Source organism: Diabrotica virgifera, chromosome 7 (assembly GCF_917563875.1).
Source record: "Diabrotica virgifera virgifera chromosome 7, PGI_DIABVI_V3a".
Taxonomy (NCBI): domain Eukaryota; kingdom Metazoa; phylum Arthropoda; class Insecta; order Coleoptera; family Chrysomelidae; genus Diabrotica; species Diabrotica virgifera.
The window spans coordinates 98,953,703-99,242,060 of record NC_065449.1 but is presented as its reverse complement, the minus strand read 5'-3'; the positions used below and the strand labels follow the sequence as shown (position 1 = coordinate 99,242,060).

Genomic DNA, 288,358 nt, shown 5'->3' with positions numbered 1-288,358 from the left:
CTGTCTTTGCCAACTTTCGCGTTCAGATCTCCCATGACTATGAGTATATCTCCTTTGGTCAGCTTTCCGATAGTATCTGTTAATTGTTGGTAGAAATTTTCTTTCTCATCTTCTGTAGGTGCGTAACATTGAATAATGGTTTAATAACAATAATAAATTTAATAATTATAAATAAATTGAGGAGAAATCTGTAAATTTATTAAGATTAGATAACAACAGAAGCTAAATATTTCATTACTTACAACTAATTAATATAAATTTTCTAAAAATATCTTGAACATTGACTTACTACATACCAATTGGATTTATTTTGACATATTTGGGAATTATGGTAACTGGAATAATTTTTATTTCAATAGAATTAACTATTTCAAATGGGAAATAAGCCACAATTTAACTAAAAAATGGTTTTAATAACGTTTTGACGTCCACATCGGATGTCGATGTCAAAAACAAAATATTAATGTTTAATTAATATTTTGTAATACCATTAATATTTTGTATTTTGATAACGACGTCCGATGCGGATGTTGTAACGATAATAAAATCATTTTTTTTTTATTAAAATTGGGGCTTATTTCCAATTTAGAATAGTTAATTACAAAAATGCCACAAGGAAATGGCTTGAGAACAACATTTTAATAAAACGTTATCTAATATTGATTTTTTTAGTGAACAGGTCAAAGTAAACAAGAGAAAGTATTTACAATTTTTTTTTAAGGTGTAAAGGTACTATTAATACTAGAAAATAATAAAATAGATTTCTCCTGAAGAAGTTTCTCCAGATGTTGGTATTTTGGAGGTTACTCATCTCGTCAAAAGTAGTAGATATTCGTTGCTGCTTTTGAGAATAGGGCAGTTCACGTGTTCTCACATCCTCACATGAAAATTCTTAGTGGGGAAAAACCTCACAAATGTGATTTTTTCTAAGAAGTATACTACTGCAACTCATTTGAAATTACTTTGAAAAAATAATGTGAATTTGATTGAATATTCTTACTAGTATGGTTTGAAGTGGTCTTAAAACCGTTTAAGAACACACTGAAGGAAAACCATATGAATGTGCGTGGAAGAAATGTGCTGTAAAATTTAAAGATAGTGACATGAAAGTTCTTGCTTAGATTTCCCAGATTTTTAATAAAGAATAAAAAAATTATAAACATCTATTAATTTAGTGTTTTATTTAGTTTGCAATAGTTATTTCCAGTAAAATTTTGCTTAATTTTGTTCAGACATTTTCCATAGCAGCCAATTAAAATATGTTTTTATTGTACATTTATGGTAAAATCTAACAAAATTTAGTATAAGGTTCTAGAAATAAAAATGGATAAAAGTCGTTTTGGATATATGCATGGCAGGTCCACAACAGCAATTTTTATTTTAAGACAGCTAATGGAAAACTTGAGTGAAAGAGAAAGACTTGCACATAGTTTTTATTAATCTTGAGAAGGCATGTGGCAAAGCTACCAGAGACGTACTGGTACTAAGTAGGAAAGGAGTGCCAGCTGAATATGTGGTGCAAGATATATAATATGAGATGGTAACAATTAGCATTATAGCAAATGCATGTGAAATTGGTAAATTTTGAGTGAAATTAGGGTTCCCTGCTAAATTTATTCTCATTCATCCTGGATCAGATAATAGCTGAACTTTAATGGGAGATCCTTGGTTGTTAATGTAAGAAGATATTTTGTTGGTAGAAAAATTAGAGAGAACTGTAGGAAAAGTAAAGCAGTTAAGATAGGCGCTTGAAGAAAAAGGTTTAAACTTAAGTAGGACAAAACAGTATATTTTTTTAAAGATAGTATTCCAAATCTGCATAGATTAGTTAGCTTAAATAGACAAGAAATCACACAAGATAATAGTTTTATGTATCTGGGATCGACATTACTGGACATGGGGAAGTACATGGACATGAAGTTAATAGAAGTAGAGAATTAGATGAAGTGGAAAGTGGTACGCGGAGTAGTGTGTGATAGAAAGCTACTAATAAAACTAAAAGGTAAGTTCTATAAGACTGGCTTAAGACCCACTATGTGAACTATGATGTATGGTACTGAATGTTGGGCAGAATACACTTCCGAATTTTATGTCTTGTTTTGATGTTTTTTCCTGTTAAAAAGTTGTGACCGGAAGTTTGACAAAAATGACTCAAAATTAGTGATATCCTATATCAGGGGTCACCAAATAGTTTCCCTGAGGGTCCGTTTCGACAACCTATGACACTTCTGAGGTCCGGATTTATGCTGCCTGTGTCTGACTGTTCTGATTCGGTTTCTTTGTGGATTCTTGTTAAAAAATATCCCCTATAAACAAATCAGAAGTGCGACGGGCGAAATTTTTGGGCTGAAATTGTTTTTTTAACAAATTCAAAGCATCACTTTTTTGCAGTGAAAATATGTTTTTAGCATTTTTGGGTCATCTTAAATAAAAAAGATCTGTCATTTTATTAAAACAGTTTTCAAACATTTAGTTTTCAGATTTTAAATCGCTTATAACTCAAAAACTATCAACTTTTCAGAAATATGACAAGATACCTTTATTGTTTATAATTACCCTAAAAATACATTTTTCGAGGCAAAAAAGTAATTTTGAATTTGCTTAAAAAAATGACACTTTTCTGATTGGTTTAAAGGGGACATTTTTAAACAGGAATCCGCAAAGAAATTGAGTCAGAAACATTTTTCATACGAAAGTGGCCTCACACATTACATCGACTAATATGAAAAGGAAAACTAATAATTTATACTTTTTGTTTTTGGTTACTGTATACTTTTCTGTAAGTTTTCCTATTACAATAAATAAAATATAAATTCATTGTGTATTGTTTTGATGTTATTATCAGTATATTTTGAAAACAGCAGTATTGTAAATTGTTACTGAGAATATTTTAAAAATTAGGAATTTATATTTTGAATGCTAATGAAGTTTTTAGACATCTTCAATTTTGTAGAAAGGAAACTGAGGAATTTAAAATAAATAATCATAGTACAAAATGTTAATTAACATGTTATCTTTTCTACATTAGTTTCAATGCAAGGTGTTTGTTGCAAACTTATTAAGTGTGAAAATTATTTTAATTAAATGCACTTTTGAAAAGTACTCCTACTGTTTAACATTTAGTAGAGAAAAAATGAATATAAAAAATGCACATGACAATTTTATATCACAGCTTACTTAATTTCAAAAATCAGAGAGAGAAATGAATTTTTTTATGTACAACCCGTCTGAAGCTTGGAGTGAGTTTAGTGCAACTGAGTCTCATTGGAGAGTTGAGATATTCATCTGTTAAGTGAGATATCTACCAATTTTTAACAAAGTTCATTCTTGATAAAGCGGCTTCGCACACATAAGTTGAGCCAAACTCAATTCGAATGTAGTAAAATAATAATACATTCGAATTATAAATTATATTTTGATTTGAGGATTTCAACTTTACAATACCAATTATAATAAAAACAGTACTTCAAAAGAACAAGTAGAGAACTATGAATACAACTTAACAATATTTTTACAATCACAACTTACATAAATAAAATTATGAAATTAAAAAATGTGACAAATTCAAGTATAAAAGGTACTCTTGCTTTAAGTCAGTAAAACACACCGTCCATACACTGGTTTCATAATAACGTCAGTTCTTCTTTTATTATGAAAATCTAAAATAAAAATTAGGCAAGTTTAAAAAATATAATTATATATTTATGTGTACAAAATCATAATTACAGTAGAACCTCGATTATCCGTCAGGGCACCGGACCAAGGGTATGACGGATAATCGAAAAGATGGTTAACAGAACATTAAAAAAAAATTAAAAATTCATAGTACAACTCTCAAATTTCATTTGTATGGTTTGTTTGACAATATAAGAGGGATTTGTGTTCGTACAATCAAATCAATTTAAAATATTCTGAAATAGGTGTTTGTTTTACTGTTGCTTCACATCTTGCGACGGCTGAATTTCTTAATCGGCATAATATCATGCAATCTACTTTATTGGCTTCTTCTTGTTGAGAATACCACTCGATGAATTATTGCATATGCGATGCAGCTTCTCTCTAGATTATTTATGCAAATCTTTGTTAGTTACAATAGGTCCATCAATATAGCTACAGTCAAATTCCAGGCCTGTGTCAGCTTCTGAATCTGTTTGGTCCGCCTTTGTTGCCATTTCAATTATTTCTTTATCTGTCAGCAATGGATAGCCGTTTGTGTCCTCACCCCAAATCAAATTAGCTTTTTTATTTTTTTGCATTAAAATTATTGCTAATGTAGTCAATACAACTTTTGTATGTACCCTGACGGTTAACAGAGGTGACAGTTAATGGAGAGACAGTTAATCGAGGTTCCACTGTACAACCAAATGATAGTCCATCATACTGATTTTAATCTATCTTAATTATTTTTGAAAGGAAAAACCATACCACGTTATATTTTAAGGTATATTTAAAAAATACATATATAAACATTTGCAAAAACTTCCTATTAATAGTTTTTTATGGCTTTCAATTCTTCGTTGAGAATTGTAAGGTCTGCATACATATTATTCCCAAATAAGTATGTTACATATTCCCAAATAAGTATATTAATATTTTGCATGAATTTTTCAGTGTGGACTATCATAATGTTGATTTAAATTAAATCTCTTAAAACAATTTATACAAATATATAAGGTTTTTTCTACAGTGAACTTTCATATCGATGGCTTAGTGTGAAAACCTCGTATCTCAATTCTTTTCGAAAATGACATTTTGGTGGTTTTAGTTTGAAAACCTTGTATCTCGCCATTTAAACTGTTAGAAAAAATCCAAATACACTGGACTATTTTCTACAGCCGAAAAAAGAAACCATGTATATCAATCGCTCTCTTGATTTAATACCACCTATACATAACCAAGAATTTGGTACTTAATTTGAAGTGTTTGTTTAAGAGATTCTACTTGGAGAAGTGTTTTTTGTGAACAACAAAATGTACTCCGGCATATAGAAACATTTTATGAACCTTAAATCAAAAGATTTGTATTGTATCGACCTAGTATTTGGAGGTGAGCAATAAGCTATGAAAAATGAAAACCTCATAAATAATAATAAACACAACCTCATTTGAGATAAAACATGTATATCAAGATATACGAGGTTATCATAGTTACTTGGGCAAAGGCTCTATATACTGCAAGGATATTTATGTGTTTATCATAGTTAATATTTGTATTTAAAAAATGGCGACATTTAACACTTTTAGCTCTGGGCCAATATCAGATATTTGTTTCAATGTGCTCGAATTAAAAATATGTAACGTAATTTTTGTTTTTAGGTTATATTATGCAGAAAATCAGTTTTTTGTTTTTTGGTTTTCACACTAAGCCATCAATATGTTGAATTAAAGTACATTTTAGGCTACAGTGATGTACAATAATACAGATAAAATGTACTTTCACTAACACAAGTATATAATTTAAAACAAATTTAGTGATTAGAAGTCTAATGATCCAAAAATGCCAGTAGGTATCAGATCCATAGACATCGGATCTTTTTGGAAAGTGTGTACTTATCTTTTGAAATATGAAAGTATGTACATACAAGGAGTGAAGTACATATTTACATGTATAAACTCCATGTTAATAATGCAAACCCCGACCGTAGTTCACTACAATTGGCCTTTGCATGAGTTAATTAATGTGTTAATGTTTAATTAATTTAATTTTACTACAGATACCTATGGAAATATAATCAGAACAACTTACCATTTTTCACATAAATTTTCCTCCTTTTATTTGATGTCTTCAATAATAACTTCTCTATTTATTTGGTCCAAAGAATTTCCATCATAGAAATAACTATTTTTATCAGTTTTAAAGACTCTCTATCTCAGTTTTAACAGAATAGGAACATAATTATTACAGCATCACACAGGTTGTCCAGAACTTTCGATTTTAATTTTACATTGTTCCTTGTAAAAATTGTTTTCTGCTTGCTTCATTTCCATTTGATTGATTTAAGAAAATAATATCACATTCACAGTACATAATATACATAACTACCTATTATTAATATGAAAAATGTATGAAAATAAATTGGTAAATTAACCAAAACAACAAACAATTCCCAAACACAACCTCACAAAATTCATGAAAATCAGATGGCGGTCACGACCAATCGGCAAACGTATCCGCTCTCATCGGATGCGCACGGTGAAACGAATTTTGGACGACTTTGCGCAGATTCGCCAAATTGGAACATTGAAAACAATGCATTTTTCGGGGAGTGAGCTTACTGATTCCTCCTATACTGTGACTGGTATTTAATCATACAGAACTATCGATAGTTCTCGGGCATTTGCTCATACCGAACTATCGATAGTTCTATCGAGTATTATTGATACCACAAAAGGCTTTTCATTCACAAACATTTTTGTTTCGATCTTCTGTAAATTACCCTTGTTCAATACAAATAATAGAAAAAATATACAGAGTGAGTTTTATGTATGGAAACACTCGAAAACGGCTTGCACGATTTTTATAGATTTTGGTGGGTAGGGGTTTTCTAAAGACCGCGTCCCACCATCAAATAATTTGAACAAACTGGTTTGAGCAAACTGAAAGTGACAGTTAGTGACTGGTGGATAATAATGAAAAATTTTAATTTTATATAAAGTACAAACAAGTTAGACAACTCAATACAAAAAATTTGATCAAAACTAGACTGATAGTGAGAGCATAGATTTTTAGAATTTCAAAAACTGCAATTGTGACGTCACTCTGACGTACTTCCTCAAGTACGTCAAGTTTGCTCAAACTGTTTGATCAAATTATTTGATGGTGAGACGCGGCCTTAATGCGGCCGATATTGTTGTCAGATTTTCCGTTTTTCTGGAAATCTAATGAACTTTCTCATTTCAAATGAAACACCCTGTATATTTTTTGCGTTTTGAAGTCCTTTACAAATACTGATGATTTTCATGTTATATTCCCTATACCTAAATGCCATAATTTCGGAGTTACTGCTACATTTATTTAAAAAAAAAATAAACAAATTATACAAATCAATTTTTTCGGCACGGATAAACATTATTTTAGGTTGTTTGGATCATTGGGAACAAAAAAGATATTTCGTAATTTTTCTCTAAAATTAATCGTTTCCGAGTTATAAACAATTTAAAACTGAAATAAATAGAATAATGACTATTTTCAAGGTTCAAAAACACAAATCAAAAATATTATTTTTGAAACTGCGAAGTACCCAAATTCAAGTTGAAGCTTTATGTTATCAGTTACAGATAAGTAATTTGCTTATTTTATTGTAAAATATTGTTTTTTAGTTGTTAATGCAGCCCGATTTCCCGTTTTCTCATATGCACTTCATTAACAATTAAAAAGCAATGTTTTAGAATAAAGCGAGCCAAAAAATCTTATGGCTAGAGCTATTAGAAGAAGAGTTGGGTTTGAATTTAAGCACTTCGTAATTTCAAAAATTATATTTTCTACTTGTGTTTTTAAACCTTGCAAATCGTTATTATTCGATTTTTTTCAGTTTTAAATTGTTTATTACTCGAAAACGATTAACTTTAGAGAAAAGTTACTAAAAGACCTTTTTTGTTCCCAATGATCAAAAGAACGTAAAATAATGTCTATCCGGGCCGAAAAAAATTAATTTTTATAATAATTATTTGTTAATTTTTTTTTTTTAATAAATGTTGCAAATTCTCCGAAATTATGGCATTTATGTATAGGGAATATAACATGAAAAATAATCAGTATTTCTTAAGGACTTCAAAACGCAAAAAATATAATAGGATTTGAAATAAGAAAGTTGAAAAATATATAGAAGAGAGTGAGAGAGAGAGAGAGAGAGAGAGAGAGAGACTTAATTAATTACACTCATTGTTTTTTCTTCCCACTTGAGAAACATTAAATATAAAATAACAATGAAGGTATAATTTCAAAAATTAGGACGACACAAAAACAATTTAAAAGTTTTATTGATAATACAGTTAATTTACAACTTTTTTCATCTTTTTTGCCTTTTTCCTATTTTCATCGGAAGCCTTTTTCCTATTTTCATTGGAAGCCTTTTTCCTATTTTCATCGGAAGCCTTTCTCTTTCTTTGCTTCTCTTCCTCTAATTTCATATTGAGAAAATTAATCCGGACAAATATCCTTTGTCTACAGAAAGATTGTACTAACTCCTTTGGTATATCTTGTACATTTTGAGCAATATATAGTCTGTGGTTTTTTTACCATAGCCTCTTTATCTCTAAATAAATCTCCAATGAAATTGTTGGAAGTAAGTATTCATTTTAAACACTTTATTCTTCCAATCTTCAGAAGGTTCTGTTAAACCACCAGAAGATAGTAGGTTTTGCAGAAATGAGGGCAATCGGCAATAACTATATGGTAGTTCTCCTCGGCTTGGTGTGTGTATTGTCCCAAAAACGGATATTTTTTTATGTTTCTTTGCCAAGAAACCAGTAATATATATATTAGGCCGTCCATTTCAGAATCACCATAATTGATACTAGAGTTAGCACTAACAGTGGTTGATGATGTGCTGTGGCCAGCATTCAGGTTTTGATCAGTATTTTCCTCCAGGGTTGTGTTAACCAACTTAGCTTGTTTTAGAAGATATTCCTCAACTGGAGCGTCTTGAACATTTGCATGGTATAGGGACCTTTGGGCCCGGCCTTATTAGAAAACCCCTCTACCTACCATAATCTATAAAAATCGCGCAAGCCGTTTTCGAGATAATTGAGTGTTTCCATACATAAAACTCACTCTGTATTTAAAAGCAGCTTTACATCAAGGCTATGCAAGTCTCATGCTATGCAAGTCCGTCTTGCATGGCATATCTCTTGCCTACCCTGACCTTTTTACATCGGAGCTATTTCTGTGCAATTTTAGATACCACTTTCATTGTTGCCAATAGAAGAAATATATCAAATGTATTAACTTTAGATATTTCACTTAAAAACTTCAGTCCATAATTAAATATATTCAAATATAAACCACAAATTATTACATCCAATAAATACCATTTAAACTTACACAATAAGGTTAAGTTTTTTTCTAAACTATAAATTTTGTTACATTGGCAACATGAATTTTGACAGGACTTGCATCAAAATAGCATGAAAAATAGAACATGTTTTAATTTTTCGTCTAGCACAGGAATTGCATGGAAATAGCGCGTGGGCATGCGCAGTAGCGTGATCTGTCTTGCATGGCTCTTGCCTAGCATGAAAATAGCATAATGTAAAACTGTCTTTAGAATTTCAAAATTAATATTAATCGATAGATATAATTATTATCCATGTTATTATCGATAGTTGCAGCATATTTCATCGAAAAAGGTGGATTGTCTTCACAGTACATTCTGTCATGTACTGTGGATTGTCTTCCTCTTGCACTAATGTGAACTTAGCAGCCTTTGAAGAATCATGCTTGCATAAAGAAGAATATTTTGACACAAATCTAACCTTACTTAAATGTCAAAAATGACTAGATGTAAATATAACAAAAAAATTGTTTTTAAAATATATTTTATATTATAATACGACCATGAGTGGAGGTTTAGTACCAAGTAAAAGTACTGTATACGTTTCAAATTTACCTTTTGATTTAAAAAATAATGATATTCATAAATTGTTTGAAAAACATGGGAAAATTGTTAAGTAAGTTAATAGTATCTAATTAATATAGTAATAGTGTATTTGAAGAGTACAGGATCCGATTTTTGACCCTTCGCTTCGTTATCGAACGTATTCGCTTCGTATCTGTTTAGTGTACAGATAGCGAAAGATCGATAACGAACTGAAGGGTCAAAAATCGAGGTCCAGGGGAAAAACAGGGACTGTCACATTTTATATATATTGAGATACACACCAATAAATGTTTAATCCTTTAACGCTCACACTGTTTTCTAATAGCGGAATGCGTAGTGGCAACATATCCAGCTTAAAGTCGAAAGTGACTTTGATAATTGAGGCCATGAGAGCCAGAGTGGCCTAACTGATTTTAACATTACTTTACATAATCAAAGAAAATGATCAGAAACTAACAGTGTCCGATTGTTTTAGTAGTTTAATGTTGACCAAGAATCATTATTGGTCAACATACAATAATTACTAAAACAATCGGACGTTGATAGCTTCTGATCATTTTCTTTGATTATGTAAAGTAATGTTAAAATCAGTTAGGCCACTGTGGCTTTCATGGCCTCAGTTGTCTGAAAATGAACTCTATTAGCAATGGCAGTATGTTTAAACATTTCGAGTCTACATTTTTAGCCACATTTACTCCACGTGCCTACATCGTGATGTGTAAATAAAAAAAGTGTCCAATAATGTTGGTATTATAAGAAAAAAATATGTGCATTCAGAGTATTTTTAGTGGCTACAAATGTAACCACTAAGCCGAGCACTAAGCGGTAAAGGGTTATTCTTGTGACATCTAAAAACTACTTAGGAGATTCTTAGCATATTATATAATCTTAATATAATATTATTCTATATTAACTTTATTAACTTAGTAATTTAATAATGCACCAGAAAAACTGTTGATTTTCTTTGTTTTTGTTCAGTAGAGTGTGGACAATCCTCGTTCTTCAGCTGGATACAATTTCTTACAAAATTTATATAGACTGACCTCTCTGGTTATTGTCCTGATTTGATAGGCTAGTCGATAGTCCTCATTTGGTTTTCCAGCTGTTATATTATGCACTAAGCATCAAAATTAACGCACCACCTTAAAAATGGGACTTTTTGATGTCTTGTATTTCCTAAACCTGTTGTCCAATTTGAGTGATTTTTTTAGCATATTATAGCTTTATTCTTCAAGAATATCGATGTAATAATATTGCTTAACAGGTACCTAAGTGTCATTGTATACCAGGTGTAACAATGATAGACTTTTTTTTAAGTTTGGAACACCCTGTGGAATATTATAGCGCTAGCGTATATAAAATATTGAAATTAAAACTCAACTGTAGCCTTAGGCTTTTTCAACATTTTGCTTTTTGATTAATTCGCTTATGTTGGATAATAAAAAAGTTAGGTACTTTAACAACTAGCAATGTTCTTTGTCAATACAGGGTGTTTCTAAATAAGTGCGACAAACTTTAAGGGGTAATTATGCATGAAAAAATAATGACCGTTTGCTTTATAAACATATGTCCCCAAATGCTTTGTTTCCGAGATACGGAATGTTGAATTTTTTCTTACAAACTGACTATTTATTTATTGCTCTAAAACTGGTTGAGATATGCAAATGAAATTTGGTAGGTTTTAAGAGGTAGTTATTACACATTTTTTGACATACAATTAAGAATTTTATATTCACCATTGGAGTGCACACAGGTATAAACATTTTAGGTACATCCCATATGCATGCCAATGGTGAATATAAAACTCTTGATTCTATGTCAAAAAATGCGCAATATCTACCTCTTAAAACCTACCAAATTTGATTTGCATATCTCAACCGGTTTTAGAGCAATAAATAAATTGTCAGTTTGTAAGAAAAAATTCAACATACTGTATCTCGGAAACGAAGCATTTGTGGACATATGTTTATAAAGCAAATGGTCATTATTTTTGCATGCAGAATTGCCCCTTAAAGTTTGTCGCACTTATTTAGAAATATTCAATATATCTTATACAGGGTGGGGCATTAGTGTGACAAAGTCCAATTACTCGTTTGTCGTAAGAGATACGAAAAAAAGTTATTTAGGTAAAAGTTGGGGCACACATAGTACCATAATTTAAAAATATTTTCAAATATATAGGGTCGTCCGTATTGACAGGGTGACACAAACTTATGTTTTTTTTAATGGTATATTTTTACATTTTTGGATTCTCCTCGATGTTTCCTTTCTTAAAATATATGGTTTTGTAATATTATACGAGGTAGTTTAAAAGTTAATTACGTTTTTTTTGCTAATTTCGTAGCAAAATCTACACCCTGTAGAATTTTAGTGATTGGACATCAAATTTTTATTTTATGTTCAAACGATTTTTAATATAGTCTACTATTGTTAAACATTAACAGTATAGCGAAATGTTTAATTTTAGTAGGTATACAGGGTGGGTCGAAACTCGGAATGAGTATTTTCTGAGTTTTCTTAAATGGAACGCCCTGTATTTAAGTATTGTAATGAAATGATATTTTATGGTACTTTTTTATTTCTTAAGCATTCCCTATACCTAAGTGCTTTAATATGTAAGTTATTCGTGATTCTTTAAGCCACACATTAATTGTAAGAAAAATTACGTGAAATTTTATTAGGTGGCTGTGAAAATATTTAATCAGAAATAATTTTTGGAAAAGAAAATACATCATAATCTAGTCTGATCCTTAATTTATTACTATTGGATGAAATATCCAAATAAATTCGTGGTTAAGTTTGTTGGTGTGCAAAATATTAATAAAAACATACAATATTCTACCTTGTCGGCTATGACAATAAATTTCCTTAAAAATTTGACATTATACTATTTTTATAGATCCAGTTGCTTTGTTACCATTACTAATATGTATTTTTCTTATGAGAAACTGACTAATAAGATTTTGGTGCTAGTGGAATATAACAAAAATGTGCTACTAGCAATAAGAATTTTTCATTAGAAATTCCCTGATAGACGACCACTAAGAAGAGAAACGTTTAAAAATATACTAGAACGGTTTCAACGGACTGATCACTTAGATTATGATAAATCTGCTCGAATAAAAAATATTGTAAGTGAAGAAAACAGCAATTATATGTAATCCTTAGTGTCACTGAGGATCTGCATATTAGTACAATCGTTCTTACAATCTAAGTATCTAGTCTGTTGAAACCGTTTTAGTATACTTTCAAAAGTTTCTCTTTTTGGTTGTCGTCTATCAGGGAACTGCTGATGATAAATTTTTATTGCTAGTAGCTCATTTTTGTTATACTCTCCTAGCACAGAGCAATTTTAATCCGTTCCTAATCAGAAAAATTAATATTAGTAATGGTATCAAATCAACTGAAACTATATAAATAGTATAATGTCAAATGTTTAAGCAAATTTTGTGTCATAGCCAACTAGGCAGAATTTTGTATGTTTGATTCATATTTTAAGCACCAACAACCTTAACTACGAATGTATTTGGATATCTCATCCAATATTAATAAATTAAGGATCAGGCTAGATTATTATGTATTTTTTTTTCGAAAAATTACTTTTGATTGGATATTTTCACGGCTACCTAATGAAATTTTACGTAATTTTTGTTGCAATTAATGTTTGCTTAAAGAATGACGAATAACTTACAAACTAAAGCACTTAGGTATAGGGAATGCTTAAGAAATAAAAAAGTACCATAAAATATAATTTCAGTACAATACTAAAATACAGGGTGTTCCATTTAAGAAAACTCAGAAAATACTCATTCCGAGTTTCGACCCACCCTGTATACTAAAATTGAACATTTAGCTATACTATTAATGATTAACAGTAGTAGACTATACTAAAAATCGTTTGAACATAATATAAAAATTTGATGTCAAATCACTAAAATTCTACAGGGTGTAGATTTTGCTACGAAATTAACAAAAAAACGTAATTAAATTTTAAACTACCTCGTATAATATTACAAAACCATATATTTTAAGAAAGGAAACATCGAGGAGAATCCAAACATGTAAAAATATACAGGGTGTTCCATTAAAAAAAACATAAGTTTGTGTCACCCTGTCAATAAGGACGACCCTGTATATTTGAAAATATTTTTAGATTATGGTACTATGTGTGCCCCAACTTTTACCTAAATAATTTTTTTTCGTATCTCTTACGACAAACGAGTAATTGGACTTTGTCACACTAATGCCCCACCCTGTATATAAATATAGCTCCTGACATATCATGATGTTTCTTGACTGAGATGCTGCACAATACATGCTGCACAATATGCTATTTTAAAATGTATATTAACAATAATTGTCATGTTATTTCTATTATACTAATAAGGTGAATCATTCATTATTGCTGAAAATTAGTATCTATAGATTGAGCATGAGTATAGAATACAAGGGCCCCGTGCACTAGACAGCCTGGTTGCCGCAGCCAGGATGCAGGAGTCACTCAAACCCTGAAAGCTTATGGGAGTCCAGTAGTCAAGAATCCCTGGCTGAGACAGCCTCTAGAACACACCTGTTACACCAGCAGCCCTTTGGCTGCCCGCACCTAAAGAGGGTGGAGATTCTGAAGGGAAATTTATATATTCCCTTTTTTAAATGTCTTTGGATACAGAAAAATACATTGAGGAAGTTAGAATAAGTTTGAAATAAGCCTTTATTTAAGTAGTTATTTATTAACGGCATCCGTTTATAAAAAATTTAATAAAACTACACCTTTACAACAATAAAAGTGTTTAAAATATCAAACATCTCAGAATAATATAACAAACTGTAATACAGCTACCAAGGATGACTAGGATAGACTAGGATTGACATGTCAAAGAGATCACTTATTATAAGATACCTTTTAGTTGTTTTTTAAATAAACAACTAATTTTGGAGTAAAAAATATTCATTTGTCATGGAAGGCCACAACTGGCCATCGATTGGCTGCCCATATATGTCAGCTGCTGCAGCCAGACTGTCTAGTGCGCAGGGGCCTTAACGCTATACTCCGTGTTAAAAATAATTAGGTATTAATTTTACAGAAGTCAATAGAGAATAAAACACTAACAAGTAATATTTAAAATATAATATATAGTGAATCTTTCCATAGAAAACTAAACATTGGAAAAGCAGACATTGGAGTCAGAAAGATTCTTAACTTCTTAGTACAAAAGTCTAAAGATCTTTTTGAAAAAAAAAAATAAATCAAACATCCCAGTTGAGCAATTGAAACCTAATAATTTGGTTTTAATTCCTTTTTACTCAACAAATCGTGTTTATTTATGTTTTCGCCTTAACCTTTAACTACACACGCTGGCGTATTTTGTAAGCTAGATATAAGAATTCTACTGCAAATATATTTAAAACTTTAATTTTTGACCTTGTTTATCTATGTAACCTATCGCTGGAATGTGCTTTACAATTGGTTTTAGTTTCGTTATAATCGGCATTCTGGGAAGATCGTTTATTATTTGTTGTTTCCGGTGGTGGCCAATATACGCCAGGATTATACACTAAGCACCAAAATTAACGCACCACCTTAAAAATGGGACATTTTTGATGTCTCGTATCTCCTAAACCTGTTGTCCGATTTGAGTGATTTTTAGTATATTATAGCTTTGTTTTTCAAGAAAATCGATGTAATAATATTATTGCTAAAGAGGTAAGTGTCATTGTATACCGAGTGTAACAATGATAGTATGTTTTTTCCTCAAAGTTTGGAACACCCTGTGGAATATTCTAGCGTATATAAAATATTGAAATTAGAACTCAACTGCAGCCTTAAGCTTTCTTAACATTTTGCTTTTTGACTCATTCGCCTATGTGGGATAATAAAAAAGTTAGGTACTTTAACAACTAGCAATGTTCTTTGTCAATACATGGTGTTTCTAAATAAGTGCGACAAACTTTAAGGAGTAATTTTGCATGAAAAAATAATGACCGTTTGCTTTATAAACATATGTCTGCAAATGCTTTGTTTCCGAGATACGGGATGTTGAATTGTTTCTTACAAACTGACGATTTATTTATTGCTCTAAAACTGGTTGAGATATGCATATGAAATTTGGTAGGTTTTAAGAGGTAGTTATTGCGCATTTTTTGACATACAATTAAGAATTTGATATTCACCATTGGCGTGTATACGGGTATAAATATTTAAGATACATCCCGTATGCACGCCAATGGTGAATATAAAATTCTTAATTGTATGTCAAAAATGCGCAATAACTGCCTCGTAAAAACTACCAAATTTCATATGCATATTTCAACCGGTTTTAGAGCAATAAATAAATCGTCAGTTTGTAAGAAAAAATTCAACATCCCGTATCTCGGAAACAAAGCATTTGCGGACATATGTTTATAAAGCAAACGGTCATTATTTTTTCATGCAGAGTTACCCATTCAGGTTTATCGTACTTATTTAGAAACACCCTGTATTGATAAATAACATTGCTAGTTGTTAAAGTACCTAACTTTTTTATTATCCCACATAAGCGAATGAATCAAAAAGCAAAATGTTAAGAAAGCCTAAGGCTACAGTTAAGTTTTAATTTCAATACTCAAAAGAAGGGAGATGCCCTATCCTGTATTCTATCCAACATCACATTAGAGAAAATAATTAGAGAGTCAAAAGTCAACACCAGAGGAACAATAATAACAAAAAGTGTAAAAATATTGGTATTTGCAGATGATGTTGATATCATAGCTAGAAGCAAAAGAGAAATGATAGAAGCATTTAATGCTATAGAAAGAGCGGCACAAAACAGTGGCCTAAATATTAATGAAATAAAAACCAAATACATGAAAGCCCGCAAATCTACAGGCCAAAGAAACCTACAGAATCTGACAATAGGAGACTATAACATCGAAAGCGTAAAAAATTTTACATATCTAGGTTCACTAGTTACCGCAGATAACAATGTCAGCGAAGAAGTTAAGAGAAGAATACATATTGCTAATAAAACATATAATGGACTCATTAAACATCTAAGATCTAACAACATCACGAGAAAAACCAAATGCAAAATATACAAAACCCTGATAAAACCGGTCCTTATATATGGATCAGAGACATAAACACTGACGAAAAGCGATGAGAACTTATTAGGTACGTTTGAACGCAAAATCCTTAGACACAAGGGGGTGAAAGAAAATGACGTATGGCGCAGAAGATATAATTTTGAACTATACGCAGCATACAACGAACCCGACGTCATAACATCCATAAAGATCGGACGTCTGCGCTGGATGGGCCATGTTGAACGAATGTTGGAGACCGAAACACCAAAACACATAATGAAGCAAACACCAGTAGGGAGAAGGTCAAAGGGAAGACCCAAACTTAGATACATGGAACAAGTGAAACAAGATCTGAAAACACTTGAGATTACCCACTGGAAGAACAAAGAAAGGAACAGAACAGAATGGCGGAAAATCCTAGAACAAGCCAGGACCCAAAAAGGGTTGTCGAGCTACTGATGATGGTGATTATGCTCATTATTAGATAGTATGTTTATACAGGGTGTCAAGAAACACTTCCGACAAACGAATACCGGAGATTCTTCAGATAATTTTAAGACAATTTAACTCAATTCACCTAGTCCGAAAATGCTTTTGACCTCGTTTATCTATCTAACCTATCACTGGAATGTGCTTTACAATAGGTTTTAGTTTCGTTATAATCGGCGTTCTGAGAAGATCGTAATTACCAGTTTATTATTGTTTCTAGTGGTGTACAAAATACGCCACGATTGTAGTAATATAAGTATGTACCTACATCTTTCAATTGTTTTTTTTTTAGTCATTATGGCACAAAATATATTTTTCTTTATAAACGATACTTTTTTCATGTAAAAAATCACATTTAATTTTTTTTATTATTAATTTTATTTTTCAAGCGATCAGATTCCAGTTAAAAATTCCAATTGACTTACTGAGAAGGAACTCTAAGCATTCGCCAATGCCGAATAAGGTTTATAACAAACAACTAAGTGTATTTTTCAAAAAAAAAAAATACACAAAACAGCTGTTTTTAAGTGTATTCTCTTGTGGTGTATAAAGTACGCCATGCATGTACTTATGTTATAACTTGATGCGCGGGTAGTTAAAGATTAAAGATGGCGTCTTGTAATTAGTTTTTTTTAAATAAGTACCTCCAGACCGCTTCTATTTAGAAAAACAAAAACTAGTACGCCTATTTCTCTTCCAGAGATAAATCGATTCCATCGATTTTGAATTTCTAGTACCGGTCATAGGCGTCCGTTTTGGGTAGAGCAATACTCAATTTTCTCACATAACTTTTTTGTCTTGAACTCTGAAACATTTCTGACACTAGATTATTAAATTGTGAGGTATTATAGTACTAAAAGGTACTCCTGCTTTAAGTCGGTAGGATGCACCGTTTTCTAGAAAAATCGATTTGAAAATTTTTCAATTGTTGAATTTGAAAAAAAAAATTTCAAAAAAATTTATTTCCTCATTTGCAAAATTCTAGTACCGATCATATGCGTCCGTTTTTGGTAGGTCAATGGTTATTTTATCTCATAACTTTTTTGTCTGTAATTTTTAAACATTTTTAACACTTGGTGATTAAGTTAAAAAACACTGTTATTTTTGAAAATATTTTTCAAATTTTTTTAAAATTCAAAAAACTAAAAATTTTCAAATTGATTTTTCTAGAAAACGGTGCATCCTATTGACTTAAAGCAAGAGTACCTTTTAGTATTAGAATACCTCACAATTTAATGATCCAGTGTCGAAAATTCTTAGAAGTTAAAGACAAAAAAGTTATGCGATAAAATAACCGTTACCCTACCCAAAACGGGCGCCTATGACCGGTACCATAAATTCGCAATTAATGGAATCTATTTATCTCGTAATTGATCTCGATTCGTATTTATCTCGAAATAGGCGTACTAGTTTTTGTTTTTTCTAAATAGAAGCGTTTTGGAGATATTTAAGAAAAACTAATTCCAAGATGCCCTCTTCAAAGAGCTCTAGCTCCCTTAGAAAACATTTTCGGACTAGGTGAATTGGGTTAAATTGTCTTAAAAGTATCTGAAGAATCTCTGGTCTTCGTTTGTCGGGAGAGTTTCTGGACACCCTGTATTATATGTTTATCCAAAATAGGTAACATTGTATGATTTAATATAGAACTAATACATTTATATTTCTGAAAAATCTTGTTGCCTAAATACTGTTGTTTTAACTTTTAGAGTAACTGTTTTGAAAGAAAGAGATACAAGAAGGAGTAAAGGAGTTGCTTTTATATTATTTTTGAAACACGAAGATGCTGCAAATTGTGTTGATGAAATTAACATGAAAGAAGTAAGTATTTTATAAAAATTGAAGAAAAAGATCTTCTGTGTAAAAGGTATATTAGTTTGAAAACCCCAATAAAGGGCTACATTAAAATACAGAACGTTTTCGCTCTAAAGAGAGCATCATCAATCATCAGTGTTCTAAGCAAGCTCTACATGCTAAGCCACCAAAAATACATGGGTTAAAACCCTTAAAATGCCGACCAAAGGTCTTACATTGGCATAATGTTTATTAAACCCTGGCGATGGGTGAAATTTAAAGGGTATACCTCAAGGCACCATATGACTATACCACAAGCATGTGGGTGGTTGAGTTGATTTCTCTGTCTTCACAAAGAGAAAGGTAAAAGCCAACTGATTACAGGTGACAGGTGTGAAAGCGTTTCTGACTAATGACAGTAGAGACAGAAAGTGTAACATGAAGTTGTGTGAACTGATAATATGTAGTTTGGTACACTAGCCAAAAATTTTTATAAAATTTTATTTGTGGTAAAATTCAATAATAACAACCAACATCGTGTGCTAGGACTACAAGTATTCTTGAATCCGTGGATATTTTGCTAAGTCCGTGGTAAACAAGAATCCACGGACATGACGTTCACGGACATGTAGTGCGGCAGATTCGTGCAAATATTATAAGAATTGTGCATTTAATGATAGAAGCATATAATTTGGAACACATATACTACACATATAAAGGTTCAAAATTAGATATGAGGCCATCTCAGATTTTACCTTTTACAAAAATGGCGGGTATTCAAAAAGACGACGATACATATGTGACTAATAGCACTATAACTTAAAGGAAAAGTCCGACTTCAACCAAATTTGGTATATGGGTTCTTTTTTTGATGTATAAGATCGAGGTCTTTAACCGGAAGAATCGGCTTACAGAAGTTGTGTTTTCCCTGATTTTTTATGTAAAAATATGTTGTTTTTTTTTTCAATTCTTTCACCCAGTATATATTAATTTTTCAAAAAGGTAATACCGGCATTGAAAAGAGCGTAAAAATATTTTTTAGGAAATATTTTGAACTTTTTAGTTATGTTAATTACCATGTAATAAATGCATAACTTATCTTCACTTGTACCTATGTGCGGCAGATTCGTGCAAATATTATAAGAATTATTGTGCATTCAATGGTAGAAGCATATATTTTGGACCACATACACTACACATATAAGGGTTCAAATTTAGATATGAGGCCATCTCAGATTTTGCCCTTTACAAAAAAGGCGGGCATTCAAAATGGCGACTATACATATGTGACTAATAGCACGATAACTTTTGAACGAAAAGTCCGATTTTAACCAAATTTGGTATATAGGTTCTTTTTGATGTGTAAGATCGAGCTCTTGAACCGGAAGAATCGGTTTACCATAAGTTGTGTTTTTCCTGATTTTTTTGTAAAAATGTATTGTTTATTTTTTCAATTCTTTCACCCTCTATACAGCGTGTCTACTTAAGTTGGAAACATATGGAAAACTTTTTTATTATTAATTTTACGAAAAAAAGGTATTATTCATAAAAAGTTCTGCATGATCTAAAACCTAAGATTCAATCATTAGATATCAAATTTTATCAATATTATACAAGGTATGTCAAAAAATATGAATTTCGTTCAAGGGTAATATGGTATGTTAAACAGTAAATGGTTAAGTTCAATTAGTTACCACTATAAACAGCCCGGATTAACCGATAATAGTATAAAAGGCCCGGTTTCAGGTAAAATTTATTTTAGGCTTTATTATGGGAGTACCGCCTAGTCAGTGTTAATTGCAAAAGACCAACTCTGTCTACCTCGGTGGCTTATCGCTCCGGGTGGGTCTTTACAATGGGCCAGGTCAGATAAATTTAATAATATTTACGACCGCACTAATTGAACTCAAACCATTTACTGTTGAACAAACCATACCTTTATTTCTGTGAATATTTATTTATCTTCACATGTACCTATGTGCGGCAGATTCGTGCAAATATTATAAGAATTATTGTGCATTTAATGGTAGAAGCATATACTTTGGACCACATACACTACACATATAAGGGTTCAAATTTAGATATGAGGCCATCTCAGATTTTGCCTTTTACAAAAAAGGCGGGCATTCAAAATGGCGACTATACATATGTGACTTTTGACGATATCTTTTGAACGAAAAGTCCGATTTTAACCAAATTTGGTATATACAGTCCATTCAGTTTACATATTCCCAACTGTAAACAAACGCGCATGGTAGCTAAACAGGGTCGTCCTGAAGTGTATCTTAAAAGCCAACACGCTACCTACAATTTGAATTTGCACACTGACCAGTTTGGACCTGTAAAATGAGAATCCGCCTCGTTTAGGGCAATAAATTACATTTAACAGCCTGTTGACGAATGAGACGGCGAATACTAACACGTGCGTTTGTTTATAGTTGGGAATTTGCTATGTGAATGTGGTGTAGGTTCTTTTTGATGTGTAAGATCGAGCTCTTGAACCGGAAGAATCGGTTTACCACAAGTTGTGTTTTTCCTGATTTTTTTGTAAAAATGTATTGTTTATTTTTTCAATTCTTTCACCCTCTATACAGCGTGTCTACTTAAGTTGGAAGCATATGGAAAACTTTTATATTATTAATTTTACGAAGAAAAGGTATTGTTCATAAAAAGTTCTGCATGATCTAAAACCTAAGATTCAATCATTAGATATCAAATTTTATCAATATTATACGAGGTATGTCAAAAATATGAATTTCGTTCAAGGGTAATACCTTTATTTCTCTGAATATCGAAAATTCTTATTATAAAAAGTTGTTTGAAATTAAAAACTAAGATCAAATATGCAATTATATGCTTCTAATTGAAAAAAAAAATATTTTACAAACTTTTCTCTTTATGTTGTTCTGAAGCTATTTCCTTGTGGCATTTTTATAATTACGTATTTTTTGTGGGAAATAAGCCACAATTTTACTAAAAAATGAATTTATTAACGTTTCGAAGCCCAAATCGGGTTTCGTTGTCAAAATACAAAATACTATTGTATTTTCTTTTTATTTATTATATTATTATATATATTATATATTATTATATCTTTTATTTTATTATAATTTTCTCTTTATGGATACTTAACTTCGTTTTTATTTATTACACATAAGATAACTCTTTTATTATTACTTTTACGAAAAAAAGGTATACTTTATAAAAATCTCTGTATGTCCTAAGCCCTAAGATGCAACCATCAGATATCACATTTTATTAATTTTATACGAGGTATGTCAAAAAATATGAATTTCACTCAGGAGTAAAGTACCTTAATTTTTCACAATATTGAAAAATTTTTATTACAAAAAAGTTGTTTACAATTAAAAACAATGTTTCAATATACAATTACATCCTTTTAATTGAAATATTGTGAAATATAAAGGTACATACTATACTCATGAGCGAAATTCATATTTTTGACACACCTCGTATAAAATGAAAAAAAGTTGATATATCATGGTTGTATCTTAGTTTTTAGACCATGTAGAGCTTTTTATGAAGAATAACTTTTTTTCGTAAAATGAATAATAAAAGAGTTATCATATTTGTAATAAATAAAGACGATGTTGGGTATTCATAAATTAGAGAAAAATTTGTAAAATATTTTTTTTAACTAGAAGCATGTAATTGCATATTTGATCTTAGTTTTTAATCGCAAACAACTTTCAATAATATGAATTTTCGATATTCAGAGAAATAAAAGTACTTTACCCCTGAACGAAATTCATATTTTTTGACGTACCTCGTATAATATTGATAAAATTTGACATCTAATGATTGAATCTTAGGTTTTAGAGCATGCAGAACTTTTTATGAAGAATAACTTTTTTTCGTAAAATTAATAGTAAAAAAGTTTCCCATATGTTTCCAACTTAAGTAGACACGCTGTATATTAATTTTTCAAAAAGGTAATACCGGCGTTGAAAAGAGCGTAAAAATATTGTTTAGGAAATATTTTGAACTCTTTAGTTATATTAATTACCATTTAATATATGCATAACGTATCTTCACCTATGTGGTAAAAATATTGTTTAAGAAATATTTTGAACTCTTTAGTTATATTAATTACCATTTAATAAATGCATAACGTATCTTCACATGTAGGTACCTATGTGCGGCAGATTCGTGCAAATAATAATATAAGAATTATTGTGCATTTAATGGTAGAAGCATATAATTTGGACCACACATACAAAGATTCAAATTTAGATATGAGACCATCTCAAATTTTGTCGTTTACAAAAATGGCGGGCATTCAAAATGAATCTGCCGCCCTTAGGTACACGTGAACATACGTTATGCAATTATTAAATGGTAATTAACATAACGAAAAAATTCAAAATATTTCCTAAAAATATTTTTACACTCTTTCAATGACGGTATTACCTTTTTGAAAAATTTATATATACAGGGTCAAAGAATTGAAAAAGAAACAACATATTTTTACATAAAAAAACAGTAAAAACAACTTCTGGTAAACCAATTCTTCCGGTTTAAGACCTCGATCTTATTCATAAAAAAAACCTATATACCAAATTTGGTTGAAATCTGACGTCTCGTTTAACACTAGAAAGTCGGGCTTAGCTTACCTACCTAGAAAGCCAGAAGGGATCATTTTGGCCCACGTTCTTTAATCAATTAAAACTCAGTTTAAAGAAATTAAATCTACTCTAGACGATAGAATCTGATTTTATTTTTTACTTTCATTGTTTAAAACATTCGCTGCCTATCAAAAACATTCGGAACACCATACAGTTTGCAGTTTCTGATATTTGCCACACATTGCCTTGTTACAGCCGCGGCAATGATTGGAAGTATGATTTCCTTTAGAAAGTCGGGCTTAGCTTACCTACCTAGAAAACCAGAAGGGATCATTTTGGCCCACGTTCTTTAATCAATTAAAACTCAGTTTAAAGAAATTAAATCTACTCTAGACGATAGAATCTGATTTTATTTTTTACTTTCATTGTTTAAAACATTCGCTGCCTATCAAAAACATTCGGAACACCATACAGTTTGCAGTTTCTGATATTTGCCACACATTGCCTTGTTACAGCCGCGGCAATGATTGGAAGTATGATTTCCTTTACAAAATATTTTCAACTGATATTTTTGTCGTTTTTGGATAGTAACAGTGATAGTTGTTGGTAGACCTGGTGTTGCTAGGCGTAGTTCCAGATTTCGGGAGGCAAGGTATGGGGCCCATAATTCTTCACACAGCCGAAGAATAAACTTACAAAGACTGAGTCTACTTCCAGTTATTTCTTTATAAATAATCCATGCATTTATTGCTTCCAAGTCAAGAGTATTATAAAACACGTACATAGGCCATCGTCTTGAAGTTACTTTTGTAGTATAAAGACGCGTCATTTGGTCCTCTACACCCACAATTGTATCTTTGTGTTCACTTGTGTTCACCAACAATTTTATCTTTATTACTTAGATGATCAGTACCAGTATAAGGGTAACCATTTACAATAAACATACATAAATATAATTTTACCCATCCGACAGGAATTTGAAAGAAAGGCTCGTCGAATTTCCCAGAAAACGATAATAACTTACACAGGGCCAATTTGACCCCTTTAGACTTCTATGGTAGATTTGTTAGAAAACCCATTTAATAAATTTAGTAAACAATATTTTTTTGTGCTAAATAAGTCTTTGTATCACAATATTAGGTCATAAAATATGAAATTATTATTGCCTCAAATAAAAAAACTACAATAACTTCAAATCTGAACAGGGGCCAAATTGGCCCCACCGACTTTCTAGTGTTAAACGTTATCGTGCTATTAGTCACATATGTATAGTCGCCATTTTGAATGCCGCCATTTTTGTAAAAGGAACAAGAACTGAGATGGCCTCATATCCAAATTTGAACTTTTATATTGTGTAGTATATGTGGTCCAAATTATATGCTTCTACCATTAAATGCACAATAATTCTTATAATATTTGCACGAATCTGCCGCACATAGGTACATGTGTAGATACAGTAGGAAAAATGAAAGAATACCCATGAACGAACATATAAAACACACCGTATTTTCCTGTCACCGTGTCAGACAAAAAATTGGCCAGCGCAAGTACATGTAATAATTATTGTTACATGCACTTGCACTGGACAATTTTCTGTGTGGCACGGTGACAGGAAAATACAGCGTGTTTTATATGTTCGTTCATGGGTATTCTTTCATTTTTCCGACTGTACGTTATGTATTTATTAAATAGTGATTGACATAACTAAAAAGTTCAAAATATTTCCTAAAAAATAGTTTTACGCTCTTTTCAATGGCGGTATTAACTTTTTGAAAAATTAATACATACAGGGTGAAAGAATTGAAAAAAAAACAACATATTTTTACATAAAAGCTAGGAAAAACACAACTTCTGGTAAGCCGATTCTTCCGGTTAAAGACCTCGATCTTATACATAAAAAAAGAACCTATATACCAAATTCGGTTGAAATGTGACGTCTCGTTCAAAAGTTATCGTGCTATTAGTCACATATGTATAGTCGTCATTTTGAATGCCCGCCATTTTTGTAAAAGCAAAATCTAAGATGGCCTCATATCTAAATTTGAACCTTTATATGTGTAGTATATGTGGTCCAAATTATATACTTCTATCATTAAATGCATAATTGTTTCACTATAGGCTGCACTAGTTTCGAAAAACACGTTAGTAACAATCTATACATCATATTTTTGAGCTTATAAAATGTTTAAATAATTTTATAATGATGTATAATCAGCTTGTATATTTTAGTTACTGTGTGGTTCTGTTTTAAAATAAATTGCATCTGTGTGTGGATATTCTACCACGTCCGTGGAAAACAAGAATCCACGGACGTGACGAAAAACACGTTACTATCAATTTACACATCACATTTTTGAGATTAGAAAATGTTTTGACTGTGGAATATAATCCGCTTTGTGTATTTTAGTTACAGTGTGGTCCTAAGACATAAATCTAAGATTACACTTACTTTTTTAAGAGTCCACAGGTGTGACAAAAGGTCTTAACGAAACAGATTTCACCAAACAAATCACTCTTTATACGCAAAATGCCGGTTGAAATAACTTCACTGATACGTTTAACAATTTGTTTGGTTTTAGGTATGCTTGCCTCGGTATGTGGTAAACATTTGAAATAATTTAATATGTGTGCGAATTTTTAAATGAATTAAGTAGGTTCATGGACATGACAAATATTTTGTGACAAGCTTGAAACCTACAAAATCAAATCGTTTATCTACAATTTGTTTTGTTCATCTTCCATGGACAAGATAAAAACGCAAGAAATGAAGCTTTTAAAAAATATATGGATTATAACGCTTTTCTAATTCAATTAAAAATTCAATTTTTTAATAATAAAAAGTAGTGACCTACTTTCTTCCTATTTGGTAAGAACAACCGGTAAAGCATTTATTGATATAGTGAATTAATTTTAGGATTTGACATTACCCATTTAAATGGATACGTTTCTCTTGTGTCACTAGAAGTGAAAATACTTGTGTTTCTGTTATTTCTCTAAATTGTAAACTGCTAAAATAAAATAACAATGTATGTCCAATAATTAAATATTTGTATTTATTGCTGTTTTTGAGCCATGATATTTTTCTTCTGCCGGAACAGACAACAATATAAGTACACTTTTATCTTTAAATTGTCCATTAATCATTAGTTGATTCCTCATTTTCTTATCATTTCGTATCGTATTCCTGAGATCAATTTTAAATCTATCAGTAATTGGTTCTTCGATAAACTGAGGTAGTTAAACAATATTGATAGTAAACAATTACCGGTTTCAAGGTCGTTAAGGTAAGGTTGTTTATGGCACTCTCTGAGTAAACTGAATTAAAAGACGTCTCTTGGTTTCGTTTTACAATGAAATTATTATTTTCTATTATAGACGGAGAGGCAGCGCTGAAAAATCTCTTTGAATTTACTAAAGCTAAATTTTTCACAGTTGATTACTGTTATTGTTTAGAGAAACATACTGCGGTCGGTCAAGCGAAACGTAGAACAAGGGTTACTAATAGGATATCAAAGTTGCTTTCCTACGAAGGCTGATCCATTTACTATGGCTGAAAATCAGTACACACATTCTAAATTGAATATAAATAAAAGGTATTATAGTCGGTCAGCTGTATGACGGGACAGACCCGGTCGGTCGGCCCCAATGAATGTACAGGGTTATTCACTATATTTGACCCCCTTGTAAACTGCTTTATTTACAGAATTAGAAAAAAATGTAAAATACAAAAGTTATTCGATTTTTTAATTATGATTTTTTGACATATATATATATATATATAGTCTACTTAGCCACACCATGAAAATATGGGAGAGAGTAATTGATAGACGGATACGTGAAGAAACCGAAATATCCGATAATCAATTTGGCTTTATGCAGGGCAGATCAACAACAGATGCAATTTTCATTGTAAGGCAGCTGATGGAAAAATACAGGAATAAAGAGACCAACGCTCATGTGGTATTCATTGACCTTGAGAAAGCATATGATAGAGTTCCTCGAGAGATTCTGTGGTGGGCACTCAATAAGAAAGGAGTCCCTGGCGAATATGTAAAGATTGTGAGAGATATGTATGAGGGAGTAACGACTAGTGTTAGGACAGGTGTGGGAGAGACTGATAAATTTCAGGTGAAAGTAGGATTGCAAGGCTCGGTGCTTAGTCCTTATTTATTCTCATTAGTTTTGGACCAGATAACATCGAAACTACAGGGTAGTATTCCATGGTGCCTAATGTATGCTGATGATGTAGTGTTAATAGGAAATAGTGAAAGAGACTTAGAACAAAAAGTGGAACAGTGGAGACAAGCTCTGGAGGAAAAAGGTTTAAAACTTAGTAGGACAAAAACAGAGTATTTGGAATGTTCATTTAAAGATGGAGTTACTACAAATAAAATGGTATCTTTGGACGGTGAAATGATTGTTAAAAGCAATAGTTTTAAGTACCTAGGATCGGTATTCCAGAGTAATGGAGAAATAGATGGAGATGCATGCAGTAGAATTAGGGCTGGATGTTTGAAGTGGAAAGAAGCGAGTGGTGTGTTGTGTGACAGAAAAATTCCAATGAAGTTGAAGGGAAAATTCTATAAAACAGCCATAAGACCGGCTATGATGCACGGAACTGAATGTTGGGCAGTGAAAAAGAAAGAGGAACAACGAATGCATGTGGCGGAAATGAGAATGCTTAGATGGATGAGTGGAGTGACAAAGAAGGATAAAATTAGAAATGAGTGTATTAGGGAAAGTCTAGGTGTGGCACCAATTGATGCCAAAATGAGAGAGCATAGGTTAAGATGGTTTGGTCATGTTCAACGTCGAGATGTTAATCACCCAATACGAAGAATAGCTGAAGTGCAGATTCCTGGAAGGAGTAGGAGAGGAAGACCAAAGAAGACCTGGGGGGAGACGATAAGGCAGGACATGTTGGTAAAGGAGATTAACATTGATATGACCCAAGATAGATTTGTGTGGAGAAATGCAATTAGGGAAGCCGACCCCGCATAGGGATAAGGCAAAGAGAACGATGATATATATATCGTACTAGTGACGTCATCCATCTGGGCGTGATGACGTAATCGACTATTTTTTTAAATGAGAATAGGGGTCGTGTGCTAGCTCATTTGAAAGGTTATTAAATTCTCTATACGGTACTGTAAACATTAAGATCATTATTTATACAGGTTGTCCAAAAATTTTTTGAATTATTAATTAAACAATTAATTTAATTAAAAAAAATTTTGGACACCCTGTATAATTAATCATGTTAATGTTTATATTCTTTCAATTGTATATCAATATTCTTTCTTGCCGTAGATGTTTGGAAGAACTTTAAAAGCGAGTATTGCCAAAGATAATGGGAGAACAAAGGAATTTATTCGAAGAAAGGTAAAGTAATTTTTGTTACATAACATTTCTAAACAAACATTTGTTTAAACTGGGTGTTCAAATTATCATTTTTTAGTTTTGCTTAATCATTTTATAATAAAATTATTGATTTATATTTGAATACTTTTAGGAATATCCAAATAAAACAATGTGTTATGAATGTGGCGAGTACGGCCACTTAAGCTATAAATGTGACAAAAATTTACTCGGGGAAAGGGAACCTCCACCCAAGAAAATTAGAAAGAGGAAGAAAAGAAATGGTACCTCCAACAAGTTAACTGAGGTAAATTTAGTTAGGTTATAATATTTTTTATCAATTTATAACGTTAGTATCCACAGATCGCTTGCTTAATAAAATGGACCCTGCTGGGACAACAGAATGCCAAAATTAAGAAAGTTCGAGAGTAACTTATGAAACGTTCAAAAACGTTGTATACCATTTCATTTGAGAAAATGACACATACAAGAGAGGAAGAGGAAGATATCAAATTAAGTACAATATCAATTCTAAGAAACATGTTAAAACTAGATGGAACTAGACTTTCGCTTTCATCATCATCATTGGCCCTACAACCCACGGTGGGTCTTGGCCTGTTCCAGAACAAGAACAAGGCCTGTTTTCCAATTTCCCACTCCTAACATTTGCAAGTTGTCTTCCACCTAGTCCTTAAATCGTCCTCTGAGCCTGCCTCTTCTCCTTACTCCATCCGGTCTTTGGTTATAAATGTGCTTCGGCGGCTCCACCTCATTAATTCTCTCTAAGTGGCCTAGCCACCGCAGCCTGGTTTTTTATAGATCTACTAATGCTAGGCTCACTATAAAGGCGGTAAAGCTCAAAATTATAGCGTCTACGCCATAATCCGTTTTCCTGCAGGCCTTTATAGCTGTTTGAGGATTTGACGTTCAAAACTTCCTAACCGTTCTTCATTTCTTTTTGTTATCGTCCACGTTTCTCACGCCTAAGTGAGGACGGGCTTGATTAACGTTCTATATATCGATATTTTTATTTTTTTTTTTGTTACTATGTTTGATGTTAAAAGTTTCTTTAATCCGTAGTACGCTCTATTTGCTAGATATATACGTCTATTAATTTCTGCAGTTACTGTATTACTTTGGTTGATTTGTGAGCCTAGATAATACGAACTCTCTTACTCCTTTGAAAGTATATGTTCCAACCGTTAGATTTTCAGGTTTTGCAATTTTATTATTATTTGCGACTTTCATACACTTAGTTTTATTAGCGTTAACATGTAGCCCCGGGAGGTTGCAGGGGAAAACTCATTACATAGCACAACAAACAATAATGGAGAAAGACTATGTAATTTAGCAGTGGCATTAAACATGGATATAAGTAGCACGAGATACAAACACAAAAACATACACAAAATAACATGGATGAGACCAGGAAGTCTGGAGGGGAATCAAATAGACCATGTACTCATTAAAAAGTCACACAAACAGTCGATAAATGACGTTAGATCTCACAGAGGGACCAACATCGATTCGGACCATTTGCTAGTGATTGCAAAATGTAAAATAAAAACAACAAATAATGAAAGACGAAAAGCACAGGGAAGGTGGGACGTAGGTAAATTGAAAGAGAAAGGAGTAAAAAGAAAATTTGTAAAAGAGGTAAATGCAGAGATGCAGTTCAAGGAGGAACAAGAAATGGAGGAACAGTGGAAAAAAAATCAAACAAGGAATAAACAAAGCAGCAGAGAAAGTGGTTGGAAAAATGCAAAAATCAAGAAGAAACAATTAGTTTGACGATGAGTGCAAATTAGCAGTGGACGAAAAGAATAAAACAAGATTGAAATGGCTAAGCACAGGCAAAGAAGAGGAACGAGAAAAATACCAAGATCAAAGTAAAAAGACAAAGAAATTGTTTAAATCAAAGAAAAATAAAAAAATTGACGTAATTATGAATGAGATCGAAACAGAAAATAAAAGACACAATTCGAAACCACTGTACCAATACTTAAAGCTAGGTAGTCGAAAACGGACAGCTAATTTAGCCATAGAATCTGAAACATGGCAGAAGTATTTCGAAGAAATGTATCAAGAAACGGATATAGAAGAAGAAAGAGAAACAATAATAAACCCGGAACAAGGTGAAGAAGAAAAATTGACCTATACAGAAGTAAAAGATAAAATATGCAAATTGAAAAACGGGAAAACAGCGGGAGACGACGGAATATGTGCAGAACTTATAAAATACGGAGGTGAGGTACTATACAGAAAGATTTATGAACTAATACAGAATACATGGAGTAAGGAAACAATGCCCAAAGAATGGAAGAAAGGAATTATTGTGACAATCCCAAAACAAGGAGACCACAGGATATGTAAAAACTACCGAGCGATTAATTTACTCAATGTAATATATAAAGTAATGAATGGTGTAATTAGAGACAGACTAACAATATACACAGAACAAACTATAGGAGACTACCAGTACGGTTTCAGAAGAGGAAGATCTACGATAGATGATATCCATAACTAAAACAAGCGATAGAGAAAACATACGAGTACAACGGAGAAGCACACATATTTTTCCTAGACTTTAAGCAGGCCTTTGACAAACTAAGTAGAAGAAGAATGATCCAAGACTTACAAGAGAGCAAAATACCAAATGAAATTATAAGAATGATGGAAATGACGATGCGAGATTCCCAAGCAACAATAGACACCGGAAGAGGGAGAACAGAAATAATAAAAATAAGAAATGGAGTAAGACAAGGAGATTCGCTCTCAACGGTACTATTTATTCTATCATTAGACAAAATAATAAAAGAGTTGTCAAACGCAGGAACTATAAATAAAAATGCACTACAAATAATTGGATATGCGGACGATATAACCATAGTAGCAACAGATAAAAGGGCATTAAAGAAAACCTTCCAAGAAATAGAAAACGAATCCAAACTGAGAGCACTGGAAATAAATGAAAATAAAACAAAATACATGAATGTAAGCAAGAAAAAGAACACAACTGACAGAAATGACAATACGCACACAGCTTCGAAGAGGTTGAAACGTTCAAATATTTGGGAGTATTAGTCAACAGAAGAAATGGAAGTGTAGATATGAAAAGAACAATTCAAGCGGAAAACAAAGCATTCTACAGAAATAAAAACAATTTCAGAGATAAGAAGAAACACAAAAATGAAAATCTACAAAACGACCATAAGACCAATAGTGCTATATGCTTTGGAGACATTCACATTAGCAGCTGAAACAGCTAAGAGAAGAAGAGCAGCTGAAAGTTTTTGAGAGAAAAATTCTGGGACCAAAGAGAGAAAACGAAGAGGATGCAAGACAATGGATGAACCACGAAATACAAGAATGGATGGGTCAAGAGAACATAGTTAAAGCAATAAAAGCACAGAGAATTAGATGGTATGGACACATAATGAGAAGAGAGAAGAACAATCCGTTAAGAGTTATAACCGAATGGATACCACCAGGTACAAGAACCAGAGGCAGACCTAAACTCAGATGGGGACAACAAGTGGAAGAAGACTTAAGAAGTATGGAAATTAGAAATATAGGAGGGAAAATCAAAGAGAGAGAAGAATAGAGAAAGGTAGTGGAAACAGTGAAGTCAAACCAGCAACTGTAAAACCTAAGTCAGAATGGGATGATCCCCCACAAAAAGGATCTTTAAGTGAAAACAGCTTCAGCTTCCTCGGGAGCGTATAGCTTGTATACAGGGTGAGGCAGATAACTGGCCTATTAGAAATATCTCGAGAACTAAAGGCAACAGGATCATGAAAATTGGAATACAGGGGTTTTGAAGGATAATCTATTAAATGAAAATAGTTTCATCTCTTTGCAACTTCCGGTTATACTGGAAGTTGCTTATAACTTCGGTTTTTTAAGCGGGACACCCTGTATATTTTTACATTTTTGGATTCTTTTCGATGTCTTCTCTCTTAAAATATGAGGATTTGTAATGTTATACAGGGTATTTTAAAAGAGAATTACGTTTTTTATTAATTTCGTAGCAATATTCACACCCTGTAGAATTGTAGTAGTTTGACAACTAAAACTATACTTATGTTCAAATGATTTTTAATATAGTCTACTATTGTTAAGAATCATTAGTATAGCTAAATTTTTAATTTTAGTATACAGGGTTGGTCGAAACTCGGAATGAGTATTTTCTGAGTTTTCTTAAATAGAACACCCTGTATTTTAGTATTGTAATGAAATGATATTTTATGTTACTTTTTTATTTCTTATGCATTCCCTATACCTAACTGCTTTAATTTGTGCTTAATTGTTAATTTAATTATTGGTAATTTTAAGGATCAGTCTGGATTAATATGTATTTATTTCTGAAAAATTATTTGTGATTGAATATTTTCACGGCCAACCTAATAAAATTTTACGTATTTTTTGTTGCAATTAATGTTTAGCTTGAATCACCAATAACTCACAAATTAAAGCAGTTAGGTATAGGGAATACTTATAGAATAAAAAAGTACTATGAAATATCATTTCATTACAATACTAAAATACAGGGTGTTCTATTTAAGAAAACTCAGAAAATATTCATTTTGAGTTTCGACCAACCCAGTATACTAAAATTTCAAAGTTAGCTATACTAATGATTCTTAACAACAATAGACTATATTAAAAATCACTTGAACGTAAGCAGAATTTTTAATGTCAAACTATTACAATTCTACAGGGTGTGCATGTTGCTACGAAATAAATAATAAAACGTAAATATCTTTTAAAATACCCTGTATAATATTACAAAATCTCATATTTTAAAAAAGAAGATGTTGAGGAGAATCCAAAAATGTAATAATATACAGGGTGTCTCATTTAAAAAAACCAAGTTATAAGCAACTTCCGGTATAACCGGAAGTTGCAAAGAGATGAAAATATTTTCATTTAATAGATCATCCCTCAAAACCCCTTTATTCCAATTTTCATGATTCTGTTGCCTTTAGTTCTCGAGATATTTCTAATAGGCCAGTTATCTGCCTCACCCTATATATATATATATATATAGGGTGCCGAAACGTCGAGTTATAAATTCTCAACGCGGTTCTTCCCGAGAACTTAGTAATTTTCATATATATATATATATATATATATATATATATATATATATATATATATATATATATATATATATATATATATATATATATATATAGTTTGAGTTTAATTCTTGAACCTTGATATATTTTTTTACCAATGTTTCTTGGGTTTAGGTTCATAAAAAAAGCTTGTCTATGATGTTATGACCATATTTATTGATATATTATCCGACGTTTCGGCAGGAAATCCATGCCTTTTTCAAGGATTGACTAAAACAACATTTATTGAAAGCTACAATACAATTTAAAAGAAAATCGACTTACCATGCAATCGTAAATTTAGTTTTGAAACAAGTACACAAATAGACGTCACAATTAAAACAATGTTAAAATGTTAAAGCATAGGAACGGACCCACTAAGTCATTGCGTTAAGAGAGTAATGAACTGTGTCAAAAATTATTATGGTGTTTATTGATGTTTGATTTTATGTTAAGTCAAAATAGTTGTCTTCGTCTCATAGGCGTGCTGAAATATTATATAGTTAATTTTAGATTAAGTTGAAATATACCCTATTAAGGTTTTTGACATCCCGTTTATCATTGACAGCTTTGTTATTTTTTTTAATTTCTATGGACTCTAGCAGTTCCCTCTTCTTTTTGTTGGGTTCACTTTTTAGGATTTTAGTTTTATCGAAATCAAATTTGTGTTTCTTTTCGTTTTCATGTTTTGTGAGGGCTGTAGTGTTATTTTTGTCATATTTGTGAGACCGAATTCTAGAGTTTAGTAGCTGGCTGGTTTGTCCGATATATACCCCATCGCAATTTGAACAAGGAATTTCATATACAACATGTGATTTTTTTGATTGCGGGGTTTTAGTTTTAAGTTTAGTAAAATTCCTTTTCAAGAGATTATATCCTTTGTGAGCAACTGTAATGTTATGCTTGGCTAGGAGATTCGAAAGTTGTTCAGATAACCCTTGTATGTAAGGCAAAGACATATATTTCTTCTTTTCCTTATTATTTTTGTTGTTGTTTTTGTTGTTGTAAAATGTATGTAGTCGTGACTTGAAGGTGTTTTCAATGAGGTGATGTGGGTATGAATTAAGTGTTAGTGCTGTTTTGAGAAACACAAAGAAACACAAATTTGATTTCGATAAAACTAAAATCCTAAAAAGTGAACCCAACAAAAAGAAGAGGGAACTGCTAGAGTCCATAGAAATTAAAAAAAATAACAAAGCTGTCAATGATAAACGGGATGTCAAAAACCTTAATAGGGTATATTTCAACTTAATCTAAAATTAACTATATAATATTTCAGCACGCCTATGAGACGAAGACAACTATTTTGACTTAACATAAAATCAAACATCAATAAACACCATAATAATTTTTGACACAGTTCATTACTCTCTTAACGCAATGACTTAGTGGGTCCGTTCCTATGCTTTAACATTTTAACATTGTTTTAATTGTGACGTCTATTTGTGTACTTGTTTCAAAACTAAATTTACGATTGCATGGTAAGTCGATTTTCTTTTAAATTGTATTGTAGCTTTCAATAAATGTTGTTTTAGTCAATCCTTGAAAAAGGCATGGATTTCCTGCCGAAACGTCGGATAATATATCAATAAATATGGTCATAACATCATAGACAAGCTTTTTTTATGAACCTAAACCCAAGAAACATTGGTAAAAAAATATATATATATATATATATATATATATATATATATATATATATATATATATATATATATATATATATATATATATATATATATTCTTTTCGCTGCTGCTTCCAACGCCGTGAACGATTTAACCAGGTCCGCCTTTCTTCTTGCTATAATATCAATGTCATCTGCATACGCCAGTATTTGTACCGGGTGTCCCAATAAGAATGGCTCTCGGCCATATCTCAGGAACCGTTTATAGTAGAGCTTTGAAATAAAAAATTTTATAACAAAAGTTGCCTCAGGAAAAGCCTGGAAATTATTTTCATAATTGTGGGACCACCGCTAGAGGGCGTAATTGAATATCAAAAATTAAAAAATCTAAATTTTACAAAATTTTCCTAATGAAGGGGCACTGGAAATCTAATCGTCGTATTCTTCATAAAATTCTACGCATATTTGATTTGACAAGTTTAGGTCTACCTTTGGAAATAAGAGGTGGGGGTGAGTGGGAACATGGTTATGAAAAACTGGCTGTAGTCCGGTTCTGCTTAATCAAATTTTGCAAACTTGGTCTTGTTGAAGACAGATCTTTCTCGTCAATGTAAAAGTTATGATTTCGAACCAACTTACTGAGTAATATGCCAGCTAGAAGGCGTTATTTAATTTTTTTCAGAAATCTAGTGTTCCTTGGAAAATATTAAATAATACAAACATGCATTTTTAATACCATATTACAAAATTAGACAAAATTAGCAACAGAATAGCGAAAACCGCATGTTAATACCTTTTTTCTATCTCGAGATATCTTACAAAACGTGTAAATTTAAAAACATAACGGTTACTGTCCCCGGTAAACGAAACAATTCATTAAAAGTAGTGTGCTATGGAAACAACAAAGAAACATTTTCCAGCTGTCAACGTATATTAGGTCTTTTCAACGCTTCTCATTTGTTTCGAGCCTCGTTCATATCTCGTATATTAATATTATACACGGATTATACGGCATATGACAGAGGCTCGAAACAAATGAGAAGCGTTGAAAAGCCCTATTACAAAGAAATAAAAACAACTATTTAGTGATGACATAAACGTTCAAATTTTTGCCCATCATTTTCGTTGCAAACATTTACTCTTTCAAGAGTAGATTGAACAGCAGTCTCAATGTCTGCTCTCGATATGCTTTGAATGGCGTTTAGTATTCTCTGGATAATGTATTCTAGAGTAGTGTATGATGGGCAACAATTTGAATATTTAGGTCGTCACTAAGTAGTTCTTTTTGTTCTGTGTTAGATTTAATTTTAATAGTATTGTTTCTCTTTATATTGTTGTTTTAATTAATTATATTTTTATACGTTGACATCTGGAAAATGTTATTTTGTTTTTTTCCACAGCACACTACTTTTCATTAACTTAGTTTACCGGTGATAGTAACAGTTATGTATAAAATTTACACGTTTCTCGAGATATCTTGAGATAGAAAAAAGGTATCTACATGCGGTTTTCGCTATTCTATTGCTAATTTAATCTAATTTTATAAAGTATGATTAAAAATGCATACTTGTATTTAATATTTTCCAAAGAAAACTAGATTTCTGAAAAAAATTAAATAACGCCTCCCAGCTGGCTTATTACTGATTAGGATGGTTCAAAATTATCACGCTTACATTGAAGAAAAAGATCTGTCTTCAACAAGACCCAGTTTTCAAAATTTGATTTAGCAGAACCGGACTTACAGCCATTTTTTCATAACAAGGTTTCCACTCACCCCCACTTCTTATTTTCAAAGGTAGAGTTAAACTTGTTAAATCAAATATGCGCAGAATTTTATCAAGAATACAATAATCGGATTTTCAGTGCCCCTTCATTAGGAAAATTATGTAAAATTTAGATTTTTTTATTTTTGATATTCAATTACGCCCTCTAGCGGTGGACCCACCGCTATTATGAAAATAATTTCCAGGCTTTTCCTGAGGCAACTTTTGTTATAAAATTTTTTATTTCAAAGCTCTACTATAAACGGTTCCTGAGATATGGCCGAGAGTCATTCTTATTGGGACACCCGGTACACTCCTATTAACACATTGCGTGCCACGTCGCTCATTTTTGATATACACGTACGACTGACTTTCATTGGCGTGGATATGCCGTGGCCCCCGAGAGCATTATCCCGATTAAGGCGTGGCACGCAATGTGTTAATAATGGCCCCTCTCGTTGTTATTCCAGATTCTCTAATAGCTCTCTCCAGGGCAATGTTGAACACAAGTCACGATAGGCTATTTCTCTGTCGAAGTCCTGTTTGTGTCTGGAAAATTCTTCATATTCTGTTCTGCACTATAACCTTACACTCGACTGTTGAGAGGGCTGCTTTCACAAGCCTCACTAAGTGTATTACGGTATTAAAATCTACCGTGGCTTTGTATAGTGCGTTTTTGTCTACACTATCATAGGCCCATCTAAAATCCACAAACAAATGGTGAGTACCTATTACATACATAGAGGTATATATTAACATAGAGGGAGCCTACCTTCCGCGCTTCCTGACGACAAGATCTCATGGACTGGTTTGCTGCATCTCTTTCTAACACATTGTATCGAAAATCTATGATGACATTCAGTGTGAATATAGGCACGGAAGAGGAGGACAACTGTAGCAGCTTTACTATGCGTAAGAGTGAAACAGCACTAATCCAAATAAAAAAGATGGTGTCGTCACTTCGCTCTGAATGACACTCTCTCTATGCTAATATATAACTCTATGATTACATACTCATATGTTTTTTCCAAAGCTTGTCTTAGAAGGAATGTTAATTTGATGAATAGTAGACTTTTCTTTGGGAAACCCACACTGGTACTTGCTCTTTTATGCATTCACAATATCCCGACAGTCGATCGTAAAGAATGTAGGTCAATATTTTGTAGGTCAAGTTTAGCAGGGTAATGCCTGTGTAGTTATCACAAACTGTTTGGTCTCCTTTCTTGTGAATAGGTACAATTATACCATCGTTTCAGTCTTCTGGTAGTTTCACCTGCTTCCAAATCAGTTCTACTTGCGTACTTATACTGTAACCTCGGAAACCTTTTTTTGGATGGTGCTAGAAAGGTCACCAATGGAGACACTGCGACGGCAGCCAGATGGTAGGTGGAGAGCGAGTCGTGGGTTCGAAACTAGCTTTTGGAACGTGGAAGGGAGCCAATAGAAGAAATAGGTAAAGATAAGACAAGAGAAGGTAGATAAGAGAAGAGAGAGAAACAGATAAAAAGATAGATAGGTAAAGTTACCTAAGATAAGGGAAGAGATACAGGGCGCCACTTAACTTTTTGGGGTTGAAAGGGGAAAATTAAGAAACCTTAGAAACGAAAACAGGTAGGTAAGAAAAGATAATGAGGTTCTGAGACCAAATACAAGAAAAGATATAGACAGTTAATTAGTTAATATTTAGCGGTAATTTCTTTTATCAGGGAACTTATTAATAGTAGATAAATAAAACTAGTGAAATAAATAAAAAAACAATATATTAACAAATGGCTCACCAGAAGGGTGAGTCCAAAAAAAAACACAAGAAATAAAGAGAAAACAATGTATATACACCCATCAAAACTGCACCAACAATTAATGTGTTGTGGTGTACAGTTAGAAATAAACAAAAATTATGATGGAATAAATACAAGTAACATATTATAACAAAAACATGCACAATTAAAAACACAGTAAAGAGAGCCTGGTTATGAATTAAAAAAAAACAAATCCAGCATCGATCGTGAAAAGTCTCTCTTTACTGTTTTAGGGCTTATCTCGAGATAACTGATATGGTAAATTTAATGATTGAATAGAAGATATAAAGTACAAAGATATAATAAAAATAAAATGCAAAACATACAAAGTTAACAAACGTTTCCTGTTCAAAAATCAAAAACCAACCCGCACTTGGTTTTATTAACAAAAAGCCAATCGCACAGCTATTAATGAATTAGTGAATGTACTTGATTTCGATAATGAAAAGTTTACTAATGAATAAAAAACTATTGAGGAAATCGCGGATGAGATTCATCGGAGGTTAGCCTTAACCACAGATGAAGATACGTTGAGGTAGATAGCCCATAGATTGTTCTATTTTTGTAAATAGTTTTAGGTAGGATTATTAAGACACTTACAGATATTCTGCCTCTTAATTTGCACTGACTCTATATTATTTACTTTACTTAGTAAGCAAACACTGAAGTTATTTGGTAATTGAATCTAAGCGGATGTTAGATCCAATTACAGATACGATACGAGAGTGAATATCACTCAGATAAGATATGTTGTAGGTAAGGTAGATGATAAGAAAGATATACGGTACTCTAGAGACACACGTCTGTTCTTCTAGCCATTCAGCCGCTCAGTTCTCTTCGCAATCTTTTTGCGATGCTTCTTCCTTAAAAAAAAGTGGGGATATCTCCCTCTCAAAAAATCGAACTTCAAAAAAACCGACCTAGTTTGGTTTTTAGGTAACTTAACCGTACATCACACAGATACCTCAAAAGAAGGTCAAAATACCTAACAGGGGTTTTCGAAAGGGAAAGTTAATTGAAATATTACCGAAACCGAAAGTGATCATAAAACCTGCAATACCATGCCGCTTTGTACAAAGTGTTATACCTAACGGGAGGTTGATAGTAAACTTTGGGAGGTTTCTATGCGAAACAGATAACAATAGCAAGCGCTAAATAAAATAAGGGCAAGGTTTATTTCCAAACCATTGTGTTCGCAAAGCTGCAATAAAAGAATGGTTCCGTTTATAATAATAGACTCCAGTTATTTGCGTTGGTCATACCGACAACGATTTGTGCCAGTACCGTTATGATAGCCAATTTTAGCTATTTACGGAAACGGCCATAGGCGTACCCGTAATGAGTACTAGTGGGTTTAAAATTTAATCCAACGGGTAAATTACTAATCCTAGTATATAAAAAAATGTTACAATACTACAGGTCAGATTTTTTACTCCATATTTTAAAAGTTCAGAAGGTATGTCATCTGATCCAGGAGCTTTGTTTTCTTTCAATTTTTGTATTGCTTTAATGACTTATTCCTCTTTATGATTATGATGTTATCTTTCTCTCTTTCGTCGTCCATGTCTTCGAGCTATATTTTTGCTTCTTGCAACCTCTTATATTTAGTCTACCCTCAAAATTTTCTGCCCACCTTTCTAGTATCACGTCCTGATTACCAATTCTTTCTCCCGTTCTGTTTCTGACTATTGATAGTCTAGATTTGGATTCCTTTCTAGTCTAGTTAATCTTCTTGTAGAATTTTCCCGTTTCCATTTGCGTGTTATACTTCTCTAGTTCTTTCAGTTGGTTTTCTATATCTTCCTTCTTCTTTCTTTTCAGTATTCGTTTTTCGTCTCGTCTCAGCTCCCTATACTCTTCTTCTACTTCTCTCGTTCTTCGTGCTTGGAGCCTTGCATATACTTGATTTTTTCTTTGTGTTGCTTGTGCACATTGCTCCTCATAAAGCCTTTCGCTTTACTTAAAGGAAATTATTCGAGAGTAAAGACCAGCGAAGGGACAAGGGGAGGCCTTTATCCAAAAATGGATATATTAAGACATGATGAGGATGGTGGTGATATAGCTACAGTTTACTTTACTTGAAGTAAGTTGTTAGGGAATACAAAGACTGTTGGTTTCAGTCACTCATGTACTCAACGGCAAAAATAACTTAAGCCTGCCCAGAAGTTGGTCATGGTCGTAGATAGAGGCAGAGGCAAAACTGTATAGGTAGGTTGGGTTCATACTTCATACTTAAGTGAGAAAGTTTATTTGCAGTCGTAAATAAATCAAGGCAAAATAAATCGCAGTTGATTGTGTCCTACCTTGCCAATCTCATTAACGATTTATTACAATTGTTAACTTTATGAATATGTTTACGTATATTTTTTTTATTTAATTTAAAAGCATTTTGCAATCTGTTGAGTGTCAACAATAAACAAAAGTAATGACATTGACTAAGGACAAGAAGGATTTTACCCACTGGTAAAATCAAAGTATAATTTTTATAAAGTTGTGTAGAAAATAATTACATTTTATAACTACTAATTAGTTTAAAAGTTTACTCTAAATGGTAAGTCCAGTGGTTTGAACCTCTTTAACCTACGCTGTTCTTGTTAATTGTCTAGGAGGTTAAGTGCAAACTGGTTTTCATGATCCTTCAATTTGGCAATGTATGCAGCGCTACGTTTTGTGATGACTTCTTGTACCATATCCATTTTAAGGTCTCGATGAATAATTCTGTTGTTGATGTACCAAGGTGCATTAGTGATGGTTCTGAGGGTTTTTGATTGGAAGCGTTGGATGATTTCGATGTTGGAGTGACTGGCTGTTCCCCATAGTTCCAACCCATATGTCCAGATTGGCATAAGTATTTCCTTATAGAGCAGCAATTTATTATCCAGAGACAGTCTTGATGAACGGCCCATTAAACAATACATATTTCTGAATTAAAGATCTAGTTGCTTTCTCTTGATCCAGATATGTTTCCTCCATGTGAGACTTCTGTCCAAATGAATACCAAGATATATTACCTCGTTGGCTGATGGTAATTGGTGATTGTTTAGAGTTACAGGAGGACAAGTTCCTCTTCGTGTTGTAAATGTAACATGAATAGATTTTCCTTCAGACTTTAATTTTCCATTCCAAAAACCAATCTTGTATTATGTCTAGATACGCTTGAAGGAGATGCGAGGCATAAATAGGGTCAGTGTGTGAGGCTAGGATTGCAGTATCGTCGGCAAATGTTTCTGTAGGTGGTCTCTCCTCTAGTGGTTCCTGAAGAGTTGGAGGTATATCTGCGGTAAACATGAGATACAAGGTAGGTCCCAGCACGCTACCCTGTGGTACGCCAGCTTTGATAGAATAGAGTTTGGAAATTGCATCTTGATATTTAATAAAATAACACCTACCTGACAAATATGACTCAAGAAGAATGTAAAAGCTGTGCGGTAATGTCCTTTTTAGCTTGTATAGGAGGCCTTCATGCCATACCTTGTCAAATGCCTGCCTAACGTCAAGAAATGCCGCTGAACAGTACCTTTTGGCCTCAAAATCATAATTTATATGTTTTACCACTCTGTGAACTTGTTGGATTGTTGAGTGATGGGACCGAAATCCAAACTGGTGGTCTGGAATTAGATTTTTGATCCAGGGTTCGAGTTTTTTTACTAATAGTTTTTCGAAAACTTTAGACGTGATTGGCAAGAGGCTGATTGGCCTGTACGATGTAGTTTCTTCTTGAGGTTTCCCCGGTTTTAGCATGGTTATTATCTTAGACACTTTCCATTGATCAGGAAAGTAACCTAAGTTTAATATGGCATTGAATATAAACGTTATAAGTTTTATGCATTTGAGAGGTAATTCTTTCAACACTTTTCCACTGATCAAGTCGTACCCTGGAGATTTTCTAACTTATATTTAACCTTTAAATATATTTTTAGGAACAAAAAGAATACTTCGATACTAGTGATGAGGACAGAGGTAATAATGATGAAAACGATGAGGAAGAAGAGCCAGTTGATGATTGTGAAACGTTAAGTGCTGCTATAGCTTTAGAAGTAAGTTATATTATATCAGTTTTGGTTTTGAAACAATCGAATCATTAAAGAATGTAGTAGAGACCTACTTCTTCATTGATGACTCGGTCAATCCAACTTCTTCTTAATTCGATAGCACACACATTTCGAAACTCAATACTTTTTATATTGTTATGTTTGAGAGTTCATGCTTCAACGCCGTACAACAAGGTACTAAACACATATACAGTGCTCTTCAGATAAAACTATCCACCTTAAGTAACTTTTGAACCACTGATTTTTTGAAAAATCGCAAAAACACGTCAAATAATACTTGAAGGGGGAGACATTATGTCATACTTAAGCTTTCCGGGAAAGGCACCCTCTCACCCCCCGTATCATCCCTTAATTTTTTTTTAATTACTACCCCCTTATATTTGGAAATGTATAACACTTGATGCTTAAAGTGATTAGTTTATGAGAAAAATAAATACAAAAGCAACAAAACTGGATTGAAAAAAATTATTTTTTGAACAAATTTATTACATACAAACATTTAGAATGAACATTTCACTACCAAAAATTTTGACAATAATGATTCAAAATGACTTTTGAAAGCTTGAATAATTATTGTTAAAATTGTTGGTAGTGAAATATTTACTCTAAATGTTATAAAATTGTTAAAAATAGTTATTTATGAAACAGTTCGTGAAGTATGCTTTTTGCGAACTCACGCGATGTTTAGAGTTTAGAGCACGAGCGACGACGGAGCGAGTGCTATACATCGCGTAAGTTCGCAAAAAGTACTTCACGCAGTTTCATACAATATTTTATCTATGATGAACAAATAAAAAAAAACTGTAACTCTTCGTCACTGGAATTTATTTCTATTTTACAATTTTTAGAACTTTGACATTTAAAAATTCTAACTTCTTTTAAACCACAAAACTGTCAAAACTTTTGTCGTAATTTATTGCTCATTATGTCATCACCATGGCAACGCGAAAGTTAGGGATATTTGATTATATGAAAGTGTGTCAAAAACAATGCGAAAAAGTAAGTCCCATTTAAAATACATTGTTACTTCACGCACACTTTAAACACTTCACGCACTGCTATCTATAATGACAGTTTTCACAAACTAAAAACTTATACATAATATGACAGAGTAGATAAAATAATTTTTATTCAATCCAGTTTTCTCTCATAAACTAATCACTTTAAGCATTAAGTGTTATACATTTTTGAAATCAGTACAAAGAGGAGAATCCAAGTATGAAATAAAAAGAGGGGGTAGTAATTTTTGAAAAATAGGGGATGATACGGGGGGTGAGAGGGTGCCTTTCCCGTCAAGCTTAAATATGGCATAATGTCTCCCTCTCAATTATTATTTGACGTGTTTTTGCGTTTTTTCTAAAAATCAGTGGTTCAAAAGTTATTTAAGGTGTATAGTTTTATCTGAAAAGCACTGTATGTTCTTTATCACGCTTCATTTATACAGTGATGAGCGTGCTAATAACCGGCAAAATAGCTCAAAAGATGGAAAACGTATTAAGTTGTGAGATAAAAAGAAATGAAACTAGTCGAGCTGGTAAATTTAGCGATATTAACATATAAATTTACATTATATTGATTGTTTCCCACCTTTACACGTATCAGAGAAGTATGTCAACTAAAACTGTCACTGTAACAGTGGCAGTTTGCTAAACTCGTCCGATACTTCTAAAGGTGGGAAACAATCAATATATTGATTGTTTTTTGGTTAATATCGCTAAATTTCCCAACTCGACTAGTTTCATTTCTTTTTATCTCACAACTTAATACGTTTTCCATCTTTTGTGCTATTTTGCCGGTTATTAGTGCGCTCATCACTGTATGATGTATGATGGACCTAGCAATTTCAATACGGCTTGTGAGCTCGACATTTTATCACTTTTCTCGTTGATCATATAGCTCTCAGGTATTTGTAATTATTCACATTGTTGAATGGGAGTGCAATATCTGTATGATGAATTGGAATTTTACTAAAGATCATAATATACTTGGTTTTCTTAATTAACTAGTTTTGATGGGAAATAAGCCACAATTTTACTAAAAAAATGGTTTTATTAACGTTTCGACGCCCAAATCGGGTGTCGTTGTCAAAATACAACAAATATTAATATTTTTTGTATTTTGACAACGACACCCGATTTGGGTGTCAGATTAATACCAAGAAAACCAAGTTGTTCTGAAGCTATTTTCTTGTGACATTTTTGCAATTAACTAATTTTGATGGGAAATAAGCCACAATTTTACTAAAAGAATGATTTTATTAACGTTTCGACGCCCAAATCGGGTGTCGTTGTCAAAATACAAAAAATATTAATATTTTTGTGGCTTATTTCCCATCAAAACTAGTTAATTGCAAAAATGTCACAAGAAAATAGCTTCAGAACAACTTGGCTTTCTTGGTATTAATCTGTATACCGTAGTTATTGCATACTCTCTTCATGTTGTCTAGTAAAAGTTGAAGCTCTTCCGATATTATTGCCAACAGCACAGTATCATCTGCTTATCTTATGAATGTTACTTATTACTTTCCCATTGACGATTATTCCGTCATTTGTGTGTGAAAAAATTACTAGCAAATATAACGAGCGATCCACAATTATTGGATCAAAGCTAGCCGTGCAAGAAATTACGTATGTCTTGTTTAATCTGAATTTATATCATTGGTTTATCAATTAATTTTGATTAACATTATAAAACATAAAAAATCAGTCAAAACCTTTAACACAGAACTTTAATCAAAAATAAAAAGAATTAACAAAATTATAAGTAACAATAATAAATAAAATCAAAACAAGATGCTGTATATGTCCACTACCAACATCTCTACATAACCTAACTTTTCTTGTTAAGTTGACGTACACTGCAAAGTTGACGTAAACTGGAAAGTATATCAGAATTAAGAATAGACATGCACTGTATAGCTATCTCTGTCGTTCAGAGTCACCTATGGTGACAATAATTTTGGATCACACTTTATGTTCACTATAGACGTTAAATAGTAGTGGCGATAATATGCATCCCTGTCTCACTCCACGTGTTACTCTTATTACGTCTGAAACTTTATCTTACATTGTTATATTTGCTCGCAGATTCCAGTATAAATTAAGGATTATTCTCAGATCTTTATCATCTATTCCTTTGCTTTTTAGAATATCTTAAAGTAAATCATGAAGTACCCTGTCAAAATCCTTTTCTAAATCTATGAACCAGGCGTGTAAATCTTAGGCGTGTTAGAACATTTAGAGCAAACAGAGCTTCTCTAGTGATTATGATCCCTTATGCTTTATGATTCCATCAATTAATTGGATTTTTATCTTTGTCATTTGCGGTCGACTACACTGTGATTATACTGTTAATAGTGACCATTGTAGTCGACAAACGATTATGATTTTCTAATAATATTGTGGGAAAACATAATTTATTTTTATTTTGTTTATAGCATGAAAAACAGGAACTAGAGGATTACAGGTATAAAGTTGCCACAGGAAATTATTGTCCAGTCGAAGAAAACAGTTCGAACAAAATTCCTAGAAAGAAAATAAAAAAAAGTGAATATTTTAGTGATGAAGACGAAAGTGATTAATATTTTAACTTTTAATTTTTTTTCATTGTACGTCTCGCAATAGAACTTAACTGTAAGATGTCGTTCAATATCTTTCAAATAAAGACGATAATGGTGAAAAAGTTGTCCTTTATTTTAATTACATATTACATAAACGTACGTGCATAGAATCGGCCCACTTAAAAATTTGGTCATTTTTGATGTCTCGTATTTCCTAAACCTGTGGGCCGATTTAAGTGATTTTTTAAATATGTTATAGCATGATTCTTTAACGATATCGCTGTAATAATATTGTTGCCAAACAGGTAAATTTTTATTGTATACCGGGTGTACGAATCAAACTGTGTTTTTTCTCAAAGTTCGCGGCACCCTGTGGAATATTCTAGCATTTATAAAATACTGAAATTAAATCCCAACTATAGCTCAGGTTTTCGTAATGGTCTGTTTTTTTATTCATTCGTTTATGTTGGATAATAAAAAAGTTAGGTACTTTAACAACTAGACATGTTCTTCATCAATACACGGTGTTTCTAAATAAGTGCAACAAACTTTAAGGGGTAATTCTGCATGAAAAAATAATGACAGTTTGCTTTATAAACGTATGTTTGCAAATGTTTCGTTTCCGAGATACGGGATGTTGAATTTTTTCTTACAAACTGACGATTTATTTACTGCTCTAAAACCAGTTGAGATCTGCAAATGAAAATTAATATGACCGATCATATTACTTGCATGCACCATCCACCCTAAATGGTTAATAGAAAATTCTTCATTTTATGTCAATAAATCGCCAATAACTATCTCTTAAAACCTACCAAATTTCATTTGCATATCTCAACTGTTTGTAAGAAAAAATTCAACATCCCGTATCTCGGAAACGAAACATTTGCAAACATACGTTTATAAAGCGAACTGGTATTATTTTTTCATGCAGGATGACCCCTTAAAGTTTGTCGCACTTTTTTAGAAACACCGTGTATTGATGAAGAACATGTCTAGTTGTTAAAGTACCTAACTTTTTTATTATCCAAGATAAACGAATGAATCAAAAAACAGAATATTAAGAAAACCTGAAGCTGTAGCTGGGTTTTAATTTCAGTATTTTATAAATGCTAGAATATTCCACAAAGTGACCCGAACTTTGAGAAAAAACACAGTTTGATTCGTACACCCGGTATACAATAAAAATTTATCTGTTTAGCAACAATATTATTACAGGGATATTTTTAAAGAATCAGGCTATAACATATTAAAAAAAATCACTTAAATCGGCCAACAGATTTAGGAAATACGAGACATCAAAAATGACCAAATTTTTAAGTGGGCCGATTTCTATTCACGTAAGTTTATATTCTTCCATTGTGTCTTTGCACATGCATGAAATTATTCACGAATTACTTTTTATACTAGGTCTCCTTTATACTCACAGAAACTAGTATCGCAAAATTAAGAGCGTAGGTGCAAAATTTGGTTCCAATGGTTTTTAAATGCATTCATTTTTTTCGAATCCTGAGAAAACTAATAAGTATTTTTGAAACATTTAAACGCAGAATGATAGATGACATCATTACCGAGTGTAGAAAGTCCCTGAAAACTTCTATAATGTTTATTTATCTACTCTATGTCATATTATGTATAAATTTTTAGTTTGTGAAAACTGTCATTATAGATAGCAGTGCGTGAAGTAACAATTTATTTTAAATGGGATTTACTTTTTGCACTGTTTTTGACACACTTTCATATAATCAAATATCCTTAACTTTCGCATTGTCATGGTGACGACATAATGAGCAATAAATTACAACCAAAATTTTGACAGTTTTGTGGTTTGAAAGAAATTAGAATTTATAAATGTCAAAGTTTTAAAAATTGTAGAATAGAAATGAATTCCAGTGACGAAGAGTTACAGTTTTTTTATTTGTTTATCGTAGATAAAATATTGTATGAAACTGTGCGTGAAGTACTTTTTGCGAACTTACGCGATCTATAACACTCGCTCCGTTGTCGCTCGTGCTCTAAACATCACGTGCGTTCGCAAAAAGCATACTTCACGAACTGTTTCATAAATAACTATTTTAATAAGTTACTTAATAGGGGTAAAAAAGAAGAGAAAAAATTGAGTGTGATTTTTAATTTCAAATATCTCATCCAAAAGAAACATTTTGTTTGTTCTAAGGGTAGAGACTAAGGCTACTAAATATTTGACACGGCTTCATTAATATTTTGAGTTGTTTATTAAATAATATTGATAGAGTATTTGATAAATAATTGATCAAAGACGAAAAATTAATAAAAAGTTAAAATTAAAGAGAGTTTATGTTTCCTTTCGATTCAGAGATGCACAATCTCCAGACAGCTGTTTGTGTCTTACGATATCCTCAGTGGAGTTGCGTGCACACCTCTGAATCAAAACCAAACTGTATATTTAAGTGGAATTTCAAAAATAGTTTAAAATTCCATAGTTCGAAATTCCACTTAAATAGGCAGTTTGATTTCGTTTTGATTCAGAGGTGTGCACACAGCTCCACTGAGGACGTCGTAAGACAGAAACAGCTGTCTGGAAATTGTGCATCGCCTCTGAATCCAAAGGAAACATAAACTGTCTTTCATTTTCACTTTTATCTTAACTCAGATTTTGAGTATTAGGAACTTTATTTTGGACCTTTTTCCTAGACGAATGAAAGCGCAATGCGACTGCATATTGTAGAGTCCTTTTCGCTTTGTTTATTAGTCGTCTCTTGTCTTATAAATTGTAAAAGTCAGAGATTAAGGATGTTACCAGAAAGGGGTTCCAATAAGAAAAGTTGTAAGATTTAAATAATTATTATTTATTATTATTTTTTATAAATTTTGTATTTGGGACTTTTCTCTTTTCTTTAATAAAAAGTTATTTATTGCTTATTATTTATGGAAGATCCAAGCACAGAATACACAAGGGTATATTCTGTGATCCAAGTATAGTTTGTTGTTACAGATGTTCAAAATTTATCTGAGCGTTCCATAGTAACAATGTATTATTAACACTTTTTCTCTTTTCTCGATTATTAGTTTTTATTGTATAGTATATAAATTATTGTAATCACTGAATACATAGTCCGTGGTAAAATAATCCTATTAACGGTTATAAAAGAACATTCAAAATCTGAACGAAATAGCCATATCTATGTTAATGATGATGACAACTAATGTTTACATCTCCATACCAGTGAGAATTTTTCTACACGTAATTTACCGTGTAAAGAAAAACGAAGTAGATAACACATAGACATAGAAATCACAATAAGTTAAACGGATAAACAATACGGCATGTCTTTGATACCTTGTTTACTATACATTTTGACGTTTATCATTTTCAGTGACAGTGACATTAGCGACTTGTTGTCTTTACTGGTTTATTTGCATTGTATTTTCTAACCTATCAAAGTACAAATCGTCATTACATTGACAGTACATATCGACGTATGTTTCACTTAATGTTTTGATTTAACTTGTTTGCAAATGAATCATGATATTTGTGCAAAGATAAAATGGAAAAATTATATTAGACTTTTCGCAAAGTACCCCTACACTTTTCTTAGGTAAAAATGGTTTCAGTTTTTTTTTTCTTGGGTTTGTATGACTGCGGACCTTAGGGTCCATTCGCCCATCTAACCGATTTTGCTCATTTTTACATTAATTTCAACTACTCTATGTTTATTTTCCTTCCCTATTTATACAATACAATATCATCATATCATTATTATTATTATTATACATTAACATTTTTTACTTCTATTTTTCATTAAATTATTCATTTTTTATATTCAATTATTTTTTTTTTCAAATCCACGAGGAAAAATTTCCTGTAGTTGGCTGTATACCATTACAAAAACATAAAATCCTTTATAAAAGGTATATTTGTTAAAATCCCTATACAGGCAGGGCCGCGCCGTCCATAAGGGCGAAGGGGGGCGGTGCCCCCCGGCGCCGGTAGGTGCCGAAAATAAGTTTTTGACAAGACCGAAATTACCAGAAATTTTTTTGTAAACCACTGGTAAATTCAAACCAGAAATATTAGCAATATTTTATTGTAAAATTGAAAACTTACCAATCGTAGGTAAATAAAAATAGCATGTATAGTATTACTTTGATCCTATAAGTGTACGAAACCTTATTTATTTCAGTTGCACTATTTGTTTGAACTATATATCTGAACTATACTGTCTGAACTCTATGTTGAACTATATGTTTGTTCTGTGATAGTGTAATCGTTGTTTTTTGTAAATAACGAAGAAGTGAAGTCAAACATTTCAAGAATAATGAAAGGACAAGTAGTTGGAAAAGATGATATTTCTGAGGAAGTGTGGAGAGCGTTACGACAGATAGGAACAAGGTGGCTAACAGGTTTATTTAATATAATTATGGACTTTGGACAAATGCCAGACGAATGGAGAATCAGTATATTAGTACCTGTTTACAAAAACATGGGTGACACAACAATGTACAAACTACAGAGCCATAAAATTACTTAGTCACACCATGAAAATATGGGGGAGAATAATTGATAATGTTTTCATTATCAGGCAGCTGATGGAAAAATACAGGAATAAAGAAACAAACGCTTATAATATGATGGTAAATCTTTAGAATTTCAAATTCTTCGAAAGATTCTGTGGTGGGCACTCAATAACAAAGGAGTTCCGGATGAATATGTAAATATTGTGACGGATATGTATGACTATAACTAGTGTTAGGGCAGGTGTGGAAGAGACTGATAAATTTCATGTGAAAGTAGGATTGCACGTGTACCAAGACTCAGTGCTTAGTCTTTATTTATTCTTATTAGTTTTGGATCAGATAACAGCGAAGCTACAGGATAACATTCCCTGGCTCTTAATGTATGCTGTTGGTGTAGTGTTAGTATGAAATAGTAAAAGCGACTTAGAACAGAAACTGGAACAGTGGAGACAAGCTCTTGAGGAAAAGGGTTTAAAACTTTTTGAAAAGTAATACTGTAACGTTTTAACTACCTACGATCTGTATTACAGAGGGGAAATAGATGAAGATGCATGTAGTGGAATTAGAGTTGGATGGATGAAGTGGAATAAAACGAGTGGTTTGTTGCGTGACAGAAAAATTCCAGTGAAGCTGAAGGGAAAATTCTATAAGACAGCTATAAGGCCAGCTATGATGTACGGAAGTGAATGTTGAACTATGTGTGTGAATGTTGTGTGACTATGAAGTGGAATGAAACGAGTGGTTTGTTGCGTGGCAGAAAAATTCCAGTGAAGCTCAAGGGAAAATTCTATAAGACAGCTATAAGGCCAGCTATGATGTACGGAAGTGAATGTTGGACAGTTAAAAAGAAAGAAGAATAACCAATGCATATGGCAGAAACGAGAATGCTTAGATGGATGAATGGAGTGACAAAGAAGGATGCGATTAGGAATGAGTATATTAGGGGAAGTCTAGGGTTGACACCAATAGATGCCAAAATGAGAGAGCATAGGTTAAGATGGTTTGGTCATGTTCAACGTCGAGACGTTAGTCACCCAATACGAAGAATTCTTGGACTGCAGGTTCCTGGAAGGAGTAAGAGAGGAAAACAAAAGAAGACCTGGGGGGAGAGGCTTAGGCAGGACATGTCGATAAAGGATAACAGCATATATAAATAGGTAACAGTTATGTACCATTTTTGACAAACATTTTTATACCAACAATGACAATGACATTACAAAGATAGCTCCAATATTGTCATATTTCGCCAGTACTCACGTTGGCATTGTTTCAATGTCAACGCCACCATAGTCACGCACGGAGCGAATATGGTAAACCGATTCAATAAGTTGCAAAAAACTACTTACAAATGGAGTAGGAAAGGGGCGCCTAAAATTTCTTGCCCCGGGGCGCTTGAAAGCCTTGGCGCGGCCCTGTATACAGGGCTACATCAAAGACAGAACTAGTTTTCGATCGGTTGACCGATCATCATCAGTGCAATCCTAAAATGTGTACAACCAGATAAAATGATGCAAAGTATTTAAAATGTTGACTAAGGTTATAAAAAGTTATTATTATTATTATTATTATTATTATTATACATAAACAAGGGCAGAGGGACAAGTCCCTATTATGCCCAAAAACAAAGAAATTACATAAGTAACCTACGAGTAAATACAATTAAAAAAAACAACCACAACAAAAAAAAGAGATACAATTTGGGTTTACATAAAAAAATATTTTAACTATAATAGAAAACTGTCAAGTCTGTTTTTAAATGTGTTGGTAGAGGGGGCTGAGACAATGTTATCATCCAGGTTATTCCAAATATCGAAAACTCTATTTGGTAAAAAATTCTGTCTTGGTCTCGTACAAAAGTTCTCTTTTTTCAGTTTAAATTGGTGACCTCTAAGGCGTTCATCTTGATTGATTGTAAAAATTTCGTCGAGATTTCCGAAATTAAATTTTAATATTTTAAATGTGGTTATTAAGTCGCCGCGTTGTCGGCGAAGTCTAAAAGGAGTTAGGTGGGCCATACTGAGCCTTTCTTCATAGGAAGGTCTTCTCAGTCCCAATGGAATTCGAGTGGCTTTTCTTTGGACGTTTTCCAACAAAATTTTGTCTCGAACCAAATCAGGATACCACGTTGGGCCAGCATATTCAAGAATCGGTCTTATGTAAATAGTATAAAGTTTACAGAATGACTGCATTGAAGCTCTCGAAAAACACCTCCGAATAAGATATAGTCTGGAGTTCGCACGTTTACAAATAGACTGAATATGGTCGGACCACGTTAGGCTGCTGTTTACAATAACACCGAGGTCGTTATATGAGAACACTGAATCTAATGGTTGTCCGTTAACGAAGTACGGCACAAGTGGATTGTTTTTACCAATTCTAAGCACTACACATTTTTCTGTGTTTAAGGTTATACTCACTTAGAATAAAGTTATAGGTTATACTCACTTAGAATCTACATGCAAGCCACCAAAGTAAAAATAACAGGGTAAAAACCCTTTACAATTGATCCGTCATCGGAACATATGACAAAGATGTGAATTATAACATGGATGATTAAGATATCCAATGTTTTTCGCCCGAGGTACCAATGAGCTCTATCTGACAAGTTCACATCATGACTGTATGGAAGCAAGTGATTTTGATAACGGAAATTCTGAATGGTGACATGACAGGAATGACAGTTCCACAGGAAGTTATAATTTCCCTGTTGTTTTGTGGTATTTATTGTAAAATTTGTTAAATTAATAACAATAAAAACAGTCGTTCCCACTGTGGTCTGTAAAAATGGAAATAGACTTGACGTAAATGTTAAAATATTGTAATGGAGGAAGTAGGCAAACCACATTACACATAATACAGAAAACTTAATAAACATTATCAAACCCTTTATATGTGATATCTAGGGCTTAGAAAAGCAGTTGTGTGTTTATTTAAAAGTTATCAATTATATTAGAATAATTGGAAGTTGTTATAGTATGTGGAAGTACCATAAAAATCACTGTGTGGGTGACAAAGGTGTAGAACTGTTTGCTGATCTGGGAGGGATATATAATACAAGCTAAGATACATGCCACCATTTCTCAAGATCCTTGCATATCGCCTGGAACTCTAAGGGTTCGACAAAACAGACCAATATATGAGATAGCTAACATAGGGGAGAGGGGTGGTGTTATAAATTTATGAGAATATAATTAATAATTAATTATATTCTCATAAATTTTTACTTTGGTGGCTTGCATGTAGATTCTAAGTGAGTATAACCTATAACTTTTTATAACCTTAGTCAACATTTTAACTACTTTGCATCATTTTATCTGGTTGTACACATTTTAGGATTGCACTGATGATGATCGGTCAACCGATCGAAAACTAGTTCTGTCTTTGATGTAGCCCTGTATAGGGATTTTAACAAATATACCTTTTATAAAGGATTTTATGATTTTTTTTTCCTTTTTTGTATCTTTTTGTTATTTTTTTTGATATTTTTTTGTGTTTTTTTTTTTTCATTACGGTAAGACTAAAACCCGATTCAACCTCTCGGAGGTTATTCGTCTTCTTAATGGTTCATGTTTTATTTTTTATTTTTTTTTTATTTATTTTTTATATATATACTTATTACAATGTTTTTACATTTTATTTTTTACAATTTTTATCTGCTTCTAAATACAGATAGTTGACCATAGCTACTCATATTTTAAGTTTAATATTTTTAATATGCTCACATAATAAAATGACCACTTGCGTATTATTAGTTTGATTTAATAAGAAGTTTGAATTAATTGGATGTATGACATCCTTTAACTTATAAATTTTGTCCAAAAAGATTTTCACTTAAGCTTGTATTAGAGAGCAATTTAATATTTGATGCTCTGCGTCTCCTATTTCTCCACAATTGCAATATGGATCGGTTTTTAAACGAATTTTAAATAGAAATTTGGGAACAGGTACGTGATTAAACCTCAAACGACAAATTTTTCTTATTGCATTTTTGGAAAGATTCCCCTTTATAAACCATGGTTTTCTGGGAATCGTTTCTTGAATTTCTTTGTAATGTTTGCCTTTTTGATTGTTTTTATTATCTTCTTCCCATTTTGATTTCCAAACGTTGTTAATAACTGTTTTTATTTCATTTGTTGTACATTTGTATTTTGTTCCTTCTCCTTCATGTATGTGCCCTTTTAGCTAAGACATCAACTGTTTCATTGTCCAGTATTCCACAATGGCTTTTGACCCATATTAGATGTATTTTTTGAAATCTTTATTTAATTCTTCAACTTTTTGTAAGATTTCTAAGATTATATAATTTATTTTAGATGTAGATTGAAGGTGCTTAATTTTTTGCAAAGCACTTTTACTGTCAGAGAAAATATAAACTTTCTTGTTTGGAAGATGTTGGCAGTATTTTAGGGCTTCTAATATGCCTATTAGTTCAGCTGAGTATATGCTACTATTTGCGTTTAATTTAAACATCTTACTCTCATTTGTTTGAGGATCGTATATTGCACATGCTGTTCCTTTAGTACTTTTGGAAGCATCGGTGTAGATTTGATAAGCATTCGATGATAGTTCTTTAATATCAGCTTTAAACATCACATCTCTAATACGTGTTATGTAATTGGAATAATCTCTTTATTTTCTGGTTTCAGTTAAATTGGTTGAAAATTTGCAGAAAGGTAGATGTGGTCATGCTGATTAAAAGTTTTCAGTGCCCCAAGACCCAAAAATCAATTGTTTCTGAGTTATAGAGCTTCACAGTGTCAGTTTTTAGTCCATTTTTCAAAATGATCAATTTAGAAACGTGTTGTCCCCATAGACATAATAAGAATAGACTAGGTAAGGTATGAGCCGCTCTGTGAATAGAGATGTAACGGCAATATCAAGGAGGTCATTGGCCAATATTCACTTTTTGGTTTAACCATCTGTTTATGTCACATGCGCGGGATCGCTTGATATAAAAAAGGGATAGATAGACCACCGATCGACTGCCGCGCGTTACACTATTTTGCACAGTATACCTTGTCTATTCTTATTATGTCTATGACCATTCCACACGTTAAATATACGGCATCTCAATATCTATAAACACGAATATATTAATAACATTTCTTAATGTTTACCTGTCAAAAAATAAAACAAATCCTAACATAGTGGATGGGTGGGGCTTTGTAGACCCCTCTAAATATCTATTAGAAAAAATCGAGAACAAATTTTCGCTACTTCGATTTTATTAGCCATGGTATGCTAACACAGAATATAAATTTTCATAAAAACCTTTTCAACCGTTTGGTGATGCCAAATTGATCTCTAAAAATCGTGGCATAATTTATGACCAATCTTTTTGTGACACTCTGTAAATAAAGCAGTTCAATTTTAAAGCAATTTGCTTAAGGCCATCGGTACATAATTCGCAAATATTTTACGGCTATCCCTACTTTTTCTGTCTTTACACGACAAATTACCTGTAGTAAAATTCACACTGGTATGGATATGTAAACATTACTAGAACGTCATTCTACTTGACAATGTCATGATTAACTTTAAAGAGACGGCTTTTGAATGTTCTTGGATAACTGTTATTTGTATAATTGCAAATTATTAATTCAGTTAATAAATGTGATAATTTTTTCACTAACTATGTATTCAGTGATTGTAATAATTTATATGTACAACAAAAACTAATACTCAATCGAGAAAAGAGGAAAAGTGTTAAATTGATTTTTTAATAATATGTTGTTACTATGGAACGCTTACGATTTTGAACATCTTTAACAACAAAATACTTGGATCACAGAATATATTATCCTGATGTATTCTCTGCTTGGATCTTCCACAAAATTTGTGAAATAATACACAATAAATAACTTTTTATTAAGAGCAAACAGTAGCGATCAACAGGTAGCAACAAACGCCTTCCAAGATTGCAGCTCTAATTCTGAAATTTTGTCGAGATATTTGGCACACATATTCGTAATATAATAAAGAATGGCGGTACAGAGCCCAATTTCAGAAATATGTTAGTATGTCGAAACTAAATAATATATTGAAAAAAGGAGCCTGTACCGCCATTAAGAAAGACAAAAAAATACACTTTCTTCAAATAAACTTTTTTATCCCGTGCCTAGATTTTGTGTCACATTGGAACTGCTAAAAATCGATTTTTTTATAACCAGAAATCGAACGTCACTGACTTGGCAATATTTCGCGCCTATGTGTATAAAAATTATTGTTTTTGATATTTGTTGATAGTATAAACGTCACTGTCAGTGTCGAATTACCGACGCACTGTGACCTCATTTTTGAAAGTTCGCAGAACTTTCGCAATCTTGGACCGCGTTTGTTGCTACCTGTTGATCGCTACTGTGTGCTCTTAAGTTCACGTCTTAAATCAATTATTTATCAAATACACTATATATAATATCAACATTATTTAATCAACAACTCAAAATATTATCGATGTCATGTCAAATATTTAAAATTGTCACTGATTGTCACTGTCTGACTGACAATATGCTGACAATATTCTATTCGACTGAGTGCGTTGTAAGACAAAGATATATTTGAAAAATATTACCACGGACATTGTGTTCATTTTTTTCGAATTCTGAAAAAACCAAATATTTTTGAAAAATTTAAATGCAGAATGAAAGACTAAATTATTACTGCCGAAAGTCCCTTAGAATAAATAAAAAGTTTATTTTGAATGAGATATTTGAAATTAAATCACACCAAATTTTCTCTTAGTTTTTCACCCCTGTAACTTATTAAAATAAACAATATAGAAGTTCTCAGGGACTTTCAGCCCTCGGTAATAACGTAATCTTTAATTATGCGTTTAAAATTTTCAAAAATACTTATTAGTTTTCTCAGGATTCGAAAAAAGATGAATCCCCATTTGAATAGCATTGCAGCCGAAAATACATACACATCCCCTTAAAATAATTTCTGAATTTAATAGATTATTATGTAGGTAAACAAGAGGTCTAACAAGTAAAACAGGTAATTTTCCGCATTAGAAACCAGCGCCTTGGGATAAAAAAGCTGGTAATTAATTTACCTATCTGAGGTGATCAGTTTGTTTACGGGTCTCCAAAGGATGCCGGTAACCAATTTGCTATTCGCGGTGTGCAAGTACTTGGAAGAGAAACGAGAAACGACCGTGCGCGAGTCGCGGAGAAATATTGCAACTATCTTAAATAATTTATATTGTCATTTGAAATTGTCAAATTGACGTATATTTCATACCTTCTGTCACTGAAGCAGAAAAATTATACAGGGTGTCCCGAAAAGATTGGTCATAAATTATACCACACATTCTGGGGCCAAAAATAGTTCGATTTAACCTAACTTACCTTAGTACAAATGTGCTCATAAAAAAAGTTACAGCCCTTTGAAGTTACAAAATGAAAATCGATTTTTTTCAATATATCGAAAACTATTACAGATTTTTTATTGAAAATGGATGTGTATCACTCTTATGACAGGAACATCTTAAAACAAAATTATAGTGAAATTTGTCCACCCCATAAAAATTTTATGGGGGTTTTGTTCCCTTTAGCCCCCCCAAACTTTTGTGTACGTTTCAAATAATTCATTGTTGTAGTACCATTAGTTAAACACAACGTTTTTAAAACTTTTTGCCTCTTGGTATTTTTTCGATAAGACAATTTTCATCGAGATGCGGCTTCTTTTATAATATGTTTACATAAAAATTTGATGGGGGTTTTGTTCCTTTAAACCCCCCAAATGTTTCTGCACGTTACAATTAAGCTATTATTATGGTACCATTAGTTAAACACAGTGTTTTTAAAACTTTTTTGCCTCTTAGTCTTTTTTTGATAAGTCACCTTTTATCGAGATGTGGCTTCTTTTTCAAAATATACCTAAAAATGTAAATTATAAATAAATTTTCAAATTATTAACAGGACTGTATAATCGTACTTAACCATATACAAATATGTGGTGGATTCGACAAATATTTAAAATATCTCAATAAACACTGGCTTATCGAAAAATGACTAAGAGTCAAAAAAGTTTTAAAAACATTGTGTTTAACTAATGGTGCCACAATAATAATTTAATTGGAACGTACACAAAAGTTTGGGGGGGTTTAAGGGAACAAAACCCCCACAAAATTTTAATGGGGTGCACAAATTTCATTTTATTTTTTTTTTAAGATGATGCTGCCATAATAATGCCACATGTTCATTTCCAATAAAAAATGTCTAATAGTTTTCGATATATGAAAAAAAATCGATTTTAATTTTATAACTTCAAAGAGCTGTAACTTTTTTTGTGTGCACTATTGTATATAGGTAAGTGAGGTTAAATCAACTTATTTTTGACCCTAGAATCTGTGGTATAATTTATGACCAATATTTTCGGGACACCCTGTATATTGCTCCATAATATTGATATGATATGCAATTATTATATAAAGGTAAATTTAATTAATTGTATTTTGCTTGCAGTACTGCATTTTAATAACTAATTTTATTAACTACATACAATTGTTTACGTTTTGATAACATAACCTAAATCTTATTTTTTCTTCTTATTATTTTTTTGGGCTATGGCCTTGACAATTATCCAGTAACCAGGACTAATATAATTGGACAATATAATTAAAAGTGCGAATAAAGTTGCAGAGCGTAGAAATAGGGGTCGCTTTGCCGAACTTGCACGGTCCCAATACCTCGGAGGGTCTAATAATTTTATGGGAGACGTCCCAATAGATGGATATCACTTTCATAAGCCCATTTATATATCCTGAAGTTTATCGATACCTTCGTAAGTCCTTTCTTCTTCTTCTTCTTCATGTACCATCTTTCAGAACGTTGGTTACCATCATAGCTATCTTAATTTTATTCACTGCCACCCTAAATAATATGCTTGTATCGGCACAATACCAATCTCGCAAGATCTTCAATCATGAAGTTCTTCGTCCTAGACTATGTATATAAATTCGGGTTAGAACGTCCTGCGACGTTGTCCGATGCCCAATTGCCATCGCGTCCTATCATTACAATCGTCCTCTGTCAATCCTCGTTCGCTCATTGATCTTCGAACTCCGTCCATCCACGATTTCTTTGGTCTTCTTCGTTTCCTGTGTTCCGGTGGTATCCATTTTGCTACTTTCTTTGGTAGTCTTTCTTCTGGCATTCTTTGAACATGCCCATACCATATAAGCTGTTTTCTATCTATACAGTCGGTTACAGTTTCTTTTAGACCCATTTTTTTCCTTAATTGTGTTGTTTCGAACCCTATCAAGTTTCGTTTTTCAAGCTGCTCTTCTTAGTGCATCCATTTCTGTGGCTTCTATTTTCCTTATTTGATGTTCTTTCAGACGCCAAGTTTCAGATCCGTACAGCAGTGTGCTTTTTATCATTGTGTCATATATTCTCAATTTTCTTTGTTTTCCTATTTCAGTACTCCATAATATTCCATTCAGAGATTTAATTAATTTTCTAGCTTGATTTATTCTACTGTTTATCTCTGCATCATCCGTTCCTTCTTTGTTAAAATTTATTCTCAGGTATTTACAGTCTTCACATCGTTTTATTGTTTTATTGATTTCCAGTTGCAGGTCAGTAGTTTCCTCTCCTACGCAGAGGTACACCGTTTTTTCCATGTTCATTATCAAACCCCACTTTTCAAATTCCTCATTCAATTTTCGTGTCATGTACTCGAGATCCTCTTTGTCATTTGCACATATTACTTGATCAACGGCAAATTGGAGGGTATACAAACAAGTATCATCGTCCACCTGTATGCCCATTCCTTTGCCTTTCGATTTCCACTGGTGGAGAGCTTTACCAATGTAGATTTTAAAAAGTGTCGGTGATATGCAGCACCCCTGTCGTAGGCCTTTATTGACTCTGAATGTAAGGTGTGTTGATCTATTCCGTGCTAGTTTCTTCTCTATAATTTGTTTCAAGCAGAACACATTGTCTGTGCAAGATCTACCAGCTCGAAACCCGCTCTGCTCCTCTTCCTCTTGGTTTTTGTATTCGTCTTCGATCATATCTCTGATTATTCTTCCATAGATCCTACTTACTGTACTCGTTACTAATAGCCCTCGGTAGTTATTGCAGTCTAATTTGTTACCTTTTTAATATATCGATGTTATGAAAGCTGTTTTCCATTCTTCTGGGATGCTTTCTCTATTGACGTACTTTGTGAATATCTATGCAAGAGATCTAAACAATTTCTGCGTTCCGTTTTTTATCAATTCTGCTGATATTCCGCAGGGACCGGGGGATTTTCCATTTTTAAGCTGTTTTACTGCTTTAGTCACTACTGCTACATCAATTACTATTTGTTCGCCTTCTATATTTATTTCATTTTGAGTTTGATCTTTGTATTCTGTTCTTTCTTCGGTAAGTAGATTCTTATAATGATCTATCCATTTTTTTTCTTGGTATTAGCTGTATTGGGTTGTAGGATTTTTTATCGACTTTTACATTGCTAATGAATTTCCATGCTTCACTGCATTGTCTACCTCCGATATAAGTATCTATTTCTTTGCACTTTTTATCCCATGTTTCTCTTTTTCCTTACATGATCTTTCGCCTTGTGTCTTTTTTCTTTTCTTTGTATTTTCTGAGATCTTCATCTTGTTTTGTGTTTAGCCATTTTAGATAAGCCTTCTTTTCTCTAACCAGTTCTTCAATCTCAGAGTTCCACCAATATTTATTGCTTCTGGTTATTTGTCTAATTCCCAAGGCTTCTTTAGCAGCTTTTCTTATACTGAGCAGTACTTTTCCGTATGCCTCATTTCCGGTAAGACCCTCTGTTTCTTGAAGATATTTATCTAGCCTTTGTTGATAAAGATATTTTGTACTATCATGTCGTAGGCTTTCTACATTATACTTTTCCTCTGTGATATCTGTTGTGTTTCTTCTAATTTGTGTTGATCTTTGCTTGTTCGATTGTACTGGGAAAAAGATTTTAGTTTTAAGCAGGTGGTGGTCCGATATGTTACATATTCCTCTATATACCCTGACATCCTCAATATCTAATACGGTTTTCTGTTTGGTTATCACATAATCTATTATTGATCTTAAATTTCTAGTAGGTTGTGTCCATGTGTATTTTTGTATTTCTTTGTGCTTAAAGTAACCATTATTGATTGTTAGCTCATGTTGTTCGCATATATTTATTAACCTGCCTCCATTTTCATTGACTATGTCTTTTCCAAATGGTCCTACTACTTTATTATTTGACTTTTTACCGGTTCTAGCATTTAGATCTCCTAATATTATTATTTGTACCCAGTGGTTACGCGACACATGTGTGTCTTCGAGGACGTGAGAGTAGGATTTTTTTTTTGATGGACTATGTTTGCCTGCTATTTTCCCTTGCATAATATTTTGTAGCAACCTATATTTGTGACCTCTTATTACATGTACGAAATACTCCAGCTTTCTCCTCTTTATGCTTTTTATAATCTCGGTAGTCATGCCGAGACGTTATAGTATTGTGGAGTTTCGTAGGTATCTTTTCCGCCCAAGAAACTCTTAAAATCCTTCTATAGCGCCACATTTCGAAAGCCTCAAGGCGACGTAGATCGATTTTTTTCACAGTCCAAGACTCGAGACCATAAAGTACGACCGAGAACACGTAGCAGTGATGTAGGCAGATCCTTAATGCCAATTTTAGGTCTGTTATTGGATCTAACTTCACCGTGACTCTCTGTGTTACTTGCTCAAGTTTGGTATTATTTACGTATATAGACGGTTGTCTATTCTGTTGTTTACTTATTACGAGTATTTTGGTTCTCCGTATGTTTAGGTCCAGACCTGCTTCCTTACAGCTACAGCGATACGTTTTAATTACTATTTTTGCTAAATTTTTAATAACTTTTCTCAAAACGAAATAACATTTAATATACAAACCATATGCTAACAAGTTAAGTAAATGTATCCCTAAGCAGATTGTATAAAATTAATGTTTTTTTCAAGAAAACACTAATAGATTCCGAGGCCAGATTGCCACGCTCTTTATGCCAACTTCTTAAAATACAGAAAGTTTCTCATCTTTTAAAACGCAGATGTTAGTAATTTATTGCCTTTCTAGCCATAGTGTAAAACCGCAAGCATGATGGCATAATGAGTGTTGTGGTCTGGCAGTATCGACACAGCAGGCGAATGATTCAGACACACCCTCGCTAACAAACCCTTACGAATTAATAAACGAAGCACGCTTGTTTACCCAAAATAAATAAATAAATTACTGTTCGTTGTTACATTTATTTTTTGATTCCGTAACCCAGGCAACCAAGTGACGTCATATAACGTCGAGGAACGTCAGTTTTGGTTGAATATATACACGTGTTTAAAAATTACGTCATATAGACGTCTTTTGTAAGTGATTTTAAATACGTAAGATTAATGACGTTAAAATACGTTTATAAAACGTTTTCATTTCAGACAGTTTAAGTCTGACGTCACAAAATTGGGAGGAGCTTGTTTGTATTACTCCAAACAATTTCGTTAAATAATGTTCATAAGAAATTTCTCATTTATTGTTTACGTGGTTTGTGTCTTGTGTAATAAAATAATACTTTTCATTTAGATATTTAGTTGAAGAAACGTGTTAATTAAGAGATTTGTATTCGTTTTTGCTCAGTGAGTTAGTTTAATGCAATATGCTTCTTGACAACTGTTTGAGGTTATGTTTATTTTCTGTTAATGAACTAATTATGTGTTATCGAGTTTAATTAAATTAATGTTTAGCCTTCTAAGACTGCTTAAGCAGTCTACAAGATTTAGCTATGAGATGGCAAAGAAAAATTACGCTCATGTACTACTGTATACAGGTATTCCAAAATGAGTTGTTCATGATTCTTTTTGATTTAATGGACAGCGTTAAATTAAGACATTAAGTATGCTGGATAATTTGTTAATACATTATTTATTAGTTTATTTATGTTGTTTTAGTTTTGACACAGTAAGTAGGTAGGTATACTTATATATAAATAGTGAAAATTCTATAATGCGAGGGCTGGTACAATCATGCAGAATCAATGTTAGATTGCTTCTAATCCACAAGCGATCTTAAACAAATGGTAGTATAATATATTCGACACATGGGACGTAGACCTATAGGTTTCATGTTACCTATTTTTTATACTACCTATTTTGAAACATGTGAAAGAGGTCACTTTTTGAAAGTATTAAAGACGTGATTTTACCGACGTATAAAAATCGTCACCTTTTTGACGTCAAATCGATGAGACAAATACACGTGATTTTCAACGTCGGTACTACGTCATAAAAACACGTCAATTGGTCATTTTTATGACGTGTTATCTACGTTATAAAAACGTCGTTTGGCTGCCTGGGAACCTACCATCGGAACACAGCTCTCAACGAGACTATCTAGTAGTGTTTGCAAATCTTCTTGAGTAGAAGCTAGGAGTACTGTGTCGTCCGCATACCGCAAATTATTGATGACTTCACTGTTCACAACTATTCCTTCTTGTTTTTAAGAAAGTGCATCTCTGAAAAGTCTTTCGGAGTAAACGTTGAAAAGTAAGGGCGACAAGAGGCATCCCTGCCGTACACCTCTTTTAATATTAATAGCCTGTGATTCCAAGCCGTCTACTAAAACTGATGTTTGAATCCAATACAAATTAATTAGCAATTATGCAAACGTCTCTGCCGTCAAGTCATTAGGTACTGTCAATTAATTTTTAATCTGACAAGTTTATGATTTTGTCATTTATTGAAGTCCTTTCCTTTTATTTGCCATAACTTGTAATGAGTGAGGGAAAATCTGTTAACACAAACATCGTAAAAATGCCGAAAAAGATACAATATACACCCCATAGAGAAATAATTCCAGATATACCTCAGGATATAATCTATCCTAACGAATTAAATAGTTTTTTACGGGAACAACTAAGAGTTAGTATTCATGTTTTTTTTTAAATTATTTAAACATATTAATGAACATTGAATGAGAATGGTTTGAGTCTGCAAATGTTAATTAAAATATACGGCAGATTTGGAGAAACGTATTGCAGAAAATCGAAAAAATATGGAGCTGGTACCTATTATTACATACATCGGAAAAGTCAAGGAATATTTTTAGAAAGAGACGTCTTTAATTACTTTGGATAAATAATAATCTCTTTGTAGTGGTTAGTAGTATTTAACATACAACAAAATTTATTGAAAGGAAAGGAAAAGGCGTATGTTACATATAGGGCAGTTAATGAGGTTATTTGGCTCCGAATTCCATCCTACTACATCGATTTACTTGATATTTTCACAATAAGTATAAAATAGCTCAAGAAACAAAGTCTACCCTATGCCGATGTGTATTTTTATCTTGGAGGTGGTTCCGACCCCTTCTCAGGGGTAGAAAATTTTTTGGTTAAAATAACCACGGAAGTGGCTAGAGAAACTAATTCTAAGAAAAATCTGTTTTAAATTTTTTTTTAAACTCAATACTTTTTGAGTTATTCGTGGTTGAAATTGGCCGTTTTCATTGAAAAATACACCTTTTTGGACGGACTTTTGCGAATACCTTAAAATCTATGCATCTGACAAAAAAAACTATATAAAATATTTTTGTAGATTATAAAAAAAACCAATAGATTCGTTTCTTCATAAATCTTCTACTTATAATAAAAAAAGAGATATGGTAGGTGAGAAGAGATTGTTTTTTTGGTGCATGCTCATATCGGTGTATTCAACATGAAATAAAAGAGTCGATTTTAGGTGTATAATGCTACCAATACCTTTTGTAAAACTTGAAAATACTTTTCAAATGAGTAATATTAAATGTCTATTACATTCAAACTAAGCGAGATATGCTGCAAAAAATTGATAACTATTGTATGTTAAGAAAAAATGAGAAGTATATTTAACTCCTCATCCATCAGAATTTAAATGTAGAATTCTTTTTATTACATTGTTATTTCTATGTTCAAAAAATTGGACGGGTTTAAAATGAACAGTTTTTGAAAAAAAAATAAGATCAAATGTAGAGCGCATTTTTAAATTTTCTTAAAAATCTTCCTTCTTCTCCATGTTAACTCGGAAATGATAAGAGATACGAAAAAAGATACCATACAAAAATGTAAGGTTTTGTTAGATAAAAATTTTGTTTTTGTTTTTAATTATTGTATCTCTTATCTTTGTCAAGTTACATGTAGAAAAAGGAAATTTTTAAGGAAATTTAAAAATGCGCCCTATAAATTTATTTTTTTTATTTTTTCAAAAACATATTAAACAACTTACTTTTTTTCAGCATATCTCGCTTAGTTTGAGTGTAATAGACCTTTAATATTGCTCACTTTAAAGGTCTTTTCAAGCACTACAAAAGGTATTGGTAGAACTATGGACCTAAAATCAACCGTGTCTCTGTAATTTCAAGTTGAATACAACGATTTGAGCATGCACCAAAAAAACAAACTCTTTTCGCCTACCATATCTCTTTTTGTATTATAACTAGAAGATTTGTGAAGGAACTAATATCTTTGTTTTTTTATGAGCTACAAAAATGTTTTATACAGTTTTTTTAGTTAGATGAATAGTTTTTAAGGTATTCGCAAAAACTGTTCGAAAAGGTGTTATGAAAATGACCAATTTTCAACCACGAAAAGTCAAAAAATATCGAGTTTTCAAAAAAAAATTATAGAATAGTTTTTGCTTAGAATTAGGTTCTCCAGCCACTTCCGTAGTTATTTTAACCGAGAAATTTTCCACCCCCGAGAAGGGGTGGGAATCACCTTCAAAATAAAAGCACACATCGGTATAGGGTAGACTTTGAATTGGGAGATAAGTAGACGCGATTTCTAAAATTTCATTAAAATCTATGCAGTTGGGTAGAATTCGGAGGTAATATCCTATTCTTGCTCCCATTGACTGGCGTAATAGGTCAATGGAGTAATGGAGTAATTCTTCGCTAAAGCATATCCTATACATGGTCGGTGGGATTCAGGTCGGGTGATTGTGCTGGCCAAGGCAAAGCATTATCAATACCGTCGTTGCTAAGCCAGTCTGTCACTGCGCGTGCGACATGTGGACGAGCATGAGGTGGAAGTTTTGACCAACCGCACTAGCAACCGTACGACCAATGACCAATAGGTTGTAGAATGGTGTCGAGGTATTGCTGATCTGTAAGGATGCGGTCTGGAGAAACGAGGTACGTTCTTCAAACGATTATTATTCCAATCCATACCATTACTGTACCACCTCTGTATGTGTAAACGTCTTGGACATGTTTTAAGCGTTCTACGTTTCCAGATCGTCTCTACCCTCTTACTCATCGAGAATCTGGATGTAATCCAAATCTAGATTCGTCGTAGAATAAAACGATAGTCCAATCATTTGCATCCCAGTTTTTATATTCTTGACACCACTCTAATCTTACAGCGTGACTGTCTCTGGAGATAGGTGGACATCTCAATGGCCTTCGATTGTAGAGATTGGCTTCATGGAGACGTTTTGTTACAGTATCACGGCCTACGGTTACCTGGTATACCCGCTGTAAGTCGCTAACCAATTCAGGTGCTGTAAAAGTCGGTCTTGAGCTGCAGTTGTAGCGCGCTCAGGTCCTAGATGATGTTCGGCTGGACATTCAGTGACATAAAAACATCGCTACAATTGGCTTGTAACACTTTGGGATACTTCCATGCACTCAGCTACATGAGTTTGCCACATTGAAGAAGACATACAGCCCTGTTCATCTCATCCAAAGTTAAATTACGTCGTTCCATGATAAAAAATAATTTGTTCTCAAGCTATTGTGACATTTTTGCAATTAACTAGTTTTGATGGGAAATAAGCCACAATTTTACTAAAAAAAATGATTTTATTAACGTTTCGACGCTCACATCGCATCGGGTGTCGTTGTCAAAATACAAAAAATATTAATGAATTAAACAAAAATGTTGTTGCTTAGTAAAAAAATTCTTCTAATAATTTATTTAATCTGACTCATTTATGTTGTTCTTAAGCTATTTGCTTGTGGCATTTTTATAATCAACTATTTTTAATGGGAATAAGCCACAATTTTACCAAAAAAATTATTACTATTTTGACAACGAAATCCGATTTGGGCTTCGAAACGTTAATAAAATCATTTTTTTGGTAAAATTGTGGCTTATTCCCATTAAAAATAGTTGACTCATTTATATCGGCAATTCAGACATATATTTTACATTTTAAAGTAGAAGACTTTAAAATGATATTGCCAATATTTATGAGTTGCGTTCCTGGGACGACTTTACTGAAAGATAGTTCATTCGATTACATGAAATCAACCTCAACTCAAGAACATCCGTCACAAAAAAATCATAACATGTGATCTGTCTTTAAAAAGACAACCACATGCAATGGTAACAGTAAAATTCTCGCGCTAGAGATTCCATAGTAAATCACGAGTGAAAAATTAATAAAATAATTTTTTAATAAAAAACGAAACGTTAATAAAATCATTTTTTAGTAAAATTGTGGCATATTTCCCATCAAAACTAGTTAATTATAAAAAATAATATTTTCAATGCACTAACTAAATAAGAAATTTATAACATGAACAAAATCGAAACTAGCAGAATATTTACTGCAGTATAAAATCTATAGTTTTTTCCTCTCCTGTTAAACATTTTGTCAAATATTCGTTATTCGTTATCACTTTTGCTGTTGTGTTTTACTCACAAAAATGTACAGGATGAGCAACTGTACAAATTCCATGAGCAGCTGTACAAATTCAATTGAAATTAAACGACCCCATGTATTTTTATTTTTATTAAGTTATGAAAATATCCCTAGACTTTTCCGATATGTGTATTTTTACATGGTATTTTATTAACGTGAACGAATTTAACGTTCATTAAAAATTGAAGAATCGCTCTTATTCATTATTTTCTCTTATTATTATCTACTTTCCTTCACCTCCTTCATACAGCAAAGTGCGTAGGCGACTATCTCATTACTAAGGTTCTGTTCTTGGCGGCGTGATACAGCTCGCCTGTATTCCTGTCCATTCCTTAATATTCCTTAACCAGGATAGTTATTTGCGGCCGACTCCTCTCCTATCTTCGATCTTCCCTTGTAGGATTAATGTTGTTCTGAAGCTATTTTCTTGTGGCATTTTTACAATTTTAACTATTTATAATGGGAAATAAGCCACAATATTATTAAAAAATGATTTTTATTATATTATTAAAATACAAAATACAAAATAGTATTTTTTATTTTGACAACGGCACCCGATTTGGGCGTCGAAACGTTAATAAAAATCATTTTTTAATAATATTGTGGCTTATTTCCCATTATAAATAGTTGAAACTTGTAGGATTAACTGTGGTATTTCATAATTTGCTCCTCTTAATATGTGCCCAAGGTAACTAATCTTGCGTTTCTTAATTAATACAAAGAGTTCTATTTCCACGCCGGCTCTCTTAAGGACGTCATCGTTTCGAGCATCCATCCACGGTATGAGCATCATTCTTCCCAATGACCTCATTTCACATGCTTCAAGTTTGTTGATTGATGTTTTTTCAAAGTCCGCGTTTCCATGCCATAAAGCAAGATGAACCATATGTAGCACTTAACCATTCTGTAGCGTATTTCGAAATTTAGGTTTTAATTACATAGGAGCGGTCTGAATTTCATAAAAGCTTGTCTTGCCATTTGTATTCGAGTTTTTATTTCATGTTGTGGATCCAATTGATCATTGATTGTGGTGCCAAGGTATTTAAAAAGTTTTCACACATTTTATACGAACGTCATCTATGCATATTATCGGGTCTTCTGGAGGGTTTCTGCTAATGACCATAATATATTTAGTTTTCAAAATGTTGATCTTGAGGCCATAGTTTTTACATATGCTATTCACCCTATCTAATAATAAACGCTGATCTTCCAAATTGTCGATTATAATCACTGTGTCGTCCGCATACCGCAGGTTGCTAATTGGTATGCCGTTCACCTTATTGCCTAACTGCGTGCCTTCTAATGTTTCCGCGAATATATTTTCCACGTATAAATTAAATAGCATCGGAGAGAGTATGCAGCCTTGGTGGACAGGCTTCCGGATTTCAAATTCATCCGTATATTGGTCTTGATCAATCTTCATTTTTGCCACTTGGTTCCAGTATAGATTTTGAATAATTCTAATCTCCTGGTAAATGTTGATCTTATGCAGTAGTTCCATCATGATATCATGCTTAACATTGTCAAATGCCTTCTCGTAGTCCATGAAGGTGAGGTAGGATCCTCCTTCATAGGATTTACAATTTCTCCGGTTATCAATTCTTTCTTAGCAACTTAAGTAGTTATATTTGTTAACACATTCGCAGGGGTGTGTGTGTAATTGGCAACACATGTGTAGGGACAGGTCTGCTGTTGTAGACGATTGGTGTACCGCCGAAATTATGACGTCTGTTACTGCAGGCGCAATGCCCATAAGAAATACATAAAATATGAAGGTTACTGTCCCTATATTAGTCGAGGAAATGAAGCATTTTGGCTCGCAATTTTTTCGTCCAGCATGGATTTACTTGAAATTTTTTACAGAAGGTAGGGAATAGTCCAAGGATCATTTTCTATATCATGCCGATGTACGCTAAAACCTTGGGGGTGGTTGCCACCCCATCTCGGGGGTGGGAATTTTTTATTACATTTGAATCATGTAAATCGATGTAAAGAGTAATTCTAAGAAAAAAATGATTTTACATTTTCTTCGTAAAACTAATATCTTTCGAGTTATTCGTGGTTGAAAGTAACAGTTTTTCGACGGAAAAATCAACTTTTTTAGAGGGTTTTTTGAGAATAACTCGAAAAATATGCATTTAGTCAAAAAAACTGTAAATACCAAAATTGTATCTTTTAGTAACACAAACCGAACTATTTTTCTATAATATTTTTAAGACCAATACAAACCGAGATACGGCATGGAAAAGGTTAGCTTTTTTCGTCAAATACATAATTTAAAATAATCAAAGCTAAATAACGGGAAAACTTTGCATTTTTCCAGGAAAACTTCTTCTTCTTCTCTTCATTTGAATGGCCTTAGCTGCCAGGGCTATCCGGCCAGGAACCGTGAATATAGACTTGAATATTTAAGAGCCGTACCTGAGGTACATCTGGGCTTAAGCTCATAGCTCCTGAATCTGAAATAATTAAGAGATAAAAAAAAACTTTGTAATTGTTTATAAGTTCCATAACTAAAGTTCTACTATTAATGGTCTAGTTCTAGTACTACCACACAAAACCGCACTAAGCACAAAGCACATGCATTGCAAGCAAGCATAAAGTCATAAAGTTTTTAAGCAAGCTACACACGAGTCATTGTTGATGTTAAAAACTTTTGCACTGCGATTAATGTCTTTGAGTTTAAATTTTTAAACAACACATCAGTTAATGTCGGATCACCTTCTAGTTCCCTTCTAAGCAACTGGGACTCTCTTTGGAACCTAGTACATTCCAATAAAACATGTTGTAAAGTTCCTACACTGCCACATAAACACTGGTTTGAATTCACTACCTTCAATCTAAATAAATGTACAGAAACACTACAATGTCCAGTTCTCATACGACGCATTTGTGTGATTATACCTCTCCCCAGGTTGGGAAATTTTGTAAACCATGCCTTTTTATATGGAACTGTAACTTGTGAGCAATAAGTAATTCCTTTTGCCTGTCCTATTTGTTGGAATCGATTTTCCCAACCAATCCATAGGTTTTCTTTATATTTAATTTGAAAATCTTTAAAGGGGGCCTTTGGTTCTTCACTAATAGGCAGCTTTCTTCCAAGATTCGCAAGATGGTCAGCTCTATCATTCCCAATAATTCCAGTGTGACTTGGAATCCATGCAAATTTAATTTCTCTATGTTGTTCATCAAATTCACATAGTTTTTGTTTTAGTTAGAGAGTTTGTGAGTCTATTGCCGCCTTGTAGCTTGGTCTTGTGATTTTTTCTAGAGCACTCTTAGAATCACTACAGATGAGGCACTTTGTAAAATTATTCTGTTGGATTAACTCTAATGCTTTTTTAATGGCAAATACTTCTGCTGAGCAAATTGAATTAGCGGATGGTAATTTTGCTGTTAACTGTGTTCTCTCGTTAAGGTATATCCCAATACCTACATTACCTTGTTTATCTTTGGATCCATCTGTGAAAATAAGTTTATATTCCGACCAGTTATTGAGGTACCATTCCATAAACTTGGTTTGGTTATTTGCCTCTTTGCCCATATTGACAGTTTCATAAGCCATAGGAGAAATCTGAATAGTAAGTAAGTAAGGTATGCTTTATTGTCATAAAATTTTACCAATTTGTGGACAAAGCTTATACAAAATAAAAAAATACAATATAAAAAAAAATAATAAAAAACTACAGACAAAACAAAAACAGAAACAGACACAAGTAAATGGCGTGAGTTATACTACTTAATATAATTTTACGGTTATTAAGTACACATTAGAAAATTAAAAATTTTGCAAACAATATGTATACAACGTCAGAGCAAAAAGAAGGCGAACAAGGAAAAGGGAAACGGAAAGTAAATCAAAAGTTCCATGCCGCTGCAAATATGTACAAAAGTACTCGAAAGTAATAATCCTGCAAGTCAATTTGCTGAATTCAAATTGTTTATAAAAAAGTCATTCACTGTATAAAAAGCTCTCTCTAGCAAATAAGCTTTCAAGGCCTTGCGAAAAGCGGGAAATGCTGTAATGGATTTGATGTTAGATGGCAGGTGATTGTGCATTTTTCTCGAATTGTATAGTATAGAGCACTTAACCAGCTCAGACCGTGGGGTTGGCAGATAAAGATTATGCTCCACGTTTCTAAGGGGAAGTTGTGAGTGGGTCTCTCTGGACCTTCTGATACATGTTTGCGGATTAAACAAACGGATTCAAAAACAAACAAAGAAGGAAGAGTTAATATTTTAAATTTTTTAAAGAATTCTTGGCAATGAACTCTGCTATTGAGTCTCAGGGAGTAACGAAGAGCTCTCTTTTGTAGTTTAAAAATACGCTCAAATTGAGTCGCACAACACGTACCCCAGAATGGAAGGGCGTACCGAAGATGAGACTCAAGAAGGGCATAATAAACGGTCCTACATGTTGACAAATTCATTTCCGTAGCAACTGATCTTAGCGCAAAACAAGCAGAACTTAATTTTTTGTGTAAGGCATCAATGTGCAAGTTCCATTTTAGAGACTTATCCACAATAAGCCCTAAGAACTTCACCGATTCAACTACCTCTAGACTGTTGTTATTAAGTTCTAAAGGTTGCATCATACTGTTGTAAGGTAGGACTTTGGTTTTAGAAACGTTAAATAACAGGAGATTCGAATCGAACCACGATTTAATGGTGACTAGGTCTGAGGCTATGGTATTGCGAAGATTCATAATATCCGTGTTACTCCAAGTAATACTAGTACCATCTGCAAAGAGACATATTTTACCTTTAATGTTCAGACTAGAGATATCATTTATGTATATCAGAAACAATATAGGGCCTAGAACTGAACCCTGAAGTATCCCACATTCTAATGGCATGCAAGAAGACGTCTTCGTGTCAACCCTTACAAACTGACTTCTTTTATTAAGATATGATTTAAGCCATTTAAGAGCCTTTCCCCTAAATCCATAGTGCTGTAATTTGTCAGTCAAGATGTTATGGTTTACACAATCGAATGCTTTAGAGAAATCACAGAAAATTGTTGCTGTAGAGTGATGGCTGTTTAGACTGGAGTAAACATGATCGAAAAGGAAGAACATAGCATCATTCGTGCATTTGTCACTCAGGAATCCAAATTGATGTGGAGTAAGCAATTTGTATTTCAACAGAAAAGATAAGATTCTTTTTTTTACCAGACTTTTATTAAGTGGAAAGGAGTGACAAGGAAATAAAGAGCTATGTACTACCTCATGAATTTCATGTAAAGTATTCTGGAAAGCAGCCAGTATTGGTGGGAAATATTTTCTTCTCCAAAATCTAAAGTAACCCAGAAAGACATTGTGAAATTGCTCAATTGAGGCATATATTGGGTTGTCATAGGCTACTACTTTTAAAATGAATTTAGATGCTAGCCATATTCTTCTGAGATCTAACGGTGTTTCTCCACACTCTGACAAAATTATATGAACTGGAGAAGACCTCATAAATCCCCCCACCACTCTAAGAGCTCTATACTGAACCTTATCCAATTTTGCAAGTAGAGAACGTGCACAACCTCCCAGAAAAATGGATCCATAGTCAAGATGTGATCTAATGTATGCCTTATATAGAGTGAGTAAAGTTGCAGGATGTGCTCCCCACCAAGTTCGACACAAACAACGAATAATATTGACTCCACTGGAAGCCCTCGATGCCATCTTTTCAATTTGACTTCTCCAAGAAAGGGAACTATCTAGAATAACTCCCAAATGAGAATCTTCTTGTTTCCAATCTAAACGTGTGTTATTCACTGATATTAGTGAATTCGGAATATTATTCCTATTTCTATCAAAAAAAAAATTGCTTGACTTTTGCTAGATGACAGACATTCCCATATCATGAAGTTTATTAGAAATACTTTCTACTGTACCATTTAATTTTTCCACAACATCCACCCAGCTGTTGCCGGAGCAATAGAGGGCAACATCGTCTGCATACTGAGTAATTAGAACATCCTCTAGCACACAAAATGAGATTATATTGATGACAATATTAAATAGTACTGGACTCAAAGGGGAACCCTGAGGAAGGCCCACATTGGCAGTTCTTGGTCCTAGCAGATTTAAGGAAATATGATCACGAACAGACACCAAACGATTAGTCAATAAATGTTTAACCAATTCAATAAGTAACCATGGCGAGTTGAGATCTCCCAAAGCGTCCAATAATTGGATGATTGACGTCCAATAATTGGATGATTGACACTTTATCATATGCAGAAGAAATGTCTAACATAACAGCAGCTGCTGGTTTCCTTTTTGAGATATTCATTGAGATTTCATTGACCAGATGAATTAAGTTTTCAGACACCCCTCTACCTTTACGAAAGCCAGTCTGGAAAGGCGATAGTATCATAAAATGTTCTACATACCAATCTAAACTTATTTTTATCATGTTCTCTAAAAGTTTACTAACACACGATGATAAAACGATTGGTCTCCAGCCCGAAAGACAATTTATATTTTTATTGGGTTTGGGAATTAAACACACTGTTTGTGATTTCCATTGAGTGGGAATATGCATTCCCTCCTTTAAACATAAATTGAAAAATTTTAACAGGAACTTGATTGCTGACTCTGGAAGATGTTGCAACATAGAAAATGTTATACCATCCTGGCCCGGCACAGTATCCTTTCGTTCAACCAAAACCAATGAAAGTTCGTTTAAAGTGAAGAGTTCACACTCGATAGTATTAGATTTCACTGGGTGAGACGCAATGTCCTCAAATACAGGTGGAGTCAATGAACAAAGCATTTCCTCCCCTAACGAAGAATTACTAGGAGTTCTAACTGAGGCTTTAGTGAAAGCCTTATGGAAACTTCTCACTTTTCTCCACATTACTGATATAGGAGTATCAGGGGAAATTGTGGAACAAAACACAACAAATGATTTCTTTTGGATTTAAGTTCTTTTTTACAATGTGCCCTAATTTTTTTTAAAATTAATGAAGTTTTCCAAAGAAGGTACCTGTTTGAACTTTTTGACTGCCTCCCTCTTTGATTTAATTAAAACTGAACACTCTTCATCCCACCAAGGTAATTGTGGTTTATGGAATCTAACACGCTTTTTCTTAGGGATGAACCTGTTTGCTGCGTCTAATATTAGGTTTTGAAAATCTGTGTAAGACTCATTAGGGATGTTGTTAATGTTGGACTCAATATATTGGTTGAATTGTTCCCAATTGGCTTTTTTCACATTAAAGATACTGCGATCTTGAAGAGGGTCATTTCTTTGGGGACTATTTCTATCCTGCCCGTAACACACTACAAAAAGAAAGTGATCACTTGCTCCTATCTCTGGAAAAACTTCCCAAAATCAGTCCACAGCCAAACCTGGAGATGCTATAGCTACGTCAGGGACACTGTTTGAGTCAGGCGGTGAGATTCTTATCGCCTCACCTGTATTGAGAAAACACAAGTTATCCTCCTCCAAAAGATCTGCAAGACGATTGCCGTTCGGATTGTTAGATGATGAACCCCATAAAGAATGTTGGCAATTCAAGTCACCTATGAAGAAAAACGGTTTATCACACATTTGAACCAATTCTCTAAAGATCTCCTTACGAAAACGAACATCTGGTGTCTTATACGATCCTATAATAATTTTTTTTTCAAATTTGACAATGATAGCCTGCCATTTTTCAGGCAAGAGAATATGTGAAATGTCTATCCTATCAGCTGCCAGAGACTGATGAATAAGTACCGCTATTCCACCCCATCCATCAATCCTATCATCCCTATAGCAGTAAAAATTGGGAATATGCAAGTGCTGTGAAAATTTCAGATGTGTTTCATTTAGAAGAATGATATTAACATCATATTCGTTAAGAAACACCATTAGATCTTGCTTATTGTTAAAGAAACCATTAATATTCCAATGCAAAATATTAAATATCATACCTATATATACAATTTGCTACTATTATTATTATTTTTTCTTTTTAATATAAAAAATAATATATTATATTATCTGCAAGAAATAAATGACAATTCAGTCAACACTACTTTTACTAAAATTGGATGTATTATATGACTCATCAAAACCTGCAAAATCCATATTATTATCAGAGGTAAAATCAACGTTTTTTGAAAATACACTATCCTGAGAATGTACAGGATTGCTTGTTAATGAGAGTGCAAAACTTGGGCCTTGTAATCCCATATACTTTTGTGAATCATTTAATTTGTTTAAAATCGGTAATCTAGGTAAATTTCTGCTTAGATCCTCATTTAATAAAGCTTTATGCGCCTCTTTGTCATAACTAATGTCTTTATAAGAATTACTTTATTTTTCCTTTTAACTGGGACCACATGACTTTGACTCTGGAAATGGGAAGTGGAGGATGGGGATTTTTGAAGTGCTTGAGTAAATGCTCTGGGTGAATTGGATAGTAAAGAAGGAAAATCCCTACTTCTCCTCTGAAACATTCTCGAATTTTCTGGCTTTCCCTTAATTGGGGGAAACAGCTTGGCAGCTTCAAAAAAGGTGAGATCTTGGAAGACCATTACTTCATTTATCTTTTTTTGTCTTTCGAATTCTTTGCAAATTTTATTTGTGGCAAGGTGTTCGAGATCGCAGTATAGGCATTTTGATACAGAAACTGTGCAGTTTTGAAATGTATGTTCATCGGAACATTTCGGGCATCTTGCTTTTCCCCTGCACTGTCTTTGTGAGTGCCCAAATCTTAGGCATTTGAAGCATTGCTGTACAGGAGAAATGTATGGATCTACTGTTACCAAGTTTGAATAGATAATTATTTCTTTAGGGGGAGTTCTTACGTCAAAGAGTAGTTGTACAGTTCCTGTTGGAATGTATGTAACGGTCCCATTGCTATCTAAAACTCTTCGGTTAAGTCTTCTGGCCGATATAATTTTCCCGTTTTTTGTAATTTACTGTCGTTAACTATGTTTTCCATTGAAATATTTATACTTACATCTCTAATAATACCCCTTGATGTTAGCATTTTTTGAGGTATATAAGCAAGAAATCCTTGAGAAAGAAATCCTTTAGTACCATATTTGCCTGTTTGGAGGTGTTAAAAGTTACTCCAATTCTATTCATGCCTTTTCTACTAATTTCTTTAATTCCAGTCGTACCCATTGTATGAAATACTTTCCCAATATCCATAGGATGGATATTACCTGCTTTTCCTTTGTCACTCTCTATCATAATAAGGAATGGGCCCAAGTCAGTGTCCTTGTATTCAACTTTTCTTCTACTAATATTTTCAATCCTAGGTGATAAGTTATTAACTTCTGTTAGCATGATCTGATCCTTTTGAAATTTATTTTTTAAAACACAGAGTTCTTTTTCTATTAAATTAATGTTATTTTTACGTCTCGGGGCTAGCATGTGTATGGAATTTAAAAAATTTTGCGAGTTCAATGAAAGCAAAGCATAGATCCCGCCCCTTTGTCAGGGGGACCGGGATAGTTTGTGTCCATCTCCTAAGCCAGCCTGTACTCTACTATACTACTGCTACTATGATTATATAAAGGCAAAACTTACAGAAATGTCCTTAGTATTTCTTATTCACTACTAACGTATTATCCCGTTTTAACTTTTAACTTAACTACTAAATTAATGTCCAAACACTAACTAACTATATCTACAGTAAATTACTAGTCCAGGGCGAATCTGTTTTGAGATGGACGTTGAGAGGTGACTCAAATTTTTTTGCAGAAATTGCTTAAAAATAAATCAAATAATAATATTTCAGTTATCCTCCCTCTCAAAAAGGTCCGGAACATTGTTTAAATAATCAAAATGTCAAAAATTGAAAGAAAAATTCGATTTTTTTTCTTCGTTTTTTGATTATAACTTTAAAAGTATTCACTTCCGAGAAAAGTTGTACTGACATAAAAGTTGCGTATTTAAATTTTCTACAATATAAAATTGGTTAAGAATTTAAAGAATAGTCACCCTAGTTGCAAAATAGCAATAATTGCGAAAAAAAACATACAAAAACAAGTATTCGCATTTTACGTTTTTCAACCATTTATGCTACAATTAGGACCTTTATATTTCACCCAGAAAAACTTTATGATACAGTAAAATAATACTGTAAATTTCTTTAAGATCGGTGTAATAGATTTTGCAAAATAAATTTTGCAATCCAGCTTTCGCAAAAAAAATTCATTTTTTCAAAATGTTACAGGACTGAAAATAAAGCAGATAGCAAGTTAAACTTTTTTTTACTTATAGAAGTATACTGTACCTTTCATATGCAATTTTCAAAATTAAAATCGATTAATTACCACGGCGTCAGAAAATTTTTGAAATAAACAATAATTTTTGGTGCTACGCGCAGGACAGCGGTGTTCGATTCACACAAGTTGATTTCCACCAAAATTTCTTCCAATCTTTATCTAATATATTATTTTCTTACTCTATATTTTGTTGTATTTTAATATTTTAATTCCACAAAAATCAAACTAATTTTATTATTGTTTGTGAAATATTGTTTAAACAATTGCATATGTTTAAAAATAATAAACTTTTATTATTTAAGTTAAAATATATGAACAAATAAAGTTTTTGCTAATAAAAGTGTTATTTCAAAGGATAGAGTATGTGTTTTTATTTTGCAATAAACAAATTTATTTATTTATATCGAAATGTAATAAAAATTAAAATGTATCAATCATTATCAAAGGTCATTGCAATGCTCAATCAGAGCAAACTATCCGCTGTCCTGCGCGTAGCACCAATAATTAATGTTTATTTAAAAAAATTCCTGACGCCGTGGTGTTAATCGATTTTAATTTTGCAAAATGGCGAATGAAAGGTACAGTACATTTCTATAAGCAAAAAAATTTTCAACTTGCTATCTGCTTTATTTTCAGTCCTGTAACATTTTGAAAAAATAAATATTTTTTACGAAAGCTGGATTGCAAAATTTATTTTGCAAAATCTATTTAACCGATCTTAATAAAATTTACAGTGTTATTTTATTATGTCATAAGGTTTTTCTGAGTCAAATATGAAGGTCGAAAGTATAGTATAAATGGTTGAAAAACGTAAAATGCGAATACTTGTTTTTGTATGTTTTTTTTTTCGCAATTATTGCTATTTTGCAACAAGGGTAACTATTTTTTAAATTTTTAACCAATTCCGTATTGTAGTAAATTTAATTACACAACTTTTATGTTAGTACAACTTTTCTCGGAAATGAATACTTTTAAAGTTATAATCAAAAAACCAAGAAAAAAATCGAATTTTTCTTTAATTTTTTGACATTTTGATTATTTAAACAATGTTCCGGACCTTTTTGAAAGGGAGGATAACTCAAATATTATTATTTGATTTATTTTCAAGCAATTTCTGATAAAATTTGAGTCACCTCTCAACGTCCAAATGTACTAATATTTTTACAGATGCGCCCTGGTCTATACTTAATTTATAACAATTTTAACGCGATGATTTAAGATTTTTCTAACAAAACCTATAATCTTTGTTGACTTTCATCCGCCAGAACCTTACCCATCTCCAGGAAAACTTACATGATGTTTTTTCAAGCATACAATAAGATCTGTCAAAAAAAATAATTAAAAGTTTCTAGCATAAAAATTGAGCAACTTATGATCAAAAAAAAGTCGGTACCTGTTTTTCTCTACGAAACAAACAGTGAAAACAACCCCCTAACTACCCTCATAATTAAAAATTGTCTTTGCCTTTCTGTAATTCCTTTTATATTTGTATTTTCAATATACCCAAGAAGTTTGACCTATTTATAAGGCCTAATTTTAGAAAAATTGGAGTTTAAAGAAAAATTGATTTTTTGCAATTTCGCATTTTTTATCATTTTCTTCAAAATATCTCCGAAAATACTGGAGATGCGGAAAAAAATGATAGACTACTAAATTGTAGCTTTTTTAATAACTAAAATTTCCTTATGCATAGATTTTCATTACAGTGAATAGTTAGCGAGATATAGCTGTTTACAACATCTATTTACGAGCAAACACCCCCTTATTCGAGCCCTTTAAACCCACCTCAATTAAAAATGAAGGGATCTTGCTGAATTTAATTAACATAGTCTTATAACTCTTCAAAAATCCTACAAAACTATTATTGAAAAACTTTTTATCGCCAAAAATGAGAGGAGCTATGTTTATAAAACTAATTTTTTTTTTTCGAAAAATTCGAATAGTCCTCTTATAGAGCCTTTTCAATTTATATAATACCACAGAACCGGTTCGTATACTGGATTATGACTAAAAAACTATTTGTAAGTGTATTTTTACATATTTGTAAATTCGTATTTTTGTGTAAATAAATGTTTTTGTAATTCTTTAATTCTACTTTTTTTCTGTATAGGTCTATTAAATTATCTACTTATAAAAATTGCAATGTTATTAAGGGTGGTTTTTAACGGTTGAAATATTATGATATTATATCCTAAAGCACAAAACAATCATTATTTAACCAGTTAAAACCAAAGTTTACCCATATTAAAGTTTACAATGTTTTTATATATTTTTTGACAATAAGGGATGGTTTACACCCCTAAAAATAATCAACGCCCTTGAGCATGATATAGAATATGAAGTACGGGATAAGATGATCCTAACCCTAAATTTTTATGTAAATTGATGCAAGGCGAAATAATTCTTTTAGGATAAGTAAACTTTTTATATAAAGCTCCAACAAGGGTGGTTTTGAGGGTTGAAATATTATGATATTATATCTTAAAGCATAAAACAATCATTATGTAACTAATAAGAAGCAAATCTTGACAATATTAAAGTTTAAAATGTTGTATTATAATTTTTTACAATTAGGGGTGGTTTTCACTCTTAAAAGACCAAAAGCGTACAACGGCTCAATATAGAAAATGAACTAGAGGGTGAAATGAGCCTAATCTCAAATTTTTGTACAAATCGATGCTGGACGAAAAAATTGCGAGGTTTTTCCATTTTTCCAACTTCATTTCCTCGACTATATATCGAGTTTGTTGTCAGGAAAGTGTCACATGAAAGCATTTTTCGCTTTCAGAAAGAAAGAAAGAAATAACACCGTGCTCCTCCACCAAAAAATGGTGATGTTTTGAGTAAATCAAAAATATAGCAAGTGTCCGCGAATGTGTTACAAGATGTCTGATGTAAACGTATACGTAGTAATTAGTATACTAATCGCACTGTTCCGAAAATCTGATATTTTTATTAGATGGTCGTGTAAAGGGCTTTTGCCGATAACTCTATCAAACTAAATTTCATATTGATTCCGTTATTAACCGAACTTTGACTGAATATGTTGAAATAGCCGTGTTTGAGACCATTTAAGACTCCAACACATTCAGTGTTTATAAGTATAGGTACTGCAATTTAAGCCTACATACCTATGCTATGCAATCAATTTTATTTCTCCATTGAAAATTTTTGTAATGCTAGAAGTCACTTCTCTGTTTATCCTATATACAATACGTTTAGGTAGTTTTCGATTATATATAGGCCACTAAAGGAAGCGCTAAAATCAACAACATTGCTCATTCCACTATCGTTGTTTAATCGCCTAATGACGGCGGAGAACGGAGCGACACGGAGATAAAATCAGCGAGAATCAGGTGCGTGGGAAGTGGGGACCGTCTGGTACTCAACGGCGCACAGTGTTGCCATTTATAGGATGTATATCTAATTTAAAACTAAACATGATGTATATTTCTTTCTATATATTTCTCCTATATTTGCCGAATTTATTACTTTTAGTATCATGTTCAAAAGAGCGGGTTGCTACAACAAAATTTGAACGATTTGGAAATTCGTTACATGACCAGTAAAGATAACATTAAAAAACTAGAGGAAAAACTTAATGACTATGAAAAGATCTATGATAATGCTAAGTCCTCCCAGGTAGCTACTTCAAAAATAATTGATCTTAGTAAGAAATTACGAGAAAAAAATTTGGAAGTTGAGACTCTTAAAGCAAGATGCTCCAAAACTGAGACATACGCTTTCAATTTAAAACAACAATTAGAAGATGAGCAACTTATAAGTGGTAAGTAATTCAATTTTTTATTTAAAAAAACTGTAAATTGCCTCTTTTAAGAGGAAAGATTACTCATTTTTTGTTTTGGTTTATTTATTTATTTGGCGTATGGCATACATCACAGAATATGTTCCTAATTAATTTTAGATTTATACAATACATTACAAACAGATATACAATGTTTTATACAGGGTGCGCCAAACTTCTGGTTTTCTTTGATTACGGCTAAACTATGGGATATACAAAAAAGTGTTTTTAACAAAACTAATGTATGTCAAAACCGTCTATAATTTAAAATTATTTTCGATTATACAGGGTGAGTCAGAACGACGGTACGAACCAAAGTTGTGTTTTTTTAAATGGAACGCCCTATATATTAAATCATTTTTAAATATAGTTTTTAAAAATATGAAAAATTTGTATAAGATCTTATAGGCCTAAAGTTAATAGTTTTCGAAATATTTACATTTTTATTGAGAAAAATGGTAATATTTATAGGGCTGTGGATTATATTTCCAAGGTAATAAAAATTTAAGTGGTAGGTCAAAGTTTTTAAAATATAGTGTTATTTTTAAATAATTTAATATCTTTTACGTATAGCCATAAAATATACAGTGTGATCACTATTTGCAAATACAAAATTTTCTCATTTTTTTTAAATGGAATATTGGTCTGTATATAAACATAATATAAACTGAATATAAACTGTATATTGGTATTGCATTTTGTAGTAAATTTTACAACCTTTCCTTTGGTATAAGGTTGTATGTACATAGCATGTTTGGTTTTGTAAATATTTAAAAAAGAACTATAGATTTTACGTTTCGCGGATATTTTATATCCGCGGTAATGTTATTTGAATTTTTTTGCAAAAAAAATTATAATCTGATTTTAGAAACATACACTAAAATATCAAAGATGAAAATAAAAACGCAATTAAAGATTAAAATAAAACGTATACAAATGCAACTTAATTGAATTTAATAACTTTAAAATTATGTTACAAACAATATTTTACCATACTAATAAGTAATTAATATGGATACATTAATTATTAAAGTAAACAACCAATTTTAAAATCTACCCTAGAAATTTTTCTACCCTAGTAACTTTACTGTACCCAATTTTGTTATAAAGTGTGTATTTATGAGTAAGATCAGTTAATAACTTTTTAATTTACCTACATCTTGAGAACGTATAAAGTATGCTTTGAAACAAATGAACGTTATAGAAGTATATTATGAAGTAAATAGTATCTACAGTCGGAAAAATGAAAGAATACCCATGAACGAACATATAAAACACGCTGTATTTTTCTGTCACCGTGTCACAAAGAAAATTGTACAGTGCAAGTACATGTAACAATAATTATTACATGTACTTGCGCTGGCCAATTTTTTGTGTGACACGGTGACCGGAAAATACAGTGTGTTTTATATGTTCGTTCATGGGTATTCTTTCATTTTTCCGACTGTATGTAGTCGTGTCACAAAAGCTGGTAATAATTATGGTTTCGCCCAAAACAAATGTCATATCCACCAATTGTCCGGTTGAAAAATTAAAATTTAAAATATAAAAAATTGTTACAAAAATTTCAACTACAAAAGTATTACCAGCTATTGTGACACCATTTAATACTATTTATATTAATAAATAATTTGGTTGATACATTTAACATTCATTTGTTTCAAAGCATACTTTATAATTATTATTATGTTCTCAAGATGTAAGTAAATTTTAAAAGGTAAATTAAAAGTTTAACTGACCTTACTCGTAAATACAATATAACTAACAATTAATTTGGTACAGGAAAGTTGCTGTGGTAGAAAAATTACTAGGGTAGATATCAAATTTGGTTATTTAATTTAGTAACTAATTTATGCATTCATTAGTATGGTAAAATATTTTTTGGAAAAGAATTTTAAGTTATTAAATCAATTGAATTGTACTAGTATACGATTTATTTTAATCTTTAATTACGTTTTTATTTTTATATTTGATATTTTAATGTATGTTTCTAAAACCAGATTATAATTATTTTTTTTTGCAAAAAAAAATTTTTAATAAAAAATCCGCAAAAACGTAAAATCTATAGTTTTTTTTAAATATCTACAAAACGAAACATGCTAGGTATACCCTATTCCACGAACATACGCCTGTTTTGGATGACTTCGACAACGAATATTTTACTGTGCAAAATAAGAAGAACGAAAGTAAATTGCAAATTACATTGTTGTTTATTGGAATAATTATTAGCGCCATTTACTTTCGTACTTCTTATGTTGCCCAGTAAAATATTCGTTGTCGAAGTAATCCAAAACAGGCGTATGTTCGTGGAATGGCCCATACATACAACCTTATACCAAAAGAAAGGTTGTAATATTTACTACAAAAGGCAATACTAATATACAGGGTGTCCCATTTAAAAAAAATGAGAAAATTTTGGATTTGCAAATAGTGATCACACTGTATATTTTATGGCTATATGTCAAATATGTTAATTTATTTAAAAATAACAGTATACTAAAAAACTTTGACATATCATTTACATGTTTAATACCTTGACAGCCTAATTCACAGCCCTTCGAATATTACCATTTTTCTCAATAAAAGTGTACATATTTCGAAAATTGTTAACTTTAGGCCTATAATACCTTATATAAATTCTTAATATTTTTAAAAAATATATTTAAAAATGATTTAATATATAGGGTGTTTCATTTAAAAAAACATATCTTTGGTTCGTACCGTCGTTCTGACTCACCCTGTATAATCAAAAATAATATTAAATTATAGACGGCTTCGACATACATTAATTTTGTTAAAAACATTTTTTTGTATATCCCATAATTTAGCCCTAATCAAAGAAAACCAGAGGTTTGGCGCATCCTGTATATTCTATTGACTCTTCGGTTGCCATTATGAAGCATGTGTATGATCTGTGTGAGCAGTCCTGTACACTGATCGTCTGCCTCACCGCACCGCAAGCCGCAAACCCAAGAAGGCGAGGGAGGTTTACCCCGTCTGTAGAGAGAGTCAGCGTATCTTCGGCAGTTTGTTCTGATTCGATTAAGCACTGCTAGTCCACAGTACGTCGTCCTTTTTGGAAAATAATTACAAAAGTTTAGGTTTTTAATCTAATAGCATATAAAATGATATTTAAAATTAAATAAAAATTCCATTTTTATTCAGTTGCAATGCGAAGGCAAAACCGTCTTATTTTTCACTTAGAACAGGGAGCGCAAACCAGCACTCTAAATCGAAGATTTTCGACTATATTTGGAGTCATCATCAGAGAGGCGTAGGTTTGCTGCTCTCTGTCCGAAGTGACAAAACTACGAATGCTTATCCCCCCATTGCAACTGACTTGGATTGCGTTTATGGAGTAGGTGACTAGCGTCATCTGGCAACTGAAAGACAAAATTTTCAACCTAATAGAAACATTAATAATATTGAAAAATATTAAAAATATTACTAAAACATTTTTAATTGAAAACTTATTGGTCCATTTCCCTACTTTTCCGACATTTCCCGTCCATTGACGCTAGTCACCTACTCCATAAACGTCAGTTGCAATGCGGGGATAAGCTTTCGTAGTTTTGTCACCTCGGGCACAGAGCAGCAAACCTACGCCTCTCTGATGATGACTCCAAATAGAGTCGAAAATCGTCGATTCAGAGTGCTGGTTTGCGCTCCCTGTTCTAAGTGAAAAATAAGACGGTTTTGCCTTCGCATTGCAACTGAATAAAAATGGAATTTTTATTTTATTTTTATATTGGTCTTTACTCCTTTGAGTAACTACAGTCCATCTAATTTACTTACCATTGCACGTCATTGTCTACGCCAGAGGTCTAAGTTGACATAGTTGCCAAAGTATAAAAAAATCCTGAATCCATTTTAAATCAAATATATCACATAATTATTGTAAACGTGGATTATACAACAAAACAAATTAATATTCAATGTAAATAAGTAAAAACTTAAGAAATAGAGAACAAGAATTAAGTTATAATCTTTTAAGATTTGCAGTGCAAGCGTGTTTGCACTGCATTGTTAATAATTAAAAAACGGCTCCGAACTCTTGGCAAAAAGCCGGTAGGTGTCTTTGTATATGTCTACAATAACAACTAAAAAAGTTGTCAGATACCTCGATTATTTCAAGTCGTTATAAAATTAGGTGAAATTTATATTTTTATAGTAGAGGATCTTTTTATAGTAAAGTAAATAATAAAAACAGTAAATATAATAAATAAAACAGATACTTATAGTAAAGAATATAAACAAATATGAAGTGTCATCACCGCAACTGTCAAATAAATGTTACCAATTTATTCTAAAATGTCACCTTCGTTAGATTACAGTTACAGTGTGATCGTGATCCGAACAAATCTGCTTCATAAAAACGCTTTATAATCCATTTATACAAATTAAATGAAACATATTATTGTGTATTTCTTTAGGTTAACATTAATAGAAACTTTCAAATATTAATTCTACGCGTATATAATAAAATATGTCTAGTGGCTGTAATTCCAGTGTCCTCGGCAAAGTGATTCTAAAAAAGAACACACCTACCGCCTAAATATTTCGTGTTGGTATCATGCGACGTCACAGGCTATGACGCGGATGACGTGCAATGGTTAGTAAATTAGACGAAGTATAGGTAGATTTTCCGTTGGAATTTACCAGCTGAACAGACGGGGTCGTGAATTGTAAGTTTTTGAATTCCCTCTTGTCTTCTTCGCTTCAGCATCCATCTGGCTTGCAATTTTTAGAAGCCATGGAGGTGTTACCAGGGAAATGGATCGATAAGTTTTCAATTAAAAATATTTTTGCCTTTGTCTTTGATATTTAAAATACCATTTTATACCCTACCATATTAAAAACAATGGAATACCTTCTCTGGTAACACCATCCGAAGCTTCTAAAAATGCAAGCCATGTGGATTCTGAGACTATAGGAAGATGAGGAAATTTTACTATTTATAATTCACATCCTATCTGCTCTGGTGGTAAATTTCCAGCGAGAATGGTTCCCTTAGTACTCCAAATAGAGTAAAAATATAAATCAAATATGAATAAACATTTTCAATTTCGTTGAAACCCGAAACCGCAGTCGCATTATATTTCTAGTTCAATCAGAGAGTACAGCCAGAATCTCTACCGGTTTCGGGGCTTCTTAGCCCCTCATCAGGAGATCCATATGCTCTTCTCTCTGAATGAACTAGAATAATACTTCTCGTGCCGTCACGGATTGCAACGAACGAAATTGCATGGATGTCCTAGCGACATCTGCTAGAAAAAAGTTTAATTTTTTAAAAGATGAAGTTTTCGATCCTAATAGCATTATTAATAATATTTAGAAAATATTAAAATATTACTAAAAGATTTTTAAATCGAAAACTTATTGGTCCATTTCCTTGGTAACACCTCCAAGGCTTCTAAAATTTGCAAGCCAAATGGATGCTGAAGCGAAGAAGACAAGAGGGAATTCAAAAAACTTACAATTCACGACCCCGTCTGTTCAGCTGGTAAATTCCAACAGAAAATGGACCTAGTTACTCGAAGGAGTAAAGCCCAATATAAAAATAAAATAAAAATTTTATTTTTAATTCAGCTGCAATGCGAAGGCAAAACAATCTTACTTTTCAATTAGAATACGGAGCACAGTCTAGTCCCTTGAATCGCGATTTTCGGCTTGAATGCTATTAGGATCGAAAACTTCATCTTTTAATTGCCAGATGACGCTAGTCACCTAATATTTTCACTTCAGTTGCAATGGGTGCGAAAACCTCTCAGTACGGATCAATTGGGATATGGAGAACAAGCCTACGTTCTTTCCGATGAGGCTCCAATAAGAGCCGAAAATCGCGATTCAAGGGACTGGACTGTGCTCCGTATTCTAATTGAAAAGTAAGATTGTTTTGCCTTCGCATTGCAGCTGAATTAAAAATAAAATTTCTATTTTATTTTTATATTGGTCTTTACTCCTTCGAGTAACTAGGTCCATTTTCTGTTGGAATTTACCACCTGAACAGACGGGGTCGTGAATTGTAAGTTTTTTGAATTCCCTCTTGTCTTCTTCGCTTCAGCATCCATTTGGCTTGCAAATTTTAGAAGCCTTGGAGGTGTTACCAAGGAAATGAACCAATAAGTTTTCGATTTAAAAATCTTTTAGTAATATTTTAATATTTTCTAAATATTATTAATAATGCTATTAGGATCGAAAACTTCATCTTTTAATTGCCAGATGACGCTAGTCACCTAATATTTTCACTTCAGTTGCAATGGGTGGGAAAACCTCTCAGTACGGATCAATTGGGATATGGAGAACAAGCCTACGTTCTTTCCGATGAGGCTCCAATAAGAGCCGAAAATCGCGATTCAAGGGACTGGACTGTGCTCCGTATTCTAATTGAAAAGTAAGATTGTTTTGCCTTCGCATTGCAGCTGAATTAAAAATAAAATTTTTATTTTATTTTTAATTTTTTAATCTAATAGCATATAAAATGATATTTAAAATACCATTTTATATCCTACCAGATTAAAAACAATGGAAAATTTTCTCTGGTAACACCATCCGAGGCTTCTAAAAATGCAAGCCATGTGGATTCTGAGACTATAGGAAGATGAGGGGAAAATGTTTATTTCAAACATATGAAGAGTGGGCCTTTCTGTAAATAGAAACAAAACGCAATACTTATGCATCGGGACTGAAGTAGAAGATCTAATAGTTAACGAACAAGAAACAATCAAGAACTGTGAGGAATATGTATATTTGGGAACAATAATCAACAAGAGTGGGCGCACCGAAAAAGAGATAGAGCAAAGGATCGTGAAAGGAGAAAGGGTGGTTGGATGCCTAAACCCGATGCTATGGTCAAAAGAACTATCTAATCAAAGAAAACATCTTATCTTTAACTCCATCTTTAAAAGTATAGTGCTCTATGGATGCGAAACATGGCAACTTACTAAATCCCTGAAACGACGCCTACTTGCATTGGAAATGGACTTCTGGAGAAGATCGGCTAGAAAATCAAGGCTTGAAAGAATACAAAATGACCAAATCAGAAATATAATGGGAGTCAAGTCAACCATCATAGACGAAAAGATCCATCATAGATCAAAGGAGACAACTGATCTGGTGTGGCCATGTAGAAAGAATGGACGACGAGAGACTGCCAAAACAAATTCTAAAATGGACGCCAAGGGAAAGAAGGAAGAGAGGAAGGCCGAAACAATCCTGGCTAGGCGGCATTCAGAAGGCAATGTCGGAAAGGAATCTTCACCCTGGCGAATGGAACGACCGGCGAAGCTGGAAACTGGGAACCGGAAAACCAATAACCGTGAAAATGGGTAATATTTATAATATTTTAATCCTCATATTAAACTTGTACACATGGCTGATGATTTTTTTTCTGAGAACATATTTAAAACTGATTATAATAAATAAAAAAGAATGTGTGTGTACTTTGTACGCACGTAAGAAGTTATACTTCTACTACATATTATGTGATTTTTAAGACAATACCAAAAATTTAAAAAAATAAAAGAATAAAACGCACACAAACACATTGAAAAATGCCACAAAGAAAAAATGATTTCTAAACGATAATTGTTGGCAAAAATTTTAAATACGCATTTTCTGAAAAAAAAAAATTATATAACAAATATACTTACAATCATAACATGCATAAAAAAATAAAACTTGCATCGGGAATTGAACCCGTGAATTTCGTGGCGCTTTGATTCGTAATCGAAGCGTAGACTCACTCGTCCAATCCCACAGTATTTATCATGTGGAAAAATACGGTAACTGAACGTTTTACTGTTTGACAGTTGTTTTGAAAATTAAATTATGTAGTTTAAATTTTGTGGAAGAAAATATAAAAATATAACAAAACAGTAAGAAAACAATATATTAGATGAAGATTGGTAGAACTTTTGTTGGTAATCAAATTAAGTATGTAAATCAAAGCATTACATACCTACTAGATAAATAAATCTACGCCAAAAAATCATAATTTAAAAATAAAAATCGAACCTAATTTGGGATTTCTCTCTAAAATTCGCATTCTTGAGAAAATAAATGTATGTATTTCAACCTAATCCAAATGTATAATTACAATATGATTATAATAAAAACTACTTACCAAATTAGAATGAGTTTTCCTTGTCCAAAATAGTCCAAAAGTCCAAAAATATAGGTATATGAAAACTATTTAAAAAGGCAGTATAACTATTAACTAACTTTTGTTTGTTGTTTCTTTTCACACAAATTTTAAAACGCAACAACCATAAATAATCTAACTACAGCTGTGCCACAGCCGCCATATTGAATAATTTTTGACATGTCATTTGAACATCCAATCAGAACAAAGTTATAATGCGCATGCGCCCGGTCGCTAGGTTTTACCATATAAAAATTCACCCTCTATCGCCGGTAAAGAAGTATAACTTCAAAAAATTGTTTTGGGGGGGGACTTGGGACAAGGGTAGGAATAACATTTTGGGCTGAAATTTAAAATTGGGGTTTATAGGCTACCCGTCACCTGAAAACAGTCAAAAAAGAGAAGAGAAAAATCTTTGAAAAACAAAAAATTTTTTTGGGGGCTTGGGACAAAGGTTAGGATTAACCTTTTGAACTGAAATTTAAAATTGAGGATTTATAGGCTACCCATCACCAGAAAACATCCGGAGAGATCAACATTTTTAAACTTTGGTTTTTTCGGAACACCCTATTTGGTAAATCACCAATAATCACATACTAACTCGCCAGACGAGAAAAATAGGTTGTTCCAATTAATTCAAACAGTATCTAAGTGATTGTGTAGCGTTCATTCACTATTTTTTAAGTATCTGAATAATTATTGTTCCTCTACCGGACTCGTACTTTATTAGCTCTATCGGAATACCACCAGTGCCGCGAAATCTGCTAGGTATTCTTCATTTTACCAAGTTGAGATATTAGTTATCATTAATCCATGGCTATTTGGTTTTCTTGATTGCGATTTATTTGTTCTTCTTACCTCTTCTTCTAAAATTTTGGTTACGCGACGTTATCAGATCAATCGGGGTTCAGGTTCAAAGGTTTTTCGGTTTTTATTTGTTACCTTTTTCACAGTAAAATTTCCTTCTGCGTAAATTTTAAATCATTATGTATGTATAATTTCACGGGATTGTGCACTTAGTGTCCTATTTTTCAAGACAGTATTATCATAAATGGTTCAGTAATTTTAAAGTCTAAAATATTTTCTAGTTAAAGAATGTAATGCTCAAGACACGCCCGCAGTCAATTTACCTAAAGAAGAAAATAAAAGACAAACTGAAAAACTAGAAACATTGAACACTAAATTATCTGAAAGCAACAATTTAATTTTGCTACTGAAGAATGAACTAAAATTAGCTAAGAAAATTATTCAACAAGAAACTGGCGAAAATTTCGAAGCTCTACAAAAGCTAAACAACTTAAATGGTTGGAGAGGAAGAGCTCAACACATTCTAGATCTACAACAAAAAAATTCAGAGTTAAAAGAAAAGTTGAAAACTTCTCAAGGTATTATAATGTTATATTAAAATAAACTCCTGGACAAAATTAACGCACCACTTTAATTAATCTAAATATTTACAATATGAACACAAAATAAAACTAAGTTACATTGAAATAATAATAATCATCTACAAATAAGTTCAACATGATTCTATCATGACCTTAATTTGCCTTATTGTTTCTTTAAAAAATTGTTTTTGCCGGAAATGCGTAAATAAGCTAGCATAACTCCAAATTGCAAAAAGAAAAAAATCAGTAAAGTAACACAATAAAATGCATCTGGGTCAACACTAATACCGTGTAGGCCCTCCTCTACTTCTTATGACTGCATTTATGCGTCGAGGCATGCTTGATATCAAATGTTCAACAAAAGCTTGCGGAATATTCTCCCATTCTTCAATAACGGCCTCAATGACTTGGTTGTGATTGGCAATAGGGGGTTTACGACTTCGAATCTTTTGATTTTGAGATAGTCCCATAGATGCTGTATAGGATTCATGTCCGGACTGTTAGGTAGCCCTCTAATAATGGAATATCAACATCATTTAGGTAGCCAATAACCTGTCGAGTCACATGAGGACGAGCGTTGTCTTGCATAAATAAAAAATTAGGTCCAAGAAACGGAGCAAAAGGCATTACATGTTCGACAATAATGTTGTCTAAGTAATAATGGGCATTCATAGACCTCGTACGTATGGGGACCAACTCCGTACGAGCTTCAAAACAAATTCCCCCGAAAACATTTTAGAGCCACCACCAAAAGGTACTTTAGAAGAGATATTGCAGTTGGCAAACCTTTCTCCTCGCCTTCGCCAGACACGCTCACGGCCGTCTGGAGCTTTTAGGCTTACTCTAGTCTCATCGGAGAACAGAACTCTTTTCCAATCGTCGATGGTCAAATTTTGATGCAATCTTGCAAAATTCAATCTCTGAACCCTGTAGTTCTCTGGTAAGCAAGGGTTTTTTGGCCGGTTTCCTGTTGCTCAATTCTGCTTCATGTAAATGTCTTCTAACTGTTCGAGATGATATCGCGACATTTCGAACATCTGCTAGTTCATTTTTTAGCAAATTGCTGGTGACTCTCCTATCTCTGAGAGCACGTTGTCTCAAAAAACGATCATCAATTTGATTAGTGCAACGTTTTCGCCCTTGCCCTGGTCTTCGATGGTACAACCCTGTTTCATTATATCGCCTCACCTTGTGACTGATGCTGGAACGATGTCTTCCTAACAAACCTTCAACGTATCGCATTGAATATCCTTCATCTAGGAGATAGGTCTGGATCCCGCGTATGAAAAAAAAGTTGATTAATAGCAAGCTGAAAAGTTGTTAATAGCTTAAGGGTGTCTAGTCGTATAAACTTTGATATATGGGAACACTGGAACAGGGGCAGTTTTAATTGTGGAACAGGTTAAAAATTTGGAACGGGCATACCACGAAAACGGCACATTTATTTTGTCCGACAGAATAGACTTAAACTCTCCGAACAGAGATTAAACTCTCATGTAAAAACCAGACTGCTATTTATCACCAAATGGGCGTTTTAATGAGTGGAACATGTAGAATATGTCAAATGACAGTAATTATGACAGGTGATAAATAGCAGTCTGATTTTTGCATCAGAGTTTAATCTCTGTTCGGAGAGTTTAAGTCTATTCTGTCGGACAAAATAAATGTGCCGTTTTCGTGGTATGGCCGTTCCAAATTTTTAACCTGTTCCACAATTAAAACTGCCCCTGTTCCAGTTTCCCATATATCAAAGTTTATACGACTAGACACCCTTAAGCTATTAACAAATTTTCAGCTTGCTATTAATCAACTTTTTTTTCATACGCGGGATCCAGACCTAAGAGTCGATGCTCGCACTGTCTCCTCCGGAATGGGACGTTTCGATGCCGCCGGTTCATCGCCGGCCGTTTCGATGCCGCCGGTTCATCGCCAGTCCATTTCATTGCCGTCATATCTCGCATTTCCTAGAATTCTTAATTAATACTAAAAATAACTAATAATTGTAACTGTCGAAAATTCGGAAATATATCAGATAGGAATTAATTGACTGGCGATGAATCGGCCGGCATCGGCATCGAACTGGCGGCATCGAAACGGCGGCGATAAAACGTCCTAGACCCGTCTCCTCCATTGACAAATTTCTTTGGCGGTTAATTTTTTTATTTGATTTTTAAGCAAACGAACTTCCAAACATGCATGTGATGAAAAATATCACAATAAAAAGCTCGTTTCTCACAAACAATTTGCTTTAATCGGCACTTTTTATGAAAAGTTTAACTCACTTTTAGTCTAAAACGAAGTTTAATACAAATTATTGTTAAAACAAGACTATTATTAGCTTACAAACAACTGCCACTGTGAAACAAGGTCCATAGGCAACTTGTACAGTAAATTATCAATAAATAAAGATTATTGAGAAAAATATGAGTGGTGCGTTAATTTTGTTCAGGAGTTTATTTTTTCTTAATGTGCATCATCGTTTAAGGACATTGGAGATCATCATGGCCCATCTTACTCTGTCTGCAGCAGTTCTGAAGAGTTCTATTGTTTTTTTTTCACGCTCCACTTTTTTTCATCTTTTTTAATATTTCCGTGTTTGTTACGTGTTTTGTCCATCATATTTTCCACATTCTTCGATAACACCACATCTCAAAGCTGGCTTCCAAACACCACATCTCAAAATCCAGGTTTCAACTCCATATAAAAGGACAGAGAATACGTAGCATCTCAACACTCTAGTTCTAATAGTCCTTGGGCCCACATATAAAATTATTATTTATGACCACACCGTCGAAACTTTTTGTACTTGTTATTTGGGTGGAGTCGGAAAAAGGAGCTTGGCGCATTATGGTAGTGGGGCGTTTGTCTGTCAAGCTGTCACGAAGTTGTCAATTTTATGCAAGAAAATTTATTACCACATTTAGTACGTTCTTTAACGGTAAAATATTGCAAAACTTCTAAATTTTAAAGATCCGCTTACATTGACTTGAAATTTAGCATACACATAGCTAACAAGTCAAAGAAAAAAAGTGATATTGTGCCGATATGTGCTTTTGCCCCGGGGGTGGTTTCACCCCCTCTTGGGAGTGAAAAAGTATTCGTCCAAAGTAAGTCCGGAAATTGATAAACTGACTAATTTTACGTAACTTTTGTTCTATAGAGTTTTTTCACTAAGTCAATACTTTTCGAGTTATTTGCCAGTGAATATGTTCATTTTTTCAACAAAATAACCACGCTTTTAGACGTTTTTTTTTTGCAAATAACTCAAATAGTAAGTATTTTGTAGAAAAAAACATTCATAGCAAAAATATAGCATGTAAAAAATTTTAAAAAATGGTGTACATATCACGTTTTTATACCTAGTAGAAGCAGAGTTATAGCTAATTAAAAATAGGTTCATATCCGTCAAATTCCAAATGGAATACTTTAACGTGAAATAACCAAAAATGAAGCACATTTCTGGGAAAACTCATTACAACTTATTTAAAGTGTTTAAAAAAAGCTTCATTTTTGTTTTATAAAAAAATTTCTAGCATCAAAAGTAAAAAGTTACGCTCAAAATAAAGTTAGTCCCTTTTTTTTGGTAAAAAAATCGGGAAAATCACCCCTTATTAGTATCTCAAATGAACTTAATCGTTACAACTTCACAAGTTTCTTGACTCGTGTGTGTATTGTTTATATGATCTGTAAGTTTCATCGGTTCAAAGTCTTTATTATTTTTGAAAGGGCTGTAGTTAAAAGGGATGGACCAGTCACTGATCACGAATGTATGCAAATTTAGAAGCACCAAATTTTAATCAATTTTTGTCTAACAGAAAAACAAAAAAATACATGATATTCAGAAAAGCAATGCTAACTTTTTTTGTTTTTCGAGATTTTTGGTATCTCTAACATTTTTTAAGTTAAGTTATTTTAAATATGCTTTTTTTACAAAAAAAGCATATTTTTCAAAATTAAAATTTTTAAAAATTTTACATTAAAATCAATTTTTTTCCAAAATAAGCACTTTGAATCGATGAAACTTACAGATCATATAAACACAACATAAGTAAAATATTTTGTGGAGCGTTAACGATTAATTTCATTTAAGTTGCTAATTGGGGGGTGGTCTTCCCGATTTTTTTTGTCAAAACAAAAGGGACCAACTTTATTTTAAGCGTAACTTGCTTAAATTTAATGCTAGCAACTTTTTATAAAAACAGAAATAAAGCTTTTTTTAAACACTTTAAAAAAGTTATAATGGGTTTTCCCCAAAAAGTGCTAAATTTTTTGGATATTTCACTTCGAAGTATTCTATTTGAAATTTGGTGAATAAGAATCTATTTTTCATTGGCTATAACTCTGGTTTTACGAGGTCCAGAGACCTAACGCGTCCACCATTTTTTTACTTTTTTACAGGCTATATTTTTGCAAAAAACGTTTTTTCTTGACAAAATACTTACTTTTTGAGTTATTTGCGAAAAACCGTCTAAAAATGTAGTTATTTTGTTGAAAAATGAATATATTCCCTCGCAAATAACTCGAAAAGTGTTGACTTGGCGAAATAGCTCTATAGAACAAAAGTTACTTAAAATTAGTCAGTGTATCCATTTCCGGACTTATTTTGGACTTATATTTTTTCACCCCCAATAAGGGGTGAAAGTCACCCCCAGGGCAAAAGCACACATCGGCACACTATCAATTTTTTTCTTTGACATGTAAGCTATGCATATGCCAAGTTACATGTCAATCCAAGCGGTTCTTTAAAATTTAGAGCAAAAACCGTGAAAGAATGGACTAATTGGTCATTTTATTTTAATAAATGGTTTTTATCACAAGAAAAGCGAAAACAATTTTGTCGGACAAAAATAGTGGGCCATATGACGCGTCGGACACGCTAAATATGTCAAAATTATGAAAATAATACATTTATTATCACATGGCCAAATTTAACAGAATCTACTACACGCTTTACACCAACAATAAATTGAACAAGAAATTGACCAATTTATTCAAGGCCAAATTTGACGTGTTAAAGCACACTTTGACATCTAAGCTTGTTCGTTATCAACTTCACGTGAAGAAATTGACGAAATAGAACACTGTGACAGCATAATAATTCTAATTAGATTTAACTAGATTTATTATGCTGTGTCATTTCATTGGTACTACTGAAAATATTGACACGTTAACAACATTTATTCCAAGTTCCTTCAATTTATTGAAGTCTTTGACTTTAACTTTGACCACAAACCATACATACTCATAGACGTTTCACGACCATGTTAATCTTTCGGATCGAATTAACGCCATCTCTTGATTGGAATGGGAACTAAATTGACAAATTTTAGTTACGTGGGAATTTCAAATTATAAATTTTGCGGGATTTTTGACGAAATTTCGCAGGAAATTAAAACAACAGAAAGACAATTCAATGTTTTATTCAATATTTTACTGAAAACTTCAAATATTCCAATTTGTTTTCAAAATGCTAAACACTACTGCCATGTGTCACGTGAAAGCGAAAGCACTGATGTGTAATATTGAGTTGAATGAAAATTTTTGAAAGAATCTTATAGGATGATTGTTTAGATAAATAGGTAATCTTTTACAAACTTCCAAAAATATATAGGCCCGAAATGTTGATGACACACTTGTCTATTAAAATAAACTGTTTCAGGATCTATTATATTGTTTTTTTAAACGTGGAGAAACACAACACGGGATGATCAATGTAAACTAAAAATTCTACTCATTAAAACGGAGAGAAAGTTAATACAATTGATTAAAATTGTGATTAATCTAATTAAAAACGTAACACCACTATAATAAAATAATTAAGCCACAAACTGTAAAATTAAAAGTAAATAACAAATTAATTTAATTGTCAACTGTCAGTTGTTAATGTTAAATATGACAAGAGGATTGACTGACGGCGACATCTCTGGATTGGAATGGTAACTAATTTGCTGTCTTGACCTTGACAATTTACGTGAAACGTCTATTGACTTCCAAGAAATTAACGAATTTATTGACGTGAAGTTAATAACGAACAAAATTGGATGTCAAATTGTTGTTTTTTGAACACGTCAAATTTTGCCTTGAATAACTTGGTCAATTTCTTAAGTCCACTTTACATCAACAATAAATTGGACAAGAAATTGACCAAGTTATTCAAGGCCAAATTTGACGTGTAAAAGCACACTTTGACATCTAAGTTTGTTCGTTATAAACTTCACGTGAAGAAATTGACGAAAAAGAAAATTGTTCTATTTTTTCATAGCGTCATAAAGTTAGCGAAACGGTTTTTTCAAAGTCGTTATTTTGACTTCTACCATAGCTCAAAAAATTGCACCTCGTTTGCGGATAATTGCACCATTAAAAATTTCATTTGCGGAGTTTCCGTTTTCGAGATATAAGCAAATGAAAAGTGGAGATTTCGGCGCAGCGCTAAAAATAAATGTCGATTTTCAGGGTATAAAATGCCGTAAAGTCACTAAATAACCATATCAAAAAATTGCACCTCGTTTGCGGTTTATGAATAAACTGGTTTTAATTGAAAATTGTGAAAATTGAAAATGTTATAAAGGAAAAACGATATTAATGTTGGTTGCCTATACTGTAGGGGCAAAGGAACTCCTCCTGACTTAAAGGTAATCCCTCCTTTGAAATTTCATTTGCGGATATTCCATTTTTAAGTTATATCAAAATGAAATTTCTCGGGACAGCGCCAAAGTATATATTTCCATTATCGGGATATTTATTAAAAGCTGTAAAAATAACAATAACTATATCATTTAATTTCTTCTGGTTTGAGGATTACGAATAGACCTGCTTTAAACTAAAAATCAAAAAGCTTAAAAATTTTCCGAAGAAAAAAATTTTCCATTTTGGTGGTCCTAAACTGTATTTGCAAAAGTATTATCTGTATTGTAATGTATATCTAAAATGACTGTTTCTGACGTAAGAAAATCCCTCCATTCGAAATTTCATTTGCGGATTTTCCGTTTTCGAGATATAACCAAATAAAAAGTTGAGATTTCGAATAAATTTTCATTTTCTGGGTAAAATCACCTAATTGCTCCTCGTTTGCACATTATAAATAAACTGGCTTTAATTGAAAATAATAAAAATTGAAAATTTTATAAAGAAAAACGATATTAATGTCGGTTGTGGTTGCCTACACTGTAGGGGCAAAGGCAAAGGAATAGTAGTGATGTTGATTATAGTTACTTTCGAGGATTCGTTACAAATCGTTACTTTTGTATAAAGTAATCATTTACAAAATAAAAATGTGTACCATTTTTATTCAGTTACAATGCGAAGGCAAAACAATCTTACTTTTTAATTAGAATACGGAGTGCAATCCAGCTCTCTGAATCGAGATTTTCGATTCTTATAGGAATCTCATCGGAGAGAGCTTAGGCTGGTTCTCCATATCCTAACTGACCAGCACCCAGGGCCGGCGATAACGGGCCTGCAAGGGATGCACTGCAGGCGGGCGCCCCTGTTTAGGGGGCGCCAAAATGAGTTTTTTTCTGCTGGTACTATACAAAATACTAAATTAAAAGAATCCGAAGGGCGCCTATGCTAGTTTCTCAGGCGGGCGCCTTATACCCTAGCGCCGGTACTGCCAGCACCGAGAGCTTTTCCAACACATTGCAACTGAAACAAATAGGGTAGGTGACTAGCGTCATCTGGCAATTGAAAGATGAAGTTTTTCAATCCTAATAGCAACATTAATAATATTGAAAAACATTAAAAATATTACTAAAAGATTTTTAAATTGAAAACTTATTGGTCCACTTCCCTGGTGACACCTCCAAGGCTTCTACAATATGCAAGCCAAATGGATGCTGCAGTGAAGACAAAGGGAAGGAATTCTACACTATGCAATTCACATCCCCGTCTGCAGCTTGGTAAAGTTCCAACGGAAAATGCACCTATTTACTCTACGGAGTAATACGACTATAAAGTAAAAATGTATACCATTTTCATTCAGTTGCAATGCGAAGGCAAAACAATCTTACTTTTCAATTAGAATACGGAGTGCAATCCAGCTCTCTGAATTGCGATTTTCGATTCTTATTGGAATCTCATCGGAGAGAGCGTAGGCTTGTTCTCCATATCCTAACTGACCAGCACCGAGAGCTTTTCCCACACATTGCAACTGAAACAAATAGGGTAGGTGACTAGCGTCATCTGGCAATTGAAAGATGAAGTTTTTCAATCCTAATAGCAACATTAATAATATTGAAAATATTAAAAATATTACTAAAAGATTTTTAAATTGAAAAACTTATTGGTACATTTTCCTGGTGACACCTCCATCCATCCATCCATCCAATGGCACTACAGCCCAAATTGAGCCTTGGCCTCCTTCAACAAGCTTCTCCAATCATTTCGATTTACCGCTGTTCTTTTCCATGAACGCGTTCCCAGGAAGTTCCTGGCATCCTCATCGACTTCGTCTTCCCATCTCTTTTTAGGTCTTCCAACAGGTCGTTTTCCCTGCATTCTTGCATTTAGCAATTTTCTGGGGATTCAATTCTCATGCATGCGGACCACGTGCCCTGCCCACCGTAATCTCTGCAGTTTAGTGTATTGTGCTAGAGTTGGTTCGCTATATTGCTCGTATATTTCTCTATTATACCTAATTCGCAAGTTGTTATTTTCACTTATTGGGCCCAGTATCCTACGGTATATTTTTCTTTCAAACACATCTAATGCATTGGCAGATTTCTGTGTCACCACCCATGTTTCGCAGCCATAACTTACTATGGGCCTGATTATTGTTTTATATACCCGGAGTTTTGTTTTCCGGCGTACGTCTCGCGATTTGAATATGTGGCCCATCGCGAAATAGGTTTTATTTGCCAGCACAAGCCTTCTATTTATTTCCGGTTCTTCATTGCTTGCAACCAGATCCATTCCTAGGTACGTGAATCTATTCATATGTTGTATATCGTCAATAAAGTGTTGTTGCGCCGGTCTATTTGATCTGGTTTGTATGAGTAGTTTTGTTTTATTTGTATTTATTGCTAGCCCTACTGCTTCTGCACTCTGTTTCAACTCAACGTAGGTTTCTTCCGCTACATTTATTGTTCTGCTCATTATGTTTATATCATCTGCGTATGCTGCTAATTGGGTAGATTTGTTTGTAAGTATGTTATTTCCTCTCACCGTCAACCGTCTAATTACATATTCAAGAACAAGATTAAAAAGCGTTGGAGCCAGTCCGTCGCCTTGTTTCAGTCCTTGCGTTATCGTAAACGCATCAGTGATCTGTCCTTGAATACATACCTGTGCTTCTGTTTCTGTCATTGTCATTTGCACTAGTCGTATTAATTTTGATGGTATGCTAATTTCTTCCAATATATTAGGTAGAATTGTTCTATCTATTGAATCATAGGCTTCTTTAAAATCTACAAAGAGATTGGGTGCGTTCGGACGACCACAGCGGCTGGACAGCTGAGCTAGCAATAGTTGTCAGACGTCACCGCTGGAAGTCAGCCGCTGAGAGATTTACTAAGCTTTCCCTATCACGGCTGGATACAACCACTCAGCCGATTTCTGCTGACAGTCAGCCGCTATGGTCGTCCGAACGCACCCATTGTAAACGTCCATGTCATATTCCCATGTTTTGGCTAGTATTTGTTTAACTGTAAATAGTTGGTCAATGGTAGATCTATTTTGCCTAAACCCTGCTTGATATTCCCCGATGATTTTTTCCGTGAGAGGTTGAAGTCTTCGATTAAGGATGTTTGTGAATATTTTGTATCCCGAACAAAGTAAAGAGATGCCTCTATAATTCTGACACAACAGTTTGTCTCCTTTTTTATGAATAAGGCAGATTATACTTTTCTTCCATTGTTGGGGATTTCTTCTTCTATCCATATCTCTCGTATTAGCTGGTACATCTGTTGTGTCAAATTCCTTCCTCCTTGCTTGAGTAGTTCTGCCGGTATTTTATCTATTCCCGGTGCTTTATGGCTTTTTTGTTTGTGGATTGCCGTTTGGACCTCCTCTAGCTTTGGGGGTCTAGTTAATTCATTTTCTTCTCCATCTTCCCCAGTTCTTGTTGTTGTACCTCCTGCCATGTCTGCTGCTGCCTCTGTTGTTGTAATGGTGGTTGTGCCCCTTTGTTTAATACTTCCTTAAAATATGTCATTCAGGTTATCTTAATTTCGTCCATATCGCTAATGATTTCACCCTTCTTATTTTTGCAGAGGCTAGTCTTCGGTTTGTATCCCTGTCTTAAATGTTTGATAAGTTGGTATGAACTAAGTGTTTATCGTTTCCTTAAACTCCCTTTCTATATTTAGTATCCGTTGGTTTTCGTACTTTCTCTTTTTCTACCTGCACAGTTTATCTGCTCTTCGTCTTTTGTTCTCAAATTCTGTTTTTCTCTCTCTAGTACGTCTGAGTATGTAATTCTTATGTGCTTTATTTCTTTCCTGTATAGCTTGTTTGCATTCTTCATCGAACCATGTTTCTTCTCTCCGTTGTGTCTTTGTTCCTAGGATTTCTTTCGCTGTGTTTAGGTGCTTATGGTGTTCCATTGATTTTCTATTGTGGAGTCTGCTCTGTTTTCTTCTAGTAATTTTTCATCCACTGTTCTCTCAAATCTTTCTTGTATCTCAGGGACTTTTAGGTTATCTAAGGTTAGTTTTTCTTGTTTTGGATATTTTTCCTTTACCTTTCGACTGATTTTGCATCTAAACCGTGTCTGCACTAGTAGATGGTCTGAGTCACAGCTTGCGCCACGTCTGCTTTTTACATCTAATATACTCGTCGCCATTCTTTTTTCAGTCAGTATATGGTCTATTTGATTTATTGTGTTTCCCTATGTTTCCCTATTACCCCTATGTACTCTTCTTCTTTTCCGATCTTGGCGTTTGTGTCGCCTATCACCATTTTAATGTCGTTTCTTGGTATTAGGGAGTTTTTGTTGCTACGTAACGTACGCATCTCCGTATACGTAAAGCAACTAACGTGTCGTAGAGGATGAATGTTAAAAATAGGTAGTTTTTGTAACTGCCTTAACGTAACGTAAAGCAAATCGTAAAGTTACTTTTAAATTCCGTTGACATTCAAAAAAATTACGTATTTTTTATGGGAAATAAGCCACAATTTTACTAAAAAATGAAATATAATAATAATATACGTCTTAATTGCCAATATAAATGAGTCAGATTAAATAAATTATTAGAAGAATTTTTTTACTTAGCAACAACATGTTTGTTTTATTTTAATAGTATTTTGTATTTTGACAACGAAACCCGATTTGGGCTTCGAAACGTTAATAAGTTCATTTTTTAGTAAAATTGTGGCTTATTTCCCATAAAAAATACGTAATTATAAAAATGCCACAAGGAAATAGCTTCAGAAAAACATTCAAAAAAATAAAACAATGTTCACACAATATACAATTAATATACAAATGTAAAAAAAGATAAATGAATAATGAAATTGTATGGTTTTAATTGCTTCTATTTAAATATAAAAATATTATTTTTCCTTAGGTTAAAATTTTTTTTATTTTTGTTTATACCTACTTTTTAGTTGTAAATTATTGTATACCTACATCAGAATTCCAGTAGGTATAATGTAAATAGTGTGGTAATATTTATTTGAAAATTTTACTGAAACTAGGTCATTTGTTTATCTAGTTATTAATTGTGGTGATCACTGTATTTCTTAAATTAATACAAGATTTGTTTGTTTTGCTTTATTAATAGACAACTTAAAAACAATATAATTTTAAATCTATTATGAAGTTCCAATTTCCAATTACAAACAGAATAATTTTACTCAAATAGACTAAACCAATAACCAATATATAACCTTAAAATGTTTATAAACGGATAGTACGCTGATGAAATGTTCATTTGGTACTTAATCGGGCAAGATCCTCGTGTGCATTCGGTGACTTTCGGCTCGATAGGGATGCGTATGAACCTAACGTACCAGCCCGTAACCTTAGGTAATACGTATCGCGATACGGGAGTTCAACCATTAATGCGCAAGCGTATATGTCAAAAAGATGCGTTACGTTTACGTATTTGTGTGCACAAAACTCCCTGAGTCATAGATTCGTTCTAGATCTTGATAAAAGGCTACCTTAGTGTCTTCTTCCTGTTCATTTGTGGGACAGTGCACATTTATAAGGGTTATGTTAAAGAAATGCGTTTTTATCCTAAGCTTGCAGATTCTTTCATTGATGGCTTGAAAATCTGTTATCAGGTGCTTCATTTTATTATCTACGATAAAGGCTACTCCAAATTCTTTATTTCCTTCATCTTTACCGCTATACAGTATAGTGTGTGTTTTAGTGTCCCGGCTACGTTTTCCCAACCATTTAGTTTCTTGTACTGCAGTGATTCCTATTTTATATCTTTTCAGTTCGTGTAGAAGGATCCTCTGTGCTCCTGGTCTATTTAGCGTTCTGACATTCCATGTTCCCAGCATAAATTCCATATTCCGTTGCCAAAGTCGTCGTCTTGATATCCGTCCATTCCGAGGCCTATCTGAAGGTTTCGTAGTAGTACTTTTTTACAAGAATAGGTTACTGGCCTATCGCCCAACCCCCTTTTCGGAGGACCATTTCTCCCTTCCTCGTCAGCCCTTACCCTACTTTCCACTGGGGTTGGTTACCCAATCTCCGGTAAGGTTGCTCAGGTTCTCCAGGGTTCACCCGTCCGGTGACACCTCCAAGGCTTCTACAATTTGCAAGCCAAATGGATGCTGCAGTGAAGACAAAGGGAAGAAATTCTACACTATGCAATTCACATCCCCGTCTGCAGCTTGGTAAAGTTCTAACGGAAAATGCACCTAGTTACTCTACGGAGTAATACGACTATAAAATAAAAATGTATACCATTTTTATTTAGTTGCAATGCGAAGGCAAAACAATCTTACTTTTCTTACTTCATCTTTTAATTGCCAGATGACGCTAGTCACCTACCCTATTTGTTTCAGTTGCAATGTATGGGAAAGCTCTCGGTGCTGGTCAGTTAGGATATGGATAACAAGCCTACGCTCTCTCCGATGATATTCCAATAAGAATCGAAAATCGCGATTCAGAGAGCTGGATTGCACTCCGTATTCTAATTGAAAAGTAAGATTGTTTTGCCTTCGCATTGCAACTGAAAATGGTATACATTTTTATTTAATACGCTCTGAGCTTCGCTGGTGTCGCTCCTAGCGGATTACTAATGCAACTTTTACCGGTAATTTTTAAATTTATTATTTAATTGTTATCGCTTAATTCTTACAACACAAAAAAGTAATTAAATTGTAATCGATTTTTTTAAAATTTTGCTAACCATTTTAACGTTCTATTAATGAAATATTAATTTCTTACTTCGGATACTTTCACAATTATCGTGTAGATGGCGCTCAGATTAATTTATAATTACATATTACAAAATATTAAAAAAACTTAAAATTCAGTATTTAAAACGTAAGTATATTTAAGGTAAAAGTATACACCAGAGCTTTGACCAACTAATATTATTTCCTATTAATGTTTTTAATTTCAATGTTTTAAATTAATCACTTTGACATTTATGTCAAATTTCCGGTAAAGGTTTACATACTTGTCACTACTGGCGCTCGCGACTTTTTAATTATCCCCTCTACCTACGAGCTCACAGCGTATAGTCGTATTACTCCGTAGAGTAACTAGGTGCATTTTCCGTTGGAACTTTATACCAAGCTGCAGACGGGGATGTGAATTGCATAGTGTAGAATTCCTTCCCTTTGTCTTCACTGCAGCATCCATTTGGCTTGCAAATTGTAGAAGTCTTGGAGGTGTCACCAGGAAAATGTACCAATAAGTTTTTCAATTTAAAAATCTTTTAGTAATATTTTTAATATTTTCAATATTATTAATGATGCTATTAGGATTGAAAAACTTCATCTTTCAATTGCCAGAAGTCCCCTACCCTATTTGTTTCAGTTGCAATGTGTGGGAAAAGCTCTCGGTAGCTGGATTGCACTCCGTATTCTAATTGAAAAGTAAGATTGTTTTGCCTTCGCATTGTAACTGAATAAAAATGGTATACATTTTTATTTTGTAAATGACTATTTTATACAAAAGTAACGATTTGTAACGAATCCTCGAAAGTAACTATAATCAACATCACTACTATTCCTTTGCCTGTGCCCCTACAGTGTAGGCAACCACAACCGACATTAATATCGTTTTTCTTTATAAAATTTTCAATTTTTATTATTTTCAATTAAAGCCAGTTTATTTATAATCCGCAAACGAGGAGCAATTAGGTGATATGGTCATTTAGCAATTTTACGGCTTTTTATACCCAGAAAATGAAAATTTATTTGAAATCTTTTATTTAGTTATATCTCGAAAACGGAAAATCCGCAAATGAAATTTCGAATGGAGGGATTATCCTCAAATCAGGAGGAATTATTTTAGATATGGTGGATAATACTTTTGCTAATACAGTTTAGGCCCACCAAAATGGAAATATTTTTTCTTCGGAAAATTCTTAATTGTTATGATTTTTAGTTAAAAGTTAAAAATTTTAGTTTAGTAAAAAGGTATACTCATAATCCTCAAACGAGGAGGAATTAAAAGATATGATTATTTAGTGCTTTTATAGCTTTTGATATTTACAAAAAGGAAATAAACACTTTGGTGCGGCGCCGAAAATTTTTATTTTTTATAACTCTAAAACGGAAAATCCGCAAATGAAATTTCGAATGGAGGGATTTTCTTACGTCAGAAGCAATTATTTTAGATATACATTACAATACAGATAATACTTTTGCAAATACAGTTTAGGACCACCAAAATGGAAAATTTTTTTCTTCGGAAAATTTTTAAGCTTTATGATTTTTAGTTTAAACCAGGTCTATTCGTAATCCTCAAACCAGAAGAAATTAAATGATATAGTTATTGTTATTTTTACAGCTTTTGATAAATATCCCGATAATGGAAATATACTGTGAGCACGTAAAGGTTGGAATAAATTTATTTTCTAGGTAATGGATGATTTTGGAAAAAAATCCCGAAACAGGTCAATTTTTATTTTTAAATTACGACTGTTTGGCACATATATCATACTAGTGACGTCACCCATCTGGGCGTGATGACGTCATCGATGATTTTTTTAAATAAGAATAGGGGTCGTGTTATAGCTCATTTGAAAGGTAATTAAATTCTCTATTCAGTAATATAAACATTAACATAATTATTTATACGGGACGTCCAAAAAAAATTGTTTTGGATTAAATTTATTGACATAAAAAGAAGAATGTATGTAACTTATTTAGTTCAAAATACATTTTACTGCTCTTAGAAAACTGAAAAAAATGTTTATTTGTAAAATAATCATTGCTTTTCGCTTAAATTAAATTTTCAAACTTTCACGAGGCTGGTGGGTGGCGGCTTTAATATTGAATTTAAGCAAAAAAACATATGTATTTGCCAAATAAACATTTTTTCCTGTTTTCTGATAGCAGTAAAATGTATTTTGAATTAAATAAATTACACATTATTCGTCTTTTTATGTCAATAAGTTTAATTCAAAAAAATTTTTTTGGACACCCTGTATAAATAATTATGTTAATGTTTATATTACTTAATAGAGAATTGAATTACCTTTCAAATGAGCTGTCACACGACCCCTATTCTTATTAAAAAAATCATCGATGACGTCATCACACCTAGATGGGTGATGTCACTAGTATGATATATATGCCAGTAAGTCGTAATTTTAAAATAAAAATTGACCTGCTTTGGGATTTTTTTCCAAAATCGTCCATTCTCGAGAAAATGAATTTATTCCAACCTTTACGTGCTCACTGTATACTTTGGCGCTGTCCCGAGAAATTTCATTTTGATATAACTTAAAAATGGAATATCCGCAAATGAAATTTCAGAGGAGGGATTACCTTTAAGTCAGGAGGAGTTATTTTGACTATGGTACATACTAGCCTTACAGTTTAGGTTTACCAAATGTGAAAATTATTCTGGCATTCCTTTGCCCCTACAGTATAGGCAACCAACATTAAAATCGTTTTTCCTTTATAACATTCTCAATTTTCACAATTTTCAATTAAAACCAGTTTATTCATAATCCGCAAACGAGGTGCAATTTTTTGATATGGTTATTTAGTGACTTTACGGCATTTTATACCCTGAAAATTGACATTTATTTTTAGCGCTGCGCCGAAATCTCCACTTTTGATTTGCTTATATCTCGAAAACGGAAACTCCGCAAATGAAATTTTGAATGGTGCAATTATCCGCAAACGAGGTGCAATTTTTTGAGTTATGGTAGAAGTCAAAATAACGACTTTGAAAAAACCGTTTCGCTAACTTTATGACGCTTTTTTTCATTTATTTGGCGTGAATTCAGTGTCACCAACCTGTGTCCATTTGGCGGGAAGTGGAAGTAGAGCTGTAGAGCTTTTTGTTTATTATTATTTGTTGAGGTTGAGCATAGCCACCTTTACTTTACAAGCCATGAAGTTGAAACTTGGCAACATCTAAGCGTAGACCGGTTAATTGTGACAGTTCTCATTTATTTTTAAATGTTTTTAAATAATATTCACTGTATTTACAGAAAAACTCAAACATTTTACAATATTTCGTGCTCCAAATTATAAAGAATATTAAAAGGTATGTATTAAGATGATTTTAGTTCAATATAATATATTTTTATATAATATATTTTATAGTATAATATATTTTTATATAAACTTACGTGCATATAGAAATGCGTCCACTTAGAAGTGTATAAATTGGATGAACCAACCCAGTTATATATTTGTGGATATGTGGCTCATCAAATTCATAAAAGTAAAAACTATTGTGAACATTTCAAACAGCTTGTTTTCTGCACTAAAGGAGAGACAACTGATGGAGCAGATTACTACGATTATTTGCAGAGAGATGGTTTGTGCTTAGCAACAGACTCAGTAAAATTTATTTATTATCATCTTTGCTCAACATTCGAATTTATTATAAATATTCCCAATCTTGAAAAATTATTTTTGCAGCACAATTGTCACCTGAAGCTGTTATCATGTTTGGTAATGAAAGGTTTACAACATGAAGGCTTTCATTTAAATTTTGAATTTGAGTGTGAATGTGGGGAAAATGCCTTCAAAGTTTATTCTGCTATTATAAAAATTATGTGTAATATTGTTTTAAATAATTATACAAAAAACAAAAATAGCAGCCATCAAAGTGATGAATTTTCAAAAAAGTATAAAAAGAAAAGTAATGCTAAGGGGAATAACAAAAAAAGAAAGTTATCGACTCTAAACCCCAACACTTCACATCAAACCATGTGAGAAATTGTTGTTATAGTTATTTCTAGCGATATTTGTATATAATTTAAAATAAGATATTATTTATTTAAAATAAAGTATTTTACACATATTCTTGTTATTGGTTTTTTTGTATAATAATAATAATATATTAAAACCCAACTATAGACTCTGGTTTTGTTAATAACATTCTGTTTTTTTTATTATTTCGCTTATGTTGGATAATAAAAAAAGTTAGCTACTTTAAGAACTAGATTTTTGTTCTTTATCAAATCAGGGTGTTTCTAAATAAGTGCGAAAAACTTTAAAGGGAAAGGAACAAAATGCAAAATTTTGACGCCTGTCAAAATGTTCAGTGTATTTTAAATGCAATCATTTTTTTCGAATCCTGAGAAAACTAATAAGTATTTTTGAAAAATTTAATCGCTGAATGAAAGATTACTTTATTACCGAGGGCCGAAAGTCCCTTAGAATGAATGAAAAGTTGTTTTTGAATGACATATTTGAAACTAAAAATCACACTAAATTTTCTTAATTTTTCGCCCCTGTAACTTATTAAAATAAACATAGAAGTTTTCAGTGACTTTCGGCCCTCGGTCCTAACGTAATCTTTCATTCTGCTTTTAAATTTTTGAAAAATACTCATTAGTTTTCTTAGGATTTGAAAAAAATTAATCCCATGTATATTCTTGTTATTGGTTTTTTTTTGTATAATAAACGTTACTTACAAGGAAGCACTTTTAATTTTATTTTGTACAAACTTCTAATTAATAACATTTTCTTGTTCGACTCAAAAATACTATAAATTTTACCAGAATTTCTACTTTAAAATTGTGTTTTCAAAAGCGGTAGTCCGAAAGTCGGACTACGCACGTCATCAATTGCGATGTTGCCTTTTTCTCTTCATGGCTTGTTAAGTAAAGGTGGCTATGGGTTGAGTCTTTCATGTTCATGACAACCTAAAAATTTTGATTGGAAAATGCATATAAGATAAGGGGGTGGGAAAATGGAAATTAGTGGCTTTTTTGCAGTTCTGTCTGTTAGTTTTGCTCTGGCTGGGTCTCTTTTGTTTAAACAATTATGTAAGTATTATAAAAACGTTTTCAATTTTCTGTATTCTTTAGGAAACGAATTATTTATGCATATTATTACCTGTAAATAGTAGTACCTATTTCCTATTTCTTTTGATTTTTAATTGTAAAGAATAGAAAAATTACCATTCATTTTAATTTTTTAGAATCAGCTGAAAGTGGTCTACAAAAAAACCAGGAAGGAAACGTATTATAGCCTTGTTGTGGCTATGAAAGGCAAAAGAAAGATACCTATAAAAAGTGTATTGACTAGTTGGAAGAAACTCCACATTGTCGATGCATAATAAGATATTACTTTATAAACAAATATCAAGACCTAGGAATGGAACCTGGATAATATAGTCATCAAGAAGATAGCAGGAGGTCATGAGCAACAACAACTTCATAAGTATGAGAATATTGAGGAAATCCAGCTCCTCGATATCTACTACTGGACAAACTAGAAGATTGAAGAGGACAAAGCCTTTTGAACTAGTTTGAGTGATAGGTGATAGTGAAAAGCAGAGCGTAGTGCTTGTGTGCCTGTGTATGTTAGAATAGTGCACGATCTTGTTAGATTAGATAAGAGACGCTATAGGGTAAGCTCTTCATTTTAAGGAACAGTAGTAATTTAGGTTAAATTAAAATTGCTCATTGGTCAGTTATGACCAGATTGTAATTCTCTGATGTTTGGCAAAAAGGGCTGAAGTCAGAATTGCACATCAATAATGTTTTGATGATTTCTGGACCATAAAAAAAGTGTTGCAGACTTAAACTGTATGTACCAATAAAAAGAGCCGATTTTTCTGGTCCAGAAATCATCAAAACATTATCGATGTGCAATTCTGACTTAAGCCCTTTTTCCCAAACATCAGAGAATTGCAATGTACAATTCAATACAAATGAATCATCATCGTAGTGATGATTATGGAAAAAAATATATATATATAGAAATATATATATTTTGTGCAATAAAAATGTTTATATTTATCAAGGATGTATTATTTGGTATGGCCACATATACTTCTGGTATATCGTCGGTGATGTGACAATACCTCCTATCTGCTTTTTCATGAATTTTGTAGGAGACGAAAAACCATTTTTAGGGTCATCTGTTTTCACATGTAAATTTTGACATGTTTTGTAGTAAATAGATAATTGAATTTACTACAAAACATGTCAAAAAATATCATATGAAAACAGGAGGTGACTGTAAAAAAAGTTTTTAGTCTCTCTTACAAAATGGTTAACAGTTAATAGAGAGACAGATAATCGAGGTTCCACTGTATAGTGAAATTTGGACACCCGACACCCCATACAAATTTTATGGGGGTTTTGTTCGTTTAAACCCCCCCCCCCCCCAAACTTTTGTGTAAGTTACAATTGAATTATTATTGTGGTACTATTAAACACAATGTTTTTAAAACTTTTTTGCCTCTTAGTACTTTTTTGAAGTCAGTTTTTATCGTGATATTTTGAATATTTGTCAAATCCACCACATATTTGTATATGGTTAAGTACGATTGTAGAGACTAATAATATGAAAATTTATTTATGATTTACATTTTTAGGTATATTTTGAACCATTTTAAAAAGAAGCCATATCTTGATAAAAAGAGCTTTATCGAAAAAATAGAAAGAGGTAAAAAAGTTTTAAAAACACAGTGTTTAACTAATGGTACCGCAGAAATAATTTAATTGGAACGTACCCAAAAGTTTGGGGGGGTTAAAGGGAACAAAACCCCCATAAAATTTTTATGGGGTGCACAAATTTCACTATAATTTTTCTTTAAGATGTTACTGCAATAATATTGCTTCATGTCCATTTTCAATAAAAAATCTTTAATAATTTTCGATATATTCGAAAAAATCGAATTTTCATTTTGTATCTTCAAAGGGCTGTAACTTTTTTTGTGTGCATATTTGTACTAAGGTAAGTTAGGTTCATTCAAATTATTTTTGGTCCCAGAATATGTGATTTAATTTACGACCAATCTTTTCGGGACACCCTGTATAATAAATGGGATTAGCTGGCTTAAAAATTCATAATCTACGTTCTGTAGAAAATATACAGTTTTTGGTTTCTTTTTAACTAGATCTTAATATCTAACCAAGCATTTTAAGACCTTTTTATTATTTTTTCGATGATATATTCATGTTTTTAGTTTGTTCAAAATATTCTAGATGATTGTACACTATAATAGATAGCCAACTAAATAAACACAAAAATTTTATTTTTGTTACAGCCTGTATATAAGTTTACCTATATATACAGTGCATTACGCACCACCTTAAAAATTGGGCATTTTTGATGTCTCGAATTTCCTAAACCTGTTGTCCCATCTAAGTGATTTTTTTATAATAATATAGCCTGAGGCTATAGGTTACTGCCTTATGCTTGTCATGCACGGGGAGCTATACTGTAATATATATTATATCACGTCGCTCTCTATAGTAATGAGTGAGCCTGCACATACGGAACCATTAGTTCCCTGTCTGCAGGCTCACTCATTACTATAGAGAGCGATATGATATAATATACATATATTACAGTATAGCTACCAGTGCATGACAAGCTTAAGGATGTAACCTATAGCCTAGGCTATATTATAAAAAAATCACTCAGATGAGACAACAGGTTTAGAAAATTCGAGACATCAAAAATGCCCTATTTTTAAGGTGGTGCGTTAATTTCTTGGAGAAGTGTATTGTAATTTAATGTAAATAATGTAATATCCAATAATTGTAATTTAATATAAGATGTAATATAAGTTCCTTAAAAATATATTTTTTATTTCCCACCATACATTCTCCACAGGTCTAAATATCGATGCTAGACGTCCACCGGAGGTCCTCTCAGGACGTTAGATGGACGTTCGGCAGCAAGACATTGGACCAAACTGGGACATCCTATGAAGGTCCAATTGACATTCACTGAACGTCCCCTCGGACGTTAGGTGGACTTCCATTGGACGTTTGGCAACGTGGCATTTGGACCAAAATAGGACGTCCTGTTAAGGTCCAATTTACGTCCCCTAGGACGTCCGATTAAGGTCCAATGTACGTCCCTTCGGACCTTAAGTGGACGTCCAACAGACATTCGGTAGCGCGACATTTGGACCAAAATAGGACGTTCCTTGGACGAAAACGGACCTCCCTAAAGTCTGTGAAGGACATCCTTGTGCTATTAGGGATGTAGGTATATAGTATCTTTATTCTATTATATTCTACTCTATTTCAAACCTATTCTATATAAGTATCTACACATTACACCTATTATCATCATCATCATTCTCTTTGCCTTATCCCTATGCAGTGTCGGCTTCCCTAATTGCATTTCTCCACACAATTCTATCTTGAGTCATATCAATGTTAATCCCCTTTACCAACATGTCCTGCCTTATCGTCTCCTTTGGTCTTCCTCTCCTACTCCTTCCAGGAATCTGCACTTCAGCTATTCTTCGTATTGGGTGATTAACGTTACGATGTTGAACATGACCAAACCATCTTAACCTATGCTCTCTCATTTTGGCATCAATTGGTGCCACACCTAGACTTCCCCTAATATACTCATATCTAATTTTATCCTTCTTTGTCACTCCACTCATCCATCTAAGCATTCTCATTTCCACCACATGCATTCGTTGTTCCGCTTTCTTTTTCACTGCCCAACATTCAGTTCCGCGCATCATAGCCGGTCTTGTGGCTGTTTTATAGAATTTTCCCTTCAGCTTCATTGGAATTTTTCTGTCACAACACACCACTCGCTTCTTTCCACTTCATCCATCCAGCCCTAATTCTACTGCATGCATCTCCATCTATTTCTCCATTACTCTGTAATACCGATCCTAGGTACTTAAAACTATTGCTTTTCACAATCATTTCACCTATTATATTATATTTTACTTTATTCTATACTATATATCTATTCTAATCTATCTATATATTTCATTTAATCTGTTACATTCTACTCTATTCTGTTTTAAATCAAATACTTTATTAGTAAGTATCTACATATATATTACATCTATTCTATTATATTCTACTCTATTCTATTTCAGTTTATTTTATACTATATATCTATTCTAATCTATCTCTCTATTTTATTTATTTTATTAATCTGTTCTATTCTATTCTGTTTCAAATCAAACACTTTACTCAAACAAAGAAACAAACGACATTCAAAAGCTTCTAATAAAAAAATCATTGCATTGGTACTACTGAAAATATTGACATTTTTACAACATTTATTCCAAGTTCCTTCAATTTTTTTGAGGACAAGAAAATTTTGCTTTCAAGAAATTCACGAATTTATTGGCGTCAAGTTAATAACGAACAAACTTGGATGTCAAATTGTGCTTTGAGAACACGTCAAATTTGGCCTTGAATAACTTGGTCAATTTATTGTTCAATTTATTGTTGATGTAAAGTGCACTTTATTCAATTTATTGTTGGTGTAAAGCGGGTATACACCATAAAACATTTTTACAATAATGCGGTAACCTTGTCGGACAATTTTCACGGGGCTTATGCGCAGTCGCATGCGCCGAAGATGTCAATTTCCTGGAATTTTTTTATTTACAACCCTTTTTCCGACAAAAATAGGAGGTTTTAAGTAATTATATTCTAAATCGAAAAATCTAAGTGTCCGACAAAAATATTGGGGCAAATCGACAGTCGGACAAAAAATTTAATTTTTATTAGTAAACTATACTTTTAAACTATGCTGGGTTCGTGCATTTTTTATCTTCACAACCATGTTTCCGAGAAAATTAGTAGGTTACAGTTACAAGTAATTATATTCTTAAACAAAAAATGTAATTGTCTGACAAAAATGATGGGGCAAACGAACAGAAAACTTAATTCTTTTAGGTTATTGATGCCCTTAATTAAGAGAAGGTATTGTCAAAAAAAAAATTTAAAACATTTTTTCTCCGTTACTTTTGTATCGATTTAGCTGAAAATTGGTACACACACTAAGTACAACATTTAAAAGGGCGTGACGTAGAGTTGTACCCAAAATTTTCCAAAAAATTTTCGACAAGAGGGAAAATTTTTTGAAAATTTTGGACTCATTAATTATTTTTGTCCGACAAGTAATCCAATATGCATTACACATGTAAAAAACAGTACAAAATAAAAATGACATCTGTGGTACTAAATAAAAAAATTCCAGGAAATTGACATCTTCGGCGCATCCGACTGCGCATATGCCCCGTGAAAATTATCCGACAAGGTTACCACATTATCGTAAAAAGATTTTATTGTACATTCTGTTAAAATTAGCCATCGTGGTAATAAATTTATATTATTTTCATAAGTTTGACATATTTAGCGTGTCCGACACGTCATATGGCCCAATATTTTTGTCCGACAAAATTGTTTTCGCTGTTTATATGATATAAACCATTGATTAAAATAAAATGACAAATGTGGTTATACATTTTTTTGCATAAAATTGACAACTTCGTGACAGCTTGACAGACAAACGCCCCACTACCATAATGCGCCAAGCTCCAAATTTGTCCGACTCCACCCAAATAACAATTACAAAAAGTTTCGACGGTGTGGTCATAGATAATAATTTAAATTTATATGTGGGCCCAAGCACTATAATTTTGATTCCCGGTTTTCCATTGCATAATACTATTTTCATCTTATTGAAAGCGCTCTCTTGTCATCTCAATGCGGTCCCATTGTTCATTTAGCTCACATCTCAAATAATTGTATTTGGGCACTGTTTAATATATATAGCTGTGTAACAGCGTAGCAAGGGGCTGCGTGCTAGACATGACATGGCTAACTTCAAGCCAGTCAACATGGTTGTGACTTGTATGATTTATTGTATGTAAGATGTTTAGTAAGTTTTATAAAAATATATAAGTTTACTCAATACTATGATTGTTTGACTTATAACCCATTAAAGAAAGTAGTTTAAACATGGCGCAGTCAAACAGCTAGTTGGGTTACAGTTTACAGTCGAAAAGCTAAATTTATAGCAACTTGTACACGAGGTACCATACATAACCTACAATGGCAGTGATGGGAATAAATGTAAAATTACCACCAGATTTTGACCTGCAGGATCAAAATGCTGCAAGCGAATGGAAGTTCTGGAAGACTAGTTTCGAAGATTATTTACTAGCAACGGGACAAGACCAGTCAGCAGATAAAATGAAAATGTCAATTTTAAGAAATATAATTGGGGCTGAGTCTGCCAAAATTATGTCCACATTCGAGATCCCAGAAGCCGAAAATAACAAGTATGACTTGATGATATCACTAATCGATAAGTATGTTAATCCAAGGATGAATGAATCATTTGAAAGATACAATTTTATCATGAGGGTCCAGAAAGAAGGAGAGTCGTTTGAGCAGTTTCTTACTAGTTGTAGACATTTGATTCGAACATGTAATTATAATGAAATTGATCCAGAACAAACAGCCGAAGATAAAGCTCTGAGAGACAAAATATTAATGGGCATCAGAGATCCAGTTACTAGAGAAGCTCTATTGAGAGTGGACAAACTTACCCTACAAAAAGCCATCGAATTTTGTAGAACTAGTGAACAAAGTAAGAACCAAAATTTGAAATTTCATACCGAAAGAAAAGATGTAGACATAGGAGAAGTTCGTAAAGATAGGTACCAGGGCCATAGAAATTATAATAACTCTAGAAGTAAAGCGAATACCAATGAAAAATTCAAGTGTAAAAGATGTCAATCAACTCATGGGGCCAGAGAATGTCCAGCGTATGGAAAGAAATGTAAGAAATGTGGGCTTTTAAACCATTTTGCAAAGTCGTGTAGAGTGAAGAATATTGATGTCATAGATGAAGATAGCAGTGATGGATCAGCTGATAGTTTTGTAGGAAATGTCAATAAAGTATACCAAAATGTAAGTAGTCAAAATATTTGGGATGAAATTATAGAAATTGAAAACAAGAGAATTAAAGTAAAACTTGACACAGGTGCAGATGTAAGTATAATTCCATTAAAAATTTTTAAGAAAATTGATAAACAATTTAAAATTAGGGATAATCATTATGTACTGAAAGGGTTTGAGGGTACTCAGGCTAAAACAATGGGTGTCGTAAATTTATTTTGTAAACATAAAAATAAGTATGTTTACGAGGATTTTACAATTATTAATGGGGCAACTCGAGTTCTTTTAAGTGGTAAATTATGTATTGATTTGGGGTTAGTTAAACGAATCAACAATATTGAGAGTTGTGGTACTTTAGAATTAGCAGAAAGGGATAAATTTATAAACCTTAACCCTGAAGTTTTTAGAGGTCATGGTAAATTTTGTGGTAAACATAGGATCACTACAGTAGACAATTTTGAGCCAGTAAGTTACCCACCTGTAAATGTACCTGTCGCAATTAGAGATAATTTAAAAAATGAATTAGATAGGTTGACAAAAAGAGGGGCAATTGTCAAAGTTAACGAAATTGACCCCAGGGCAAGCATAAACCGCATTGTTATTGTGGAAAAGCAAAATGGTAAGTTACGTTTATGCTTAGACCCATTAGATCTAAACAAACAAATAGTCCGCAAACCAAGAGTAGTACATAAATTGGAAGATGTTTGTGCACAAATGATAGGTAAAAAGATATTTTCTGTATTTGATCTCTCTGAAGGGTATCATCATTTAGAACTTGACGAGACATCATCATGGAAATGCTGTTTTGCAACTTCTTATGGAATTTTCAGATATAAAGTATTGCCATATGGATTATCAAATTCCCAAGATCTGTTTCAAGAAGTAGTAGAAGATAAATTTAAAGGTATAGAGAATTTATTGATTTGTCATGATGATATGATTGTTATGGGAACAACAAAAGAAGAACATGATACAACTGTTAAAAAAGTGTTAGAAAGGGCTAAAGAAGTAGGAGCAAAGTTTAATGGGGACAAATTTCAATATTGTCAAGAAGAGGTCAGATTTATGGGTCAAGTTTTTTCACATAAAGGGATGCAAATAGATCCTGACAGAGTGGAATCACTTTGTAAACTTGAAAAACCAAATAGTAAAGTAGAATTACAAAGAATTTTGGGCGCATTTAATTACGTTAGACGGTACATTCCGAACATGGCTGAACATATTCAACCTCTTTGTCAATTACTTAAAAATAATGTAGAATGGGTGTGGCTCCCGTCACATCAAAAATGTTTTGATAATTTAAAGAACATAATTTGTAAATCACCAGCGTTAGTCCCTTATGATCCTAATCAAAAAATTATTTTACAATGTGATGCATCTAAAAATGGTTTAGGTGTTTGTATGTTCCAGAAATATGATTCTATTTTAAAATTAGTAGCTTGTGCATCACGAAATATGAATGATAGTGAAATAAATTATAGTCAGACTGAGAAGGAACTATTGGCAATTTATTATGCTACTCAAAAATTTCACAATTTTATTTATAATTTTGATGTTGACGTTCAATCAGATCACAAACCTATAATCTCCATTATGAAGAAGCCAATTTCCAAAATTGGATCAGTTAGACTCCAACGTTTAAGGCTTAAACTTCTCAAGTACAGATTAAATGTATATTTTGTTCCTGGGAAAGACATACATTTTGCTGATATGCTATCTAGGTCCAGTTTAAATATAGAGACACATGACCCAGAAATGTTTGAAATGGTCCACTCAGTGAGTAAACATTTACCTATGAGCCAGGAAAAGCAATCTGAGTTAAGACTAGCTACTAGCCAGGATGAGGCATTAGCAGTAATTTTTGATTTTTATTATAATGGGTGGCCAAAAGAAAAAAATGTTCCTCAAGTGTGCAAAAAGTACTATGGTATAAGAGATTCACTGTATTTTGAAGCTGGCATCGCATTTATTGATGACAAAATAATTATTCCGAAAAAACTTAGGCTTGACATGATAAAATTGCTTCACAAAGGCCATATAGGAGTCAGTAAAACTATAAACAAAGCCAGGAGTATATATTATTGGCCAGGACTTAATGATGATGTGACAAACTATATAAAAAAATGCAGGATATGTGAGAAATACAGACCAAATAATTTTAAAGAACCAATGATGCCTCATGACATTCCCAGACTAAGATTCAATAAAGTTGGTACAGACATTTTAGAGTATGGTTCAAAAGCATATTTAGTAATTGTAGACTATTTTTCGCATTGGTTGGACATTTCAATATTAAAAGATAAAACCTCCAGTTCAGTAATCAACTCATTTCAAGATACTTTTAGTAGATTTGGATATCCAGAAATTTTAATTGCAGATAATCTACCATTTACTTCGGTAAAATGTAAAAATTATTATAGAGAAAAAGACATTACAATTATGACATGCACTCCACATTACCACCAGAGTAATGGACTTGCAGAAAAAGCAGTCAATATAAGCAAACAAATTTTAAGAAAGAGTAATGAGGAAAATGTTGATTTTAGAGATTTGGTGATGGAATATAATAATACCTGCATAATAAATCTTGATGCATCTCCAGCTCAAATTTTACAGAGCAGGATCCTGAGAGGACAATTACCAACTACAGCTAATAAATTAGAACCTACAATCCAGAAACAAGTATATAAGAATTTATGCAAAGAAAAAGAGAAATTACAAGTACGTTATGATAAGACAGCACGAAGAAAACCAGTAGAGTTTAGAAAGGGAGATAGGGTAGTAATAAGAAGTTCAAAAGATAATTATTGGCGTAAAGCAATTGTGTTAGAAAAGGCCAATGAACCTAGATCATATTGGGTGAAAAAAGAAGATAACAATAAAATTATTAGACGGAATTCACACCAAATGAAACATTCATACACCACAACACTTGAAAAAGAACTCATTTTAGAACCCGAGTTGTACCCTGATATTCATTCACAAAGTGTTCATAAAGATACCACTCACATTAACGTAAATGATAGTGTTAATAAAACCATTAGTTGCCCAAGCCCAAATGTAAAATCAGTACCTACATTGAGTCATAAAGTCAACCCAAATATTGAGACTTCTAACAGTTATAAGACGAGAGTTGGTCGTAATATAAAGACCCCTTATAGATATCGATCTTAGGGGGAAGGTGTTTAATATATATAGCTGTGTAACAGCGTAGCAAGGGGCTGCGTGCTAGACATGACATGGCTAACTTCAAGCCAGTCAACATGGTTGTGACTTGTATGATTTATTGTATGTAAGATGTTTAGTAAGTTTTATAAAAATATATAAGTTTACTCAATACTATGATTGTTTGACTTATAACCCATTAAAGAAAGTAGTTTAAACAGGCACATTCTCTAAAGCTTTTCCTTTAACGTAGATTGTTTCGTCTTCAATCTTGTTCTAACTGACAACCATGATTTTTGTTTTTTGTGTTCGCAGCCATTACCTACCTTTCGCAGTACTGCGTAGTGCGATCAACCAAAATTTGCAGGCCTTGTCTGCCGTCAGCAAGGAGCATTGTATCATCTGCATATTTGAGATTATTTACTAGTGTTCCGTTAATTAATGCGCCGTCATTGATGTGTTCTAGTGTCTATTTTAATATTTCTTCTGAGAACATATTAAAAAGTAGAGGGGATAGTACACATGGTTGTCGTACTTTTCTTCTTATTGAAATCTCTTTAGATTTTTATTGGTCTGCTCGAATTATGGCTTTCGAATTATGGAACTATTTCTGTGTTCCGTAATATGTTTCCAAGTCTTCTGTAGTATTTTGTCGAAGGCTTTTTTAAAGTCAACCAGACATATGAATACGTCACAGTTGACATCTCGACACCGTTCTATGTTTGTATATAGTAAATAATACCTCTCTAGTGCCAAAGCCTTTTCTAAATCCCAGTTGGTTTCCTGTTATGCTATCGTCTAGTTTTTTGTAGACACGTTCAGAGCTGGGCAATACCCGGGTACAAGTACCCGAATTTTGTACTCTAAGGGCCGGTTGTTCGAACGCTAATCAACATTGATCACTATCAAATATTTAATTACTGTCACAACTGTCAATGTCAACTTTGGTTGGGTTGCTGAAAACATAGTTAATTATAATTATGAGATTAGTTAGTCAATTAACATAACAATTATTAACATAATTGATTAACTAATTTCATAATTGTCATCAATAAATATGTTTTCGGCAACCCAACCAAAGTTGACATTGACAGTTGTGACAGTAATTAAGTATTTGATAGTGATTAATGTTGATTAGCGTTCGAACAACCGGCCCTAAGTACATTTTCGGTACTCAGTGCCCAGTACCCGAGTACATTTTCAATAAAGTACTCGGTACTCGTACCCGTAGCATATGGGCTAAAATACCCGGTATAGTCGGTTAGCTAAACTCAGACACAACTGGCTAGTGATTTTAGTAAGTAATTTTGCCAATTTGGGAAAATTGGCAAAAAAATAATTACTAAATAGTTAATAATTTTTCCAATTTTGACAAAATTGAAAAAAAAAACAAAAACATTATCAACTAAAATCACTAGCCAGTTGTGTCTGAGTTTAGCGAACCGACTATACCCGCATCACCCGCGTTTATAGTCTAAGAGCTAGTGATCCCTCCGACTAACGGTCGTCCTGTAAGGCTAAAAATTTTTCTAGTGATAATTCATAGCACACCAAGGCTAAAAACCATGACCTGGCAGGCCTCAGCGGTGCACGTGTATCTACCAGGTGAATCGAAAAGTGCAAATTTAGGGGGTAAAATAAACTTTCTCCTGTAAGGTTTAAATTTAAGTATGTGTTTGAGTAAGTCATTTAGAAGAAATGTGTACAATGACAGGCGATTCTGAAGAGCATAAGACCTTGCCAGGCGAGGGAAAAGATTATGGGTTTTTCCTAAAATTATTCTTTTTGCATCGAACAAATTTTTTTTAGGTTTTTTGAATCATTTCAAACAGAAAACGTCTTTTGTGATTTTTCTCTTAAGTTAATAGTTTTTGTTATATGAGCGATTGAAAATTTTGAAAATTAAGAAATCGGCCATTTTTAACCCTAAATCGGACATTTATCTAAAAATTTCAATGTTGCCAAGGTACGTAGATATTCTTTGAACATTGATTGATGAAATCCCGAAGAGTTTTTTGCAATAAAATATCGAAAACCTCTTTGTTTTTTTAATTGCTAATCAAGCGTGTGCGACACTGTAGTATAAGTGAGGACGTTTGAGTTTGCATAAATTCATTATCTCGAGAATGGACAAATTTCAAGAGAAATCCTCAGACAGGTCTATTTTTATTTTTGAATTAGGACTTTTTGGCATATATATAATACTAGTGACGTCATCCATCTGGGCGTGATGACGTAATCGATGATTTTTTTAAATAAGAGTAGGGGTTGTGTGATAGCTCATTTGAAAGGTTATTTAATTCTCTATTCAGTAATATAAGCATTAACATAATTATTTATACAGGGTGTACAAAAAAAATTTTTCTTCTATTTGTCAAATTTAATCAAAGGTAATTTAATAAAAAAAAAATTTTTGTACACCCTGTATAAATAATTATGTTAATGTTTATATTAGTGAATAGAAAATTCAATAACCTTTCAAATGAGCTATCACACAACCCCCACTCTCATTTAAAAAAATCATCGATTACGTCATCACGCTTAGATGGATGACGTCACTAGTATTATATATATGCCAAACAGTCCTAATTTAAAAATAAAAATCGACCTGTCTGAGGATTTTTCTTGAAATTTGCCCATTCTCGAGATAATGAATTTATGCAAACTCAAACATCCTCACTTGTACTACAGTGTCGCACCTGCTTGATTAGCAATTAAAACAACAAAGGGGTTTTCGATATTTTATTGCAAAAAATCTTCGGGATTTCATCAATCAATGTTTAAAGAATATCTACGTATCTTGGCCACATTTTAGGCAAATTTTTAGATAAATGTCCGATTTAGGGTTAAAAATGGCCGATTTCACAATTTTCAAAATTTTCAATCGCTTATATAACAAAAACTATTAGCTTAAGAGAAAAATCACTAAAGACGTTTTCTGTTTGGAATGATTCAAAAAACCTAAAAAAAATTGCTCGATGCAAAAAGAATAATTTTAGGAAAAACCCCTAATCTTTCCCCTCGCCTGGCAAGGTCTTATGCTCTTCAGAATCGCCTGTCATTGTACACATTTCTTCTGAATGACTTACTCAAACACATACTTAAATTTAAAACTTACAGGAGAAAGTTTATTTTACCCCCTAAATTTGCACTTTTCGATTCACCTGGTAGATACACGTGCACCACTGAGGCCTGCCAGGTCATGGTTTTTAGCCTTGGTGTGCTATGAATTATCACTAGAAAAATTTCTAGCCTTACAGGACGACCGTTAGTCGGAGGGTTCACTAGCTCTTAGACTATTACTAATACGAGTACATTTTCCGAATACTTTTTACAAGTCTAAAATTATCGCTGCATGTGGGAGAGCAAATTAATAGCAACACGCAAAAACGCCGTTTTCAGTATCAGTCCCTTCGTCAAAAGTTATCCAGCTGTAACAAAATGGAACTCTTATTATGACTCGGTTTCGCAAACTTTAAGTGAAAAAGAAAAGCTACCGTCTCTTTTTCAAAGGCTTGATATAAAAAACTTTAAAGAAACGTTGCTGTATCTGGAAAAGTACTGTATGGTCTTGAAACCTCTCGCTACAACCCTCGATGCTCTGCAAGGAGAAGAATGTGTCTATTACGGGTACTTACTTCCAAGTCTGCTATCTTTGAGGAATAATGTGAGAAGTTAAAGCTTCAAACACTGAGTTACGGCGGTGAATTGTTTCTAAAAATATGTACGCAGAGCTTGGAGAAAAGATTCTCCGAAATACTTAATTTGTCATCGGAAGAGGCCATTATATCCGCAATTGTCCATCCTAAGTTTAAATTGCGTTGGTATGTCTTAAAAAATGCAGAATTTTCTGAGGACGCTTTAAAAAAGATAGTCATTAACGCTGCTGAAAAACTAACTTCTTTTGATTATTGCGAAAAACTAGATACGGGAGATTCAAGTAATACCACCCCAGATGGCTGTTTCGGTTTCAATGAACCAGAGTATCCACCTAAACAAGACACAAGAAACCAATCACATCAGTATTAATCGTCTGAAACTTAAACAACCAAAACATCCAAAATAGAACTAGACCTTGTTAAATTTCTAGACGGCAAAAAAAGTATTCGTTAAATGAGTTTCCTATAATTAAAAAAAGTTTTTCTAAGATATAATACATGCTTGCCTTCTTCTGCGCCTGGAGAACGCCTATTCTCTTATGCTACAATAATTAATATCCTTCGAAGAAATGCTCTAACTGATGAAAACTTTGTGAAATTAGTTATCTCAAAAGCCAATAAAATTAGTCAGTGAGTGTGAGTGGTGTTATACTGATTATTAATCGATGATTAATTTTTAAAATTCTTATTGTTTTATTTCAGTTGGAATTGTACGTTATTTTATGTTTTTATGACTTATAAATATGTTTAGAGATGCAGAGATAATAATAATTATTATTACCTTCTTACCTTTTTTCGGGTTCTACATATATTCGAATGTACTCGAAATAAGTACCCGACAAATTCGGGTAATTGTACTCTGAGTACTTTTCTGGAGCAATGAACTCGGTACTCGTTCTTCAAATATGAAAAGTACCCGGTACTTTGTATCCGAGCACAATTTATCAGTACCCGGCCCAGCTCTGGACACGTTCATGGATCACTCGCAAGAAAACTTTTAAAACATGGTTCATCAAATTGATCGTCCTATGTTCGTTTTTGGGTATTGCAATGAACTTAGATATTAGCCATTCTTTCGGAAGTTCTCCGGTATAGTAAACTTCGTTGAATAATAATTCTACTAAATAGTATATCCATGTGGTTCTTTGTTAGTAATCTTAAAATTTATGTATGTATTTCGTCCGGTCTCATAATTTTATCATTTTGATACGTTTTACTGCTTTTTCAATTTCCTCTTTGGTAATTGTAGGTCCATTTCCTACTTCTTGGTTCTATTGTCTTCATTCTATTGTCTTCATAACGATTTCAAATAGGTTCAAATAATAAAATACTATGGCTGTTAATTTATAGTAGTGAAGTGAAATTTCAAAACCTTTTAGAAACTAAAATGTACTAATAAATTAACGGTTGAGTCTTAACTTTCGCATAACACTTATCTTTTTCGTCTAGTCATTTACCTGTGACTACATAAGTTGATGTTTCCGATGTTCCTTCATTCTTCTATATTTTTTGTCATTCGCACACATACTGGAAGGGGACTAGCTATGATTGCGACAATCTGGTCCTTTACTTGCATTCTCAGTCTTGATGTTGAGTTATCTTAATAATGACTCATTTGTTCTTCGGGTCACCCAAGGGATTCTAACGATTTTAGCTTTCTAGAACCAAGCTTCTTCTTAATTTAGTCTCTATTAGTATTTGTCTTCAGTCCGAGTCTAATTTTGGTCCCTACAGCTACTTAATGGCTTTTCCAGATTTTTATAATTAGCCATAGTGTTTTTGATGTCTAATTACTGATGTCACTTAGATGTCTAATTAAAGAAAATATTCACTTTTTTGTTTCCAACAACATTGATTTTAAAATTTGAGGGAACACTCTTTGGGACCATTTTTTTGTTCTTAGTACATAAAACTGAAGAAAAAAATATTGCCGCTATCCGAAACATTTCACACAATAATCGGTAGAACTAGAACAGACACATTTTACAATAGATGGCAGCATATATTATATTATATGATATATCTAAAATTCCCAAGGTAATATTTGTGGGATATTTCTTCTGAATAAATGTTAAAAAGGCATTGTACTTTTACATTCTCTTATTATTGCTTCTAATTTCCTTAAACGATAAAGCTTCGTTTTTTTATACTGCATAAAAAAATGTCTTCTTTACGTAGGTTCTAATCCAACAGAGGTGGTCTCTTTTGCATCTAAAAATGACGCCCAATTGATCACTTTGACAAAGGAAATTGAACAATTAAAGATTAAAAATGAGGAACTAAAGAAGAAACATGATGCATTAAAAGCTAGATATAAAGTTGCAGACATGGATGTTACTCTACTAAAATCGAAATCGACCATGTTAAAGGAACAAGCTACTAGAGACCAAGAAGTTATTAGTTCATTGGTGGTATGATTAATTTTTATTAACTATTAAAAATAGTGAAATTTTATTAGGTATATGCAACTAATTTTTTTATTAGCGCAATCACTGAAGGTGGATATGAGCTATTACTTCGATTTGGTTGAACCTCCATCGATTTGCATGAAAATTGGTGAGTAGTTAGAGGATATCTCAAGAAACAAATGTGACATAGTATCAACTTGCGCTTTTATCTTGGGGTTGGATGCCACCCCTTCTCGTGGGTGAAAATTATTTTATTAAAAAACCCCATAAACACAGGGGCAAATTCTAAATAGTATTTGTTATATCAAGTTATTAAAATAAATCAATACTTTTTAAGTTATTCAAGATCAAAGATTTTAATTTTTCGCGAAAAGAAATGTATGTTTTAAAGCGGTTTTTCATAAATAACTCAAAAACTGTTTTTAAAAAGTTTTACAAAAAACCTATTACCAAAATTGAAACTAATAAAAAATCGAGTAAACTCCTTACTCGAAAGACCTTTTAATATCAATTCAAAGCGAGTTATAGGTAATTGAAAGTACATTTTTTCGGTGAGTACTCAAATCTAAGTATTCAAGATTAAATAACGGGAAAACGATGCTTTTTGTAATAGTAGGGATGCTAAATTTGCAGTTATTAAGCGTCATGGAGACCTATTGGGTTGTGAAGATTAGTTCATAAACCCAAGAAAAGTTAAGTTTTCCATTTTAGTGGGGATTTTCCATTTCCAAAAATCGTTTTTACCGATTATAGCGTCATCTATCCATAATTCGAAAAAGGTCTCGAATAAAAATTACTTATTTTTACGTAAGTAACCCCCACCCCACCTTCTTCGTAGGAGACCGTGTTTGGTATCATTCGATGGATTTTTGAAAAATATTGAACACGTATTTTTCAGTTTTTCGATCTGGTGTCCATTGGCGAAATATTCGCTTTTTTATGAAACTTTGTGGCTCGCCCATTTCCTTACGACCCGCTTAAATCGTTATAGGTCTGGATCCCGCGTATGAAAAAAAAGTTGATTAATAGCAAGCTGAAAATTTGTTAATAGCTTAAGGGTGTCTAGTCGGATAAACTTTGATTATAAAGCGTATACGCTGTGAGCTCGTACGTAGAGGGGATATTTACAAATTCGCGAGCGCCAGTAGTGGCAAGTCTGTAAACGTTTACCGGAAATTTGACATAAATGTCAAAGTGATTAATTTAAAATTAAAAACATTAATTATAAAAAATATTAGTTGGTCAAAGGTGTGGTATATATTTTTACCTTAAATATACTTACGTTTTAAATACTGAATTTAAGTTTTTTTAATGTTCCGTAATATATAATTATAAATTAATCTATTACTCTTAGCGCCATCTACACGATAATTGTGAAAGTATCCGAAGTAAGAAATTCATATTTTATCAAAAGAACGTCGAAATGATTAGAAAAATCTTTAAAAAATCGATTACAATTTAATTACTTTTTTGCGTTATAAATATTAAGCGATAACAATTAAATAATAAATTTAAAAATTACCGGTGAAAGTTGAATGAGTAATCCGCTAGGAGCACCACCAGCGAAGCTCAGAGCGTATATCGAGTATTTTTGGAGTTAATATCAAAAGAAAATGACATTTCGTTGCAGTTAATGCAAAATGTCATATTATGTTAAATTCTGCACTTTTCAGGAGACAAAAAAACTAAATAATATTTACTGTTTTTTCTCTAAATTAGAAAATATACTTAAAAACAAAAGACGATATATATGTATAAACCCTAATTTGAAGAAAAACACTACTCACACAGTAAATATTATTTGTAGTTATTTTTTGTCTCCTGAAAAGTGCAGTATTTAACATGCCATTTTGCATTAACGGCAACGATTTACGAAAATTTGAAAAATTCTGATTATTTTAATTCATGTGTTTTTTCAAAAATATGCATTCTAAACTGGTTATGTTATGGTCATTACTTCGGTATTCTAAAGTAAAGAAAGTCTTAGGGATTACTATAATTTTTAATTTTTATGGAAATTGCGTATGTTTTATTTTTAATTTTTTCCTGAAAAATTCGAAGGGGTCCTCTTATTTTCATCATAACTTGCTTAATTTTGATGCTATCAACTTATTCTGGAGCTCATTTGATCGGTATCTCTGAGTACTTTGACAAGTATATTTTATAAAATACAGTTTTCCCGTTATTTAAGCTTGAATATTTAGATTTGAGTACTCGCCGAAAAAAAAACCTACATTCAATTACCTATAACTCGCTTTGAATTAATACTAAAAGGTGTTTTAAGTAAGGAATTTATTCTACTTTTTATTAAATTCAATTTTGATAATGATAAATTTTTTGTAAAAACTTACAATCGTTTTTGTAACAACCGCTTTAAAATAGGCGAAAGTCTTCGCGAAAAATTAAAATCTTTGATCTTGAATAACTCAAAAAGTATTCAATTTTTTAATAACTTGATATAACAAATTTTGCTTAGAATTTGTCCCTCTATAGATTTATGGGGTTATTTCTAATAAAATGAAGGGAGAGTTGGCATTAACCCCCCAGTGTAAAAGCGCAAGTTGGCACCATGTCACTTTTGTTTCTTGAAGTATCCTCTAACTACTCAGCAATTTTCATAAAAATCTTTGAATGTTCATAGAAATCAGAGGTGAAAACCTTCAGTGACTGCACTATACATAGTGTGACCCATTTACATTGGAAACACCTCTATAAAATTTGAAGTTGGTAATCGCTTTAAACCAATTTTGTTTTCAAATAAGTAATTAACTTCGGGACATAATTTAAAACGTTTGTTCATACTTCCAGGGCATACTACGATACTTTTTATTATTCTAAAGTGGGGATTTAGCGTGGTCTGAAATATATGTTTATTAATAACTAAGTTATGATAAGTTACAATTTTAAAACTCACTAAGATACGGTTAAAAATGAATATTTTGTATCAACTGACTGTCATCATTTTAGTTTTAATTCTAGTGTTTTATCAATCCACCATCTAATTGGATAAATGTGTCGTAGCACTAATATTTCTAATTACATTTCTTAGTTGTTGGGGAGTAATTTGTGCCTGTTGAATTATTGCACTAAGTTCATCTACGTGTCTTGAACGGCTTCGTTAAATTTTGTTTGATAACTCCCAAGAGGTAGAAGTGTAGAACTTTTAGATCTGAATAGCCAATCTATCAACGGACTACTACGGTCTATCCAATGGATTGGAAAATTTTCGTTTAGCAGTTGCTTCACAATTCTGGCGCAATGAAAAGAACACTTGAATAAATGTATTGATTAACTATAAGAGTTATCATAACATCTATCATAATCACAAAACATAACCTGCCATAGTTAACATATTTACGTTGTCGGACAAAAGAAATGAGGCTGTAAATTTATCGGACAAGAGATCGACAGTCTTTTGTAATTAATTATAAGTACTTTCAATTGAAAATTAAGAGATTTGTAATAACAAAACTGTACGGCGCTAGATACTCCGGTTAACTTACACATCCGAGGTTACAAAAATTACCATCAAGCTGAAAATTGGCAGGATTGTTCAAAATACCATCATAAATGAAATCTAAAAAGTCCTCATAAATCCGACCCGAGCTAAAAAATTTACGCGGGGTCAAAGGTCACCAAATATAGTTTTTAGCGATTTTCAGCGAAACTGTGAGTTTTATCATAAAATTAGTTCTAACAAAAAATGTAGATTAGATAATTATCTATAAAAAATGTATTACATATTACTTTTTTTTCCTAAAAACCACCGTTTTTGAGATAAAACGATTCAAAAAGTTGTAATCGTCATAATATGCGCACACGTTTCCACACCACCTTTGAGGTAGTGTACTTAGCGCGATTTTTTAACGTGGTTTCCCTAGTAGGCCTATTTCACGGATCTGTTATGATTCTGTTGAATTTGAAGCTATTGAATAATTGATATTTCCAAGGGTTAAAAATGATAAAAGTTATAAAAAGCGGTATAAATTAAAAAAAAAAGGAAATTTATCCAACTGGTTCATAATTCTCTAATACGTCTGCTTCCTCTTCTCCTTGTTCTTCTTCTTGTTATTCACCTTCTTCTTGTTCATCCTGGGTGCAAGTAAATTGCCCCAATAATGACACATCGCATGGCTGCTCGATATAATCAAATGAATCCTCAATTGTTAATGATTCAACATTGGAGCACAACCGGTTTTGACAATTAGTGCATGCTACCGACCAAAACAGTCCAACTTTTTCCAACCACATTTAGCGCTACATCCCTTTTTACAGTTGCAAAAAATTGTGTTCAGGAGTTTTTCCGGCGCAGGTGGGAGTAAAGTTTGAATTGGTTCTAATGAACTGTCGACTAATTTCCATCCCCAGTCTTTTGGATCTAGCTGATAACCAAGCCACACTTGAACTTGGTAATATACCCGAAAAAGATGTTATGAGCAGCCGCTGAGGTTGGAGGAAGACAAGATAATTGCACTTATTTTTTATTTCGGGTATTTTTAAAGAAACATGCATATCGAAACTTATCTAGGCACGTAGTTTTTTAGGCGCTCCATACATAGAGAGAAGAATGCTAATTCCGTTGGAAATAACTTCTTGTGGAATTGAATTAGTTTTTTTTAACACTTCGGCACATTCAAGTAATATAATTAGGTTTAACACGTAATTTCACTCCGGAGTAGTACTCAAGACTAATTATTTATACCTCGAGGGTATCATCTACTTGAAGAATTTCGCCACCCAGGAAGATAACGGTATAATTTGCATAATAGTAAACAAACTACATTTGCATAAAGTTTATTGTATATGTTGTTCTGAAGCTATTTCCTTGTGGCATTTTTATAATCAACTATTTTTAATGGGAATAAGCCACAATTTTACCAAAAAATGATTTTATTAACGTTTCGAAGCCCAAATCGGGTTTCGTTGTCAAAATACAAAATATGTACTACTAAAATAAACAAAAATGTTGTTGCTAAGTAAAAAAATTCTTCTAATAATTTATTTAATCTGACTCATTTATATTGACAATTCAGACGTATATTATACATTTTAAAGTAGAAGATTTTAAAATGATATCGCCAATATTTATGAGTTGCGTTCCTGGGACGACTTTACTAAAAGATAGTTCATTCGATTACATGAAATCAATCCCAACTCAAGAATATCCGTCACAAAAAAATCATAGCATGTGATCTGTCTTTAAAAAGACAACCAAATGCAACGATGACGGTAAAATTCTCGCGTTAGAGATTCCATGGTAATTTATTGTATATTGAAATGTTTATTAGTACTTAGCAATAAACATTTTGCCTAGAAAGTTGGCTTTCATTATCATGTTCAAACCCTTCTGAGAAAAGAATAGTTAGAGTGATTAGATTAGCCGACGTACCGATAAAACGTGTGTCTTCCGACAAAAACCATCTTTACAAATTGAATAAGACGCATAAGTAAGAATAATTATTATAAGTTAGGTAATACTTTGTCATAACAATTTACTATTTTTGTTGGGAATAAGCCGTAAAATTGAAATACTAATTCTTATTAATTTCGCGTTACATTCACTTTGTAATGATTTTTTTTTTGTTGGCACTGTAATGTAATACAGCTTATACATTGCATCCCTCCGTAGACCGCAAGCTGTATAGTAGAAACATTATCATATTTATAATATCTTATATTATTATGTGTAATATAAGTTAAGTTGACCGATAGAATATTATGTTTACTTGTATTACAGCTTCAGTGATGTATATACGTGGTGTACTAATACATATTATGACGATTAGAACTCTTTCAACTCTTTGAATCGTTGTATCTCAAAAACGGTGGCTCTTACGAAAAAAGTATTAAGATATTTTTTATAGATAATTATCTAATCTACATTTTTTGTTAGAACTAATTTTATGCTAAAACTTACCGATTCGCTGAAAATCGCTAAAAACTATATTTGGTGACCTTTGACCCCGCGTAAATTTTTTAGCTCGGGTCGGATTTATGAGGACTTTTTAGATTTCATTTATGATGGTATTTTGAACAATCCTACCAATTTTCAGCTTGATGGTAATTATTGTAACCTCACTCCTATTTTTGAGTCTAACTAGACCGGTCTAAGAGTGACATTTTGCGGGTGTCGGACTCTACGATTGCTCCCTCTTTTTCGCCATACAAAAATAATTTATTTTATTTTAACGTATAATTTTTGATTAAACTTAAAAATTGTAATTTTGCAATAACAAAACATAACCGCGCTAGAGCTACAGGTTCAGTTGTTGTGCGTGCGGAAACGCGTCCAACCTGCTCTCTAAAAATTTTTAGAAAGTGGTAGACTCCCACAAACGAAGCAGTTCAAACCATTTTTAAAACTTTTGTGATCATTATCAAAAAAGAACGGCGTATAGGGGACTATAAGTCTGATGATAAGTTATACTTTTTTGGAATGGTTCTAAGCAAAACGCAAGTAATACAATAAATAAAAACTTTATTGAAAATGTATCACAGTATATATTTATAATTGAATTACAAACTTATTATTAGCATATGAATTATAAAAATAGTTCTTTTGGAAGACAATTTTACTATGTTAATACTATAATACTTAATAGCTACTCTGATTAAAACATAATAAATGGTTTATTTAAAAAATCAGCATTCTAGTTTTAAGATGAAGTTTAGTTTTTAAAAGTTGTAACTGATGACACTATACAAGAAATACATTCAATTTCAAAAGTATTAAATAATCAATAATAAATATGAAATTGTTCAGAGAATACTTTAAAATATATTTAAATGTTTTTCTTCTTTTTCGTAGTCGGTAGCTTGTTTTTTAGCATTGTCATTTCATGAAATCCCTTGTATTGCTAGTTTTACATATATGATTAACCCTTCTTAAATTGAACATATATTATTTATGGTGTAGTGACATCAGTTACACAATTCAATTACAAACTGCCGCCTGCTGATCTCTCATCAAACCCAAAGATATTTAGAATTGTTATTAACAACGAAAACATTTTTTGAAAAATAACTTTCAAGAAGTTTTAGAAATCAATCTAAATAAAAACATACTCTCCTTCACGACTAACAGTCCCTTCACAGAAAAGCAGTCTGTTGGTATTTTATTATTTTCGTTTTGATAGCTGTACCTTAATATCTAAAATAGCTATAAAGTTGTAGTCCAGAAAGCCACTGCGCATTCGCTAGGAAAAATATTCCGATTCGGAATTTTTGCACAATCCTAATCAAAAAGGACCCCTTTTAACAAATTTGCATGTTGCCAGGACCAAAAGTGGATCAAAAATTTTTCAAACGTTTTTTTTTTTGTTTTTTTCCTAAAATTATTTTTTTTTGCATGGAACAAAGTTTTTTAAGGTTTTTGACATATAAGCGATTAAAATTGCGAAATCGGCCATTTTTAACCCACAAAAACTATGTGAAAAATTGAAAATTTGAATGTTGCCAAGGTAGGTAGATATATATATATATATATATATATATATTCTTTAAACATCGATTAATGAAATCCCGAAGAGTTTTTTTGCAATACAATATTCAAAACTCCTTTGTTTTTTAATTGCTAATCAAGCGTGCGCGACACTATTTTCCACCGTTGCATGTGTATACAGTATGATGCAAATAAAAGGAATAAATTCGTTATTTTATAAACCGGCCACTTTAAGAAAAATCACGAAACAGGTCGATTTTTATTTTTAAGTTATGATATTGTGGCATATATGGTATACTAGTGACGTCATCCATCTGGACCTGATGACGGAATGGATGATTTTTTTCAATGAGAATAGGGGTCGTGTGCTACCACATTTGAAAGGTTCTTCAATTCTCTATTCTCTATCATTTACATAATTATTTATACAGGCTGACCAAAAAATTTTTATTAAATTAAATTATTTGACAAAAAAAGAAGAATGTTTGTAATTTATTTAATTCAAAATACAATTTACTGCTTTCAAAAACCAGAAAACAAAGTATATTTCACAAATAAACATTGCTTTTCGCTTAAATTAAATCTTCAAACTTCCAAGAGACAGGTGGCTGGTGGGAGCTGGCTTGGACATTGAATGTAATCGAAAAGCAATATTTATTTGTGAAATAAACATTTTTTAGTTTTCGGGTAACAGTAAAATGTATTTTGAATTAAATAAATTACATATATTCTTCTTTTTTTTCAAATAATTTAATTAAAAACTTTTTTTCGACACCTTGTATAAATAATTATGTAAATGTTTATATTAATGAATAGAGAATTAAAGAACCTTTCAAATGAGCTAGCACACGACCCCTATTCTCATTTAAAAAAATTATCGATTACGTCATTACGTACAGATGGATGATGTCACTGATATACCATATTATGCCACAATATCATAACTTAAAAATAAAAGTCGACCTGTTTCGGGATTTTTCCTTAAAGTCACCGTTTACGAAATAACGAATTTATTCCTTTCATTTGCACCATACTGTATACACATGCAACGGTGGAAAATAGTGTCGCGCATGCTTGATTAGCAATTAAAAACAAAGGAGTTTTGAATATTGTATTGCAAAAAACTCTTCGCGATTTCATCAATCGATGTTAAAGAATATCTACCTTTGCAATATTAAAATTTTCAGTTTTTCACATAGTTTTTGAGGGTTAAAAATGATCGATTTCGCATTTTTCAAGTTTTAATCGCTTATATGTCAAAAACTATCAACTTTAGAGAAAAGTCACTACTTTTCTGTTTGTAATGATCCAAAAAACCTAAAAAAACTTTGTTCCATGCAAAAAAAATAATTTTACGAAAAAAACAAAAAAAAAACGTTTAAACATTTTTTGACCCACTTTTGGTCCTGGCAACATGCAAATTTGTTAAAAGGGGTCCTTTTTGAGTAAGATTGTGCAAAAAATATGAATCGGAATATTTTTCTTAGCGGATGCGCAGTGGCTTTCTGGACTATTGTGAAATATACATATGATGTATAAGAAGTAAATGTAGTGGACATTTTTGAAAATAAGTATGTAGTTTGAGCCTATTTTTTACATAATAATTAATTGTCATTATGAGAAGAGACCTCTGCACAAGAGATTTACAGTTGGAGCTACAAGTTAGGTTGGACCGGGTGCTACGTTTGGAAGCTTGGACATTGAATGCAACATCAACCAAAAAAACGGGAATCATTCGAGTTGTGGGTGTATAAAATAATTCTGAAAATATCGCGGACAGAACACGTCACAAACAAAGATGTTCTGAGAAAGATGAATAAAGTAATGAAAGTCTGAAATACAATCAAAACCAGAAAATTGGAATATCTCGGACATATTACACGTGGAGAGAGACGCAGCTTGATCCAACTGATTATGCACGGAAAGATTCAAGGAAAAAGGAACATAGGGGGACGCAGAATATCGTGGCTGCGTAACCTGAAAGAATGGTACGGATGTACATCAATAAATGAACTTTTCAGAGCAGCCGTCTCAGCTTTTATCTCGTTTAGGAAGTCACGCACGTCAAATAAAGACTATATTTTAATAATCACCGGGCAAACCTCCAAATAAAACATTATCCTATCGACCAATCAGCCTGTTACCGACAATGTCCAAAACCTTCTAAAGACTTATTGTTGTTGATGGAATGGATATTGAGGAGACTGCATCCTATAAGTACTTGGGACATGAAATTCGGTTGGGACGAGATAACCAGACATGCGAACTCCCACGTCGCATAGGATTAGCCTGGGCAGCGTTTGGTAAACTGAACTATGTATTTAAATCGGACTTGCCCATATGCCTCAAAAGGAAAATCTTTGACCAGTGTATGTTGCCTGTACTCACTTATGGAGCCGAAACATTGACACTAACAAAAAAGGTAGTGAACAAGATTCGCGTAACTCAGAGGGCTATGGAGCGCCAGATGTTGGGTGTCTCCCTGAGAGACCGAATCCCAAACGAAGAAATACGCCGTAGAACAAAAACAACAGAGGCTGTCGAAAAAATCGCGTCGCTTAAGTCAACTTAAGTGGAATTGGGCAGGACACGTCGCCAGATTGCCAGACAACCGATGGACAAAACGTATTGTCGAGTGGAGGCCGCGAGAAGAAGCACTATGGAGCAGAGGACGCCCACTAACCAGATGGGCCGATGGTTTGAAGCATGTTATCGGTAACTGGATGCAAGCCGCACAAAATAGAGATAAATAGAAAGAGCTGAGGGAGACCTATGTCCAGCAGTGGACGCGTACGGGTTGATGATGATGATGATGATGATGATGAAGCCACAATTTTACTAAAAAAATTATTTTATTAACGTTTCGACGTCCAAATCGGATGCCGTTTTGTCAAAATACAAAAAATATTAATGAATTAAAGAAAAATGTTGATGCTTAGTAAAAAATTCTTCTAATAATTTATTTAATCTGACTCATCATTTATATCGGCAATTCAGACATATATTATACATTTTAAAGTACCTAGAAGACTTTAAAATGATAAAGACTTTAAAATGATATTGCCAATATTTATGAGTGGCGTTCCTGGGACGACTTTACTGAAAGATAGTTCATGCTATTACATGAAATCAATTCCAAGTCAAGAATATCCGTCACAATTTACTCTCAAAACTAATACCAAATTCTGAACTTAATACGTATAATATATGTTATTTTAAATTATAAATAATATTAATAATACATAGATATATAAATAATACTAAAATATAAAATATGTACCAACTCGATATGTTATTGACATACTAATCGTGGTATTTTCTTTCTATTGACTTCCTCTTTTAGTATGGGAATTTTACTGTCACCGTTGCATGTGGTTGTCTTTTTAAAGACACATCACATGCTATGATTTTTTTGACGGATATTCTTGAGTTGGGATTGCTTTCATGTAATCAAATGAACTATCTTTCAGTAAAGTCGTCAAAGGAACGCAACTCATAAATATCGGCAATATCATTCTAAAGTCTTCTACTTAAATGTTATAATATATGTCTGAATTGCCGATATAATGAGTCAGATTAAATAAATTATTAGAAGAATTTTTTACTAAGCAACAGCATTTTTGTTTAATTCATTATTATTTTTTGTATTTTGACAACGGCAACCGATTTGGACGTGGAAACGTCAATAAAATAATTTTTTTAGTCAAATCGTGGCTTATTTCCCATTAAAAATAGTTAATTACTCCAATACTCCACACAACAAGCTCTTAGAATTGTAACAAAATCCTTACCGCTACTGAGGAAAAAATATTGTACAGCGGTATTCTTAGATGTAGAAAAAGCATTTTATAGAGTATAGCATACTGGACTCTTATACAAACTCAAAAGCATTCTTCCAACCCACTACTACCTAATTATGAAATCCTACATTGAAGATCGTTAATTCCAAGTAAAATATAACACAGCAACTTCCATATATTTTTCCATTAAATCAGGCATACCACAGGGTAGCGTCCCGGATTCTCTCCTTTACCTATTAATTTACCGCAAATATCCCAACCACTGAAACAACCTAAATCTCAACATTCGCCGATGACACCATCATAATGGCTATCAATGAAGACCCCATTATCGCGTCTGCACAATTGCAAAACCATCTTGACCAATTGGGATCATGGATCAACAAATGGAAAGTGGAAGTAAATGAAACGAAGTCAACCCTAGTTACTTTTACAAACCGAAGGGATTTATGTCCAACATTAACATTAAATGATACAGAATCACCAGTTACACACACTAGTTAAATATTTGAGACTAATCCTTGACAAAAGATTAACATGGAAGCCGCATATGCATGTCAAGAAAGCCCAGATCAACATCGAAATACGACAAAACTCACTATTGATCCTGTATAAGTATATGATAAAACCAATTTGGACCTATGGTGTCCAACTCTGGGGTTGCTCAAAGCCATCAAATATCAAGATAATACAAATAGTTCAACAAAAAATATTGAGAATGATATTCAAGGCGCCCTGGTATGTTAGCACTATCACCCTACACGAGGACTCAGCTACACCTTTGGTAGAGGAAGAAATTCGAATAATCACAAAGAACTACCTTGGTGAACTGAGAAGTCATCCAAATGATGAAGCAAGACTGTTAAACGCTCCTCCCGGATTTGCAAGACGATTGAAAAAAAAACGATGGCCAACAGACTTAATAAATTAGATATATTATGATTAGTAAAGCATCAAAACTATTTCATACAATAAAAAATAGCTTCTTAAACAAGAAAGAAATCACAAGAAAAACCAAACTAACTGTATTCAACACCATATATAGACCAGTGCTTATATACGGCTGTGAATCATGGATACTAACAAGAAAACTAAAGAGTAAGATACAAGCCCCAGAAATGAAGTATTTACGAAAAGTTAGAGGAGTGACAATGAGAGACAGAATGAGAAACACAGATATACGCACAGATCTTAGGACGAAATCAGCACTTGAATATATTGAAGAAAAACAACTAAGTTGGTGGGGACACATGAAAAGAATGAAAGACAACATACGGGTGAAGAAAATATGGGAAGCTAGGATACAAAAGAAAAGAAATACAGGAAGACCTAGAGAAGATTGGGATACAGTAGTCGCTAAAATCATCCAAAGGAAGGGGAAAATAATAGCAGAAGCAAGCAGATTAGCAAACAATAAGAAACAATGGTCAACATTTGTACACACGTGAAAAGACGTGTCAGTCCCGACACTGAAAAGTAAAAGGGGCTTAAAAGACTATATATATTATGATCTAATGTAAAAAGAGGGTTGTCATACGGTAGCTTCTCCCTCATGTATTTAACACTCAAACTATTTACTTATAGCTTCGATGAAGCAGATTGTAAATTAAAATATGTAATATAAAAAAAGTTAATATTCGTGATTTCTTCCTAACGAGATTTTTAATTTAGTTTCTTAGCTTTTTTTTAAACAGTACAAGAATTCCCTAAAGAAGAACTTCAGTTAATCTACTTTCAATCATTTTTTCCTTTTTCGCTTCACCCCAGTATTTTATATGAAATATTGACAAACAAATAAAATGATCCCAATTTTTTACCTTACAAGTATCGCAAATGTAGTAATGAATATTCAACTGAAAATTCCAGAATATTAATTATTAAATTACCTCGTGAATTAATAAGATAGGAAAATAGTAGACGTAAATAAAAATCCATATGTGTAGTAATGATATAATATAACTCACTATAATAGGTTATTTTAATAGGCATGTGTAAAGGCGCCTTATGAGTTTAAATTATTAGTCTTATTCCACTAGAGATACTTTCTCCAACATTATCAGTACATCAATCATTTCAGGTCTTTCTTTTGCCCACCTTTTTACACACATCTTACCTATCTCTAGTATCCCTTTAAAGCAATCGTCGTAATCCTTTACGCGTTTATCTTTAAGCTCTAAAATGTCACCTGGGTAGTTCACCACATGATCCCTCAAGAATTTTTCCTCTCGATGTTCAGAATGAGGCGATAACGAAGTTGCCAGCTCGAATAGTAGTACTCCAAAGCTGTAGGTGTCAACTTTGGTGGAAAACTTTTTTGCTCTTAGAAATTCTTCTGGCAGGTAGGGACGAGTACCATGGATTCGGCTCACCTTTATGTATGTATATTGACTCTGAGGACCCTCACGAGCTAAGCCAAAATCTCCAATGCGTGGTTGGTTGCAAGGGTCTAGTAAAATATTCGCTGATTTTATATCTCCATGAACCAACGGCTTGCCATTTATTCTATTCGTATGTAAAAATTGAAGACCTGTTGAAAATTAGGCTTTAAAAATGGATTACATAAAATTAGTTATTTCTGAATTAAATAGAATGAACAATTTAATATTATGTACCCATAGTTCCCAAAAGAACTTTCCAAACTAAAATCTGGTCATATCCCAGGAAACGAAGCATTTAAAAATCGAAAAATTGCTGGCCTCTTTGTCTTATTCCACTAGAGATACTTTCTCCAACATTATCAGTACAAAAATCATTTCAGGTCTTTCTTCTGCCCACCTTTTTACACACATCTTACCTATCTCTAGTATTCCTTTAAAGCAATCGTCGTAATCGCGTTTATCTTTAAGCTCTAAAATGTCACCTGAATAGTTCACCACATGATCCCCCAAGAACTTTTCCTCTCGATGTTCAGAATGAGGCGATAACGAGGTGGCCAGTTCGAATAGCAGTACTCCAAAGCTGTAGGTGTCAACTTTGGTGGAAAACTTTTACCATTAATCCACATGGACCAGCAAATACTTAGACCTCTAAAAAATAGCGGAAATGCATCAATAGAAAAATAAAACCTTAGGAAAAACAGGAACGGCAAATAGATAAATGGATTAAATTTTGCAGAATGGACACCTAAGCATGAAAATAAAAACGTAGATTTGGAGGGAAACTGAGCAAGAAAACAAAAAGGTGAGTCTATGAAACATCGATGTGAAGTATTGTGACAACGCATAGAAAACTCGATAATGAACAAAACAAGAGCAAAAAGCTATAAAGGTTCAGAAGATGCCGCTTACTAACTTGAATGGATAAACAATGAAACGAGGAAATATTGAGCCCCATAGGTCGATCTGGAATATCCTGGATAAATACGCAGACAAAGTCATGTTAAAACGAGGTAAGTCAGATGAATGAAATGACAGAGATAGATGGAAGAAGTGAAAACTGTAACATCCTTAATAGTCCATTTACTGATGGTTTTTGCTCCGAATTTTAAATAACTGCTTGGATTGACATGAAATTTGGCATACACATAGCTAACATCTGAAAGAAAAAAAGTGATAGTATGCCTATGTGTGCTTTTGCCCTGAGGGTGAGTACCACACCTTCTCGGGGTTGAAAAAAAACATACGTTTAAAATAGGTCCCGAATAGGGAACTTATATAAAATTTTAAATTCGAAAAAAATGCTATCAATCACAACAGAACATAATTTAAAACATATTATATCAAACAAAAAAAAAGTTTTTTTTGTCTTCCGTATGGCGCCAAAAGATGATTAAAAATTCAAATTATAGCAGCCAGCCCAAAACGCGCCCTCATTGGTTATGACGTCATATCATTGTAGTATTGGATGTCCTCGCCATTAATTCATTAGGTTTGGCATTCGTTTTGACACTCAGTTTTATAAATATTTCGATAGTTGCTATTTCTGACTAATATTTGAGTGTTTTTAAGACAATTTCGAACTAATATTTAAGTGTTTTTGTTAAGACAATTTGTAATTAATAGTTGAGTGTTTTTATTACTTAAGACAATTTTTTTAAAATGACCGAAGAGGGTTTTCTAAAGGCCAGTCTGATAACTTACCTATAGTAAATATGTGTAAGGTGGCCACATATTTTCAAAAGGGTGAACATTTTTTCGTTGGAGAAGTTCGGGGAGTTAAAGCAGATAAGTAAGTACATAATATGTATATTATACCTACACCGTTTTTTATCGGCTGGTAATCCAATAACTAGTTTATTGGGGTTTTTAATATTTGCACTTTTACAAAATGGCACTAAACAACACTTATCATGTTTTCTTTTATTTTCCATAGTAAACCTTCTTTCCTTTCCTTCAAAAACTGTATCAAACTCCAATCTCAACGATTGGTATATATTATTACAATGGCATATGATAAATGTCATTAAAATATAAATATAACCATAAACATAAATAAAATATAATGATGTGACGTCACGGGTCGTTTAAAATGGTTTAAATACACAGAAGATTTTAAATTTGTACTTCTAAGTTATTATGGGTTTTTGAACCGTGAAATTTTGAAAATCTCATTTTTAAACAAAACTGAACATTATTATGTATTAAAAAAATGTGCCAGTTCCCTATTGGATAAACCGACTAATTCTAAGCAACATTTGCTCTATAGAGTTTTTTCACTAAGTCAATACTTTTCGAGTTATTTGCGAGTGAACATGTTCAATTTTTAACAAAAAATCCACGTTTTTAGACGGTTTTTCGCAAATAACTCAAAAGTACATATTTTATCGAAAACAATATTCTTAGCAAATATATAGCTTATAAAAAAGTAAAACTCATCATAATGTTTTTAAAAAGTATACAAACATTTTTATTTTTCTAAAGTTTCTAGCGTCAAAGGTACGGAAGTTGGACATTAAAAATAAAGTTGGTCCCTTTTTTGTAAAAAAAATCGTGAAAGTCACCATCTAATTAGCATCCCAAATGAAATTAATAACTGTTACGGCTTCACAGTTATTATTACTTTGCTTTATTTATGTATTGTTTATATGATCTGTAAGTCCCATCGCATGCATCGGTTCAAAGTGCGTATTTTTGAAAAAGTTTGGTTTTGAAGTATTTTTTTTTAATTGTGAAAAAAATGCCTTTTTTCAAAATAACTAAAAATTTTTAGTGATTTCAAAAACCTCAAAGAATAAAAAAATGTAGGTTTTACTGTTCTGAATATATCTGATTTTTTGGTTTTCTATAACAAAAATTGGTTAAGATATGGCTGTTCAAAATTTGCGTACACTCATGATTAGTGACTCGTTCAAGCCCTTTCAACTAGAGCCCTTTTAACCGATGAAACTTACAGCTCATATAAGCAATACATAAGTAACAAAAGTTGAGAAAAGCAGTAACAATTAATTTTATTTGGAATGCTAATTAGGGGAATATTTTCACGATTTATTTACCAAAAAAAAGGGACCAAATTTATTATTAGTGTAACTTGCTGATTTTTGACGCTACAACCTTTTTTAAATTACAAAAATAAAGATTTTTTTAACACTAAAAAACTTGTGAAGAGTTTTCCCCGAAAAGTACTTCAATTTTTGGGTATTTCACGTTGAAATATTCGATTTGGAATTTGAACGAATAAAAACCTACTTTTCATTAGCTACAACTCTGCTTCTACTGGGTCTACAGACTTCATGCGTACACCTTATTTTTCACTTTTTATAAGCTATATTTTTGCTAAGAATATTTTTTTCGATAAAATACTTACTTTTTGAGTTATTTGTGAAAAATCGTCTATACAGATGGTTTTTTTATTGAAAAATGAATATATTCACTCGCAAATAACTCGAAAAGTATTGACTTTTGACACTATAGAACAAAAATTGCTTAGAGTTAGTCAGTTTATCCATTCCATGATTATTTTGAACTTTTGACTTACTTTTTCACCCCCGAGAAGGGGTGGTACTCACCCCCAGGGCAAAAGCACACCCCCTTTTTTTGTTTGACATGTTAGCTACGTGTATGTCAAATTTCATGTCAATCGAAGTGGTTCTTTAAAATTCGAAGGATTTGCAATTTTTACGGTGACCGAATGGACTACACAAACATAATCAATAAAAGTTTTATTTTTTTTGCATTCACTAGCAACACTAATAGTAGAAGAAAAATATTAAAAGATCAATGAATGATAGTTAATTTAAAACGTTTTTCTTGTTCTGTTAATTAAATATTCTGATTAATATTTACCTCTTGCGACTCCAATAGCAGTATTGACTTTTGACACTATAGAACAAAAATTGCTTAGAGTTAGTCAGTTTATCCATTCCATGATTATTTTGAACTTTTGACTTACTTTTTCACCCCCGAGAAGGGGTGGTACTCACCCCCAGGGCAAAAGCACACCCCCTTTTTTTGTTTGACATTTTAGCTACGTGTATGCCAAATTTCATGTCAATCGAAGTGGTTCTTTAAAATTCGAAGGATTTGCAATTTTTACGGTGACCGAATGGACTACACAAACATAATCAATAAAAGTTTTATTTTTTTGCATTCACTAGCAACACTAATAGTAGAAGAAAAATATGAAAAGATCAATGAATGATAGTTAATTCAAAACGTTTTTCTTGTTCTGTTAATTAAATATTCTGATTAATATTTACCTCTTGCGACTCCAATAGCAATATTCAGCCTAGTTGGCCATTTAAGCACTTTCTCAGGATCTCTAGTTCTAAGTCTGTTATCGAGAGATCCTCCTGCCATGTACTGGTAAATCAGACAAGGATGTGGGCCTCCAATACTGTATCCATACAATGGCAGAATATTATCATGCCTGTAAGCATTAAGACAATGCAGTTCCGTTATTGATTGTTTTATTTGTTCCGTTTCATATTCCTTTTTATCTTTCTGGTCCAGACGTTTAATGGCAACTTGTGTACACTTCCATGTTCCTAAAATATTCAAAAATGTAGCCAAAATAAATTAATATTATCTACAGAATTAACCTGATGTAAATTCATTTTAACAAAAATACTGTCGCTGTAGCTGCAAAACCCAAAGATTGTGCAAACTGCCTTAGTATCACAGAGGAGAGAGGCTAGCTTCCTTGGTAAGAGTTGGTAAGTCTTGGGTTCGGGTGAATAAAATAAAAATATTAAGAGGATGGGTACGTATTTTCGGCTGCAATGCTATTCAAATGGGGATACATTTTTTTCGAATCCTGAGAAAACTAATACGTATTTTTGAAAAATTTAAACGCAGAATGAAAGATTACGTTATTGGCGAAGGCCGAAAGTCCATGAGAACTTCTATAATGTTTATTTTAATAAGTTACAGGGGGTGAAAAACTAAAAGAAAATTTAGTGTGATATTTAATTTAAAATATCTCATTCAAAATAAACTTTTTATTTATTCTAAGAGACTTTCGGCCCTCGGTAATAATATAATCTTTCATTCTGCGTTTAAATTTTTCAAAAATATTTATTGGTTTTTTCAGGATTCGAAAAAAATGAACACAATGTCCGTGGTAATATTTCCAAATCTATCTTTGTCATACAACGCACTCAGTCGAATAGAATATTGTCAGCATACTGTCAGTCAGACAGTGACAATCAGTCAATCAGTGACAATTTTAAATATTTGACATGGCATCAGGAATATTTTGAGTTGTTGATTAAATAATATTGATATAAGTGTATTTGATAAATAATAATCAGCCCAGAATATAAATAAATAAATAATATATAACAAATCAGTCAAATCCATGCCTAGGCTTATGATATCAGTATTTTTGGGAAAACAGAAAACACTATAGAAGAAGCATATGAGGATGCTTCAGAAGTCAAACAGTTTAAGTCAAGTTCTCCCTAAAAATGACTTATGTGATGAAACACCAAAGAATAGACCAACAACAAATAGCTTGTCCTTGTTTGTATTTATAAATATAATACTTATATTATGATCAATAAAGGCAGTTTACTTATTTATGGCTCCTCATTTTTCTGCAACTTTTTTCACAAACATGTTATAATCTCATTTCAAACATTAATTGACTTACACCGATTGGCTTCTGAGGCATCCATGTAGCACTAAAAGAAGCACAAAATTGTGCTTAACCCGGCATTGGTCGCTAGGTTGACTTTTACATGAGTGGTTGCGTGTAAGATTTTGTCTCACATATCCAACTTTTGCTGCTTTTAACGAAATAACATTTTGAAAATAGATTTTAAACTTATGCTCGATTTCATAATAAAGTTAAAGTGGACTTTAAATTTTAAGTCGGTACCTTTATCAATGGGATTGTAATACACATTAAAGTGAACTTTAGTTAATGTTCAGTTTAAGTTGATTATGAAACCGGGCGTTAATAAAGTTATTATTAGCTTTACACAATGTGACTGTTGATGCGCTTGTACGGCATTTTAATCTAAAAATGCAGAAATAATATTAATTTTAATTTCAGATTTTTTGTACTAGTAGGTACCTTTATATTATTGTCATGCAACAGGGCAAGCTTTAAGATTATCTTTGAACGATTAATATTGCAAATATAAAATAAAATAATGCTATAAATTAATGTTAAATAATATTATAGACGGTGGTCGCGCGATGAGAGAATATCACACGTGAAGCACACTGACTTAACAATTGCCCATACTAAGTCAACTGAACCACCATTTGAGCAGACAAGTATATTCGATTGTAGAGGAAGGATAATTAGGAGACTAGAAGGAACTACAGCATGTGTAATTTACCAGGGAACAAGTTGTGTGCCATGTTCTGAAACCTTAAGAGAAAATCTGATATAGAGACCAATGGCGGGTTAATAATAAACACCAACAAAACGAAATACATGAAAATAAGTACCCAACCACAAACCCTATGGCCAATTATTATCAAGAATAATGTCATTGAAACAATTATCAAATTAAGCAATTTCTATTCTTGGGAGTCCTTATCAACACTGAATATGAGTGCACGAGATGCAAAACTCGCTTATTGCATGTAAAGGCAATTTGAGAAAAGTGCAAAAAACGTTTTTTGCATTATATTTGTTAATAATCAATTAATACTGTTAGCGTCCCTTTAGAACATATACATCTCTAATAGTTTATAACATATTTTAAAAAAATAGTGTAGATTTTTAAAAAAAAAATAAGAAAAAAAGCATTTAGCGAGTTTTGCACCAAAAAAATGATACAGAAATAGTTTGGAAAAAATTTATTCACAAAGCAATTAAACAGTTACTTATAATATTACCTACATTAAATTTGTAGATAAATGTCGCAAGGTTTTAAACCACTGCAGCCCAAAGTTAAACAAACAATTCAGAACACCGATAAATGGCGCTAAAACGCAACTGATTCAAATGGTCGAATCACACCAGTAAACACGTGAGTAAAATCTGATGCTGTGATTGGACGCCTTACAAAAAGAGAATTTTGCATCGCACGCATCAATGCATAAAGCGAGTTTTGCATCAAGTCATGATTTTTGGGATAGCTTTTCGTGTGTTAAAAAATTAGTTTTGCTCCAAATGCTTATGTAAAATAATAAGTAAATAGTATACGAACAAGATGGCGTGCCTAACTACTTTTTTCAATTTTTGTCGATAAGCGAGTTTTGCATCTCGTGCACTCATATAACACCACCACCACAGAGATTAACAGCAGAATTTGCGTGGCAAACACATGCTATTTTGGGCTCAATTTCCTAAAGAATTATAAAAACCTGCTAAGGCACTACTTGCACTACTTGCTATTATATTAAAATAAAAGTTTACAATCAAATATTAGAAAATAGGAAAGGAATAAAAACAGGAAAAATTAACAAATAAAATGGACCTGAGATATCAGAGAATATATTAAGTAATCTTACCTTTATACACTTTCCCAAAGCCACCTTTTCCAAGAACTGTGCTTTCACTCCAATTATTAGTAGATGCCTGCAATTCTTCGTAGGGAAGTGATGGCAGTCCCCCAACTGACTCTGCTACAAATGATATATCTGAAGCAGTATACATCTTCGATCTTATGAAGTTAACTGGAGATTTAGGTAGAAGAAAATTACTGCTTTCATTATTTTCATTACTTACTATTGTTGGTAGCCGAGGAATTATTTTAGTATTCAGTATCTTCTCAGGATCACCATTATAGTTATCAGGATGTATTCTATAATCAACGTTTTTAATTTTCTTTTTCTCCAGAAGCATTTGACGAACCAAAGGATTTAATTCATCCACACTGTCTTTAATGAGTACATGATACTTTTTATCAACAAGTTCTTTTAACACCATCATTGCTTGATACTGCTTCATGCGGCCGAGTAATACAAACAACTCCAATACTGTGTGGTTTTGATGGCTCCATACAGTTAGCAATTCTGAAGTAATAGATGAACCCTCTTTTACTGACCTTTTTATTTCTTCCAAGTCTGTAACATCATACTTCATGTGAACACCTCCTAGCTCTAGCCATTTATTATCTTTGTCAAGAATTTTGCATAATTTTCTTTTGGGCTCATCTAGTAATTCGTGTATATACATTTTTTAAGACGTAAGTTATTGTAATACATGTAAAAGTAAGTACTGTAATTACATTACTAACTAAAATAACCCACTGATGAACTGATAGCTTTCGCTGAAACGATTTCTCTGCTCTGGGCCTGGGTAATTCTCAATTTTGGTGATGTCATAAAAGCAGAAGAAACCACATTAAATAAATGAAGTAGAAGTAGGCCAAAACAGGCAAGTGGGTTTTTCCGAAATTTCTTAAAATAAACAAACAAATTAAAAACATGTACAATAGGGCTTTTCATCGATTGTCATTTGTTTCGTGCTTCTGTCATATGTTGTATAATCTGTGTATAATATTAATATACACGGATTATACGACTTATGACAGAAGCTCGAAACAAATGACTGTGAATGAAAAGTCCTATTCGGAAAATACCGAACGGAACGATAAACGATACAGATGACAGTTGCAATGTTGCTAATTTTATAACTTTTTTAAATAAGTTAAGAGCGCTTTACAGCTTGCAATTCTACATGCAAGACGCAAGAAAGTTGCCTAAAGGCATGCGCAGTATGTCGTCAGTTGACTATTGCATGCAACTTCTTGCAATTGCGCGATAATCGGTTTGGTGCCATTTTTTCTGCAAGTTTTCATGCAAGTCTAGGGGAATTTGATTTTTCCACAATATCAAATGTCATTGACGACACGGATTCACGAATACATGCCGATCAGCTGTTTTCTGTTTGTGAAATATATCAACGATGGAAATGAATGAATAATGAAATGGCACTTTCTGAGATTCTATAATTATTGTAAATTGTATATTAAGCTACGGAAGCTCTCTCTCCTCTAGCTAAGTACCTTAGGATAATAATTAATTTGTGTTTCGCAGAAATAGTATTTCGAAATATAGATTTCTTTGTAATTGTTCAATTTTTCCCAAGGGTTTATTAAAATGTACATTCATTCCTAGAAAATTAGAGTCATTTTCATCATCTACTTGGATAAATTCTGTTGGAGATACATTATTACCCCTCTTCTTGTTCAACTAAGATCTTACTCACCAGCTCCGATCTCGGTGTTCTAAATTAGTGACTAAAAGGCTGGCTGCAGTAATAATAATACTTAAAGTTGCTGCTACCGCCTTTTTCCTTTTATATTTGGTTATTTCTGATAGTCTTGGCATTTCGAAATTTACCAAGTTAAATAAACAGCAATAAAGTAATTAAAAAAAAACAAAAGTTTATAAGTTAGGTTAAGGGTAAAATTTCAAATTGCATGCAAGCCGGGTTGCAAGCTGTAAAAGACCATGCAATTGACTTGCATGAAAGTCTTGCATGCAAGAGTATTGCAGCAAGTTTTCTTGCAAGCTGTAAAGCGGTCTTTAAGTATTTTAAAATCAACAAAACCACATATTTTGTATCTTATTCACCGTGGCAAGTTACAATTACGCGTTATATTCGTTATACTGCGACTGCGGCAATTTACTGTAAATTTGTAAAGTAATCGGGATTTGATTTAGCCAAAAGAACCGACACGAACGGCGATTCTTTTGTTGTTAGCACATATATTTTATCTATGTTATGTTGTTGTTAGCATGTACTTAATCATACTTAATTTTAGTGGTGATTTTAGTATCGAGTTGGCAAGAGCACACACGAGTACACTGAGAAAAGTCTCACACATTTCTGGCGTGTATTCGCGACAAGAATCTACAGGTCGAGCAAGTCTCGTAAATTTCACGATTGCGAGCCACGCTTCACGCAACCGTGTTTGCGTACTTGTGTTTCGAGTTGCGTGGTCGTGCGGCGTTATATTTACCAAATTTAAATATAATCGTTTTCAAAATTAAATCAATATGTCAATATGGCTACTGGGTGTAAAAGATAAATCTTATTCTATCTGTTCTTAATGAGTTTTAGATAATTTTAGTTGTATTTCTTTGTAATTTTGTGTTGTACAAAGATTAATTTAACATTTTCTCTGGAAGTATTAATTTAGAAAGATAATATGCTTCATTGGTGTTGTGTTGTGTTTTGAAGTGTGAAATGCAAAGTAATTGTGATAAAGTCAAGATAAAGTTCACTTTTAAACTGAACTAAATAAGGTATCTGAGAGACAACAATGGTTAAATGCAATACAATGTACAGGTTTTACTAGCGAAATGAAAATTTTCCTGTCCTGTCTGCTGTAATCATTTTATATCTGGTAAGTTACAATTACAACAGTAACGATTTTTGAAGATGTTAACATTTTAATCTTATAGGAAAATCAGCCGACTTAATCGATAATAACAATCTCCAGATTGGGTTCCTTCAATAAATATGGTCTATAAACACAATGAAATAAGTTCCCCAAAATCTAAAATGGAGTGGTATCAAAGGAGAATTAAAGTGAAAAATATTCATATTGAAATTATTTATAAGGCACTGGACTGTCTTAAATTCTACAATAATACTAGGTGGGTAAATGATTTTAGACATTTTTCATTAAGAGTAGATTAAGATTAAGTAGATTTTCATTCAGTAGATTTAAGACTTGTTTACACAGGTAGAGTAATGATGCAAGTACTTGATAGAGTAGAGTAACTCTACCTGTAAAAATGCTCAGCACAGTAGAATAGCTGGTAGAGTGTATAGTTGGAGTTAAAGTAGAGTGACTAGCAACCTATGGCAAAGTAACTACTCTATGACCACCACTACTGCCAAAATGTCTACTCGGCTGCACACTCTACCCATGGAACACGCTCAATTATGGCAGAATAGAGTAGGTAGGAGAGTACATGGGGGCGCTGTCATTCTGGCTGGAATTGTGTTTTGTGTAAATAGTGAAAATGAAGTTCACCGAAGATGAAACTTTAAAACTTGTAGAGCTATAATACGGCGAATACCAGTGTTTATTTATTTATTTATTTATTTATTTATTCACGGGCAAGCCCTATTCCGATATAAATTTTACAGTGTTCTAAATTATATAACATAATTATACAATTATATAACATTAATGTTAACCAATTATATAACATAAACTATCGTAATATAACATATAACCAAGTGGTTTGAGAAAAAATAACTCGTATGAGTAATACAGTTACAAAAAAGAAAAAAAAAAGAATAAGATAACATTAGGTCAGTACAATTACAAACAAAAGATATCACCTAAATCAATTCGGAAATGTTGTAAGGTATAACGGTTTTAAGTTATCTAATACATACAGGTCATGTAACACTAATCACAATACAAAAGATCTGGCCGAAAATATTAAAAAGTTAAAAAGTTAGGGAAGAAATTAGGTTTTTAAAGCGGGAAACTGATATATTAAAAATTTCGAGGTTATTTAATGAGTTAGCTAATCGAAGAGTTCTAGGAATAAATGTGTTGTAGGAATAACTGAATCTATGAAAAGAGACATAAAAGGTTTGCACCTGCCTAGTCGAACGACTGGGGACAAATAGAGATATTTTGGAGAGAAGTTCGGGGCAGTTACACAGCCCGTTGATAATTTTAAATAAAATAATTAAGTCTCTTTGTTTTCTGCGTACCTCAAGAGGAGGTAAGTTCAGTATGCGCTCTAATACAGAATAGTCATAGTATACATGCAACTTACTGGCAGTATATCTCAGAAAATTGTGTTGGACAGCCTCAATCTTCAGTTTATGAGTAAAGTAATAGGGGGACCAAATTGTGGAACAGTAATCGAAATGAGATCTAACCAGGGAGAAATAAAGAGATTTAATAGCTGAGATGTTTGTAAAGTCTCTAGTGGTTCTTTTTTATAAAGCCAAGCATCTTCATAGACTTCTGTATTGTACTGTAAATGTGTGATTTATAGCTAAGGGCGGAGTCAAGGATCACACCTAGATCCCTAGTTTCAGAGGCAGAATGTAAGGTCAGATTATTTATACTATATTCGAAGATGATTGGATGATGAGTTCGGTGGAAACGAAGAATATGGCATTTGGATGCATTCAAACACATACCATTTTGCATACACCAGTTAGATAGGCGATCAATATCACCTTGTAGACTAAGTGAATCAGCCTCAGATGTGATTATTTTAAAACATTTTAAATCATCAGCGAATAACAAAGTTTCACTTACTTGGAAACAGGGTATTAGATCATTGATAAATATATTAAACAACAGAGGTCCCAAGTGTGATCCCTGTGGTACACCTGAGTTAACAGAGATGGTATGAGAATAGTGATGATTAACCCTGACAATTTGCGATCTTTGCGTAAGATAGCTCTTGAGCCACTTCAATATAAGGCCATCAACTCCGTATAAATAAAGTTTATGAATCAAGAGCTCATGATTAACTTTGTCGAAAGCTATGGTAGTGGAATTTATGGAATTTTAAGCTTTTATGGAATTTAGGTAGTGTATACTACAGAAATAAAAGTTTGCAGCAAGCTGCAGAGGATGAAATCGTAGAAAGAATGGCAAAGGGGGCTTTGGAGTAAACGAGCTTAAGCAAAAAATTAAGAATTTAAGGTGCACTTATAATCAAGAGTGTTTAAAAATACAAAAATCGGTTTCACTATACTAGCATCAGTACAGGGTGATCAGTTAAGGGTAGCGAGCATCCATATCTCATAAGATATTGGTCGTATAGATTTGAGAAAAAAAAATCATGATAAAAGTCGCCAAGAGAAATTGCTGGAAATTATTTTCGAGTTTGAGGCATAGTTTCGTCCGCTAGAGGGCATAACAACCAACACAAAGTAGAAAAATGGAATTTTTATAGAATTTTGTCTAATGAAAGTTTATCGATGATATCATTTTCATATTTACAGACCATTTCCCTACATTTTTTGTCTAAAACGTTTTGTTCTATCTATCAAAATAAAGCGGTGGGGGAAGTTCAATTGTTTTTTTAAACAAACCAAGGTTTCTTCCGTTTCTTTTGACCGATTTTAGCAAACTTAGGCTCATATGAAAGAGCATAATTTGCACTACAAAACGCTTATTTGGTTTTGAATTTTTTACGTTTGCTGTCGCCGCTAGATGGCGTTAACTGAAATGGTAGCAAATTTTTGAGTTTTAAAAAAAAAACAAATGTAATGGTATATTAATTTTTATATATTTTAAAAGAGGATAAATTTCTCTATAATTTAATGAAAAGAATTTATTATCTACCTTTTTTTGAACCGTTGATATTGACCAAAATATAATTTTATTACATTAAAAAATGGCACGCCACTGTTTTTTATCAAAATAAAAATCAGTTTTGTAATCTCTTATTAGTTGCTAACAAAAAGAACCTCTTGACTTTTTTTCGTTAGACAAACGGTTTTGGATTGAGAAAATAAGATATGTTTACATGGGGCGCCCATATCTCGAAACATTACTAATTTACTTTTTTTTCAATCTAAAACCGTTTGTCTAACGAAAAAAGTCAAGAGGTTCTTTTTGTTAGCAACTAATAAGAGATTACAAAACTGATTTTTATTTTGATAAAAAACAGTGGCGTGCCATTTTTTAATGTAATAAAATTATATTTTGGTCAATATCAACGGTTCAAAAAAAGGTAGATAATAAATTCTTTTCATTAAATTATAGAGAAATTTATCCTCTTTTAAAATATATAAAAATTAATATACCATTACATTTGTTTTTTTTTTAAAAACTCAAAAATTTGCTACCATTTCAGTTAACGCCATCTAGCGGCGACAGCAAACGTAAAAATTCAAAACCAAATAAGCGTTTTGTAGTGCAAATTATGCTCTTTCATATGAGCCTAAGTTTGCTAAAATCGGTCAAAAGAAACGGAAGAAATCTTGGTTTGTTTAAAAAAACAATTGAACTTCCCCCACCGCTTTATTTTGATAGATAGAACAAAACGTTTTAGACAAAAAATGTAGGGAAATGGTCTGTAAATATGAAAATGATATCATCGATAAACTTTCATTAGACAAAATTCTATAAAAATTCCATTTTTCTACTTTGTGTTGGTTGTTATGCCCTCTAGCGGACGTTTGACAAACTCGAAAATAATTTCCAGTAATTTCTCTTGGCGACTTTTATCATGATTTTTCTTTCTCAAATCTATACGACCAATATCTTATGAGATATGGCCGCTCGCTACCCTTAACTGATCACCCTGTACTATACTTGTACTCTCCTCATGTGAATGGTATCAAGCCATTTTTGGTAGAGTACTACCACTACTCTACTCTCCTCAAAACTCTACCCATGTAAACAAGTCTTTAGAAACAGTGGAAAATGAGGTAGCTAGTAGAGTAGTAGTAGAGTAAAATATACTGGTTTAGCAAATTACAATGTTTTAAGGTAATACAGTAGCGATAAACAGGTAGTCAAAACGTGTTCCAAGATTGTCACTGTAATTTTGAATATTTTTTCGAGGCATTTGGCACACGTATTCGTAAAATAATAAAGAATGGCGGTACAGAGCCCAATTTGAAAAATATATTAATATGTGGAAATTACTCTGTAATTATACAATATTTAAAAAACGAGCCTGTACCGCCATTAAGAAGAACAAAAAAATACACTTTCTTCAAATAAACTTTTTTATCCGATGCCTAGATTTTGTGTAATTTTGGAACTACTAATGAAATAAAAAATTTTAGTAGTTCCAAAATAACACAAAATCGGATAAAAAAGTTGTATTTGAAAAAAGTGTATTTTTTTGTTCTTCTTAATAGCGGTACAAGCTCGTTTTTTTATATTGTATTTAATTACAGAGTAATTTCCACATATTAATATATTTTTCAAATTGGGCTCTGTACCGCCATTCTTTATTATATTACGAATATGTGTGCCAAATATCTTGAAAAAATATTCAAAATTACAGCCGCAATCTTGGAACACATTTTCGCTACCTGTTGATCGATACTGTTTCCTCTTAAGATAGTTTTAATAGTTATTTATGATATAAGTATTAAAAGTACAATTTTAAGACGCGCATGTGAAAGTTAACTTGAAAAAATAATTTTATTAATGTTTTGACTTCCACATCAGATGTCATTGTCAAAATACAAAATATTCATTATTATTAGGTTTGTTCTAGCAAACAGTCAAACTAGTCAAAAACCATCAGCAAACAGTTGGTCAGTAAAAGAACATAATGCAGTCACCAGTGCGATCCCCTCTACTCGCGCTGGTCCACTATTCGCTAATGGTTTCAAACTGATGCTAGAACAAACCTATTATTATTATGCATATCATTATCTGTAAATAATATTTCTTCTGATTGTTAATTGTAAAGGATAGAAAAATTACCATTTATTTTATTTTTTTTAGAATCAGCTGAGAGAAGTGGTCTACAAAAAACCAGGAAGGAAACGGAATATGTGGCTACGAAAGGCAAAAGAAAGGTTTACAAAGCAAATGTGACACATTTTTTTGAAATATTTAGGAATAACAGTAAATTGCATTAAAAAATGTATGAAAAGATTTTGTTCAATAAAAATGTTTATATTTATCAAGGATGTATTATTTGGTATGGCCACATATCGTCAGTGATGTAATAATACATCCTATCTGTTTTTTCATGAGTTTTGTAAGAGAGACTAAAAACTTGTCTTAGGGTCACCTCCTGTTTTCATATATTTTTTGACTTGTTTTGTAGTAAATTAAACTATCTATGAACTACAAAACAAGTCAAAACTTACATATGAACACAGGAGGTGACCTTAAAACATGTTTTTCCATCTCTCATACAAAACTCATGAAAAAACAGATAGGAGGTATTGTCACATCAGCAAAAATGTACAGTGATGAGTGCCCTAATAACCGGCAAAATATGGGCAACATATTTAGTTGTGAGATAAAAAGAAATGAAACTAGTTGAGCTGGGAAATTTAGCGAAATTAACCTTTAAATTTACGTTATATTGATCCCACCTTTACACATATCGGAGGAGTATGTCAACTAAAACTGTCACTGTGACAGTGGTAGTTTCCAAACTCGTCTGATACGTCTGAAGGTGGTACACAATCAATACAATCTAAATGTATAAGTTAATATCGCTACCCAGCTCGACTAGTTTCATGTCTTTTTATCTCACTACTTAATACATCTTTTGTGCTATTTTGCCGGTTATTACAGCGCTCATCACTGTATTTCTGGTATATCCAGGGAATGTCTACAAAATATATTTTGAATGTCCAGAGAACATTCGTGGACATTCATGCAATGTTCCAATAAAACATTCAGGTAATGTTTAAAATGCTGACACAGGATTTTCCTGGGATGTTCAGGGAACATGTTTTCGGGGATATTCCAGGAATTTTTCAATGTCTGTGTACCTTCTATGGACCTATATGGAATATTTTGGTGTTATTACCGCCGCACTCCACTTGCGATTTGTAATCAGGAAGATTGAACACATTGTTTCAAATACAAGTCAATCCATTTGTGACTAAATAATCATGGATTGACTTCTATTTGAAAGAATGTGTTCAATCTTCACAACTACAAATCGCAAGTGGAGTCCGGCGCTTAGAGCTACTTCCTCTTCAGTATTATGTATTATACTACAGAAATCAGGAACTTTCCTTCTAAATATATGTATGCATCTTGGCCATCAAACATATTCTTCCAAACATTTTTTTAAGGGGTTACATAGGTCTTGTGGGTAAAAAAAGTGACTTTTTAAAAAAATTATATCTCGAAAACTAAAATTTATTTTTATTTATAATTGGAACATGTAAAAGTATAGTACTTAAGGTAGTCTCAAAAAAAGTTTCAGCCAAAAATATTCATTTTTGTAGAGTTTAAGTTTTTTTGCGTTGGCAGCATAACTAAGTCCAGTCTCATCTGAAATCAAAAAGTTTCTTGTAGTTTATACCTCTGGCTAGAATATGAACGAAGGAATTAAAAAAAATGAAATTTGAAGATTTTACATAAGTTTAAACACATTTTTGACCCCAATTTTTCTCATTTTTAAAGTAGTTTTTTTTATAAAACAAAAATGACCTCATCTAATAAAAAATCCTTTGTTCATTCACTAGCCAGAGGTATAAACTACAAGAAACTTTGATTTCAGATGAGACTGGACTTGTTATGCTGCTCACCGCAAAAAAGGGCTGTTGTCGAAAAATTGCAGTCCACTCTACAAAAATGAATATTTTTGGCTGAAATTTTTTTGAGAGTACTATACTTTTACATGTTTCAATTATAAATAAAAATAATTTTTAGTTTCCAAGATATAATTTTTTTAAAAAGTCACTTTTTTTACCTGCAAGACAACAACTTAACAAATTGTTGATTTCAAATTGTAGCAGTTGTTTTGCAAAGTATGCTGCCCTCTTGTATTTTCTGTGTTATCTTCATCATACAATTACTTCATCTAAAAACTTTCTGCGATATATTCGCAACAACAAAAACAAACAAAACAAAAAAAAAATAAAACAAAAGTTTAACCACCTTCACACCACAGAATCAAGCAATCAAGTTACACAAATTTTCAAACACCTCACCTGACGACACAGCGTCTCAAGTACGATTGCGCGAATTGGTAAATATAACTCCGCACGACCACGCAACTCGAAACACAAGTACGCAAACACGGTTGCGTGAAGCGTGGCTCGCAATCGTGAAATTTACGAGACTTGCTCGACCTGTAGATTCTTGTGTTATCAATAAAATTTTAGTTGCACTGAGAAAAAGGTTGCATGCAGGGCCGGCTTTTGTTGACATTCTTAATATGGTGGAATTATTTTTGATTTACAAAAGGTTGCAAATACAACACAAAGAAATAGTGAGAATTATATTGATTAAAACCATGGATAAAATACCTTTTTTATCCTGATTTTAGCATTGAATGACCAATAATAAAATATATTATAGTGGCGTGACATTCACTAATTATTCTTTTTTGGCTTATATTGATACAACGATACAAAATATAATTTGTTGTTTTCACCAATTTTGAAAAAATGTTGGTGAAAATTTGAACGACTTGGTGTGACTTAATAGGCTGTCTGTCCGAATATAATTCCTTCCGTCACTATACCAGGTAGAATGACAAATGAGGTGTCAAATGAAAGCTTATAATCCATGGATAGTATGTACTCAAGGTGAGAAATTTGACCTAGGCTGTCTGTCCGTCCGACCGCAAATGTAACTCCTCCGTCACTATACCAGGTAGAATCACAAATGAGGTGTCGAATGAAAGCTTATAACCCATGGATGGTATTAAAGATGAGAAATTTGACATCGGACTTCGGTTTTAGAGTTACAACCGTAAGTACTGTTTTAAAGTCACTCAAAATATGATATGAATGTAAATAAAGATGACTCAAAATTAGTAAAATCGTATATCAATCGACGCAAAGTTACACGAAGAGTTCAAATAGCGACTTCCAGTTCTACTTTCGATTACTTTGGGTGAAAACCTAGAACCAATTACTTGTTTGTCGAGGTATTTCCTAATTCATTATATTTCGTAAAATAATCGAAAAATTCTTTTTGGGTAACAAAAAATGTTCGTCATCAACATCAACAACAAGAAACTGTAGGTATAGTATTTTTACTATAAAAGCAAGATTGCGTAGGTCAACATTTCTGACGTAAGAGCACTGTCAAAACATTAGAATGTGACTTTTCATCATGGCCACGTTTATGTCAATACTTGTCAGATATATTTTTCTTTTGTTTGCTGTAAAAATAATATCTATAATTATTTATTCTACTTAATGCTGTCAATTAGTTTTCATTACTTGCCGAAATATATTAATGAACAACAATATTAGCATAGTGTAGGTATAGTGAAGTCGATTCGCTAATCTGAGACACAACTGTCTACATTACAATAAACATGCATTAGAAATAAACAAGAACAAGGAGCACTCCCAAATCATTATCTGGGAGTGCTTCTCTAACATTCAACGTGCCTTTGTTTGTTTATTTCTATATAGTACATTTTTATTGTAATTGTAGTGTAGACAGTTGTGTCTCAGATTAGCGAATCGACTATATAATAATTAAACCAGATTATTTAATATTTTTAAAACTAAGTACTGCAAACGATAAAATTCATACGAAAACTTTCTGATCTGTAAATCTACTAATAATCTCATTTCTAATAAACCTAATCTAAAAAATCTAAATTATTTAACTCACTTCTCTGCAGTTAATGGTAAAAGGGATTCCCATTATTTCGTTCTTGTTCAAAATAATCTATTAAAGAAGCGTTTTGATTTGGTATATGTTTCTCAATACAAATACAAACACAGTTAATAGGTACACATGAATAATTACAATGGTTTTTAAATTAAGGTATATAGTATTCGCTCCGAGCGTTAACAAAGTGTCAAAGCATAATCGACCGACCTGCTCATGGTGGCGGTTTTTTGAAATTTTATAAGGACGCTTTGTGTATGTTTAAATGAGATATTTAAAAAAAATGCCGTGTCACGCTAGTGATACTATGTATTAATATAAACAGAAAATAAAAACGCACTTAATCTGATATATATTCTTCACTTTCCAATATTGATCATCAGTTTGATTTTGTATACATAACCTCACTATCGCAGTTTATGTCAATTAATCTTTATTAACGAAAAAGAAAATATTTTTGTTGCACTATAAATTACAGTATAAATTAATAACTAATGAATTCTAACAATTGTATTCGGTTATTATCACTACAAAATAAAATATTCAAGTTTAACAAAATAATCCCATAAGACTCAATGTAAACGTCCTTACAAAATCTGACAGCGTGTCACGTGACTGTAAGTAGAGGGGAGACGCACGGAGCCAATAGTATAGTTGATCCAAAAGATGGCATAACCCAGACATCCAAAGTGAAAGTTATCCTTCAACACCAAATTGTTCTATATGGTCCACACAATGTCCAGAAAAAAGGCACACCATTTTGAGCGTCGGGTTTGCGGGGGGGAAGAGGGGGAGAAATCGGTAAATTCGTAGTTTTTAAGTTTTTCGCCAATATTTCTGAAACTATGCGGTTTAGCATGAACAACCTTCTATACAAAATTGTTCTACATTAAATTTGAAATAAAAAAGGCCCTATGCATAACTTTCTAAAATGAATGGTTCCAAAGTTACGGAGGTAGTATAGTATAACTGGTCCAAAAAAATACCTAACCCAAACATCCAAAGTAAAAGTTTTCCTCCAACACCAAAATGTTCTATATGGTCCACATATTGTTCAGTAAAAAGTTACACCATTTTGAGCGCCCGGTTTGGGAGGGAGATGCGAGAGAAGCCAGTAAATTAGTAGTTTTTTAAGTTTTTCGCCAATATTTCTAAAACTATGCTTTAGCGTAAACAATGTTATACACAAAAATATTCTACATGAAATTTAAAATAAAAAATGTTCTATACATAATTGTTATAAAATCAACAGTTCCAGAGTTACGGAGGGTGAAATATCGAGGTTTTCGATACTTTTTATATTTTTTGGGCAATATTTATGATATAACTATACCAAAAACCCAGACATCCAAAGTGAAAGTTATCCTCCAACACCAAATTGTTCTATATGGTCCACATAATGTTCAGAAAAAAGTCACACCATTTTGAGCGTCGGGTTTGGAGGGGAGAGGGGGGAGAAATCGGTAAATATAAAAAGTATCAAAAACCTCCACTTTTCACCCTCCGTAACTCTGAAACCGTTGCTTTTATAACAATTATGTGTAGAACCTTTTTTGTTTTAAATTTTATGTAGAACATTTTTCTATAGAACGTTCCTTGCGCTAAAGCATAGTTTTAAAAATATTGACGAAAAACTTAAAAAACTACTAATTTACCGACTTCTCCCCCATCTCCCCCCCAAACCGGACGCTCAAAATGGTGTAACTTTTTACTGAACAATATGTGGACCATATAGAACAATTTGGTGTTGAAGGAAAACTTTTACTTTGGATGTCTGGGTTAGGCCTTTTTTTGGACCAATTATACTATACTACCTCCGTAACTTTGGAACCGTTCATTTTAGAAGGGTTATGGATAGAGCCTTTTTTATTTCAAATTTAATGTAGAACAATTTTGTGTAGAGGGTTGTTCATGCTAAACCGCTTAGTTTTAGAAATATTGACGAAAAACCTAAAAAACTACGAATTTGCAGATTTCTCCCCCCTCTCCCCCCCAAACCCGACGCTCAAAATGGTGTGACTTTTTTCTGAACATTATGTGGACCATATACGCTCTGAGCTTCGCTGGTGTCGCTCCTAGCGGTTACTAATTCAACTTTTACCGGTAATTTTTAAATTTATTATTTAATTGTTATCGCTTAATATTTACAACGCAAAAAAGTAATTAAATTGTAATCGATTTTTTTAAGATTTTTCTAATTATTTTGACGTTCTATTGATAAAATATCAATTTCTTACTTCGGATACTTTGACAATAATCGTGTAGATGGCGCTAAGATTATAATAGATTATTTATAATTAGATATTACGGAACATTAAAAAACTTAAATTCAGTATTTAAAACGTAAGTATATTTAAGGTAAAAATATATACCACAGCTTTGACCAACCAATATTGTTTATAATTAATGTTTATAATTAGTGTTTTTAATTTTAATTTTAAATTAATCACTTTGACGTTTACGTCAAATTTCCGGTAAACGTTTACAAACTTGTCACTACTGGCGTTCGCGAATTTGTAAATATCCCCTCTACGTACGAGCTCACAGCGTATAGAACAATTTGGTGTTGGGAGGATAACTTTCACTTTGGATGTCTGGGTTTGGGTCTAACTATACCATACTAATATTTAATATGTAGGTATTTATAAAAACAGTACACTGTTTTAAAGTTATATTTTGAATCAAATTGTGTACGAAATGAAGTAAAAATGTAGTACAGAACTGTCACATCAGTAGCGTACCATTGTCTAATGTATATTTAAATAAAATTATTATTTTCTGGAGTATTCAACTTAAAGGATTGTTTCATAAAATTTATATTATTAATAATAAAAAATGTTTTTGGTTATTTAAGTAATATAATTCTAAAATTCTCAATATAATCTCGATTACGTTTTTCTTATAATAAACCATGTTGACACTTAGTAAGAAATGCTAGAGAAATGTCAATTTTAAAGTTGATGTTTATTTACTTTAATTAACATTACAAATATTATTAATATATTTCGGCAAGAAATGAAAACTGATTGACATCATTAAGAGGAAACAGTAGCGATCAACAGGTAGCAAAAACGCGTTCCAAGATTGCGGCTGTAATTTTGAATATTTTTTCGAGATATTTGGCACACGTATTCGTAATATAATAAAGAATGGCGGTACAGAGCCCAATTTGAAAAATATATTAATATGTGGAAATTACTCTGTAATTAAATACAATATTAAAAAAACGAGCCTGTACCGCCATTAAGAAGAACAAAAAATACACTTTCTTCAAATAAACTTTTTTATCCGATGTCTAGATTTTGTGTCATTTTGGAACTACTAAAATTTTTTATTTCATTAGTATGTAGTTCCAAAATGACACAAAATCTAGGCATCGGATAAAAAAGTTTATTTGAAGAAAGTGTATTTTTTTGTTCTTCTTAACCCGGCACCTGCCACGTGGCTTTGCAAGGCATCAACTGCCACGTGGGGTGCTCACAGCACCCCTTAAAAATTTTCTGTGATCTACTTGTTTATAAACAAAATAATGTGTTGAGTTACACAAGAATAGAAAAAAACATGTTTTATTAACTTATTAGCTACTAAAATATTATAAAAGTTAAAAAATAAAATTAAAAAGGTGTTATAAGCAAATTAGCAAGTACCAACCCATAATAAATGAAGTGATGTAAAATATCTAAGAAAATTAAAATTTATTGAGTATAGAGAATATATTAATAATTTAGATCAGTTATTAAAATAAAAAAATGTAAATCTGACCTGTTTATCAAAAACATAAAAAAATTTTACTGCCAGATGATGACACCCCAATTCGAATTTAGAGCTACAATTTCAGAATGACACTAAATAACCACTTCAAACACAAACAGATCTATGCTATATAATATTATTGAAAGCTACTATGACGCACAGGACGGTTAACAAATTTGAAATACCAAATATTTGATGAAAATGTGTTATGGGGTGCTGGTAGCACCCCACGTGGCAGGTGCCGGGTTAATGGCGATACAGGCTCGTTTTTTTAATATTGTATTTAATTACAGAGTAATTTCCACATATTAATATATTTTTCAAATTGGGCTCTGTACCGCCATTCTTTATTATATTACGAATACGTGTGCCAAATATCTCGAAAAATATTCAAAATTACAGCCGCAATCTTGGAACGCGTTTTCGCTACCTGTTGATCGCTACTGTTTCACCTTCTATCGCTACTAGAATAAAGAATTAGAGATATTATTTGTACAGTAAACAAAAACAAAGAAAATATCTGACAAGTAATGACATTAACGTGGCTTAAATGAAAAGTCACATTCTAATGATTTGGCAGCGCTCTTACGTCAGAAATTTTGACCTACGTAATCTTGTTTTTGTAGTAAAAAGACTATATGTTAAAATAAAATGTTAATATTTTTAATTTTTATTGTCTTGGAAACCAGCCAAAAGTAGGTACATACATATTTAAAGTCGAATATCGGGGTAAATAAATAAAAAACCAATAAGTATTGTACTATTTTATTTCTATAAATATAAAGATGTAATAACTTAAAATAGTGATTTTCCTAACAAGCGCAGAAAGTCATACTTTTCCGCACGCGACTGCAGTTTGCCGAACGACGCGTAAGCGGGAGTTCGGCAAGCAGTCGAATGCGGAAAAGAGACTTTCTGCAAGCGTTAGGAACAATATTTTTTCTACGAGTCTTTAAAAAATGACCAAATCTTAATCAATTAATTTATTTATTTGAAAATACATACAGTTGAGTCCGCGAGTCTTTACCCGTGCGTCATTAATACCTGGCGAGATAAAACACATTATACTTTTTATTTAGCATCCTCTTCCACGCATGAAATTAATGACAAACCGGCTGCCGACTGTTATTAAGTAAAAACACATGTTATTTTTATGAACGATTTAGACTCAGTGCATTGAAAAGAGATAGGTACAAAGAAAGACGATTGGGGATGTCTTCACATATTTTAAGTACAATTTCTGACGTTTTGGTTTGTTTACTTTTGTGGCTGTCAGTTTGTTGAAGTTTTTGCTGTTATTCTGTCGAATTTTTGCATTTTGAAGTTTTTTATAGTATACAAACAGTTGTTTTCACAACAAATTTTATATTGGAGTTAGAAATTGTTTGATAAGTTTATGTTATTTTACGATACATTTTGGCAACGTACAAAGCTAACCTCATTGTTGACACAATTGAATGCTTGTGTTTAAGGTTCCGCCAAAGTGAATAAAATAACAAAAAGAAAATATGTTATTGAATTTTTTTATAAATTGTTTATTTATTTATTAATCAATGATAATAAAATAATTTATTAAGCTACTTCAAATGTAGCTGTAATTATGCACCAAAATTTTAAAGCACAGCTTAAATTTGACATTCTATTTATTTGATAACGTCAAATTTTATACTCTAACCCGTGATCGGAATAATATCAACTTGCCGTTGCGTTTAGTAAATTTCCAACTTATTTCGTATGCTTTAAATGATGACGCACGGGTAAAGACTCGCGGACTCAACTGTACATAAATTAATTCTTTGACAAGGTTGTCAAAACCAAAGTTTCAGCATAATTGGTTAGCATGACGACGATCTTGGTTTCCATGACGACGATTCAAAACCACTGTTATTGTCTACTGATTTGACTTTCGAATATTATGTCAAAATTATTTTATTTCATCGAATTCTCCCGTTAATTTCATTAAAACATGAACACAATAAGATATATTTGAAATAAATTAGTAAATAATATCTAAATATTAGTTTATTGCATGTATTATAATTACTTTAAGGTCATATTAACATATCTAAATTAACACGCGTGCGCAAAAGTAAAACGCGTGCGGAAAAGTAAAACGCGTGCAGAAAAGTAAAACGCGTGTGGAAAAGTAACACGCGTGCGGAAAAGTAAAACTTTCTAAACTAAAATGCATGCACGAAAGTAGACATTTTTGCACGCTCGTAGAAAAAAATATATACAGTCCTGTCAGTGCTAGTCAGAAGTCCATACCCCCCCCCCCCTCGTATCTTTTGAACGGGTATACCTATAATCGTGAAATTTAAAGGGAGGAAATAAACGGACGTAAGCTTCTTAACTAGTCATGCCAGGTGACTTAATTACGACAGCTGACTTTACAGCGCCACTGTAACAGATAATTTTAAATGGGACCTTATGGCAAGTGATACCCATAGAGTTATATATTAGCATAGAGAGAGTGTCATTCAGAGCGAAGTGACGACACCATCTTTTTTATTTGGATTAGTGTCGTTTCACTCTTACGCATAGTAAAGCTGCTACAGTTGTCCTCCTCTTCCGTGCCTATATTCACACTGAATGTCATCATAGATTTTCGATACAATGTGTTAGAAAGAGATGCAGCAAACCAGTCCATGAGATCTTGTTGTCAGGAAGCGCGGAAGGTAGGCTCCCTCTATGTTAATATATACCTCTATGGTGATACCTCGTTTGAAAGGTATTGAAAATACCTATTCATATTCAGTCATACTAATTTTGTTTGAGTTTAAGCTAATTTTGAGAAATAAATGGAATAAATATAAAATTGTAGTTTCGCATTTAATATTTAATAAAATTTCAAAATTCCGCATATGATTACTTGTCAAAAAGGTTGACGTTGACGTAAAAATTACTAGAGAATTGAAAAACGCAAAAACTTAGTATTACTGAATAGGTATTTTGAATACCTTTTAAACGAGGTATCACTTGAAATAAGGTCCCATTTAAAATTATCGGTCACAGTGGCTCTGTAACGTCATCTGTCACTATTACGTCACCTGTCATGATTAGTTAAGAAGCTTACATCCGTTTATTTCCTCCTTCCAAATTTCACTATTATAGGTATAACCGTTCAAAAGATACGAGAGGGGGTACGGACTTTTGACTAGCACTGTATAGTATACAATATACTCACTCTCTTGTGATAATAATGATAACTTTCTTGGGTAATAGTTTTGATGAAAGGTACGGTAAATTTAAAGTGGAATTAGAAAAAAATTATTCTGTGTGCGTATTTGTACTCACTCTCATATGATTCCAACAAAACTTGTGTCGCTATACTGCAGTATTATTACCACTATGTATACATAAAAAACTTCTCTATCGATAAAGAATAAGGTATAACAAAATTGCTACATACCTTTCCTGATTTTTTGGGATTGAAAATAGGCTTAAACCATCCCCTGTTCTTGTCTGGCAGCAGTGGCGTCGGAACAGTGTGGGCTGGGTGGGCTTGCGCCCACCCATGGATTTTGATGGGTGGGCGCAGCCACGAAATATACATGAAAACCCTCGTCGTTTCGCAGCCATTCCAACATTAAATAAACCACTTAACTATGTACACACGAATAAATACTACACTAATAAACTCATACACTATACACAAATAAAATAAAAACTAAACGTAAAACCTAGAAAGTAAGTCTATACAAAATATTACGAGCTACAAACTGATACAAAAACAAAATACTGACGCCAAGCCAAGCCAAACAAATAACAAACGCCGATCCTGTGCAAGACAAAAGTCACCAAAATTATTTGCTATGGAGGCAAATTGAGAAATGGGCGATCTCACACATGCGTATAAAAATTTAGTTCATAGATAATCCGTCCGTGTCGGTTCTTATTCTTTGATTTAGCTATAATTTGAATTTACTGATAGTTTACGGATATATTGAAACTCTAGCAACACTGTAGGCATAGCATGGCAATGTGCTGTGATTATGATCCTGTGGTGACCTGCAGGTGTCAGGCCATGGAATTTGGGTGTCTACATTGTAAAAATGGCGTGCACCCATCCTCCATGCTATGGCATGCTGGACGAGCCATACAGTCTGTAGTCAACACCCCGACCAGCGGGTGTTGACGCAGATGGCGCAGATGAGCGGGACCACAAAGTGTATCAATACTCATACCCTTATGGAACGCACCTGGCGGATCATAAGGGCCTTCACATTTTACTCTTCTTCAACTTGTCTTGAGTGAAATGTCTTTAATCTTTCCTATCAGCCTCTCTTGGCTAACTCTTGTTTTTTCCGACCCCGAATGGCTATTAGGTTTCCGAGGGCAGAAGGGTCACTATACTTCTTTCTACCATAGTCTATTCACCGAGTGATTGCCGGTATAAGCAGTCCCCCACTTGCTGACCAACGCCTTCGGGCGGATGAGTCAGTGAGTGGTAGGGCACTCTTTTGTCCAGGGGTTGGGAAACTGGCCCTAAAGGCGGATCAACCGAAATTAATAGGTCAACGGCCTAAGGATGCAGACGGCAACGGGGAACCACTGCATTACAGACTCGTAGAGTACCCCTAGTAAAGTCATGAATGGCAAATGACAAAAACAGTAAACAGACTTACTGATTATGGACCACGGAATCCAAGATCCGGCAGGGGAGGAATAGCTGTAGACCACAGGGCCTCCCAGGTCGTCAACCAGAGAAATCCCTGTGCATTTAAGACATTTAAAGTAGCAACCTGGAATGTCAGAAGTCTATATGCAAGTGGTAAATTAGCGAACGTACTCCTTGAAATGGAAAACCTCCAAATTGATGTTCTAGGTATAAGTGACGTACAGTGGCCAGGTTCAGGCAATAAACAAACGACAAATAATGGAACCATGTATTATTCAGGTAACAACGAGACTAATCATCGCTATGGTGTTGCTCTCTTAGTTGCAAAAAAGGTCAACTACTCTGTAGTAAGTTTTACTCCTTATTCTGATAGAATCGTATCATTACAACTTCAGTCTAAGAAAGGTATAGTGAATTTTATTCAAGTTTATGCTCCGACGGCAGATAAAGAGGAAGACGAAATTGAACTATTTTACCATGATTTGGAACAAGTCTTAAAGTCAATGAAGAGACATCACACTACAATAGTAATGGGCGACTTCAATGCCAAAGTTGGCCAGGGAAGAGTGGATGGATATGTGGGTGAATATGGTCTAGGAAATAGAAATGAGCGTGGTGACCGTTTAATACAATTCTGTCAGATGGAAGAATTTGTAATAGCTAACACACTCTTTAAGCTACCAAAAAGAAGATTGTATACATGGAAATCTCCCGGAGACACAACCAATAGAACAATCCGAAATCAAATTGACTTTGTCCCCATTAGAAAAAGATTTCGTAATTCTATACTTTCTGCTAAAACTTACCCTGGAGCAGATATCGGTTCAGACCATAACCCCATAGTAGTCACATTACGAATCAAATTAAAGCTGATTAAAAAACCCACGCAAAGTAGAATTGATGTTAAGAGATTAAGGGAACCACAAACAAAGGAACAAACTGTAAAAACTCTTACTAAAAATTTACATATTGCCCAAGAACTGAATAAAAGTAGCTATGACATTGATCAGAAATGGGAAAATATAAAACAAGCAGTAATTAAAACAGCGAGTGAAAACTTAAAACCAAAGAAAAGAAAACATAAAGACTGGATGACTGAAGAGATACTATTTAATGAATGAAAGAAAATCATTCAAAACAAAAAATCCAATTAAATATAATGTAACCGATAGATTAATTAAAAAGAAAATAAAAGAAGCTAAAGAGAGAATATTACATGAGCAGTGCCAAGAACTGGAAGAATTTGAGAAAAAATATGACTTTTTTAACATGCATAAAGAATTAGAGAACTAACCGGAATGAAAAAACACTTCAAAAGGCAACTAAGAGATGAAAGTGGTGCACTTATTACAGATATAAACCAGAAATACAGAGATGGACACAATATATAGCACAGCTTTTTGAAGACAAAGAGAGAACAGAAGCACCAAAAGAATTTAAAGATGATACTGGACCTGACATTATACGAGAAGAAGTCGAATATGCAATGAAACAAGCTAAAAGTGGTAAATCTCCCGGGCCTGATGAAGTTCCTGTCGAATTACTCAAAATTGTGGATACTGAATCTATTGACCTTCTTTTGGATTTATTAAACACCATATATATAACAGGTATAATACCTAAAGAATGGCTCCAATCGACATTTATACTGCTACCCAAAAAAACCAATGCAAAGGAGTGCAATGAACATCGCACCATAGCCTTAATGAGTGATGTCTTGAAATTGTTTTTAAAAGTGATTCACAATAGAATACATAAGAAATTAGACGAAGGCATAAGTGATACACAAATGGGATTTAGGAAAGGTCTGGGAACACGGGACGCACTGTTTGCAGTAAGTGTTCTTTCGCAGAGCTGCCTAGATATGAATCAGGAAGTATATGCCTGTTTCATTGATTTTGAGCAGGCATTTGACAAAGTGCAGCATAGTCGTCTTAAAGAAATTGTGTTAAATAAAAACATAGACAGTAGAGACATTAGAATTATATGTAACCTCTATTGGAATCAGACAGCAAAAGTGAAAGTTGAAAATGAACTGACTGAGGATATCCAGATTCGTCGTGGGGTGCGCCAAGGGTGTATTTTATCACCATTGTTATTTAATTTATATAGTGAAGCCATCTCAGAATTAGCGTTGGCCAAGTCAATGAGGGCCTAATAATAAACGGTGAGCCACTTAATAATATAAGATATGCTGACGATACCGTACTTTGAGCGGGAACACTAGAAGAATTGCAACACCTTGCTCATCAACTAAATATACATTGCAACGATTATGGACTAAAAATAAATTTGAAGAAAACCAAGTTCATGGTATTTACATAAGCACAAAACATCAGAGTTAGACTAGTACTGGATAATACAGAAATTGAGCAAATATCTTCGTACAAATACCTTGGAGCATGGATCACAGAAGATACTGATCAGACAAAAGAAATAAGATGCCGCATTGAAATTGCACGATCCATTTTTAACAGAATGAGGAAACTTTTCTGTAATCGCAATATCAATATAACGCTCCGGATAAGAATGCTTCGTTGTTATATTTTCTCCACCCTTTTGTATGGGGTTGAGGCATGGACACTAAAACAATCCCACATTAAAAACCTGGAAGCATTCGAAATGTGGTGTTATAGACGTATTCTGAAAATATCATGGACAGATCGTAAAACAAACGCACAAGTGCTCGAACAACTAGGAAAACAATGCGAAGTTTTAAAGTCCATAAAAATCAGGAAGTTGGAGTACTTGGGGCACATCATGAGAGGTGAAAAATACGAACTATTAAGGAATATAATGCAGGGCAAAATCAAAGGCAGAAGAAGCCTAGGAAGACGTAAAATCTCGTGGCTACGCAATCTCCGTGAATGGTTTGGATGCAGCTCAATTGAACTGTTCCGGCGCGTAACCAACAAAATTATAATTGCCAGAATGATTTCCAATCTCCGATAGGAGCGGAACTTTAAGAAGAAGGTGATCTGCAGTGGCGTAACAAAATCCGTCGGGCCCCCCCGCAGAATTGGAATGGGGCCCCCTTTAAAAAATTACTAAATGCGACATATTATGTAACAAAAACTTGTATGTGTTATATCCCAGTAAATGAACGTGAAAAACGGCGATACTGTGTAATTTTCAACGTCACCACCGAAGTGGTCCAGTCAATACTGTTCGAGTTATTTACGAGTGAAAATGTTCAACATTGTTCAACAATAAAACCATGTTTTCAGGCCGTTTTTTCGCAAATAACTCAAAATGTAAGTATTCATAAGTAGCAAAAATGTAGCTTATACAAAAAAATGAAGTCTATATGGACCCAGTAAATGCAAATTTGTAGCTCATGAAAAATTGTTCTGATTCATCAAATTCCAAATCGAATATTTCAATGCGAAATGACCAAAAAATGAAACACTTTTCGGGGAAAACTCATTAAAACTTTTTTAAAGTGTTTAAAAAAAGTTTTAGGTATTTTTTACTATTTATAAAAACTTCTATCATCAAAACTAAGCGAGTTATGCTCAAATAGAGTAAAAGCCTTTTTGGTAAAAAAATTGTGAAAATATCCCCCTATATTTAGCACCCCAAAGGAAACTAATCATTACCGCATATATGACCTGTAAGCTTCACTGGTTCAAAGTGCTTATTTTTTAATGGGTTTTATTTGAAAGGGCTCTAACGAGTCACTAATTACGAGTGTATGCAAATTTTGAACAGCCATATGTTAACCAATTTTATCTTACAGAAAAACAAAATAAAACCAAAATATTTATAAAAGCAAAACCTACATTTCTTTATTCTTTGAGATTTTTCGTGCTAATACTGAGTTTCACTCAAAGGGAGGACCCAAGACCGATTTTCAAGGGGGGGGGGCATGAACTTTTTTTATGATACATGCATAGCTTAGGTTACGGTGTTTGAAACTAAAAACATATGAACTGCAAATATTTAAATTTATATTATTTTAAATTCTCGAGGGGGATGGCTCTCTGGATCCGCTCTTGCTAATACTTTTTAAGTTATTTTGAAAAAAGGGCATTTTTCTAAAATAAAAAAACTTTTTTTATAGTATATATAACCAATTTTTTTCAAAAATAATAACTTCGAACCGATCCAACTTAGGGGGAGATTTTCAAGTTTTTTTAGCCAACTTTATTTTGCAAACTTAGCGTAACTCACTTAGTTTTGATGCTAGAAGCTTACTATGTATATAAACTGCTATATAAAAAAAATAAAAATAACACTCTTTTTCAAACATTAAAAAAAGTTTCAATGAGTTTTCTCCGAAAAGTGCTTTGCTTGTTGGTTATTTCACGTTGAAATATTCGATTTGAAATTGAACGAATAAGAACAATACATTTTTTATGACCTACAACTGTCCTTTTACTGTGTAGATAGACTTCATGAATAGGTACACCATTTTTTTTGTTTTTTATAAGATACATTTTTGCTAGACCTATTTTTTCGATAATGTTTCGATATGTAATTCGATAAAATATTTATTTTTTAAGTTATTTGCGGAATACGTGGTTTTTTGTTGAAAAAAAAAACATTTTCACTCGTAAGTCACTTGAAAAGTATTGACTTGGATTAAAATGCTCTATAGAACAGAAGTTGCTTATAATTAGTCAATTTATCCATTTCTTAACTTAATCTAAACGTATGCTTTTCACCCCCAAGAAGGGGTGACTTTCACCCCATAAGTAAAAGCAACCAACGGCACAACTCCAACTTTGAAGTGGAGGATAAGTAGAAACTAAATCCAAATTGTCAAACAAACACGTCGTGATGCTGATATATTACACTCCAAAACGGTCATTTACTGGGCTATTAGCGTATTCATGCACTGTTTATGACAACTTACATTTTTCATATTTATTAGTATAGAATAAAATAGAAAGAAAATTCATACGACTACATTATTACATAGTATTATTCTATGAGATGAACAACTTTCTTCGTGCACTATACTATCAGCGAATATATCTACAATTTTATTATTACATACAATACATACATAAATACTATACGTTGTATCTATGTATCTGATGGACAACTTTTTTTCAATACTGCATTGCTTAAAAAACGTTACGTATGTATGCGCAAAATAATATAACAATAACACATTTTTACATACATTAGACAACAAGATGAGACCCCTGACATATTGGGGTCCCCCCGCAAGCTTCATGCTGCGAGGGCCTCTGTTATGCACCTGGTGACCTGTGATTGTGATTGGCAATCAGTTTGCACTTGATGGGGCTAGTACACGTTGGGCCAATCAGTTGGGCCAAGGAGTTGGGCCAAGGAGTTGGGCCAACGTGTACAGGACCACTTGGCATGAGTTTGCGATTGGCGGTCAGCGTTGGTCTACAAACCGAATTTTGTCGGTATTTGGTGCACAAATCAAAGGATTTTTGGGACTTGCGCGATCTGTTAAACAGCTGTTTGGTTATGAACATGTTGTTGTCGTTGAGTTTAAAATATTTGTTTTCTCTTCTCACAATACTGACACTGTTTATAAGTATTAATTTTAAGGTTGTGTTTTCATATTAATACTTTTTTCGGTGTAAAAGCACCGTCGTTTGCGCCATTTTTTTTAGTCACTCTTGTTTGGTACACTTTTCTATAAGCATTGAACACGTTGTACAAATTAATTGCGGCGGCTGCTACAGTCTCCACATCCATATCCATAATCATAGTTTGTTTTTTGTTTATCCACTAAGAAAGGTTAATGCAGACTGATAACTCCACCAACGTGTAATCACCATGTATTCACTGTTCTTACTTGGCCCAACTTATTGGCCCAACTCATTGGCCAACTAGTTGGCCCAACGTGTACTGGAGCCATGACAGCAAACATGTTTGGAAAGGATCGCCATTTTTGCAAGCATAAAATATTTATGCTGCCAGTGGCGTTACAAACTCCGTCGGGGCCCCCCCGCAGAATTGAAAATGGGGCCTCCTTTAAAAAATTACTAAATGTGACATGTGTAACAAATACCTATGGGCTCCGTGCGTGACCATGGTGGATATGATTGAATAATAATTGTTTTCAATAGATATTTCGCTTACCTGATTATTGCCGTTTTGATATTTATTATTTATTTTTATATTTTCATACTGACTTTCCTTCCCCGATCTGGTGGTATATTCCTATCCCTATCGTCATCTATTTCCATTTTGTGTTCACGAAAGTAATAGTTGAATAGACCAGCTAATGTTAAAATCTGGTAATAATAATTCACACTGCCTAATTGCTTTCGATGTACACTTAATTAATATAAACACTGACAACTAAACTATAACGAAAAAGTGAAGAAAAACCCTTAAAATTGATATTTTTTTCAGGTAATTTTCAAATATCTGTTTTTTAATTTGACGTTTATTTGACACTCTGCTGCTGTCGTTTGATACAAACGACAAAATATAACATCAAAAATGGTAAATAAAAGTATTACATTAACGTCAAATATGTCATATGTGTATCATATGTTTAACGTCAAATTGTGTTCGCCAAAAATTTCAGACAACTACGCTAGGTGTCGCGTCAGTCATGCACGGAGCTAATGTGTGTTACAGCCCAGTAAATCAACGTAAAATATGGCGATACCGTGTAATTTTCAGTGTCACCATCGAATTGGTCAACTCAAGACTTTTCGAGTTATTTATGAGTAAAAATGTTTATTGTTCAACAAAAAAACCACGTTTTTAGGCGATTTTCGCAAATAGTTCAAAGAGTATTCGATCGAAAAGAATATTGTTAGCAAAAATGTATCTAGCTTATAAAAATAATGAAACAAAAATTAAGTCTATCGGTTCAGTAAAAGAAAAGTTGTAGCTCATGAAGTTTTTCTAATTCGTCAAATTCCAAATCGAATATTTCAACGTGAAATAACCAAAAAATGAAATACTTTTCGAGGAAACTCATTAGAACTTTTTTTAAATGTTAAAAAGAAGCTTTATTTTTTACAAAAGTTTCTAGCATCAAAACTAAGCCAGTTACGCTCAAAATACAGGTAATCCCATTTTTTGGTAAACAAACTGTGAAAATCTCCCTCTATTTAGCACCCCAAATGAAACTAATCATTATCGCCTTACAAATTACTTAATTTTTTTATATGACCTGTAATAAGTTTCACCGGTTCAAAGTGCTTATTTTTAAAAGGGTTCTAGTTGGAAGGGCTTGAACGAGTCACTAATCACGAGTATATGCAAATTTTAAACAGCCATATCTTAACCAATTTTCTTAACCAAAATATTTCTGAAAGCAAGACATACATTTCTTTATTTTTTGAGATTTTTCGTATCACTAATACTTTATAAGTTATTTTAAAAAAGGCATTTTTCCAAAATAAAAAAAACTTTTTTTACTATGAAACCAAATTTTTTCAAAAATAAGAACTTCGATCCGGTCAACCTTACAGATCTTATAAACAGTAAATATTTAAAGTAAATGGTAAAGCGCTAATGATAAATTTTATTAGGGGTGCGAAATAGGGGCAGATTTTCACGTTTTTTTTTTACCAAAAAAGGGGCCAACTTTTTTTGGAGCGTAACTCGTATAGTTTTGGTGCTAATAGAAACTTTTATAAAAATAAAAATAAAGCTTTTTTGAAATATTTAAAAAAGTTTTAATGAGTATTTCCCGAAAATTGTTTAATTTTTTGGTTATTTCACGTTGAAGTTTTCGATTTGGAATTGGACGAATAAGAATAATTTTTCATGAGGTTAAACTGTGCTTTTACTGTGGCGATCGAGTTCATGAAAGCTACATTTTTGCTACAAATATTTTTTCAATATCTAATATTTAATTCGATAAATACTTATTTGCGCAAAACCTGTCTGAGAACGTTGTTTTTTTGTTGAAAAATAAACATTTTCACTCGCAAATTACTTGAAAAGTACATTATTAACATAGATAAAGAAACTCTATAGAACAAAAGTTGCTTATAATTAGTCAATTTATACATTTCCGGACTTATTTTAAACGTATGTTTTTCATCCCAAGGAGGGGTGTCACTCCCCGACGTAAAAGCAACCAACCGCATAAATCCAACTTTTAAGTGGAGTGTAAAGAGAACCTAAATCCAAATTGTCAAGCAAATACGTCCATCGTGACGCTGATAATTTCACTCCAAAACTGTCATTTACTGAGCTATTGGTGTATTCATGCATTGTTTATGACGACTTACATTTTTCATCTTTATTGGTATAGAATAAAATAGAACAAAAATTTCTAAATGATTACATTAGTATTATTCTATGAGATGAACAACTTTCTTCGTACATCTACTATTATATCAGCGAATATATCTACAATTTTATTAATTCGGATGGACAACTTCATTTTCAATACTACACTGCTTAAAAAACGTATGTATGCAAATAATATAGCAACATAGTTAGACAACAAGATGGGGCCCCCGTAAGCTTCATGCTGTGGGGGCCTCTGTTACGCCTCTGGATAATTGTATCGAAATACTAAACGTAGGTAAAGATTAAAGAGAAAACCCATTTTTAGATTTAGAAATAATTTTCTAAAATTCGGCAAATTACAATTCTCTAATCTTTCAATAGTCACGTACAAAGCATTATAGTTTATTGTTGTCACCCATAAAAGTTCGCGAGACCGGAAAGGATTAAGTTTCTCGATATGAGATGATTCACTTGCCGAATACGCCGATTTAGAAATTTACGTTTTTAAATTTAAACACACAAAGTAAAATCATATTACCTATAACAGATTTTTACATAATATCAGACGACAAGATGGGGCCCTTGCTCCATTGGGGCCACTCACAAGCCTCCCGCTGCGGGTGCCTCTGTTACGCCCCTGTGCTGAACGTTGCAAACGTGTTGACTATTGAAAAAATATGGCAGGAATTTAAATTGTATATTTTATAGAATATATTTATAACAATTTGACATTCAATCTGAAGACATTCAGCTACGTTATTATCTATTAAATCCATTTTCTTTTCTCTTTTAATAAAAAAATTTCAAAAACTTATTTATTGAAAAAAATTATTTTACAAATAAACATTGTTTATCGCTTAAATTAATTGTTCAAACTGCCAAAGAGGCAGGTGGTGGCTATTTGACATTTAATTTAAGCGAAAAGTAATGTTGATGTATGAAATAAACATTTTTTAAATATTTTTTGACATCAGTAAAATGTATTTTGAGTTAAATACATCACATACATTATTCCTTTTGCGTCAATTAATTTATTCCAAAAATTATTATTCTTTGTCACCCTGTATAAATAATGATATTATTGTTTATATTACTGAATCGAGAATTGAATAACATACTTCAAAGGAGCTGCCACACGACCCCTGTTCCCATTTAAAAAAAGGATGTGTGTGTACTTTGTACGCACGTAAGATTACTATTATGAACGCACTATTATGTGATTTCAACGAAATTGATGTATGTGCTTTAAACAGTTTATTTATATTTTATTTAAATATTAAACTAATTTTAAACTACTTTCCTTTTACTACTTTCCAAAAATTTTTATTAAAACCATACCAAAAATAAAACACATTGAAAAATGCCACAAAGAAATGATTTCTGAACAATAATTGTTGGCAAAAATTTTAACTAAATACGCATTTTCTGAAAAAATATATATATAACAAATATACCTACAATCATAAAATGTATAAAAAAAAATAAAAAATAAAAACTTGCATTGGGGATTGAACTCGCGCATATCAGGGCGCTTAGATTAATTTGTAGTGGAAGCCTCTACTCATTTATCCACTTACACATATCATGTCGCACCTTGAAAACCATAGGGCAGTAACTGCAAAAATCACAATATCGAGTTATGAGCATTTTAAGTTTTTGTAAAGTTAATTTTATTTCCTGTAGTTCCAAAAATTAAACTACAAACCTGATATTTGGTATAATTGTCTTTAATTTTGCATATTTTTATATAAATTAAGAAGTACATAAAATTTGCTAAAATTAATAGGTATTTTAGCACATACTTATTTATTACAAATTTTTAGTGTTAATACTTAATTAAAGTGTTGCATATTATAATCTGTCTGTTCGTCTTCTATTGTTGCATTGGTCACGTGTAAATCTGCATAAAACCTATGATAGTGCTGTTGAATAACATTAGCCTTACATAGTGAGAGTGTACATCTTGTTTTTTGAGATTGCATATTCCTGGTGGATGCGAATATGCTTTATTTAGTTCTATCTTAGCTACCATCCCTCGTTGTTTTTGCCTTATATTAATGGTTCTGAACTCTGTATCGTTAAATCTTGCCTTAACCTGAAACTTATTTTTAAATGTCTTCTCCACCTAGTTCATCTTATGTCATTCCAGACGACAGACGACCTGATTTCCTTCTTCGTCAATGTTATAATTATTTCCCATTTCCTTACATCGTTTTTTAAAGTCCAATATATCCGATGTACACCTTTCACTAATTTTATATAGGTAAGGTTCACCTATTTTTTTCGCTGTTTGAACTACTGTGAACCATTGCGCAGCCACGTAAATTGGTCATCTTTTAAAGCCTTTTTTTGTTTCTCAATCAAAGAATGCACGTTATCTACCGTATTTTGGGAGTGACCCGTTATCAAAAATTTGTGGGTAATTTTAGGTATGTTTTCAATTTCTGTACTGCATATTGATAAAGATAGACAATATACTTGTTCTTATTTCGCCCACAGTAGTTATCTGAGTATAATATTATTTATTTTTCCCTGGCATGGTTCCTCAGAAATTGTAACAGGAACGACGATATTTCATTTGAATCACGATTAGCAATTCGCTTGAACCAAAGACAGAAGTGTCCTGCATTTGTGGTCCGGTAAAAAATTGTGAAATTAAATAATGTTGATAATCTGCTTTTGTAATAAAATAAAGAGACTTCGCCTGAAGGCGTCGGAAGTAATGATTGTAAATCAAAACAAGAAGTGATGCGATTGTTGGATTTTGCAGATTTTAAGGCATTTATTTCTCTTTCCTATTGAGTTCCACTTCCTGACGGTGAGTATTATAGACTGTTTCTAATGTCGATTTATCTAATTAATTTCTGTAACTTTCTTACAGCAAGCAAAGGTATTTTAGGCTTACAGGAGTGTATATTAAATTCTGTGTGAAATATGGTTATCATCGTAGCGTAATTTCCGAACACCGAAACTTTTTCTTTGCAAAATTTTATATAATCGCGATGAATATCAGCAAGAGTTTTGTCATCGCTGACGAATTATCTGGTAGTTTGTTTCCTTAGGTAGTGAGATTTCACTCTAAGAATGGACTCAATGTAAATCATTTTGTTTTGTTTCACGACTTCGTTGATTCTTTTTCCATTCTTATGAGTTCCTCGCTTTTCTTTTGGGATAAACCCATCTGCAGTACGATGTTGTCGCTTATTTCCAGTGTTGCAATGAAATCTCTCTGCAGCACTCGTATGTTTTGTTGCATTTAAAAGATTTTTCCTTAGTACATCTCGCTTTTATTTTACGAGCGTGGGTCACATTTTGCACATATTGCCATATAGATCTAAGTTTTTGTTCCAATTTTAGAACCGAAGAGCATCCACTGCAGATAATGTCTGATGGTATAAAAAGAAGAATCGATTTTTGATAAAAGCCATAGGGATGTATCTTTCTGGTGCCGAACTTAAACATTTTTTGCAGATTCTGCTATATAGCATTAAAAAATAGATTTTTTTCCTATTAGACTGCATTCCAAGGGCATTTCATGAAAAAATTGCAGTTATTGTCATATGGTTTTCGAAGTGAGATGTGGGAAGATAGGCCAACTGAACGTTTTACTGTTTGACAGTTCTGAATTTAATCAAATTAGTTTGATTTTTGTGGAATTAAAATATTAAAATACAACAAAACATATGAGTAAGAAAACAATATATTAGATGAAGATTGGTAGTAATTTTGTTGGTAATAAAATTATGTAAATCAAAGCATTACCTACTAGCATAGGTACATTTTCCATTTTCCAAATAAGTAAGTATCTCTGTAATTTTTTATTGCAATACTGAAACATTTACAATTACGTACCTGTTACTTTTAAAAACTATTTAAAAAGTCACTACAATTATAAACTTGCTTTTGTCTGTGTCCTCACAACAGTAAAAACTAATATACACAACATTTTTTGTTTACCCATAACCATTGACGTATTAATAAAATAACCGACATATTGAACAATTGTTGACAGGTCATTGTAATTACCCAATCAGAGAACGTACAGTGCTAGTCAAAAGTCCGTACCTCCCCCTCTTATCTTTTGAACGGTTATACCTATAATAGTGAAATTTGGAGGGAGGAAATAAACGGACGTAAGCTTCTTAACTAGTCATGACAGGTGAGGTAATAGTGACAGATGACTTTGCAGCGCCACTGTGACAGATAATTTTAAATGGGACCTTATGACAAGTGGTACATCGTTTGAAAGGTATTGAAAATACCTATTCAGACATACTAATTTTGTTTGAGTTTAAGCTAATTTTGATGAATAAATGAAATAATATAAAATTGTAGTTTCGCATTTAATTAATAAAAATTCTAAATTGCGCCTATGATTACTTGTCAAAAAGGTTGATGTTGTCTTAAAAACTACTAGAGAATTGAAAAACGTCAACTTTTTTAACAAAAAAAAACATAGGCGGACATTTGAATTTTTATTAATTAAATGCGAAACTACAATATTATATTAATTTAATTTATTCACCTAAATCAAAATCAACTTAAACCCAAAAAAATTAGTATGACTGAATAGGTATTTTGAATACCTTTCAAACAAAGTATCACTTACCATAAGGTCCCATTTAAAAATATCGGTCACAGTGGCTCTGTAATGTCATCTGTCACTATTACGTCACCTATTATGACTATTTAAAAAGCTTACGTCCGTTTATTTCCTCGCTCCAAATTTCACTATTATAGGTATAACCATTCAAAAGATAAGAGGGGGGTACGGACTTTTGACTAGCACTGTATAACGTTTCAGCTGCGCCCAGGACCAAGACTTTTGATAAATTCGCGCACATATAAATTTACTCCCAACGCGCCTAAAGAAGTATAATAACTTTAAAAAATCATCGATTACGTCATCACGCCCAAATGGATGACGTCACTATTACGGCATATATGTCAAAAATCATAATTGAAAAATAAAAATCCTCCTGTCTTGGGATTTTTCTTCAAAGTGGCCTATTCCCGAAAAATGAATTTATTCCATAACTTTGCACCTCTCTATATAAATATTGTTATAGATCAAAATTAATTTTAAAAATAAAATAATTTTTATGTCAAAGACCACGAGACCATAAGTTTTCAAGACCCTGTATATGGTCAAATTTTGTAAATAACATAATTTAGCAGTAAGAAGTGTTTCGCAGAAGAGTGGAATTTTATAGTGGTAGACATGATACATACTATAATTATAAGGAGATAGTATCTTCCCGTAGCTCAAATACGTCCGAGTTCGCACATGATGACGTAACTGGAGACCGGAAGTTAAATTTGAATTCTTGTTAAAGTTAATATGGGATTTGTATGCATTTATGAAAAAAAAATTAGTGTCGAGATTCCTGTCAAAGTAAATGTCAAAGATAAAATATAAAATATGTACACTTATGCACTTCGGACTTCTGTCAACTTTCCGAAGTTTTATTTTGTTACAAACGCCATCTGTTTATTTCAAACCATAAACACTAAGCATTTTTGTTGAACAGAATTTTTACATTAAGAGTGATCGTCCAGTGGCTATAACTCTTTGGGTTGAGTATATTTGTCTAACTTGATATACATTGGAATGACTTATATCTATTTACACTACTTAATCTAAACTTATTCTAAACATTTACTTGTTGTCTATTGTCTAAAGGGCAAATCCAGTGGACTACGAATATTTAGTCTGTTATTTTTTACACTGTTATCAAGAAGACCGATTACAAGATTGTTGGAGTGCACTTCAAGACGCTTTAGATATTTATCACTACACTGCGCGATCACTTGTTTCACTGTAGGGATTTTTAAATCACTGTAAATGACCTGATTTGAGATAAACCAAGGGGCAGTCGCTATAGTTCTTAAAGTCTTTGACTGGAATCGTTCTAGGATCGCTATGTTGCTGTCAGATGCTGTACCCCAGAGTTGTACGCCGTATGTCCAAATAGGCTTTATGATGGAACTGTAGACCAGGAGTTTATTTTTTAATGATAGTGGTGAGTTACTTCCAACTAGCCAGTAGTGTTTTTTAAGTACAATTCCTAGTTGTTTACGTTTATTCCAGATATGTGTTTTCCAAGTTAGCCTTCTGTCTAGATGCAATCCCAAGTACTTGGCACTATCTTTTTTTGGTATTAGGTGGTTGTTGTAATATATTGATGGTGTGTCACCTTGGCATTTTGTGAAAGTTACATTAGCTGATTTTTCGTCGTTTATTTTAATTCTCCATCTACAAGCCCACTTATGCGTTTTGTTTACTCTTGTTTGTAATGTGCGGGTCGCAATTTCCGGATTTTTGTCTTTCACCATAATTGCAGTGTCATCTGCAAAAGTAGCTGTTAGGTGATGGTCATCGGTTGGAAAGTCAGCTGTAAACAAAGTATAAAGTATGGGACCAAGTATACTTCCTTGGGGCACACCAGCTTTTATAGGATGAATGTCTGTTATAAAGTCATCATATCTTATTTGAAAGTGCCTTTCTTCAAGGTAAGATTTGAGCAAGATGTAAAGTGGATGAGATAGGTTTTTCTTTAGTTTATAAAGCAATCCGGGGTGCCAAACCTTGTCGAAAGCTTGACTTATATCCAGGAATACAGCATTGCAGTAGCTCTTTTCCTGAAATGTAGTTTGTATCATATCAACGACTCTGTGCACTTGTTCAATGGTCGAGTGTTTAAGGCGAAATCCAAATTGATGCGATGGGACTATAGTTTATGTTCATCTATTTCTATTAATAATCGTTCTTTTATAATCTTCTCTGCAATTTTAGACATAACAGGTAACAAGCTTATTGGTCTGTATGATTTTATCTCTTTAGCAGGTTTTCCTGGTTTTTGTATTAGTATAATGTCTGCTAACTTCCATTGTGCTGGAAAATACCCTACTCTTATAGTCGCATTTATTAGTTGTGTTACCATTGTAATCCCTTTTTTTGGTAGTTGTTTGAATATTTCACCAGTAAGGAGATCGTGTTCAGGTGCTTTTTTGTCCGAATTTCGTATTTAATAATTTGTGCTACTTCTTTAGGTGTTGTTAGTCTGGGAAGTGGAGACAATTGATATATACTACCTAAAAATTCATGTATTCTTTCATCGATATTATTCTCATCTGCAAGTAAAGGCTGAAATACTTCTTCGAAATATTTTGCCAATGCTTTTGCCTTTTCCTGGTTTGTTCGTAACCATTTGTTATCATGCCTGATAGGCGGGATTTGTTGTTTTGTATTTTTCAAATTTTTTGTGGCCTTCCATAGAGAATAGTCGGAATCCGCAGTTGGCGTTAAATTCTGCATATAACTTTGAAAATACTCATTTTTAAGATTTTTTATTAATTATTTTAGTTGCCTACATTTTCGATTGTAGTTGGTTTTGTCATCTGGGTGTCTCGTTATTTGCCACGTTTTTTTAAGCCTCCGCTTTTCTAGTATTTCAGTTATAATTATTTGTGGGCATTGTCTTTGGTGCCTTTTGTTTTTGTTCTCATGGGGCGTAGCTTCCCATGCTGCTTTTTGAACCAACTTAGTAAAATATTCGACTGCTAATTCAATATCATTTGGTGTTTTCAGTGGTATTTGTAGATTTATATTTTGATCTAGTATTGATTTAAAATATTCCCAGTCAGTTTTTTTGGAGATCAGATGAGGTGTCACCTCCTTTTCTTGAGGTATGGTTGATATGGGTGCAATAATTGGAGTGTGGTCAGAATTTAAATCATCGCTGGATACTATATTTAAGTGCTCGTCTGATATATCTTTTACAATGAAAAAGTCGAGTAGATCTGGAACTCTATTTGGATCACTTGGCCAGTATGTGGGTTGATATGTAGAGAGGTGGCTTAAATTCATTTCTTGTACAACTGAATATAATACTCTTCCCCTTCCTGGAGGTGAGAGTCTGGAACCCCAACTAGTATGTTTTGCATTAAAATCACCTCCAGCCAAGAATCGGTTTCCCAGTGTTTTGAACAGATTTAGAAAACCTTCTTTATTTGGCCTGTATCTCGGATGACAATAAACGGCCGATATCGCTAGTGGCCCTACCCAATCTTCTATTACGACACTTGCTGCTTGCATAAAATCTTCTTCAAATTTGGGTAATTAATAATGTTTCAGGTTCTGCCTGATTATTACTGTTGCTCCACCTCTTGGATTTCTCTCAGCATCTGGATGTCCCGCATTATTTATGTTAAAGTTTGTTATTTTCAACTGAGCACTGTTAAATAAGTGTGATTCTGAAATCAACAAAATATCGATTTTGTTCATATTTAAGAAGTATTCAATCTCATATTTATGTTTGATTATTCCATTTGCGTTCCATTGTGCTATTCTTAAAAGTTGTGTCAACATTTTCTAGAAATAAGTTCTTCTCTAATTTGTCGGATTTCTTGAGTTAGCAGTGATATTGTTTTTTGTTGTTCTTCTATAGTTTTTTGCAGATTGGAGATTATGTTGAGAAGGTAGCTGTTGTTGGACTCGTTATTATTGTTTGACAGATTTTGTACATTTTGTTGATTTTCGGTGATTTGGGCGTAGGTAGGTCTTCCCCTTGTTACCTCATCGTTACTTAATTGAAATGCTTCTTGGGTAGGAGTGTACAAGAATTCATCTGTACTAATTAGATATCTTTTAAAAACACCCTTTAATTATCTACGCTAATTTCTTTCGGTTATTTAAATGTCATCATAAACAATTCCAACCTTCTTTCGTTACATAAACATTGTTGACCTAGATCGTGAGCTGTAATTATACATACAGCCACTATAAACACTTTTCAGGGTCGACGCTGACTTTGCACTTTTAAATATATTTATACAACCAAAACATAATAAGGGAATCCTCATTACATATTCCACATTCGTCATTCTATTTTATTAGATGTAAGATTATTCACATTAAAAGATAGTGTCATCTACACTCCGCGAGACGACGTTACGTAGGTTGCTACCAGCTTGTACTCATGCGAGTATAATAAAACAACTTCAACAGTGAAACGACTATTAATCATTCCACCCCTCGGATAAGGATTAACCACCCTTACCGGGAGAAGATAGCCCTAGTAATCCTGGACCATCATATGGCGATCTAGACCAGACGAGACCTGATGGATCAAGGATGGGAGGAAAGTCATCAAAAGACGAAGTCCAAGAAAATGGAGTGGTGAACAGCAATTTCATCGTCAAAAACAAAGACGTTAAGCTGGACACAGAGGTAAAGGTACTTCTTTATATCATCACGACGGTTCTGATCATGAGACTGGCATGGTCACTATGGAAAGCCCACCGCAGGAGCCTCAAGAGAAACATTCATCGAGGATTGGCGAGATCTACAGCGAACATAGACGTTTAAAGTGGTGAGTCTATATTTTGTTCTTATGGTGTTTCCACGATATTTCTTAACAAATGAATGATATAGCAGTAATGTAAGGTATATTTCTAGTATTTTTATCTATTTATTTTTAATTATCTTTATGGGTATTATTGGAATTTTTTTTTAACACATATTAAAGTTATTCACATGGCATATTACCATTATTATTTGAGGTATATATTATTTATATTATTTATTACGAGGGTACATTTTTGCAATTTTTTTTATGATTTTAATATTTGCTATCGTAAATATACACTATCAATATAAATATACGATATAAATATATAACAAATATACGCTATATGCATAATACATTTACATTATTATTCTAACTACTTATTTACAAGGGTTAATATAACGTTATTTATTTTTGAACTATTATTTATTATTATTGCAATTTTTTTTTACATATTTTTACCATATATTGACGTATTATTTTATCTCGTTATTTTTTGCTATATATCTATATACCACATATCTATATACACCGTAAGACTGTCGAATTTATATTTTCGCTAAGAAGTGCAGGAACTGAGGATAGAAAATTATGTATAAATGAGTAGCAACAAAGTTATTACTTGGGAAGATTTTGTCAAAATAGTTGAGGAACTTGCACAAGAAGTAGGAAGACAGAGCAGAAGGGTCTTAAAGAAAAAAGTACCGAAATCTAAGGACATACAGGAAGAAGTAACGACACAGCTAATTAAATCCTATAACAAGTTCACGCACTTAACTAAGAAAAACTGGGAAGCACTTTCGGACAAACAGAGGGAAGCGTGCAACAAATATTTTGGAAAAATCAGAGACAAAGTTATACGCTCATTTCAAGCAGTAAATGTAAGAACAGTGGTTCCAAATTCAATACATCAACCAATCGACGAGGAAGTTGAAGAGGAACAAAGCGACGAGGAAGTAGAAGAAGGAAAAAGCGACGAGGAAGTAGAATAAGAAATAATTAACGACGAAATAAAAGAGGAAAAAGGTGACATAAAACAAGATATAACAATATTAAACATGGCTCTGACAATCAATGAATTTTTGAATATCGCAAGCAAGATATTGCCCAACGAGTTCGATGGAAGCGCAGGGAAATTACAACCATTTTTGGACGCATTAGAACTACTTGGAAAATTGGCAGAAGGTCATGAAAACACAGCTGTAACGCTAATAAAAACACGACTTACCAATAAGGCTAGGAACTTAATAACCACGGAAGATACGATTCCACGGATAGCTGAAGCACTGAAGAAAGAACTAAAAGGTGATAATCCGAAGAATTTAATAGCCAAATTAGCCAAGAAAAGGCAAGGGCATAGAGATGCAGCAGTGTACGCATCTGAAGTGGAAGAGTTAGCAGAACAATTAAAAGTAGCATACATAGCGGAAGGAATGCCACTGGAGTTAGCGAAGAAATATACGACGGAAACAGTAGTAACAACAATGAAACGAAACGTTAATGCAGAGAAAGCTAAGCTAATACTGGAAGCAGGTAACTTTACATCACCGCAGGAAGTAGTATCTAAATTTTTATCGATCGATACGACTGAAGAAAATGCACAAGGAAGAGTCTTAAATTATAGGACAAACTACGAGAATAGGAGAGGACAGCAGCAATACAGAAGAGGATACCATAACAAATATGACAGAGGAAGAAGAAATAACTTCGGACAACGGAACGAAGGAGAAGCAACGGACAATCAACGAAATTATTCGAACAGAAGATACAGACAATTTAACAATGAAACATACAGAGGAAACCAGAGAGGAGGACGTAACAGGAACGTAAGGTTACTAGAGATAGAGGACAGTCAAGAAGAACAAGAAAACCAGCAGTTGGGGTTTTGAATGAACAAGAAGTTGGAAGCACACAGGCAGAAATAAAATATAACATTTACAACTTCGACCTGAACCTAACGAACTTTGTACGAATGAAAACAGGAATCCTTGAAAACACAAGCACCTTTATCATAGACACAGGAGCTGATATTTCAATACTAAAATGTTCACAAGATTTTATGAAGAAACAGGTGAAACCAAACACAAAGGCGAAAATAAAAGGAGTCACTAAAGGAGAGTTGCAAACAATGGGAGAAGTTGAGACAACACTAGAAGTAAAAGGAACTCGATTCGAACACATCTTTCAATTGGTAGAACCTAACTTTCCAATTCCAACAGACGGAATCATTGGGAGAGACTTTATTTCTAACTTTCAATGTATACTGGACTACGCAAACCTTAAAATGCACATTAAAGAGGACAACGATTGTTACATTAGTACGAAAATTCTGGATAATATAGATAATGACACCATAATAATACCACCCCGATGTGAAATTTACAGAATAGTCAAAATTTTTCAAACGCTAAGGAACGACAGGATAGTGGAGCAACAAGAAATACAACCAGGAATATTCATAGCAAGAGCAATTATTTCAAGTAATAATCCATACATCAAAATTTTGAACACAACATACGAAACAGTAAATGTAGAGGCAAGCACAATCAGGACGTTGGACATTAAACTATTCAATATATATAGACTAGTCAACGACAGCAAGGATAGGAAAAAAGAATTACGAGAATCACTGAAATTAGACATACCAGAATATATACGAGATAACTTAGTATCGTTATGCGAAGAATATGCAGACATATTCGCCCTAAGGCATGATATGTTAACCTGTAACAATTTCTACGAACAGAAACTAAGAGTTAAAGACCAAACTCCGGTATATATCAAGAATTATAGGACACCTCATGCGCAAACAGAGGAATTAAATCGACAAGTACAAAAACTAAGAGACCAAGGAATCATAGAACCATCTACATCCGAGTACAACAGCCCAGTAGTACTGGTACCGAAAAAAGCTATAGATGGAGGAAAAGCATGGAGATTATGCATAGATTTTAGACAATTGAACAAGAAGATAGTTACAGACAAATTCCCATTACCAAGAATAGATTCGATATTAGATCAACTAGGAAGAGCAAAATGGTTTTCAGTTATAGACTTAATGTCACGTTTTCATCAAATACCATTAGAAAAGTCATCGAGAAAATACACATCGTTTAGCATGGAAAACGGAGCATTTCAATTTACCAGATTACCTTTTGGATTAAATGTAAGCCCGAATAGCTTTTCAAGAATGATGTCAATAGCATTTTCAGGATTAACACCAGACAAAGCATTTCTTTACATGGACGATATCGTAGTAATTGGAATATCCGAAAAACATCACCTAGACAACCTGAAAAAGACATTTGAGACATGTCGAAAATTCAATTTGAAACTTAACCCAGGAAAATGTCAATTTTTTAGAAGGGAAGTAACATATTTAGGACATGATCTTTCTCAAGAGGGAGTATCACCCGACAAAGCGAAGTATGCAGCAATTGAACAATATCCGACACCTAAGACAGCGGAAGAAACAAAGAGATTTGTAGCATTTTGCAACTATTATAGACGTTTTATTAAAAATTTTGCGGAAATATGCAGACCACTCAACAGATTATCGAGGAAAGGAGTAGAATTTTTTTGGTCTGAGGAGTGTGAAAAAGCATTCAAAAAGCTTAAAGCATCTCTGACGAAACCACCAATTTTAAAATATCCTGATTTCAACAAACAGTTTATCCTAACAACAGACGCATCCAATGAGAGTTGTTCAGCAATCCTAAGTCAAGATTACAACGGAATAGACCTACCTATAGCATATGCATCAAGAAGTTTTAGTAAAGGAGAATGTAATAAACCTATAATCGTTAAGGAATTACTAGCGATTCATTGGGGAATTAATTATTTTAAATGTTATCTATATGGAGCACCAACATTCAAAGTAAAAACAGACCATAAACCTTTGACACACCTATTTGCAATGAAAGAACCAACCTCAAAACTCACGAGGATCAGATTAGACCTAGAAGAATATGACTTCGAAATAGAGTATATAACAGGGAAAAGTAACTACGCAGACAGCCTTTCAAGAATAACATTGCATCAACTAAAGAACCTATACATAGACAACACCCATATACTAGCTATAACAAGAGCTCAAGCAAGAGAAAAGGAGAAGGAAGCAAGACAAACAAAGGCTGAAAGTGAACTCGCACTACAGCCAGAAGCCACCAAACAGACAGTAAGGAAGGTACTAAATAATTTAGAGGCGCATAGACTACCAATTTTGTCCTTTGGAGCAGAACTAATCTCACCAAGACTGAGCATTAGGGCCAAAAACAAAATAAAATGCAGCAAAAGCATAGCCACAGGATTGGATCATTTCGATTTAAACCAAGCGTTGGCACAGCTTGATAAGCTGGCGGTAGAGAATGCAGTACGTAAAGTAAAGATATACGTAAATGATATTATTTTTAAATTGTGCACAATTGATGAATTTATTAAAGAAGGAAATAAAAAATTGAAGAATATAGATATAATACTTCACATATACATATGTGAAGTACCAGAAACAATAAAAGATGACAAAGAAAAACACAGATTAATAGAAGAATACCATAATCACCCGATGTTCGGAGGACACGTAGGGAATAATAGACTAATAAAGAAGCTAAAGGCAAGATTCCGATGGAAAAATTTGGAAAAAGACGTAAGAAAATACGTTAAACAATGCCACAAATGTCAAATTAACAAACCGAAAAGAACACATGTCGAAGAGTTCGTGATATCGGACACATCTTCCAAACCATGGGACATAGTATACATAGATACAATAGGTCCATTCACTAGAAGTAATGAAGGTAATAGATATTGTATCACAATGTTGTGTGAACTGACAAAATACGCGGTCAGCATACCAGTGTGCAATAAAGAAGCAGAGACAATAGCAAGAGGAATCTTTGATCATTTCATACCAACATACGGACTCATGAAGCAAATAAGAACAGACCAAGGCACAGAGTATAAGAACGAAGTAATGCAGGAATTAACAAAGCTATTAAAAATAGAGCACAACTTTTCAACGGCATACCACCCACAGTCCATTGGAAGTTGCGAAAAACTACACAGAACGTTGAACGAGTACGTAAGAGCATTCATAGACGAAGACAGAGAAAATTGGGATGTGTGTTGCAGAATGTTCACATACTGCTACAATACAACCCCTAACGCGTATCATGGATACACACCGTTCGAACTGCTATATGGCAGGAAGATTAACCTACCGGAAGACCTTACACAGGAGATTCAACCATGTTACAATATAGATGCCTACTACAATGAGTTACGATACAAACTACAAAGCGCACACAAGAGAGCCAGAACCTTCTTATTAAAACACAAAAAAGAGCGGCAAGAAAAGAATAAGCTCAAAGCAACACCTCAAAACTTTAAAATAGGAGACCTAGTCCTGGTAAAAAGGGAAGAGAATGGTAAGTTTGATAGTCTTTATGTAGGTCCTTTCACAATAACAGAAGTAAATAACGTTAATTGTAAAATCAGAATAGAAAACAATAAAATCAAGGAAATACATAAGAATAGATTATATGCTTACAATCCGAAAACACAGTGAGTGACAAGTGTGATGAAACAATGTTGTTAAACGAACATTTTTATTTTTATTTATGTATTTACGTAGTTTTAGGAAGTTTGTATATAAAATAAATTTTTTGTATTGATTACAACACAGTATGGGTTGGTAGCACTACTTGCAAAATTTTCTGCCCGTAGTCAGAAAATTCTTAGGAGGGAAAGGTGTACAAGAATTCATCTGTACTCATTAGATATCTTTTAAAAACACCCTTTAATTATCTACGCTAATTTCTTTCGGTTATTTAAATGTCATCATAAACAATTCCAACCTTCTTTCGTTACATAAACATTGTTGACCTAGATCGTGAGGTGTATTTATACATACAGCCACTATAAACACTTTTCAGGGTCGACGCTGACTTTGCACTTTTAAATATATTTATACAACCAAAACATAATAAGGGAATCCTCATTACACATTCCACATTCGTCATTATATTTTATTAGATGTAAGATTATTCACATTAAAAGATAGTGTCATCTACACTCCGCGAGACGACGTTACGTAGGTTGCTACCAGCTTGTACTCATGCGAGTATAATAAAACAACTTCAACAGTGAAACGACTATTAATCATTCCACCCCTCGGATAAGGGTTAACCACCCTTACCGGGAGAAGATAGCCCTAGTAATCCTGGACCATCATAGGAGCTTGTGTTGTTATCTGTGTTGATATATTATTGCTTTGTTGGTAAGCAATTCCATTTTTCTGAGGATATCTCTTGTTTAGTATTTCTATGTAAACCTGACATTTTTTATAATTAGCCGGGTGCTCACCACCACATAAAGTGCATGTAGCTGGTTTTCCGTCTTCTTTTTTCTTTGAGCATGTACGATAATCATGATTACCAGCATCTACGCATCGATAAGGTAACGTACATTGGTTCCTGGTATGTCCATAGTTTTGGCATCTCTTGCACTGAACTATGGTTGTTTTCTTGTTGGATGTTTCAAAACGAACCGAGAAACTTCGCGAGAGTGTGGAGCTTGCTTAACATCGCAAAAAAAATCCATTAATTTTTATTATGTCCCAGACGGAAGATTTTATTACGCGTAAAGAATTTAGAAGGCTCATAATAGGAGCCGAAAAATAACATATTATTATGTCGTTGCCGGGTTATAAAATCCATAGGCGTTACCAGTTCGTAAGGTAGTTTCATAGATTAGTAGCGCTAGTAGTTCATAGAGTATATAGTATTTGGTAGCGCTAGTAGGTAACTTAAAATTACACCCTCAGTTATATTTCATTTGATTTAAACACTGAAAATGTAAAACATAATTTTTTGTTTGTTTTAGGGACAATTAAATTCTTCCAAGGAAATGAAAAATGATCTTATGTTACAAAAAGAGCGATTGATCACAAAACTTCAAACAGAAAAAAAGCAATTTGTATTGGAAATTGAAGAATACAAATCTGTAATTAAAAGTCTTCGAGAAGAATTAAACGAAAAAGGAGCAGAGCTTGAAAAAAAATCGACATTTAATAATTTTGATAAAAATGTAAGTTTACAAAGATAGTTTAGGACATTTGTAGAACTAAATCATGCTTTACCATGTTACCAGCATTGTTATAAGCTTATCATGTTTTACCCAACAAACGCCTTTCTGCAATTGCAATCGACAAAACAAATCTGTACGTCGCAGTTGACATCTCAACATCTTTTGAATTAAAACTTTCACGGCGAAAAGAGTCTCCCGTGTGCCTAAAGCATCGTGGAATCAAAATTGTGTCCATGACATTGTGTTCTTTTCATTTTTTGTATATTGTGATATGTATAATTTTTTAAAAGTTCGTAACTTATGCCTGGTTGCACCAACATATTTTAAGCTATAGCTTAGCTAAGCTCTACTTATAGATAGGCGGGTATACATATGCGCTCTGCTCGGTGTGCGAGCCGTTCGCGCGCAGCATATTTGTTAGATTAGTACAGTCCGTCTAATTTACTTACCGTTGCGCGTCACCATTTACGTTAGAGATCTAAGTTGACATTGTTGCCCAATTACAAAAAATTCTTGAATTCATTTTAAATTAAATACATTACACAATTTTTGCGGAAGTGGATTATACAGCAAAACAAATTAATATTCAATGTAAATAAACAAAAACTTTAGAAATAGAAAACAAGAATTAAGTTATAATCTTAAGTTATAGTACATAATAAAAACAGTAAATATAATGAAACAAATACTTATAGTAAAGAATATAAACAAATATGAAGTGTCATCACCGCAACTGTCAAATAAATGTTACCAATTTATGCCAAAATATCACCTTCGTTCTATTATAGTTACAGTGTATTCCGAACAAATGTGCTTCATAAAAACACTTTATAATCCATTTATACAAATTAAATGAAACATATTATTGTGTATTTCTTTAAGTTAACATTAATAGAAATCTTTAAATATTATTTCTACGCGTATATAATAAAATATTCCAAGTGGCTGTAACGCCAGTGTACTAGGCAAAGTGATTCTAAAAAATAACACACCTACCGCCTAAATATTTCGTGTTGGTATCATGTGACTTCTCGGGCTATGACGCGGATGACGTGCAACGGTAAGTAAATTAGATGGAGTATACGTGTTTTCAAGTGGCACACAAACTGCTCGCACACGGCGCACCACGATATAACTTCTGTCGGCTTTTCAACAAATGCTTTGATGGTTCGCAATACGTATTTGGACGGGTTTGCAAGTGGTTTGTTGGTTTTGGGGCTCCTGAGTTGAATATTTGTTAGTAATGGAGTGGTCGGAAGGAAATATCAAACTTATTGATGTTTACCGTAGAAAATGAAAATGACATTGAATATATTTAAACATGTTAGCTTGCAACCCCCAACTTGCAACCAACTTGCAACCAACTTGCAACCAACTTGCAACCAACTTGCAACCAACTTGCAACCAGCTTGCAACCAACTTGCAACTCAACTTGCAACCAATCGGAATGAAACCAAACACTTCTCGATGAGAATAGGAGAAGCTACTCCCGACGTCGGCCGATATCGGATCTGATCTGATCGGAGAAAAACGGATCCAATGTAGGCACCCACATTTAATACTAATTGTCTAAAATTACTAAATGTTCGTAAGTTTCCTATGGATCGCGGAAGGTTCGTCAAAATGAAAAATTTTAACGAACATTAACCGCGCCACGAACGCGCGGCGCTCACACGGCGCGGAGTTCGCGGCGTGGATATGTATCTCCGCCTTTAGGACGGGACGTGCGCGACACGTCAACAAAAATTTAGCAATTTTAAAAAATTATGCAGAACCAACAAAAAATTTTAAATACTTCGAATTATTAAAATCCGTTAAATAGAGAGCCTATGTAATTTTTTAAACAACTGTACCATTTTTACTTGGGACATGTGATGAGAGGGCAAAAATACTCATTATTACAACTTATTGTGTAAGGCAAAACCCGAGGAAAGCGAAATGTGGGAAGACGAAGAACATCCTGGCTTAAGAACTTACGGGAATGGTTCGAATGCAGTAGGGCAAAGCTATTTAGAGCGGCAGCCAACAGGGTCCGCATTGCCATGATGATTTCCAACCTTCGATAGAAGATGGAACTTAAAGAAGAAGAAGACCATTTTTACCAAAAAACAAATAGAATAACTTTTATTTCAATTTAAATATTTAAAAAATTAAATACTTATGAGTATTATAATTGAGTGTCTGAGAAAGAGAAGGGATTATGCCACAAAAATTTTTTTGGAGTAATTAAAGGTTTTATCTTTCTAAACAAACAGCTGACGCTCGAATTGTCGGATTTTCAATTGCATTTTAGACAAACAAGGGGATACGCCACACTTACAAGAAGTTCCTTGATGGCAGAACATGCAGAACGACAAAAAAAAACAAAATCTCAAGTTGTATGGCATAGCCCCTTATTCTCTTACTCAGGCACTCAATTAATATAATACCTATATGTATTATATTTTACAGAGTGGGCCAAAGAAAAGAGTCCACCTCGATATTTGTCAGTATTTATTAGATTTTAAGGAAATGACGAAACAGGTCAATTTTTGATCTAAGGGGGACACCTTTTTACGGTACATACATCTGTTATTTGTCAACCCCCTCCCTTCCACTTTCCCCACCCGTTATTTTTAAATAGGGAATAGGGATCGTGTGCTAGCTCATTTGAAAGGTTATTCAATTCTCTATTCAGTAATATAAATATTAACGTAATTATTTATACAGGGTTTCCAAGAATTTTTTTTAAATTAAATTAATTGACACAAAAAGAAGAATGTATGTAATTTATTTAATTCAAAATACATTCTACTGCTGTCACAAAACAGAAAAAAATGTTTATGTGATAAATAAACAGTATTTGTTGCTTAAATTCAATATTCAACCTACTAAGAGGCAGATGCGGTGGCAGCTTGAACATTGAAGTTAAGCGAAAAGCAATGTTTATTTATCTTTCTTCTTTCTTTCTTTCTCATAATCCTTAGTGCCCTTCAGGGCGTCGGTTGCTTATTTATCAAAAAACATATTTTTTGTTTTGTGACAGCAGTAGAATGTATTTTGAATTAAATAAATTACATAAATTCTTCTTTTTTATCAATTAATTGATTTTAAAATTTTTTTTCTTGGACACCCTGTATAAATAATTATATTAATGTTTATATTACTGAATAGAGAATTGAATAACCTTTTCAATAAGCTAGCACACGACCCCTATTCCCTACTTAAAAATAAGGGGTGGGGGAAGTGGAAGGGAGGGGGTTAACAAATGACCGATGTATGTACCGTAAAAATGTGTCTCCCATAGATCAAAAATTGACCTGTTTCGTCATTTCCTTAAAATCTAATAAATACTGCCAAATATCGAGGTGGATTCTTTTCTTTGGCCCACTCTGTATGTATAGGTACTCACAATAATGCAAAATTATTTTGCGAAAACTACTTGATAGATTATGCTGAAATTTAGGGCAGTATATTTTGCATTAAAAATATTTCCTGGATAAATTTTGAAAGTTCTATGTGGCTTTTAAATGCCTGAAAAGGATTATGGAAAAAATTGCTTTTTGACCCTTTTTTTAACAATTTTTGTCAATTTTGTAATATCAATTTGTAATTAATCATATCTTGTATGAAAATTGATTGCAACACTTTTTTGTCTTCGCAATATTTTTCTAAAATGCCTAGCTGTCGAGACATATACAGCAACGAAAAGGAGAAAAAAAATTGAATTTTTAGTTTTAAGTGTCCCCATAGTGATAGCACATGAGGTTGTTTTAGAACAGATACTGCCTGGTCTAATAATAAAAATAAAGGGTAAAATTAAGCTTAATGAATGTGTATTAAGATTATTTTTCCTTTTTTGTAATCATTTTTTTGTTTCTGATATGCTTTGTTTTAATATTAAACTATTTCTCGTTATCCAACTTCTATTATTCTTATTGGACCACAAAATTATTCACAGAAATGAAAGCAGTCAAATATCTTGTCTCAAAATGCACATCACACATTGCCCCATTACGACTTTCAATACTTCCAACTGGATTTATACCTACAATTCTCAATTATCTATTGTTTTGGACTTGTTTTTATATAGGTAATATATTATTAATTCCTTTAAAGGAGGAACTGATAAAAGTATCAGAACCAATGGATAGGTACAATAGTCTTTTGGAGCTAATTGAAACTGGAAATGAAAAACTCAAATGTGAAAGAGAAGCCCATATTAAAACTCAGGCTATGTTAAAAATAGAAAAACAAAAGGTAGTTAAAAGCGAATCAGCACTAGCTAGAATGGGATTGGAAAACTCTACAAGGTAAATTCATATACATATTTATGACAATGAAAGACAGTTAATATTTCATTCCGCTTCAGAGACAACTACCATCCTATTACGTACGTTTCACCCTTTTGGGATCTTCAGAGAGAATCGTGATCTGCTCTGAATCGTAACGAAAATCAATCATCTTACTAAGCAAAATTATATGAAATAATTTTGCTGTTGTCTAGGGGCACTAGGGCTAGACTTTGTCTAGCCCTAGTGCCCTAGTCTGCTTTATTCATCATTCGTTTGCATTTCAAATTTTAGAAGGCACGAATTCAGGTGGTCACCAATATCTTCCCATATAACACACAACGTCCGATGGACGTCCATATGTAACGCACATTTAAAGTCCAAACGTCCATGGACCAAAACTGGACGTACTATGTACGTACATTACGCGACGTCCATTGGACGTTTGATTGCAACGTACATTGGACATCCATTTGTGGTCCATGCGAGATTTTACACATAACGCGATTATTATTAGGAGTAATTATTAGCTTCGTGTTTTAATCAAAGCAATATTATTAGTAGAATATAAAAAGCTTCAATAAATGCAGTCACATATTTTTTCATCATCGAATTAAAACACATTGAACCACTAAAATTATTTTAATTAAACCTATATAATAATATTAGACGATGATAAAATGATCGTAAACTTTTTCAGTATAACAGAGCTATATCGGTAATTATAGACCTTACAAGAATTAGACACTACCAATTTAAATCTTAAATGTGCATTTGTAACTGTTAAATTTCCCGCCTTGCAATATTTGTCCGCCATCGAATGTCTTTTTAGTTACCAACAGTGTTGCCAGAGAAATTTTTGTAAATGCACTGGAATGACTGAAATAGTGACACAAAATGTACTAAACCAACACATTTTGTACAATAACTTAAAAAAACGTCTTCTTAAACGGACTGAAATATTAACTGTCTTTCATTTTGTTTTAGTTTTACTCTTATCTCTTATCTGAGAACAAGGAATCAAGATTCGATAGAATTTTACTTAAATGAATTGACGGGACGTGGAATACAATCTTAGATTCTCCCTAGTCTGCTTTATTTATCGTTCGTTTGCCTTGCAAATTTTGGAAGGCACGAATTCAGATTGTCACAAGCATCTTGGTTCCAACGATAGACGTTTTATATTTTCGGATCTAAGAATTCTCATTGTTTCATATATTTATGTATTAATAGTACATAATTAGTTGTCTATACTGTACTTTGAAAAGAAAGTTGAGAATATCTCTTATTTTAATTATTAATAAAACTATTTTTAATAAATAATTAATGGTCATACTTCAACTTTTTTTATTGGCTTTAGGATTAGACCATGCGGCCAGAAACAAAGTAAATAGTACATATATAAACATAATATATCTTATCTAAACTATCTAATTAGGAATCTAAGTTAAGGTTATCTAAGTCTGACCGACCTTTTTGTTAAGAATAGATATAATAGTCCTGTCGCCAGGGGGGGTACAACGGCCTCCTTAATTCAGATGGACTTACCCAAGTTTTTTTTATGTATTTTGACCCGTAGAATACGAATTTTTTGGGTAACAGTTGATCCGGATGTCGATAAGATTGTTATAAACAAAGATCTTGAGGAATTACATAGCAGCGATTTTTCGCAAAACAAAATATTTTTCTGTATTTTTTTGGTGATTCTCAGCAAAAAATGGTCTTACAAGTTTTTTCGTAGGACGCGTAGTTTTCGAGATAAACGCGGTTAAACTTAAAAATCGAAAAAGTGCAATTTTTGAACCGGAATAACTTTTGATTAAAAAATAAAATAGCAATTCTGATTACTGCATTTGAAAGTTCAAGTCAAATTCTATCGGTTTTGATTGTTTGCATTGCTAAAAAATAAGTTTTAATTTGTTAAATAAAGGTGTAAACACATAGCGTTTCCCGGGCCCAATGCATGCGTTTTAATGGACGTAATGTACGTAGACATTCTGTATGCGCGCCTACTCGTTCGATTTCAAATTAGAAATGCATTGAAAATATCATTCAATTACTATGTGTTGATAGCTTTGTTTAACAATAAAAAAATTAATTTCTAGCAATGAAAATAATCAAAACCGATAGAATTTTACTTGAACTTTCAAATGCGGTAAGCAGAATTGCTATTTTATTTTTCAATCAAAAGTTATTCGGGTTCAAAAATTGCAATTTTTCGATTTTTTGAAAGTTCAACCCCGTTTATGCCGAAAACTATGCATCCTACCAAAAAACTTGTAAAATAATTTTTTGCTTAGAATCATCCAAAGAATACAAAAACATGTTTTGTTTTGCGAAAAATCGCTATGTGATTCCTCAAGTTCTTTGTTTATAACAATCTTATCGACATCCGGATCGACTGTTACCCAAAAAATTCGTGTTCTACGGGTCAAAATACATAAAGAAAACTTGGGTAAGTCCATCTGAATTAAGGAGGCCGTTGTACCCCCCTGGCGACAGGACTATAATAAACATTTTATTTTCAAAGTGAATTTTTGCTAAATTAATCTTAATAAAAATTTTGGAATAAGGACAAGGGTCACACTTTTCTCATTCAAGGGTTTTTCTTTTTTCTTAATAATTATTAATTACCTATATACCCACCCCACACGGTAAGGCAGGCATGTAGGCAATCAACAGGAAAGACATTTAAGGTTACAAGCCTAATCTAGTCATTCTATAACTTAATTTTACAGTCATATAGGAAAAACAAAATAAAATCAAAAATACTTCAACTTTACACATTTCTCAAAAATTGTCATCAAATTAATCGCTGTCATTACTATAATAATCTTCTTCCTACTTTTTGGTGAGTGTTTAATTGCTTCCGCTTTTCGTTCTGTCGTATACTTATCCTATCCCATTTTCTCCATGTAACGGTGGAATACGTTTGATTTAATTTCATAGGATTTTTGAGATCTTCCATATAGCTTAACAATGTTCTTCCATTCTGCCCTGTTGGATACCTTCCTTCACCACTGCCTGATGTTCATGACTTTAAGATCTTCCTCTAGGTTGTCTATCCATATTTTACGGGACCTTCTTCTTGTTCTATTTCCTTGGGCCTTCCATATCTGAATTACTTTTACAGCTCGATTATTTTGCATTCTTTCTAAGTAACCAGGCCAGGCCAGAACCAAAAATGAATACTACTAACTACATAAATTCATTTTAATTGTACATTTTTACAGGCAGAGTTATAGTTCAATCAATTCCGTAAGATCTTTGGATTCCACCTTAAAAGATCAGTTGGAATTAGCGGAAGAGAAAATAAAAGCCTTACAAACTAGATTAGAGATTGAGCAAATGGAAAGAAAAGAGGATTTAAAACAATTTGGTCAAATTATTAAGACATACGAAACCTCGACAACTAACATGTGAATATAACTTTTAGTATGTACCGTGGATTAATAAGTAAATAAAAATTATTTCTGTATACTGAATTGTTTCTGTTAATCAAAAATAAAATATATTTTTCCAAATTGTTCACATTTATATTTTAACATAATGAATAATTATTTAAGCAAAAATCAAACTCAGTTATTTGTATTATTCGCACAAATTATGTGGCTATGTAAAAGAGTATAAATACAAAATGTAGATCTTTTTATTAACTAGAACTTTGCTATTTCCCTTTTTCACTAAGACTTATAGTTTTGCCGGAAATCATGATAACCCGTTTTTTACCCTTAAAAACTAACCCCTATCCACTTCCGGACCGCAGATCGCCCGTACATTATTTTTTATTTAATTTTTGTTATATTTTCTTCATTTTACAATGGGTTCGTATAAGCAAGTATGCTTGGTTGTATAGTAATTTCCAGTTTGTAAGTCGGTAAAAATTTAACCAACGCAACGCAACGTAGCAAAAAATAATTACTAAATTTACTAAAATATAAACTAAAAAGGGATAGTTCCCTGAGTTGGCTTTATACCATATAGTTAAATAAACTCTAACATCGAAGTAAAACAACTTCTATGTAAGGTATAATATAATAAAATCCTAAAAAATCCCAATGGATCGTAAAAAATGTGTTCAGAACTAACGTTTTCGGACCCATCATCAGTGAACCTAAAATAGAATAAGTAATTCCACTATTAAAATGAAAAGATGGTTGAAATTTTGAATGTTTTGAATTTACGTAACTTTTTTAAAAATATGCTCGAAGTATAGATTCGCATACTTAAATGGTATTATAACTTGGTAGTAAAAGGATTCAAGCATATTTCGCCCTACAGTCGCCATATAGTAGTAAACAGGTTTACGTGCACTTGAAACGTTTTACCATAAAACTATTTTTAGTATTCTGTAAAAACACATGTTAATACAGGATTAATTTCAAGTAAATAAATATTAGATTTGTGACGAATGTTGAAGACTAATGTAAGTATTATGCAACGTGCCAGTTGTAGTTACACTGTGGATAAGAGCTGGGATAAAAAATGTACATAAAGTTAGCGAATCACTTCTCGCAAATATTATGGCAAGCACAATGGGAATTTGCCGCTTTTTTGCCGTTAATTAGTTGTGCAAAAATTAATTTTGCCGCTTTTTTATTTTTCTTAATATTCGATGTTTCGCTAACTTCATATGAAGTTAGCGAATCACAACAGCAAAAAATGTTTCAAATCCAAATCGAGTTGGTGCTGAATTTGCCGCTTTTTGCCGTTAATTAGTTGTGAAAAAATTAATTTTGCCGCTCTTTTATTTTTCTTAATATTCGATGTTTCGCTAACTTCATATGAAGTTAGCGAATCACAACAGCAAAAAATGTTTCAAATTCAAATCAAGTTGGTGCTGAATTTGCCGTTAATTAGTTGTGAAAAAAATAATTTTGCCGCTCTTTTATTTTTCTTAATAGTCGATGTTTCGCTAACTTCATATGAAGTTAGCGAATCACAACAGCAAAAAATGTTTCAAATTCAAATCGAGTTGGTGCTGAATTTGCCGTTTTTTTGCCGTTAATTAGTTGTAAAAAATTAATTTTGCCGCTCTTTTATTTTTCTTAATATTCGATGTTTCGCTAACTTCATATGAAGTTAGCGAATCACAACAGCAAAAAATGTTTCAAATTCAAATCGAGTTGGTGCTGAATTTGCCGCTTTTTTGCCGTTAATTAGTTGTGAAAAAATTAATTTTGCCGCTCTTTTATTTTTCTTTTTTTTTGGCACAGACTTTTGCCATTCAGCCAGTCACAACTTTTTTAAGTTCTTCCTAAAGCAAAGAAAAGAAAGTAATTATCACAATACCTATTTGATTGTCAGTAAGGAATAACATGGTTACTCGCTTCTCGTCTAGGGACCATCAAGAGATTAAATTAATACACAAACTAGACTGGGTCACGGAAAGAAGGTTTTAAACAAATGGGGTAAAACAAAGGTTACTAGTTTAACTGTGCTCACAAGTTAAGGTTACTTTTTGAAATAAATTCTGTTAAATAGTCATATACGGTTTTATTATTTAATGACAAAAGGTAGCAAATGTTATAAGGAGGAAGGATTTTATGTTTGATTAAATTTTTTATTAAGTCATCAGTTTGTTGTATATATTTTGTACATTCAAAGAAAATATGGTTTAAATCTGCTTCTTTTTGACAATCTTCACATAAATTGGAACTTAAAATTCTAAGTTTTGCTAGATGGGCTGGATAACACGCGTATCCAGATCTCATTCTGATAATAGATGTAATGTATCTACGTGTTACAGAGTAATTTTTAAACCAAAATTCACTCGGGATTGTAGGTTGTATCAGTGCATATTGTGACTTGGAGTGTTGACTATATTCATAATATTCTTGTTTCCACTGTTTGTTTAGATCATTCTTGATTTTTATAAATACATCTGGAATGCAGAGCTTATAATCTGTTTTCACACCAGAAGCAATGGCTTCCTTAGCTAATATATCTATACATGCTCATTATACTCGAGCCCTATGTGAGCTTTAATCCACAAAAATCTAACTGTTCTTTGCTCATGGTGTAATTCAAAAATAATTTTTTTAATTAGAAAAATGTAAATATTTGTGTTTTTACTGGGTAAAAACATAGTCTCAATGGCTAAAAGAACCGACAAAGAATCAGACGCAATTGTTGCGGAGCTGTCATTGGAACTCTTAAAATACTTTAATGCTTCATAAATTGCTATGGCTTCAGCAGTAAAAATTGAAAAATTATGATCCAGTGTAAACATGTTTTCTATACTTTTTGAGGGGATATAAAAAGCGCATCCAGTGCCAAAAGAAGACTTTGATGCATCTGTGTAAATAACTGTTGATTCTGGCCAGTTTTCTAATAAATTTCTTAAAATATTGAAGCTGATTGCAGTATTTACATGGTACCTTGGTTTAATTACCGTAATAGTTTGCAAAAAAGCATCAAAATCTTCAAAGTTTGAGCTGTTACATGTATGTGAGTTGGTGTAATCGCAATATGAGAGATTCCTAAAAGCCTCACAAAGTGGAGGGGAGTTCTTGTGGATCCAATATTTATTTATTAAATCTGCATTATTAAGTTTGCTAATATTGGAGTAGAGAGAGGGGTTTCTATGACAAATATTAATCAGAAATTTTTGACTAAGATATTGTCTTCTATATCTCAATGGAAATTCAAGAGATTCAACATATAACGAATTGGTTGGAGTTGACTTCATAGTACCCAGGCAAATACGTAATATTGTATTGTTATGACAGTTCCGTAGATTGTTCCTACATAGAAAGAGTCCCTCGACGTGAAAGAAGAAGTAGCCACGTACGAGAACTTAGACAAGAGGGAGTTTTTGTGCACACAAATACGTAAACGTAACCCATCTTTTTGACATATACGCTTGCGCATTAATGATTGAACTCCCGTATCTCGATGCGTATTACCTAAAGTAGCGCTCTGATACGTACGTGAGAACGCATCCCTATCGAGACGAAAGTCACCGAATGCACACGAGGATCTTGCCCGATTGGCGATTACCTACCAATGGCTACCAAATGAACATTTCATCAGCGTACTACCAGTACCCGTTTATAAATATTTAAGGTTATATTGGTTATTGGTTTAGTCTATTTGAGTAAAATTATTCTGTGTTTGTAATTGGAAATTGGAACTTCATAATAGATTTAAAATTTTATTGTTTTCAAGTTGTCTATTAATAAAGCAAAACAAACAAATCTTGTATTAATTTAAGAAATACAGTGATTACCACAATTAATAACTTGATAAATAAATGAGCTAATTTCTGTAAAATTTTCAAATAAATATGAACAAACTATTTACATTATACTGGAATTCTGATGTAGGTACAATAATTTACAACTAAAAAGTAAGTATAAACAAAAAATAAAAAAATTTTAACCTAAGGAAAAATAATATTTTTATATTTAAATAGAAGCAATAAAAACCATACAATTTCATCATTCATTTATCTTTTTTTACATTTGTATATTAATTGTATATTGTGTGAACATTGTTTTATTTTTTTAATGTCAACGGAATTTAAAAATTACTTTACGATTTGCTTTACGTTACGTTAAGGCAGTCACAAAAACTACCTATTTTAACGTTCATCCTCTACGACACGTTAGTGGCTTTACGTATACGGAGATGCGTACGTTACGTAGCAACAAAAACTCCCTAAGGAAAAAAGAGAGGACGGGTAACACCATAGAAAAAAGTGTTGTGTGATTTGGTAGAATGCGATCTTACTCTTTAAAAAATATGTCACGTATTTCAGCGCCATCTCAGCACCTGGTTAAATGGAAGGATACTACAAATCTGGCCTCCACATAAGTGGTCTGTATCTTCGACATGATAGGTGTGAAATTTTAAACGTTCTTGTTGATTGGATAGGAAGGGTGCCATAATCTAGCCTCCATGCTAGGTACATAGCCTCCATACGGTACTTCCAATATTTAATATTTTATTCAAGTGGACAATAAAGGTAAAACACAAACAACTTTTGTTTCTTACTTATTTATTTATAAAATAATGTGACATTTTACATAGAAATATGAGTATTTAATTTGGATTAAATAAATGTTTACTTGTTGAACTTTTCCACCGTCTCCACACAACACCTGATGGGAGCCATTAGACCTAACAACAAAACGCGAAATAAAATGTGTATTTTAAAACTGTTGGATAAACAGTACCTACAATCAGAAAATCTCTACCTTACAATCAGAAAAACTTACCTTTAAAAAGGTACTCAAATACAAAATATCAAAAAACACTACTGAATATCAGCTTTTTATGGTGACACAAATACATCACATAACCGACCAAATAAAATAACTGAACGACAACCATAGAAAAAAGTGTTGTGTGATTTGGTAGAATGCGATCTTACTCTTTGAAAAATATGTCACGTATTTCAGCGCCATCTCAGCACCTGGTTAAATGGAAGGGTACTACATATCTGGCCTCCACATAAGTGGTCTGTAGCTTCGACATGATAGGTGTGAAATTTTAAACGTTCTTGCTGTTGATTGGATAGGAAGAGTGGCGTAATCTAGCCTCCATGCTAGGTACATCATAGCCTCCATACGCTACTTCCAATATTTAATATTTTATTCAAGTGGACAATAAAGGCACAACACAAACAACTTTTGATTCTTAATTATTTATTTATACAATAATGTGACATTTTACATAGAAATATGAGTATTTAATTTGGATTAAATATGTTTACTCGTTGAATTTTTCCTCCGTCTGCACACAACACCTGATGGGAGCCATTAGACCTAACAACAAAACGCGAAATAAAATGTGTATTTTAAAACTGTTGGATAAACAGTACCTACAATCAGAAAATCTCTACCTTACAATCAGAAAAACTTACCTTTAAAAAGGTACTCGATTACAAAATATCAAAAAACACGACTGAATATCAGCTTTTTATGGTGACACAAACACATCACATAAACCGACCATAAAATGACTGAACGACAACGAACGAACGAACACGAACATTAAACACAGATAGCGCAGGATTTGTCAAAAGTCATGTTCCACCAATCACAATGCCGACATCAGCGCCTCTGACAAAATGGAAGGAAAATAAATACGATTACATGTTTTCTATTAGAGTGCGCGGAGCATGACGACAACGAACGAACGAACACGAACACTGAACACAGATTCACAGATAGCGCAGGATTTGTCAAAAGTCATGTTCCACCAATCACAATGCCGACATCAGCGCCTCCGACAAAATGGAAGGAAAATAAATACGATTATAGTATTTTTACTACAAAAACGTTATTACGTAGGTCAAAATTTTTGACGTAAGAGAACTGTCAAAACATTAGAATGTGACTTTTCATTATTGCCGTGTTTATAATAAACATAGCAATAATGAAAAGTCACATTCTAATGTTTTGACAGTTCTCTTACGTCAAAAATTTTGACCTACGTAATAACGTTTTTGTAGTAAAAATACTATACATGTTTTTTATTAGAGTCCGCGGGGCATGGGTAACACCCATTTAACACACACGTTCCAAAAGTGAAGCCAGTTTTTGGTTTGTTTGTCACCAGAAACATGGCGGTCACGTCAAAAATAACAATAGGTTGCCAGTGGTGGGTGTTCGTTGAAGGTTAAAATTTCATAAAAAATAAAGTAAACCATCATCTAAAATTCGTAATAAAAACATATGTATGTATTGAAACATATGTACGTAATATGAGCAACTTAATAAAACATTTACCGTACACAAATTCTTCATTTTAAATACATTTCATGTTTTTATTTTAAATACTCAATGCATAACAATACCCCAAAGATACGTCGATGATCAAAATCTCTGGTGTCAGTTTGGCTTCACTTTTGGTCATAGGATTACTCGTCCTCTCTCTTTCCTTGTCTAAGTACGAGAATGTTCTGGATGTCATGGAATAACCCAGAAATGTCTGGTGACGTCTAGAACGTCAGAAAACTATATAAACATTGTGTTTGACATTTGATAGTTCAGTTGTATTTTGAGATTTTGAGTATTTAAAGTTGTCAGTTTGTTCAAGTTGTTAACGTATTGTAATATTGTATTGGAGTTTAAATAAAGTATTTTTAAATAAAGTATTGTAAAGAACTTGTAACATTGGTGACAGCGGTGGGATAAGAAGACATTAAGTAATTTGTATATGGTCAATACAAGATCTACTAAATTCGAGAAAGAAATGGATACATCCGGACCACCAGAATGGTTTTTAAATATGGAAGAGTTGAAAGAGAAACGTAGGCAAGCAGAGAAAGAAAATGAAGAGAAACGTAGGCAAGAAGAGAAAGAAAATGAAGAGAAACGTAGGCAAGCAGAGAAAGAAAATGAAGAGAAACGTAGGCAAGAAGAGAAAGAAAATGAAGAGAAACGTAGGCAATCAGAGAAAGAAAATGAAGAGAAACGTAGGCAAGAAGAGGAGGAGAGGCGTAGACAAGTAGAGGTAGAAATAATAAATAGTTTGTCACAAATTCAAGAAAATTTTACATTAGAGGTAAGTCAAATTAATAGTAGAATTGACACATTAGAAGAAAAACAAAACTATTTAGATAATAAACTAGAACAGCAACAAAATGATTTAAAGCAACAACAAGATAATTTAAAATCTAGTTTAGAAAGACAAATAGTTATGTTAGAACGAAAAATTGATACCCAAGCTTCTTTATCTCGTATTGTTTCAGTAACGAATGTCGAATCTGAAACAGCCCCTTCATCTTCACATCCCCTAAATCTTCTTGAATCAGGCACAATCAGAAAGAGCAAAATTTTGAAACCACCCACCTTCGATGGCCAAACAGCATGGGAAACGTATCGTTTCCAATTTGAAGCTGCAGCAAGAGCAAATGGCTGGACTGAGAGAGAAATGGCAGCTTCCTTGGTGGTGTCGCTTCGAGGCCAGGCAGCAACCGTCCTTCAATTTCTTCCTCAGGATTCACCTAGTTATGACTCACTTGTTCAAGCTTTAGAAACAAGATATGGCCAACAACATCTGAAGCAGGTTTTTCAAAGTCAGCTTAAAGTTCGGTATCAAAAACATAACGAGAGCCTACAAGAATTTGAAGCTGATATTAAAAGATTACTACATTTGGCATACTCTCAGGCACCTAAAGATTTTCTTGAACAAATCGGTATACAGGCATTCATAGACGGACTACATGATATTGAAATGCAACAGGCTCTCCGATTACAACAACACAAAACGCTAAATGGAGCACTAGTTTCAGCCCAGGAGTTTGAAGCGGCTAAAAGTATTTCAAGATCTCGCCCAAGATTAAAAGAAATAAGATTTCGAGAAGATGAAGAAGTCACTACCACAGATAATCGACAACCTATTTTGTCCCAGATGTTGAACATACTCCAAAACCTTCAACAAAATCAACAAAAAGCTCAAAATCAAAACAGAAGATGTTTTAACTGCGGAAGAATTGGACATTTGCAGGCCAATTGTAGAAGCCGATCCCAAACGAGAAAGAAAGAATACAAGAATGATGTCAGAAGGTCGCCTAGATCGACATCCAGAAGCCCATCATATAGTCCTACTAGAAATATTAGTAGAGATAGGTATGTAAGAAGTCGATCTCCCACAACTGACCACAGATATTCAAACAATAGCCAGGGAAACGAATAAAAGTCGACACAGGGGCGGGCGTCGGCTGAATCTAATAAAAGCCCCCAAATTCGCAGTTATACGTTAAACAAAAATGAACAGAATTTATTACTTAAGGGCTACGTTGACAATCAAAAATGCACTTTTCTTATTGATACCGGTGCAACAAGATCTTTCGTTCGCAAAGAACTTCTCAACAGAAAACTGCAGCCATCTAAAACAAACTTAGTTCTTGAAACAGCTTCAGGTCAAACCATTCCAATTCATGGAGAAGTATCGGCGACCATAAAGATTGGCAACACCTTGATAAAACACATATTTCTTGTAGCCGATATTAAAGATGAATGCATTCTTGGAATGGGATCTACGAAAAAAGGTCGCCAACAATTGGTCGAGCGAAAAAATGTCGCGCACATTTGAGCGCGTATCAAAAGGTCGCCGGCGAAAAAACAGCGCCGACGAAATAAGGTCGCGTGCAATTGATCGCGCGAAAAAAGATCGCGTCAGAAAATATGTTTTCATTTGCATACTTTAACTTTCCTTCACACTTAATCCAGGCTTAGGTCAGATTTAGATGATGCAATAGAACTAAAGGATTGCTGTTAAATAATGACCCAAACAGTTAAATATTTTCTTATTAGTCATTTTAACCTATTGGTAAAAAATATTTCGTCAACCCAATATTGACTTCTAAATGACTTTAGTTTTATTTTCCACTTTAAATAATAGGAAAATAATTGGAAGTAAATAATCCTATTTGAAATTGATCATGTAAAATGTTCGACCAATTTAATGGTCGAATTAAGGTAATTTTAACTGTAAATGTTGTAGGGAAATTACCTAGAGGTATTATTTCACGACTTGGCAGTGTCGCAAAATTTACCCTTGGTTATTTAAGAGTAAGTTTTAATATAAGCTTAATATATTTTACAGGGTATATACTACATATAGATAGGGTAGGTTAAGGGCTACCATCTTTATTAAAATAAAATTTCCCAAATAAAATAATGATATTGTGGTTAAAAATTATATAACAGGCACAATTTCATTAATACATTGTCACTGGTGAGTACTTATTGAAGATATCATAGTTAAAGAATACATTTATATTAATAACAGATTTGCATACTTTAACTTTCCTTCACACTTTATCCAGGCTTAGGACTGGCAGTTAGTAACTGGCGTGTTTAAAAGTTTTTTTAATTTTAATTTTTTTATTTTTTTCTAATTTTTATTTATTTTTTTTTATTTTTATTTTTTTGTGTTTTTTTAATTTTTATTTTTTTTTTAATTGTTTTTTAGTTTTTTATACTTGCAGTTGAAAATTTTGGGCAATTCCTCTTAAATATTCTAGATTTGGCCGGTTCCCGTATTGCAAACAAATCGTTTTTATTCGCCGCGCTGTATCTTTATAATTTTTTTTTTTTTGAGGTTGTTGGTTTCCAGCTATGTATTGCTCCACTTTTAATCGATTTAAACTCTCTTCTTTCTTTAGCCCCGTAATAAACTTCCATAGATTTGGGTGTGCTGCATTTAATATCGAGGAGAAGCTGTTGTGCCAACCTTCGACAGCATTATTAGTACGCGGTAGATCTTCCTCTATAAATTCGAAGCAATTCCAAAGATTCCTTGGAAACATTGGCGGTCTTCTTTGTTGTCGTCGATCCAATCTGCCTATCCATACATCCTCAAAGTAGTTTATTAAAGGTGTTAGTAAATTTTCATTTTGAGTGTAAAACTCGCTGTCCAGTAGCTCTCCGAATGTTGCAACAACATCTACTTCAGGTACGAAGGCTAGGGCTGCCAATTGTCGCAGATGTAGAGCAAAATTCGCGTCTTCTGTATAAACTTGTTGCAGTCCTGTACCTTGCATGTTTCTCCACAAACATTGTGTGAAATGAAAGAAACATCCACGGATTCTGACTTCAGGAAACTCTTGTTGTAAAGCATTAATTGCTGCTTTTTCATAATCCACCATTATTGTTGTAGGACGTAAACCTGGTCGTAACGTTTTTAATTCATGGAAGAGTCGAGTGTATGTTGCCTGAGTTTTATTAGGAAGTAGAACAAAAACAGTTGGAATAACGTTGCTATACTGTACGCCATGTATTGTATACAGCTGACCAAACAATAGAGGAGTACATGTGAATGTTCCATCGGCATACCAGTGTTCACAGCTCGCCATCAAAGTTAAATTTCTTTCAGTGGAAAATATTAAAATTCTCTGTTCGTTTGGACCACTGTCAAATAAAAGAAACGGTTCGCCGTTATTGTTTCTGGTGTATTCTTCCGGAATAATAAGCTCTGTTAAGCTTCTTGGATTTGCCGGAATAGCTTCCACTCTTTGGCGTGTGTTCTGAATAGTTCGCTTTAGGGATGAAATAGAAGGTAGCTGCCCAGTTGCACCCACAGACACTTCTTGTGAAACGGTAGCTATGATTCCTTGTGTTGTTAGTTCAACTTGATGAGCCAGTTCTTTCATTCTGTTACAAGCCTTTTTTGCTTCTAATATTGACGCATCGGCAACGTGGTTGTGACTTGTACTTTTCACTACTTCATCTCCCACTGTGTGAACTCTCCCGGTACATTTATGCTTATTGTACTGAGCGCACTTCCAAATTGTCTTTTGATCAATCGTTTTTTCCTTTCTATGGATATATCCATTATACACCAACATATTGGCACCTTTTTGACTCTTTACGTAAGTTAAGACCATCTTGACAAATCGACAAGCTAATGAATAATGAGATATACGATATTTTTCCCATCTTCTTATACATCCAAAATATATTAAAAAGTAATAAAAGTACGTTTCACGAATATGGAATAATAATTACCACATTAGTGAATAACGCACAATTAGACAAAGAACTTTTGTACAATATTTATTTTAGGATTTCCAATAATGTCTTATCGTAATGACTTCATGGAATTCCTAATAAATACCTACACAATAAGGTGCCCTTATCTAAACTACTTATTCTTCACTAATCTGCATAACGACTTTCTACTAAGAACCAATTATGCTAATTACCGGTCTCTGAAAATACCAAAAATAGGTAAACTGGTACCTGGTATTCGTTTGTATGTAATATATACTGTAAATAGAACTATTATTACTGTACATTTTTAACGATATCCGATTAGGAAGAGCAAACACTTTTAAACACGCCAGTTTTTTGCTGACAGTCCTAAGCCTGTAAAAAGTGTGAAGGAAAGTACCTTTCTGAATTTAGATCCATATATTAAAATTATTCACGTAGAACAAAAAAAATACTTTCTTCATGTTAAAAATTGTTCAATTTTCAAGTATATTCACTTGAATAACCTGAAAATACCATATGAAATAATTTCCCATTCTCCTATATTTCCCATCTTCCTACACATCCAAAATACATTAAAAAGTATTTAGATATACGTTATTTTTCCCATCTTCTTATACATCCAAAATACATTAAAAAGTAATTAGATGGAATTCCAAGACTAATCGGCTCATAATGCATAAAGTTAAAGTATGCAAATAGAATTTCTTTAGAACCTTTTTGAAAACCAATTGAATGGTTTTAATAATGTAAAACATGACGCGATCTTTTTTCGCGCGATCAATTGCACGCGACCTTATTTCGTCGGCGCTGTTTTTTCGCCGGCGACCTTTTGATACGCGCTCAAATGTGCGCGACATTTTTTCGCTCGACCAATTGTTGGCGACCTTTTTTCGCGACACCCTTGGAATGGACATTATGCAAAACAAATTTATCATAGATCTTCAAAATAAAATTTTGTTTATTGAAAATGAAGAAATAGTCTTAAATTTTGAAGAGTCGACACCTCAAGTAAGAGTTATAGTTAGTGAAGATACAGAAATTCCTCAAAATTCTGAAAGTATAGTCCTGGCGAGGCTGAGTCAAAAACCTGAAGGTTTACATTTCGGCGTTGTTGAAAGCGAGGAACTTGTTAATGACGGAATCTTGATAGCCAGATGCCTTGTGAATGTAGATGAGATAATTCCAGTAAGGGTTGCTAATTTGTCCAAAAAGACTTTTAAGTTGAAGAAAGAACAACAAATAGCACTCTGTACACCAATAGAAAAAATAATCAAGTGCGAAAAGTGTCTGAAAAAGAATACAGCTTTAAGTTACCAAGTTGACGCTAACTTGGCGAAAGAACTGATCAAAAATGTTGATCACTTAAGAAATGAAGAAGTAGAAAAAGTTAATGAATTTATTAATGAAAACTACGACATTTTTGAATCCGAGAAATCTACAGGGCGTACTAGTCTAGTTCAACATAGAATTGATACTGGGGATGCAAGACCAATTCGTCAAGCCCCACGCAGATTACCGTTTGCTAGACAAAAAGAAGTTGAAAACATAATACAAGACATGATAAATTCCGATATCATCGAAGAAGCTTCGGGCCCCTGGTGTTCACCAGTAGTCTTAGTAACTAAGAAAGACGGATCTACTCGTTTTTGTGTAGACTACAGAAGATTAAACCACGTTACACAAAAGGACAGCTATCCATTGCCACGAATAGATGATACACTAAACACTTTATCAGGTGCTAAATGGTTTTCGACTCTAGATTTAAAAAGAGGCTACTGGCAAGTAGAAGTACATCCTGATGATCGAGACAAAACAGCTTTTTCAACTGGCCGTGGTCTCTATAGGTTTCAGGTTCTACCATTTGGTCTTTGTAATGCTCCAGCTACGTTTGAACGCCTGATGGAAATGGTTTTAAGAGGACTTACTTGCAGAACATGTCTAGTATATCTTGATGATATAATGATTATGTCCAAAACCTTTGATGAGCATCTGAAAAACTTAAGCGAGGTATTTGACAGATTGCGAAATGCCAACTTAAAGCTTAATTATAAGAAATGTTCACTATTTCAAAGAGAAGCGTACTATCTAGGACATATAGTTTCAGCAGATGGAATTAAAACTGATCCAGAGAAGATTTCAGTTATTAAAGATTGGCCTAAACCAGGAAATAAAAAAGAAATTAGAAGTTTTCTTGGACTCTGTTCATATTACCGAAAATTCATAAAAGATTTTGGCCGCATCGCTAAGCCCCTTTATCGACTAACCGAAAACAACATTGAATTTGACTGGACACCGGATTGTCAAAATGCCTTCGTAGATTTAAAAAAACTACTTACAACAGCACCTATCCTAGCCTATCCACGAGAAGATGGAAAATTTCTGTTGGATTGTGACGCATCTCAGCATGGTATTGGCGCTGTATTATCACAAGAACAGGAAGGTGAAGAAAAAGTTATTGCATATTTTAGTAAAACCATAGGAAAGGCAGAAAAGAATTATTGCGTTACCAGAAAAGAGCTCCTAGCTATTATAAAAGCCCTAGAACACTTTCATACCTTCCTTTATAACAGAAATTTTACAATTAGAACAGACCATAGCGCTTTGCAGTGGCTAATGAATTTTAAAAAGCCAGAAGGACAAGTGGCTCGATGGATAGAGAGACTGCAACAGTATAACTTCGACATAGTACATCGAAAAGGGCGTCTCCATAACAATGCCGATATTCTTTCTAGGCGACCCTGTTTAGAACGACAATGCCAGTACTGTAAAAGACTTGAAGAAAAAGAGAGCGTAACTGAAGAAGTAAGTCTCTGCATGACCACGGTTGAACAGGAAGAAGATAATGATCAGACTTCCCTGGAAAACATTAAGAAGAGTCAAAAGAAAGATAATGACTTAAGAGTCATACGAGAATGGCTTAAAAATGGAGTAAGACCTATTTGGCAGGAAATATCTAAATACTGTCGAACTATAAAGGCGTATTGGGCTCAATGGGAATCTTTGCATCTTTCGAATGGTCTATTATATCGGAAGTGGGAAAGTCCCGATGGAGTACGTATAGTTCAACAAGTGGTACTGCCAAAATCACACATTAAAAGTGTGTTGCAAGAACTTCATAGCAGCCTGTCTGGAGGACATTTTGGGGTAAAAAGAACACTGGCCAGGGTTCGAGACAGATTTTATTGGATCAATTGTCGCCGAGATGTAGAAGAATGGTGTAATAAATGCGACTTGTGTAACGGTAGAAAAGGCCCTAGAACAAGAAGTCGTGGTAAAATGGCACAATATCTTTCCGGAGAGCCTTTTGAACGACTTGCAGTTGATATTCTCGGTCCACTTCCAACGACAGAGAGAGGTAACAAGTACTTAATGGTTGCAATGGATTATTTTTCAAAATAGCCTGAAATTGCACCTCTTCCTAATCAAGAAGCGACGACTGTAGCGGAACCATTCATAAGACACGTCGTATCAAGACATGGAGTTCCTTTAGAGTTGCATTCTGATCAGGGACGAAATTTTGAATCCGAATTATGGCAAGAACTAATGAAAATCTTGGGTATTAAGAAAACTCGAACTACGCCTCTCCACCCACAATCAGACGGAATGATCGAAAGACATAATAGAACTATTTGTCAATACCTCTCAATGTTTGTTGCTGATAATCAAAAAGATTGGGATACCCTAATACCTCTATTCCTGTTAGCCTACAGAAGTTCTGAACATGAAGCAACCGGTTATTCTCCATCAATGATGATCACCGGAAGAGAAATGAAGCTTCCTCAAGATCTTATTTTCGGAAAATTGCCTACCTGTGAAGAAGAACCTTCATCCCTGACGTACCTAGAAAGCTTAAGAGAAAAACTGGAAAAAGTCCACGAATTTGCTCGTAAAAGTTTGAAGCTTCAAAGTGATAAAGCCAAGTCCAGGTTCGATGTGCAAGCTACTGGGACAATTTTCGAAAGGGGTGACCCAGTATGGCTATACAATCCCACACGCAAGAAAGGACTTTGTCCGAAACTTCAACGAAACTGGGAAGGCCCGTACACCGTCTTAAAGAAAATAAATGATCTAGTCTACCGCATCCAGTTTTCAGCGAGAAGTAAACCCAAGGTAGTTCACATTGAGAGATTAGCCCCATATCATGGAACTGATCCACCCTGTTGGCTTCAACCAGACCCTGATAGACCAGTTATTCGAGGCGAATAACTATAAAGGAGGGAGCAGTGTTATGACAGTTCCGTAGATTGTTCCTACATAGAAAGAGTCCCTCGACGTGAAAGAAGAAGTAGCCACGTACGAGAATGTTCTGGATGTCATGGAATAACCCAGAAATGTCTGGTGACGTCTAGAACGTCAGAAAACTATATAAACATTGTGTTTGACATTTGATAGTTCAGTTGTATTTTGAGATTTTGAGTATTTAAAGTTGTCAGTTTGTTCAAGTTGTTAACGTATTGTAATATTGTATTGGAGTTTAAATAAAGTATTGTAAAGAACTTGTAACAGTATTTTGAAACACATCTATTTTTCCCAAGATATACTTAGCTGCTGAACCATACAAAACACATCCATAATCGATGATTGATCTTATGTACGATCGATAAAAAAGCAATGCCGTTTCTACATCGGCTCCCCACCAAGTTTTAGAAATTGCTTTAAGGAAATTTAGTCCCTTGTTGCATCTGTTTAACATGAATTCGATGTGTAGCTTCCAAGTTAATTTACGGTCAAGAATCATCCCTAAATATTTAATTGAGGCACAGAAATTATACTCACGACTGCTTACTGTTATTTTGTCTATTTTTGGGAGATTATGTCTCGTGAAAATACATATACTGGATTTGCTCGGTGCTATTTCAAATCCATTTTCTTTGAACCAGCTATTAGAGAAGTCGTCCATTTTTCCTAAAATTTGTATACACTTTTCGTATGATTTGGAAGATGAGTATATCAGAAAATCATCAGCATATTGTATTATATTAAAGCTGTTATTTACCATTGAAATATTGTGCAAGTCAGCTGTATACAGATTAAATAATAGAGGGCTTAAAACTGACCCCTGTGGAAGTCCTAGGTTGTTATATCGAGGACCTATCAGTCTATTATTATTAGATCTCAGATAAATTTTTCTGCAAGTGTAAAAGTTGAGTATGGTTTTCGCTAATGCAGCTGGTATGTGAAAATTTCTAATCATTCTTTCCATTAGGATGTCAAGACACACACTATTATATGCACCTTCTATATCTAAACATATTGTAGGTAGATATGTATTATTGGTAAATGTATTCTGAATGTCTGTTACTAATGTAGCAATAGCGTCTATAGAACCACATCCTTTTTTGTATCCAAATTGAAATTCTGGAAGTAAGTTATTCCTATCTAACCACCATTCTAGTCTATGTTTGATCATTCGTTCTAATGTTTTTAGTAAACAAGACATAAGGGAAATGGGTCTGTACGAATCTGCTAAGTTGGAATTTTTACCTGGTTTGAGAATAGGAATAATAATTACTTCTTTAAATTCATAAATAACTGAATTATTAATAATTATGTCGTTAAATATATCTAATAAAAAGAGTTTAGCAATTTTAGGAAGAAATTGAATCATAGGATATTTAATATTGTCTAATCCTGGGCTTGTGTTGCATCTGTTTTTGAGTGCATATTCTAACTCAGCAATTTTAAATGGTTCTAGTAAAATTTCCTTTTCGTTATTTTTTGTAGTAGGTATTATAATTTCTCGTGGTTTAACAGATGGTGGTGCTATATCTGGTCAAAAAATTCTTCCTCTAATGTACTGTCAAAGCATTTTGTATTCGATATTGGTTTTCTGTTTATTTTCCTGGCTTGATTCCATAAGGATGATGATGGAGTATTTTTGTTAAGGGTGGAGACAAAAATTTTCCAACTTTGTTTTGCGATTGCTTTCAGTTTTTTCTTACCGTTTGCTATGGTCTCTTGGCATTTCAAATAGTTCTCAAAATTCGAATTGTGTTTATAATTTGAAAGTGATTCTTGTCTCTCACTGATGATTTTGTCACAATCTCTATTCCACCAGGGGGAGGGGTTCGAATTTTGTTTTTAAAGGTTTGTACCGTGGAATTGAAATTTCTGCTGCCTGGTTGATCCCATCTATTAAGAAATTGTATTTTTCTGATATATTTTCCATTTGGTATTGCTTATCAAAAAATTGTTCTACACAAGATGTATATAAATACCAGTCGGCCTTTTTTACGTTCCACTTGCTCGCAGGATTAATCTCCTCATTTTTATTCTGGCAATTTATTTCCATGTTGATGATAAAATGGTTTGAACCTAAAGTGTCAGGATAGACGGACCAGTTTATTTTACTAGTTAGTTCAGGCGAAACAAAAGTTACATCAATGGCTGAAGTATTTTGGTCAGGTCGGGTAAAAATAGTTGGTTGACCATTATTCATTACTATATAATCCAATTCATCTGCAACTGTTATGAGTTGTTTTCCAACTGCGTCATTAAAAGTCGATCCCCAGATTGCATGATGTGCGTTGAAGTCTCCACCTATAATTGCTGGTTTACTGACTTCCGAAAAAATATTTTTCCAATCATCTACTGTGCTCTTACTTTTAGGTGATCTCCCACATAACAATGATGTTCGCATCATGTTCTAAGCATATCCTACCAACATTCCTCGAAGTATATCCTTTTTAGTATATGCGTAGTACAAGCATAGCATGTACCATAAAAAACATTCTAAATTTCATGTTCTTTGCATGTGCCTGAAAGAATATTCTTGCACCGAATATACTGAGCACATTCGTGTACGTAGTATCTCGGAATGTTCGTAAAAGTTTATATTCTTAGAATATACCTTAATCGAATATTCTTAGTATATGCAAAAGTATATGCTTAACACATACTTGTATATACTTTTAAAATATCTTAAAAAGAATATACTGTATGTACCTATAGGAAGAAGAATTTAGCCTATAGATTATCAACTTCGCGTTAAGAATAATTAATAAAATTTAGGTATTTTGGTAGGTTACTGAACTATCTAATTCATTTTTTTAAACCGTTTTAATTGTATGGTAAAAAACTTTAAAACTTAATTCTATTGAAGAAAAATGAGAAATTCTCGTTTCGTTTTCAATTGAAATGAATATAATACCATTTTGATTTGAGTTTATACCATTAGTATTTTTACCTATAGTTTTCGGGAATCCGGAAACGGCTATTCATTGTCATTCTGACCCCTTGCATTGCATATTTTATACCTGCACAAGGGAAGGGGGTAGGTAAAACAAAAGGGCAAAATATGAAAATAGTTTCCAGAGACGTCCAGAGTACAGTTATGCATTTATGTTTACGCTGTTAGGACGAAGCGAAAGAAGTATTTCTAGCTACAAGGACTAAAACATTTTTAAGAACATAAAAAGCAGCTTGAAAATAATAAATTCATATTGGTACTTCAATATTTCCTAAATACCTAGTAAGTGGAAGTATGTATAATGCATATAGACACCTATAAATTTTAGTAATTTAAATACATATTATATATATTTGGCTATTATATAATTATATAAGCAGCATTTTTATTTTGATGTGCACATAATAACTAAATATATTTATATAACATAACTAAAGTTTATATATTTTATACTTACTTTTTACGTAATATTGTAGAAAATAATAACTACATTCTCATATGCAATTAGAATATGTAAATAATATTAGTAGAACCTAGGATGAGATTGGGTGATGTTGAAAACATACTTCTGAGAAATACAGCACATCCTTGGAATATTCTTCCCATATACTAAAAATATGTACGATAGTACATTCTAAGTATATACATAGAAGGTATATAGCACTTCCTTGGAATATTCTTCCCATATACTAAAAATATGTGCGATAGTACATTCTAAGTATATAACTAGAAGGTATATAGCACTTCCTTGGAATATTCTTCCCATATACTAAAAATATGTGCGATAGTACATTCTAAGTATATAAATTGAAGGTTTATGGCACCTCCTTAGAATCTTCTAAAAAGTATGTTCTTGGTATATACTGAAAAGAAGTGCGGTAGTACATTCTAAGTATATACATAGAACGTTTAAGTACTGTAATGTAGTATATACTCAGTATATGCTCTGCACATTCGCAATGGTAATTACGCATATTCTAAGTATATACTATTTCTGAAAAGTATGTTCTATGAATCTACTAAGAACATGAAATTGTTATGTGGGCTGTATATAGATAATATGCTTAATTCACTTTTTTCATATTTAATCTTTATACCACAAACTTGAATATCCTTATTAAAATTACAATTTAAGTTTAATTCACTAAAAGAAATTGAATTATGAATTAATATACCCACACCGCCAAAACCATCTTGGCGATCATTTCTGATAAGATTGTAACCATTAAATCCATACTGCAAATTTCTTTTAAACCATGTTTCACTTAAGAGGAGAATATCTATTTTTTCTTTGTTTAAATAATTCATTAAGCTACCTTTATTGGCAACCGCAGATCTAGCACTCCATTGACTTATTTTAAAAGTATTTTTAAGAGACATTAAAATTTACTATTATCTACTTTATCCAATACTTGTTCTAAACCTGAAATTATTGTTTTATTGTCTATTGTTTTTATGTCTTCCAATGTACGAATGTTACTTAAAAGATTGATTATAAAAGATGACACACATTAAGCTAATTCATTTTTGTTGTCAGTTTTTCCATAGTTTGGTTTGTATGGGTTAGGAGGTAAGGGTTGTGAGGGTCCAAATATGAATGGAAAATGTGGTTGATGTGCTGGTGATTGCATAGGAGGGGTGTTGGCTTTTCTTTTCTTTGCTGTAGGAAGGTTTTCACTACTAGAAATAGTTTGACGGTGTGTTGAAAATTGGGTTTGTTTCATACTTATATTAGGGCGATTTAAAGAAACATTATTGTTATTTACAGGGAGTGTGGGAAATTCTTTATCATAACTTGAAAGAACAGAAAAAGGATTGTGACTGATTTGGCCGGAGAATGAATTTTCGCAATATAATTTTGCTTCTAAAAAGGTAGTTTTTTGCTCTATCATAATTGTCTTGATTTTCTTCTGCTTTTCATAAAAAGGGCATTTTCATAAAAAGGGCAGTTTTTAGATATTGTTACATGGTTACTATTTTTACAGTGAATGCAAAACATACTTTTCTCACATTTATGATCTGGATTTTTTATTTCACCACACTGTATACAGGATTCCTGTGAGCTTTTACACTGCTTAGAGACGTGCCCAAATTTCAGGCACCGGTAACATTAAACAACCCTACCAACAAAATGCTCAACAGGAAAATAAACACGATTGAAAGCAACGCAATTGGGTAGAATATTTCCCTCAAAAGTAATGACTACGGTTTTCTTATCTACATATTCTATTGTACTTTCTTTTTGAATCCTACGTTTTGTTCTATATATATTTAAAACTTTTGACGTGCATTCAATATTCTCTAAAAGATAATTAACATCAAACGTCGTATCCAGGTCTCTTACCAACCCTTCCACTTCTAACAAGTGATTCGGTATATAAGCTCGCAAATTATGTTCTTTTAGAGACTTATTATTTACTAAGTTGTTAGCATCTAAACGAGAATTTAATAAGACTTTTATCCTATTCTTCCCAATACTGCGTATTTGCTGTATGTGAGTAAATTTTAACTTTTTAAATAATAAATCCCCTAAAACCATGGGGTGTAATCTTGATAAATTACTTAAATCACCAATTCTTTCAATATATACCCAGATATTATTTAAATTGTACTTATCTGACTGCAAATTAAAATGCTTTATCTCCTTTTCCTTGGACTGCAAATCATCTTTTTCCTGAGTTGTTTCACCACTAGTTTCCAATACACTATTTCCACTAGACACGTCCATATCAATTTCTTTCGTCAAAGAGGACGTCTTTAGATTTTTATCCCCCATTACGGGGTCTATTTATTTAAAAACACACAATTTATGTATTTATTTTTAAACGATCACCAAAACAAAAAGAAAAAACTAGAACTAATTAACAAGCTATTAAACCAAATACGATTACTACTAGACACGTCCGTATGGCTTAAAAGTACCTATGCGGTAGAATGTGTTTATTTTTCTTAATATTCGATGTTTCGCTAATTTCATAAAGGGTAAGAATTAGTGTGAAGAAGTCCAATTACTCGTTTATCGTAGGAGATACGAAAAAAAGTTATTTAGTTAAAAGTTGGTGCCTAGACAGGATCATAATCTGAAAATATTTTCAAATATACAGGGCTATCCGTATTAACAGGGTGACACAAACTTATGTTTTTTTAAATAGAACACCCTATATATTTTTACATTTTTGGATTCTCCTGTACTTTCCTAAAACTTTCCTAAAATATAGGCTTTTGTAGTAATATACGAATTAGTTTAAAAGATAATTACAATTTTTGTTAATTTCGTAGCAATATTCACACCCTGTAGAATTGTAGTAACTTGACATAAAAATTTCTATTTATATTGAAAATATTTTTAATATAGTCTACTATTGTTAAACATTATTGATATAGAGAAACGTTTAGTTTTAGTATACAAGGTTGGTCAAAACTAGGAATGAGTATTTTTTGAGCTTTCTTAAATGGATTTTAGTATAGTATTTTGGTATTGTGAACCAACAAATTTGTAATAATTATAGAGGAATAACACTACTAAGCACAACATATAAAATATTGACTTCAATAATAAGAAAAAGATTGTCAAAGATCACGAAGAAGAGAGTGGGACAGTACCAGTGTGGAGTCACAGAAGGAAGATATATGGAGGAAGGAAGAATAATGGAAAAAGCAAATGAATACAAACTGGAATTAGAAATGCTATTCATCGACTTCAAACAGGCATTTGATTCGATTAAGAGAAAACAACTAACGATTGCCCTGGAAAAATTAAAAATCCCACATAAATTCAGAAAATTAATAAATATGACAATGAGAACTACCAAAATTAGCATAAAAACGCAAAGAGGCGAGACAGATGAATTCATTATAAATAAAGGAGTGAAACAAGGGATGCCTTATCCACTGTTTAATCTAACTTTAGAATATGTACTACGAAATATAAACAAAGGAAACCTAAGAACAAGAGGTGGACAAATAATCGCCTACGCAGACGACATTGTTATTATTGCAAAGAATAGAAACATAATGAAAGAAATGGTAAAAGAAATAAAAGAGAAAGGGGAGACAATGGGACTCAGATTAAATGAAGAAAAGACAAAAATATTAAGACTAGGGAAAACAGCAATAAAAGGAAAACCCAAAATAGGAAATTCAGAGTTTGAAGATGTAGAACATTTCAAATACCTAGGAGTGACAATAAGCAAAACGGGTGAAAGAATACAGAAATAAAAGAAAAAATATTGGCAGCGAATAAAGCTTATTTTGCAAATAAAACACTACTTAAAAGCAAAATACTGTCTATTAAAACCAATATAAGAATGTATAACACCATAATTAGACCAATATTATTATACGTAGCGGAAACAATGACGATGACTAAAAAAGATGAAGAAAACTTAAGAATAGTGGGGAGAAAGATCATGAGAACCATACTGGGACCAATCAGAACAGAGCAAAATGAATATAGAAGCCGAACAAATGCAGAGATTAAGAAAGTACTAAAAGAAGATATCGTGACCAAAATAAAGCAATGAAGAGTTAGATAGTTAGGTCACATCTATCAATGGAATCCAGTAGGAAGAAAGAAAAGAGGAAGACCAAGATCAAAATGGTTGCAAGAAGTTAAAGAAGACTTCATATGAAGTTAGCGAAACATCGAATATTAAAAAAAATAAAAAAGCGGCAAAATTAATTTTTCCACAACTAATGAGCGGCAAAAAAGCGGCAAATTCAGCACCAACTGATTTGAATTTGAAACATTTTTTGCTGTTGTGATTCGCTAACTTCACATGAAGTTAGCAAAATATCGAATATTATAAAAAATAAAAGAGCGGCAAAATTAATTTTTCCACAACTAATTAACGGCAAAAAAGCGGCAAATTCAGCACCAACTCGATTTGAATTTGAAACATTTTTGCTGTTGTGATTCGCTAACTTCATATGAAGTTGGCGAAACATCGAATATTAAGAAAAATAAAAGAGCGGCAAAATTAATTTTTTCACAACTAATTAACGGCAAAAAAGCGGCAAATTCAGCACCAGCTCGATTTGAATTTGAAACATTGTTTGCTGTTGTGATTCGCTAACTTCATATGAAGTTAGCGAAACATGGAATATTAAGAAAAATAAAAGAGCGGCAAAATTAATTTTTGCACAACTAATTAACGGCAAAGAAGCGGCAAATTCAGCACCAACTCGATTTGAATTTGAAACATTTTTTGCTGTTGTGATTCGCTAACTTCCAAGGAAGTTAGCGAAACATCGAATTTTAAGAAAAGTAAAAGAGCGGCAAAATTAATTTTTTCACAACTAATTAACGGCAAAGAGGCGGCAAATTCAGCACCAACTCGAGTTGAATTTGAAACATTTTTTGCTGTTGTGATTCGCTAACTTCATATGAAGTAAGCGAAACATCGAATATTAAAAAAAATAAAAGAGCGACAAAATTAATTTTTTCACAATTAATTAACGGCAAAAAAGCGGCAAATTCAGCACCAACTCGATTTGAATTTGAAACATTTTTTGCTGTTGTGATTTGCTAACTTCATTTGAAGTTAGGGAGCGTTCAAGTATTACGTAACGCAATTTTTGACGATTTTTGACCCCCCTCCCTCATGTAACGCATCGTAACGTTTTTATGTACCCCCCTCCCCCTACCTAAACGTTACGTAACACCCAAGTCACCATTTGAACCTAAATGGAAAACTAGGTTGCGAAAAGTACCGGAAGCCCGGTAAAAGAACTTTGTTATTATTTTAATCGCATCATAAAAACTTACAATTATCATCTAGCCTCAAAAGTCCACTTCTGAACGTAGGCCTCCTCCCCTCGTTTCCAACCACGTCTATCCTGCGCCGCTCTCATCCAGTTTTTATTTAGCTTTCTTACGTCGTCTGTCCATCTTGTAGGCGGTCAACCGGCGCTTCTCTTGTCTTCTCTTGGCCTCCATTCCAATAACCTTTTTGTCCATCGCCCATGTGTCATTCTCGCTATGTGTCCTGCCCATCTCCACTTCAAGTTAGCTATCCTTTTGATGACGTCAGTCACCTTTGTTCTTCTCCTGATTTCTTCGTTTCTGATTTTGTCTCGGAAAATTATTCCTAACATTGACCGCTCCATTCTTCTCTGCGTTACTCTTAGTTTGGTAGCCAAGGCTTTAGGTAAGGTAAGTGTTTCTGATCCGTACGTCAAGACTGGGAGGACGCACTGATCAAATACCTTTCTCTTTAGGCATATGGGCAACTCACTCTTAAAAGTTTCTCTTAGGTTTCCAAATGCTGCCCACCCAAGAACGATTCTTTTTAGTTCATGTGTCTGGTTATCCCTGCCAATCGTAATTTCATGTCCCATGACATGAAATATGTCCAAACTAATTTTACATTTTCCCTGCTTGGCCCATCCTTACATACATTTTTGGTTTCATCCTTTATTGTTCTTCTCATGCATTCTTCTATTTGATCTTTTTTAATAAAAACTTAAAATAAAATAACATATTTATTATTTCAATATTTTATTTTGCTTAGTAAAAATTTTTGTATAACAAATAATATACGATGTTGCCAGTAGTTTCGGAAAAATAGTGAAAAAAATGTGTAAAATTTTTTGTTCTTCAACGCCCTGTATCGTGAAAACGCAATGCCGGTACAAACATTTTATGTAAGCAAACCCCAATTATTTTTCAGTTTTTCACCTATCTTAGAGATCGTGTTACCTTTCTCTGAAACACTCTGTATACAGTGAGCACGTAAAGGTTGGAATAAATTCATTTTCTCGAGAATGGACGATTTTGGACAAAAATCCCAAAACAGGTCAATTTTTATTTTTAAATTACGACTTTTTGGCATATATATCATACTAGTTTTATTTATTTAGCGTATGGCAATTTGATACACAACATTATCACACATATGTTAACATATGTGTGATCATACTAGTGATGTCACCCATCTGCGCGTGATGACGTCATCGATGATTTTTTTAAATAAGAATAGGGGTCGTGTGATAGCTCATTTGAAAGGTAATTCAATTGTCTATTCAGTAATATAAACATTAACATAATTATTTATACAGGGTGTCCAAAAAAAATTTTTTTGATTAAATTTATTGACAAAAAGAAGAATATATGTAATTTATTTAATTCAAAATACATTTTACTGCTCTCGGAAAACAGAAAAAAATGTTTATTTGAAAAATAATCATGGCTTTTCGCTTAAATTAAATGTTTAAACTGTCACGAGCCTGGTGGGTGGCTGCTTTAATATTGAATTTAAGCAAAGAACAAGAGCTACGAGGGTTCTCAGAATATAGCAAACGCTTTTGCACAGTTTTTTCAGTCTGTATATGCAGAAACTGATTACACTGATTATAGTTCAAATAAAGAAAGCTGGGGGCTTTTTGAGTTTCCTAGAGTTGTAGATTCTGATATATTAAATAGCATTAAAAAATTAAAACCAAAAAAGTCCACAGGACCTGATGAGATACCGTCTTATATTTATAAAGGTTGTGCTGAGTTTATAATTAAGCCTTTAGTTTTTATATTTAATTTAGCAATTGAACAAAATCGATTTCCTAGCTATTTAAAAAATGCTGTGATCTCTCCTGTACATAAAAATGGTAAAAAATGTGACATATGTAATTATAGACCAATTAGTATCTTGAATGGAGTCGCTAAAATTTTTGAAAATATTTTATATTTAAATATATATAATTTTGTAAAAGAATCAATAACAATTTCACAACATGGTTTTCTCCCAGATAAATCTACAGTTACTAATCTTTGCCTATTTTCAGAACATGCGTGTAATGCAATAGCCAATAAAAAACAGCTAGATGTCATATATACAGACTGCGCAAAAGCTTTTGATCGGGTGGACCATGGCATACTCTTAAATAAGTTGGTTGAATATGGTTTCTCTGAGAATGCATATAACTATGAAATTTTACCTGCTTCACAGATCACAGATAGTAAAGGTGGGAGGAACATTTTCAGGTCAGTTTAATGCCATGTCAGGTGTTCCACAGGGTAGTAATTTAGGCCCTTTACTATTCTTACTTTTTATCAACGATTTACCAGCATCAGTAACTGTTTCAACCAGCCTACTGTATGCTGATGACTTTAAACTTTTTAGAACAATCTCATGTAATGAAGACTGTCATATGTTACAGTCTGATCTAAGTCATGTGGCTGGTTGGTTTAGAATTAATAAGATGTCACTTAATATTAGCAAATGTTCAGTTGTCACATTTACTCGTAAATTAAATTTCATCATTGAAGATTATCATATAGATGGTGTAGTTATAGACAGGAAAAATGAATTTAGGGATCTGGGGGTCAATTTTGAGTCAAACATGAGCTTTCATAAACATCTTTATAGTATTGTAAATAAGGCATATAAAATATTAGGTTTTATTATACGTAATTCTAGGGACTTTGATATTGACACAATTATAAGGCTCTACAATGCCATTGTAAGACCAAATCTAGAATATGCGTCAGTCATATGGTCCCCAACAACAGCTTTTAAAACGGATTTAATTGAAAAGGTTCAAAAGCGTTTTTTAAGATATCTTTATTTCAGAAAATATAGAGTGTACCCTTATATGATCTCATATTATTCAATGCTAAGGTATTTCAAAGTCGAAAGACTCTCTGCTAGAAGGGATCGGCAGTCTGTGATGTTCATATATAATATTGTAAATAATTTTAAGTATAAAAGTTGTGAAATGGTTAATTTTGTACATTTTAAGATATCAAAGATTAGGCTGAGAATTATAGATAGGAAACCTTTTTTTGTATGGAACAGTTTATCTCCTATCAATAATATGCTCAGAGTTTGTAATGAATTTTTAGACCAACATCCAGAACTGGATTTTTTCGATGCAAGTTGTAAAGATATTCAGAAATTTCTGGTGGGCTGGGATAATTTTCAGATGCAATTAGAAGTTATATAACATATAGATCTATATCATATATGTATATATATATATATATATATATATATATATATATATATATATATATGTATTTTCTTTTGTTATTGTTAGTCTGTTGTTTTGTTTGTTAGTTTGTAAGTTGCCATCACCTGTGATTACCATTGTAACATTTTTTTGTTTATTACTGGTGTTTGTGATGTGTACCAATAAATAAATAAATAAATAAAACAATATTTATCTGCCAAATACACATTTGTCCTGTTTTCTGATAGCAGTAAAATGAATTTTGAATTAAATAAATTACACACATTCTTCTTTTTGTCAAAAAATTTAATTCAAAAAAATTTTTTTTGGACGCCCTATATAAATAATTATGTTAATTACTAATTAACGGCAAATTCAGCACCAACTCGATTTGAATTTGAAACATTTTTTGCTGTTGTGATTCGTAACTTCATATGAAGTTAGCGAAACATCGAATATTAAGAAAAATAAAAGAGCGGCAAAATTAATTTTTTTACAACTAATTAACGGCAAATTCCCATTGTGCTTGCCATAATATTTGCGAGAAGTGATTCGCTAACTTTATGTACATGGTTAAAAATTATTATATAGTAATAGTTAACATCTGCACCTTAACCGTTTTACCAGTAACATTTATCAACACCTTGTACCGATTCAGGTACATTTTTTTAATAATTGAAAAAAAAAGGAAGGATATAGTAAGAGTAATATACTCTTATATTTTTATCATTTTATAGTACATTGTACACTAGACATATTTTAGTTTAATGACTCCTAGAATTTATAAAACTCAAACAACTTTGAAGCTGATTATCTAAGAACTATCAAAACTGCACTTAAACCCTTTTACGTCTGTCCCCCTCAATTTGTAATCTTCGTCTATTATTGCACTAATAATTGTATATTTCTCTAATATATATTCAGTTAAAACCGCATTTTTGTTTGTCTTCGACAGTGCTTCAAATATTGGGAGAATTTGTCATAACTTTCTCAGCACATCGGACCATTTAAGTCAAAGATTTCATCCCTAATCCAAAATAGTCATAAATTCGTGAAATATAATATACTAGACAGTCATGTATTTCCAAATCTCGCAGGTCTATGAGGTAAAAAAACTACAATTATAAACTGATACTTTTATTTAACACATTATAATAACTATAATTCACAAAATTAAAGCATATAAAAAGGTATTTTCTAATATGGTGATATCGAAAAAAGAAAAATTCTACAAAAGAATATTAAGAAAAACCAGGTGATGTGCATATAAAAATGATATCTAGATTTGTCTTCTTAGAGCAAAAGAATTGTTTAATCGAAAACCACGTTTTTTTAATAATATGAATTTAAAATAAAGCACGTTATTCTTAAAATTAAAATCTGTTTTTTGATTTCATAAAAAGCACCGAGGTTTGAAAATGTAAAAAGTGTATATAGAAAAATAAATATCGTAAAAGATACATTTTGAAATAGATTAATGACTTTTTCATAATGGAACCATTATTATAAACTACTTAATAATTATTAACAGACTTTTTTCTTATCAAAACGTATCTTTAAAAAGAAGCTACATTATTTACACCCAATTATAATTGCAATTGTACATAATCTGACAATTAACATCACTATTCTATTAAACATATTGTGACGGTATAAGTAGTTACTTATAGATGAGGCTACAAAGGAAACGAGTCTAGAAGTTCTGTGAATAATCGTTAGAGGACGTGCAACTTTAAATATTTTATTTCATATTGTTTTTTCATACTAAAATAAGCAGTTAAACTTCGTAAGTCCTACGTTTTCACCCAACGTTAAGGGAAGTATAACCGGAAGTCAATACTTGAACTCTTTGTGTAACTTTGCGGAAATATCACTAATTTTGAGTAATTTTTGCCAAACTACCGGTCAAAACTTTTTAACTGTTTTCGTTTTGCTAAGGCGCGTCGAATAATATATCGATTGTACTATTTCGACGATTTGAAAACAGTACTTCCGGTTGCAACTTCCGAACAGGAAGTCCGAGGACAAATTTCTCATCTTTAATCCATGGGTTAAAAGCTCTCATTCGACACTTGATTTGTCGTTCTATCTGTTCTAATAATCGATGAGTTGTGTTTACGGACGGACCGACAGATATGGATAATTCAAGGTTTTCAAATTTTAATCTTGTAAATTGGGCGAAAACAATAATTTTATACCAAAAATGGACTGCTTAGTACTCTCTTAAGCCATCCCATCCATACTTTTGTTTCTGGCTCTAGTTGCCAATTCGCTAGTGTCGGATAAAATGAGATGAAAAACAAAAATTTATAAAGGAATTTATAAATGCGTGTGCTGTTCTTTAATTCATCTAACTATTGGATGCTGTAATACGAATTATGGTGTCGTTATGGCTGGTCGTAGGTTTTGCAAATGATAAATTTCTAAATTCAGAGTCGACTTATAGTACTTCTGTGCCGGTAACAGGTTTTTTAACAATGTTGGTCTTCATCTGAATTGTGTTCTCCCATATTTCTTTATCATTTAAAGATGATTAAAATGATCATCTAAAAAAGCAAATAGCACCTTTCCTTTCAGTACATTCTATTAATATGGTTCTGAAACTATTTTCATGTGGCATTTTTATGTTCTCTACTATTTATAATGAGAAATAACCATATTTTTAATTGAAAACAGGTTTATTTTGGTTGTTTAGATTTCCACTTCGGAAACCGTTTTTAGTTCTAAATTTCCTTTCAGTCTTCTTGCCAGTTAGAGCTAGGACTCAAACTACTTTCCCCCCTATATTAGACTAAAGTTCCCGTCCTTTTGTTATTGTAAACCAAAGCATCCTGCAATGTGCAATAATCATTCTATTTAGCTTTTGAACAAACGTTTTACCAAAAAATAAAAAAGTGGTATAATACTAGGGCGGTCCGATGAGTACGAGAGAAGTTTCAAAAAACGAAAATTTTGGAAAAGTGGTGATTTGTTTTTGAACATAGTCTCCTTTTAGCTCGATACACTTGACCCAGCGATGCTTTACCTTCTTTAACCCGTCTAAAAAATACGATTTCTTGAGGTCTGCAAAGTAGGCTTCCGTGGTGGTGATGAACTCCTCATTCGACTTAAATTTCTGCCAGGTGATGTTTTCAAGTTTGGAAACAAAAAGAAGTCGTACAAATATGAAGAGTACGGTGGATTGCACAGCCGTAGTCCAATTCGACCAATTTGGCCATGGCGACGGCGGATATGTGAGCCGGTGCGTTTTCGAAGAATACTTTTTTCTGCCCCAATTGGGACCTTTTTTCTGCAATTCAGCCTCGCATCGTCCCAATAATGCCCCAGAGTAAAGCCATGTGACCGATTTGTTCCAGGAAGTTGATATAGATCACATCTTGTGGATCCCAGAAACTGGCGGCCATCACCTTTCCAGCCGATAGGACAGTCATCGCCCTCTTCGGAGCCGAGTGTGTACCAGTGGAACCAAGTTTCGTCGACGGTTATGAAACAACATAGAAACTCCTTTGGATTTTGTCTTAAACAGTTTCAGACACTGCCCCGAAGCGGTCTCATGGTTGCGTTTATTGTCCCGAGTGAGCAAACGCGGCACTGATCGCGCCGACAGCGTTCTTATGCCAAAAATTTCATGCAGGATATTACCCACACGATCTTTTGAGATGCCTACTGTCTTAGCTATCTCGCGTACCTTCAGTCGGCGGTCTGCCAATACGAGATCGTGGATTTTTTCCACGTTCTCCTCCGTGGTGACCCGTACACCTGGGCGTTACTTATCAAAAACCGACGTGTGACCAGAGCTGGGCCGGGTACTGATAAACTGTACTCGGGTACAGAGTATCGGGTACTTTTCATATTTGAGGAACGAGTACAGAGTACCGAGTACATTGCTCAAAAAAAGTACTCAGAGTACAATACTCAAAGTACAATTACCCGAATTTCTCGGGTACTTATTTCGAGTACATTTGAATATAGAACCCGAAAAAAGGTAAGAAGGTAATAATTATCTCTGCTTCTCTAAACATATTTATTTATGAGTCATGAAAACATAAAATAACGTACAATTAAATAAAAAAAAAGAATTTTAAAAATTGATCATTGATTAATACAGTAAAACCTGTCACTAACGGCTACCAAAAATGAAGGAAATATAGGCCGATATAGAAAGGTGGCCGGTATTTTCAGTTTTTGTAGTCCACAAATACTTAAAAAGATAATTGGAACTTTGTTTATTTTGTTAATAAAAGCAAATATAATTCTATACATAAACGGAAACTACTAAAACGACTTTAATATCCTAATATAAAACAAAACTAGGTAGGTACATACTATAATACGGAAAAAACAGATTTATGTTAAGCTTTTATAAAGAATTTTTCAACTCACTTTTATTTTTTTATATCCTTTGATAATTTGAGTTTTTACACCATATTCTTCAGCGAACTTTTGTGAATTTAAATCATACTTATAAATAGTGACAAACGTTTCTCTTTTACATTTTATTATAGGATTTTAAGAACCTTGTGACCACCGACCCGATGCAGGTTATTTAATATCCTGTTTAGGTAGATACAATAGGTCCTAATAAATAATACTGGGAATTTCCATAAAATGGGCTTTAAAAATATGTGATTATTTGGCCGCGACCGTATTATAAAGGTGACCGTAAATAGCAGGTCATAAATAAGGGAATATACATATCGCACCTTTAATAAAAAAGCGAAATAACTCAAAATTCATGGTTTTCGAGATTTAATCATAAAGTGAAATAACTAGACGAGAAGAAACTGTTCCGTTTAACAGCCAGGTTAAAATGATGAAAATGAGGGAGATATATGATTTTCCCGCTCTTTTTTACTAACGCCTTTGCACAAACCGGTACTCGTAAAGTGGTGAATTCAGTTATACTCCGGCTGTGTTTGGAGGTAAGATATCCGGTATTTTCAAAGAAAGTGATATAATACGAAACAATTCTGTGTTTTACTAACGAGTAAGTATATTATTTGCTATCGCTTTTTAGAAAAGTGTATCCTTTCAGATTTATTTCACTTTATTAGAAAACTAGTTGAAGATTTGTTAGTTCATTTATGAGTTAGTTCATTTTAGTAGAAATTATTTCTTATTATGTGCCGTATTATTTCAACTTTATGCAGTTTCTAATTAAAAATTTTAAAAATTACTGAAGTACAATAAGTATTATTTCAATATTCTACTATTATTTTATTAGATAGGTAGTTAGAAACCTTCACGTTTTTGACTTGTTTCACTTTATTATAAAATCAACAATAATTATTGTAATAGTAATACTTTTAATATGCAATGGTTTGATGTTTGCATTGATACTTATGTACTTATTTTTTGATAATCCAATCTAATTAGATTCTTGTTGACTATCAGCTTCTTGTCTAACTAACCGGTATAATATTTATACTCTTGTTTTACAGTGGCGTCTTCTAGTCTAGAGCACAAAAATACTTGGATTAGTAGCGAAAAATTCCTCATTGGATAATAATTCCATCAATGAAAAACCCGTTAATAATAAATGTGAAACTACGGAAGAAGTAAGTTTCAATTTGTATTACTTTAATATATGTATAAATACACATTTTTTTATTATAAACTAAGGCTTTTACTTGTTTCTATCAAAAAGTAATAGTATCTTACGTAATAATAGTAAACTTACGTATCTATGTCAAAAAATACAAAAAAAAAACTATCCCCGCTCGTTGTCTGAAAGAGCCATGTACCGAAAAGTGCAGACTTAAGTGCTCCGATAATATCAATACAGCAAACAGATAATAATATGGTATTTTTTGCAAGTTCTGGGAATTGGGCAGTTTGCTAAAGCAAGGAGCATACATAAATTCTTGTATGGATGATATTCAACCTAAGTACAGGTACACAAACGCTGAGAATCCTAGGCGCTGCAACCAGGCTTTCCATTTTGTTATAAATGATGTCAAAATTAGAGTGTGCAAAACATTTTTTAAAACAACTTTAGATATTTCTGACCGCATGATTTTTACAATACAGACTAAGATTGATGCAAATGGTTTTGCACTGGATGATTTAAGAGGAAAACATGGCAAGCACAGAAAAAATGATCCCGAACTGATAACTGACAACAAGGGGCATATTAATTCTATACCAAGGGTTGAATCTCACTGCCTACGCGTTTCTACTTCAAGAGAATACATAGAAGGCAGCAAAACCATTAAAGATTTATACAATGATTTTAAATTAGAACATGAGCGGAACAATAAAGAAATTGGTACATATATTACCTATTATAAAATATTTACTACTGAATTTAATATCGGTTTCTTCCAACCAAAAAAAAGATCAATGCGATCTGTGTAATACCTTCAACAATTCCAATGTTAATGAAAATAAAGACCTGGAGCAAAAATATAAATCAAATTTAGAAGAAAAAAAAACTGGAGTAGGGCTGAGAAATTAAATGGCCGAAACAAAGTCAGCCAAAATGTAAGAGTAGCTAGCTGTGCTGCAATGTCATACAGGTCAGTCTTCTTCATTTTATTATAAATCAAAATTGAACTGTTACAATTTAACGGTGTCGGAACTGACAGAAAGGATCTAATCAGGCATATAAAAATGTACACTGTTATTTTTGATCTAAATGTGATGCAAAACGAGGCTCCATAGAAATCGGTTCATGCATATGGGCCTATTTAAAAAATATAAGTGAAGGGTGAAAAAGAATGATGGTGAAAAAGAAGTCATATTCTATTCAGACAATTGCTGTGGACCAAAACAAGAATAAGTATATAATGTCGCTGTATTTATTCGCTGTGTACACGTTAAAAATTAAGAGAATTACACATACATTTTTAATAAGGGGCCAGAGTCAGAACGAAGCCGATAGTGTGCACAGTCTTACTGAGAAAGAAGTTAAAAAGAGCTTGAAATCTGGATCTATTTACACTCCAGACCAATATGTAACTTTAACAAGGAATGCTAGAACATCAAACCCACCTCTAATTGTGCACGAGATGAATTACCAATCATTTTATGATTTAAAAGGTTTGCAAGAAGAATTGGGGTATAACTTTACGATTAATACTGAGGGAGAAAATGTTAACTGAAACGAAATCAAAGCAATACAAGTGAACAAAGATAATCCTACATATTTTTTTATAAGACATCATACAAGGATGAGACTTATAAACAGGTAGATGTAAGGAACAAACGAAAAAAAATAGGATCAATAACGGAAATAGCACTCAAACCCGCCTATAAACAAAAACAAAAATTGAGTACAAACAAACGGAAAGATTTGCAAGCATTGCTATCTAAAGGATTGATTTCTTCTTTTTACTCCCAATTTTATAATTCAATAATTTAATCGTTTCTTTAATTCATAGTTCTAAGATAAACGTTGTGCCATATTTGAGAGTAGCCACACAAGTTTCTTGAAACAATCTATTTTATATTTTCGGTTTATTTTTAAAATGTATTAACATCTTTTCATTGTATTATTATAATGTTACTTATGTTTTAGTTTAATTTTGTAATCAGGCAATTTTGTTAATAAAGATAAATAAACGAATAATCAGTATTTTATTATAAAGAAAACGAAAATTCATTTTGTGTTAAAGAAAATATAGAAACAACTAGGATTATTTCAGTGTCAACTCAAAGTTTTTACATCAAAACTGCAACAATAGTACATTGTTTACCGGGTAGGAAAAGCTTAACATTCCTGGACGACTGTGAAGATTGCTAAGTCTCAAGATTGCTAAGTCGAGGCGCAAGCCGAGACTTAGCAACACAGAGTCCAGGAATGTGGCTTTTTCTACGAGGTAAACATACTATTTTTCCGCAAATCGTTTAAAATTCGACAGATATTGATTGATTTAAAACAAAACGCGATAATTTTATTCCCAAATAAATGGTGCTTTGAAATTCCTAATAAAATTACTTGGGTTACTATGGAAACGTATTGAGGTTGAATTGTCAAACTTGACTATCATTTATGTAGAACACTAACAACTGTACGGAAATATCATTTCCTTACAGTAAGGAAATGACATTTCCTTACAGTAAGGAAGTCCTGACTTTTTCTTCAAGAAATTTTGACAGGAATGTCAAAATTTCCTGGCGATTTGCGGAAAACCTAATTGTTTATTTTACATGACAGTTCATTTAGCAATAAAAGAGCATCATGTAGAATTATTTCATCGGCGCAGAATATATGTTTAATCATAAAGTGAAATAACTATAAACTATCAAAAGAACAACACATTTGCACCCTTAACAATAGACGAGAGGATTAGCATTTACTAAAATCTAAGAGCTTACTAATTAAACTCTCCACACCAACCTTTAGAATTCCTCTAACCCGTATGATTTTTGTGAAATTAATTTTTAACCTGTACTGTGCAAAACTTAAAAACTTTGACTGCAAATTCCCACAAATTGTGTTTTTTGAGTTATTTCTTTTTTTTTATTAAAGGTGCGATATATGTAATTGGTTTGTGGAATTTTGAAACCGGCAGTAAGTACAGGTGGCCGGTAACACAGGTTTTACTGTTATCAGTATAACACCATTCACACTCACTGATTAATTTTATTGGCTTTTAAGATAACTAATTTTTCAAAGTTTCATCAGTTCTTCAGAGCATTTCTTCTTTTTCTTCTTCAAATGCAAATCCACTAATGGATGTTGGCGATCACATTTTCCATTAACTCTCTGTTTCTTGCAATGTATATCAGTGATTGTATGTCGGTAATCATTAGGCCATTGCCTTATGTTTCGGAGCCAGGACATTTTCTTGCGTCCTATTCCTCTCTTGCCTTCAATTTTACCCTGGATTATAAGTTGAAGGAACTGGTATTTTTCGTTTCGCATGATGTGACCCAAATACGCCGTTTTTCTTTTCTTGATGTTTTCGAAAAGCTGACGTTCTTGGTTGATTCTTCTAAGGACATCCACATTTGTGACTTTCGCCGTCCATGGTATCTTTAGGATACGGCGATAAAGCCACATTTCGAAGGCTTCTAATCTGTTTATATCCCTCGTTTTGAGTGTCCAGCCCTCTATGCCATATAAAAGCACCGACCACACGTAGCATTTAGTAAACCTTAGTCTCAGTGTAAGGTCGAACTCTGAGCAGCTCAGTACCTTCCTGAATTTTACGAAAGCTTGTCGAGCTTGCTCAATGCGACATTTTACTTCCCTGTCCGATGCCCAGTCTTCAAAAAGCCACGTTCCTAGGTATTTGAATTTGCTCACTCTCTCAGCATTTCTTCGAGGGCTATTAATTATTATGGCATAAGACAATAGGCGTTTGCTTGACTTTGAGAATGGACTGATACTGAAAACGGCGTTTTGCGTGTTGCTATTAATTTGCTGTCCCACATGACAAGTTTAGATTTGCAAAAAGTACTCGGAAAATGTATTCGTATAATAAACGCGGGTACCGGGTATTTTACCCATAGGCTACGAGTACGAGTACCGAGTACTTTATTGAAAATGTACTCGGGTACTGAGTACCCAAAATGTACTTACGAGTACAAAATTCGGGTACTTGCTTGTACCAGGGTATTGCCCAGCTCTGCGTGTGACCACGCTTAAAATCGTTTCACATACCGATATTGCGCTTTTTTCATTTTTCTAAAATCCCCAGTCGTGCCCGCTTAAACGCGCGGTCAAAACAAAACTACGACTCTTATTTAGCTGAGATTTTGGCATAGGTCGCCTACGAGAATGTATTATACGATAGTACATTTCTCTTGCGATAGTGGCGCCATCGGGCGGAGAGGCTAAGTATACTCTTTCTCAGAGGCTTCTTTCAGTGCGTCACAGTTTTTCGATTTCTTTCTAACGCATTCAATTGGAAGTGACAGAAAAAAGGCCCGTCCGTGATTATGGGTACTCATTTATAACATTTATTCTAGTTGTTGATAGATGGCGCTAAAATAAAAAAAAAATTATTTACGTATTATCTATACGACTATAATCTGTACAATTTATACGACTATACAGTAAGCCCTCGTTATCCGCGGACTCATCAACCGTGGTTTTGCGATATCTGTTGAATCTTTAATGAGAATATTTTATTATTTTTATATATTTCTTATAATTTGACCAGTCGCGTTAAATTACTCATGATACGCCACTGGCGCTTGTTTTTAGTAGTAAAACGGGCTCCACACTCTCGGCGAAGTTACTTCGCCAAAGTTGACCGAAGTCGCAAGTACCCTCTCTACACACTCGTTCGAAGTGCGATACCGACAAAGATCCCTTTGACCAGACCGACAGAGAATGGAAGTAGAACGAAGTCAGGCGAAGTTACACAAGGTGGCCGTCTACACTCTCGTACTTGTTGAACCTCGATCGACTTCGGTGAGAGTGAAATGCGGGCTTTTGACTACGGCAATTAGTTTATGATTCGGAAGGTTTAAAATACCGGCGAATGTGGACGCTGATCTCAGCTTCTTTATTTTTGTTGATATGATAGTACTATTTCACAGATATGCAATTTCATCATATTTTTTTCTATGTATGATCGAAGCGAAGATCGGTGGGATATGTGCATTTTATCAATGAAATTCGACATTTTTAAGACATTCCAGAAGCCGCTACAGATAAAATGTTTTAACAACCCATTTATCATTCAGAATTAGTGGACGGATATTAGTACAGTTAAAATAACAATAATGATAATGATTTAATGAGTGAAATTTAAAGTTTTTTTCTACTTTAATGACAAAAAAGCAAGCTCATTAGCAGAACCCAATTAAAAATTATTTTGCACATCATAATATTTGAAATATTATTTGGTTGAAAAACCTCATTTTTGTTGACAAAAAAATATATTACTTCGTCTAGACTAAATTACAGTTCTGTTTATCTTAAAATGGATATGTTACTATCAACATTCACACAGTGTTGCCAAACTGAATTTTGTTATTTTGAGCGGAAATTTTCCCAACGATCTCCGAGGTTACAATACATACTAATTTGGTTACATACGTAACCAAATTGTGATTATATGTCATATTCTTCTTTGGATCGTGGATCCCTCGCCAACCACGGTTTCACCAACCGCACCTTTCTCTTCGGAACGTAACCCCAGCGGTTGAAGAGGTATTAATGTGCACATCAAAGAACATTCCTTTTTATAAATGCAATAAACACGATTAACTTGTTTTTATACCAAATTGCAAACAAAATGGTTATACGTACTGCAATAACCTTTTCATATGTGACTGATTACGATTCTGACAACTACTGTCAGATTTAACTAAAATATCATGCAATGATTCTCTACATTCTTAAAATCATATACATGATGTCAAAATTAATGACACACTGAAAGACTGAGAAGAACTTTGGATTTTATTCCTATCCGCTGTGAACTCGTAGGAAGAGGGGAAAATTAAAAGTTCGTGAGCGCCAGTAGTGACAAGTTGGTGAACTTCGGTTGGAAATTTGACATAAATGTGAAAGTGAATAATTTAAAATATTGAAATTAAAAAGTTGAAAAAATAAAAAAAAAACAATTATTTCAATAAATTTAACAAATATAGTGCTACTCCTTACCAATTTTAAACCATTTGTTGTCTCGTCTGTGTAGTTGTGATAAATCCTATGTGTTAATTTATTTATTTATTTTAAATTTCTCAATGTAAGTGCCTGCACCCTGTAATTATTAATTCATTATTTTTTGAACATACATAATCATCCAATAGCTTAAACAACCCTCCTCTTTCAGAGCACCTTTATTAAATTTCCAGTTTTTTATCCAAACTTGACCTTCCCTTTATCTGATTAATTAATTTTCCTGGATTTCTCTACATGTAAAAGATTTCTTAGTGTCAGGCACCTACAGTGATACAAACTAACTGACATCCCTTAGTCCTTTGACTGGGAACAACACAATTGACTCCTATTTGTCTTTTTCCTTACTTCGACCTTTGCCCACATCTCAAAACACCTAAGAGCAAAGACCTTTACAATCGTACAAGTGCGTACACTGAATCAATTAACACTAGCTACATTTACGAACAGTTCCATCCGAACGTTGTCTTTCTCATAACTCATAACTAATACATCTATCTCTTGTTTCACATCACACATCTGCCTTCAGGATCCATTTCAATACACTGTGTTTTGACCCACGAAGCATGTCCGCCTACCCAGTCCTTCACCTAGCTACCCTACTAGCATAATCTGGACGTTTAAACATGTTACTGATGAACTTACAAGTCATCCCTTGTAACGGCATCATTTAATCACTTGTAACGCCGACCTGAAGATGATCTGTATATTGTAGAGATCGAAACCGGTCGTCGAAGTAAATTAAATGATTGTGAGTACGTCTGTGTTACTTTACTTCGTTTGAAATTAAAAAGAAATTATAGGAAAGAATATTAGTTGGCCAAAGCTGTGGCATACATTTTTATCTTAAATATACTTACGTTTCAAATAGCAAAATTGTTTTTTAACACCTTATAATAAAATTATTAATTTATTAATCTAGCGCCATCTACACGATAATTGTGAAACTATCGGAAACAGGAAAGAAGTGGGTCGCCCCCAAAATTGCTACTGTCATTAACACGCCTAAGTTTAATACGAGAATTATAAATAAATATGCATTGAAATCCAGATCCTGTAATTTTTTGAGCATTATAAAGTGGGTACAAAGACATACATATTTTTTTTGTAATGCCATAAGGTAGAGTTGTTACTATTTTGCGTCGCGCCCGAAAGAAGTAAACTAATATTCCAGCATTATTTTAATTACATAAAATACAAATAAACTGCTTAAAATATATAATATCGTTGAAATCATAATATACTTACTTACTTACTTAAGCCGTCCTCTTGTACCTTACGGTGTCGAGGATAAAATCATAATATAATAGACAATAATTATCCGCAATACTTTTCTCATTAAATTTCCAACCGAAGTGGCACTAGTAATCCGCTAGTTGGCGATACCAGCGAAGCTCACAGTGAATAGATATGTAATAGGTAAATCATTTTTTTCCGATTATAGCGCCATCTATCAACAACTAGAGTAACTGTTATAAATGAGTATAATCACGGACATATTTTTTTTGTCACTTGTGACGCACTGAAAAAAGCACGTATATAGATACATGTGTAATGTAGCTACTTTTTTAAATTAAAATTTAAGCAATTTATAAAATTAATATATTTATATATCTACGTTTTAACAAAGATATTAACATCGGTATATTTAATTCATTAGAGATTCTAAATGTAGATATTACGTATGATACGTATGACAGTACGATAATTAATTGTGAATACATAAGTAGTACATTAAATTATTTTAGTTAATTTTTTCTTATATAAAAGTGTATGATTTATATAAAATTGTCCTAAATATATAAAAGGCCGATATTAGAGCTAAATAATATAGGTATATGACCAAAACTATTCAAAAATACTAATTTCCAATCTCAAATTGTATAAAAAATCACATCGAAAAACTTGTAACTCATTGTAAGATATTTAACAGTTATAAATACATATACAAACATCGTAAAGTCTATCAAAAACCAATATACAGAATGTTCCAGATTATACAGAACTGAGCCTAATGTAAGAAAATTACAAGAAACATTTATTTGGCAGGAAAACGTAATATGTACAGCAAACGTCGTTTATGGTGGATGTGCAAACGGATATTTTTCAACTTGCATTTCCAGACAATCAACCCTATTCTGTAACTTATAAAAAATCGAATAGAAATGACCAAGTCGAATCGTAATTACCTGAAATCGGAATGTTTGATATCTATCGCGTCATTTTCGTGTTTGGATTGGTATTCTGTAACTCACATCGTAAGCAAGTTAAATCGAAATCAGCGATTTCTATTTCACGCGGTCAAGCGGAGGTGGCAACCCCGCATTGTCAAGCGAAATTGTGTTCTGTGATCCGTTTGTTACTAGTTCTTTCTAAATTTGAAATACGACACCGTTGCCATATCTTCAATTTTTCATATTATCACATTACATACAGTTGCTTTTTTATAAATAGTTTTGAAATAAGGAAAAGTTTTGAAAAGTAAACAATAAAATGTTAGCGTAAATATTGGACACAAAAACCTCAAAAGATGATAAATGGTTTTAAATCAAAGTTAATTAAAATTGTTCTAAAAAAGAAGATAAACTGATAAATAAAAGAGATAAATGAAGCTAAGATGTATAATGTAAGATATTACTAATATATACAATCTTAAGATTTGATTCCAGCTAAAATAACTGATAAACAACTTTTCCCAAAAACGGCGTCTTTTCTATAATTATTTTCTTTTCTATAAGCGGTATAAATACAAGTAAACTGGTATAATATATTTATCAATCAACGCTATAAGTCTATCTTTATATTTTAAACGTTCTTGTACAATATATTATTGTACATTATGCAATTGATTGAAATTGTACAAGAAATTAACAAAAAAATACTTGGCAACACTGTGACTGGCAAATATTCAGCATTCAGAATCTGAATTTCGGATAACAAATCAATTTTAAGGTTAGGTTTGATGCATACTCGTACATGTCTAAATTAAATATGCAATTCCCTAAGTAAATACCACCACACACTAAAAATTGAGCAGATACAAAAGGTAAAAATACTATAAATAATGATAAATAAGTAGTAATTAATTATTTTTAGTAGATATAAAATATAAACGTCAAAACAAAATACAATGCGCTTGCGTCAAACACAATTCAGATTATCGAAATCTAATTTCGACAGGGTAAATGGTGTCGAAGTAATTTCTATTCAATATTCCGATTGTAGAGATTCCGAGGGAGTTATGAAATGCCGATTTTGACTATTTCTATTCGACTTAGCCACTTCTATTCGATTTTCCTGACTTCTATAATCGAAATGAGTTACAGAATAGGCATGAAGAGTGCGGATTATGACTACAAGCGTGTATAGCCGACGCCAGCTAAATTTCTGAATATTTGTTAGTTTTCGTCCAAGACGTCGAAATATTGAAAACCTCAAACGCGTATATATAGGTATATCCATATAAGCACGATAGCGCTCTTCACTTCGGTTGGCATCGGCTATACACGCTTGCAGTCATAATCCGCTGTCCCAATCATTCAATGGCGTATCTGCAAAATGCTTGTTGAAACTTCATCATAAATAACTTTGCTGTAGCGGTAATGATTTAAATTCGATATAGGTTGCAGTAGGCTCGTTGAGCAAGGCGCATCCTGTATAGAGTGAGCCACATTTAGCGCACCACTATTGTCATTTTTAAAAACATTGATATGGATAATTAAAGTAGTAAATGTGACTTACCCTGTAATACTAATTATTAACAATGTAAAAAGATTATTTGGATATAAAGGCACACACCATTGCTTTATAACATCGATGATAAACTAAACAAGATAAATGCAAATTGGAATGAAGTTTACATAAATACACAAGGGTTATTATTTATACTGAGTGATGCAGGAGTGAGAGTAAAGGTTTTTATCATCAAGATAATAAAATATTTTGATCTTAATTCTAAAAATTTCAATTCTAATATGTAGTACTATTATGTTGGTTTGCGGTATCTTTGCATTTTTAAATCGACTATTGGTACTAACATTCTGGTTATCTCACCTTATCTCCACTTAAACTTCGAAGCTATATTACCACATTCTGATTTTCGATAATGTTTCTTAAGATTACATCTAACATTGATGTTGTATCTTTCAACATCTTCGTAAGTTTACCACTCTCAACTATATTAAAAAAATGGATCTGTGTTTTACTTTAAAACTGTAGCTTTCAACTGTATTGCCGTCGCGTCTGATTCTTTTGGTAGAATATAAACCAATTTTAAATAATTCTTATCAATTGCATCTCTTATTCCTTTTAACCAGGTTAAGAATATTTCTATAAACGAGTTTTCAATGTTACTACGTTTTTTCAAACCTTTAAGTTTAAACAAGTGTGTTCTATTATAGTTCCTGTGATCAAATTACTTCGTTACTTCGTACCAATCGTATCAGAGCGAGTACCTATTTTGATTTCGAGTATTGTATCTACTCGGTTGATTTCGGAGTCGGATCGGTATTCCACGAGTGTTCGGTATCAAGTACAGTTAACTAAAATTTTATCTATGTAGGGCGAAGGCTATGAAGAGTTTTACAGGATTACAGGGCGCTGAGAAGTAGCTGAAATAGAGGGAGGTATTTCATTTAACAAAGCATGCACCCAGAAACAGATGTCTATACGATTTGTCGAGGTAGATAATTCACAGAATTTCACAGATGTTAGTTCTTTTGAAAATAGAAATGCAACACATTAGATTTTAATAATAAATACACACTATTCTTATCAGGCCTAGAAAAAAATAGCTTAGGTTGACCGGAAAATATGTAGAAATGATAATATTTCTAGACTATGATCATCAACTTTAATTTTACATGTAGGTATGGCATTTTTTTTGTTAGACCAGGGCATTTAACACTAAAAACACAGGAATAAATCTATTTTAAATATAGTAGGTACATAGAGACTTGCAACTTTTTGCATTGTATTTAGGATTAGGATGACGTCTGGAAAAAAGTACAATAAAAAAATAGGTGGAAATGCATTATTACATTTTAAAGTGTATAAAACGCCTCGAAAAATGCATAAACATGTTAAAATGAGTATATTAAGGGCCAGATTTTCTTATTTCGGGGTATTTGGGGTCACTGAACACGAATTTGCAATCAGAACCGACCTCCGAAGCACCTGGTGCCCAGGGTTACTGCTAAGGTACGTCATGTAGAGCTTCGAGGGTTTGTTTTTGTACTTCGAGTGTACTTCCTTGATAAAACAATCAACTATAAAGGAGGGTGCAGTGTTACGACACTTCAGCGAGATTTATTCCATATAGAAAAAGTTCCTTGAAAAAAACGAAGTAGTAAAAAAATGTTCTGAGATGTCATCGAAAAATCCCGAAATGTCTAGAACGTCAGAAAATGTATATAAACACAGGAAGGTGACATTTTAAGAACAGTAATAATTGAGCTTTTAAACTTGATAGTTGTCATTGAGTCAAAAGTATTGTAATATTGTTGGTGTTTCAATAAAAGTAATTTAAAAAGGTGTAACAATATTTATATCGTGCTTGGGGTAAATAAGTCCCAATAAACTGAAAGTAGTTGGTTCAGCATTAAAGCAAGTACTGAAACTATACATTGCTCAAATATTCTTTCTCCCTTTTCAAAATATCTTAATTATTCTTTTACATCATACCATTCTGGGGTTATTATTCGTTATACTTACTTTGTTAGGTTGTCCAGCTATATTCTCATAATGTGTCTCATAACGAATTACATGACAAAAAAATATATTATGGAGAAAAACAGATTATAAGAGCCAATGTACAAGATTTTAAACATTATTCTCACTCCTAGATCATTATATACAATGTATTGTTATGGTTTTTTTAATTTAATATAATTTTCGTGTAATTTAATTAAGAGATTATAAAAAACGTGGTATTTTTTTTATTTGAACCCTTCGGTATTCGCCCCTCTTGGTGGAACATGACTTGTTGCGTTAAGTCGATGAGGCTCAAACTGTGATATGTCAATTCCATATTTTCACAAATTTTTTTATATGTACATACTTCAATTAATTATTTATATAACTAACCGGTACAATCTATTGAGGAAAACAAAAACAAGTTAGGGTAAGAAGCTATTGAGATATCCAGCTCACTAGCACTTCCTGATAATAATAAATCCAGCAATAAAGTTTCATTGAGTCTGTCATACTCAGAGCGATGATTGGAGGGTTAAGGAAATAAAAATGTAGCACTTGGCGCACTGTTAAAAGGTGGTTAAAAAATGATATGAAGAGTAGTCAAGAAATTCGAGAATTTAGTAAAGGAAGAGACTATTTGATTTCAGAGACAAAGTGCAATAAAAGCCACACAAAATAACTTTCTTAAAGGAATTCAAGAATATTTAGAAAAAAGAGTACCACTTCTCCAGTTCCCCTCGAGCATCAGGACAACAGAACTAATCTGGCGACTTGACAATGGCAAGTTTGACCTTGTCGAAACGTCGTCAAAATAATGGTTTTTCCAAAAACCAAAATTATTCAACGTTGATTCGCGCGTTGTCCTTTGTTACTCATGTCGTCTGATATTATGTATGTGATTAATTTAGGTTTGGTAATATTCAGCTACTTTTTTTTTTGTACTTTTTGTCAGAGCTGGGTAGTATCCGGATACTTCTGTATCCGGATACTTTTTATGTATCCGAAAACTTTTTAAATTTTGTATCCGGTATCCGTATCCGTGATCAAATTTTAAAGTATCCGGCATCCGGATACTTTTTTTGATATTCGGATACTTTTAAATATTTATCGCCCGCCGATAATGCACCTAACGTAGGCACAACACTGCCATTCCTTCAATTCAGATGTGTCTAATATGTTAAATCCCATTTTTCGTACTCGTCACCGTTATAATATATTATTATATAGCTAATGGAGCTTTGTTTTTACCTAATCAGTTATAAATATTCATAAGTACGTTGTTTAATTAATTACTTACATTTATTTTTTATATTTTCTATATCTTTCTTTTCAAGAACCCCTTTTTGTACCATGTATAATTAGGCACTTCACTTCTGACTTCGTCAGCAATTGGAATACTTTCTGTATTAGTACGTTTTTATTTTAATTTAATGTTTCCTTATAAGTTTATGTTCTAGTTTTATTATTCATAAGCAATAAACAATTTTTTGAGTACTTTCTGATTTCTTTCTCCATCATTTAATGTATTTTTATTATTATATATTACATTAAAAATACATGCACATCACATAGTTCTAATACTAATAATTTATGTCCTTCTTAAAAAAAGTATCCTTCAAAGTATCCTATGAATTTACGATGTTGGAACGTGCAAGGTATCAGTACCAAACATCAGTTATTTGAGACTTCCGATGACTATGCGTTAGATATTTTAGTTTTAAGTGATAAAAAAAGAAGGGGAATAGAAATGAGAGAAAAGGTAGTTATTTACCCTTTGATAGTGTTGATAGCAAGGACAAACTTACCATAGCAGGAGTATGAGCCCTAACCGATTAATGAACGAATTATTAGCATTCTAATATAATTCAAACAAGATTACTATATTAGACATATATTCAATAATGGACGATGCAAGTGATACTGAAAAGGAAGAATTATACGAAAATTTGACACTCCTATTAAATAAAACGGGAAATATAAGAGAAGTAGTAATAATGGGCGACTTTACATACGTTCCTCTGTAAAAAATACGGTCCACAAAAAATGTTCGTATACTCCATATTATGATACGTTAAGGATATAAATAAAGGTGGATGTTTAGAATCAATAAATTATATATATACTCTTAATTGAATCACTAAATAAATAATAAATAATGTTTATATAAAGATACAGCTTAATAAGTAAAAACCATAACAATATATATGTTAAAATATTCTAAAAATATTATATTTGATCTAAAGATTTCAGTTGCAATGATAAGGGTCTCTTATTTGTAACAAACTTTTGATAGCTTTCTAAATCAAAATGACCCACGGATAATTTTGTTTTTCACATAACCAACAAAATGGCAAGTACAATGGCTAATTATGGAATGACATTTACGTTTTATTTAATCCCGTAACGTTGATTTTATAAGTTACTCAAATATATTTATTGCTATTTTACACAACTAATTTATACAGTGTTTTGATAAAATATATAAATGATTTCAAAAATCCAACATCAACACACAAAAGTATCTGTATATGTAAAAATTTGCCGATGTAAATGTTCAGTTCTTCGAATTCTGACAGTGTACATAGCACATAGTAAACAGCAAGTACAAGAGTTACGTCAAGACAGTATACGGTAAAATATATTATATGTTGTATTTAAAAATAAATAAACATAAAAATAAATATATCTTCTTTGATCGACTGCGCCAATTCACCCTGATGACTGGGACAATGTTGCTTAATAAACATTTACTTTGCAATTTGAATCTGAAGTATCTCAAGCTAGCAAATGTTTTATTTGTGAGTTACCAATGTGAGGTAACTGGAGAAGTCTTATTGACAGATAAATTACTTATTAACAATAGCAAACGATTGTAAGTTGATAGTGGACTTTTAAACTTAAAAATGTTTAGTAGTAAACGAGGCAGTCTCTAAAATGCTATGCGAGTTAGATGGTACATCGTGAATATAATATACTAAAACAAGTTTGGTAATTGCAAAAAATATAATAGCACATACATACAAAAACTTACTCAACGTTAGCTGACTAAGTTTTGTCAAAGTTGAAAAATCACTACCAAGAAACATAGCGATATGTTAGGCAGACGTTTCAGTGAGTTTTGCCTCTTCCTATTTTATGCATCAAATAGTCTCAAATATACAAATTGTGTATATTTTGTGTATACAGCCTTGTAAAATCTAACGTATTTTATATGGAAGCCCAATTTAAAAATTAATATAATCATAGATACGTATTACCGTGATATGAAGACATCTGATAACAATCAGTATTAATATAATAACAAGAACGATCATTTCAATATTATAACAAGAACGATCAATAATTGTTTAGTGTTGTTGTTTAGTGTAAGTTTAGTAAATATAGAATACAATATTTTAACAAATGAATGAAGTAGTTTAAGAGATTACAATTTTAGATCTTCTTGAAATTGGGAAGAACAAATCATTTATTTGGTAATCATTGATAATCTGTGCTATTATAAATTAATCTACATTGTTATTTTGGCACATTTTCTTTTAATAGCCCAGCTATTAACTATTGTCATTGTGGCGAAAAGCACAACATGCATCTTGTTAGTATTTAATTTGATATCAATTACAAGTAGTACTTCTTATGTGGATACTGCAACTGTCGAAAAATCGCACTAGACCTTAACAACTTTTTTTATGATAAATATATCATACATTTTTTTTCTATAGTTGCAGTACGAAACCAACGCCTATTTGATGCATAAATAAGGACTGGTTATTGTAAAAGGGTCAAAAAGTTAAAAAATATCTAAAAATTCACTTCAAATGTTTACCATTTGTACATAATTAGCGGGCAACATCCCTACTTGCCCTGTACGTTGCACCTCGCCTGTCATCCAACCACCGTCTATACTCTGCACGTTTACTATAAGATCCCCATCTTGGAAACTCACTTCGTCTATATCCTGTGCTTCGTAGTCGTACATGGCTCGATAAACTCGACCCAAAGAGCCATAGTTATGATTTACGGGATCCATATCATGTACAGAACCTTAACAAATTATATTATTATTGTTAGTAATTTATCGTTAGATTTTGCAAAAAAAAAAATAAACAATATAAATAAAAATCATTTCTTTGTAAAATGAAACAAGAGCCGTCTTATATTTCAGTTTGTTCAGAGAGCATCCAAAGCACCCTAACCTGTTTCAAACCTTATTAGGTTATCATCTGAGAGTGCATATTTGATTATCTCTGAACACACTAAAATTCGAGCTGCCAGTATCGATTCACAACGAAATAACATGATGGTTAGAATGTATTTAGTTGTAAATCGATACTGGCAGCTCGAATTTTAGTGTTTTCTTCTTCTTTACGTGCCATCTCCGCGACGAAGGTTGGCAATCATCATTGCTATTCTCACTTTTGACACTACAGCCCGAAAGAGTTCAGTTGAGCTGCATCCAAACCATTCTCTGAGATTTCTCAGCCAGGACATTTTTCTCCTACCTATGCTGCGCCTTCCTTGAATCCTTCCCTGCATAATTAATTTTAGGAGTTCATATCTGTCACCACGTGTTATATGACCCAAGTATTGAAGTTTTCTTATTTTGATGGAATCCAGTATCTCCCTGCTGTTCTGTATTCTCCTTAGTACTTCCTCATTGGTTATTCTGTCTGTCCAGGGGATTCTCAGCATTCTTCGATGCGTCCACATCGCAAGTGCTTCCAATCTGTTGAGGCATTGTTTATTGAGAGTCCCTGTCTCCCCACCATACAAAAGAACAGAAAATACATAACATTTCAGTACTCGCTTTCTAAGATTTAGGCTGAGGTCTCTACTACATAATATTTGTTTCATATTAGTGAATGCACTTCTAGCCTTTTCTATTATAATTCGGATTTCTTTGGTATAATCGTTTGTTTCACTAATGTCTGTCCCTAAATAGTTATAATTCTGAACTCGTTCTATCTTCTTATTATTTACGTGCAGATTGATGTTTCTAATATGTTTCTTTGATATAACCATGAATTTCGTTTTCTTTATGTTTAGTGACAGACCAAATTCTTCACTCGTTGCAACAACCTTATCTAAAATTCTTTGTAGATCTGTAATAGTTTCTGCTATTAGTATTGTGTCATCGGCGTATCTAATTTCACATATGGGTAGGCCATTTATTTTTATGCCTGCTACTTCATCTTCTAATGCTTTTTTGAATATATCTTCTGAGTATGCATTAAACAGTGATGGCGACAAGACACAACCCTGTCTAACGCCTCTTTTGATTTTTATTTTATTGGGGTTTAAATTATTTATTCTTATGACAGCTTCTTGTTCATAATACAGATTATTTATTATTCTTATATCCCGTGTGTCGATGTTCTTTGTTCTTAGTAGTTTTATTAACGGATTATGTTTCACTGTATCGAATGCCTTGTTATAATCTAGGAAGCAGACATAGATGTCCTGGTTTACATCTAAACATCTCTGTATTAGCACATTTACTGCAAATAATGCTTCTCTGGTTCCTTGAGCATTTCTAAATCCGAACTGAGTTTGTCCAATGTCTTGTTCTAACTTTTTGTATATTCTACGATGAATAATCTTTAGAAATACTTTGAGTATGTGGCACATTAGACTGATGGTAAGGTGCTCGCAACATTGTCTGGCGTTTCTCCCTTTCGGTATAGTCACGAATGTTGATAGAAGCCATTCTTTAGGTAATATAACTGTTCTGTATATGATATTAAATATAATATTTTTACTACAAAAGCAAGATTACGTAGGTCAAAATTTGTGACGTAAAAGCACTGTCAAAACATTAGAATGTGACTTTTCATCATGGCCACGTTAATGTCATTACTTGTCAGATATTTTTCTTTGTTTTTGTTTACTATAAAAATAATATCTATAATTCTTTATTCTAATTAATGATGTCAATCGGATTTCATCAATTGCCGAAATATATTATTCATATGGCAATTTGAATTCATATGTTATTTGTTAATGTTAACGAAAATAATGATATTTCATAACATCAATTCTAGAAATGAAATTTGTGTAGCACAGCTAAAATACGACACCAACACAGAACTGCCCAATCTTGTATAAGCGTCCACATGGTATTTTAATAAAAAAAAAAACGTAATCGCGATTACATTGAGAATTTTAGAATTATATTAATTAAATAACCAAAAACATTTACTATTATCAATAATATAAATTTTCTAAAACAATTATTTAAGTTCAATATTCCAAAAAATAATAATTTTAGTTAAATATTTTAGACATTCGTACACTACTCATACATTCAAACGCAAATGACAGTTCAGTGTTGCTGGTTGCGGTCAATTATGCTGTGAGCTGTGAAATAATCTATTTTAATGATTATACCTACACTATGATAATATTGTTGCTAATTAATATATTTCGGCAAGTAATGAAAAACAATTGACATCATTAATTAGAATAAATAATTATAGATATTATTTTTCTAGTAAACAAAAACAAAGAAAAATATCTCTGACAAGTAATGACATAAACGTGGCCATGATGAAAAGTCACATTCTAATGTTTTGACAGTGCTCATACGTAGTGTGACCAACTAGCCCGAAAAATCCGAGACATGGCCCGAATTACGAAGTCGTGTAACGGCGTCCCGGACCAGGCTTCCGGGCCATCCGAATTTTCAATGTTTTGGTAAAATTCCATTTTGAAATTTTGAATATTCTAAGAATTCATATCAAACTGAATTGGTAGGACGAAAAAAAGTCGATTTCGAGAGTGTAATATTAAGATCAATGCTCGGGGTGAGGCTTAAGATAAAAACAAATAAATGGATTAGAATCAAAACCAAAATAAAAGACGCAGGAGAACATGCTGCCAAATTAAAATAGAGCTTCGCAGGACACAATGCCCAACTGAAGGATAAAAGATGAAATCACGAAATACAACAATGGAGACCGTGGTTAGGAAGAAGCAGAGGAAGGCCACAAATGAGATGGGCTGATGACATTAAGAAGATTTGAGGACACAACTGGAAACACGTGGCGCAAAATAGACAACACTGGATTGAATTGGGGGAGGCCTATGTCCAAAGTTGGATTTCTGAAGGCTGAAGAAGAAGAAGAAGAATATTAATACTACATCTAAAACGCTGCAAATCGTGGTACATATTTGGTATTATAGTTCTACAAAAATTCAAACTGTGAACTTTTTTTTCGTTTCTGTATTTTAATTATCGTCATTATCATTACAACCAATTATTGTGGCTTAACTCCATTAAAAATATAATTTTGTCAACATAAAAATGTTTAATAAATAAAATGATGATATTATGAAAGTTCTATATTAAAAAAATGGCCCGATTTTCATTGAAAAGTCCCGGATTTCAGGTATTTTTTTCAGCCGTGTCCCGAATTTGACTAAATAGGAGTTGGTCACACTATACGTCAAAAATTTTGACCTACGTAATCTTGCTTTTGTAGTAAAAACACTATAATTCGACGATTACATGTATATTGCATTCGACAATTACATATATAAGTTGCAATATTTCTGTCGGTATTTCGTCCGGTCCTACAGCTTTCCCAGTTTTCAGTTCTTTAATGGTCCAGTCTCTTCAACGAAATATTCGTTATCTATTGTGTCTCGGTTGTCGTTAAACAGCTGTTCTATATAGTTTGTCAAGTTTTGTTAGTATAGTGTTTTCAGAGATTATCAAATATGCACTTTCTGATGATAACCATTTTTTTGGATTGAGGTGGAACGCTCTTAGCAGACTAGGGAAGGTCTCTCTAGTACTGTTGGACTCGGACAGGAGAGGAGAACACGCTAGGGCCCACAGACCAAGAGTATGGCCCAAGCGTCCCGCGTGCCCTCCATAACCAGCCGCCTACCAACTAAAACCACCCCCTCTTACGCCCCAAAATATCCCTAGACGTGTTCATTAGTGAACGATACATGGGGATATTTCGCGCAGTCTATGTAAGTAGGGCTAAAGGAGGAGATTGGCATAGGTCCTCCTATACTATTCTCGCTTTTCTTAAAAACGGACATTAGGATAGGAGGGGAGGACTTTGAGGATAAACTCCTAAATGAAAAGGCGTGTTTCCCATCTATACTGTACTCGCCTACATAAGATCAGCATACGGACAGGGGGGTCTGACAGTGAGCTGCATAGACATATAGTATTAGCTTGGTCCCCCCTATGCTATTCTCGACTGTCTGAAAACGACAGACGGATAGGGGAGAGTTTGCTCCTGAAGGTGGGCATTATTTAATTGATAATCGGCCCAGTGGAGCCTGCCTTCAAATGGTAGAAAAAACCCACTTGATTAGGGAGAGAGACTTAAGGATGATTAATGTTTATTCCTGTTGAGGAAGTTTTTTTTTGTCAATTACGTGTAGCCCATCTCACCCGTCTTGTTCCGCTGAGTCGGCATATCGCCGAATCTCTTCCTGAGTCTGGCCTGCTCGCAAGCGAAGACGCTACACCGGAAAACGCAGTGTTCTGCGTCTTTCCTCACGTGACAGGTCCGTCACAGGTCGTCGTTAGCCTTACCGATTCTGAAAGTGAACTCCAGGAAGGACCCGTGTCCGGTTAAAAATTGGGTGAAATAAAAATTAACCCGCTTAAACTTGCAAGCGTACCACGTCCCCACATTCGCGATTTAGTTTCTTGGCCCCACATTAGGCTTTACTTATTTCCGCCTCCCATTCTGCCTGCCAGTCCGTGAGTAGCCGCTCTTACTTCCGGAAGGTGGCCATTTTGTTGCTCATATAGAGATTTTCTTTCCCTGGCTAGCAGGTAGATAGGAGGGGCGCCCGCTATCACTTGTAGGGCCGTGGTAGACGTAGTCTTGTAGACACTGACTACGTTCAACAGAAGTTTCCTCTGCGCCTTATTTAACAAATCTCTGTACTTCTTGTGGCGTAGAGCCTCCATCCAGAAGTACGTTTTTTTTATTCATCCAACTATCGGACATGACAGCCTACATGTAGAGTGTTGATAATGAGTTGAGACTAATACACTGCAAGGACCAAAAACATTATAGTAGGAGTAATACGATTTCGCTATAAAATGATAGATACACAAAAGAACATGGGAATACCCTTACAACGAAACCATTAACCAGATAGATCACATCCTGATAGATGGGTGGCAAGTCCTGGGTACTAAGGAAGCAACAGAAACGTAAGACAAAGACGGCAGAGATAAAATATTTATGAAGGGTACATGTAGTGACTAGAAGAGATCAGTTAAGAAACAATGTTATAAGAGATGAATTAAAAATGACTGAGTATTTTGAAAAAAAGCAGTTAAGTTGGTAGGGTCATCTACAGTGACTAAAAAGTGAAATACCTGTCAAAAGATATGGGAAATTAAGCACGAGGGAAAAAGAACAGAGAAAGACCTAGGGAGACTTGGAACGATGCAATAGCAAAACAACTTGACAAAAAAGGAGTTACACAGAAGAAAGCAAAGGTTATGGCAGAAGATAGGATCTGAAAGTTATTTGTGCGCAGTTGAAATGACAGTGCATTTCATCCCGGCACCATATGGATTCAAGGGAATTAGATTATACATAAATAGATAATTACTCCAGTCAATGGGAGCAAGAATAGGATATTACCTCCGAATTCTATCCTACTGCATGGATTTTAATGAAATTTTGGGCCTAGCCTCTACATATCTCCTAATTCAAAGTCTACCCTATGCCGATGTGTGCTTTTATCTTGGGGGTGGTTGCCACCCCTTCTTAGGGGTGGAAAATTTTCTAGTTAAAATTACCACGGAATTCGCTAGAGAACCTTTTTTTTGAAAACTCAATACTTTTTGAGTTATTCGTGGTTGAAAATTGGCCATTTTCATTGAAACATAATACCTTTTTGAACGGTTTTTTGCGAATACCTTAAAAACTATGCATCCAACTAAAAAAACTACATTAAACATTTTTGTAGGGTATAAAAAAAACAAAGAGACACTTGCCTTCATAAATCTTCTAGTTATAATACAAAAAGAGATACATTCCCAAATTGGTGTATTTAACTTGAAATAACAGAGAAACGGTCGATTTTAGGTGTATAATGCTACCAATTCCTTTTGTAGTGCTTGAATAGACCTTTAAAATGAGCTATATTAAAGGTCCATTACATTAAAACTAAGCGAGATATGCTACAAACAAAACTGATAACTAATGTGTTTTAAGAAAAATGAGAAGTACAGTAATACCTCGACTTACGCGAACCCAGAGTTACGCGATTTTCAAATCTTGTCGATTTGTTATTTGATATGCGATTTTAAAATATTGTCGATTCATTATATTTGAACGCCACACGATCATTTAGTTATCGACGAGATAGAATTACCACCCACACACTATTGCTCATCCAATGTATTATACATGTTTCGACTTTTCACACGGAATCGGCGATTTTATTTTGTATTAGGTATTTCTTATCTGCAGTTTTGTCTAATGGAGTGGGTGTTTGTTACTTTTATAAAGGGATTTTTTGTTTAAGAAGACTTGAAAGAGTGCATTTTTTTTAACTTCCGGTCCAAATTAAAATAATTTATATACATAGATACATATACGAAATTATACCCCGACTTGCGCGAATTCGACTTACGCGATTATTGCTCGGTCCCACCTATCGCGTAAGTTCGGGGTATTACTGTAACTTTAAACCCCATCCACCAAAATGTAAATGCATCGTTTTCCTTCTACAATACCTTTTATTATAGTGTTATTTCTATGTTGGACGTGTTTAAACTGAATGGTTTTTTGCAAAAAAGAAGATCAAATTATAGATCGCATTTTTAAATTTTCTTAAAAATCTTCCTTTTCCTCCATGTAACTTGAAAATGATAAGAGATACAGCAATGAAAAATAAAAAGAAAATTTTTATCTGAAAAAGCCCTACATTAATGTGTGGTATTTTTTTTCGTATCTGTTATCATTTTCGAGTTACATGGAGAAAAAGGAAGATTTGTAAGAACATTTTAAAATGCGCTCTATAATTTGATCTTATTTTTTTCAAAAACCATTCATTTCAAACCAGTCTCAACTTTTTGAACATAGAAATAACACTATAATAAAAAGTATTGTAGAAGGAAAACGATGTATTTAAATTCTGATGGATGAGGGGATAAATATATTTCTCATTTTTTCTTAAAATACATTAATCATCAACTTTTTTGCAGAATATCTCGCTTAGTTTGAATGTAATCGACATTTAGTATTGCTCATTTTAAAGGTCTTTTCAAGCACTACAAAAGTTATTTGTATCGTTATACACCTAAAATCGACCGTTTCTCTGTTATTTCAAGTTGAATACACCGATTTGAGCATGCAGCAAAAAAAAACAAACTCTTCTTACCTACCATATCCCTCTTTGTATTTTAACTTGAAGATTTATGAAGGCACGAATCTCTTAGTTTTTTTTATAACCTACAGAAATATTTTATTTAATTTTTTTGTTAGATGCATAGTTTTTAAGGTATTCGCAAAAATCCGTCCGAAAAGGTGTCTTTTTCAATGAAAATGGCCAATTTTCAACCACGAATAACTCAAAAAGTATTGAGTTTTCAAAAAATAGTTATAGAACAGTTTTTGCTTAAAATTAGGTTCTCTAGCCTCTTCCGTGGCTATTTTAACCAAAACATTTTTCACCCCCGAGAAGGGGTGGGAACCACCCCCAAGATAAAAGCGCACATCGGCTAGGGTAGACTTTGTTTCTTGAGCTATTCCTTACTTAGTGTGAAAATATCAAGTAAACCGATGTAGTAGGATGGAATTCGGAGCCATATACCCTCATTGACTGCCCTAAATTGAATAACCTTTCAAATGAGCTAGCACACAATCCCTATTTTCATTAAAAAATCATCAATTGCATCATTACGCACAGATAGATAGCGTCACTACTATGATATGCATGCCAAAAAATCATAATTTAAAAACAGAAATAGACTTGTTTCGGGATTTGTATCCAAAGTCGCCTATTGCCGAAAAAAAAAATGTTCCATAATTTGTGATTCTCACTGTATACAGTTAATAAACTTACCTATATGACGCTGAGGCGGATTATTGACGCTTCCAACATCTGATGAGTAAATAAGAGTTTGGGAATTTCTAGACGAATATGGGCTTTGATACTGTCCTGCTGTTGCCTGTGGGTCATAATCGTCTATTTTTCCCATACTTTTAGTAACTGGAGTCTGCATAGGAGCTGGTGGTTGGGAATGAGAAGATGAGGCATTATACGTTGGTTGCGGTTGAGGCTGATTAGCATTTTTGAGATCTGGATCTTTAAACCCTAAAAAAGGGATAGATGTTAAAAAATGGATTTTGTGAGCTTTTTTAATAATCTGTGTAGTTATTTCTTTTTAAGAGCCAACAGTAGCGCGTCGTCAATATAACTTCGGGAGAGAGTATCATCCTTTTTCGCAAGTTCTTTGAAACTTTGGCAACAGTGGCAATATTTGACATTATGTAAGATCAATATTTTGACAATTACTCATAGGCTCGCTAAATGGAAGTATATAATAGAAAACAATTTTATTATTAGTAAATAAATATTTATAAAAATAAACCAAAATGGGTGAAAATTTTGTTAACGTAGGTATTTGCACGAAATAATAATAAACAATAAAAAATGGTCATTTCGTTGTGAAGCGAAACAAGAGCCGTCTTATTTTATTTAGTTCAGAGAGCACCTAACTAACAGTTTCAACCATTTTTTTTAATATAACTTTAAATGAACTTTTCCCATTTTTTAAACTTTTGATGATATTTTTAGAATAAAAAATCCTCCTAAAACTTTATATACTCGCATTGGAATTCAAAATATTTTTACGGAAATATACTTACCTATAAGTAAAACTCACAATTAACAATAATCTATTTTTTAAAATAGTCCAACAACCTAGTTCTATTACATAAAAATATAATAAAATAATTATAAAATAAACACTATTTCCCTATGGATCAACACTAACGAATTCTTAAAATAATACACTACTGCACTGAACAGATATCGATACAGATAACAGAGCAAATAAGAGAATCGTGCTATGCTCCTTCTCAGAGGCATCTTTCAGTGCGTCCCAGTTTTTCGATTTCTTTCTAACGCATTAAGTTGGAAGTGACAGAAAAAATGGTACGTCCATTATTAAAGTCATTTATTCTAGTTGTTGATAAATGGCGCTATAATCGAACAAAAAACGATTTATGTATTATCTAAACGACTATAATCTGTACACTTTATAAGACTATACAAATCAAACAACGTTCCTTTTTATAAATGAAAGAAACACAATTGATTTGTTTTTATACCAAATTCCGATTACGATTCTGACAACTGTCAGATTTAACTAAAATGTCATGCTGATTCTCTAAAATCTTAAAATCATATATTACATCATTAATGACACACTGAAAGACTGAGAAGAACTTTAAATTATAATCGTATAGATTAATATGTAATAGGTAAATAATGGGTAAATACCTAAATCTTTTTTCCGATTATAGCGCCATCTATCAACAACTGGAATAAATATTATAAATATGTATGTATGACGGACCTACCGTTTTTTGTCACTTGTGACGTACTGAAAGATGCCTCTGAGAAGGAGTATATTACACTTAGAAATCTGACGCAGGTTTGTCAAAATGACAGTGACTATTTCTCTATGTTGCCTAATCAGTTATTTTGTTATAATAAGTTCGATTTCTTCTTAGATATAAAAAGTTAGTAGTTCCAATATGACACAAAATCTAGGTAGGCATGGGATAAAAAAGTTTATTTGAAAAAAGTGTATTTTTTGTTCCTCTTAATGGCGGTACAGGCTCGTTTTTTTAATATTGTATTTAGTTACAGGGTCATTTCCACATACTAGCACGTTTCTCGTGTCTCACATTGGGCTCTGTACCGCCATTCTTTACTATATTACTAATATGTGTGCCAAAATATTCAAAATTAAAGCCTCAATCTTGGAACGTGTTTTCCACTTTGATGACGCATACTGTAGCCTCTTAAGTTTTACCTAAGTAAACGTTTACATCTTTAGTCATCATACTACACCGTTAAAAAAAGGGGTCACCCAAAAAATTTTAGAATTTTTTTTATTTAGTTCTTGTTTATATCAAATTTAATAATATTGTGTATTGATTCCGTTATAGACCAGGGCGCATCTGTAAAAATATTAGTACATTTTGACGTTGAGAGGTGACTCAAATTTTTTTGCAGAAATTGCTTGAAAATAAATCAAATAATAATATTTGAGTTAATATTTGAGTTATCCTCCCTCTCAAAAAGGTCCGGAACATTGTTTAAATATTCAAAATGTCAAGAAATTAAGGAAAAATTCGAATTTTTTCTTGGTTTTTTGATTTTAACTTTAAAAGTATTCATTTCCGAGAAAAGTTGTACTGACATAAAAGTTGCATAATTAAATTTACTACAATGTAGAATTGACTAAAAATTTAAAAAATAGTCACCCTTGTTGCAAAATAGCAATAATTGTGAAAAAAACATACAAAAACAAGTATTCGCATTTTACGTTTTTCAACCATTTATGCTACACTTAGGACCTTTATATTTCACCCTAAAAAACGTTATGCAGTAAAACAATACTGTAAATTTCATTAAGATCGGTTCAATACATTTTGCAATCCAGCTTTCGTAAAAAAATGCATTTTTTCAAAATGTTACAGGACTGAAAATAAAGCAGATAAGATAGCAAGTTGAAAATTTTTTTTGCGTATAGAAGTGTACTGTACCTTTCATTTGCAATTTTGCAAAATTAAAATCGATTAACACCACGGCGTCAGGAATTTTTTTAAATAAACATTAATTATTAGTGCTACGCGCAGGACAGCGGATAGTTTGCTCTGATTGGACATTCCAATGACCTTTGATAATGATTGATACATTTTAATTTTTATTACATTTCGATATATATAAATAACTTTGTTTATTGCAAAATAAAAACACATACTCTATCCTTTAAAATAACACTTTTATTATCAAAAACTTTCATTTCTTCATATATTTTAACTTAAATAATAAAAGTTTATTATTTTTAAACATATGCAATTGTTTAAACAATATTTCACAAACAATTATAAAATTAGTTTGATTTTTGTTTAATTACAAAAATTATTGTTTATTTCAAAAATTTTCTGGCGCCGTCGTAATTAATCGATTTTAATTTTGAAAATTGCAAATGAAAGGTACAGTACACTAAGCAAAAAAAATTTCAACTTGCTATCTGCTTTATTTTCAGTCCTGTAACATTTTAAAAAAATGAATTTTTTTTGCGAAAGCTGGATTACAAAATTTATTTTGCAAAATCTATTGAACCGATCTTAATGAAATATACAGTATTGTTTAACTGTGTCATAAAGTTTTTCTGAATGAAATATGAAGGTCCTAAGTGTAGCATAAATGGTTGAAAAACGTAAAATGCGAATACTTGTTTTGTATGTTTTTTCGCAATTATTGCTATTTTGCAACTAGGGTAACTATTTTTTTAATTTTTAACCAATTCTATATTGTAGGAAATAGAATTACGCAACTTTTATGTCAGTACAACTTTTCTCGGAAATAAATACTTTTAAAGTTATAATCAAAAAACGAAGAAAAAAGTCGAATTTTTCCTTCAATGTTTGACATTTTGATTATTTAAACAATGTTCCGGACCTTTTTGAGAGGGAGGATAACTCAAATATTATTATTTGATTTATTTTCAAGCAATTTCTGCAAAAAAATTTGAGTCACCTCTCAACGTCCATCTCAAAACAGATGCGCCCTAGACTATTACCCTTTTAGAACGTAACCCCACATTATCGTTAGTAAAAAATGGAAAATAAGGAAAATTTTGAGAAAATAATAAAAATGTATTGAAAATTTCGATGTACAGTTGTGGCCATTGAATAGTTTACACCCTTTGATATCCAGTGGCCATGGTAAAATTCTTGAATTGTCACCTCGTTCAAACGCACCTTTTACGTCAAACTGACTTTACCAGTGGCGGACCCAGGCCAGGTTGCTTGAAATTAAAACATCTAAATAAAATTGAGTTTTTTGAATAAAATTGAGCTAAAATTATTGAGTTCGGCAATTCCTGGTCTTGTGCGTCATTCAAATGCCTATAGGCGCATTCAAATGCCTATATTTTGAGCGCGTTTATTTTATTTTAAATACGCACGAAATTTTTGACAATCAATTTGACATTTAGTAAATCCGTATGACACTGCATTTTTACAGTATTACAATATAAAAATGAAGGTGTGAACTATTCAGTGACCGTGACTGTACCATTAGAGTTACACTTACAACAGTAACTGAATTATAGAGTGAATATCACTAGTTTCAATAATGTGCGTTACCATCATGGTAACATCATTCATCAATGACACTCATCACTCCATTTGGCATAGGACTGATCACGTTTTGGGTATCCCTTTGGGGAAAAGCAGTCCATTCCTCAATGAGAACCATTAGAAGCTCTTCACATGTTATTGGAGCAGGTATATGACATCTTATATGCCTTTTGAAAAGGCTCCATATAATATGCTCAATAGGAATAGGGTCTGGAGTTTGAGCAGGCCAGTCCATTTTTGGAATACCAGCATCATCAAGATACTGTGTTACCATCCTTGATGTGTTACTACTATCTTGCTTGCATTAGCAGAATACCATTACCAAAAAACCAGCATATAGCATCCCATGATGTTGTAGAATCTCCGTTATTTATCTGTGTTGTTAATGCGCCCCTCTCAATCAAAACGAGATCAGTGTGTGCCTCAAAAATCCTTGCTTAAAACATTACTAAGCCACCACTAAAAGCAACCTGGTATGACCGAGTGCAGGCATCATAACATTTCCTGACCCTTCTGTAGAGCTTATTTCGACTATCTTTACCATAAATTGATATTGTACACCCATCTGTAAACAATACTTTTCTACAATCGTCTATCCTCCAATTGACGTGTTCACAGGCAGTCTTCGTTTTATGTGAGCAGCAGTAAATAATGGCCCCGTTACTGGATTGCAAGCTGTCAAACCCTGTTCTCTTAGGCAGGCCGCACATCAAAGAAACATGAAACGTAAATTACGTTTCATGGAAATAAACCACCACTAAACAAATATACGTCCGGCCATTTATGAAAGTCTCCGAAAATAAAAATGTGTCATGAGCATGAATCACACTCGTTTCATTGGTAGGCGGACTTTGAGATTTTTTTAGCAGTGTTTTCTTTTCATGAAACATGTTTTACGTTTCATGTTTTTCGTTTCATGTTTCTTTGGTGTGCGGCTTGCCTTAACCTTCGTCGAATAGTAGAAACGCAGATAACTAGTCCTTAGGCTTGCTGAATTTGCCTTTGGAGTATTCTAGCAGTTTGCATCCGGTTTCGCAATGCAGAGATAGTGAGAATGCTATCTTTTGTGGCTGTTGTCCTCCTTTTGGCACCCACACCGGGTCTCAACAAATCGTTGTTAAGTTTTTTAAACAGTTGTCAACATCGCCAGTCCGACCAGTTTTCTCCCACTCGATCTCTCACTCGGACCCAAACACTCGGTTCTTGTTCTCAGTACCACTAAATACATCTCAGATCTCAGTCTGGCTCTGGAATTTGCCTGCGTAATAACATACGACGGTAGCTAGATACTCTTTCTAGCGATATTTTCGTTTAAAAGTAGTGAAGCAGCGAACTATTTATGATGTAGAATTGGCTGAAAAGTAGGTCTTATGTTTAGCGAAAACTGCAATCTACTGGCGAACGTGAGCTTAATCGTCCATCTACTACCAATGACGCTAAAGTGCCTCCAGTATATTCAAATGTTAAGACAGGAAAGAAAATGTTTCGAAAATATTGTCCTGAATACCTTTAATTAATACGGATTCACGTTCGTAAGTACGGAAGTAGAACCTTCAGAGTAAAACTTCAGAGGCGCATTTCAACTAAACATCCAGAAACCTTGAATAAAGCTTTGATGTCTTTTCAGAGTAACAAAAAAGAACTGATTTCCACTTGGTCGAATATGGAGAATCTGGCGTCGGAAGAAGGTACCTAATAAAAAAAACCATGGCCTCTTACTAGCTGTCTGTGCTAATTGCAAAAAATAGCGTTCCGCACACAGCAGGCGAGAACCTTATTTTGCCCGGGACAGAAATAATTTCGTCACTTCTGCTTGACGAAAAAGCAGGTCAACAGATTATGGAAAATACCAAGGTCCAGGCAAATATATAATGGGTGAGGGATGGGTCGCGAATATGAAAAAACATCAGAAGGTGGGGTCGCCAGACATAAAAGGTTGGGAACCACTGGTCTAGATTCTCAGTACACGTGATAATTCATATAGTTTAACTAACATAAAACAAGTTAAAAAAACTCAGAAATAGGTACAAAAAATATAAAATCTACGAAATTTAGTGGGTTGCAATATAATATAATTTTTGGAATATTTGACATTCTAGGATTTTATATTTGTTTTTTTATATAAATAAACAAATATTTGTTTTCTCTGAGGCGCAGTGTATAAGGAGAATTGAGAAAATAAAAGTTATTAAAATTTTGTTTAACATTTTTAAAAGGCCGTTTTTTTTATCCATATCTCTAGGCCATCTACAATTTGATAAAAACATAAGTATTTAACATTGCCTATGCCGCTACCTTTATATTTGAAAGTCAAACAATTAGGAATGCATGTCATATATTTAATGACATCATGCACCGGTACAAACTTAACGGCAAACAAATTTTAGAAATTTTTCCTCATACAATTTGTGTATTTGTTTTTTACTGATAGACAGCGCTGTTACCAAATAAAAAACACATATTTAGGTATTTACCAAAGCTGTTACAGCCTTACACTGTTTCTCTTTGTCTTTCAGAGTGTGAAATCTTTACTACAGTTGAGTCCGCGAGTCTTTACCCGTGCGTCATTAATACCTGGCGAGATAAAACACATACTTTTTATCTAGCATCATTCTCTTCCACGCATGAAACTAATGACAAACCAGCTGCCGCCCGTTATTAAGTAAAAACACATGTTATTTTTATGAACGATCTAGACTCAGTGCATTGAAAAGAGATAGGTACAAAGAAAGACGATTGGAGATGTTTTCACATATTTTAAGTACAATTTCTAACGTTTTGGTTTGTTTACTTTTGTGGCTGTCAGTTTGTTGAATTTATTGCTGTTATTTTGTCGAATTTTTGCATTTTGAAGTTTTTTATACACTGGGGTGCAAAATTAACCAGACACCTTAAAAATGGGTATTTTTGATGTCTCGAACTTCCTAAACCTGTTGTCCGATTTAAGTGATTTTTTTAATATATTAAAGCCTTATTCTTTAACAATATCTCTGTAATAGTATTGTTGCTAAACAGTTAAATTTTCATTGTATACCGGGTGTACCAATCAAACTGTGTTTTTTTCTCAAAGTTCGCATCACCCTGTGGAATATTCTAGTAGTTATAAAATACTGAAATTGAAATCCAACTATAGCCTCATGTAATAGACCTCATAGACCATAAAAAAGTTAGGTACTTTAACAACTAGCCATGTTTTTCATCAATACAGGGTGTTTTTAAATAAGTATGGCAAACTTTAAGGGGTAATTCTGCATAAAACAATAATAACAGTTTATTTTATAAACGGTATGTCCGCAAATGCTTCGTTTCCGAGATAGGGGTGTTGAAATTTTTCTTACAAACTGGCGATTTATTTATTGTTTTAGAACCGGTTGAGATACGCAAATGAAATTTGGTGGGTTTTAAGACGTAGTTATTGCACATCTTTTGACATAAGATTAAGAATTTAATATTCACCATTGGCGCGCATACGAGTAATATGACGGCTCATATTACCCGTATGCGCACCAATGGTGAATATTAAATTCTTACTTGTATGCCAAAAAATGTATAATAACTACGTCTTAAAACCCACCAAATTTCATTTGCATATCTCAACCGGTTTTAAAGCAATAAATAAATCTTGAGTTTGTAAGAAAAACTTCAACACCCTCTATCTCAGAAACGAAGCATTTGCGGACATAGCTTTATAAAGCAAACTGTCATTATTTTTTCATGTAGAAGTTTGCACCCCTTGAAGTTTGCCATACTTATTATTTAAAAACACCCTGTATTGATGAAAAACATAGCTAATTATTGTTAAAGTACCTAACTTTTTTATGGTCCAACATAAGCCAATGAAGCAAAAAGCAGAATGTTGAGAAAACATGAGGCTATAGTTGAGTTTTAATTTGAGTATTTTAGAAATGCTAGAATATTCTACAGGGTGATGCGAAGTTTGAGAGAAAAAAACACAGTTTCATTGGTACACCCGGTATACAATGAAAATTTACATATTTCGCAACAATATTATTACAGTGATATTGTTAAAGAATAAGGCTATAACATATTAAAAATTACTTAAATCTGACAACAGGTTCAGGAAATTCGAGACATCAAAAATGACCCATTTTTAAGGCGTCCGGTTAATTTTGCACCCCAGTGTAGTATACAAACAGTTGTTTTCACAACTAATTTTATATTGGAGTTAGAAATTTTATGATAAGTTTATGTTATTTTACGATAAATTTTGACAACGTACAAATAACCTCATTCTTGACACAGTTAAGAAATGCTTGTGTTTAATGTTCCGCCAAAGTGAATAAAATAACAAAAAGAAAATATGTTTTCGATTTTTTTTTATAAATTGTTTATTTATTTATTAATCAATGATAATAAAAGAATTTATTAAGCTACTTCAAATGTAGCTGTAATTATGCACCAACATTTTAAAGCAAAACTTAAATTTGACATTCTATTTATTTGATAAAGTCAAATTTTATACTATAACCCGTGATCGGAATAAGACCCAGTTTCTGTCACGTACTGTTGCGTTTAGTAAATTTCCAACTTATTTCGTATGCTTTAAATGATGACGCACGGGTAAAGACTCGGGGACTCAACTGTATAAGTGTCAAAACTGACATTGTCCGATATAAGGTTATGTAAGATGTTTGTTTGTTTATTTTTTTCTTCTTTTATGGCCTTTGTGAGCTGTGCATATTTAGTCAGCAACATTTTTTAAGCTTAACGCCTAATTAAACCTACTATACAACAAACCAATCAAGAATAGGGCAGGGAAAGTGAAGTTGGTGAAAAAATACACTGTTATTAAAATATAAACTAAATAAATAAAATATAATTTGAAAACAATAATTTGACATTCTATTTAATCTACAATATTATGACAGGCGTCAGTTACCATTTACCATCTGACCAAATAATATAATACTGATGTCATATTATATAATCGTCACTACTCCTAGTCAATAAAATGCTCGCTGTAATAGGGCTTTTCATTCACAGTCATTTGTTTCGAGCTTCTGTCATATGTCGTATAATCCGTGTATATTAATATTATATACAGATTATACAACATACGACAGAGGCTCGAAACAAATGACAATCGATGAAAAGCCCTATAGAAATGGCATGTCAAAAAATCTGATTATTCCCTATACAGGGTGTTTCATTAATAATTGTCCATATAGTAACTGGACAAACCTTAGCACAAAATATGAAGATTTACCCTAAAACACTTAAACAAAATGTGGTTTCTTACTGAGTTATAGGGTGTTTTAACTAAAAATTTAAAAACTATTTTTGCTCAGAATTTTAAAACTATTCGACGTATCCTTTTCATACTTGGCAGAAAGTGCGACTACTATACACTCTACTAAATTATGATAAACAAACGTTTCTAGCTACAACCAGAGGCGTACGACAGGGGATAGTGAATGGTTGACCCTTTTCACATTCTACGCCACTGGAGGTATTACTATTTTAGTGCCATGTTTAGATTCTCCAATACTTTCTACGTAAACAATATACTCCTCATTGGTAACGATAAAGTCATTAGTTTTCGAGATATTTGAAGTTAAATATGAAACGGCACAGTTATTTTGATTAATTTATGCTATGATTCATATGATTAAAATTTAAAAATTATTTGTACCCAGTGCTTTAAAACTATTTGGCGTATCCTTATCATATTTGGCAGAAAGTGTAGGTGCTGTTTACCCTACTAAATTAAGATAAATAAACGTTTCTAGCTACTACCAGAGGCGTACGACGGGGGATAGTGGCTGGTTGACCCTTCCCAAATTCTACGCCACTGACGAAATTGCTATTTTAGTGCAATTTTTTGATTTTTCGATACTTATGTAAATAATATACTCTTCATTCGTAACGATAAAATGATTAGTTTTTGAGATATTTGAAATTAAAAATGAAGCGACACAATACATTAATCAAAATAACTGTGTCGTTTCATTTTTAACTTCAAAGATCTCGAAAACGAATGACTTTATCGTTGCGAATGAAGAGTATATTATTTTCATAGAAAGTATTGGAGAATCCAAAAATTGGACTAAAATAAAAATTCCGCCAGTGGCGTAGAATTTGGAAAGGGTCAACCATTCACTTTCCCCCGTCGTACGCCTCTGGTAATAGACAGAAACGTTTGTTTAACATAATTTAGTAGTTTGTATAGTACCTATACTTTCTACCAAGTATGAAAAGGATACGTAGAACAGTTTTAAAATGCTGAGCAAAAATAGTTTTTAAATTTATAGATAAAACACCCTGTAACTTATTAAGGAACCACATTTTATTAAAGTAATTTAGGTTAAATCTTCGTATTTTGTACTAAGGTTTCTCCAGTTACTATATGGACAATTATTAATGAAACACCCTGTATATTTTTTCAAATTTAGAATATGACAACAAGGGGAAAATTACGTACATTCCTAATTGTTTGACTTCTAGTTTATCAAAATTTATGCTACAAATTACAAATCAGATATGTTATTACCATTTGAATTTTCGTTTATCTGCCTCTTTTGTTCCATTTCAGCTTTCCTAAGAAGATCTCCGTGATATGCTACATTGCTAATAATTTTCGTATTTTGTTTAATTCTCAACATTTCTGGATCGTCCGCCACTTGCGTAAATTTACCTTTACTTTTTTCAAAATCAGCGTGGTACTTAACATTAGATTGCAGTTTGGTATTTTCAGCGATTCGTTTCAGCTCAGGGGTTTCAGCCATAGTCGTTGCCTTGGCTTTTGGAATATGACTGTAAAGAGAAAAAATAAAAATTAGATAGTGATTTACTTTTGTACCGGCTGTCCCAATAAGAATGGCTCTCGGCCGTATCTCAGGAACCGTTTATAGTACAACTTTGAGAAAAAATATTTATAACAACTGTTGCCTCGGGAAAAGCCTAGAAATTATTTTCATAATTGTAGATCCGCCTCTAGAGGGCGTAATTGAATTTCAAAAATTAAAAAATCAAAATTTTACTAAATTTACCTAATGAAAGGGCACTGGAAATGCAATCATCGTATTCTTCATATTTGATATCACAAGTTTACGTCTACCTTTGCAAATAAGAGGTGGGGGTGAGTGGGAACCTACTTATGAAAAAATGGCTGTAAGTCCGGTACTGCTAAATCGAATTTTGCATACTTGGTATTGTTGAAAACAGCTCTTTTTCGTCAATGTAAGAGTGTTATTTTCGAAATAGCCTAATAAGTAATATGCCAGCTAGTAGACGTTATTTAATTATTTTCGGAAATCTAGTTTTCTTTGGAGAATATTAAATACAAGTATGCATTTTTAATCCTGTATTACAAAATTAGACCAAATTAGCCACATAATACCGAAAACCGCATGTCGATACCTTTTTCTATCTCGAGATATCAGAAACGTGTAAATTTTAAACAACTGTTAATGTCACCGGTAAACGAAGTTAAGGAAAAGTAGTGTTCTATGAAAAAAAACAAAGAAACATTTTCCAGATGTAAACGTATATACAGCAGGAAAAATAAAAGAATACCCATGAACGAACATATAAAACACGCTGTATTTTCCTGTCACCGTGTCACACAAAAAATTGGGCAGCGCAAGTACATGTAATAATTATTGTTACATATACTTGAACTGGACAATTTTCTTTATGACACGGTGACAGGAAAATACAGCGTGTTTTATATGTTCGTTCATGGGTATTCTTTCATTTTTCCGACTGTAATTAATTAAAACAACAATCAGACAAACAACACTATAAAATATAACAAAGAAATAAAAGCAACTACTTACTTAGTGACGACCTAAATGTTCAAATTGTTGACGACTCTTTCAAGAGTAGATTGAACAGCAGTCTCAATTTCTGCTTTCGCAATGCTTTGAATGGCGTTTCGTATTCTCTAGATTTTAGATAATGTTTTCTCGGGTAGTAGGCCTAGCGGCAAAAACAAGGTCTCTAATCCGTCCCCACAAATAAAAGTCTAAAACAGTTAAATCTGTTGCTATTTAATCTACTCTTGAAAGAGTAAATGCTTGCAACCAAAATGATGGGCAACAATTTGAACATTTAGGCAGTCACTAAGACTAAGTAAGTAGTTGCTTTTATTTCTTTGTTAAATTTTATTGTGTTGTTTGTCTTATTGTTGTTTTAATTAATTATATACGTTTACATCTGGAAAATGTTTCTTTGTTTTTTCCATAGCACACTACTTTTCCTTAACCTCGTTTACCGGTGACATTAAGAGTTGTTTAAAATTTACACGTTTCTTAAGATATCTCGAGATAGAAAAAGGTATCGACATGCGGTTTTCGGTATTATGTGGCTAATTTGGTCTAATTCTCCAAAGAAAACTAGATTTCCGAAAATAATTTAATAACGCCTACTAGCTGGCATATTACTTATTAGGCTATTTCGAAAATAAGACACTTACATTGACGAAAAAGAGCAGTTTTCAACAAGACCAAGTATGCAAAATTCGATTAATCGGAACCGGACTTACAGCCATTTTTTCATAAGAAGGTTCCCACTCACCCCCAGCTCTTATTTGCAAAGGTAGACTTAAACTTGAGAAATCAAATATGCGCAGAATTTTATGAAGAATACGATGATTGGATTTCCAGTGCCCTTTCATTAGCTAAATTTTGTAAAATTTTAATTTTTTAAAAATGAATAACCATTTTCAATTTCGTTGCAAAACGAAAATACAGCCGAACCACATTCTAGTCCAATCAGAGAGTGCAGCAAGCACCTCTACCGGTTTCGAAACTTATTAGTCTCTCATCAGGAGGCACATATGCTGCTCTCCCCGATCCAACCAAAACAAACCCCAGCGTGCAGTCCCGGATTGCAACGAACGAAATGGCATAGATGCCCTAGCGGCAACTGCTACCAAAAAGAATAAGTTTTCTCTCTAATGGCACATAAAACAACATAATGCTATTCTACATCCCACCAGAATGAAAACAATGGGAACATTCTCTGGTTACACCTCCGAGGCTTCTACAATTTGCAAGCCATACGGATGCTGAGACTAAGGAAGATGAGGGAATTCTACAATTTACAATTCACGTCCCATCTGCTCAGCGCGGTAAAGTTCCAACGAGAATGATTCCCTAAGTACTCCAATCAGATGTTCCCATTGTTTTCATTCTGGTGGGATGTAGAATAGCATTATGTTGTTTTATGTGCCATTAGAGAGAAAACTTATTCTTTTTAATTTTTTAATTTTTGATATTCAATTACGTCCTCTAGCGGTGGACCTACAATTATGAAAATAATTTCCAGGCTTTTCTCAAAGCTGTACTATAAACGGTTCCTGAGATATGGCCGAGAGCCATTCTTATTGGGACACCCGATACATTGTCTATTCAACCAAATCAACCAAATGTTTCCTGTTTAAAATAAATAAAACATGGCATGTCACACATGTACACAGTACATGTGACCATCTTCACAAACACACTAAAGGGACTAATAGAAAAAGTTAACGAATACAATTTACCAATCTGTTTAGCATTTATAGACTACGAAAAAGCTTGTGACAGCATAGAATTATCGGCTATTGAGGAAGCACTGGTCAACAGCAGAATATATTCTAGATATAGGATATTAATGCATAATACATGAACATGGTGTTAGAAAATTATGCATGTTGTCACCTGACTTATTCAACATTTATGGTGAACATGTCATGAGGATGGCTTTAGAAGGTTCGGCCGGTGGAGTAACAGTGGCTGGTAGGAAAATCTCAAATTTAAGATTTTCTGATGACACTACACTTATAGCAGCAAATGAGCAAGAAATGTTTGATCTCCTGCGAAGAGTTAAGTACGAAAGTAATAAAGTTGGTTTGAAAATCAATAAACTAAGACAAAAATAATGGTGGTCGATAGATTCCACACTATTCAACTGACTAACATGTCACAGGAATATCGGATAGTAAACAGCTTTGTCTCTCTCGGGTCTAGTATATCTAACGATGGCAACTGTGAAGCAGAAGTTCGGAGACATATTGGTATGGCAAAAAATGCGATCAGTCGCCTAACTAAAGTTTGGAAAGACAGATCTATCTTTCAAAATATCAAGATAAAGCTGGTGGATGCCCTTTTATTCTCAATATTTCTATACGGGGCAGACACTTGGACTCTTCGCGCACGCGAGCGCCAAAAAACTGAGATGGGGTTCCTCAAGAATTCTGCGCATACCTTGGACAGCTCATAGGACAAACGTTTTCATTCTAAACCAACTCGAGATTAAAAAAGGGCTATCCACAATATGCCTGCAACGAATTCTGCAATTCTTCGGCAAAGTGGTTCGCAGAAGTCACGATAGATTGGAGAGAGATTAATTGTTTCTGGAAACGTTCAGGGGAGAAGATCAAGAGGATGATCACCAACTAGATGGTCCGATCAAATTAAGAATTCAGCTGGAAAGTCATTATGCGAAGCTCTTAGAGCAGCTGAAGATAGAGATCAATGGAAAAAAATTGTTAGGAATATTGGAAGAAATGACGATTCAGTAATGGAGAAACGACAAGAGAGAGATGAACATGCTGAAATGGTAGTCAAAATGGATAACGGAATGAAAACGAGGCCAATAAAAATCAACCGAGGAGTAAGATAGAGAACCACATTTCTCCAAAACTATTTACTGCCGCACTTGAAGACATCTTTAAACCACTTAATTGGGGCCGCATTCGGAAAACTCTCATACATACTGAAAGACAAAAAGATACCAAAAAACCTTCGAACCAATTTGTTCGATTCTTGTATCCCTCCCGTTCTCACTTACGGAGCTCAAATCCAGACATTTACAAAAATAAACATGGACAAGATTCGAAAAACTTAGCAAGCCATGTAACGACAGATGCTTGATATCTCACTCATAGATGGGCAAACAAACGAAGCAACCCAGAACAAAACATAAGTAAGGGACGCTGTGGAACAAGCAGCTAAATTAAAATGGAAATGGGCTTGACACAACGAACATCTCGAAAATGGTAGATGGAACAAAGAAGTTGAAACCTGGCGACCATACGAAGTGAAGAGACCAAGAGGAAGACCTCAAATGCGCTGGAGCAACGACATCAAAAAAGGAGCAGGACCAATGTGGAAACTCCTCACACACAACAGGGATGGATGGCGAGAAATGGGAGAGGCTTTTATTCGACAATTCGAATAGAAACAAAGGCTATAAAAAATGTCTTTATAATATACTGATACAACTGAAAGACCCGACAGCAAATTATACGCATAGAACTTAATATTTTTCCGAATCGCGCCATTGATTTCTGTATCTAGAGATCATGTTTCATCTATTATTACTTAAGTTCTTCTCTTGATATAAGTAAGTAAATGTATTAGTAAAAGAAAAGAAAACTTTTATTTAATTCAAATAAAATTTATACAAAAATTTAACTAATCGAAAATTGAAAATCAACACACAGAAAAATAAAAAAAAATACTAATTTTACCTTTTCTTTGAGATAAGGTGTTCAAAACAACTTTCCAAAACATCTATGAATGCTTGAAAGTGGTTATTGGAAGAGTTGCTTATATTAAGAAGCATTTGTAAAGAAATATTTTGAAATACAATTCCGATCCTATATTATAACCTATATCCTATATATCATAACGTCCCTTGTTGTTGGAGGTGTTTTAGACACTTCATTCTTTCCGTTCCATCTTTCACCAAACTGATCATAAAGTTCACCACATGCTAATTCGTTATACAGGGAGATTGATTAGTAGGGTAAAGCTCAATAGCTCCGCTATAGTAATAGATAGCAATAAAAGTTAATAACAAAAATTTTAGCCACCTTTGAGCTTCACATATTACAAAATTAGTTAGAATGTCACAGGGTGTTCGATAACACAGTGGCAGACCAAACTTATGTTTTTTTAAATGGAACACCCTATATTTTATTTTAAATTCGAAATCCTGTTAACTTGTCCCTCACAAAATATAAAGGTTTGTTATGTTACACAGGGTATTTACAAAGTTATAACCAATTTTGTATGAAAATCGGAACAAGTTCAACTCCCTGTATAAATAAAAATAAGCAAAACAACAATGGTTTATTAATGCCATATTTTTTAACGTATTGTCAAAATTTTCAAGAAATATTGACATTGCTAATTTTCTTTATATCAAATACAGGGTGAGTCAAAACGCAAGTACATTATTTTCTCAGTAATTTTAAATGGAACACCCTGTATTTTATATCACTATTGAAAAGTACCATTACCGTACTTTAATTTTTAGATAACATTCCCTGTCTAAATTTATTAGTTTTCGAGATATTTTCATTTTTCAATGGACCAGTAGCGTGGCCACCCAAATCACCAGAATTTAATAAACTGGACTGATTTTTTTGGGGTTACGTTAATAATGAAGTTTATAAAATACCTCCAACAACAAGGGATGAGATGAAAAATAAAATACAAAGTGTATTTCGATGTGTTAATTTACAAATGCTCCGTAGAGTAAGTAGCTCATTCAATGATCGTTTTTAGGCGTACATAAATGTGTTAGGAGATAATTTTGAACACCTTATGTAATTAAATATTAAAAATATTTTATTAAAAGTAGCTTTTAATTTTTTCAAACATGTTTTTTTCCAAAATGTATTACTGATAAATTATGTTTCGTTCTTTAATTTTAAGTAGTGTTTAATTGTCTTCACAAAATATTGTATTTTGTGTTTGTGTGTTTTTTTGTAAAATTTATTACTAATTTTCTTTGTTTATTTGTTGCATTTACATAAAAAGATAGTTTTTAATTGTTTCAAAAATGTTGCATGTAGTGGTTGTGTTTTTGTTTGTAAAATGTATTACTAATAAATTATTTTTATTTCTTTATTTGCTACAGTGTTACATTGATTACCGGATTGATAATCGGTAATCTTCAATTGTCAATTCAGTCATGGCTTACTTAAAATTTAGATAAATTTAAACACCTAAAATAATTTTCTCTGAAAAATGAAAATATCTCGAAAACTAATAAATTTGGGCATAGGGAATGTTATATAAAAATTAAAGTACGTTAATGTTACTTTTCAATAATGATATAAAATACAGGGTGTTCCATTTAACATTACTGAGAAAATAATGTACTTGCGTTTTGACTCACCCTGTATTTGATATAAAGAAAATTAGCAATATCAATAATTCTTAAAAATTTTGACAATGAATAAAAAAATATGGCATTAATAAACCATTGCTGTTGTGCTTATTTTTATTTATACAGGGAGTTGAACTTGTTACGATTTTCATACAAAATTGGTTATAAACTTTGTAAATACCCTGTATAACATACAAACCTTTATATTTTTGTGATGGAGAAGTTAACAGGATTTCGAATATAAAATAAAATATAGGGTGTTCCATTTAAAAAAACATAAGTTTGGTCTGCCACTGTGTTATCGAACACCCTGTAACATTCTAACTAATTTTGTAATGTGAAGCTCAAAGGTGGCTAAAATTTTTGTTATTAACTTTTATTGCTATCTATTACTCTACTCAATCACCCTGTATTATGGTAAGAATCTAAGTACATAATTTGATCATTTAATTCTATATTCAAAAAATAAAGTCTACCACTAATACTACTTAGTTACCGACGATACCTCCCCACACATTTTGACTATGTGATATGGTATGAATTGCTTGTCTAATAGTAGTGAAAGTTATGCCTTTGAATAGAACCATTTCGATGAAATGTAGCTCCATGCAAGGTATATCACAAGTTCCAAATAGAATATATTATGTATAATTAAAAAAAATTGCTGATTAATTTTTTCAAAGGTCTATCAGTTTCTAAAAATCATTCTTGGTGCATTTGAACATGGTAATGGTGCAGTTTGTTTTTAAAAGAATTTTTTGAATAGAGTAGGTACTAAGTTCTTGTTCTTTGAAAATACTCCTTATATGTACTTGTGTCTGGGTTTTCAGTATCTGCCATCAAGACATTCATTTTGTTTTTCTCTATCAGACTAGATTCTGTTCGTTCATGTTTTTCATAGCCACTGAACCCCTGTTGTTAATCCAATCTTTCAATTTCTCAAAAGTATCTTGTCTAGGTTGCTGCCTATCACAAATGCATTTTTTATAGCATTCCCCCAAAATCCAGATCATATCTACCTTTTCATCAGAAGCAAAATCTAATATTGCTTAATAATGGTTCCTAATTTAGGATGTACCAGAATACTAAAGTAATAAAATTCATTCTTTATAAGACCAGTTGATAAATCTGACCTGATCCTAACAATCAATAGTATCAAAAGCAAATCATTCTGTAGTACCGATGGACTATTTATAAAATTTTTCTCAAATCTCCCACAAAATGTGTTGGAGATTCTCATCTCACTAATTAATGATTCTTTTGAGAAAGGTAAATTTCCAGAGTGCCTAAAGAAATTATCATTATTCCTCTTCATAAGGGTGGTGAAAAACCTAATTAATGCCTGCAATTATAGACTCATTGCATTATTACCAGTACTCTCCAAAATTATTGAGAGACTCATAAAAGCCTGACATGTCCTTTCTTGATGAAAACAATGTTTTATCACAAAATCAGTTCGGCTTTTTAAATAATAAATGTACCACTGATGCCATGTTTTCTGTATGAGCTTTACTACTATCTCTATGGGATACTACATATATGATACTACATGAGGTTTATCAAGCACTAAACAATAATCTTCACACTGCCAGTGTTTTTTGACTATGCCAAAACTTTGATTGTGTAAATCACATTTAAAAAAAAACTAAATTTCTACAGAATTTGAGGTATTTTTTGAATTGGTTTAAATCTTACTTGTATGTATGTACTATGTAGTAAGATCTGTTTTCGAAGAAAATCAATTTAGCCGATTCCAAAATAACATATTTTTCTTTGTTCGAGTCGCAGCTTCGATATGGTCTTCCTTTTTGGGGTTCTGGTACAGCTGCCCAATCCGATGTTATTTTTAAATTACAAAAAAGAGCAATAAGATATCTGCTTTGCCTCAGAAGAGCAACACATTACAGAAGCTACTTCAAAGATCACAGGATTTTAACACTTCCTTCTTTACATATTTAATGCCTGGTTGCACCAACAAATCTTAAGCTCCAGCTTAGCTAAGCTCTACTTATAGATAGAGCCTCTTTGAGTATCACTTACGTTGCACCATAATTTTCGATTCTTACCTTATTATCAATCATATCTATTACTACATTATGATATTTTTATTATAATATATTATAATTATATTATATTAATTCTTATGTTATTCTCGTCTTAAGATTAAGATCTGTTGGTGCAACCGGGCATTAGAAACTGTTTGTTTAATTCGTAAAAATCTACATGTCTTGTAATTTTTTTTTTGGTATCTTATAACGTTCTTTGTCACAAAAGTTGATCACCCTATATGCATGTAATTTTAATCTTGGAATTATATAATTGGTATTTTAAAAAACTCTTCTAAAATTAGCGTCATATAATAAACAATCAAAGTTCCTTTGAATATTTACGTAATAAATAATAATAAATGTATAATAATTTTATGTAAATATAGGTGTTTTGTTATCATAATATTTCATTATGATAATAAACCACTAGTTTGGGCTAGTATGATAAAACTTTCCCAAATTGTGTAAACAATTTAATAATTAATTATTATCAGCAGACATGTACATACTAAAATATTTATATAATTTATAATGCATGATTACCCTTTTCATTCCACAAAGTCATTATGGGACAGTGGCGGCCGCAGCGCAGTGGCTATGTTACTGGCTTAACAAGTTGGAGGGCCCGGGTTCGAATCCTGGCACTGACAAAATTTTCAATTTCTAATACCGGGTGTCCACTTATATTTTCCCTCATTTGAACTGCCTATAACTTCCAAACGACTCAAGGTAGAAATATGCGGTTTTCGCTGAAATGTTTTATTTTAGTAAAAGTTTTGTCTGAATGGATTGAATTTGTTATATCGCTTTCAAATACTAAAAAAATGGCGGATTTTTGAAAAAAAAACGTTGTTGACTTTTTTTTAATGAAACACCCAGTATATTTTTTTGTAAATTTAAAGAAAGGTCATTCACCTAACCAGCGATATAAAGTTTTTTAAAATCGCTTGTTAAATCACTGAGCAATTCATTTTTAAAATGAGAGGTGCAACGTGGATATCACATACCTAAATAACATAACTAAGCAAATTTATATTATGTTATGTGATTTTAACATTGCATCTCTCATTTTTAAAATTAATTGCTCAGTCATTTGACAAGCGATTTTAAAAATTTTTATATCGCTGGACAGGTAAATGACCGTTTTTTCAAGTTTTTAGGTAAATGACCGTTTTTTATATCGCTTTTAAATAAAAAATGGCGGATTTTGAAAAAAAAACGTTGATGACTTTTTTTATTAAAACACCCAGTATATTTTTTTGTAACTTGAAAAAACGGTCATTTACCTATCCAGCGATATAAAAATTTTTAAAATCGGTTGTCAAATGACCGAGCAATTAATTTTTAAAATGAGAGATGCAATGTGGAAATCACATAACATAATATCATTTTGCTTAGTTATGTTATTTATGTAGGTATGTGATATCCACGTTGCACCTGTCATTTTAAAAATTAATTACTCAGTGATTTGAAAACCGATTTTGAAAAACTTTATATCGCTGGATAGGTGAATGACCTTTCTTTCAATTTACAAAAAAATATACTGGGTGTTCCATTAAAAAAAAACTCAACAGCGTTTTTTTTCAAAAATCCTCCATTTTTTTTTTCGTATTTAAAAGCGATATAAAAAATTCAATCCATTCAGACAAAACTTTTACTAAAATAAAACATTTCAGCGAAAACCGCATATTTCCATCTTGAGCCGTTTAGAAGTTATAGGCAGTTAAAATGGGGGAAAATATAAGGGGACACCCGGTATAACTGAGCCGCCACCGTTCTTCGGAGGGCACGTAAAGCCGTCGGTCCCGGCTACGTAAGTAGTCGTTAAATCATGTTAGGGGCGCTTGCGCGATCTGAAAACCCCAATACTAGACCTTAGCCAGAAGGTTACACGAACTTTACTTTTATTAAGGGACACACCATTAATAATCTAGAATCTAGAACTTCAGAATTTGAAGATTACTCTCTATGAGATATAATCAACATGAATATGTTGAAAAAATCAACATGACTTTGTATGGACATCTCTAAAAAGGTTTTCTTTTAGAGATTTTGACAGTATAAAGAGGTTTTGAAGCTTTTTCTTGTGGGACATTCAAGTAAAATTTTGTATTTACATGAGATTTTAAACCACAATTCATTGTAAAGGGAATTGCATTTTACATTTGTTCAACGTTTTGATGTACAATCCAGAAACCGTTTCTAAAAAATTTCGACAGTTGACTTACAAGTCAGAAACTTGGATTTTCAGAAACGATTTTCGTTTTGGAAATACAAACAAATGTAAAATATCTGCGCAGGAACGCTCCACCAATTTACTAATTGGTGGAGATTGGCTGATTTACACCTTGTTTTGACTCAACAAAGATTCATCAAAGTCTTCGTAATCAATCTTGCAAGAAGCTGGTTCCTGTCTTATGTGGAGAACAACAGCATTGAAATAAACGGATGGTAAATGAGGAAATAAAATTATTTTATTTCGTATCACAAACACTTTTTAAAAACACTGTGAGATAATAAAATTACTAAATTTAATTGACTAATTTGCTATGTATGCAATTCAAGAGTTTTGTGATAATTGTCAAAATCAGATGTGAAGTAGTGGGAGAATTGTGAATTGAGACTAATTTACACTTTAGGCTACATACTAATTTAACTACACTGCGTAACAAATAGGCATTTATAAAACTCTTAGGCAGGCCGCACACCAAAGAAACATGAAACGTAAATCACGTTTCATGGAAATAAAACACTGCTATACAAATAGATGTCCGGCCATTTATGAAACTTTTCGAAAATAAAAATGTGTTATGAGCATGAATCACACTCGTTTCATTGGTAGGCGGACTTCAAGATTTGTTTAGCCGTGTTTAATTTTCATGAAACGTGTTTTACGTTTCATGTTTTTCGTTTCATGTTTCGTTGGTGTGCGGCTTGCCTTAACAGAGGAGAAATTTTTTTTACATCCATTTTATTGCGATCTATTTTGTATAAAATAATAAACAATATATGAGTTTTAAGAAAGTGGGGAAATGAGTTATTAAACATTCTTAGGTGTAATATGTTACAGAGTTGTAACAATATCAAACATTTTACAAATTTAGGGCCGGTACTTTATGCACCTGTCTGTCCCGGTTAGAGGAATTTTGTTATGTAAAATTTCGCTAACTGGGTTTTAATCGGGACAGAAAGTTGCAGAAAGTACCGGCCCTTAAAATGTCAAAATAAATGTAAAATATAATTCTCACTAAAATCAATTGTGGTTTAATCCCATGTAAAATATTATTTAACTTGGGTACTATGAGTTTCATATATGTTTTAATGTCACAGTTACATCAAATTTGATCTTTACATTTATAATAAATAATCTATAGGCTCTTCGCTGATAAGCCTTTATGGTTATGGAAGTTTTTATGTCAAACTGAAATTCTTAACTATTTTTTAGATATTATAACAGGGGTGGCCAAGCTCCATGATAGTCCGAGCCATTTTTCAAAATTTGAAATTTTTCGCGAGCCGCAATTAAACAATTATTTAAAAAGTGTAAAAAAGGTATTCAATTTTTCTCTCAGTTTTTGATTTTACTAATTTTAAAGTGAATAAAATGGTTCACATCGTTATTTCAAATATGCAAATATTTCTGCAATAATTCTTACTATTTCAGAATACTTCGATTCTTCATCATCCTTCCATTTTTTTCTGGGACGGCCTACTGATCTACCGTCTTTCAAAAAACACTGTCTTTAACACTCTGTCTTCCTCTAATCTTACCACACAACCTGCCCATCTTATCTTAGCTTTTATATATGTCTAACAACGTTTTCAGTACCATCCACAGTCACCAATTCAGCTTTGCGGCACCTTCTCCACTCTCCTGTCAATTCATCTCTTTGAGGGCTTTTCAATATGATTCTGAGAACTTTCCTTTCAAAAACCAGCAGCATATTTATTTCCCGCTGATGTAGAGTCCATGTTTCAGTTACATGTGTAACCATTGGGCGAATAATTGGCTTGTACAGTCTTAATTTAGATTGTCTTTTTAGTAACTTAGATCTTAATAATGATGATAGGGAGTATAATGCTCTATTCCCCGCAGCTATCCTTGCGGGGACCTCTTTTTATATGCGGTTGTCATCTGCGATTACCACCCCTAGATATTTAAACTCTTTTACTTCTTCGAAGTTGTGGTCATTTATAGTTATGTTCTGCCTAACTCTTGGTCTTGAATTTTTGGTTACTAGCATGTATTTCGTCTTCACTTCATTTATTCTAAGGCCTGGACTACCTGTTTTTTCCTCGAGTTGGTGAAAACACCTCTCTTACGTCTCTTGTAGAACGAGCGACTGCACCTAGATCATCAATAAACGCAAACAATAGTTTTGATCAGCGATTCGCAAATCCGCTGTCAAATCAGATATTTTACTTATTACATATTCTAAGGAAAAATTGAATAGCAACGGTGATAATGGGTCTCCTTGTCAAAGTCCGGATGTTACACTTAGTCTTTTACATTCCTTGTCACTAATTTAAGACATTTTGAAACACAAAAATTAAAAGTAATTCAGGTACATTGATTGATAGCCACAAATAATCCTTTAAAGAGCCACATGTGGCTCGCGAGCCACAGTTTGGCCACCCCTGTATTATAAGATAAGTTATAAGCTACTGTGACTATGTTTGATGTTAAATGTTTCTTTAATCCATAGTATGCTCTATTTGCTAGATATATGTATACACCTGTTAATTTCTGCAGTTACTGTATTACTTTGATTGATTTGTGAGCCTACAAACTCTCTTACTCCTTCGAATAGAATAGAATAGAATTTATTCGTCTAGAAATTTATACAATGTATACAACATTACACAAATTTATCTGACTAGTCAAAAAAAATATTATATGATTATGCAAATGTAAACACATTAAAAAATTTAGTACATCAAAGAAAAAAAAAATACATTACAAGAAACACATTAAAAATTTAAAAATTCCTCAATACTGTAAAAAGCATGGCTAACTAGAAATGTTTTTAGATTTTGTTCAAAGCATTTAATAGTGCCAAGATGCATCTTATGTGTCGCCGACATGTCACTAAAACATTTGATCCCAATGTAGGTAGGGGCATGCTAAGCCACTCCCAGGCGGGAAAAAGGCTGGTGTATGTTATCCTTGAGGCGTGTGTTATGTGAATGTAGATCAGCGTTCCTAAGGAATGTTTGCTCATGTTTTTTATATACATTATTACAGTGGAACCTCGATTATCCGTCTCTCCATTAACTGTCACCTCTGTTAACCGTCAGGGTATATACAGACGTTGTATTGACTACACAAGCAAAAATTTTAATGTAAAAAATAAAAAAAAAGCTAATTTGATTTGTGATGAGGACACAAACGGCTATCCATTGCTGACAGGTAAAGAAATCGTTAAAATGGAAACAAAAGCGGACCAAACAGATTCAGAAGCTGACACAGACTTGACAGGAATTTGACTGTAGATATGTTGATGAACCTATTGTAACTGACAAAGATTTGCGTAAATAATCTAGAGAAGCTGCATCGCACATGCAATAATTCATCGAGTGATATTCTCAACAAGAAGAAGCCAATGAAGTAAATTGCATGATCTTATGCCGATTGAGAAATTCAGCTGTCGCAAAATGTGAAGCAACAGTAAAACAAACAAATATTTCAGAATATTTTAAATTGATTTAATTGTAAACACAAATCCCTCTTATGTTCAAACAAAACATACAAATGAAATTTGAGAGTGGTACTATGAATTTTTTATTTTTTTTAATGTTCTATTAACTGTCTTTTCAATTATCCGTCATACCCTTGGTCCGGTGCCCTGACGGATAATCGAGGTTCTACTGTAGTTGTAAAATATATAGGCTAGGAAGAGTCAAGATGTTAGCTTTTATAAATAGTGGTTTACATGATGCAGTTGGTGATACTTTAAACATAGTTCGTAGTATTTTTTTGAGATATAAAAGCTCTATTCATGTATGGAGATGAGCCCCAAAATATTAAGCAGTACTGAAGGACTGACTGCACCAAGCCATAGTACATTAGTTTTAATATATGGAAGGATACATTATCCCTTATATTTCTAATTACATAACAACGACTACTTAGTGTAACTCGTGTGTACTCGAAAGTATATGTTCCAACTGTTCGATCTTCAGGTCCCACTACTTGTTTATTATTTGAGACCTTCATACACTTAGTTTTATTAGCATTAACTTGTAGCCCCATTCTTTATGCTGCTGCTTCCAATGCTGTGAACGATTGAACCAGATCGTCTTTCTTCGTGCTATATCAATGCTATCTGCATACACTAGTGTTTGTACACTCCTATTAATAATGTCCCTCTTCCTGTTATTCCAAATTCTCGAATAGCTTTCTCTAGGGCAATGTTGAATGGAAGACACAAGAAGAAGGCAATGTTGAATAGAAGACTATCTCCCTGTCGAAGTCATGTTTGTGTCTGGAAAGTTCTTGATATCCCATTCTGCACACTAACGTTACACCTGACTGTTTCTTTCACCAATCTCACTAAGTGTTTTGGAATATTAAATAACGTAGTACAATGTATTAAAGACTAGGAAATACTAATTTATGCTGATGATATTAAATTGTTTCAAATAATTGAGAAGCCATCTGACTGTGTTCAAATGCAGGATGTTCTTATCACATATTAAATTTGAATCCCTTTAAATGTAATGTACTCTAACCTTTTTGCACAACTTTTCATAAAATTGATGTTTCTTATATGTTACTCGGCACAGAAAGTATCTAGTTAGAGATCTTGGTGTTATATTTCAGTGTGATTTTTTGGTGCGCATGTAGAATATACCTCTGCTAAAGCACTGAAACAGCTTGGATTTGTTTAAAGACACTTGTCTGATTTTAGTAACTTGCAGACATTGAAGTTACTGTTTAATTCTCTGGTTACTTGACATCTAGAGTACTGTTCTGTTGTTTGGTCACTTACACTTTGGGTCATACTGAAATACTTGAGAGAGTTCAGTAGGTTCCTGATGTATTTTTGTTTCAAGCTTCCCATTCCTTATTCTTACACAGGCATGCTTTTGTTAACTGATTACTGTTCTTCATCTTCTCATAGAGAGATATTAGATTTTCTGTTTGTATTTAACAATTTTAAAAACTTAATGTATTGCCCTGAATAGGGATTGCAATCCAGCAGCATTTTCAATCCAGCTGGATTTTTGCAAGATTGGCCTAAATCCAGCTGGATCCAGTGCGGATCCAGCAAAATATGCAATCAAAAAAAACACAATTTTAATGTTTTTTTTGTCTGTATTCTAAATTTCTAAACAACCGAAACCTGAATTATTTAGTTTTTGGAAGACCAAGTTTTGAAAAAATAATTTTATCTATCGTCTAACCTAATTCGCACAGAACTGTACATGTAACCGGTTGCGGAGAAAGCTCTTTCGGCCACTATGCTGGTCGGTTTTAAGGTCATCAAATAGTCATAGACCATGGACAAATGATCGCCTTTCACTCCATCTGTCTCATAAACGGCCATTCCCTTTTCCAAAATCTTTTCGTAATCTTTTAGAAAACCAGTTTTTCATTGGTTATAAAAGTTTTCTCATTCTCGATTCAATTCAATCTCAAGTTCAAGCTCCGGATTAGTTGACTCATCTTCTTTCACTATATCCTCTTGCAATGTTTACACAATCACTTGTTTATTTATACGACTCAACAAATTTTTCATCTCTTGTCGCATTGCATTCTTTTTCGACATGGGGAAAAAACCAGGATTGTTTAGTCGTTCGTCATACTTTTTTAGATTTTGTAAGTACACTAATGTACCTGTAATTTCAGGGAGGTGCCGTTCCGTGATTCTGTTGCGTAATGCTTCCGATGGATAGGCAAAGCTAGAGTCCTGGCTATTTAGTTTGTCTAAGACAAATTTGATGGTTGTGTCGGCCGTTACCAAAGTGGACTCTCTTCTGCAAAGAACTTCTACAGCCAGTTTCACCAGTTAAAGAGTGGCGATCAACTCATTGATTATTGACCACTCACCAGCAGAGAATATTATCGCAGAATCAATGTCTATCAACGCTTTATCGATGCAAACTTTTAGGCTGTAGAAACTTTCCAGCATACTGAGCTACTGCTAGCATGATAGAATGGCAAGTTGCCGACTCACGGCTTTGAATAAAGAGGCTAATGAAGACATTAAGTAACTTATTTTGAATTTGACACGTTTGTGGATCCCCGCAATGGTTTGCTGGATCCAGCATGTAAAAAAAGCACTGGATCCAGCTGTATTGCTGGATGCTGGATCCAGCAATTGCAATCTCTAGCCCTGAACTCCTTCAAGATTTAATGATCTATGTTCCACCTAGATTTCTTAGATCCACCTAGATCGGGGTTCTGGTTAGATTGCATTATAATAAACACGAAACGCAAATAATAAGTTCTTTTAATGTTAAACTGAATTACCTTTGGGTCTTTGATTTTTATGTGCTTTTAATTTGTTGAATCAATGTTTAGAGTAGGTTAATTTATTTAGAGGCTCATAGTTCAGACCCATTTAAGTATAAAGTGTCACATTAAATATATTTGAGATCTTTTAAATCTTGGATATTTGATAACACTAATCCTAAAATAAATATATATGTAGTTCACTTACGCTTCGCAATAGGGTTCCTTGTTGAATCCCTTGTAGTTTCTCATATTGAGTGCCATTCCACAATCTTTGCATTTGAAACATAGCTTATGCCAAACCTGTAAATACAATTTTACTTAAGAATAAAAGATAAAAACAATTTAAATAGAAAATATTGACGCATATTGTACATTCCTCAGTGCTTTCTTCGTAAAGTTAACCTCATTAAGGGAAGTGGTTTAGTTAATTTTTATGACTCATTTTCTTATTCTAACAGCCTTGAATTCATTTGTTGATCTAGTTTGATCTTAACTATATTCATTGTCTTAAAAACAATGCATGTATTGTTCAATAATTTATAGTACTTTCATTGCACCAACGCAGGCAAAATAAAATTAAAAAATTATAGAAAAAAAACTATACCTACCTTGTCCAAGCATTTAAGTTCTTCAGTAGGATATACTGTCTTTTCACACCTTGCGCACTTCTTACTCATTTTTTAGCGTTTAAGAATCAATTTACATTAATTAATTGGATAAGTAAATATTATTACTTTACGAAATTCATTAACAACTACTTAATAAACCAGCAAATTATTTGATTGACCAGTAAAGTAACCCAACCCACTGGAATTTTGACTTATCACAAGATGACAGAAGACTAGACACTGACACTGAAGACAGATGTCACAGAAACTCGATTCTATATCCTGACCCACTACTTCACGCTGTGTAATTTGGGTTGCCTATATAAACTTGAATCGGCGAAATGGGCCTGTTTATTATTCAAAAAATATTACAAATTTATACCAGTGATGTGGGATACTCCCTCCCACATCACTGATATATACAAATCAATGTACCTAATAATTATAATCACATTTAAAAAATATACACCACTTTAATGTAATTTGTGTTTTTATAATATAATACTATTTTAATATTAAATATCAGGTAACTGCAGTATGTACATAAAGTTAGCGAATCACTTCTCGCAAATATTATGGCAAGCACAATGGGAATTTGCCGCTTTTTTGCCGTTAATTAGTTGTGAAAAAATTAATTTTGTCGCTCTTTTATTTTTCTTAATATTCAATGTTTCGCTAACTTCATATGAAGTTAGCGAATCACAACAGCAAAAAATGTTTCAAATTCAAATCGAGTTGGTGCTGAATTTGCCGCTTTTTTGCCGTTAATTAGTTGTGACAAAATTAATTTGGCCGCTCTTTTATTTTTCTTATGGTTCGATGTTTCGCTAACTTCATATGAAGTTAGCGAATCACAACAGCAAAAAATGTTTCAAATTCAAATCGAGTTGGTGCTGAATTTGCCGCTTTTTTGCCGTTAATTAGTTGTGAAAAAATTAATTTTGCCGCTCTTTTATTTTTCTTAATATTCAATGTTTCGCTAACTTCATATGAAGTTAGCGAATCACAACAGCAAAAAATGTTTCAAATTCAAATCGAGTTGGTGCTGAATTTGCCGTTTTTTTGCCGTTAATTAGTTGTGAATAAATTAATTTTGCCGCTCTTTTATTTTTCTTAATATTCGATGTTTCGCTAACTTCATATGAAGTTAGCGAATCACAACAGCAAAAAATGTTTCAAATTCAAATTGAGTTGGTGCTGAATTTGCCGCTTTTTGTCGTTAATTAGTTGTGAAAAAATTAATTTTGCCGCTCTTTTATTTTTCTTAATATTCAATGTTTCGCTAACTTCATATGAAGTTAGCGAATCACAACAGCAAAAAATGTTTCAAATTCAAATCAAGCTGGTGCTGAATTTGCCGCTTTTTTGTCGTTAATTAGTTGTGAAAAAATTAATTTTGCCGCTCTTTTATTTTTCTTAATATTCGATGTTTCGTTAATTTCATAAAGGGTGGGGAATTAGTGTGAAGAAGTCCAATTACTCGTTTATCGTAGGAGATACGGAAAAAAGTTATGTAGTTAAAAGTTGGTGCCTAGACAGGACCATAATCTGAAAACATTTTCAAATATACAGGACCATCCGTATTGGCAGGGTGACACAAAGTTATGTTTTTTTTTTAATAGAACACCCTATATAATTTTACATTTTTGGATACTCCTGTACGTCTACTTTCCTAAAATATAGACTTTTGTAGTAATATACGAAGTAGTTTAAAAGATAATTACGTTTTTTGTTAATTTCGTAGCAATATTCACACCCTGTAGAATTGTAGTAACTTGACATAAAAATTTCTATTTATATTGAAAATATTTTTAATATAGTCTACTATTGTTAAACATTATTAATATAGAGAAACGTTTAGTTTTAGTATACAAGGTTGGTCAAAACTAGGAATGAGTATTTTTTGAGCTTTCTTAAATGGATTTTAGTATAGTATTTTGGTATTGTGAACCAACAAATTTGTGATAATTATAGAGGAATAACACTACTAAGCACAACATATAAAATATTGAGTTCACTAATAAGAAAAAGATTGTCAAAGATCACGAAGAAGAGAGTGTAACTTGTGAAGAGAGAAGTAACTGTAGAATATGTACTACGAAATATAAACAAAGGAAACCTAAGAACAAGAGGTGGACAAATAATCGCCTACGCAGACGACATTGTTATTATTGCAAAGCATAGAAACATAATGAAAGAAATGCTAAAAGAAATAAAAGAGAAAGGGGATACAATGGGACTCAGATTAATTGAAGAAAAGACAAAAATATTAAGACTAGTTAAAACAGCAATAAAAGGAGAAACCAAAATAGGAAATTCAGAGTTTAAAGATGTAGAACATTTTAAATACCTAGGAGTGACAGTAAGCAAAACGGGTGAAATAATACAGAAATAAAAGGAAAAATATTGGCAGCGAATAAAGTATATTTTGCAAATAAAACACTACTTAAAAGCAAAATACTGTCTATTAAAACCAAGATAAGAATGTATAACACCATAATTAGACCAATATTATTATACACAGCGGAAACAATGACGATGACTAAAAAAGATGAAGAAAAGTTAAGAATAGTGGAGAGAAAGATCATGAGAACCATACTGGGACCAATCAGAACAAAGCAAAATGAATATAGAAGCCGAACAAATGCAGATATTAAGAAAGTACTAAAAGAAGATATCGTGACCAAAATAAAGCAATACAGAGTTAGATAGTTAGGTCACATCTGGCGGGCAGGAGATGAAGCAGTGACATATACTATGATAGAATGGAATC

The 288,358-nt window shown here is 32.8% G+C and overlaps 5 protein-coding genes and 2 long non-coding RNA genes across 8 annotated transcripts in view; 4 read left to right on the top strand and 3 right to left on the bottom strand.

Annotated features, from left to right (window-relative positions):
* LOC126888865 (uncharacterized) overlaps positions 1 to 1,170 on the top strand; it is a 10,485-nt gene extending 9,315 nt beyond the window's left edge. The window contains exon 2 of the mRNA XM_050657293.1: positions 1 to 1,170. This exon is cut by the window's left edge and continues 3,487 nt beyond it. The gene's annotated coding sequence lies outside the window, so the exon portion shown is untranslated.
* Positions 1,171 to 9,451: 8,281 nt separating this feature from the next.
* Positions 9,452 to 46,924, top strand: LOC126888866 (zinc finger CCHC-type and RNA-binding motif-containing protein 1-like). Its single transcript, XM_050657295.1, has 6 exons — positions 9,452 to 9,668; positions 18,856 to 18,967; positions 28,837 to 28,908; positions 29,039 to 29,191; positions 43,112 to 43,228; positions 46,680 to 46,924. The coding sequence occupies exons 1-6, from the start codon at positions 9,556 to 9,558 to the stop codon at positions 46,821 to 46,823; spliced, it is 711 nt and encodes a 236-aa protein (XP_050513252.1). The 5' UTR covers positions 9,452 to 9,555; the 3' UTR covers positions 46,824 to 46,924.
* Positions 46,925 to 65,024: 18,100 nt separating this feature from the next.
* Positions 65,025 to 200,575, top strand: LOC114332081 (coiled-coil domain-containing protein 13-like). Its single transcript, XM_050657291.1, has 7 exons — positions 65,025 to 65,206; positions 82,693 to 82,981; positions 92,231 to 92,527; positions 126,774 to 127,006; positions 192,621 to 192,824; positions 196,923 to 197,116; positions 200,329 to 200,575. Exons 1-7 carry the CDS (start codon positions 65,060 to 65,062, stop codon positions 200,516 to 200,518), a joined length of 1,554 nt encoding a protein of 517 aa, XP_050513248.1. The 5' UTR covers positions 65,025 to 65,059; the 3' UTR covers positions 200,519 to 200,575.
* LOC114332080 (serine/threonine-protein kinase pelle) lies at positions 140,181 to 149,014 on the bottom strand. Its single transcript, XM_028281791.2, has 3 exons — positions 148,093 to 149,014; positions 144,879 to 145,166; positions 140,181 to 140,771 (listed from the first exon to the last, which is right to left on the bottom strand). The coding sequence occupies exons 1-3, from the start codon at positions 148,757 to 148,759 to the stop codon at positions 140,269 to 140,271; spliced, it is 1,458 nt and encodes a 485-aa protein (XP_028137592.1). The 5' UTR covers positions 148,760 to 149,014; the 3' UTR covers positions 140,181 to 140,268.
* On the top strand, positions 150,386 to 156,177 carry LOC126888868 (uncharacterized). Its single transcript, XR_007699684.1, has 3 exons — positions 150,386 to 150,938; positions 150,997 to 151,191; positions 155,997 to 156,177. It is a non-coding gene; the product is annotated as an uncharacterized LOC126888868 (long non-coding RNA).
* A 5,154-nt stretch (positions 200,576 to 205,729) lies between the features above and the next one.
* LOC126888867 (uncharacterized) lies at positions 205,730 to 206,201 on the bottom strand. Its single transcript, XR_007699683.1, has 2 exons — positions 205,965 to 206,201; positions 205,730 to 205,866 (listed from the first exon to the last, which is right to left on the bottom strand). It is a non-coding gene; the product is annotated as an uncharacterized LOC126888867 (long non-coding RNA).
* A 34,651-nt stretch (positions 206,202 to 240,852) lies between these two features.
* Positions 240,853 to 285,813, bottom strand: LOC114332079 (LIM and SH3 domain protein F42H10.3). 2 transcript variants are annotated; one of them, XM_028281790.2, is made up of 5 exons: positions 285,586 to 285,813; positions 285,183 to 285,277; positions 267,852 to 268,114; positions 257,019 to 257,261; positions 240,853 to 249,002 (listed from the first exon to the last, which is right to left on the bottom strand). In XM_028281790.2, the coding sequence occupies exons 1-5, from the start codon at positions 285,652 to 285,654 to the stop codon at positions 248,773 to 248,775; spliced, it is 900 nt and encodes a 299-aa protein (XP_028137591.1). In that variant the 5' UTR covers positions 285,655 to 285,813; the 3' UTR covers positions 240,853 to 248,772. The 2 variants fall into 2 exon arrangements, with proteins under 2 accessions (XP_028137591.1, XP_028137590.1); XM_028281789.2 differs by having other exon boundaries at positions 257,019 to 257,270; positions 285,586 to 285,810.
* Between the last annotated feature and the right edge of the window lie 2,545 nt (positions 285,814 to 288,358).

Excerpts from the sequence above, each read along its gene's own strand:
- LOC114332080 (XM_028281791.2), bottom strand. The coding sequence starts at position 148,759 with ATGTATATACACGAATTACTAGATGAGCCCAAAAGAAAATTATGCAAA. Across the intron at positions 145,167-148,092 it reads CTTTGGGAAAGTGTATAAAG|GAACATGGAAGTGTACACAA; the intron begins GTAAGATTACTT and ends TGAATATTTTAG. Across the intron at positions 140,772-144,878 it reads TGCTATTGGAGTCGCAAGAG|GTCTTCAATTTTTACATACG; the intron begins GTAAATATTAAT and ends AATTTTCAACAG.
- LOC126888866 (XM_050657295.1), top strand. The coding sequence starts at position 9,556 with ATGAGTGGAGGTTTAGTACCAAGTAAAAGTACTGTATACGTTTCAAAT. Across the intron at positions 18,968-28,836 it reads ATGAAATTAACATGAAAGAA|ATGTTTGGAAGAACTTTAAA; the intron begins GTAAGTATTTTA and ends TTCTTGCCGTAG. Across the intron at positions 29,192-43,111 it reads CCTCCAACAAGTTAACTGAG|GAACAAAAAGAATACTTCGA; the intron begins GTAAATTTAGTT and ends ATATATTTTTAG.
- LOC114332079 (XM_028281789.2), bottom strand. The coding sequence starts at position 285,654 with ATGAGTAAGAAGTGCGCAAGGTGTGAAAAGACAGTATATCCTACTGAA. Across the intron at positions 257,271-267,851 it reads GATAAACGAAAATTCAAATG|GGTTTAAAGATCCAGATCTC; the intron begins GTAATAACATAT and ends TCCCTTTTTTAG. Across the intron at positions 249,003-257,018 it reads TCCGCCTCAGCGTCATATAG|GTTCTGTACATGATATGGAT; the intron begins GTAAGTTTATTA and ends TAATTTGTTAAG.
- LOC114332081 (XM_050657291.1), top strand. The coding sequence starts at position 65,060 with ATGAGTGAGGGAAAATCTGTTAACACAAACATCGTAAAAATGCCGAAA. Across the intron at positions 65,207-82,692 it reads TTTTACGGGAACAACTAAGA|TATCATGTTCAAAAGAGCGG; the intron begins GTTAGTATTCAT and ends TATTACTTTTAG. Across the intron at positions 192,825-196,922 it reads TTAATAATTTTGATAAAAAT|GAGGAACTGATAAAAGTATC; the intron begins GTAAGTTTACAA and ends ATTCCTTTAAAG.